This window comes from Taudactylus pleione, unplaced genomic scaffold (assembly GCF_031769625.1).
Source record: "Taudactylus pleione unplaced genomic scaffold, aTauple2 ptg000290l, whole genome shotgun sequence".
In the NCBI taxonomy this organism is placed as follows: Eukaryota; Metazoa; Chordata; class Amphibia; order Anura; family Myobatrachidae; genus Taudactylus; species Taudactylus pleione.
In genome coordinates this window covers 1917501-2205837 of record NW_028284692.1, presented here as the reverse complement: position 1 = coordinate 2205837, position 288337 = coordinate 1917501, and the positions used below count along the sequence as shown (strand labels likewise).

Here is a 288337-nt window from a genome sequence, read left to right as displayed (position 1 = left end):
CACAGTTCAGACATTCTGGGTCAGTCCCTTAACACTGTTGATGTTGGCATCACTAAAATGGTCCTTACTGTATGTGACCAATTGTTTGAAGTGCCTGATTCGATCTCGATTTGAATGGTCCTTGGTATCGAGTCCCTCATTGGCCTGGTAAAGTTTAAATCGTGTCCAGAGAAATAAGTTTTAATAATATAAAATGTTTAAAATAAAACAACATGTGTGGTCTCCTTATTTAATGTTTTGGGGGAATTTTGCAAATAAAATTACATGAAAAGGTAGGTAGGGCTTAGGGTTTGCTTAATGTTTGATTCCAGGGGTTTATGTTTTTTGTTTAGGATGGCAATGTTTTTTTATTTTCAAACTTTTTTTTTATGATTATAAAATTTGCATAAAGGCAGATTGTCTAGCCCATAACTAAATAAATGAACGATAACAATAGTTATCATTCAATTGTTCACTATATTGTCTAGTCAGTATGCCAAAAAGCAGCATTGCATTTGCCCACCTTGGTCCACGCATGCCGGTCAACCTGTTGAAATCGATCGTTGAATGCATGTTCAGGTATGAAGGCGAGTGCCTACACTGAACAACATAACGTTCAGTGTGTACACTCCACTAGCCAACACACACAACATGAATGCTATATGTATTTGGGGGCTATGCATTACATGACACAGTGAACAAAAATGATATTGTCATGTGTAAGTGCAGTGTATGCACTGAACGATAAATTGATCAGTGCATACTGAACGATAAATCGATCAGTGCATGCAGCGACCCCCCAGGTATACCGTCATGTGGAAACTCTACCACTCTTGTGTGTACAAACAGTGGGCCGGATTCAGACCCAGCCGCAAGCGCTCGCAACCGGGTCGATGGTGGCCCAGAACGCATGTCCACGACAGAGCCGGCTCCGTCGTGCGCATGCACTAGACTCCGAATCTCGCACCAAAGGGGGCGTGCTGTCGATGTTGAGTGACAGCATGCCTCCTTTGGTGGGCGGGCCGGGGGGTGGCAGCCCAGACGGAGGCATTCCCATGAGAACGCCTACCGTCTTGGGGCGGCCCCACTGACATCACAAGTGATGTCAGTGGGAGAGCTTTCGGCTCTGTTTGAGCCGAAAGCTCTCTGGGGCTTGCACCCACGAGACCCTACCATAAGGGTCTCATCGCAAGCCCGATGGTCTTGACCATTGCAACCATCATCATGGCCGCTGACCGTCCCTGATTCAGAGCGAGTGCTCTGTCAGAGCGTCCGGCTCTAAATCAGGGCCAGTGTTCGCTATCATAGGGAGCATTAGCTTTATCAGAAAGTTGTGCTACAGTAGTTTCACAGTGGGATATGGACCATACAGGCTAGCCTGTACTCCTGAATGGGGTGTGGGATCACAACGGTCATAATACCGAAAGTCAGGATTCCAAAATCAGACGGAGAGTACTCCAAACACTTCTTGGTGCCTGAATCTAACTAACCACATTCCCTACTACCTAAACCTAATCTCCTCCTCCCTGCACCCAAAACTTAATCCACAACAACCTGGTGCCAAACCCACCATATAGTACCTAGCCCCTGATACTTCAGTTTTTGATGGCCGCGGTTGTGATTCTGTAGCATGGATTCTGACTGCTGACAGGATTCCGGCTTTTGAATTTTGATCTTTGGCATCCCATTTGCCATGATGCTGAGTATCTCCCTTCTCTCCCCACACACAGCAATGAACCCCAGGTGTTCATTATCCATTGCCGACTTCAAAAGTTATCCTTACTAGAACCACATTTGTAAGGTATTAACAGCTGCATACCGGGAACAACCCACAAGACCTGCTAAATTGAAAATGCACCAGCCCAGTCATCTACACATCACAATCTGGCCATTGTAAAAGGGCGCTACTTTTGGGGAACTACTGCTAGGGGCATGCATAGGGGCAATTACTACTGGGGGGACTCATAGGGGAAAAGGGGTTCCACTTTATATAGGGTATTGCATGGAGGGACCACTAAGAGTACATATTTATAAATGTATCCTACATACTCTATATAGTTCTTTTGTAATTTCTATTTTTACAGCCCAATCACCGTGACCAGCAGTGATAGGCCACATGTGGGATGGTTTTGTCGTTTTTTTTAAAGGGGGGTGCCCATGCGCCGGACAGGTAGGTGACCACGGCGACCAGGTGGGTTGGAGGTTCAGACGGCCACCCGATCACTGCTGGCCACAGCGATTGGCACACAGAAAGCCATGCCTAACAAAAGCTGTCTGCAGCTTATATATAGGTAGCGGCTGCTATTGCAGCCACAATAGGAGGGGGTGATGCTGCCGGGTCATGATCACTATGGCCAGCAGTGTTTAGGACCCAAAGGAGGGATAGGCGCGGGTGTAGAGGGATCAGCAGGTCCTTCTGACATAGGTGGCAGTGGGAAGATTACCTTCCCGCAGCTGCCTAGTTGGCGTTGTTGACTGGTTGGCTACCTGACAACCATGTCAGTTCAACATAAGCTTGCTGTGGGGGCTACCTGACAACCATGTCAGTTCAACATAAGCTTGCTGTGGGGGCTACCTGACAACCATGTCAGTTCCACCTAAGGTTGTTGTGGGCGTATCTGATACCATGCCAGGCAAGTGGTTAATAACTAATTTCATATGGTTAGTCAAGGGTTTGAAAACTCCCTTTCAAAATCCTGCATTTGACACGGCTGAGGCCTTTCCTGAGGGAATTTACATGTGGGGAGGGGGATTCTCCCATCGCTAGGGGCATTCCATAGGGGGGCCAGGGGAGCAGCCGACACTGATGCTGTCACTACATATATTGTTAGGGTGTTGGGGGCCCTGCGGCTAGCACTACACATATGGTGTAGCCAAAGACTTAAGACACAATTATTGCAAAAATTCATTAAAAAACACAGTAACATATTTGTAGATTTTTTTTACTTTTAACACATTTGTATGTTAGTTTTTACTTTTAATTCTAATGTGGTGTATTTCGCCATAAAGGAATATAACAAATTTTGAACGGAATTAGTTGAGAAACTGGTGCTCTCTATCCCTAAATGGACTAATGATCGGTGTGGAAGTACCAACAACTCTCATTAGCCCTACAGTGAATGTATGACTACTCGTTGGTATACTTGCTTGGGGATTGGGGTTTGGGCCCCCCTGGGGGACAAAGGTTTAAGCAACCATTTTAGGGTAGGGAAAAGGGGGGGGGTTTGTTTTGGGCCTGCCTGTAGACAGTTTAGGTTTGGTACTAGGAAGGGAAGTTAGGGTAACGAACCTAAAAGGGAGGGGAAGGGTAGGGAGAGGGGAACTTTTGGATACTTACCGACACTGAAGGGAAATCATCTGTCTGCCAATTCAGTGTTTGGTGAATCATAGCTATTCCTATTTGAACACTGGATCTGGCAAACTGCACTTATGAAACCTGTTTAATTACCTTCATCTACTGTATATATCAGTGTATTAGAATAGTACTTACAGTACTTTCATGTTTAGGAGCATATATATATTATTAACCTATTTTTGGGAAAAAAAAACAGGGTTGTTTCGTGCAATCACGTGATTTTTATTAATAGGATCCAAAAACTATAAGGGAAAATGGGCATTAGAAAAAGCAATTTCCCTGCCAAGGTACCACTCCCTCGCCATTGAAGTAGGCCATGTATTAGTTCCTCACTTCCTTGGCTCTTTCAGAGTGTGGTGTTGGAACCCGTGTGCAGGTTAAGAGACGCCCACATTCCACATGCGACTCTCCTCCGTTAGGTCACAGTCACTCAGGGAGTTTGATACACTTTGTTGCGTTGCTTTTTTACGCAGCATATTATGAAGGGCACGATGCCAGCACAATCCACTCTATTTTCGGCACCTGTAAGTTTATAGCAGTGGGGAAAATCCTGAAGCGATGGCTCAATATTCCAAACGCATTTTCGACAGTACGTCTAGCCCAGGAAAGTCTATAATTAAAAATGCATTTTCTCTACACAGCCCTTTTTGAGGGAAGGGCTTCATCAAATTTTCAGGAAGGGGAAAGGCCTCATCAGCCACAAAATTTAAATTATGTTTGCACTGAGACAGGGGGGGGGGGGGGGGGTGTAAGTGCAGCTGGCCTGATATGAATCTTTCATAAAAGACAGTGTCCTTGACTGAGCCCCCATCTGTGGAACGTCCTTTTCTCCCTACATCGACATACAGGAACTCGTAATTGGCATTTACTACTGATGAAGTCCAGCTGAAAGTGTGTTAGTGACGAAACACATTGAGGGTGGTGACACTGCTGATGCCCTGATCCAGCCATTTGATGCTCTAGATAAGCTTTCTTTTAACCTTTTAAATGTAATTTAATTTTTTTGGTTATATGATATATATTAAAAATTACTACACAATGAGAGTGTCCATTTCTCTCCTCTCGGATTCTAAATTCTGAGACCCACGTCTAGAGACTGTTGAATTGTGAGCGAACAAAGTACATGCAAATATACTTACTACTTGCCTGCTTACATATCATTTTGGGGTACACATATTGGATTATTCTTTATATATACAAAAGGTTCTCATAAATTACTACACCATAAGGCGCTTGTTCTCTCACCTTTTGTTAAAATATATATATATATTTTAAGTGAGTTTTACAATATACAATGCCCGATCACTGTGTTCAGCAGTGATCGGGACACGGGGGGGACAGAGGCGGAGCTGAGCCTGGCAGTCGCACCAGGAGTGGGTGAGCGCTCCGCTGGATGCCCGGGCCGGGGACAGAGCAGCAGCGCCGGGGGCGGAGTGGAACAGCCATACCGGGGGAGAAGGGGGTGGGTGTGCCGGCAACTGTTCAGGCTAGGGACACAGTAGCCACGCCAGGAGGGAGAGGGGACAAGAAGGCTGCCCGATCACTGATGCCCACAGTGATCAGGACACAGCAGCAGCTACTGCTTCTATTGAAAACACAGCTGCTTGCAGCACCGCAGGGAAGGGGTCCTGTTGGGTGCCCGATCACTGTGGCCAGCAGTGACTGGGACACACTGGAGGGGAATCCGAGGGTACGCAGGGACCAGCAGGTCCCTCTGATATAGGTCTAGTGGTCATTTCTGGCTGGTCGCATCAGATGCGACCATGTAAGGGAAAGCACAATCTGGTGTGGTTGCATCTGATGTGACCATGCCAGGCAAGTGGTTAACATTCAAAAACTCAATTGCCATAGGTCAAGAGAATAAAAAAATCCAAATACAAAGCAAGTGAAATATCCAAATGGAAAAAACCTAGTCAAAGTAAATCCTGAGCAGTGGTGGCTCCAGAGCTGTGGCTGCAGTACAGTCCAATATTCAAATAGGGGAGCCACACCAACTGCCATCAAACATCACTGACAGGTTCATGTTTCTAGGTCCTTGGGTTTGGGCAGAGTGTTGATGAGACAGTCAGGCAGGATACTGAACAGGGGGAGGAAACATTTTAGCACTTTTCACCCCTTAGGAATTGAATTTTGACAAATCAAGATTTAAAACTATTTGGATGGAGCTACAAAAAGGAAATCAGATATTCCTGTTTAGAAATGGCCATTGAAGATTTATAATCATCGATGGTTTATGGCTGATGTGGAATGTTTTCCCCATTGATGGGGGAGAGCCAGATTGTCTCCCTCCATCGATAGAAGAACATAACCAAATTGTTTTTTTTCAAGGTGCAGGGACACGTAGCATAGCTCCGCCCCCGCGGTTCTGATTGCCCGCGGGCCAGTCATGAAACAGGGATGACCATCGGTTAGAGAAGCCAGCCATTGCATAGTTGGTTACCATCGATGGCCACTTTCTATTTTGTCATTGATGCCAACCATACCGACGGACATCCCTATTCCTGTTTGATAATGGCGTCAGACACGGAGAACAATCTGGGGATGCCAAAGAGAAAAAAAAAAGTTCCAATACCACTTCCACAGACAGTGTATAGAGGTAGAGGTATGAACCGCCGATATGGGCGGTTCACGGGCCTGTTTGATAATGGTGACACCCACGGGTCAGACACGGAGAACAATCTGGGGATGCGAAAGAGAAAAGAAAAAGAGATATGGTAAGAACTTACCTTTGTTATCTCTGTTTCTATGAAGTCCTTAGGGTCCACAGGGATACCTTGGGGTATATGCATGTGCTTGTCCATGGGCACTACACAGTTAAAGCGATCATCAGAGGATGCACCGGACCCCCTACTATACCCCTCCCCCACCAGGCCAAGGCACCTCTTTTTAGTAGCAAGCCATAGGCCGGAGGAGAAAAAGGAAGAAAGCCTGGAACACACAAGATTCACATTCTCACTGAAAAGCAGACAGAAACTGGCGACAAGAATAACACCCTACAGAAGCACAGGGCGGGCACCCTGTGCACCCTAAGGAGATAAAGGTAAGTTCTTACCATATCTCTTGTTTTCTACTCCAGGGTTCTTAGGGATCCACAGCGATACCTTGGGGATGTCCCAAAGCAGTATCCTTCAAGGGAGGGGACGCTCCTGTGTAGAAAGGAGAACCCGCCGCCCGAAGGAAGCATCCTGAGAAGCAAATGTGTCAAATGCATAATGCCTGACAAAAGTATGGACAGAGGACTATGTAGTCGCCTTGCAAAGCTGAACAGCCAGGTCGCCACGGAGGACCCACAGACCTCTTAGAATGAGCATTCACAGAGGGTGACAGTGGAAGACCCTCATGATCGTAAGACTCAGAAATCGCCATGCAAATCCACCATGCCAAAGTTTGCTTATTGGCAGGCCGACCCCTCTTGTGAAATCCATACAGGACAAACAAAGAGTCTGATACTCGTAAAGAACTGGTAAGATCCACATAAATCCGCAGAGCCCGTACCACATCCAAGGAGGCCTCACCAGCCGAGAGATCTGATGAAATAAAGGCTGGAACTACAATTTCCTCGTTAATGTGGAAACTAGACATCACCTTAGGAAGGAAACCAGGGTGGGTCCGAAGTACCGCCCTGTCCGAATGAAAAATCAGGAAGGGGGGGTGACAGGAGAGAGCCCCCAAAACTGACTCTTCTGGCCAAAGCAATAGCCAGAAGGAACAGTGGGCCTGATTCAGAGCCGGACGCTCTTTAAGAGCGCTCGCTCTGAATCAGGGTGTTTTTTTTTTTTTGTTTCGGCCTCCTGGCCGCTCGCAAAGCTGTTTGTGACCATTCACAGCTTTTGCGGGCGGCCAGGTGATGGTCGCGACGAGACCCTTGTGGTAGGGTCTTGTCCGTCGCAAGCCCCAGAGAGCTTCCTGCTCTAACAGAGCAGGAAGCTCTCCACTGACATCACTGATGATGTCAGTGGTGCCTCTCACAAACGGCAGGCGTTCCTTCGGGAACGCCTCCGTTTGTGTAGCCACCCCCCCCCGCCTACAAAACGGGGCGAGCTGTCGATCAATATCGACAGCCGCCCCTTTTGTAGTGAGTCCCGGAGTGAGAGAATTTCTCTTGCTCCGGGGCTTGCGCGTGCGCAGTACCCCACCATCGACCCGCTATGTCTTTGTCATAAGCCATTTAAAATCCACTGAACCCAAGGGTTCAAATGGAGGACCTTGGAGCGATCTTAGAACCACAGCCAAATCCCAAGGAGCCACCGGAGGGATAAAGGGAGGCTGGATTCAAAGGACCACCTGCATAAAGGTGCGGATATCAGGAAGCGGAGCAATCCTACGCTGAAACCACACAGACACAGCAGAGACCTAGATCCAAGCCCACCTGTAGGAAAGCCAGCACTCTGGATAACAGAAACATCTAGGGTGACACAACTCAATATAAGTATGCCACACCCTGTGGTATATTCTAGCCAAAGCAGGTTTCCGAGCTCGGAGCATGGTATTCCCCACAGATCTGGAGAAACCCTTAGACCTTAAGAGGGAAGTCTCAAGAGCCACGCCGTCAAAGACAGACGACTCAGGTCTGGGTAAAAGCAAGGACCCTGAGACAACAGATCCGGAAGTTGAGGCAACAGCAACGGAGTGTCGATGGAGAGACACTGAAGATCAGAGTACCAATGCCGTCTGGGCCATGCAGGAGAGACTAGAAGGATTTTGCCGCCTTCTTGCTTGAACTTCTGAAGTACTGGAAGAACGGAGGAAACAGGTACGCAAACTGGAAGGTCCACCGTACCGACAGAGTGGTAGGAACTGAGTTTGTTGTGGACCCGGGGTAGTAACAGGAGCAGGCACCTGAACAGACAAACTGAGAAGTGTTTTTTTTTTAATGGGTGAACTTGAAGACATGTACACTAATATAAAGTCCAGAATATAGATGGGGAGGTGATGACTTGAAACTTAAGTGAAGCAAGAGTGGGTAATGTCCAGGTAGTGGCACAAATAAAAAGTATTTGTAATCCAAATGGTTACTGCGAGGCTGCAGACAGGATATCAGGTTACAAATTGATACGGGTGTGATGAAATCCAGAGAGGTTATGGAGTAGTTGAATAACCAATGAGTAGCACGGAGTTGGCTCAGTGTAGAAACAGGATAGCTGCAGAGAGCTAGGTAACTGGAGGCAGTGTAGGGACAGGGTTAATTGCACACTCAGATCTTTAGGCAGGGAGAGGGTTAATGGAAGGTGCAGGGTGGTTCCAGCAGGAGACTGGGAGCAGGCAGAGCAGCTTGGAAGTTGGGATCCAGCAAGAGCACATAACAGACAGGTCTCAGGAACTCTCTCACAGTATATGCTGTGAAACATGTTTCACTGGCAACTATGGGGAGCTCTGAACTCCCTTAAGTACTCTGTGCAGGATCGTGAATGGTCGGAGAGCATGTCACATGCCAGAATTGGAGCAACTAAGTCACATGATCAGAAACAAGATGGCGGCGCCCATACCAGAACGGAAACACCACCAGGCTTACCCCAGCCAGAATGACAGAGTGCCTGCGGAACACCTCGCACAGCCAATACCTGCCGCCAGCTCCATCACAGGTAATACCCATCGTCCCCTATGCCGGGAAACCCTGGTCGTGACAGTGTCTACCAGGAGAGCCTCTGCGTCTCTTGTTCTGGAACTGTATGCCTGCAGCTTGCGGTTGTGTCTGGAGGCCATGAGGTCTAATTCGGGAAGGCCCCACTTGTCCACTAGGAGTTGAAATACCTCCTGGAGACCACTCCCTCGGATGTACATCGTGACGGCTGAGGAAGTCTGCTTCCCACTTGAGTACTCCCGGAATGCACACTACCGAGATGGCTGGGAGATTGCCTTCCGCCCAAGTCAGAATGCGGGATAACTCCTTTAGGGCCGCCTGACTTCGAGTTCCTCCTTGACGGTTTATGTAAGCCACCGTGCAGGATGAGTCTTGCCTGTTGCAGCGCTCTGAACACTGCCCGAAGTTCCAATATATTGATCAGCAGGGCAGATTCCTCTGAAGTCCACCGTCCCTGGAAGACCTGTGGGCCTGTCACAGCGCCCCAGCCCCGAAAGGCAGGCATCCGTTGTAAGGACCCAATCCGAAATCCAAAACAGACGTCCCCTGTTGAGATGAGACTTCTGTAGCCAAGTCAGAGACAGGCGCACCTTCGGAGTGAGCAGGATCCTCTGTGTCTTTATCTGACGGGGAATTCCGTCCCATCTGGAGAGGATCAACATCTGCAGAGGCCTGAAATGGAACTGGGCATACTCCACCATGTCGAACATTGACACCATGGAACCCAGTAACCTCAATGCCGAGTGAAGAGACACTTGGTGACTCTGTAGGTAATTGCGTATCCTGAACTGCAACAGGGCTATCTTTTCTTCCGTCAAGAAGATCCTCTGCTGCTGAGAGTAAAACAATGCTCCCAAATGGACCATCCTCTGAGAAGGAATTAGCGAGGATTTCTGCCAGTTCACTAGCCAGATGTGAGCCTACAACACCGATATTGCAAGTTGCAGATGGTTGCAAAGCACTTACGGCGACCCCGCCAACAGAAGGTGTAAAAGATAACAGGCGAACCCCCTGCAACCGCAGGTGTGCCACCATTACCATTGTAAACACCCGAGGAGCCGTGGAAAGGCTAAACGGCAGAGCCTGAAACTGGTAATGGTGATCTAACATCGCAAATCTGAGGTAACGCTGATGAGCCCTGGCAATGGGGATATGCAGTTAGGCATCCGGAATATCCAGACACCATAAAATCCCCAGGCTCCATAGCTAAAATAATAGAACGCAGAGTCTCCATTCGGAACCAAGGGACCCTTAGAAACTTGTTAAGGGACTTGAGGATAGGTCGGTATGACTCATTTGTTTTTTGAACCAGAAAGAGGTTGGAGTAATAACCTGTCCCCCTTAGGGGTAATGGAACAGGCACTATGACTCCCGTATGGAGCATAGAGTGCACCACCACCTCCTGGATCACTAGAGCCTTCTCTGGATCTGAAGGAAGGCCTGCTGCAAAGAACTGATGAGGAGGCCTTCTGCGGAAGGAGAGGGCATATCCCCAAGATATCACTTCCCTTACCCTATTGTCTGTGGTGGTCTGGTACCAACACTGGGCATATTGCAGAAGTCAGCCTCCCTCCTTGGGATCCCCCAAGGGGAGGCCCAGCCCGTCAGGCTGAGGGTTTGTCGTCCGGCTTTGTGGCCGGACGTCTGGTACTCCAAGCCTGTTTCTTGGGCTTGGCGGTCTTTTTGGGACCTGAAGGTCTCGGAAAGGACTGCACCTTAGGTTTGCCATGTAGGCGATAGGGCCGAAAGGACGGGTTCTTAAACCCAGATGGAGTCGGCGCTGAAGGTAGATATGCAGATTTGGCTGCCGCCAGTGTCCACTATCTTGTCCAAAGCGGGCCAGAACAGGACCTGACCATTGTAAGGTAAGCATTCCAAGCCCTTCTTGGATTCGGCATCCGCCCTCCAAGAATGTAACCACAAGGAGCGGCAAGCCAACACGGCCGCCGCTCCTAGAAGGCTAAAATCCAAGGCCGCTTCGTTAATGTACGTAGCGGAAACCCGGAGATTACCCACTAAAACAACCTGTTCACTGGTAACCTTCGAAGCAAATGATACCAATGCGTCCGCCCATCTTTCCATAGCCTGGTCCACCCAGCAGATTGCCATAGCTGGCCTGACTGCTCCTCCAGCGAGGGAATAGATAGATTTAAGGCACACTTCCACCTTACGGTCTGTAGTGTCCGTCAGAGAAGACATGGACGGCATAGGTAGAGTTGCGCTCTTTACTAAGCGCGTCACATGAGAATCCACCTGAGGGGGAGATTCCCATTTAGTGAAATAATCTTCCGCAAAGGGGTATGCACGGGCCAGACGTTTTTGAGGTTGAAATCTTTTTCCAGATTTCCATGCCTCCTCCAAGTGATCCACTAGCTGACCAGATAGGGGAAAAACTGCTGCAGCACTCCTAACCTCCTTAAAATAAGCATGTGTAGGTGTTGCAGGTAGGTTGTCGTCAGTAATCACCATGGCTGTATGGACTGCCCGTATGAGACCTGGTATATTTTAGATTTTACCTCCGCCCCTAATTGAGTGTCAGACAAATCCAAAATCTCACCATCATCAGACAACCCGTCATCCTCATCATATTGTGTAGATGGAAATAACAATAACTGTCTTTTAGCAGGTCTTGGTGTATCTTGCTGTAATATTCTGCACGGTGGCAGACACAGAATTCACCCAAACAGGGTCTGCCTGATAAAGAACCTGTTGAGGGGGGCACTGCGCCACCATCTGTCCAGGAACCCCTAGTACGGGGACGGGACAACCGCCTGCTGTGCGAACCCCAATTGGGGAAACGCAGGGTGGGCTGTCAACCTATTCACAAGGACATGCAAAGCTTGTGCAAAACAAGCCCATGGAGGTTCCTGTGAGGTGCTGGGAACAGCAGAGGTATCAAGAATGGCTAAGCATGTAGTACATACACCATCCTGAAGTACCACCCCCTCCCCCACACCTGCTTACACCTGGAGCAGGAAAACAGGAGAGGTGCACCAACAGACACAGAATCCTCACTTGACATATTGGTATGTGACCCTCCCCACAGTAAAAAACACTTTAAACTGTGAGGCAAATTCCCACCCTGAAGCACTGGCACCGAGAGGGCTGAACAGGAAGAAATATGGATAATAAAATGGCTGACAGGAGAGAAATCAGACACACAGCGCTAGCATAAGTCACATACAATGCAGAAATTGCCTGCACTAATTGCACCATCCACTACACAGACCAGCAGCCTGGTAGTGATAGCGCTACATACACTGACCTGGAATTATGGAGGAGAGATATGTAAGGGGGACCCAGGCTCCACACCCCGACACCAGCGTCTGAGCTCATCTAAAATGGCCGCCGAAGGAATCAAGGGAGGCGGGCCCGGGGGAGGAGCGTTACTTCAGCCCGCCAAACTTCAGTGGAAGGCGCTGAGAGCAGCTGGAGGAGGGACTTCCTGTACTGAACAGGGAAGGCGCCCTCCGCTGGCAGGCCATTAACCCCCGGGATGCTGGAACGCTTCCATAACGTTCCAGCCCCGTATCCCTGGTGGTCTAGTGTGAGCGCAGGCTCAGTGCCTGGCTCACTATACTGCCATCCCCAGGGAGCTCCCAGCCCTGGGGACACTAGACTGTGTAACAGCGGGCACCTACCACAGACGCCCGCTGCTTACCTTTTGTTGTCCCTCGCAAGTCCGGCCACAGCCCAAGGCCCCCGGGGGTTCCGCTAGCTGGAACCCCCAAGAGCCCAAGTTCTCCGGATCGCTACCGGCGAGGGTGTCGGAGCCGTAGCACGGACGTCCGCTGGACTGTCCGTGCTACCACTCTTAAAGTTCTTCAGGGGCTGTGTAATACAGCCCCCCAGTGAAGAGACCCGACTCCGGCCGGGCACCTACCGATACTGAGGTGCCTTGGCCTGTGAGCGGGGTATAGGAGGGGGCCAGGTGCATCCTGGGATGACAGCTTTAACTGTGTGGTGCCTATACCCCAAGGTATCCCTAAGGACCCTGGAGTAGAAAAGTGCCAATACCACTTCCAGTGTGTCTAGAGGAAGATGTATGAACTGCCGATATGGGCGAGGAGTGGTATCCCGTCATTATCGGCACTGCTATCTACAAGATAGCAGTGCTGATGTGCTGGGCTATGTATGAACAATCAGGGGCACTGACTATTCCGACAGCTGCAGCTATCATTGCCCTATCACCACATCAGGGACAACACTTCATGAGATCTCATGATTTTTGCGAGATCCCATGCATGCCCATTGGAGCCAGCAAGGAAGGGAGACACAACACATCAGCACTAGGCTGATGCACTGTGTGCTCAGACAGGAATCGCCGGAGGGGGGAGTTTTCACTCTCCCACTCCGGCAAATGAGATGTTTGGCGGAAAGTTCCAGGAGCAGCCCAAAAAGCCTCAGCACATGTAAAAAAAAACAAAAAAAAACCATGTTCATACATCTCGTCAGTGCTTCCTGCATCACCTGTGTAATGAGGCACGATCTATGCCGCATCTATAATAGGTGCGGGGTGTGCGGGGCACATGGGCCCCTGCACCCGTAGTATACTTAACCTCTCCGGAAACCCATGTCGGCGCGTGTGCGGGGGTCACTGTAAAACGGCTGCCACAGCCATTTTCCCATTATTTGCGCATTCACAGTACAGGGAAAATGGCCACCACGGCCATTTCCCCAGTGACTTGTGCATGCGATATAGACTACGGGCACACTCTAGTGCCCAGAGTAAGTGCGGCACTAGCCGTGGACAGTTCAGGGCGCTGCCGGACGTAGAGTAGGGGGCCCCTGTTGGAGACTGCACACGGGCCCCCTCCTCTGTCGAAACGCCCCTGGCTGCTATAATACAACCCAACAAGCCAGATTTCGAAAACTTTTGCTTTAAATCCTGTCACAAAACAACAACAGATTTTGACAAAAATCAGCTCATGAAATAACCCCTTGAGATCGTCAGTGCTGAAGACACTAAACATAGGGATCACTGGTCCATGTACAAGGCATCATTTCAGAAGTATCCATTATTCAATATGGGAGTGAGAAGTGCTCGCACCGCATCAATAGCATTTCTACTACCAGCCAGGGGCACGGGGAACTGTTCCTGCCGTATTTCACTCCTCTCCCCCAGCTATATAACACACCGCCAGCAAAAACTGAAGCATGAAGACAGACTACAGCTCCCAGGGTGCAGTGCGGCACACAAAGTACTCGGATGATGGGGGGAGGGGGATGGTTATTGGCTTCTCTCTGGTTTCGTAGCTCGGCATCGGACTATGCCGTCGCCGCGCCCTCTAGCGGCCCCTCCGCGTACAGCGCGCCGCATCCTTTGTGCCTCGGAAGCACTTCTCTCATTTCCTTTCATGGCGTCGGCGCAAGCGCGCTCGCCCCCCACCGCGGCGTTCCGCGTAGACCCAGCAATAAAAGGAACGGAGGAGGGAGACTCCAGGATGTCTAAGGGCCCTGTCCCAAGCTCCCCGTCCGCTTCCTCTGCATCTCCGGCAGCAGCGGCCGGCGGAGCGCTCCAGGCGCAGCCCGAGAAGCCTCAGCACTACACGTACGTAAAAAAAACACGGCACTAGACGACTGACGTCAGCGGGAGGCGTGAGTCACGCGCAGTGCCCCGCGCCCAGGCTGGCGGGAACCGGTCCGAGCCGGATTGAGCTGGGGAAGTGGGCGGGGTCAGGACTGGGGTGGTGCGAGGACCGCCTGGGCGCCATCTGGTCTGAAGTTGGATGGACCCCTGGGGGCCACTCACGGTAAAACATTAATTTGACAATAATAAGTGGCCATTACACGTGCAGCCGCTGACCAGCCTGGCACTAGGCCCAGCAGGAGGCCACCACTCCCTGACACCAATACCTTCTTTACAGCAGCTGCACATAGAGGTGTCTGTATTCGACATACTGGTCCCATATGCTATTTATGATACTATATAGTTTTACACCTTTTACCTAGCAACCTGTATATGTCCACCTATTAAAGTGCAACTTTCATCCTGTAACCACTATTGTCTGCACTACTATTTTACTAGATACTTCCGTATCTTTACGGCCCCCTGGTTACGCTACTTACGTATCTTCACTATTCAGTGAAGATACGCAAGTAGCGTAAACTTGAGGAAATACCATTCGGCCCCTTGCGGGCTTGCCACGCTGCGGGCACGGTGGCTTGCTTAGCTCGCCACTTGGATTTATTCCCCCCTACATGCCCACTTGGATGGTAGGGAATGACTTTGGACATTAGCGTAAAGATGAGCCAGTGTCCAACATCATTCCCTACCATCCAATGTCATTCCCTACCATCGAAGTTGGCATGGCAGGGGAATAAATCCATGTGACGAGCGAAGTGAGCCACCGTGCCCGCAAGGGGCCGAATAGTATTTCCTGGTTACGCTACTTACGTAGCGTAACCAGGGGGCCGCAAAGATTCGGAAGTAACTTTTACTATTATTATTATGCAGAGCACATTAGTTAAAAAATTTATTTTCCACAATACCACTAAGGTCACCATTTGATGGCATTGCCATTAGACATTAATCATAGCTGGGCAGGTAATTATCAATGTGAAATGACCAGCCCAGCACTTGACACCCACCCTAGCAAGTTTTGCAAACACAGAAGTGAGAAACTGATGAAAGAAATGAGTGTAGAACCTTTTTCAATTAGTTCAGCTCTGATCTCTATTCCTGGCAAGATGGCACTTCGGTGAGACAGGCACATAGGTTGTTTATGTTGCTTCCATTAGACGTCCACTAGTATTGTGGTCATTTGTTGGACAGACATGTAGCGTACGTGTCTTCTGCACCTTTGCCCTGGGTGGCATAGATCAGAGATGAGCTGATTGGGGAGAATTCTGTGTCTGCATAAGCCTAGTAATTGGCTATTTTGTCTTTAGAATAGAATACTGACTTTGAAAGTCTGGCTACCCCTTCTTTAAGTGATAAGTAGATTCATTTCAATATATAGTGCTTCCTCTTCATAATAACTTGGCAGATTGGGTGGGCGATATATCGTTCAGTGGGTGCATCCAGAAGCATGGGGTCGTATATGATATCTTCTGATTGAACGTGCAGAATGGCCTACCAGAAGATGTCACATACAACCCACTGAAGTGCACAAATGGGTGTGCACACTGTGCCAATTTACCTGGAAAGTACATATCGAAATAATATTGCTCTGTGTACCCAGCCTAAGGTCCATAACTATTGTGCATGATGGTAATGTCTTCTTCAGTTGGTGTTCAGTATGTCGTAGGGATGGCCATCAGTGGTATTACAATCTATGGCGATATAGTAAGTTACCATTGATGGTTACCAACTATCGATGGTATCACCAACCGATGGTCATCCCTGTTCTTTGACTGACTGGCCCGTGGGCCAATCAGTACTTGGGACCGGGGCTTCGCGGGTACCGGGGGAGGAGCTATGTTCCGTGTCCCAGTACCTTGTAAAAAAAACAAAAACACTCAGATACTGTACCATCGATGGAGGGAAATAATCTGATTCTCCCTCATCGATGGTAAAAGCATTCAACATTGGCCATAAGCAATTGATAATTATGAATCATCGATGATCAATGGCCATACCTAGTATATCGTTTGAAAAGAGTATAATAGAATCTGCAGTGTTCATGTCATACTGAGGACATATGTATGTATGTATGTATATAGTGTAGTGTTCCCACTATGCTTTTTTAGAAAGGCACCGCACCCTGCCCAATTTTTAAAAGGTAAAATGCGACCTGCGATTTTAGCGGCACCCCGCTAAAACAGTCTGCCCTGAACCTTCCCCACACGATGTCCGGCGAGTGGGAAAAGTTTGGTGACCGGTCACCGCCCGGTGTTTAGACGCTGTGCACGTGCACATGACATCTATTCACCGTGAGGGGAGAGCTTAGGAGAAGCCCAGCACCTCCGTAAATGACATGCCCCCTCCCTGATTGGCCACGCCCCCTTTTCGGGAGCACGCACTCCTTAGGCCGGCAACCCCAGTGCCCTGCCTGCTTTCTAGTGGGAACACTGTAGTGTAACATTATTGTAATCATGAAGCTTAGCGAATAGATAATTTTGGGAAGTGTTCCATTTCATATCTGTTTATATTGTAATAACAATGCAATATGTTAATTTACCGTGATGATATATGGTATTGTCTGCAGTTTTATCAGAATATTGTTTAGTGGTTAAATTACGCCGGTCGTGATCATGTGCACTGGTGTAGTGTTACGGTGTCCGTTTAGTGTGTTTATAAAACTTTTATTAAGATCATGTAAAGTTTTTATGTCATGTTTGGTAGAGTCTAAAGTCTGTATAAAGCAGAGGTGGGGAACTTTTTTTTCTGCCGAGGGCCATATTGATATGTATAACATTATTTGTGGGCCCCGGTGCAGACCACGCTCCCTCTCCGTGTGATGTCAGACGGGGGCTACAATCGTCGGTGATTACAGCAATGCCCGGAACATCCTCAGGATGCTCCGGGGAGCTGTAAGGACAGCGGTGTGACCGTCTGAAGTGTCCTAAGGATGCTCCAGGTGGTACTGCTGCATAGATTCTGGCTGCAGGGTGCCATTCTAGGCCAGATGAGGCTAGCAGCAAAAAGCTCAGAGAGCCAGAACAAATGATTCCTGGGCCTTATATGGTCCCCGGGCCTAAGGTTCCCCATCCCTGGTATAAAGCATAACATACTTAAATGAGAATTGTATGATAATTTTCCGTGGACAGATCATGTTAGTCAGAGCCTTGTGTCTGTAGAGCGTTTAATAGAATTGTGTTATGGTTATGTCTAGTGATCAGATTATGCAGTATTATAGAAATTAATTACAATGCCATTTAGTGATCAGGTGTAGTGTAGTGCCATATGTCAGTGCATGGCTCGACAAATCACAGTCGGCAGGACGCCATGGCGAGTAAGATTTTACACCTGGCAACCGGATTTGCAGAGACCGAAGGCCTGTCAGTGATGACAGTAATGGTGCGTACACACTGGGCGATTAAAGTGAACGACTGAACGATAACGTTATCGTTCAGTCGTCCACTTTATCGTCCATTTTTAACACAAAAAAGATGAACGATGACGACGCGCATTCCCGCGGGTCGTTCGTCATCATCGTTCATCGCGCTGACATGCAGGCCAACCTGACGACCTCGTCAGGTTGCTGCATGTCAGGGAATGGGTGAGAGAGCCCGGCGCTGAACGATATCGCTAATGATATCGTTCAGCGGCTGTGCTCAATGTCATGAACGACATTGAGCACAGCCTGCCGGGGACACACTAGACGATATCGCTCAGGGGGCATATCGTCTAGTGTGTATGCACCTTAACAAACAGGGAGCCATGCATTGATAGTCCCTCAGCACTTCACTGGCCAGCGGCTCAGATCACCAGCAACCCTGGAGCCTTGGTGGCAGTGTCATTGCACTGAAGAGCTCCACAGCGTCACTGCAGCTAGCGGGTGAGAGTGCACAGCACGCCGGTGAGCAAGATAAAGGACCTGCGGCACATTACCATTTTTATGCAGCATAAGATGAATCTTGCCAGCAGTGGGAATAGACCCCAGGACTATGGACACTAACACTACAGCTGCAGTAACCCCCCCTGGCTAAAGACACACAGAAGCAACCCCGGGGAGAAGGGCCGCTGTGTCACTGTCACTCTGACATGCTGCTGGGTGCTCTTCATCACTTGCTGGGCAGCGTAGGCTGGTTTGGCTGTCCGGGCTGGTCGTACTCCATGGGCTCTTCCTGCAGAGCACAAATGTACACTTGCCAGCAACAACGAGGGCAGAGTGGACCAGGGCTTCTTGATAGACCTTGTCAGACAGCTTCACCATGATTAGCTCCACATGATCTCCACCCTAGTGTTCCTGCAGCTGCTCAGCTACAAGTTAGTCAGATACTTGCCCACCTATCATTCTGCTGGTGTCTCAGATCATATCCCAGGCAGTAGATGCAGGGACAACAGCCTTGCCTCCCTGTACACATTAAATTATAAACATTGCCACATTGAGGCATACTATGTATTGTGGGAACTGTGGTGGCGCAGACTATGTATTGGGGGCACTGTGGTGGGGCATACTATGTATTGGGGGCACTGTGTTGGGGCATACTATGTATTGTGGGAACTGTGGTGGTGCAGACTATGTATTGGGGACACTGCAGTGGGGCATACTATGTATTGTGGGCACTGTGGTGGTGCAGGCTAAATTGGCATACTATGAATCGGACACCGGAGATGGGCATGTATCACAAACTAATGGAATGTGGGGAAGCCTGAGGACCACATTGAAGGGGCATGGTTGGTGTTCTATAGATTTTATATATTTTGGTAGCGGATAATAGTCTGGCTCCTAACTTTTTAATCTGGCTCCTAGATTTTCCAAAAATTTGTCAAGCCCTGAGATAGTGGACAACATGTTGTTTTGCAAAGGCCTACAAGGGTCCATTAGTCACTGATTGGTGCACAACTTAATTTTGAGGAGAAACATCAGATAACATTCTATAGATTGTAAGCTTGCGAGCAGGGCTCTCTTACCCTTATGTATGTCATGTATGTATGTCTTTTACAACCCAGTATAATGTTAATCTTGATTCAAATTGAAAAGCGCAACGGAATTTGCTGCGCTATATAAGAAACTGTTAATAAATAAATAATAACATTATTAGATCAATTAAATAATCATTCAACCATATGGCCTAATTTAGAGATGTACAGAATTCCGATGTTCATGCGCAGAAGCCAGACTGCGCATGTGCAGATCTCATCTTGCGACATCTCTAACAGTGCCCTTTCAACGCAGATTTACTGTCATCGGCAGCGTAGATGAGGTGGTCATTCTGAGTAGCCTTCGGCTCACTGAGATGGCCGTTGTTGTGACCAATGGTCGCATTGTAGATCTAATGCTGCATCTTCGGATGCAGCCCTAGGACCTGTGATGCTGTCAGTAAGCGTCTTTTTACACTAGACACCTCCTGCGTCATTGGCATAACCTCACAGCGACTGCTGCAAAAGCGTCCATCTCTGAAACTAACAATTTAATCGCCCCAAGAAACTGATATTTCAGAAAACTAGATTGATGTGGCAATGATTGTATTCAAAGTTATTTCCCACACTTTTAATTTTACCATTTACATAATAACTGAGTTGATAATTATATTTTGTGCAATTTGTGACTCCAATTGTAACAAAAATATAAATGTTTATCATAAAAATGTACAAAGCTATGCAAACTAAATCCTCCTTGGGACTGCGTATGAACTATGGAGACAAAAAAATGTTTGTTCGCTCCGGCATCACACAAATAATTACGGGATGAATTTGGATTGCGTTTTCAATATTGTATAGCTTAGTCATCTATAAAGAAACTGAGGTATGTATTATCTCGATGTGACAGGGTGAGGAGCAATAAAGGAAAAAACAGATGCTTGACTATCGGCACGTGCAATGTGCGGGTTTCTCAAGCCAAAAATGACTAGATGTATATAAATAGAATTCTTTGAGGATAAATATATTTTAAGGGACTGTTTATGAACTATGGAGACAAAAAATGTTTTATCGGGATATGCACAAGGTCCTCAAGTCCAAAATGACATATATATATATATATTCAGTGGTCTGTTCGTCTGTCCGGTTATGATTTCTAGCACCCCTGCACCGATTGGGATGAATCCAACACAAGGTGGTCCAGTTGGATCCTGGCCAGGTTTTAGGGGGGTTAGGGTCCTAGTCGGACCTCCCGTTGGTGTGCACTGGGCAGAACTTTGACCCAGGTAGCCTGTTCTGAGCCTTCTACTGGATGGATTTGCACAAAAACTTCACAGAGTGGTAACATTAGATCAGACATACTATGGGTTGAGGTCCCAGTCGGACCTCCCATTGGTGTACACTGGGCAGAACTTTGACCCGGGGAGCCCGTTCTGGGCTTTCCTCTGGATGGATTTGAATGAAAACTTCAGAGGGGTGGCAATTGGTCTGGGATGCCTAACTTAATAGCTTGAAAATTAGGTCCCAGTCGGACCTCCTGTTGGTGTATCTTGGGCAGAACTTTGACCCGGGGAGCGTATTCTGTGCTTTCCACTGGATGGTTTTTGGATGAATACTTCACAGAGGGATGGCAATTGGTCTGGGATGCATAACTTACTAACTTGAAGATTTAAACCCAGGCAACGCCGGGTACTTCAGCTAGTGTATACATATATTGCACACCCTGAACGCAAACCGTTATATATGTATGCATATAGAAATCCATAGATATCTATATATATCTCAAGATCTATTTTGCAGAAAAATCCAACTATACATTAAGCCTTACTCAGGCATCTTATCTTGACACGGGAAGTTGCAGTACACACGTCAGTCCAGTAGATGGTGCACCAAAACAAATACTAAGGGGTACATTTATTGAGATTCGAGTTTGGTCGAGGTGACAATCGGGTGAGTTTAGACATGTTTTTCATCTCACAAATTTACTAAAGGCAAAGTCGGGTGAGTTACAGAGAGATTTCTCTAATCTCACTCGTAAAACTCGGGCGAGTTAGCAAACTCGAATCTTATCACCATCGGCCAAAATCTGAAGTACATTTCACCTAAAAAATACGTCTCGCAAATTTACCAAGAATCGAGATTAGAATCTCGGGTGAGATGCCTGCAAACTCACTGCCAAATTGATGTTTTAAACACTCACCTCGAGATCATCGAGTTTTACTAAAACATACACAAATCATTTCTTTTTTTCTATTTTTACTTGTTAGTTTTTATTGAATTTTGTGGAAAAAAAAATGACTTGAGCCCCCCCATCCCCCCCCCCAAAAAAAAAAGACTAACCAGCCCCGGACTTGCCAGCCTGTCCTGGTTCTTGAATTTACAGGGAAAAAAATGTGAAGGGTTCCACTGTAAATTAAGAACCAGCCCCAGGCAGCAGGGACAGAGCTGGTTTTAAATATACGTAGAAAAAAATTGACGTCAGGTTCCCCGTATACTTAAAACCAGCCCTGGACCCTTTCTAGCCCTTTCACCGAAGCCTCCAGCCGCAGCATCAGTCCTCACCGCTAGTCAGGCCAGTCCGGCCCGCCAGCCAATCAGCGGCGGCTTCCATTAGCGGCCACTCTTTGGCTGGGACCCACGTGAGCTTAGCCAATGAGCGGCTCCTCCACGTGGGTCCCAGCCAATGAGCGTCCGCTAATGGAAGCCGCAGCTGATTGGCTTGCGGCCCGGACTCTAAAGTCCGGGCCGCAAGCTGATGCATGTTGCACTGCAATCTCGGGTGAGTAATCTCATCTTCACTTGCATCTCAGATGAGTTATGTCTTCTTCACTTGCAACTCGGGGGAGAAATCTCGATTTGCTTCACCATCGAAAAGTTCACTTTAAGCTAAACTCGCTTCTTAGTAAATTTGCAAACCAAAAAAAAAACAACTCACACGAGTTTTGGCGATGCAAATCGAGTTAAAAAAAAAAACACAACTCGACCAAACTCGATTCTTAGTAAATTTACCCCTAAATTTCAAAAAGTTGCTGCTCATGTTACTTGCAACCTTTCAGAGTTACTGTAGGTTAAGTAGCCTTGATGTGGCTTGCTCACGAGTTAGTAGTCCAAGCATCTTTTGTATTAATCCCTGAAGGAAAAACTGCAAATATTGATTACAAAGACATTATGGGAGAATTGAATAGCATCGGGAGGGAACTCCCGCAGTTATTCAATTCACCGTGATGTTTACTCCGACGGGAAGCAGTTAAGTCTGAGAATGCTGGTTCTCGCGACTTAACCTGGGTGTTCAGTCGCAAGAACCGGCATTCTCCGACTAAAGTGCCGGTCGCGAGGCTGTTACCGCCGCACTAAGCCGGAAAACAGCCTCGTGCCCGCTACATTAGTCGGATTTCCAAAAAAAGGGGGAAAGGCCACTAGAAAATGGGCGTGTCTTTAAGACACGGCCCCTTTCTATCATTCGGGGGGCGTGCCCGGCACTTACGGAAAGGCCGGACTGACCCCAGGTTTTCCTGTCTCTTTGAATAGATGCCGGGCGCATGCGCTTGGCATCTATTCACCGGTGGTGATCGCTTAACCACTATTTTTCCCACCCGTGGGACACTGCGGCCCGCAACACCCGGCAGGTTATTTTGGTGGGGCGATGCCAAAAGGGCAGTACGCAATCTGCCCTTTTGAAATCGGGCAGGGCACGGCGCCCGCTAAAACAAAATCGGGCAGGGCACAGCGTCCCGCTAAAACAGCCTAGCAGGAAAACTAATGATCATGTCAAAGATTTTCATCTAGTAAATTGTATTTTGATCTTGTACAATGCTCCCATTATGTTGGGTAGGTGTAGTGTACTATGGGACTGATTCAGATTTGGGAATAGAGTAAGATAGAGCAAGTAACCAGGCATTAGTGGATTTAGGAGTTCATTCAGACCTGCTCGCAAGATGTGGCCGCTCGCTGGCAAAAAGGTGCCAGATATTTAAATAAAATGCTCGCACTGCATGGCGTAAGGACTCCCACTATGTCTTAGCGAGCTACGGCACTGAGCGATCGCAAGTGTATAAAGACGCCCCCTTTCCCATCGCAACACACGTCATCTCCTGGATTTGTATGATTAATCGCCAACATCGAGAGCCATCGGAGCTGCTCGCAGCCCTTGAGGTAGCCTTATCCTGCCGTAATTACTGCGATCAGTGCCAGCTGAAATACATGCAGGTGACGTGTACAATGACGCTACTTTGCTTATTATGCACGCCCTTTAAACAGCGTTTTGTGTGCCTGACACGCCTGCGTTCGCAACACCACTCCCCCGTTTACAGGCACCTTCCCCTGTTACCACGCACAAACAGCACTATATGTCACTCAAAGTAGCGGGCAGTCTGTGTGCTACGAGCGCACGATTCCCCAATGCTGAGACTGGCTTGCGCACACGCACTGCAAATTATATGCATGCGCACTGAGCAACAATCGCCCGGCAGCGAGCGATCACCCCTTAGCGACCGGGTCTGAATCAGGTCCTTAGGATTGGGGGTAGAGAAGATAAGGTAGCTCTATATGCTGACGACTTGTTGCTTTTTTCATTGATTATTCTACATCTATGCCGGTTGTCCTTCAGCTGATGCCAACATTTGCAATTTCTACTTCAGGGTCCATAGGGTATCCACAGGATACCTTGGGGTATAGGTGTGACGTCAGTCGCAGGGCACCAAAGAGTTAAGCTTTCAGCCTCCCAGGATGCACTAGGTCCCCCTCCTATACCCCGCCCCCGGGCCAAGGCACCTCAGTTTAGTTTGGTGCCCGGCCGGCGTCGGGTGCACCTGTCGGAGTGGGGGCTAGAAGAGCCCCTGAAGCTTTCTTCAGTGCAGCTGTGGCTGCACATCTGGATGTACAGCATGGACAGTCAGTCCTGACGTCCATGCTGTCTTCCCTACACCCCTGCCGGTACCAGAACGCCGGTACCGATCCGGGGATGCTGGTGAGCATCTGGGGTCACAGCTAGCGGTGACCCCAGATGTTCCGGACCATGGCCGGATCCAAGGGGGACAAAGGTAAGCAGCGGGGTCCCGCGGTGGGTCCCCGCTGGTCACATGGTCCTAAGTCCCCAGGCAGGGGGCTCCCTGGGGACTGGCTGCAGCGTGGAGCCAGGTACTGAACCTGCGCTTTCCACTACCCCCTGGGACAGCGGACCGCAGCAGAGCGGTAGCGCTGCGGCGTCCCAGGGGTTAAATGCATGCCAGGGGAGCGCGCCTTCCCTGTCTCACAGCCGGCGCCTCCCCCGCTGCACACAGCCCTCTCTGCACTGTGCTGACTGGTCCTGTGTCAGCGCTCCTCCCCCAGGCCAGCTTCTCTCTGCTCCTCGGCGGCCATCTTCTCTGCAACGCATGGTGAACGCTGCTGGAAGCCTGGAAGGAAGCATCGTGGTCTGGGTCCCCCCGCATACCTCTCCTCCGCTGTGGCTCAGGTCTGTGTATGCAGCGCTGTGTCCTACCAGGCCCTGTGTCTGTGTAGTTGAGTGATCAGCGCTGTTAGTGCAGGAATTGTTATTTCTCTGCATTGTATGTGACTGTGCTAGCGCTGCTGCCTGTAACTTTATCTTCTCAAAACTGTCAGCTTTATTACTGTCCCTGTTCTTTCTGCTAAAGCCCTTGCAGTGCGGTGCTGCAGGGTGGTCTCTCGCCTATTTAATACTTAATTGGTGAGAGAGGTCACATACGTGGTGCCATCATGTCTGAAAGTGATTTTCCCCTCCGGCTACAGTGTACCACGTGCAAAGTACCGTTAGCGGAGGGGGAGGGTAGCGCGGAGGGCCTTTGCCGGCAGTGTTTGTCCATGGCGCGGCCTATTACGGTTACAGCACCGGTACAGGAGCCGCCCTGGGCTTGTTTCGCTCAGGCGTTAACAGCTTTAGTGGGCCAGTTAGCTCCGCAGCCCGCGTTTACTCCGATGGGTTTGTCCCAGCAGTCTGTGGTGTCGTCACCCATGCAGGGGTTCCCACGACAATTGGTGGTACCCCACAGTCTCCCTATTTCCCCGCTCCCGGGTTCTCAGGAGCCAGCGTGGGTTAACTCCCTGACGAGTTCTGTACAGCACTTGTCGGATGTGTTGCAAGGGGAGTCTGTGATGCGGCCTCATAAAAGGCCGGTGGCGTCTCTGTCCGCTCCTTATGAGGATGACGAAGGGACGTCTGATGATGGGGAGATTCTGGATCCTTACAATCAGGAACCTCTCCATACTAAGGACGCTGATGCTAAGTCCAAAGTATATATTCCTGGACTTATTCGGGCGGTCCGCACAGCCTTGGTGATTGAGGACGAAGTTCCCCCAGCGGCTAAATCTAAGTATGCCTTTTTCAAAGATGTGAAGGGCGATGCCACAGTCTTTCCTCTTTCGGGTCAGTTGGTGGACCATTTAGAGGAGGCGTGGAAACAACCTGGCAAAAGATACCAGCCGCAGAGACGCCTGGCGGTGGCTTATCCGTTCGCGGATAATTATTTTGCTAAGTGGGAATCCCCTCCACAGGTGGATTCTCACGTGACCCGTCTTGTCCGTAGTGCCACATTGCCGATGCCATCCATGTCCTCCCTTAAGGATGCTACGGACCGCAAGGTAGAAATCTGCCTGAAGTCCGCTTATTCCCTTGCAGGGGGGGCAGCACGGCCGGCTATGGCCATTTGCTGGGTTGCCAGAGCGATGGAGCGCTGGGCGGATTCATTAGAGGCTTCTTTTGAATCCGACTGTCCGGCCGAACAGGCGGAGTTGATTGGCAATCTCCGTGATTCGGCCACCTACATCAACGAGGCGGCTCTAGACATTAGTACTCTGGTGTCTAGAATTTCTTCAGCAGCGGTAGCTGCTCGTCGCACCTTGTGGCTGCGATCCTGGAAGGCGGACGCAGATTCCAAGAAAGGTCTGGAAGCGTTGCCGTTTACCTGAGAAGTTCTCTTCGGTCCGGATCTAGATAAGATTGTGGCCACGCTGGCGGCAGCCAAATCTGCTTGTCTCCCGTCGGCCGCTGCTCCTTCTGGTTCTGGACCATCGTCCTTTCGGTCATCTAGGGCCCAGGGCAGGCCCAAACCACAGTCGTTTCCTCGACAGGCTGGCCCTAAGAAATCGGTCAAGCCCCGGAAACAGGCATGGAGTACCAGACGTCCGGCCCCCAAGCCATATGACAAGCCTGCGGCCTGACGGTCCGGGCCTCCCTTTGGGGGATCCCAGGGTGGGAGGCCGCCTGCTGCAGTTCTCCCGGTGTTGGTCGTTCACTACGACAGACACTTGGGTTCTGGAGGTGGTCTCCCACGGGTACGCCCTCTCCTTCCGGCACAGACCCCCGGCTCGATTCTTCACCACGGGTCTACCATCAGACCGGAACAAGGCTACGGAGCTGCGGAAGGTATTGCACACTATGCTCCAGGCTGGAGTTATAGTGCCTGTTTCATTCTTCCAGAGGGGCCAGGGTTTCTATTCAAATCTATTTTTGGTACAGAAACCCAATGGGTCATATCGTCCGATTCTCAACCTCAAAGCAAGTCTTTGCGGGTCCCGAAGTTTCGGATGGAGACCCTACGGTCCATCATTCTGGCGCTGGAACCTGGGGACTACATGGTGTCATTGGACATACAGGACGCTTACCTGCATGTCCCTATTCTTTTGCGCCATCAAGAGTTCCTTCGGTTTGCAATCCGCAGCGACCACTTCCAGTTTCGGGCGTTACCTTTTGGCCTGGCGACAGCACCACGTGTTTTCACCAAGGTGATGGCGGTCATGGCGGCTTCTCTGCGGCTGCAAGGAGTCCGCATGTTGCCGTACTTCGACGACCTGTTATTGGTGGCAGGATCTCCAGAGCTCCTGTTACACCACTTGGACCTGACCATTGCACTGCTGCAACGGCACGGCTGGCTAATCAACTGTCAGAAGTCCACTCTAATCCCGTCTCGGAGGATTCTGCATCTTGGAGCCTTATTGGACTCGGGACAGCAAAGGATCTTCGTGATGGAGGACAAGATCTCTGCTTTACAGTCAAGGGTGCGCAGTTGTCTGCACAGCCGCCGTGTGTCCTTACACTCGGCGATGAGGTTACTGGGCTCCATGGTGTCGGTGTTCGACATGGTGGAATACACCCAGTTTCACTCCAGACCTCTGCAGCACCTGATCCTGTCCAAGTGGAACGGGCTGCCTCAGTCTCTGAAGTTCCAGACGATTATGCTCACCCCGGAGGTTCGCCTGTCCCTTGCGTGGTGGTTAAAGACGACCCACCTCAACAAGGGACGTCCGTTCTGGGTTCCAAATTGGGTCCTGTTGACAACGGACGCCAGTCTTCGGGGCTGGGGAGCAGTTTCGGGTCCACACTTGTTCCAGGGCAGGTGGACGCCGACAGAAGCGGAGCTTCCAATAAATATCTTGGAACTCCGTGCGGTCTTCAATGCTCTCCTGCAGGCACAGCGGTTTCTCCAGGGTCACCCGGTGCAGGTCCAGTCGGACAACGCTACCACCGTGGCCTACATAAACAGGCAAGGAGGAACTCGCAGTCGGGCGGCTCTCGTAGAGGTCTCTCGGATCCTGGTTTGGGCGGAGCGCAATCTTCCGGCCATATCAGCGGTCTTCATCCCGGGAGTGCTAAATTGGGAGGCGGACTTTCTAAGTCGCCAGGACGTTCATCCAGGGGAATGGTCCCTGCACCCGGACGTTTTTCAACTACTGGTGGACAGGTGGGGTCTTCCAGAAATCGACCTCATGGCGTCCCGGCACAACAACAAGTTGCCGGTGTACGGGTCTCGCACAAGAGACGAAGGGGCGTCTCTGGTGGATGCTCTGTCCGTCCGGTGGACGTTCCGGTTCGCATACCTGTTCCCTCCGGTCTCCCTTCTTCCACGGGTAATCCGGAAATTCAAACAGGAAGGAGGGACGCTCCTGTTGATAGCTCCCGCGTGGCCCAGACGGCACTGGTTCTCAGACCTTCAGGGTCTGTCCGTGGACAGTCCTCTGCGGTTGCCGCTACGACCGGACCTTCTCTCTCAGGGTCCTTGCCTTCACCCGGACCTGACTCGGCTGTCTTTGACGGCGTGGCTGTTGAGACGGCCATGCTGAGGTCCCGGGGGTTTTCCAGCTCTGTGGTGCGTACCATGTTACGAGCTCGGAAACCGTCTTCCGCGAGGATATACCATCGCGTGTGGCATACGTTCTTCCAGTGGTGTTGACCGAGAGGTTATGCACCGCGGGAGTTTCGTCTGTCTCGGATTCTCGCCTTCCTGCAAGCGGGACTAGATCATGGGCTTCGCCTTGCTTCTTTGAAGGTACAGGTTTCGGCCCTATCTGTCTGGTTTCACCGTAGGATTGCTACAATCCCGGATGTGCGCACCTTTATGCAAGGTGTTCTCCGTATTCAGCCGCCCTTTGTTCCACCTGTGGCGCCTTGGGATTTGGCTGTGGTCCTGAGGGCTCTCCAAAGACCGCCGTTTGAACCACTGGGCTCAGTGGATATTAAATGGCTGACAGCTAAGACTGTTTTCCTTCTGGCCATTGCTTCGGCCAGACGTGTTTCTGAGTTAGGGGCTCTTTCTTGTAGACCCCCTTTCTTGGTTTTTCATGGGAACAGGGCAGTGCTCCGCACTCGGCCCGAGTTTCTTCCCAAAGTTGTTTCCCAGTTTCATGTTAACGAGGAAATAGTTGTTCCGGCCTTTAACTCACCGGGTCTTTCCGTGGGTAAGGCCTCTTTGGATGTTGTGCGGGCCTTAAGGACTTATGTTGACCGCACTTCTTCGTTTAGGAAGTTGGACGCTTTGTTTGTCCTCTATGGCTTCCGTAAAAAGGGTTGGCCTGCTTCAAAGCAAACTTTGGCAGCCTGGATCCGTATGGCTATTTCTGAAGCTTATCTTCATGAAGGCCTACCGGTCCCTCCTTCTCTGAAGGCTCATTCCACTAGGTCTGTGGGTCCTTCGTGGGCAGCTCGACGTGGTGCCTCGGCAGTTCAGATCTGCAAGGCTGCTACGTGGTCTTCTGTCCATACCTTCGTGATGTATTACAGGTTTGACACCTTCGCCTCTCAGGATGCTTCCTTCGGGCGGCGGATTCTCCTTTCTGCACAGGAGCGTTCCCACCCTTAAAGGATACTGCTTTGGGACATCCCCAAGGTATCCTGTGGATACCCTATGGACCCTGAAGTAGAAAATATGAGATATGGTAAGAACTTACCCTTGTTATCTCTATTTCTACGAAGTCCATAGGGTTCCACAGGACTCCCGCCCTGTCGCACCTGTGCTGCAGATGGGCTTTGCTCTGGTCACCGGTTTTCCGTCTCCCTCTGGTGAGAATGTGATTCTTGTATGTGTCCAGATCTTTGTTCTCTCTCTTCCTTCTCCTCCTCCGGCCTATGGCTTGGTAACTAACTGAGGTGCCTTGGCCCGGGGGCGGGGTATAGGAGGGGGACCTAGTGCATCCTGGGAGGCTGAAAGCTTAACTCTTTGGTGCCCTGCGACTGACGTCACACCTATACCCCAAGGTATCCTGTGGAACCCTATGGACTTCGTAGAAATAGAGATAACAAGGGTAAGTTCTTACCATATCTCATATTTTTTTCTGGCCTGACCACAAACTGGGAGAAATCACATATCCTTACCCTTCAAAGGATCCTGCCCAGATAGCACTTTAATAACTTTGCCTCTTAGTTGGGTGGATAAATTTAAGTATTTCGGAGTTTGGATTAGCAACTCCTCATCAGATTATACTGCCCTAAATATCCAGTCACAGTTGACATACTTAAAGGAAAGGCCAAAATTCTATCTTTTAGTAAATTACCCCTTACATTAACTGGTAGAGTCAACCTCGTTAAGATGTGATCCAGCCTAAGCTTCTATATATTTTTCTCCAGTCCCCTGTTTATCTTCCAATATCAATTTTCAAAAAAACAACAACATGGGGAATTCTCAGAGCTATTCAATTCAACGCGCTGTTTACTTTTGTTGGGAAGCAGTAAAGTCGGAGGAATGCTGGTTCTCGTGAATTATCCTGGGTGTTTAGTCCCGAGAACTGGAATTCTCTGACTAAACTGCCAGACAGCAAGATTGTTAGCACCGCACTAAGCTGAAAAACAGCCTTGCAGCTGGCACTTTAGTCGGATTTCTCCTCGCACCCTCAGTAGGGTCAACAGCACAGTCAATTCAACAGCTCCTGGAGCTCCCTCCGTAACCTATTCAACATTGCGTTGAATTGAAACGCCCACTTTATGTTGGGTAGGTGTAGTGACTACATCTAGTGCCGTATAAGGCCCGCGTAATCATTTGGTCTGGCCCTCTGAGCTTTTTTGTGCTAGCCTCATCTGGCTAGCAGGGGGCCTAAAATGGCACCCTGCAGCCAGAATCTATGCAGCAGTGCTGCCTGGAGCATCCTTAGGATGCTTCAGACGGTCACAGCGCTGCCCTGTGGATGCTCCGGGCATTGCTGTAATCACGATTGTGCCCCGCCCCCATGTGACATCACACGGAGGGCCTTCACCAGGCCAGCAAATAATGTTATATATATCAGGATGGCCCACGGCAGAAAAAAGTTTCCCCACCCCTGATCTAGAGTAACAGAATTGTATTATAATCATGTCCAGTGTTCACATTATGGGGATGTGTTTGAGTCGCACAGATCTCTCTTAACTGACACAAATGGTGGGTTTTTGCATACAGCGCATGTGCAGATGTGAATTTATGCAATTTTGCTTATGTCCATATTATTCTGAGTGAGACACAACTTGGCCAGATCTGTTTTTCTGTGAAATAGGGCGTTTCTTGGCGTAGAATGGGCATTGACAATGCAATCTCATATGACCACATTGACTTTTAGCATTGTCATGGGAGGATTGTGTTTCGGTGAAACAATCACGGCAACTCGGACGAGTGAATAGATGCACAGCAGCTCCCTCTCTGTTCCCACTTCCTGCAGTGCAGTGGCCGCCAGTCTCTTCCTTTTAGCTCCGGGTATGTGTGTATATGTGTGTGGGGGGGGAGGTGTGCAATGTATAGGCCTATATATGTGTGTAGTAGTATATGTAGAAGTGTACTATATCTGCGTCTGGTGTATCAGAATTGTATTCCTATCATCTACAATCTTCCTAATATATTGAGTAGGTGTAGTGTACTATGGCCCTTATTTAGCAGTGCACGATGGACGGGAATCTGCGCAGGCACCTGACCTGTACTGTGCATGTACAGTAAAGGTCCTATATGATTGCACGCAGATCGGCAGCAGACTTTCAGTGATTGACAGTCTGCTGCCGTTTGTGGACTGGAGAGGGTGGCAATGGCCTCAGTTTCCCAAAACTGAGGCATTCCGTCACCGTTAAGGGTGGTCTTTTTCTCTCATCTGTGGCGGCCGGCTTGCGTGACCCCGTGGGTCACTTAGACGGCCGATGTTCACATAGATTATCCGATGCTGTGTTGTAATGCAGCAGGAGGCGTGATTACCATACCTGCAAGGACAGAATTTCAAAGCTGCTGGCATGCAGCTTTGCAATTCCATTCGGTACTGAGGGCCTGATTCACTACGGAACGCAACTGCGAATGCAGTTCAACTGCGATAGTATGCTAATCCATTGCGATCGCAATGTCGCCGCTGCACAAGGACGCCCACATTTGACCGTAATGTTTAGCAAGACTGCGAGAACATCCATACAATTGAGTTCCATCGCAGCCTCACACAAACTTGCACAAGCTCTCACCTTACTCAGAAACTGCTAACTTCCACGCACGCTATCAGGCCTCAGATTGCATAGGGCATGGCAGTGGATCATTTATGGACGCCCCTGCATCGACGTTCAAACGCACTGGCACGCCTGCGTTCGGCCGACCACCCCTCCCCCCGTCACCACCCACAAACAGCACTTCCAGTCAATCATTCTGCGATGGGTCTGTGTAGTCACTGCGATCGCAGTTCAGATTGCAATGGCTAGTTCGCACACTGCGATGCATGCGCAGTACCCCACAATCGTCCGATTGTGTGCGTATTAGGAACTGCATTCCTTGCTGAATCAGCCCCTATGTCTACATCCACTGTACATGATTAAATTAAAACCAATTCAGTTACAATGTTCCTTTTATTTGTCCTACGTCTGTATCTAGTATTGTATTATGAGCATGTACAGTGTTCCCATTATGTTGGGTAGGTGTAGTGATCTGTTTCTGCATCTTGTGTAACTGAATTGTTTTGTGATCCATGATCAGTGTTGACCTTCACATGATGGGGGGATTCAGAGGTGGACACAGTTGCAATAGAGACTACGACTCTTTGTGCTGATGCCACGGCCAAAGGGCGTCCTATTGTGATGTCCACTAGCTGTGACGCGAATCTGCCGTTGTGCGAATAAAGACGCATGATCGGTGCACCATCGGACATTGCACCTGCCTATGCGCCGGTGTCAGTGCAACTGCGTCTTTAGATGCACTCACAGATACCGACACGCTTGCGACTGTGAGCCACTTCCCCAGTTACCGCCCAGAAACTGCCATCGAAATTACATAGATCTCAATGAAATTTTAATCTGCATCGATTGACATTGGGAGGCATGCACAGAGAGCCTGATGCTTTACCTGCGTCCTCCTCTCTGAATTACCCCTCTGTTGATTAGGTGTAATGTTCTATGTCGGCAACTAGTGTAACTATTGTATTATAAAGGTATTCAGTGTTTAGACTGTTGGGTTGGTGTAATGCTCTACAGTATATCTACAGTAGAACAGGTGGGGGAATATTGTGTAGGATTCAGGAGTCATTATGAGAAGTCCCTAAATCAGTAGGGGCTTTATCACGGTAGACATTCCTCAGAAGAGTTATGTGCCAGCAGTCCTTTTTTCTAAGCACTTTGGTTACCTGGCTGCTGGACTTTACCCATCCTTTCTATAACAGCGTATAATAGAACCGTACATATAACATCTACAGATTTACTTACTCAACATGTTCCTTCTGCTTAAAATTTTCAAGAGGTATGTACCTCATCAAGTGCAGGCCTTTTCAAATGGGTGAATAATAATGTATCACAGACAAATATTCTGTCCAGTGATCTCCCCAGGATCAATTTCATGGGCACTCTACCAGGCTTTGTTTTACATGCTATCCAGCACTATACTGCTCCAGGGGTCTGACGGCCAAATCAGAATTGTGCTTTGCTTACGTTACTGTGACAAGCACATCTTTTAGAGGCAGGGTGCGGTTTGGAGAACGGGAAAATTTCAAAAAGCTTAAGTAGAGAGTGCAGATCTGCACTGTATCTCAGCGTGCATTGCTGGACACGATTATATCTTTGTCAAACCAGCAAGTGGGTAATATCACCAACAGTCTTTAAAAATTATAGATATATTTAATTCAAAATTGATAATCTAGTTCAAATCATTGAAATCAATATAAGAATTTTTCATTATTGCAATATATTATACTGCCCCCACCGGCTACTTCCTATTGCCAAATGGCTGGAAAAATGTTCTCATAAGAACAATGCTGTCTTTGGAGATTAGGTCAATGAAGTCTTATCTCCTCCCCCTCTATATTCATAGCCTGGAGTACATCAGTTGGTTCTTAGTGCCCCAGAAATATGGTGCTTCTTAGTGATGATGCATATTCATTCTTAACTTTGTTTTAAATAAACTAAAAAAAGTTGCTAGATTGTGTCATTAGGAGGAGGAGCTTGTGCTCAAAATATAATTTCTTCTTCAGGATCCACAGAGCTCCACAGGGAGACAATGGGGTGTAGGTGGTACTTGGGGGACCGAACACCAACAGCAAAGCTTTTTTCTATCTTGGCATGCTCCGGCCCTTCCCCCTATACCCCGCCCACAGCCTGAAGGCAACTCTGTTTCGTTGGTGTCCAGCAGGAGCTGGATCACCGTCAGAACAGTAGGGCTGCTTTTAAGCAGCCCGAGCTTTATTTTATGATTTATTTTTATGTTCCATTTTAACTACAGAGCAAGCAGTGTTAGATAGTCCCCTGGATGTCTGCACTGCTGCTCCATCACCCCTCCGCGACTCCAGACATCGGCTAGGTGATCTTGGCGGGGCTCCGGGGGGACCTAGCTAGCAGGGCTCCTCGGACCCCAGACTGCAGCCTGGACTCAAGGGGACAGGTAAGGCGGAACCACATTCGCAGGGATTTGCCTCTATGCGCAATCTTACCTCCGGTCTCAGGAGATAGACCAGAGGCGCTGATGTGGACACCGGTTCATCCGGGACTCCACTAGACCACCAGGGCATAACATATACTGGCACAGGGGACAGCTAAGACCAGGGACCCGGTGGCTGATGTCAGCATAGGGGAGAAGGTCCTCTACCTGCGGCCCCTCCCCCAGCTCAGGGCGCCATTCCACTGTGGTCTTGCTGTCCCTGAGCTGCTCCTCCCTCACCCTCTGCCCTATTTTTCTCAACTGTCAGCTTATACCTTTCCATTTCATTCATTATAACCCTGGAATACTGAGGTATAGGGGGTTCACTGTACCTCACATCTACCTGTATTTGTGAGGACTATCATATACTGTATATCTGTTGCGCGCTACACTATGCCATATTGTACAGATATCTGGGTTTCTCACTGCTCTGTGCCAGATTGTGTGCTATATTAACCTTGCAGCTATGTCTAGCAAAGGCAATAATAACAAGCAGCCTGCTGCTCCCACTCTGGTTTCTTGTAAGTCCTGTTTAGCAGGCATAGCTTCAGAGGAACTCATTCAAGATGGTCTTTGTGCATCTTGTTATACGGCATCTGGCCCATCAGCCCCTGCATCCTCTCCTCAGGACCCCCCGGACCACCTAGCATTCCCTGTGGTAGCTCCCCCTATGGGATGGCCACAGTAGGTACTCCATACAGTTCCTTTGCCTCCCCATGGGTAGATGTACTTTCTACCTCAGTGCAGGGTCTGGCGGCTACCTCTACAGCCTTTCAACAAATGTTGCAAAAGGAGAGACCTTTAAACCTACTAAGTGTGCTGTGTTATCTTCCCAGTCCACCCAGCTATCAGATTCTGAGTTATCATCTGGGGAGGCAGAAGACACAGACCTCTCTAACTCTGACTCTCGCTTGGGAGAGGAAGAGCTCCCCTCTAAATTGAATATACCTGCACTTGTGAAAGCTGTAAAATCTATTCTTCAAATAGAAAGGTAGAACCCACTCCTAAGGCAAAAGTGCCCCAGGTGCATGAGAGCTGAAATGTGCGAAAAGTGACCTGTTTGGGCGCCCAAACATCACTTTTCGCTGTCGCGCCCAGCACTTTGGTCGGGTTTAGCTGCTTTATGTGGCTAAACCTAACCTCTATGGGCGCGATCAGCGTGAAAAACGGCATCAATTGAATAGTGGCTCGCGATCTCCTGTCACTTTAGACGGGAGATCCGGAACGCGTAATCAATTGAATTCCGCCCTTTAAGTGACAGAAGGTAGTTTTGCCAGAGTTTCCTCACTCTGATCAGCTATCTGATCTAATGAGTGAAGCATGGAATATGCCAAATAAAAGTTTTCAGCTGCCTAAAAGCTTGATTTCTTTTTACCCTCTTCCAGATACTGATTGCACTAAATGGGAAGTTCCCCCTGCAGTGAATTCCCACGTGACACGCCTGGTTAATAACGCTACCTTACCTATCTATACAGCAACCACCTTAAAGGAGACTACGGATAGAAAGATTGAAGCTTGCCTGAAGTCTGTATACTCTCTTACAGGAGCTGTTACTTGTCCTCCCAGGGCTACGGCCTGGGTGGCAAAAACCATTGAGAGTTGGGCAGAGGCCCTAGAAGATGCATTTTCCTCTGATGCTTCGGGGGAACAGCTGTCCTACATCTCTCACATTAGGGATGCAGCCTCCTATTTAGGAGAAGTGGCTTTGTATACTGGTCTCCTAGCTTCCAAGGCGTCTGCTACTTCCGTGGTAGCCCACCATATCATTTGGCTTCACTCATGGAAGGCAGACTTGGACTCTAAAAAGGCTTTGGAGTCTCTGCCTTACTCTGGGGAGATCCTGTTTGGCCCAGAATTGGACAAGATTGTGACTACCTTGGCAGTTTCTAAGACTGCGTTCTTGCCCTCTGCATCTACTACGAAGCATTGGATGTCATCCTTTCGGTCCTTTCATCCTCAGGGGAAAGCTAAGGTCAGTCCTTTCCACAGCAGTCGGCATCCACAAAGGCCTCCAAGCCTAAGACCAAACAGGCCTGGGTTATTAGATGTCCACCTATCAAATCTGAGGATAAGCCTTCAGCCTGACAGGGTGGGTCTCTCCCGGGGGGCTCCCAGGGTGGGAGGCTGACTTCAGTTTGCCAAGTTCTGGCGTCAGACCACCACAGAAGAAGTGGTCTCCCATGATTACGCCCCCTCTTTCCTGAGGCGGCTCCCCCAGCAGTTATTTTGCACAGGACTACCATCGGACCCAAGCAAAGCCCTTGTCCTCCAGAAGGCCATTCAGTCCTTGCTCTCGGGGGTAATAATTCTGGTCCCCTCATAACAGCGAGGGACAGGTTATTATTCTACCCTTTTCTTGGTTAAAAGCCCAAAGGGTCTCATCGGCCTATCCTCAGGTCTCTGAACAAGTTTATCAGGGTGCCCAGGTTTCGTATGGAAACCCTAAGCTCTATTGTCCTGGCTATGGAGCCAGGGGACTTTATGGTGTCTCCGGACATTCAGGACACTTACCTACATGTACCTATAGCGCCATCTCATCAGCAGTATCTCCGGTTTGCTGTCTTACAGCAACACTACCAATTTCAAGCACTGCCTTTCGGGCTTTCTACAGCTCTTCGGGTCTTTACCAAGATCATGGCAGTTATGGGGGCCTATCTTCGTCGTCCCATACTCCCATACTTGGACAACTCGTGCTCTTAGCAAGCTCCACAGAGATTCTTCACCACCATCTACAAGTAATCATTGCCTTTCTACAAACGCACGGTTGGCTGATCAACTGGAAAAAGTGTTCCTTGACCCCTTCTCAAAGAATGGCACATCTGGGAGCCTTCCTGGACTCTCAGGCTCAGAGAATCTTCCTGACAGCAGACAAAATATCTGCACTACAGCACCGAGTGCGCAGGTTACTCCACAGTCGCCGAGTGTCAATTCACTCTGCAATGCAGACCTTGGGATCCATGGTGTCCACCTTTGACATGGTGGAGTTTGCTCAGTTCCACTCCAGGCCCCTACAACACCTGATCCTCTCCAGGTGGAATGGGCTACCCCATCTGCTCAGATCCTAGACGATGGGCCTCTTTCCGGAGGTTCGTCTGTCCCTATCCTGGTGGCTACAGATGTCACACTTAAACAAGGGTCGCCCCTTTTGGATCCCGGACTGGGCACTCTTCACCACGGACGCAAGCCTCCGCGGGTGGGACGCAGTGACGGCCAGCACTGTTTCCAAGGATGCTGGATTCCAGCCGAGGCGATCTTACCATTCAACGTACTGGAACTCCGAGCCGTCTACAACGCCCTCTCTCTGGCTCAGGATATTATTCAGAGCAGGCCAGTACAAGTACAGTACAACAACGCCACGGCAGTGGCCTACCTCAATCACCAAGGAGGCACTCGAAGTCGGTCAGCGATGGCAGAAGTGTCCCGCATTCTCACATGGGCCCAAAGCCATTTCCCAGCCATCTCTGCAGTGTTCATCCCCGGGATTGTCAGTTGGTAAGCGGATCTCCTCAGCCGTCACAATGTGCATGCAGGTGAGTGGTCTCTACATCCAGAAGTCTTTCAGCTCCTGGTGGATATATGGGGGTCTACTGGAAGTGGTCCTCATGGTCTCACAAAACAACCACAAGCTTACAGTGTACAGGGCCAAGTCAAGGGACCATGACGCAACCTTCGTGGACGCAGGCAAAGACACACAGCCATGGCTATAATATCTGCTACCCAAAGGGATGTTATAGAGGGTGCTTTCATTTGTATTTTATTGTATTCCGTGGTGTATTTTCATTGTTGTATTTCACTTTTCCAATGATTCGATTCTATACAAGTTCACTTTTTGTCTCCTATCCTATAATGTCAGATAAAAGTAGTAGTGCTAGAACAGTGGTCGCCAACCTTAATTGAGGTGTGAGCTACTTTTAGTAAAATGAAAACCTCCTGTAGAGCTACTAAAATTGTAGAAAAAGAATTTAGCTAATCACCGAAAAATTGAAGGTCATTTAAGGAACATTTTAAAAATGTTTAATAGAAAACAACAATGCATTTCATTATTACAGTGATATTATTGTAGTTTGTAAATAAAAAGTAAGCACAGGCACATTTCACTGTTAATTACCGGCTCCAAGGCGGTACGTGCAGTAGAGGAGCAAAAGATATTGTATAGTCAGGGCTGCTGTGTGATTTTCTGGCAGGGCTTGGTGTAGACGCCGTGGGTGGAACCACAGGAAAGCACAGCTTTGGCAATCACCTGACATACTTCCCTGTGGCTCCACCCATGGGTCGACACCACGGGGGAGCACGCGTCAGAGATCACTTCCTCTTAAGGGGCCTATCCATTAGGCGTCCTGAAAAACTGAACGACTACGGTTCAGTCCTTCAGGTCGCCCAGGTGCGGTGCCCGCACTGAACGGCGTTCTCTGAACATCATTTAGTGCTGGAGACCGACCTCCTATCTGCGAATACGTGGAACCTGACGATCATCGTCAGGTTGACGAGCATGTTCCACATAGAGTCGGCAAGGACCCAGCGTGCACGCGCATTGCTGGTCCTTGCCGGCTATCCATTAGACGACTTTCTGAACGTTCTGACCAAAACCTCCTGGTTTTGGTCGGATTGTTCAAAAAGTCGTCTAATGGATAGGCCCCTTTAGTTTACTCGGCAGTGCTACAGCTAGGTGAGCTACCAAAATTAAGACCGCAAGCTACCGGTAGCTCGTGAGCTACAGGTTGGAGATCACTGTGCTAGAGCTTCTCGTGGGGCAGTCTGGGTTGAACTCACTTTGCCTATGTTGTGTAGCGAAGGCTATTCCAAACCTGACAGAACCTGTTTGTGCGAAAGCATAAGCCAAATTCATGACTGAGTTAGGAGAATATCCACACTGTCCCCCCTTTTAAGATTCCGATAAAGGTGGGAACCCTAAGTCGGGCTTCCCGACGGGCTTCCTTAGGAGAATTGCCCTGGGTCCACAGTCAAGCGGGTTTAGCGAAAGATCCTTTTGTATTTAGGACCCTCCTATTCTTCTGCTAGTCAGAATTCTGCTGTACACCAGACTTGGAAATTTCTGAAGTCTACCTCTTCTCTCAGTAGTAATGTAAGTGTTATGAGAGTGTCTTAATGAATGGAAAAGTGTCTCACCAGAAAAGGCAGGAAAACTTGGCTTGTAGGGAAGCCTGCCAGAAGGGCAGGATAACTTGGCTAGATGAGTTGCCTGCCAGGAGGGCAGGATATCTTGGCTAGATGAGTTGCCTGCCAGGAGGGCAGCATAACTTGGCTAGATGAGTTGCCTGCCAGGAGTGCAGGATACAACAGGCTGAAAATAGTACAGGTGTAAATGTACAGTTTGATTACACACAGTAGGGCTGAGAAAGCTGTAGCTGCTGATTACACAGAGGAAGCACGGACCCAAAGGCTTGAGCCTGCATACACTGAGCACGGCAATCAGAGCAGAGTGGAACAACAGTCTGAATAACTGAGCTACCTGCTGAAGCCTGGAAGGCAGCGTGGAGGGAGACAGAGAGTGGTAAACAGAAGCAGCGGCTGAAGTGTAGACAATCACAGAGGATAGCTGGAAAAACCAGACCGAGCTGTAGGAGAAAACTCTATAACCGGCGAGGGGGAATGAATCTGGAAGCTACAAATAGGAGGGGCAGCCAATCAGCAGCATATGGGAGTATGAGTCACTCTCTGCAGCATCCCCGGTGCTTGGTAATCAGCGGAACCGGATTCTGAATATTGTGAGTCAGTGTAGGTCCCGAGCCGGTGGGAAACAAGCCGCTGCCATGGCTTGTGACAGTGAGGTAGCAGATGATTCAGACTTAAAGGAAACTTATTTTGAGTAGGGTTCCTCTAAAACAGTGATTGATGACTAGGTGAGGGCTGTGCATCTCAATATTCAGGGCACAAAGTACCCTGTGTCTCCTAAAGTTTCTTTGTTTAAAACACAATATGAATATTAGGTGAATGAGTTGTTGGGTCAAACGTTGACCAAATCCATTAAAATGTTTTGGTTTTAATGCAAGCTTTTATTTTTTTACTTTCCAGCAGAGGATAGAGAAAAATGCATCAGGTGCATGCCCTTATAATATGGTTGTCTAAAACCGCAACAATGGAGGAAAGGGAGTTTCAAGTGTCCATGAACATCAGGGAGCATATTTACATGTTTCAGATTGAGAAAGTCACCTGTGCCTTTTAAGGTTCGCAGTCTGATCTCAGCACTATCAGCTTTACCATCTTCTTTTCAGCCTAGCGATTGCGTCAAGGGTCTTTACAAATTCCATGCTGGCTTAATTGGGAACCAGAGGTGTGACAATTACAGGGATGACTTTCTAACCAACTCTGGATCTTCTTCATTTTTCTGGGCCCTACACAGAAAAGTGCACAAATTTGACAGTCTCATTGAAGGATGCCTACTTGAGGAATCCCATTTGAAGAAGTTCAAATAGAATTACTATTCAAATGGAAGTAATCTCAACCATCACATTATCCATTAAATTCATCAAGCTAACCAAAAGGTTTCGCTTATCTTTACTTTGATGCCTCAAGAACAACAATCTCAAGAGGTTGTCCATTCACAAATTGGGGTTGGATAATATGGATGCCTGTCTACGGAGTTGCTTAGCAATTAACCCTTTAATGCCACTTGCACGGGCTATGTTCCAGACAAATAAAGGAAGCAATAAATGTTCTGGAACCTAAGGGCTGTCTTAAATGGTTTTGTCAAAGCTCAAGCCAGTAGAAGTGTGATCTGACAGTGGCATACATCAGTCATCAGGGAGGCTAGGATGAAATGCTGTGTGAGACAGAATGTTCTAGTATTTTTTCTGGGGTTAGAAAACTGGAAAGCAGAGTTTTTCAGCAGAAATAATCTCTATCCCAGTCTAGTTCCTTCAGACGGATTTATTGCAACAGATAGTCAAAAAGTAGGTTCAACCAGAACTACATGTTGTCACATCGTTTGAACCACAGATTTGAACACTCAAAAGCATCTCTAATAGACCTCATGGGGCTGACTCATATTGATAATACGGTGTTCTGGCTTTGTACAATACAAATCAGTGAAAATGTATGTGGAAGCCCATCCTGCCCACTGTTCTTACTTCTGCAGCTGCAGGTGTCATTAACATCTAGACTTATACCAGCCCCATAACTTAGAAAAAGGTGTGGCGCTACTGACACTTGGAAAACTCATCTAATATATGTTAGACATGTAAAATCTATAAATCAGTGGACGTATTTCATATATAAGTAAACTTCTGCAGCTGTAATCTGGAGGCCTTTACCAGTACCAAGGCTGATATACACAAAACTAAATAAATGACTACTAGCACTGAAGTGAAACATTTGGAAATTATATAGGACACACAATCTGTTACAAAATATTAATTACATGTAATAACCATAGTAAAACCAGGAAAATAAAACCACTTAATAAAAAAATCCTCTGGCTGTGATATATTCTTTGAGCAGATTAGACCCAGATTGACACAAATGTATCTCTGCAAGCACTTTATTGTGAAAGTATGTATCCTTTATTTTGATACAATAAAGTCCAGTTTCGTAAAAGACAGTGGGGGAGATGTATGAACGGGTGTTAGGAGGATTAGTGGTATCAGTGGACGTTGTGTGCGCAGATGCTGCTTCTCCCCCATTTATTAATGTAGGGTTGGGTGGTAAATGACAGGGGCTCTGCCATCTACAAGATAACGCGCCGATGTGCCACCCATTGTATGAACGATCAGTGCCACTGACCGTTCTGACATCTGCAGCTGTCGTTTCCCTATCACCACAGCAGGGACAGCCGTGCGCTGGGCTGCACGTGAGATCTCGCGAGCCAGCCAGGAGGAGAGAGACAGAGCATCAGCACTAGGCTGATATGCTGTGGGCTCTGGCGGGATCACCAGAGGGGGGGAGTTTTTCATTTGGCTAGTTGTGGCCAGTGAGCCATGTGGCAGCCATGAAAGCTGGTATAACTTGGCTGGAAGCAGCCCGTGGGCTGGAGAATATGAAGCGGCCTCCGGCCGTGCAGCAGCCTTGGGGGCTAGTATAACTTGGCCAGATGCAGCCAGTGGGCTGTGTGGCCGCCTTGAGGGCCGGAGCAACTTGGCTAGATGCAGCAGAACCCGGAAATAACAGAAGCAAAGTCACTGGTGTAGAAGCGAGGGGCTGCGCATTGATGTTGCTAGAGTGTGACCTATGCCGCCGGGTTGACACAAGCAGCTGACGCTGTAGTGCGGCCGGTGCCACCGGGTTGACGCAAGCAGCTGACGCTGTAGTGTGGCCTGTGCTGCCGGGTTGACACAAGCAGCTGACGCTACAGTGCGGCCTGGATGACACAAACGGCAGGTAGATGGTTTGCAGGACTGTGCCACCTGGATGACACAAACAGCAGGTAGATAATATGCAGGACTGTGCCGCCTGGATGACACAAATGGCAGAACAACAATATACTATAGGATGCAGGAATACTGGAGCTCAACTGGAAGACAGGAGACAAAGCCAGAACTGGAAACAAGAAAACTATCACCAGCATGGAGTGAAGGGCTGGCTGTAATTTAACAGATACAAGGTCCAATGAGAGGAAGCCCTGCAAGCCTCCCTAATGACAGACCAGTGTTCAGCTGATCTGTGCACACTGACAAGACAATTAACTAGTGAGCAGCTGATACTGCACACAGGCAGACAGTTAATTACTGAACACGTGATCAGCACACAGACAGACAGGATTAAATGCAAAGTTCTAGTAGCAGCTAAGACTGGGAACTACAACCAAAATGATCTGCTAACCGTAGATCCTAACACCAAATGGTTAGGCTGCTATTAGAAAAGCTGCTGTAATGTCACTGCAGATGCATGGTCTCCAGTGACTGTGCAGTGCTTGTGCACTGTTGCTGTTTTAGGCACCAGTAACTGAACACCGGCGGCAGTGGATCAAAAGATACCGGTGTAACCATACCAGTCACTAAAGTGTTGAACTAACTGGAGGGAGGAGGAGCTCGTTGATGCGTTTCGTCCACGTGACTGGAATTTCTCAGTGTGTGCTCCTGAACAGAACTGCTCCTCCTCTTATAGCTTGGTGTTCGGAATTTAAAATTAGGAATGCATATTCCCGCTGCAATTTAACTAGTTTAGTTCTTCTACTCTGGCATTTGCGGATAAATGCAATTCTTTACTTATATATACAATAATCCCAAAAGAGTTTTTGCTTCCATTGATCATTAAAAAATCTTGGTAATTGCAATCATCACTTCTTTACAGGATATTTGTCTTTTATTCAAATAAGCAAAAGATAAATATATAAATGAATAAACAGATAAAAATGTTTTGATATCGCCTCATATTTTTCTTCCCATGTTTTACTTTATATGTATTACTAGCGACCCGCCCCGGCTTCGCACGAGACGAATTTCATCTCGCCACAGCCTTCTAAATCTCATAACAACCTACGCCATGTCACAACAGTTCCCTGCTTCTTACCACAGCCCCCTTTTCTTAAGCTGGCCACACATCTAAAGATTATCTGTCCAACCAGCCAACTAGTTGATTGGTTGGAATGAAAATCTGGTAAGATATGAAAGCAAACGACAATCAGCAATTTGCTCCCAAACGCTGGAAAATTGACAAAAACTGTTGTTTGAACAAATTGTTTAGATCAAACATTTAACTAACTTGTTTGAACGTCCATTTTCATCTGTTTTCTGGCATTTAGGAGCAAATTGCTGATCATCATTTACTCCTATATGTTACCAGATTTTCATTACAACCAATCAACTAGTTGGCTGGTTGGACAGATAATCTTTAGAGATGTGGCCAACTTTACGCCCCCCTCACCAGCTGGCGAATATGGTAATGAGCAAAGTCCTCTTTTGTACAATGTACCCTGTATTTCCTGGTCTTCTTGTTGAGCTTCCTCGCCGCGCTCCCCTGTCCGAGAACAGCGCTGACTTCTGTGGGAGGTCACCGAGGTGTGTGGCTGAGCGGGAGCATCACACTGGAGAGGGAGCACTTCACTGTGAGGGAGTGTTGGCCGGAGTCCACCTGCAGGTTCAGCATAGGGATGCAAATCAGAATCCGATGGTTACTAGCCATCGATGTTTGTTTGTTTTCTGACGGTAGTGTTTATACCATTTTATGGTGGCTGTCTGATGTTTGCCACAATCGAAAGGAAATTATTTGATGGTGTTCTGATGGTTTTGTTTTTATTCAATTCCAGATAGCTATGCCTCCCCTGCGTCCTTCTTCCTACTGTAACTGCATCAGGGCATCTTCATTGGTTCGTTGGAGTCTCTCACTCTCTGGGCCTAATTTATGTTTGGGAATACAGGGCCCGATTCAGACCCGCTCGCTAGGATGCGTTCGCACGCAGGCAGCCGATGTTTGCATTGTGCGCATACGTACGCAATCGCAGTGCGCGTACGCGAACCAGTCCATGCGATCGCCCCTTCAGCATACACGGCTCCCTAGAGTGAATGACAGAATAACCCGTTTGTGGGTGGTAACAGGTTGGTCGATGGAAACGGGGGAGTAGTGGTGTGAACGCAGGTGTGTCTGAGCGTCTTAACGCTGTTTAAGATGCGTGCATAATTGTTACGGAGCATCATAGTACACGTCACTTGGTTGAATTTCACACTGAAGCACTCGCAGTGTTTGCGGTAGGGTATGGTCATCCACAAGTGCAGCGTTCGCATCCGATGGTACTCGATGTTACCGATTGTTGCATACACTTCCTGGAGATGACGTGCATAAGTGGGCGTCTTAAGACAGGCTAGTGGGTGTCTAAATACACACCGCGATCGCACGCCAAGACATAGTGGGCGTGCTAATGCCTTGCTGTGCGATCGAGGGATTTGCATACGCTGGCTACGTGCGAAAGCATCTAGCGAACGGGTCTGAATCGGGCCCACAATAAGATAGTGCAAGTTATGCCGCACATCCACTAGGCGACAGCGGCACGACAGTACGATTACAACATTGTAATCGTACCGTCGTTGCTGTACTCCTGCAGTGCCTGCACTGAACGATTGATCGTTCAGTGTAGGCACATCAATCATCTCTGAACATGGACAATCTGTCATTATCGGCAGATTGACCAGCATGCTCAGTAGATAATTGATGTCTGAAACGACCAGCGGGAGCGCGCATTGCTGGTCGTTTCCAACATAATAGTGCCCAATTTGTGCCCGATTACTGCGCAATTGCACGATTACGATGTCGTAATCATGCAATCGCTCAGTAACATCGCATAGTGGATACGTGGCTTAACTTTGTACCTGGACAAACCATGTTGCAATGCAAGGGGTGCAGATACATGCTTTTTTTTGCATGTCGGGTAATTGCCTGCTATTCTATGTAGCCCAGATGTAAAAAGTTATATCTCATATATATATATATATATATATATATATATATATATATATATATATATATATATATATTGAGAGACTTGAAAGAATTTCTATAAATTATATTAACTCTATGATAATGGATCTGTAAGATAACAGATTCAAAATGTTACACTTCAATCTTTGTCCATACCTTAGTTCTAATCTGTCTGGTCTCACTTATGATATATGGTCCCCCTCGGACTTTAAATTTTATGCATGGTTCTGTCGGGTGCTTCTGTTATGATCCACATCTCCGGTGGACTCCGGCTGATTTGGTACTCTGTACGATCAGCAGGTGGAGGAAATATAGACCAAGGGTTACCAAGGACAATATGAGGGAAAGTAGTATGGGCCTACAAAGGAAATAGAAGGAGGACCATAGAACCATAAAATATGTAAGAGATCAGTTAATGGTACCAGTCATTCAATTCTAAACTGTCATTTAGACCCTCTGGAATGAGATCCACATAACTTTGGCTCTATGTAATAGTCTGAATCTATTGCTGGCCATAACTAGTACGACCAGCATAAGATTCGATTCATCATACGGTTTCCCTTGAACCCCCTGGCAGTTCCGGCCGCACGATTTGGTGCTTTTTTTCACGCACGATGAACATACGATCTGACGTACGACCACTCGCCCAAATACGACTGGCCGTGATACGATCGATCACCAAAAACATGCGATTATAATAGATTTAAATGACGCCGCTCGGATGCACGATGCATCACATGCGCAAAAATACGGCACGATCTGCATATGATCACGACGGCTAATATGGGCTGCATGTCAGATCATAAGATATGATAGAACAGCTGCATGAGTGCGCATCTGATCGTATTCCTACCTAAATACTACACGATTTTCACACACTTCATCGTACGATGCGTCTAAATTCGTGTAGTCGGCCCGAAATTGCGCTATGTGTATGGCCAGCATAACCCTGCCTCACTGCTGGTTAATATTCCTTTTTCTATATTTCTTTTTATGTTCCCTAAAGCGTTCTTTCAGACTTCTAGTAGAGAAGCCTACATAATGGAGGCCACATTTGCATTATGATATAGATACTTTCGCAATTAATAAATTGCTTCATAGCATAGCTCTTCCCTGTTTTATTTGATTTAATAGTATTTTGTCTGTTAGTCATAGGAGCTGACTGTAGAATAGAGGTGGGCAATAAGCGGCCCCCCAGCTGTTGTAGAACTACACACACATCCCAGCATGCCCTGCCACAGTTTTGCTATTTAGCCATGCTAAAACTGTTGCAAGGCATGCTGGGATTTGTAGTTCAACAACAGCTGGAGGGCCGCTTATTGCCCACCCCTGCTGTAGAAGATCTGTCTGAAACAGACGCACACTGCAAATGGGCACTGAAGTCACCCAAAGCTCCTATGAGATGGATTAGTTCTGTGTGATCACATAGTCGCCACCCAGTTACCGGACAGAAAAATACCCATTTCATGGATGGCGTAGTCCGCCAACAGATGGATCAATCTGTATGCACTATCAAACTCAGTCCATGTGCTTAAGTCTGATTTGGTGCATAATCAGTCACCAATTTATTTCTTTGGCGCATGTGCAGTAAGCTGAAATCTGCGAGACCGTCCGTATTTCCCTTGCCATCTGACTCTGAATCAGCTCCCATGTCAGTTTTTCTATTGTTACTATGTTACCAAGGGTTCTCAAACAGTTAAAAAGGGATGGTCTATAGTGACTCTTCTAGCTCCGGATTGGCCTAGAAATTGTCTGCCTATAGATGGCCTGTCATAGCGTATCTCATTAACACAAGACTTATTGAACTGCATCAGTATTTACTTCAAATAGGTATAATGGTGTGACTGATGGTATAAAGGTTTATCTGACTTCATGGTGGATACCATGCAAAAAGCTAGAAAACTATCTTTGGCTAAAAATTACCATGGAAAATGAATATCTCATGTTGTGAGCAAAAGGGAATTTCCACTTCTTCCTTTAATCTGTGTAGGTTGCTTAAATAGTTCTATACACAGGCTTGAAGCTTACTTTCTTTAAAGGTTAGGTTTCGGGGCATTCAGAGAATATTGGCTTTGGTACCAGAGGTTTTTACATCTCCAGCCTTCTTGTATTCTTCCTGTGGTAGCATACTTTTGACAACATTTGAAAATCCTATGAATTTAAACTAAAGCTGCATACACACACAACAATTTAGTAAATGAACGATTTTAGTAAACAATTTTCGTTCATATTTTCAAGGGAAAAATGAACGAAAATCGTTTACTAAAATCGTTCATTGACTAAATGACAACTACAAATGTGAACGCGCATGAACGATAATCATTCATCGTTTTAACTCAGAAAGTGAACAATTTTTTCAACGATTGAACGATAAACGATATCGGTATCGATAATCGTTTCAAAAATCGTTGTCTGTGTGTGTATGCACCTTTAGGGGTTGGATTTACTAAAGCTTCTAAAAATTAGACAAAGGTCGAATTTCAATTGTATTCGCGGCCCGCATCTCCCGTCTAAAGTGACAGGAGATCGCGGGCCGCTATACAATTGTCCAAGATGTTCGCGCTGATCGCGCCCATAGAGGTCAGGTTTAGCCACGTAAAGCAGCTAAACCCGACCAAAGTGCTGGGCGCGATGGCGAAAAGTGATGTTAGGGCGCCCAAACATGTCACTTTTCGCACATTTCAGCTCTCATCCCCCAGGGGCTGCGAGCTGAAATGTATCGCTGGCAGCTCATCGTGCCCGACAGGAGCAAGAATTGAATAGCTCCGTCGGGTGCGATAGCGGCTAGAAAGAATTGAATTCAGCCCATAGAAGGTGTTGCCCATAGGGTCATTCCATGCCAAATCATCACAGCATCCAACCCGACCATCTCAGATTTTCATGAACTTTGGAAGGGTGATAGATGGCGTAAAGTAACTTTCATATGTAAAATTTTAGCCCTCAGTGATACACAGTGGGCCTGATTCAGAGCCGGACGCTCCGACCAGAGCGCTCGCTCTGAATCAGTGCCCTCCTACCTTAAAATGGAGTGGCCTCCAGGCCGCTCGCATAGCTGTGGGTGACCACCCACAGCATATTCGAGCGGCCAAAAAGATGGTCGCGATGGTCAAGACCATCGCGACCATCGGGCTTGCGACGAGACCCTTGTGGTAGGGTCTCGTTGCCGCAAGCCCTGGTGTGATTTTGGCTCCATCAGAGCCAAAATCACTCCCACTGACATCACTAGTGATGTCAGTGGGACCGGACTCATGGGGACTCCCATGGGAACGCCTCCGTCTGGCAACCACGCCCCCGGCACGCCCACTAAAGGGGGCGTGCTGTCAGTCACCATCGACAGCACGCCCCCTTTAGTGCAAGATCCATAACGACGGCTTGGCCGTCGTTATTCGGGTCTCGCGCATGCGCACGATGGAGCTCCCTCCATCGTGCGCATACGCATTGGGGGAACATCGACCCGCTTGCAAGCGTCCTGCGCTCGCGAGCGGGTCTGAATGACCCCCAGTGTTCATGCTATAGGGTTGCAAACATGACAAAAAATGTAAAATTTATACTTGCAAGGTCAACTAAAAGGAATCATAACTTTGCTTCTAATTGTGGTAGAACTTTCATGTTGGTCTTATTTTGAAGCTAAGGGACCATAGTTTTCATAAAAATTTTGTTTTATATTTAAATATTGTCTTTTACATTTCAAGGTAACATGATGTGTCATTTGACCTTGAATATCTAAAAAAGTGTATGTTTAATTTTTTTTGTACATAAAGTATGTTATACACTTAAATACAATCTCTCTTTGGTATAAGTTTCATTTTGGAAAGCCTTTGGGAACAGGAGTAAAAAAAATATTAAGGGCCCGATTCAGACCTGGACGCTAGGCCGAGGACGCACGCTAATGGCGATTGTCGCCCGTCTGCGTCAAAATACTCATGCGCGAACCAGTCACTGCGTCCGGGAATTGTGCGCTCATAGTACACAGACTGGACGCTACTTTGAGTGACAGTGCCGTTTGTGGATGGTCACAGGGGAAGCTGCTTGCGAACGGGGGAGTGGTGGTGCGAACGCAGGTGTGTCTGGGCGTCAAAACTGAGTTTAATGGGCGTGCATAATTAGCATGGAGGCGTCATTGTACACGTCACTTGGTTGTATTTCAGCCTGCAGTGATCTCAGTGCTTTGCGGAAGGGTAGGGTCTACCTCAAGCGCTGCGTGCAGCTCCGATGGCTCTCGATGTTACTGATTAATCATACACTTCCTGGAGATGTCGTGTTCTAAGAAAGAAAAGTGGGCGTCTTTAGACCGGCGTGCGCTCACTCTGCTATCGCTCTCTAAAACATAGAGGGCGTTCTTAAGCCAGACAGTGCAATCACGGAATTCGCATACCCGCCCCTGACAGCAGCGAGAGCGCAGCTTTGCATCCGGGTCTGAATGAGCTCCTAAGTACGGTAGTTGAACCCTTCTTGAACTAACCATGCAACTGGTAAGTTCAGACTGTAGTATCTCTCTCTCTGTTCTAGGGATGGCCATTGGTGGTTTTCCATTGACGGTCACCATCGATGGCACCACCAATGATGATAATCTATGGTACAATAACAATCTATGGTGAACCATTGATGGTTTGCACCACTCGATGGCCACCGCTGCCGGGTGTCTGGCAAGCTGCAGGCTAATAAAAAAACGGGACAGGGCTTAGCAGCTAGCCAGGGGGCGGGGCTAAGTTCTATGCCTAATCAATATTCCATTCAAAGCAGAATATAGTAATTCCTAGGCTAACTCTACAATGTTCGTTTAGATGTTGTCAGGGCTTTAAAAAGGTATCTTGATAGGACTACCAGTATCCAGTAGACAGATGATCTTTTTAGTCGAATAAGATACACAAAACTAGATGTTGGCCAGCAACAAAACAACACAATTGCTGGATAGGTAGTTTGGCAGGTATATTAGAGGAGGGCCTTCTTGTTCCTTAAAACGTAAGTGCACATTTCACCAGGTCAGTTTCTCCTGGGTGGTTTCCTGGAGGAGTTGTGCCATCTGGTCATCTGTCCATACATTTACAAAATTATACAACTTCACGTTTTTTGTATCCAAAGATGCTAGTGTTGGTTGGAAAGTATTTTTGCTCAGCAACTTCTGAAAATTCCTCCGCAGAGACGCTGCTGTGGATACTCTGCATGGATCCAAATTCTCCCAGTGGATGCAAAAGAAAATGAGTTACAGAAAAAGTTCTCCCAGCTAGGGGGTATAAAAGGGGAGGAGCTAAGACTTTCTTGACCATTTCAAGTGCTTCAGTTCTTTCATGCACCTCTGTACCCATGATTCCAGTGTAACTACAATAATCCCATTTTTACTATTCTAAATAAAATGTGTTTTATGGACAGTATGGTTACACACTTTGAATAGGTATACATTGTATTATTTCTGTCATTAAATTCTGTAACCATCATTGTTTCCCCAGGTACCTGAAAGAGTTCCGGACTGAGCAGTGTCCACTCTTTGTGCAGCACAAGTGTACTCAGCATAGGCCCTATACCTGTTTTCATTGGCACTTTGTCAACCAGCGAAGGCGGAGATCAGTAAGACGTAGAGATGGGACATTTAACTACAGCCCAGATATCTACTGCACAAAGTATGATGAAACATCAGGCCTGTGCCCTGAGGGAGATGAGTAAGTAGCTTCTTATTTAGTATCATGTGTATCCTGTATCTATTAGTATAATGTAAAAATGTAAAAAAGTTTAACAAAATTTAAATAATTGGCATGTTAATTGTTGTCAAATCTGTGTGCAAATCGCCTAGAGGACTGTGGACCTGATTCAGAGCGCTCGCTCTGAATCAGGGCCGGCCTTCTTGTTTTTTAGAGCGGCCTCCTGGCCGCTCGCATAGCTGTGGGTGACCACCCACAGCTCTAGCAAGCGGCCAGGAAGATGGTCGCGATGGTCAAGACCTTTGCGACCATCGGGCTTGCGACGAGACCCTTGTGGTAGGGTCTCATTGCCGCAAGCGCCAGAGAGATTTCGTCTCTCACAGACCTCCGTTTGGGCAGCCACTCCCCCGGTCCGTCCACCAAAGGGGGCGTGCTGTCACTCAACATCGACAGCACGCCCCCTTTGGTACGAGACCCGGAGCGACGGTTTGCCTGTCGCTATCCGGGTCTCGCGCATGCGCACGACGGAGCCGGATCCGTCGTGCGCATGTGCACTGGGCCACCATCGACCCGCTTGCGAGCGCATAGCGCTCGCGAGCTGGTCTGAATCAGGCCCTGTTTGCACAACCTGCGGCCCACAAGCTACTGTTAGTACCCCCAATAACATGTTTAGCTGGCCAGACAAATTAAACCATGTATACTTACAGTCTGAACTGCTGTCCGGCAGCCCTTCACCATTGCTTCAACTGTTGTGCCCAGCAGGATTGAGTAAGAGATACAGCAGGCCACGTGACCACTATCTGCTTACTATTCATTTTAGTGCTGCCAACCAATAAACTTTCAAGGAAGTTTATGTAGTGTCAGCAGACCAAGTTTGCAGAAGAGCCACCTGGTTGCCCCTTATATTTTTTTGCAAGGTGGACATTCTTCAGGAAAGTCCTACAAATGGCAGTTCATTCTTAGGAACTGTCTATTCCTCCCTACATACTCAGTGGTAGACATTTAAGTACAAAAGAATCTACTTTTCTCAGGCAGCCTTTTTTGCAGGAAATTGGAGAAATCATGGGATACAGTGTGCGGCGCAGAGATCCTGGGCACTTTAAAATTTACAAAAAGCTGAGGCTCCTCCCCTTTATACCACGGTGGCAGAATGGGATCTTCATAATGGGAGTATCATGCCTAGTTTGTAGGTTTAGTGCTCTGTGTTGTTCTAACGATATGTCATCATCAACTGAACCAATATATTCCCCGTACATTGTCGTGGAAAGTATGTGCTGACATAAAAATAAAATATACTAATAATTCGTAAGCCAGGATCGCCTCAGGGGGAGTTTCGGCCACTGTTGACACAAGTAGTGCACACGACCATCCAGGCTAAGAACAGCTCTAAACCACAAACAGGAGGCACAGCTTGGAGGTAATTGACTTCCCAAGCCCCAAAGAGAGTCGGATACTAGCCGCAGTTCATCAACTTCACAGGTTAGGTAAGTGCAGGATACACGGTACCAGTGGAGGTCATATAGGCGCTTTTGTCATGACAGCTCCACACATTAGGATGGCCAAGGGAGATGTCATTTGGATGTCTGTCAAGTGGTGATGTGATTGGGGGTGCTTTTCTGTGGACACTGTCTCTGACATGTTTTCTTGCAGCTCCATATCTTCCTGGATGGTGCATCTGCATTTGTACTAACTTTCTCTCTCCTCACTTCTCTATGCCTGGGAAGTAGAGTAGGAAACGACATTAACAGCTCAGCCTGGAGGATGGACAGTGGCAAAGATTGGCAACGATTTTTGCCTATTACAGTTGCCTTGTTTCCACTCCAGGGTGGATGCCCTGGGCATGTGAGGTAGAGGACCAGTGGCTGTGGTTGCCTTTCAGTGCATCCCTGAGATGGTGGAGCCAGCTTAAGCTAAACTGTTTTGGGCCAAGCTATTACAGATCTCTTGTAGCTTAGTGCTATTGGGTGCAGAGCAGGAATTTTCTTTTTTCTGCTCACGCAGAATTTGACTTACTGGAAACAACATTGATCCCCCTGGGGAGCATGATGCTCTACCTTTTGGTCTCCACTTCATTAGTTCCTGTGGCTAACTGGTTCTCAGGCGATGACGTGGTCTTCTACAACTCTCCTCTTAGAGAGGGCTTTGACAGCCACCACTTCTTTTAGATCATGGATACTGCAGCTGCTGGTGCTTCCCCAGCCCTAGGAGGAAAGTAAGGAGGCATACCGTTTTGATCCAGGCTATTCCCCTAGATTGCTGGGAGTAGAGATCTAGCACACTAGAAATGAAGACAAGGATGAAGCAGAGATTTGTGAGGTTTCTGTTTAAACGTAGGCCTAAGAAGTAACTATTAATTCCTTTTCCTTCTTCTGCTCAGTTAGAGCACCTGTTTGTTGAAATGTGGTCCACACCTTTATGTAGATTTCAGGAATCCCGCAGATTACAGTGCCTCTATCATCTCATATCAAAATGGGAAAATATGCCTAAGGTGGGTGACCCCATAGCATATCTCTCTAAAATCACCATCATTCTGATTCCGAACACTGGCTAATAGAAAAACTGAGGCCTCCCTTGAAACAGACTCATCTTAGCTTTGGTTAGGGTAAATAATGCCATGGGGAGGTGGGGTTCCATTGCTATGGAACTTCTGGATACAAGGATCTCCGCTTTAGTGGTCTTGGCATTGTATTTAGGAGACAGACAATTAATCTAAGGAAGGTCCTGTTTGGTCGCACACTGAAAACTATTATCTAGCTGCTAGGGAAAGAGTTCTCTTTTCCTTGCCAAGATTTCTGGAATTCAGTCTTCTGCTTTGCATGGTGGTCTGCAAATAGGTAGAGAGGCTTGGGCAGTTAGAAGAACAGCTAGCAAGTGCTCTGACAAGCTATTGGACAAGCTTGCAGCCCACCATAGTATTCCTTTGGCTGGGGTCTTTATTTATTTATTTATTACCAGTTATTTATATAGCGCACACATATTCCGCAGCACTTTACAGCGAATATATGGCCATTCACATCAGTCCCTGCCCCAGTGCAGCTTACAATATATATTCCCTATCACATGCTCACACATACCCACATGGGTTAATTTTGTTGGGAGCCAATTAGCCGGCCAAGATATTTTTGGAGTGTGGGAGGAAACTGGAGTACACGGAGGAAACCCACGCAAACACAGGGAGAATATACAAACTCCACACAGTTAGGGCCGTGGTGGGAATCGAAGCCACGACCTCAGTGCTGTGAGGCAGTAATGCTAACCATTACACCGTCTGTGCTGCTCAGGGTTCTTCTGCATCTGGATAATATAGTGACTAATAAATATTTTCTGGCTTCTATGGACTTATGTTATGAAGCCAACTCTGACCTTGAAGGCTGCCATTTCCAAGGACAAACCATTGTGATCCAGTTTGAAAATGCCATAACCGTGGCTTACATAAATCACCAAAGAGCCACCAAGAGTGCCCTGGCTATGAGCGTGACAAACAGGATTATGCATTGGATGGAGCAAAACATACCAGCTATAACAACTATTTTCATTCCTGGAGTAGATAACTGAAAAACTGAATTCCTTAGCAAGCAACCCCTTCACCATAATATGGAGTGACCCCTCCATGTGTAGGTATTTATTTTTCATTTATTTATTACCAGTTATTTAGATAACACACACACATTCTGCAGCGCTTTACAGAGAGTTTTTGGGCAGTCCCTGTCTTGGTGGAGCTTACAATCTATATTCCCTACCACATGTACTTACACAAACACACTAAGTTTAATTTTATCAGAAGCCAATTAACCTATCAGTAAGTTTTTGAATTGTGGGAGGAAATCGGAGTACCCAGAGTAAACCCACGCAAGCACGGGGAGAACATACATCTCAGTGTTGTGAGAAAGTAATGCTAACCACTACATCATCACAATGTCTGTTCCTTAGAGCTTCCATCTGGTTTATCTGTTCCCTTTAGTGACAGTGTTTCTGTAGGTCCTCAAAAAGGTAAAAGGTGAAGGCATTCTGTTGATTCTAGTAGCATTGGAATGACCCAGACAGTCTTGGTACACATACGTTCTCAACAAGACAGAGGGACCTGCTTCTAATGGTGGGTACACACTACACGATATGCTCCCTGAGCGATATCGTGTAGTGTTGTCCCCGGCAGGCTGTGCTCAATGTCGTTCATGACATTGAGCACAGCCGCTGAACGATATCATTAACGATATCGTTCAGCGCCGGGTTCTCTCCCCCATTCCCTGACATGCAGCAACCTGACGAGATCATCAGGTTGGCCTGCATGTCAGCCCGATGAACGATAATGACGAACGACCCGCGGGAACGCGCGTCGTCGTTATCGTTCATCTTTCTCCTTCATCCACTAGGGGACACTGGAGTTCAAGACAGTGGGGTATAGACGGTGGTAGAGTAGAGCCTGGCACCTTAAATAATTTAGAAGTGTGACTGGCTCCTCCCCCTCTATGCCCCATCAGCCCCAGTTTTTAGAATGTGCCCGAGAGAGCCGGTCGCACATCGGGCTGTCTCCAGCCTTTTTCATATTTTTTTATTTTTATAACACTGAGGACAGGCAGGCTGCTTGCTGTGGCAGTCTGCCTGCTACGTGGGAGCCGCCGGGAAGGGCACCACACGGCTACTGCAGCCTGTGTCCGGTGACCCTGAGGAGGGGGCACACACAAAGGAGTCATCGGACCCCGAGAAGACCCGCCACTGCTGACACCGGCATGTGTCCGGGTTCCTCTCCGCCCCCTCAGCCCAGCATCCCGGCCGCAGCAGCTGTAAGTATGACCACTGCTCCTGATTAGCAGGAGCAGTGGAAGTATAGCTGGGCTCAGTGACACTGTCACTGTTAGGAGGGCCCGACTTTCCCCTGCCCCCGCACCACTCTCTCCCCGACTTCGGATACCAGGTCAAGGGGGTCACCAGGTGCAGTAGTCACGAGGGCGCAGATTACAGCCCCAGTCGTCGCTGGGGCTGCTGGAGGCGCGTCATGCAATCTAGCGGCGCCTATTATAGCCGGGCTCCCTCCTCACTGCCGCGCTGTGTGCACCACGCGGCTGTCGGCGCTGCTGCATAGGAGAGCTCGTTAGCAGCGCCGATCGCGCTTGCCCTCCTCACACAAGGCGGGCTGCTGTGGCTAATAAGTCCCGCTGTCTTAATCAGCGCACGGACCCGGCGTCGAGACCCGCCCTAAACAAACACTTATGGCGCGTCCTGCAACAGCGGCGCCATTTGTAAGGGTTCTCCCCCTTATTGCTCCGCAGCAGCAATAGCCGGCAAGCACAGCGCTGAGTCATTTCACTGGAGCAGTGGACATCAGCTGACGCTCTCCTCTCCTGCTTAGCAGGAGAGGTGTCCTTTTAAGAGTATGCAGCGCGGACCAGCGCCTGCAAGGGAGCGCGCTTCCCTCTTAAGGAGAGGGGACAGCTTACAATATAAACAACTCCCCCTTTTATTAAGAGGGGTCCGTTGTGTAGCACAGCGCTGACTCACTCCTGCTCGGGGAAGAAAAGGGTCCCGCCGCCGGCTGAGTCCGGGTCTCCTGCCCCTCCCCCCACAAGGGGGAGATGTGTATTGAAGCTCTGTTAACTGTAGGTCAGGTAAGTGACAGACGGCTGACTGCGCTATCACTTACAAAAAGCGCTGGAGCTCTCACAGTAGGTACAGCGCCAGTCGCACTGAGGCAGCCTGTATATATTTAACAGGGCAGCACAGACTGTGTAATGGTTAGCATTGCTGCCTCACAGCACTGAGGTCATGGGTTCGTTTCCCACTATGACCCTGTGTGGAGTTTGTATATTCTCCCTGTGCTTGTGTGTGTTTTATAACAGCGTAGCTGTTAGCCTGCTGAGGCGGTGCTTTAATGTATAAGCTCCGGCGCTAGCTACTTCGGGGCACTTGTGTTTAAGCCGCTTCGGCGCCCTCCACAGCAGTATAGCTCATTGCCCTAACACCTGCTGCTCTGATGGATATGTCTAGCCTTTTGCTGCCCCTCCCTCAACCTTGCGCTTAGCAGGTGCACTATGACTCTGCTTTATGCGGTTCTGTTGAGGGGACAGCTTATGTTAGCCGGGACTCTTCCAGGCTAGCATGGACATTTTGCGCACACAGCGCGGTATAACTTTACCCTAGCGCAGTGTAAGAGTCATCTCTGTCACTTCTGCAGATCGCTCCCCGTGTCCCGGCGCCTACAATGTACGTGTTGTGTGTGTATGTAGATGTATATGTAATCCCATATAGGGATGTATGTATATATGTGTGTATGTATATATATATGTATATATATATATATATATATATATATATAGTGTATGTATGTGTATACCTTTTTTCTACTCTGCTAATCGGGTGGTCTATGGACAAGCCTTATTCCAGAGAGGTTAATTAGCACGCTGCGCAAGGTTGACAAGCGTTCCAGTGCACGCTTTGGCAGCACATATACAAAAATATTGAAACGATATCTGTGGGTGAGGAGAACTCTCCATTGGGTTGGGTCTCAACCCAGCGTTGGCTGAGGGGGCAGGCCTTGGGTCAGGTCCTCCCGAATCATCCATTCTCAGGAATGAGAATCCCATATTGGGCTTACCATCCCTGTGGCCCAGCATTAGAGGCCGGGACGGCCACTTCTTTAGCTGTGTTAATAACAACAGCAGGCCTTTATCCCCTGTTTAGATGGGGGGATTGCGCTGTGGCTTTTCCCAAGGGACAGGTCTCCCTTTTAATATGTTGGGAAGGCTCTGTTAGAATACAGCTCACTTTTTGGGGACAGTAATCCCTTAAGTTTGTGGATTGTTACTCTTCTGCACACATATATAGCTCAACTGATTAAGGCGAGCACTCCAGTAACAGAAGGGTCCCAGGTTCGATACCAGTCTGGGACAGCACGCTGATAAAATATCCTGCCCATTACACCGTAGCAGGCTGATGACTACACGCAACACTTGAGCAGTCTCCCTGCGTTGAGGTAAGCCACATGTAATTATACTAAGCCCTGCTATAGAACATATACGTGTATTGCTCATGTTCTGATTTTAAATATTGTCGTCACCTACTAATCTTGTATGTAGGTATGCATATGTGGAGATATATATATCGCTTCTTATCCTTATAAGGCAGAGGTAGGATCTGTTATCAGTTTTATGTCTGGTACCTAGCTTATTTAAAAGAAGGATTCTGCAATTGAAGTCTGGACTCTCCTCATCCAGTAGTTGGTATTTGTATGTGGGTGTGTGTACGTACCTATATTTCCACGGATGGGAAGCCGCCTGCGATTACCAAAGCTGTCAGCTTATCCATGTGTGTGTGTGTATATATATTAAATGGTGGCTCTGTAGACTAGAGTCATGTTCTGCAGCTTACATAGTGATAGACATTGCTTCTATTATGAACCCTATACATGACTGGGGCCTTCTTGTATATAAAGATATGTACTTACATCCTCCTGGGGTTATAGTTCCTTCTTGTTAGTCCCTATCTATGGCGCCCCCCTTTAGGGTGATCTATGATTATTTTAACTTTGCACTTGGTAGCAAACTTATAAGACACTGAGAATGGAGGATATAGCAGGACATATATAAATATAGCATGCTGATCTCCCGGTGCAGGAGTCTGACAAGTTAACTTGCTATGTTGGCACTACTCTTCCTTTCAAAGAGATGGCCTTCTTATGCAACTATGTTTATCTGTATGTACGGTGTATATATACTGATATATTCCCATTCCTTGTATGCATATTTTCTAATAATTGGCAAAACCTGGTTTTTAACCCTATTGGTTATCACTACAGATATGTCCCTTCCTTTCTCGGGATAACTAATGCACTCTGTCTATGTACAGGTACCCTTCTCAGTATAGATTCCGGTACTCCATATTATTGTCTTGTCACATATCTCAATAACATGAGTCTCTAAAGGGCCCCTAGGTACATTCTATCTGTACATAGAGAATCCAGGTTCTATTCTGTAATCAGGGATTCATTTGTTAAATTACATGAAGGCCTAGGGCCCCCGCCGATATAGGCAGGGTCAGGCCTGGATTTTATTAGATTGATGGGCGTAATACACACTTCTCAATTATAAGTGTTAATGTACTGATACTTAAACTAGTAGACCGTTTTGTGGTATAGGTATAATGTCTATATGGATACACATCCCTAATATAACAAGCTCAGGTATAGAGTCCTGTTGAACGACCTTCCTGCCTCCACTAACATTTTGCTAGTTTATACAGTGTTTTCTACTGCAACATCTCCAGACTGAAGTCCGTGCTGTAGAGCATTGGGTCTTAGCCCACTGAAGCTATTCCCTATACCTGACGGGGCAGGTTACTGTGAGATGAAAAAGGTCAGTGACATTCTACATAGCGTCCAGAGGGCTTTTGGCCGCTCACAGGTAAGCGGGCTTACCCCACTAATGCTCAACCTGTCATTGCATAGCCGCTTTCTCCCTTATGCACCCTAGCTGCGGTCCTAGCAGCCATCTGCTCTTTTAATCAGTTGGCTCTACACTTTAGAGCTTCCCTGGTGCATAGTTTCAACATTGAGATTAGTGACACTCTTCTACTAGATCTGTTGGGATTATGGACTGAAGCGCTTTGAGGGTCTAGTGCACATCTTTACATTAAAGTGTGACAGTCAATATGTCCTACGCAGGGCGCCTGGTGAATTTCCTGTTCAGTCTCTGTGGATGTTTTCATCACATTGACGGGTACCTGACTGGTACCTTCAGGGTTGTCCTAGTGCTCTAGCCTTGTGGTATGGAATGCTTCCCTATATTGGTAGCTTCCTGCGTGGCTGTTGCATCCGTGCTCTATAACTACTAGGGTATCCTGGTTGTTCACCCTATGTTCAGGCCAGCGGTTGGTACTGCCTACGCACTTCCATCATGTTGGAAGTTGTCTGTTGTTTTGGAGTTTGTGGCTGTGATTTGCTTTTCGACTGCAGGTGTTCAGTCGCTGTTTTCTACTCTGTTTTCAGAATGGGTTGTTCTGCTGTCTGACCCTCTGACAGGTATTGTAATCTCAATCCTCTCGAAGCTGCCTCGGCCTCATTCCCAGTGTGATCTCCACTCGTTGGAGACTTCTATGGTCTCTCCCTTCCGCTGGTTTACAACTTTGTAGTAGTTGGGCTTCCAGAATGGTTCATGGTGACTGTTCGGTCTTGACTTTTACCTCTCTGCATACTCTGTTAGGAGTCTGTGGACAGGATCAGCTCTGTTTCTGTAGATTGGTATCGTTATACTTGTATCTTTATGACTATGTCCAACAGTGCTGGTATTCTGCTATCTGCGACTGTTGCAGCTTTCTGTTTCTGAATCTGGTACGGTTTTCTCGAGTTTTGTTCTCGGGTTACTGCCCTTCTCATATGGATTCGGGTTTGAGTTCTCTGCTCCCAACAGTCCGGCTTGGTCTGTTTTCAGCTGAGCTTACAGCGTTAGGATGCTTCTCACCTGAGGGTGTTTTCTCGCTAGCCGCTTATTCCATTCTATTTACGCTGTAAGTTGTGGTATTTCTGTGTCTGTTCCGCAGGGAGTTCTGATTGTCTCCTGGCTCACGACATTTGATCCTCAGCTCTTGCCTTTCCGTTGAACCTCTGGTTCTTGGCGGTCCCTGTTCGGTTGGCCAAAGGGTTGGCATGTTCTCAGCGCTTCCCACCCAGGAGGTTGGCTTTGGGACGTCCCCACTGTCTTGAACTCCAGTGTCCCCTAGTGGATGAAGGAGAAAACAGGATTTTGGTACTTACCGATAAATCCCTTTCTCCGATTCCACAGGGGACACTGGACGCCCGCCCAGCGCTGCATACCTGCCAGTTGTTTCGTTCCTTCTATGGTTGTGTGACTGCATGATTCCCTGCAGTGGTTTCCTCTGTTCTCCTTCAGTAGGTCTTGTTCCGTTCTGTGGTCTTCTCCTTCTCCTCGTTTTCCTGTTGTCCTCCGTCTCTTCTCGGGCTCAGTTCTTAAACTGGGGCTGATGGGGCATAGAGGGGGAGGAGCCAGTCACACTTCTAAATTATTTAAGGTGCCAGGCTATACTCTACCACCGTCTATACCCCACTGTCTTGAACTCCAGTGTCCCCTGTGGAATCGGAGAAAGGGATTTATCGGTAAGTACCAAAATCCTGTTTTTTGGGGTTAAAAATGGACGATAAAGTGGATGACTGAACGATAACAGTATCGTTATCGTTCAGTCGTCCACTTTATCGCCCAGTGTGTACGCACCATAAGGCTTGATTGCTTAAATCAGGGTCCTTTTGATCACCAGAGACTACCTCATCTGGCTTTAACAGCAAGGCTATAGAGACCATATTCTTTAAAACTTAGGGTTTTTCAGACAGTGTGGTTCATACCATGCTCAAGGTTACCACAAGGTTTGGATGAATTACATCACCTGGTGTGAAACAAAAAGGGTTCCTGACCCTTTTTTTCACTTGGACTGAATACTAATGTTTGTAGGGGTGGCCTGGAAGATAATTTAAGCTTCAGCTCTTGCAGGGTTCAGGTCTTAACACTTTTGGTTTTATTTAATTGAAAACTGTCTCTCTTGTCTGAAATGACCTGTCCTTTGTGGCTTGTTAGAGAAACCTGAAGTTCCCAGGCATCCACCAGGGTATAAATGGGGAAGAATCTGAGGTTTTTGTAGTATGTAGGATCCCTGTATTGCACTCTATAACCCATGTTTTTTCCTATGTCTTCCAACAGACAAAGGAGTCTTTTCACTGGCCCATTTATCAACCTGTTTTATCATATGCAACGAGTATTAAAACGTGTATGATAAATGGTGCTCCAGTCACTCAGCTCCCAACTGTAATTTTTCCAATAGATGACATTTAGGAGCTGATTAGCTGGAGCACCATTATCATACGCAAGGAGTTTTAAAACTTGTTGCGTATGATAAAACTCATTGATAGATGAGCCCTTTCTTAGCTATGGAAAGAGATAAAGTACCAACCAATTTGCTCCTAACTAATTTTTCAAACACAGTCTGTAAAGTGACAGCTAGGAGCTGATTAGTTGGTACTTTATCTCTCTCCACTTTTTCTCTCTCCACGACTAGTATTTTATCTCTCTCTACTTTTTCTCCAAGACTGGTATTTTATCGCTCTCCACTTTTTCTCTCTCCAAGGGGTAAATTTACTAAGATGGGAGTTCTATTTAAGAAGTGATGTTGCCCATAGCAACCAATCAGATTCTACTTATCATTTATCTAGCACCTTCTAGAATATCATACCTGGTATCTGCTTGGTTTGTTTGGGCAATATCACTTCTTAATAGAACTCCCATCTTAGTAAATTTACCCCCAAGACTTAGTGAATAGACCCAAAGTGGAAAGAATTTTATGTAAATATAAAAATCCCATTTTCTGATGTCACTGGTAATCCAAACATCCAGCATACAAATCTATAGGAGCTTGGGGTTCATAGGCTAAGTAAAGTCAGAAGAATGGCTTTGCAGGTAACGCAGTCCGTTCTTCCATGCTTATGCAGTTCAAAGTTTCCAAAGTAAACAGAGACGGATGGCGATCTTTTACGGTGGGTACAGATCGAGTGATATATCTGTAGATGATGGTCGTTCATATACACTGAACGATCATCATCTTCCAGGGACCCACTGGCCGGGGGGCGAGTCCGCCCCCATCCGCGCATCTGCCGCAGCATGTATACAGGCGGTTGCCGATGGACAGATATATCTGTCCATTAGCTGTGCAGCACAGCCGATGCGATATGTCTGCGAACGATGTCGTTCACAGACATATCGCTGGTACACACTGGCCGACGGGCACCAGATATATTGAACAATCCATTGATCGACCAATATATCTGTCAGTGTGTACCCAGCTTTATACATATTATTGTGGATTGTATTTAGCCTAGACCAAGTGGTCAATTGTTAAATATTTGTTTTATGTAATTTGGAATTGTCCTCAAAGGCACAATCTTATACAACCGTAAACATGCAGCTTTTTTTCAATAACACTTCCTGACATTGTACTTGTTCTATTGAAAAAGAATTGGAAAGATTCACAGGATTTGTCCTGTTTTGATCATTTCAGATTTGAAGGTAATGATCATGATATAAAATGTTAAAACAGTTGTTTAATATTGATGTAATGTTGGTTGCTTTACATCAAAAGCATTTACAAATGCAAAATATTTGCTTAATAAGAGTCTTTGTCTTTGATCTTTTGGATCACCTCTGATCCCAAATTTTTCCTTCCTATGTATTTTCCCAGTTGCCCCTTCCTACATAGAACAACAGGTGACACAGAAAGAAGATACCACCTGCGATATTACAAAACAGGCATTTGCATTCATGAGACTGATTCTAAGGGTCATTGCACCAAGAACGGGCAGCATTGTGCCTTTGCCCACGGACCCCATGATCTACGCTCCCCAGTGTATGATATAAGGTAGGAAACACACACCTATACCATCTGTTTAATAATCTTGACCATACTAATTTCTAATTTGTTTTCTTCTTTTTTGTGGGTTTTCACCAGTGATGTGTACTTTACCTTTCCTTAACTCATATGATATGAGAAATTCGTTGTTAACATTACCCAAGCTATCTCCGAATATCATATAAACTTAGCAATGCTCATGCAAAGTTGAATGTACGAGTTGCATGAATTCGCAAAGCTCATATGAGATTGTAGAATCAAAAATATTGATAATGGTATTCAATCAGGAAACCGGCTGATGTAAGCCCGACAGCCGGCTTCCCGGTTGCTTTATCCCGGCGAGGGTTAAATGACAGGCGTCCAAATCTAGACGCCTGTCATTTTTCCGACGCCAGGAGCCCGGGGGGTTGCCCAACCCTAAGTCCCCCCCGGGTGCCCTAAGCCTCACCCTACCGCCCTCCCCCCCCCCCCCCCCCCGGCTGTCCGCTCGCAGCCCCTGGCATCTCTTCGATTGGGATGCCGGGCGCCGCGAGCGGACACCCGCCGGGGCGGGGGGGGGGGGGTATGGTTAGGTTTAGGGCACCCGGGGGGGACTTAGGGTTAGGCTAGGGGAAGGGGGGTTTAGGGTTAGGCACCCCTAAGGAGGGTTAGGGTTAGGGGGGTTAGGTTAGTTTGTACTTACCTAGGGACTATCAGGATTTCCAGTGCTGTCGGGCTGCCGCTGCCGGGATCTCTGCATCTGTCGGACTGACGCTACAGGGAATCGAACTGCCGGCCATGCGTCAGCCGGTATTTCATACCGATTCCATGATAATATCTATACTTATGCAGTGTCCTCCCCAGAAAATTTTTCCAGCCTGGTGGCATCAAGAAGTAGCTGGATGGATTTTAAATCCTGACCTTATAATGATTTAACCTTGGGGCACTCTCCCCGGCGCTGCAATGCGAAATGATGGGCACTCGCACCCTGCAGCACAAACAATTGAATCGTTCCTGGCCACTTTAGACTAATTGAATTCCCCCTCAAATAGTTTTATTAGTTAGTAGAGTATCTAAACTATTTGAATGCCTTTGCATATCCTTTCCTAGCTAATTCAGTAGGTGGAATAGGTCCAATCTGCAGCAGCTGACCAGTCCATGTGGGTCTGTGGAGTGACAGGCATAGAATGTGTCATCCATGTGCTAATGCTTTTTAGCTCTCCACTTAGGAGCAGATAGTTGCTGTACCTCTTGGAAATGCACTAATGCATTGACTCCATTACTGGCTGCTCCTCCCATTATATGCAGATTACAGTATATATTGGGGGTGGAGAACATTTATTAGATGTTCTTTTACTGGAGAAAGAATTGTCTCAGTAACCTACCTGTTAATGAACCAATGCAACTCCCTCCCGCCCCAATGCGCCTCATCCCGTCGTCCAGAACCCTCACGAACGTGTCCTTATCGCCGAAGGACACAGATGCCAGGCGGACTGTGATGTGACGTTGGCGCAGCTCGCCGTCACATCCGGCATCTGTGTCCGTGGCAACAAGGACACGTTATGAGTGACCGGGCAACAGGGGATGCGGCACATTGGGGCGGGAGGGAATGCCAGGCAGTAAGTTGTACAGGGACACGGTGCATTCGGGCGAGGGGAATTGCCGGGAGGTAGGCTGTTTCTGCCGGGCGATGGGTCCGCATAATACAGCTTGGGGATAACACTGTTTATGACAAAGGCAGAACGACAGTGTGAAGAGGTTCTAACATTTGCAAAGTTCAGTGAGTTTGTGTTCCTGCAAATGCAGACCAGCACTTACATGTCTGTTACAAGGTGTATCTTTTACACCTAATACAGGTCAGGGTGCACATTGATGATGATGATTACTTGTAGTAAAGCATTCGCATATGCTGCAGATTTAGCGATGTACGCATACCGAGATGGCTACAGCTTTGCATATGTGCGTGGTTTTTCCATGCATTTTTTTTTTCTTTTGCGTAATGTACAGCCATTTTACTCTCCATCATGTGTTGTGCAGATATGCGCAATGTACCGCATTATTATATTGTTTGTTTGTGAGGGTTGTTTTTACTGTTCTTGTGCAGGGAGCTTCAGGCTATGGAGGCCCTGCAGAATGGACAGCCAACCCTTGATGGCAGCCTGGAAGGGCAGACTGCAGTGGCAGCGAGCCATGCCATGATAGAAAAGATTTTGGGAGAGGAACCACGCTGGCAAGGTGAGACACAGGGCAAAAAGTGAAACAAAAATCTATTCAAATTTGAATACAGATGCCAGCAAAGGCAATAGAGTGGAACTGTCAGGCTGAACGTTTATTAGAATTACATTTTGGAATCACATGAACAAGTAATCTTGCAAGTGCAATATATTTGCGGTTTACAAAAGTGTAACCTGTGGAAGTATTGCGGAACGCTCAGCATTTTGCATTCTCTGTGCACACATCTTGATCTAGTAATACCAGCACATGTTGAGTTGTGTTAGGAAGCCCTTATGTGCAGGATCTACCTTCAATCTCTATTCCACATTGGTAATTGCTATGCGCATACAGTAAGCATGTGTGGTATTTCCTTGGGGGGGGGGGGCCTGGGCAGGTTTGGTAATCCCCTTTTGTTAGCCACTCAGCAAAAGGTCACCAAGAGGAACCTCACAGTAGTGAAATTGGGGGACTGGACAATAAGGTAATAATAAGTCAAACTTGCACTGAATACCTTATGCTAGGTTTACTATTGCTATGATTGGCCACATTATTGCTAACTAACAGGTCCACATTATTTTTGCATAGACTTAGTAGTTGCTTGTGACACAGATGTTAGTTCTTAGATAGAGTAGCCAGTATCTTTAGTTTTGTGTATGCATCCATGTTTTTACATGATGACACTTTGACACATATTTTCGAAGTAAAGAACACATTCTTTTGATGAAGTATATGTGAATTTTCCTTTGTCTGCGGCTGTTAAATGTATAGCCCAGCAGTGTACAAGCATTTACATAAAGTCTGTTATAGACATGTCCTAACTACATACTCTGGATATATAAATTAGATCATATTATTGTCAGTGGAGGTTTTCAAGGAAATTGGAAGCCCACAAAAGAATGCCATGCATTGTTACATACAGAATCAGTTGTCCAGCCCTGAAATATTTACAGTTGGAGGGGGCTGCCCGCTGTACGGCGTTCCGGAAGTGCCTATGTTGCGCCGCCTGCCAGGTCCACTGAGTGTGCGTAATGGATCTGGCAGGCATTGGGACCCGCGCATACCCACAAGTACCGGTTTCTAGGTACTGCATCAGCTGCAGCCCATGGAAGTCTGGTAAGTCTGGCTGCAATTCCAGACTGGCAGTCCCGGGGGGTGAAAACACCTGCCCCTGTGACTGCCTGGCCTGTGTGTGAATAGCAGATAGTGCCTCCCCTGGGAAGTCACTGTCAGTGCAGCCAATGCGCGGAATCCAAATTTCTCACTAGAGGTAGCAGATTTTGTTGGGGGGGCTGTAGTTCTTAGAGAGCATTATAGTAATAATGTTTTGGCGTGCTTAGCTGATGAGTCTCAGCACATCACTCTTTATATTGCCTACACCAACCTTGCTGCATCCACATTTACTATGAACTTATATTTACTTGGTTTTAATTAATTTGTATTTATTAATTTTTTAGAATATTCAATCTCAGTCATTACTAACTTATAATGGCCAGAGAATAAGAATAGACAGTGTGCTCTAACATCAGCATCCTGAATAGAGGCATTTCATTGTATTAGAAGGTCATAAGTGAAATGTATTTTAAGGAACACATCTTTAAACACATCTTTATAACCTGGCAGTTTCCCTTGCATTAGTTATAGTTGGCAAATATGTAAGTGACAGGGTCATACTCAACGTTTTAATCATGTCTCACATATACAGACACCACGTATGTCCTTGGACACTACAAGACAGAGCAGTGCAAAAAGCCCCCCCGACTGTGCCGTCAGGGTTACGCATGTCCTTATTACCACAATAGCAAGGACCGGAGGAGGAGCCCACGCCAAAACAAATACAGGTATGACTGCCCAAATCAACGTAAAGTATATGATATGATTGTTATAGGCCTCAATCAAAAGTCCAAACTTTTTTTCTTGAAGTGCCGTATTAAGGAAATTACTTTGAACAGAGGGACACAAAGTATTTTTACTCAGTTATCCTCCCAGAAATTAGGTAAGGGGTCTTTGCTGAGTAAATCATTGTCTAAGAAACACTAAAAGTAATAAAAATATATTTAAAGGTATTTTTAATGATTTTTGATTGCAGTTTTAAAATAAAGCTGTCCCAATTCTATATTCTCAGATACTGTCCCTCAGAATAACTGTGGTCTATATTATGCTCAGTTTATGGTATCTCTCTTCCTCAGATACTGTTCAGGTCCCTATTCCCTTTAGATAATGGCTTTATCTAAACTCTCTCCTCCTTAAATTATGCTCCCTGCCCCCATCCTCCTGATATACAGTCACAGTGCCTGTCCTTCATCTGATAATAGCCCCAATCATTGCACAGTCCCTATTCTCCTCAGAAGCAGCCTCTGGTCCCTATCCGTCCAATGTCTTGACTCTGTGGCTGGATGGGAGGCCTGGGGCTAAGTTGGGGGACAACTTAGGGGCAGGATACCTGGGCAGGCTGCTGCTTCTACTCAGGGGGTGTTGCCTCATTCTGCCTGGCTTTCACAGAGGTGCAGGGGTCTATCGGTGGATCAGAGACTCCTAACTGCAGGTGTAGGGCCACTTTTACTTTGGAAACCCCTGGTCTAAATGGTCATTTTATAAGGGTTTCATAAATAACTTAATCTAAGTGAATTGGCCCTTAATGCTTATTTTATGTCAATGCAAAGCTACAGCATGCTGATTTTATGTGCAACTTGTGGTAAAAACTGAACTCTAAACTCACAAACCATAAAAGTGAAACTTTGTTTGTACCGTGTGTAGTGTGAGCACTAGAGAATTACAGACAATTACTTTCTAAGAATAATTTGTTACACGGGCGTTACACTCTTTTAACCTGTCTTTCACATGCATTTCTATAACAGGTCTTCCCCATGTCCAAGTGTGAAACATGGAGATGAGTGGGGCGACCCCAGTAAATGTGAGAGCGGGGACTCCTGTCAGTACTGTCACACAAGGACAGAGCAGCAGTTCCATCCAGAGGTAAAGGTCTTTATTTGTTTATTACTTGTTTGGTCATGTCGCTGCAACCTTGTTTGATTTTCATTCCCTCTTTTACAGATCTACAAGTCCACAAAATGCAATGACATGCAGCAGTCCGGAAGCTGTCCACGTGGGCCCTTTTGCGCCTTTGCACATGTTGAGCGTATGTTGCTTTCCATCAACAGCCTCTATACACAACTAATGCCTTGAACTAAATTAGAATTGAAAAATAGAAAGATTGTATTGTACTGTAATGTAATCAGTATTGGGGTGACAATTTATTACATGCTCTTGTTTTCCTTTTATACATACATTCTGTTTCCGATGAATTGACCTGACATATATAGAATCTCGTTAATAGTTTACCTATCTGGTTCCAGAGTCTCTTCTATGTGACGACCTGCAGTCTCCTTCATCTGTGTCAAGCCCTACACAAGCTGGACCTGTTATGTATATGCCGTCTGCGGCAGGAGACTCTGTGCCTGTGAGCCCTTCAAGTCCACATGCGCCAGACTTCAGCAGTGTACGTGACTCCGCTGTGTTTTGTTGCGTGCAGTGATCTACCCAGTACTGCCTAATCTTTGCCACTATGTAATATGGGCCTGATTCAGACCCGGACGCTAGATGCGGACGCTCGCTCCCAGCGTATGCAAATTCAGCTAAGTGACGTCAAGGCAGGCAAGGCATAAGCACGACCGCTATGTTTTGGTGTGCGATCACTTTGTGTATGCAGACGCCCACCAGCCTGTCTTTAGCCGCCCACTAGCAAACGTCATCTCCAGGAAGTGTATCCAACCATCTGTATATCGGGTTCCATCGGAACTGACTGCAGCGCTTGCGGTTGACTGTACCCTACCGCAAGCACTGCGAGCACTTCAGTGTATAATTCAACCAGGTGACGTGTACTATGACGCTGCCTGTTAATTATGCACGCCTCTGAAACGGCGTTAAGATGCTCGGGCACGCCTGCGTTCGCACCTCCACTCCCCCGTTTCCAGTGGCCTGCCCCTGTTACCACCCACAAACGGCTTGATCTGTCACTCATTCAGCTGGGCTGTCTCTGCTGGGCGAGCGATTGCTTCCCGATCACTCGGACTAGTTTGTGCACTGCGATGCATGCGCACTTTGCAAAACATTGTTCGCTCCGAGCGATCGCTTGCTAGCGAACGGGTCTGAATCAGGCCCTATGTTTTCCTGGAATTTCATTATCTCACTGCAAATGACTGAGAGACTTGAATTAAAGGTTTAAAGTAGCACTGACGCAAAACTGATTACTAGCCATAAACTGTTGTTCCACACCACAGTCTAGGGGAACCATCCTCATGGGTTTTTTTTCTTCCTATTTTTTAGGTATGGGGCAAAATGAGCCATCTCCCCACCAGTCCAACATCAGCAACAGTAAGTAGCATTTTTTACCTGTGTTTGAGCGTGGACAGTCTCAGTGTTTGGAATTCTACTGCACCGTTGATGTTTCTTTGTTTGTTAAATCAATGCATATTAACCCCAAACTTCTTAACAAAGATTGGAACAGTCCAGTACTATATGTCATACAGCTATACAATTGATAAACAACAAAGTAAATGTTAAAGTATTTCTCCTATGAAGATGAGGGTACATGATGTGATTTTGCTATGAATAGCGTCTTCACTTCCACTCCCTCACTGACCAAATGCTGTAAATCATGCATTACAGCGCAGGGATGGATGGAGATATTCCATAGCATCACGCCCCGCCCCTCTCCGATGGTTCCATTTTTTAAAATTAATATATGGTGTGGCATTTATCCCTGTAATGCTGCCCATCCACGACAGGTGATTGCACGATAATGACGTCATTATCGTGCAATCGCCTGCAAATCATCCGCAAATCAGCAGTAAAATGTTAAAAACGACCAGCGATGCGCGCGCCCGCTGGTCGTTGTTAACATCTTAGATTGTCCGAATATGACGGTCAACCTGACGACCGCCGTCAGGTTGCCATGTTCGGGGATGATTGATCTGCATACACTGAACGCTCAGTGTATGCACTTCACCCCTAGGGGGACGACTGCATGATTATGATGTCGTAATCGTGCCATCGTCCCCGCATCTTGTAGTGGATGGGCAGCTTAAGCATACTTTTGCTAATTTAATTTGAATCCAAATTGCCATTATTGGTTTTGTTTTGGGGTTTTGCTATAATCAGGGATGCTATTAGATTGGCATTTTTGATTTTGTGACCATATATCCCGCAGATGCTATGTGCCAGCATAGGAAGCCCAACCAATCCTTGTGGATCTCCTCCTGGATCTCTTGGAAAACCTCATAGTCTAGATAACCTTGGTTTCCACAGTGACCTGTCAGGCAGCTATAAAAAAGCCCCAGGGTGTGAGAGGGAAGACTCAGTGGTAACAGATTATCTCAAGAACTTTAAAAGCCAGGTCAGTATGTGCAGTAATTGTCATTATGGTCTCTCTTCTCGTCATTGGCATTTCCTCTGACTGATTGCTGTGGTTACTTTATGTACTCTCGCTGTTTCAGAACTGTGTGGATTAACCATTAGGAATACAAAAATTCAAACCTCTCTCAATCTCCTTTTTCTTGTTGCTTTTATCAAGGCAAAGTTAAAATCACACTCGATGGACCATAGAAGCCAAGAACAGCCACATCTGCAGTCAAAGCAGGTAAGGCAGATTGGAAAATACAGGAGATGTTCCCAGCGAGTGCTCTCATTCATAATGCTTCCACTTCATTGTTATCTTGTAATAACTGCCATTTGTATTGAGCTGTATTGTAGGTTAATTACCATATAAACATTTCATATTTTCACTATTTTAAGTCCCTGTTAATTGTTAGACACGCAGAATAATAGTATGCCTTATGGGGCATTCCTAAAGATTTACTGTTACATGCTGCATATTTTCTTTTACCTTTTTTTTGTGCATTGCCAGGTTCACTGACATCCCTTAAATACATTCTTCAATTTTTGCAGTTGCTCTTTTGTTAAATAAACATTTCAATTTATATGGTTCTGTCCACTGGTTAAAATGAGGATTTGTTATTGGAAACAGCCTTGTGTCAGTCATTGCACATGTATATTAGTATTAGATCAGGACATTGACTTGTGTATATTTATCACACTGCACAAAAGCTTTGCACAGTATTATTTTACTAGACCTTTTACATAGATTATGAATCTCCTGTAGTTTTCAAGGTGAACATTTCCACGTTGAGCATTATTAGTTCCCAGTACATACTTGCTGCTTATGCAGATTAGCCAAAGATGGTGCAGGGTAAGAGATCAGTAATTCATGTAACACGTTAAAATATTATTTGTGCAGTGTGTGCAAGTATAAGGTGTAGCCTGTAAGATAGGCTTACCTCTATTATTTAGGTCCACTTCAACATATTACACATTGCACATCTTATTTTGATATATCTCCCTTTGTTAATGACCCTTAAAATGTTCAAGTTCCCTGAATTAGTATGGCTTTGTTATTATTGCTGTTCTAGGATGCACTAGGAATCCTGCCTATGGGGAGCCCGTTAACCTCAAGCATTTCCTCTAGTATCACATCTAGTCTGGCGGCCACGCCTCCCAGCCCTGCAGCTATAAGCGGCATACCTGGTATGAACGCCAATGCTCTTCCCTTCTATCCAACCAGTGACACAGTAGAATCCGTAATAGGTAAGGTTTCCAGTTCCTCTTCAGAAACTCAGACCAGTAGGCTTATTAAATTAACTTATTTTAATTCTAGATAAAGACTTTTAATATATTACAGTCTGTGTCAATAGAATTGAGTATTTATTGATCTATCATTGATCTGCCAGAATTATAAATAATATTTATTGTTAAGTCCAGCAAGTTTTCAGGGATATATATATATTAGGGGTGAGCGGGTTCGGTTTTACTCGGATCTTTAAACGGCATTTTATTGGCTATTGCCTATCATGTGTTTTGGATAGCCAATATAATAAATCCGAATTTGCGGTAAAGTGGCGATAAGAACCGAGTAAAACCGAGCCTGCACATCCCTAATAAATATATATATATATATATATATATATATATATATATATATATAAAAATATATATATATAAGGAAGAACTGCAGATCCATGTTTTCCAGTCCTTGATATAACACTGTTTTAGTGAATGGGTGAAGAAAGTGTAGGAAACAGTTTGCACTAGACTAGAACTATTCAGGGTGTACGGTGTGACGAAAGAAAGGGCTACAGCTGTAGAGAAAACAGTGTAGGTAAAACTAAAGTTTCTACTTCAGGGTCCATAGGGGGTCCACAGGGTTGACCTTGGGGTATAGCTGGATCTGGATCCATGGGCACCACGCAGTTAAAGCTTTAGCTGCTCCCAGGATGCACTTGGGTCCGTCCTCCTCTATACCCCGCCCCCGGCCACAGCACCTCAGTTTGAGTTGGTGCCCGGCCGGAGTCGGGTCACCTGCGCAGGGGGGCTGCAGGAGCCTTCTATTTTTATTTAAAAAAAAAAAAGAGCCTGTTAGATTTTTATTTTAAAACAGAGGCTCTAGTGTGGCAGCGACGGGCTGTCTATGCAGACGCCCACGCTGCCGCTCTCCTTCCCCGCTGGCGCCGCAACGCCACTACTGCACTGGGGATCGCGGCGGGAGGCCAGAGTCCGTACTAGCCGGACTCTGGGTCCCTCCCTGGACTGCTGCCGGAGTCGCCGGGGACAAGGTAAGCCGCGAGTCGCCGATTAGCGGCGGCTCGCGGGTATTGCCTGCACATGCAGTCCTTTGCCCCCGGTCCTAGGGGACAGACCGGGGGCCGCTAGCGGTGGCGGCGGGCTCCCCCTCTGAGGAGGAATAACCCGTGGGACCACTAGACCACCAGGGATATATGGCAAGCGGGATGCCGGCAAGCCCTGGGGTTAATATGCTAGCCAGGGGAGGAAGCCTTCCCTGTCAGCGGCTCCTCAGCTCAGTGCGCCTTTCAGCACGCAGTCTGGCGTCGCTGAGCTGCAGATACTCGGCCACTCCTCCTCTGAGGTCTCCAGCGGCCATTTTCTACAAGTGGCAGCGCAGATCTTCATGGAGCACGCGGACCGGTCCCCCTGTGTACCTCTCCCCCGATATAAGGACAGTGTACACAGCACTATAGCCCTCCCAGACACTGAATCTGGGCAGGTTGATTGTAGTGTAAAGGTGCAGTGAGTATTACTTCTGCATGGTATGTGACTTTTGCTAGTGCTGCCTGTCTGTGCTTATTTTCCGCTTACTGTCAGCTTATACCTATCCCTTTACTTCTCCTACAAGCCCTACAGGTGTGTGGGGGAGGGGCGTTTCTGCAGACCTCACCTATATAAATCACGTATTTGTAAGGTCCGTCACATACAGTTGTGTGCTACACAGTGCCGTATTGTGGGCTGTTGTTTAGCACACCGGTGAGTGCGTTTTCTTCTGCCCTGTTGCCAGATATATTTTTTGACTATATAATATATTCTGTCATGTCAGACGAGGAGGTTGAGCGCTCAGTGGCTCCGGTGTTGGCCTCCTGCGGACGCTGTTTTGCAGGAGTAGATAGGGAGGATTTGTCACAGGATGGCCTGTGTAGTCGATGCCAGGTGGCTCCTGGCCCATCCAGACCTTCTCTGGCACAGGAACCACCGTGGGCGATGTTTTCTCAAGTGCTGGTGTCTATTGCGGACCGTCTGTCGGTCCCGACTGCTCTCCCTACTAGGGCGTTGCCCCAGCCGACCATCCCCCATTCCCCGGGTGTCCCGCAGTTATTGCGGAGTCCTCCTGGGTCTCAATCAGTAGGTCCCTATGCGGGGTTGCCTTTGTATATACAGGCTTCCCCTGTGCCGCAGCAGCCTGTGGTACCTTTTCAGGCCCCTATGGCGACTCCTCCACCATGGGTGGATGTGCTCTCCAACTCCGTGCAAAATTTGGCGGCCGCTTCCTCGGCTTTTCAGTCAATGTTGCAGACTGACATGCCTTCTAGGATTTCAAAACGCCCACTCATGACACGGGCTGCTCAGGTATCGGACTCAGAGGGTTCCTCAGATGATGGGGAGGTCCCTGATGACACTGACTCGGACGCCTCGGTTCAGGAAATGGATACCAAGTCGTCCATTAATGTGCGAGCACTAGTTAGTGCGGTGCGAGCTATTCTTCTTATAGAGGATGAGGCACCGGTTCCTAAGTCGAAGTTTCCTAGTTTCAAAAAAACTAAGGTGGCTTCTGCGGTGTTTCCCCTGTCGGATCAGTTGACGGATCATATGGCGGTAGCTTGGCAGGCGCCCAGTAAGAGATTCCTTCCTCAGAAGCGGTTGGCTTCTAATTACCCCTTCCCTGAGGCACATTGTAAAAAATGGGAAACTCCACCGGCGGTGGATTCCCATGTCACCCGTTTAACTCGGGGCGCCACCTTACCATTACCGTCGATATCCTCGCTGAAGGATCCCACGGACAGGAAAGTTGAGACTTGCTTAAAGTCTATTTACTCCCTCTCCGGGGCGGTGGCCCGACCGTCCATGGCCATCTCCTGGGTGGCCAAGGCCATTGAGGGGTGGGCCAATGCATTGGAAGATACCTTCCCGGACGACGCTCCGGATGTCCAGCGGGCGTTGTTGGGACAAATGAGGGACGCTGCTTCTTACATTGGAGAAGCTTCTTTAGATGCTAGTCTGCTGACCTCGCGGGTATCGGCTGCAGCGGTGTCTGCCCGCCGATCCTTATGGTTGCGGTCCTGGAGAGCGGACTCTGATTCAAAGAAAGGTCTGGAGGCCTTACCTTTCAATGGGGAATTACTATTTGGTCCGGACTTGGACAAAATAGTGGACACCCTGGCTAAATCCAAGTCGGCCTTCCTCCCTTCGGCGGCACTGCCTGCTAAGGTTCGGAGTTCGGCTTTTCGTTCCTTTCGGGTTCAGGGTAAGGCGAAAGGTCAGTCCTTTCCGAGACAGTCTGCGAGTAAGACGGCCTCTAAACCCAAGAAGCAAGCCTGGAGTGCTCGGCGCCCTTCTTCCAAGCAGGAAGATAAACCTGCGGCCTGATGGGACGGGCCTCCCTCTGGGGGACCTCAGAGTGGGAGGCCGACTTCTTCTATTTGCCCAGTGCTGGCACAATACCACCACGGATGCCTGGGTTCGAGAAGTGGTCTCCCAGGGGTACGCCCTGTCTTTTCGGCACAGACCACCCCACCAGTTTTTCTGCACAAGTCCTTCTCAGAACAAGACCAAGGCGTTACAGGTTCAGGAGGCTATAGAGTCCTTGCTGAAAGCAGGGGTCATTGTTCCCGTTCCTCTATCACAACGAGGGACGGGGTATTATTCGTCTCTGTTTCTGGTGCAGAAACCCAATGGTTCTCATCGCCCTATCCTCAACTTGAAGTCTCTGAACAAATTCCTCAGAGTTCCCAAGTTCAGGATGGAAACGTTACGTTCCATCATTCTGGCGATGGAACCGGGGGATTACATGGTGTCCCTGGACATCCAGGACGCCTACCTCCATGTTCCGATAGCATCTTCACACCAGCGGTATCTGAGGTTCGCTATCCTTCAACACCACTATCAGTTCCAGGCGCTACCCTTTGGTCTCTCCACGGCACCGAGGGTGTTCACGAAGATTATGGCGGTCATGGCCGCACATCTTCGGAACCAGAATGTACGGCTGCTGCCGTATCTGGACGACCTCCTGTTGCTGGCGAGCTCCCCGGAGGTACTGCTTCAACATCTCCACCTGACGATCGCTTGCCTGCAAGCACAAGGGTGGTTGATAAATTGGAAAAAGTCCTCCCTGATTCCATCACAGCGGATGGTTCATTTGGGAGCCCTGCTGGATTCGCGTCAGCAAAGGATCTTCCTGACTTCGGAGAAGGTCGCCTCCCTACAGCTGCGGATACGCAGTTGCCTGAGCCGTTGCCGCCTGTCGGTCCATTCGGCTATGAGAGTTCTGGGGTCCATGGTGTCGACATTCGACATGGTGGAATTTGCCCAGTTCCATTCCCGCCCCTGCAGGGGCTGATTCTATCAGAATGGAACGGGTTACCTCACCGGATCCGCTCTCAGGTGCTGGTGTTGTCTCCGGATGTTCGCCAATCTTTGGATTGGTGGTTTCAGACAGCTCATCTGGTCGAGGGGCGCCCATTTTGGATCCCGGACTGGGTCCTGCTCACGACGGATGCCAGTCTCCGGGGTTGGGGGGCAGTGACCGGCTCTTTGTCGCTTCAGGGTCGTTGGTCAGCGGAAGAAGCACTTCTCCCCATCAACATCCTGGAACTGCGGGCAGTATACAGGGCCCTGCAGTCATCCGGCCCCGCTCTTCACGGAAGGGCGGTACAGGTGCAGTCCGACAACGCCACCACGGTGGCGTATATCAACCACCAAGGCGGAACTCGCAGTCAGGCAGCGATGTCGGAGGTGTCTCGTATCCTGACTTGGGCGGAGGGTCACATTCCAGCGATCTCGGCGGTCTTCATCCCCGGAGTCCTCAATTGGGAGGCGGACTTCCTCAGCCGTCACGACGTGCATCCCGGGGAATGGTCGCTTCACCCAGAGGTGTTTCAGCTACTCGTGGACAGGTGGGGACTGCCAGAGCTGGACTTGATGGCCTCCCGTCACAATCACAAGTTGCCCGTTTACGGGTCAAGGACAAGAGACGCAGGCGCAAGTCTGGTGGACGCGCTGTCGGTGAAATGGTCGTTTCACCTGGCGTATCTGTTTCCTCCGATATCCCTGCTTCCTCGGGTTCTGCGGAAATTCAAGCAGGACGGCGGCATGCTCGTGCTGGTAGCTCCGGCGTGGCCCAGACGTCCTTGGTACTCCGATCTCAGGAGCCTCTCCATCGACGCTCCGTACCTTCTTCCTCAGCGTCGGGACCTGTTGTCTCAGGGGCCCTGCCTTTACCCGGATCTGGGTCGGCTGTCTTTGACGGCGTGGCTCTTGAGACAGCCGTCTTGAGGTCTCGGGGCTTCTCCAGTTCGGTTATTGGTACCATGTTCAGGGCACGCAAGCCTGCTTCAGCACGGATTTATCACAGAGTGTGGCACACTTACTTTCAGTGGTGTGAGTCCAGACATTATGATCCTCAGGTGTTCCGAGTTTCTAGGATCTTGGAATTTCTTCAGTCAGGATTGGATCTCGGCTTACACCTTGCATCTCTGAAGGTTCATGTGTCCGCCTTGTCCGTGTGGTTTCAACGGCGGATTGCAATACTACCAGACGTTCACACCTTTTTCCAAGGTGTTCTCAGGATCCAGCCTCCCTTTGTGCCTCCTGTGGCTCCTTGGGACTTGGCGGTGGTGCTACGGGTCCTGCAGGGTCCTCCGTTTGAGCCTCTGGAGGCGGTGGAGCTCAAGTGGCTGACATTTAAGACGGTTTTTCTCCTGGCAATTGCTTCGGCCAGGAGGGTGTCTGAATTGGGGGCGCTTTCCTGTCGCCCTCCTTTCCTGATTTTTCACCAGGACAGAGCGGTGCTCCGCACTCGTCCTGAGTTTTTGCCCAAAGTGGTCTCGAAGTTCCACATTAATCAGGAACTTGTTGTGCCAGCTTTTCAGTCCCCTGATCTTTCAGCTGGTGAGACTTCCTTAGATGTGGTCCGGGCGCTTAGAATTTATGTAGACCGGACGGCTTCGGTTAGGAAGTCTGATTCCTTGTTTATCCTCTTTGGTTTTCACAAGAGGGGTTGGCCTGCCAACAAACAAACGTTAGCCCGTTGGCTTCGTTCCGTTATTTGTGAGGCTTATGCACAGGAGGGCTTACCTGTGCCAGCCTCTGTTAAGGCTCATTCCACTCGTTCTGTGGGTCCCTCTTGGGCTGCTAGACGTGGCGCTTCTGCTGTTCAGCTGTGTAAAGCGGCTACTTGGTCTTCAATTCAAACGTTTTTGAGGTTCTATGCGTTTGACACCTTTGCCTCTCAGGATGCATCCTTTGGGCGCCGGGTACTCCTTTCAGCACAGGAGCGTCCCCGCCCTTAGTTGTACTGCTTTGGGACATCCCCAAGGTCAACCCTGTGGACCCCCTATGGACCCTGAAGTAGAAAACAAGAGATATGGTAAGAACTTACCTTTGTTATCTCTGTTTCTACGAAGTCCATAGGGTCCACAGGGCGCCCGCCCTGACGCACCTGGCTTCAAATGGGCTGTGTGGCTGGTCACCGGTTTTCCGTCTCCCGTTTCTGTGAGTATGGTTTCTTGTGTGTTCCAGTCTTCCTTCTCTCTGTTTAGTCTCCTCCTCCGGCCTTGGCTGCTTACCAACTGAGGTGCTGTGGCCGGGGGCGGGGTATAGAGGAGGACGGACCCAAGTGCATCCTGGGAGCAGCTAAAGCTTTAACTGCGTGGTGCCCATGGATCCAGATCCAGCTATACCCCAAGGTCAACCCTGTGGACCCTATGGACTTCGTAGAAACAGAGATAACAAAGGTAAGTTCTTACCATATCTCTTGTTATTTTATTAGAAGACGACCAAGATGAAAAAAGAGGAGAAAGTACAGGTTGTTGGCAGTGACACACAGTGTAAGAGAGGTGCAATAGTCTGCATGATGGGACAGTTTGCACATAGGGCCTGATTCAGGATCGCTCGCCATTCCACCTGCATATGGATTCTCGTTATTTTTAGCAGAATGTGCATGCGTACGTAACTTAGAACATATATATACGGCCGATTTAGATTTGTACGCATCTCCACTTGTGATTGAGTGGGTGTAAGTGGCCTGCGGATAGGAAAAGTGGATAGGGGAGTGGCGGAAGCAAAGATGCGGCTTACTTTGAATACAGGTGTAAATACTTTCATTTTCAAATGTGTAAAGCAGCCACAATGTGCACCTCTGAATCAGACTTACAAAGTTCAAGTTTTCACTCCATAATCCATGAAATTACAGACACTGATGATGGTGATATGGAGCCCCAGCTGGGAGTTTGGCACTTGCTTCCAAATCTGCATAATGATTGAAGCTTCTCCCCTTCTATATAAATAATACAGTCTAGTCTATTGTGTTTTACAGATCGCAGCTCATTTCAGGGGGATGAGCAAGGGTACTCTTACCTTCCACTTCCGCTGTCCTCAGTAAATGACCCTCTTCTCTACGAGTGCTTTTCCAGTGTTCTGGGACCCATATTTACATTTACCGTCTGTGCAGGCCCTAGTAAACTTTTCAGTCAAAGGAGGGATCAGATTCAGAATTTTCCTCTCATGAGGATGGTGAAGTGTCCAAGAATTCAGAATTGGAGCTAAGTTTTGGTTTCTGCTTTCTCAGCAAATGCAGAGTCCACAGGGAACCTGTCCCTAACTTTTTTTTGGCAATGTTTTTTTGGGGGCCAGAACTGGATACAAAAAGCCTCCCCATGGGAGCAAATAGTTATTTTCTATCTATTAATCCACCAAAATTTAGGAGTCCTAGGCCTTTCGAGCTGCAGGAAGAACAAGCAGTCCATTGTCAAGAGGACAATATTCTGCTCACCGTGAAGGAAATATGAGAGGGAAGCTGGCTTGGTCATCAATGCAACAAGCTCATATAAAGATTCAAGATGGCTGGTCGTCATCATCACCATGAAGCAGAACGAGTTACTAGTCTTCATGAAACTCAAGGATGTGTACCTATATGTTCTGATCTGGGAAAGTCACCAATGCTTTCTCAGATTTGCAGTTTACGAGATCATTTCCTGGAATTTGACAGAATTCTGCACTGTATGGGACAAAATGTCACTGCATTTTCAGCAGTGTTCATAACAGGGTTGGAGAACTGGTAAGAAGACTATCTACGCAGGGTATGCATTCGGGAAGCCGGCGGACCTAATCCCGACAGCCGGCTTCCCGACTGTCATATCCCGGCAAGGGTCTAAAGACAGGCGTCGATATGCCGACGCGTGTCATTAGACATACGCCGGGAGCCCGACGCCCGGCATCCCGATCGAAGGGACGCTGAGCGCGGATAGCCGCGAGGGGGGGAGGGTTAGGGTTCCCGGGGGGACTTAGGGTTAGGCACCCCCCCGGGGGACTTAGGTTTAGGCGGCGGGGAAGGTGGGGTTAGGTTTAGGCACTTAGAGGGGGGATTAGGGTTAGGCACCCCTAAGGGAGGGTTAGGGTTAGGGGGTAGAAATAGGTTAGTATATACCTTTGACGATCGGGATTTCCTCCTCTGCCGGGATGCCGCTGTCAGGATTCCAACTGCCGGGCATGGGTCCGGCGAAAAATCATACAGATTCCCTACGCAGACATGCTTAACACCCCTGAGAATGGTCTCTGCATCCGGAGATTGTGGTCGGCCAGATGTCAACGGTATCGTGGTTAGAACATATGGCTTAGCATTTCTGCTCAAGGACAAAGGAACCAAGTATGTTTTTGGTAGACACTCAGTTGGTCCCATGGAAATTTTATCTGATTTACCTTCTTTCTCCAATAGCAAAGCACATTCTCAATAAAATGAAAACAGAAGGGATTCAGATGATTCTCTCAAATAGGTAGCAGATCCGTCATGGTTTCTTCCTCTAAGACAGGGCCTGTTAGTGATTAGTGCGACTGGCTTTCATGGTGTGTGTCCCGAAATCATGATTCTTAAGCAAATGATTTTTCTGAAGCCTGTTTTGCTTATTATTAGCATAAGCTGTGGTAGACACATTTCTTGGTGCTAGAAGAAAGCGTTTCCAACCTCTTCTCATCAGTTAGCCTGTTTCCTTCTGATTTTTCTGTAGGTCTTGTAAAAAGGTTGGAGACTTATGCTGCCCATCCACTACACGACATAGAAAAGACAGCACGATTACGACATTGTAATCGTGCAGTCATTTCTATGTCTGTGATGTGCCTACACTGAACGAGCAGTCGTTCAGTGCAGGCTCATCAATCATCTGGTAGCATGCTGAACCTGACGTTATCGTCAGGTTGACCAGCATGTTTGCCCGATGATAGGATAGCCAATACGACCAGCGTGCACGCTCATCGCTGGTCATATTAGACATTAAACTGCACTATTTGCGGGCGACTACCAAGCGATTGAGCGATAACGACGGTCGTTATCACTCATTTGCTAGGTTTAATCGCCTAGTGTATGGTCAGCATTAGGGTTTTAAAGGTTCACAGTTTGTTTCTCTTCGTCGTCTTTCAGAAGAAATGTAGCACTTTCTACATCAGGGTCCATAGGGTATCCACAGGATACCTTGGGGTATAGGTGATGACGTCAGGCATCGGGCACCATAGAGTTAAGTTTTCAGCCTCCCAGGATGCACTAGGGTCCCCTTCCTATACCCCGCCCCCGAGCCAAGGCATCCCAGTTTCGTTGGTGCCCGGCACGGAGTCGGAGCACCTGTTTAGAGGGGGGCTAAGCATAACCCCTGAAGTTTTCTTCGCGGCAGCTGTGGCTGCACATCTGGAAGTACAGCATGGAAAGTCACTACTGACGTCCATGCTGTCTTCCCTACACTTTGCCGGTACTGATCCAGGGATGCTGGTAAGCATCTGGGGTCACAGCTAGCGGTGACCCCAGATGTTTTGGACCATGGCCGGAATCAAGGGGACAGAAGGTAAGCAGCGGGGTCCCGCGGTGGGTCTCTGCTGTTACATGGTCCAGAGTCCCCAGGCAGGGGGCTCCCTGGGGACTGGCTGCAGCGTGGAGCCAGGTAACCAACCTGCGCTTCCACTACCCCCCTGGGACAGCGGACCGCAGCTGAGCGGTAGCGCTGCGGCGTCCCAGGGGTTAATTGCGTGCCAGGGGAGCGTGCCTTCCCTGTACACAGCCGGCGCCTCCCCCGCTGCACGCAGCCCTCTCTGCACCTGCCGAGTGGCCCTGTGGCAGCGCTCCTCCCCCAGGCCGGCCTCCTCTCGGCTCCTTGGTGGCCATCTTTCCTGAAGCATGGTGAACGCTGCTGGAAGCTGTTGATCGGTGGCATCGCGGTCTGGGTCCCCCGGCATACCTCTCCTCCGTTGAAACAGGTCTGTGTATGCAGCGCTGTGTCCTACCAGGCTCTGTGTCTGCGTAGTTGAGGAACAGCGCTGATAGTGCAGGGATTAATTTCTTTGCAGTGTATGTGACTTCTACTAGCGTCTGCTGCCTGTACTTTCACTTTCTACTGTCAGCCATTTCACTATCCCTGCTCTTCTTCTGCTAAAGCCCTTGCGGTGCGGTGATTGCAGGGTGGTTCTCCCACTATACTAACGAGTATTGGTGAGAGGGGTCACATACTTACCATCATGTCTGAGAGTGAATTTCCTCTCCAGCTTCTGTGTACTACGTGCAAAGTACCAATAGCGCAGGGTCTATGTCGGCAGTGTTATTTATTGGCGCGGCCAATTACTGTCACGGCTCCGGTACAAGAACCGCTCTGGGCTTGTTTCGCCAAAGCGCTTACAACCCTAGTGGGCCAGTTAGCTCCGCCACCTGCGTTTTCACAGATGGGATTGTCCCAGCAGTCAGTGGTGTCGTGACCCATGCAGGGTTTCCCGAGACAACTCATGGTACCCCACAGTCTCCCTATTTCCCCTCCCCAGGTCTCTCAGGAGCCTGCGTGGGTTAATCCACTGACAAGTTCTGTACAGCATTTGTCGGACGTGTTACAAGGGGAGTCTGTGTTGCGGCCACATAAGCGGCCGGTGGCGTCTCTGTCCGCTCCTTATGAGGATGACGACGTGATGACCGATGATGGGGAGATTCTGGATCTATCTGACCAAGAACCTCTCCGTACTAAAGAGTCGGACGCTAAGTCCATGGTTTATATTCCTGGCCTTATTCGGGCAGTCCGCACAGCTTTAGTTATTGAGGATGACGATCCTCCGGTGTCCAAGTCCAAGTATGCCTTTTTTAAGGATATTAAGGGTGACGCCACAGTGTTTCCTCTTTCGGGTCAGTTAGTAGACCATTTAGAGGAGGCGTGGAAACACCGTGGTAAACGGTATCAGCCTCAGAGACGCTTAGCGGTGGCTTACCCGTTTGCGGACAATTATTTTTCTAAGTGGGGATCCCCCAAAGGTGGATTCTTATGTGACACGCCTAGTCCGAAGTGCCACATTGCCCATGTCCTCCTTGAAGGATGCTACGGACCATAAGGTGGAGATCTGCCTAAAGTCCATTTATTCCCTCGCGGGGGGGGGCATCCAGACCGGCTATGGCCGTATGTTGGGTAGTCAGAGCTATGGAGCGCTGGGCTGACAGTTTGGAGGCGTCTTTGGATTCCGACAGTTCAGCTGAACAGGCCGAGTTGGTAGGCAATCTCCGGGATTCGGCCACTTACATCAATGAAGCGGCCTTGGATATCAGTACCCTCACATCTCGGATTTCTTCGGCAGCTGTTGCTGCTCGTCGCACCTTATGGTTGCGATCCTGGAAGGCGGACGCTGATTCCAAAAAGGGTTTGGAAGCTTTATCCTTTAATGGAGAAGTCCTATTTGGTCCGGATCTGGACAAAATTGTGGCCATGCTGGCGGCAGCCAAGTCTGCATGTCTCCCGTCTGCTGCGGTCCCTTCCAGTTCGGGTACGTCATCCTTTCGGCCTTACAGTGCCCAGGGTAGGCCTAAAGCACAGTCCTTTCCCCGACAGGCTTGCCCCAAGAAATCGGCCAAACCCAGGAAACAGGCCTGGAGTACCAGACGTCCGGCCCCTAAGTCTGATGACAAACCTGCGGCCTGACGGTCCGGGCCTCCCTTTGGGGGATCCCAAAGTGGGAAGCCGCCTGCTGCAGTTCGCCCAGTGTTGGTCGGTCACCACAACAGACAATTGGGTTCACGAGGTGGTTTCTCACGGATATGCCCTCTCCTTTCGGCACAGGCCCCCGTCCCGATTTTTCACCACGGGTCTTCCCTTAGACCAGAACAAAGCCCTGGAACTGCGGAAAGTTTTGCACACTATGCTCCAGGCTGGAGTTATAGTGCCTGTTCCATTCTCCCAGAGGGGCCAGGGTTTCTATTCCAATCTATTTTTGGTGCAGAAACCCAATGGGCCGTACCGTCCGATTCTCAACCTCAAAGCCCTCAACAAGTCCTTGCGGGTGCCGCGGTTTCGGATGGACACCCTTCGGTCCATCATTCTGGCGCTGGAACCTGGGGATTACATGGTGTCGTTGGACATACAGGACGCTTACCTGCATGTCCCTTTTCTTTTACGCCATCAACAGTTCCTCAGGTTTGCCATCCTCAATGATCACTTTCAGTTCCGGGCATAACCTTTTGGCCTGGCGACAGCACCACGAGTGTTCACCAAGGTTATGGCGGTCATGGTGGCTTTCTTGCGGCTGCAGGGAGTCCGCATGTTGCCGTACCTGGACGACCTTCTGTTGGTAGCAGGATCTCCCGAGCTCCTTCTACGCCACTTGGATCTGACGATTGCGGTACTGCAACGGCACGGCTGGTTAATAAACTGGCAAAACTCCACCCTGATCCCGTCTCAGAGGATTCTGCACCTCGGAGCCTTATTGGACTCCGGTCAGCAAAGGATCTTTGTGACAGGGGAAAAGATCTCTGCTTTACAGTTGAGGGTGCGCAGTTGTCTGCAGAGTCGCCGTGTGTCCCTGCATTCGGCGATGAGGTTACTGGGCTCCATGATGTCTGTATTCGACATGGTGGAATATGCCCAGTTTCACTCCAGACCTCTGCAGCAATTGATCCTCTCCAAATGGAATGGACTGCCTCAGAGTCTAAAGTCCCAGACGATGGTGCTCACTCCGGAGGTTCGCCTGTCCCTAGCCTGGTGGTTGCAGACGACCCATCTCAACAAGGGTCGTCCATTTTGGGTGGCGATCTGGGTCCTGTTGACAACGGACGCCAGCCTTCGGGGCTGGGGAGCGGTCACGGGTCCACACTTGTTCCAGGGCAGATGGACTCAGGCTGAAAAGGAGCTTCCAATAAACATCTTGGAACTCTGCGCGGTTTTCAATGCTCTCCAGCAGGCACATCGGGTTCTCCAAGGTCACCCCGTGCAGGTCCAGTCGGACAACGCCACCACCATGGCCTACATAAATCGGCAAGGAGGAACCCGAAGTCGGGCAGCACTTGTAGAGGTGTCCCGCATCCTGGTCTGGGCAGAGCGCAATCTCCCGGCCATATCAGCCGTATTCATCCCGGGAGTCCTCAACTGGGAGGCGGACTTTCTCAGTCGCCAGGACGTTCATCCGCTGGAGTGGTCTCTGCACCAGGACGTCTTTCAACTTCTGGTGGACAGGTGGGGTCTTCCAGAGATCGACCTCATGGCGTCGCGGCACAAATACAAGTTGCCGGTGTATGGGTCTCGAACAAGAGACGAAAAGGTGTCTCTGGTGGATGCTCTGTCCGTCCAGTGGACGTTCCGGTTTGCTTATCTCTTTCCTCCGTTTTCCCTTCTTCCACGGGTAATCCGGAAATTCAAACAGGAAGGAGGGACGCTCCTGTTGATAGCTCCCGCGTGGCCCAGGCGGCATTGGTTCTCAGACCTTCAGGGTCTGTCCGTGGACATTCCTCTGCGGTTGCCGCTGCGACCGGATCTACTGTCACAGGGTCCTTGTCTTCACCCGGACCTGACTTGGCTGTCTTTGACGGCGTGGCTGTTGAGACGGCCATGTTAAGGTCCAGGGGTTTTTCCAGCTCTGTAGTACGAACTATGCTAAGAGCTCGGAAACCATATTCTGCAAGGATATACCATCGTGTGTGGCATACGTTTTTCCAGTGGTGTCGACCGAGAGGTTATGCCCCTCGGGAGTTCCGTCTGTCTAGAGTGTTAGCTTTCCTACAGGCGGGACTAGACCATGGGCTACGCCTTGCTTCTCTGAAGGTGCAGGTGTCTGCCCTGTCCGTCTGGTTCTATCGTAGGATTGCTACAATCCCTGATGTGCGCACCTTTATGCAAGGTGTTCTTCGAATTCAGCCGCCCTTTGTTCCACCAGTGGCGCCTTGGGATTTAGCTGTGGTCCTGAGGGCTCTCCAGGGACTGCCGGTTGAACCACTGGGCTCAGTGGACCTTAAATGGCTGACAGCTAAAACGATTTTCCTTCTGGCCATCGCTTCGGCCAGACGTGTTTCTGACTTAGGGGCTCTCTCCTGTAGACCCCCTTTTCTGATTTTTTATAGGAACAGGGCAGTGCTGCGCACTCGTCCTGAATTTCTTCCCAAAGTTGTTTCAAGTTTCCACATCAACGAGGAAATCGTTGTGCCGGCTTTTACTCCCCTGATATTTCAGTGGGTGAGGCCACTTTGGACGTTGTGCGGGCCTGAAGGATTTATGTTGACCGCACTTCTCCGTTTAGGAAGTCGGACGCCTTGTTTGTCCTCTATGGCTTCCGTAAAAAGGGTTGGCCTGCTTCAAAGCAAACTTTGGCAGGTTGGATTCGTTTGGCAATTTCAGAAGCTTATCTTCATGAACGCCTTCCGGTTCCATCCTCTGTGAGGGCTCATTCCACTAGGTCTGTGGGTCCTTTGTGGGCAGCTCGACGTGGTGCCTCTGCAGTCCAGATCTGCAAGGCTGCCACATGGTCCTCTGTCCTTACCTTTGTGAGGTATTATGCGTTTGACACCTTTGCCTCTCAGGATGCTTCCTTCGGGCGGCGGATTCTCGTTTCAGCACAGGAGCGTCCCCACCCTTGAAGGATACTGCTTTGGGACATCCCCAAGGTATCCTGTGGATACCCTATGGACCCTGATATAGAAAATATGAAATATGGTAAGAACTTACCTTTGTTATCTCTATTTCTACGAAGTCCATAGGGTTCCACAGGACTCCCGCCCTGTCGCACCTGTGCTGCAGATGGGCTTTACTCTGGTCACCGGTTTTTCCGTCTCCCTCTGGTGAGAATGTGATTCTTGTGTGTGTCCAGATCTTTCTTCTCTCTCTTCCTTCTCCTCCTCCGGCCTATGGCTTGGTACGTAACTGAGATGCCTTGGCTCGGGGGCGGGGTATAGGAGGGGGACCCTAGTGTACCCTGGGAGGCTGAAAACTTAACTCTATGGTGCCCGATGCTTGACGTCATCACCTACACCCCAAGGTATCCTGTGGAACCCTATGGACTTCGTAGAAATAGAGATAACAAAGGTAAGTTCTTACCATATCTCATATTTTTTCCAGAGATGCATACAGTTCTCCAATTGTGCCTTGCAGTTTTAAGCTATACTACATCCTCTTTTTGAACTTTAAGTTTTTTCTTATGCGGAAAACAGTCTTTCTTTTTGTTATCTCTATACCACGAAGGGTATCGAAGTTGGAGGCTCAGGGTTACAGGTCATTGTCTAAAAAAAGCCCTATAATTTTGAAAAATAAGATACAAAGTCTTGGGGGTAAATTGCTAAAGCTTCTAAAAATGAAAAGTGGAGGTGTTACCCAAAGCAACCAATGAGATTCTAGCTATAATTTCTCTATTACATTCTAAAAAAATAGGACAAAGTCTGATTGGTTGTTGTGGGAAACACCCACTTGTCTGTTTTATAAGCTTTAGTAAATCTGCCCCTTATTATCAACCTAAAGTGGTATTTAAGTCCCATTTAAATCAAGACATTGTGAAACCTGCCTTACACCAAGATTAGTTTTTGTAAGAGGTGGGATTCCTCCATTTGTAGAACATTTGGAGGGAGACCTATATTGATGTGACTCTTGAGCTTTGTAAAATGGATGCTCTTTTAGTCCTCTATGATGTCAAGAACAGATGTTTGCCTGTGCCGAAGCAAACTATTGCTAGATGTATTACTTAAGTAATGTATGGCACAGGTGATGTGTAGTCACCATCTCATGAGAGAATTAGGGGTTGTCTTTTCCCACCAACTGCAGTTGGTCTACAATACCCATTGTTTTTATTTTTGTCCTGTCTGACATAATTGATAAAGTTTTGTATATTCAATGCATGTCTGTGATTTATTTGTGCCTAGTTTTATATTTATTCTAAATGTGTCCAATAAATATTTGTATATAAGTTTATAAAACTTATATGTATGCCTGTTAAATATAGTTAATTACCTTGCACTCCTTTGGTGTTTTCATCTGAGTACAGCTGTGCTATATTAATCTACAATTAAGTATCTCAGTTGATGCTTTATTATATGACAGAAAGTTATTTTAGAATTGTTCAAGGTTGAATTACACCTGAAATTTGTGTTTTTACAGTAATATTTTAAGCTCTCATTGAGGAGTAACCAGTTCCTGACCACATGAGGACTCCTTTTACCAGATTGGTTAATGCATCTTGGGCGTGTCTTCATTAGGCGCGTCGGGCACCCACCTGGTTATCCGAACATACATTCGTTTTATAGGTTAAATGCTTTAATGGAAAGTGCTACATACCGAAAGTTCTGAATTTACCCACCCATAATGTCAGCTTTGTGAAGACCCCATTGTCCATGTACCTGGTATGATGTAAGAGAAAATGGTTAAATCCTTTTCTGTAAATTGTTGGAGGACATTGCAATCCGACCGTTATCATTCCTGTTTCTGGTTTATTTGTGAAGATTAATGTTTTCAGTAAAAGTTTCTTCTCCTTTTGACGATCTCTCTGCTCTGACCTGTGGGCTTAGTAAGATAATAATTCAGCGCTCTGTGGAGGAAGGGGAGAAGCTTCAGGGGTTTATTTGCCCCTGTGTATTTATTGCCTTTAACAATATCACTATTTTAAATCCCGTGAAAAAAAAACAGATTGATAAATAAACCTCTCAGGGGGAGATGTATCAAACCTAGCGATAAAGTGGAGAACTTTTCCATAGTAACCAATCAGCTTCTAGCTGTCATTTTAAAGACTATGATATATAAATAATAGCTAGAAGCTGATTGGTTACTATAAGCAACTTCCCCACTTTATTTTTCTCGAAGGTTGATACATCTCCCCTTCAGTCTTTGTACAGATTTCAAATTAACTGCCAAACTGTTACCGGAAGATGTAATATACCCATAGTCAGTGTCCCCCAACAGTTCAGGGAAAAATAGTAACGGAAGTACAAAGGTCCGGGTTTAAGTTGAACCTTATTCCAAAAAAAATAAACAAAGTTTGGCTAACCTTTCTTTATAATCTAATCCTTCAACTCTCTATTAGTGAAGTTGCCCACTGTTTATTTTGATGATGTAAACAGTACGTCATATTCAAGATGTTGTTTATTTTGCCCGTGCTGCTCCCTACCTCTAGAACTCTCTCCCTCTCCCTATCAGACTCTCCACCTCTCTACAAATCTTCAAATGAGCTCTTGAGACCCACTACTTCATTAAAGCCTTCCCGTTCTCTTTGTAACCCGCTGTTACATGTTCCTTTTTCCTTGTCTATTCCATCTGTGTCACGCCTGTTTGTCTGCCCCTCCCCTTTAGAATGTAAGCTCACACGAGCAGGGCCCTCTTCCCCCATGTGCTTCTCCTTACTTATTTTTTCATCTACTCCTTACTCCCCACAAGGGCACCTAACACTTTGTTACTTACGCCCTGCTGCTTATTTTGAGTGTTACGATCGCTAATGCAGCAATGTGTATAAACCATGTCCTTGTCCTGCATTGTATTGTACTGTAAGTCACTTTGTAAGGCGCTGAGGAACACTTGTGGCATTATATTAATAAATAATAACTAGTAACTTATAAATAATATGTTTGCGTCAGAATTATTTATCCCCATTCTTATTCATTCAATAATTGTATTCTCTTTTCAGTTACATTACCGTAACTCCCAAAAGTCTCCCTCTACATAAAGTAGCATTTTTTTCCTTTATTTGTTTTCTATTTGAATGTACATGTGTTTTTTTGTTTTTCTCTTTGCGAATATATTGACAATGGTTCTGGACATTTTTTTCCATTTTATGTCATCCCTCAGAATCTGCTCTAGATGACTTAGACTTGAATGAGTTTGGGGTAGCAGCTTTGGAAAAATCATTTGATAATAGCACAGTTCCAGCTCCTGGAGGCATCATGATAGGTAATTAATCATGTCCAACTAGTCACTTTCTATGCTTCTCTTATGGTGTATTATATGAAAATCTTTACACTTATGTTTTTGCTTTTATTTCAAAACAGGTGGCAGTCTGATGCAGAGCTCGGCTCCTGTAAATATCCCTGGTTCTTTAGGTAGCTCAGCATCCTTCCACTCCACCTCCCCATCACCACCTGTCAGTATCTCCTCACACTTTCTCCACCAGACTTCTGGACCACACAGTCAATCAGAAAACACCTTTCTCAGTACTTCAGCGACTCATGGTTCACTGGGTGAGTGACTTTGTAGCAGTTTCTCTATTGATGCGTCCAAATGCTGTCAGTGATATATTTTAGGTCTGATGGGGCTCATTGTAGATATAAAAAATGCACCCTTCTGAGAACACTTATTAAAGCAGTTTGTATTGTGGGGTACTTGGGTGATTTCATGTCTACTTAATATTTATTTATTACCAGTTATTTATATAGCGTACACATATTCCGTAGCGCTTAACGTAGTGAATTTGCTATTCAATAGCTTATATTGAAATCTTTTCACAGAATTGGATGTTATTTATTTATTCATTTATTTTTCATTAGTAGTTCTTATTGAAATAAAATGGCAAAGGGGCACGAAGAGAAAAGGTATCACACTGGGAGCGATGGTTTTTATTGTTTGAGCTGGAGCTATTACTTCTGTTGCTTCCTCTTGTCGTACTATCTGAGGGAGACTGCATACTGTGGGTTTAGAGGGGAGGCTGAGGAGTAGGCACCAAATAGTTAATCTATTGGAGCTGAAACTCCTTCCTTTAAGCCTTCCCAACTCCTCCAGCTAGTCAGTTTTTTATTTAGTGTATGACAGAGAGGCACGAAGATTTTAGTTAGGAGCTGTTACTTTTATTTCTTGTTCTATTTTTCACTGTATTAGGTGCCTGAATCTCCTCTTGGGATTAGGCTTTTGGAGTTTCTGGCATTAGGGCAGCTGGTGTCTGTCTTCTCGGCTCCTGTAAGGGGTCACCAGGCACCTGCAGGCAAGGCCCTGTGTACCCCCCTTAACTGCCGCCCTTCTCTGATGCTGGCGGCACCGCTACTCAGGAGCCGCAGTTATATATCTATACAACCGCCACAGCCTGCTATGGTAGCGATTCGCGGCAGAGGCGGCACTTTCATGTAAGGGATCACCAGGCACCTGGAAATGGCACAAACCTTAGAATCATCAACTAGAAGCAAGAAATCCAACCAGACACTTTCCCATTGGTTGGTCTTTCTGGGGCTTCTGCTTGACACCCGACAGCAATGGGAATTCTTACCAGAGGACAAAACCTTTCAGGGATTTTTGAAGTCAGTCCATGTTATCTTGCATTGTCTGTTTACATTTGCCTGAAAGGCCTAGGTAGGATGGTGTACACATTTGAGTGTTGCAATTTGGACAGTTCCACTGAAGGGAGTTCCACGTGGATCTAATTTTGAAATGGAATAAATTTCACCATTATCTGACAAGCCAGTTTAGTAGTCTACAAAGAGGCACTAGTTTTTCCTTTCGTCACTGACCTCTTTGCTATTTGTGATTGGACATTTCTGACAACGTACACCAGCCTTTCATTTTCAGTGGGTGTGGTCTCTGCATCAGAGCGCTCGATTGCTGTACTGATTCTGAGCGTGGTATTCTCTTACAAATAATGACCATTAAGGATTCAGTAAGACATGGCCATGGCAGTGGCATACTGCAGCCATCTGATAATCTTCAAGAGCTCCCCCCCCCCCACAAACACACACACACCAACACTCCAAGCCTCATGATGTTACCTGCTCAGGCAGCTGTCTCAGTCACCCTCAATCCAAACATTTGGAACCGCCGGCAATCAATGCATGCATGGAAGAGTTTCTGTCAGGAGGGGTTGAGCAGCCGGCGACCAGTCACAAAGAGAAGACTGTGAGCTGTGGTAATTACCGGTAAAAGAGAATGACCTTACGTCTCAGTGACATCATCAGGACAGTGCTGGGCAGTTATAGTATGATTATAGTTAAGTATGTAGCCAGTTATTGTTATAATAACCTTGCTACAAATACAGATCACACAGTGTCTATATTGTTGCAGTTTGGGCAGGTAACACGAGACATGGAAATTCTATGTATCCAGAATCGGGCCACATGCAGGTTTCAGGGAAGAAGGGAGGCAGCTGGCTGGTTACAATTGGCTGGTCCTTGTAGAAGAGGACCAGATGTGCAAAGGAAGGAAGACTCTAGGTTCTCTAGGTTGGCTGGCGTCCTCGCAGACTATTGTTAAATGGATTACTTCTATAATTCAGCATGCTTAAATTGGAGCAGGGCAGCTTTGTCACTGGGTGGTGTGCTGTAGAGCCCCTGCTGAACAGCTGGATTAGGGGACCAACTGGTCTTTTGTCCCCACATTCCTTATGTTTTATAGGTTTCATTTATTTGCATCTAAGAATGTTAGCCTTGGATGGACAATGGTTTGCATTGGTTCTGCTGACAGTACCTACCCTTATTGGTAGCTAAAGGTCCCCTAATTGGATGAAGCAGAATGTGTAGCATATTACTTACATTGAATCCAAATTTTTTGTACCATTGGGAACACTCGGCAACCACCTTTTGTTATGTAGTTTTCCTTTTATGGTTTGATGCTGTTGTGATTGGAGGGCTGAGTTGTCTTCTCCCCTTTGTTCTTCATTTGCTTTTGTCCTGTGGACCTTAGTTAGTAAAATATCTGGCTTCCTTCTGCTAGAGTGTCACATGTATGTGGGGGAGTTTTGAAGTCTGCAAAATTTTATAGTGTTCGCACTCTTTAGCGGAGCATCTGTACCCCAAGGTCTCCAGTGTTCTTCAATAGATTCAGAGAAAATTATTTAACAATAATTTTTCAAAAATACTATTTTTATTTGGGAAAAGGCAAAACCAGATGACATGTTTTTGGGAAGCGGTCCCCTGTTTAACAGAGCAAAAAATTATGTTTCCATCAATCACTAAATATAAACATATGGCCTTATACAAATGTTATTCACAGATGTCTATGTACAGTTGCCATGCACAGCTTCCGGTGTGTCACATTGTATTTATATTAAGGCTGAAGAGGGGCTGACTCTGCATTATCTCTCAATAGCATTACGGACAGCAATAAATAAAGGACAGCCTGTAGGAAAAGCTCACTCCGTATTAGTTTCCTGCACCTTTTACATATATATATGGGGTATGTTATTAGTTATTTTATATGAGCCAACTTGTATTTATTGCTGTCAATATATCCTATTGAGGGACACTGCAGTGTCAGTGGCTCCTCAGGTTCCAAAAACTAATAGTTTCCCTCTAATACACTGGAGTTATGAGCCTGTCCTGTTACAAAAGCCTAAAAAAAGATTATCTTATAGTTTCCTAGAGATCCTAGAATTCTGACTTGATTGTAATTAGGTAGAACTCATTGTCCATGTGTTATATAAACATGCAGGTCTACCATTGGGTCTATGTTTTCACCTGGTTGCAGTGTTTTCCAGTCTGGTGCCTGGTGCCCCGGCAAATTTCTTATGGGGGTGGGGTTATCTATGGTCACATTCTTTTCTCCTCTCAAAAAAAAATGCTTTTTGTTACATGATTTGTTGACTAGTCAGTGTTAATCTTACACTGCATTTTGTTTCTTAAGGCCTGAATGGGATGAATAACAGTATATGGGAGCATTTTGTATCTGGCAGCTATTCCCCTGGGTCGTCCCCTGCATTTCCATCAGGCCCAGGTGGAGCTGAACTGGTGAGACTGCGTCAGGAGCTTGAGGAGGCCAGTAGTACCATCAAACAATGGGAGGACTCCTGGAAACAAGCTAAGCAGGTACAGAGTGGAGCATATTAGCATCTTGTATCTGCTATTACATTATGGGGTATATTTGCTAAAGTGCAAGTTTATGGAAGTGGCGTTGTTGCCCATAGCAACGAATCAGGTTCTACTTATTATTTTATCTAGCACCTTCTAGAAGATTATAGGTAGAATCTGATTAGTTGCTAAGGGCAACAACTCCACTTCTATAAACCCGCACTTTAGTAAATATACCCCTAAGAGTGTCTGTAAGCCCAGCTGTACTACTGTATAGCATTTTAAAAAGAAATACAGGAAAAAGAGGATTTTTCTACTTGCCATTTCTCTTTTTCAATTTAGGGGACACTGCTTTCCTTGTGGTGTACATACAGGGCACTACTGCACAAATAGACACTCCATGTAAAACTAAAAACTTGTTTGCATACTGTCTCATTCCCTGTACACCTCTCCACCTATTGGAGATTAGTTGACAGCCTAAGCCTTTAGGATGGAATAGAACAAAAAAAAAAAAAAACAAGAACAACACTCAAACATAAACAAAGTGAAAGAGGTGGAAGTGATGTGTCCCCCTTAAATGGATTTAGAGAAATGTATTCTACAGTAAGTCGCGACGCTGTCAACTTTGATGACTGTGCTGTCTAGGAGGTACTCACATATCTGTGTCACGCTTGGCATTGTGGAGTCCCCTACTGAGGGTCTGAAAGTTGTGGTCCTGGGTCACGGAAGAAATCAGGGGTGAGGGGCCTGGATGTTCGTTCTCCCCATCCACAGGCATCGGATGTTGGGGAGACCTGACCAAGGGTGCGGAGTCTAACCTGCCAGGAGATGTTCGCCAGTGACCCCTCCAAGCGAGATAAGGGCTTCAGCTGCACCCGGCAAGCAGGTCGCGGTCCCCTGGTCAGGGATCCAATGCGAGTGGGAATAGAGAAAGACACCGCTATGGCCCACTGGTAAAATAATCTCTGTACAAATAGTACAAAGAAGCACACTGGGAATTCTTCCTGAAGAGGTACTGTGAGAGACCAGAGAAAGAGAATCCACTGAGGAGTAGGTTGTGCAGCTAACACTGGAGGGAAGTGAGGATATACTGCTAACACGAGGGAAATTGAGTATTTGCTGTTGTCACTGAAGGAGAGTGGTGATTGCACCAGTTTGGATAACATGGTGTCTGTACAATGAGTTGAGTACAAAATACACCACGACTTCTGACGCACCGGTGTACCAAGAGGTGGCACTTGGAGGTGCACACAGACAAGGTGTACTGACGCACTGCTGCACCAAGAGGTGGCACCTGGAGTTACTCACAAGCAAGGTATTCTGACGCACCGCTGGACCAAGAGGTGGCACTTGGAAATAGCACACAGGCAAAGGTGTTCTGTCGCACTGATGCATAAAAATATGACACTTGTAAATAGCACACAGGTAACGGTGTTCTGTCGCACTGATGCACAAGGATATGACGCTGGTAAATAGCACACAGGCAAGGTGTTCTCTCGCACTGATGCACAAGGATAAAGCACTTGTAAATAATCACTAGGACTCAGGCCCTGATTCAGAGCCGGACGCTCTGACAGAGCGCTCGCTCTGAATCAGGGCCGTCCCTCCTACCTTTTGGAGTGGCCTCCTGGCCGCTCGCATAGCTGTGGGTGACCACAGGACCACAACTTTCAGACCCTCAGTAGGGGACTCCACAATGCCAAGCGTGACACAGATATGTGAGTACCTCCTAGACAGCACAGTCATCAAAGTTGACAGCGTCGCGACTTACTGTAGAATACATTTCTCTAAATCCATTTAAGGGGGACACGTCACTTCCACCTCTTTCACTTTGTTTATGTTTGAGTGTTGTTCTTGTTTTTTTTTTTTTTTTGTTCTATTCCATGGTCAATACCATCGCGGCCATCGGGCTTGCGACGAGACCCTTGCGGTAGGGTCTCGCTGCCGCAAGCCCTGGAGTGCTTTTGGCTCTATCAGAGCCAAAAGCACTCCCACTGACATCACTAGTGATGTCAGTGGGGCCGGCCCCAGACGGTAGGCGTTCCCATGCTGTAAGTAACAGCCGATCCCTGGCAGAATCCTGACAATCTGGTAGAGTGGCCTGAAATGTTATCTGGAACTCGAGTGCTTTCCAAGATGTGCGTCTTTCTAATGGTAGCTGTAATCCATTTTGTCACTGTTTATTATGTTTCTGACCATCCTCTTGTTCGTGTCATAAAGAACAAGGTGGCTATCTGCCCTACATAAGGAGGACAGTCTATCTAGGTAGACCATCAAGGCTCTACCTACACTTAGGAGATAAAGAGATTACTTATTTCCTGAGGCTAGATCCTGCCCCAGCAGGGAGAACAATTTCTTGGTCCAGATGGAATTTTGACACCACCTTGGGTTGGAACGAAGGCTTGGTGTGCAGGACAGCTCTGCCCTTTTGAAAGATCAGATATGGGAAGCTGCAAGACAGGCCAATTAAGACACCTTTCCAGCTAAGTATATACTCTGTAAAAGAGACCCCTGAACAGGCTTGAGTGGTAGTTTCTATGTAAGAACAAAGGTTAGGTCCCACAAAAACTTGGAGTGGTTGTATATGGAGAATGTTTTGCGAAAAGAGCTGAACTTGAGGAATGCAAACCAATTTCCTTTTGAAGAAGATAAATAAAACCTGGACTTGAGAGGCTCTCAAGCAACCGTTCAGATCTTCCTATAAGAAGGACAAAAGGCGTACCAAATTAAAAGATGAAGTGTGAACTCTTATACTGTACTCTATACTAACCTATGGAGATTTTTCACACCCTATGGTTATCTTTCATGAAGACCAGTTCTCTGGCCCTGATCATGGTCTGTATAACCTTCTCAGATAGCTCTTTAGCCCAAATAATCATGGCCTCAACAGCCACGCTGTTAAAGCCTGGCAAGCTAAGTCCTGGTGGTATAAAAAGACCCTGACTGTCACGATCTTGCAAGGAAAATATTAATGCACTCTGAGGGACTCTTATCTAAGGTGTTGTGAACTTTGCCTGGACAACTACAGTACCAGTGTCTGATTATAGTGCTAGACATTCTAGACTGGCTGTTGTGAATTTGTTGCCTTTGCTGTTTGACCTTCTGGGCTTTTCTTGCTAGTGTAATCTGGTGTTCCAGATAAAACACCATGGGCCTGATTCAGACCCACTCGCGAGCAGCTGTCCGCTCGCAAGTGGGTCGATGGTGTGCACTGAGCATGCGCACGACGGAGGGAGCTCCGTCGTGTGCATGCGCCAGACGCGATGAGCGAAGGACTTTCCTTCGCTCGTTGTGTCTGATCAAAGGGGGCGTGCTGTCGTTGTTGATTGACAGCACGCCCCCTTTGGTGGGCATGCCTCCCAGACGGGGGCGTTCCCAAGGGAACGCCTACCGTCAGAAGCCGGCCCACTGACATCACTAGTGATGTCAGTGGGAGTGATTTTGGCTCTGATAGAGCCAATATCACTCCGGGCCTTGCGGTTGAGAAACTCAACCGCAGGCTCCGGCTCGCAGTGGCGATGGTCAAGACCACCGCGGCCATCACCCTGCACGCTCGTATAGGCTGTGGGTGGTGACCCACAGCTATACGAGCGTCCAGGAGGACGCTCCATTTTTATGGAGGACGGCCCTCATTCAGAGCGTGCGCTCTGCTCAGAGCGTCCGGCTCTGAATGAGGGCCCATGTGTATGCCACAGAGTCTTTGAAGTTGGGTTTGATCCTACTCTTTCTGAAAGATCAGGTCTTGACCAGAGTTTTCCCCTATTTAGATTAAATACTATAGCTCATATTTGATTTCCGGACCATCTTCCCATCTGCATTTGGTGATCAACACCACAGCTCCATGGCAGGCAGTCAGTATTGGAATATACTTCAGAGTTCAGTAACTGGATCGATGAGCCTATCATGGAATGAGGCTGCTTATCTTCATCGTTATTGTTGAGGCTTATCGGATGAATGAGAGTAAAAATGCGCTTGCCTGTATTGACCCTCCTACATATGTGTAAACAGTTTTTACACAGGTGCTTGACGATTGATCTATGACTGACAGAGTGTCATCTAGAGTGTAAGAAAGATCATGTGTCCATCCCAGTTACATCTTTGCCTGATGGTAAATCTGAACGAATTCCAAATGTATAGTCGGAAGAGGAACTTATGCAGAAAGGGACCATACAACATCATCGGCGAAACCAGAATAAACTTAGAGATTGATTTTGCTGTGCTTATCCAGATAATTTCATCCAACAGTGCACAGTCCGGATACCTAGCACTACTACACCCAAGAAAATGATTGTTTTATACTGTACTTGCAAGAGAGAGTATCTGTGCCTCACTTATTTGTTATGTATTTTTAGACAATGCTTCAGTTCTGCTATTGAACTACAAAGAATCATATCATCCTCTGTGTTTCTGCTACCACTTTCGTGACCGCTGGAGTCTAAAGTTTGCCAAACTGAAAATTCAGCTGAATGTACTAATAATCGTATTCCTGCTCAAAAGCTTGCTGAGGTTATGGTACATTTCAGTTCAAGCCCTGATTCTACATGCATGGTCCTTGTTATGTTAAATTGAAATCCATGGCTATCAGCGATTAGATTCCTGACTGCCTACCTGTGTGCAGAACTTTTAGCTTAATTTAACCCCTCAAATACAGTATTGGCAACTTGGACCCAGCTTCAGAATTTACAAAACTGCAGCCTCTAAGCTGTAGTCAGCATAACACTGACAGAAGGTCTCTTAAAGGACTCCAAGGCAGTTCCATGCTTAGAATGTAGGCATACCATGATCTTCTTGGCCAGGGTAGTGCTGACAAATTATTGGGACATCCTGTTTCCTGTTAGTACCCAAGGAAAAGATACACTAGACAGTACTTGGAACTTGTGGACGTCATGAAACTCCAGTAGGATTGCTTTTTGATTTCTGTTTCCTGTACATTACATAGCTACTTTGCAGTTACTCCACTAGGCTATCATGTAAACCACTGACTGACACCTCCCCGTAATGAATGGCATGCCAGCTTAGAAATTCGACTTCCCAATTTTCCACTCTTGGTATGAATGTCACCAATATTGTCTGGCACAGTGGAATATATTGGCTGTTTCCTTCATTGCCAAAGGGCTCCTGGTAACCCCTTGGTGGTTTGCGTATTCCACAACCATGTCATGTCTGACTAACCTTAGGTGGAACTGACCTTAGCAGGGTATTTAGCATAATTTTGAGCTTGAGAATTTTTTTGGGGGGACATTTCTAGTTGAAAACAGAGAAAATTAATTTTATCACTTTATGTGAAGATCCAAAGTCAGTGCTCCCCATTCCTGCAGGCTGGCATGAGTGGTCATGGTGGTCCAATCACAGATGTGAAGGGGTGAAATAAGACGAGATTATGCCTGTTCAGCCACCACACAAGGGACAGTCTGAAGGTAATGATTTACCAGGTGAGGGTTGGACCTTGATAACTCAGCAGGAATATGTATTTGTAACACCTGTGAGTGAAAGCGTGCAAACTGAACTACTTCCATTCGCAGGAAGTAGAGTAACTACTTCCTGCATACCATTTGTCCCATAATCTTCATGCAGTGGAGGAGTAATATCCATTGGCAAGATAATAGCTTTCACTGGTTTCTGAATGGCCAGAATCTTCACCTCTGGTAGAATTACAACTAGTGTCAGAGAGGAGACCCAGAAAAATCATGCGCTGGGCTGGTACAGGACTGCACAAGAAAAATTTAATTATCCAAGTCTACCTGCTGTTCGGAATTGAACAATCATTCCCCCCAAAAAAGTAGGGACTGCAAACCCCCAGTTGGTCTCCTGGACCCCTCTGGGTGATGGCCCAAGTCATAACCTCTTTCAATAATGATTCTGACCGCATATCCCAAGACAATCTGATAAATTGCTTAGGGAAAAAGGAGACTGGCTCCCACCACAGATTTGTCTGGGTGGGGAGGAACTCCATCATGTCGAAATCTCTAGCCCTTAGGTTTTGGAGCATTGACTGAGAGGAAAGAAATGTTTCCTCCCATGTCCTAAGTGATAATCCAAAGAGGACTAGACCTCTGGTCAGCAAAGCTTTCAGAACCCTTTTGGACTCCATATCTGCCTGCAAGGGCCTAAGCCAGAGAGTGTAAATGGCTACTATCGCTAAAGCAAAGATTCTGAACAGATTAAGACAAGTATCCCTCCGAAACTAATGCTGCTTTTACATTGTTCATTAAAGTTAATAATAGCAAACTTCTGGCACTGTTGAGTAATGGCTGCCTGACCATTCTGCCCAACAATGAGAAGTGCTACATCTCTCTTATGGCCCAGTTCAGACATGATGTGGCCCTAGTGCAGGGATCCCCTCCATAGTGGCCACCACCTGGCCTGTACCCCGGCCACCTTAGGTCCTGCATTGCCACAGCTGGGGCAGATTGCTGCAAGCCCCTTCCCATCCTGTCATAGTGAGAGATCAAAGCTGCTTCTCTAGCTGCCGCAGCTCCCATGGTGCAATCCAGCACAACTAGCTGCCACAGCTTTAGTTTCTGGCCACTATAATCACTATTGACTGGGTGATTCAACCCTTCAAGAGCCATGAGAATCAGGGTGAAAGCAGCAGGAATGTGCTGAAAAAGTACGTATGCCTGCCTCTCAGAGAGGGATTCTCATAGGGAACTTGGCAAATAACAAGTACAAAATAACTGCCTTCAGCAGAAGGAACAGTGCCCTGCTCTTATGGGCATTAAAATAAAATCTGACTTTCATCTGGGTGAGGGGTGTAAAGGAGAGACAGAATGCAAACAAGCTTTTCATTTTACATTGAGTACCTACTCCTGCAAAAGTACCCTATGCACTCCACAGTTACCCGTGTTCCCCAAAGTGGATAAAAGAGAAAGTGCTATGGTTGAAACTAAATAGTAACTATATTTTCTCAAATTAGTCAGTATTGCTTTTGGTACTTGTGTACTTTACGGACTCATTGCAGAGAGACCCCAATGAATGTTTTTTTTTTTTGTATTCGTTTATTGAACAGAATTGATCAGACAATAGAATAACACCGTCCAAAACATTGAACTGCAGTACAATAGTTACAAATAATTAGTAGCAACTATTACTAAAATACACAACAATTCGTCGTTAAAAAAGATCAATCATGAATAATTTCTGAGTAAAGTTACAAATAGGGTGAGGGGAGATTGGGTGGGATAAATAATAAATTAAAAAGAAAAGGGGGTGAGGGGTTCTAATAATAAGAAAATATGAAATAAATTGGTAGGGGGTGATCCTGGGTGGGAAATGGTGATCACAAGAAGAGAGAGATAAGGAAAAGAAGAGGAAGATAGAAGAGAAAAAAAAAAGAAATCTTAGGAGGTGCTATCCAAGACCTGGGAGATGGAAGTTTTCATAAGTGTACCAAGGACGCCAAATCAAGTGGAACTTCCTAACACTGTTATTCCTTAAACTGGTAATGTATTCCATTTTGGCTATGAACCAGATTCTATTTACGAGTTCCTGTTTGGGAGGGGTGTTAGGTTGTTTCCAGTTGCGAGCAGTTTGGTATTTTGCCGCACAGGATATATGAAGTACCAATTTATTTGTGATATTGGAAAGATCATCGATCGGGGCACACAGCAAAAAATTTGCTGGGGTATATGAGAGTGGGGTAGAAATAATTTGGGATAGTAGGGTACGCACTATGGGTCTCATTCAGACCCGCTCGCGAGCGCAGGACTCTCGCAAGCGGGTCGATGGTACCCAAATGCGCACGACGGAGGGAGCTCCGTCGTGCGCATATGCGAGACTTGGCTGTCGCTCCGGGTCTCGCACCAAAGGGGGCATGCTGTCGATGGTGAGTGACAGCACGCCCCCTTTGGTGGGCGTGCAGGGGGCGTGGCTGCCAGACAGAGGCATTCCCATGGGAACGCCTACCGTCTGTGTCCGGCCCCACTGACATCACTAGTGATGTCAGTGGGAGTGATTTTGGCTCTGATAAAGCCAAAATCACTCCAGGGCTTGCGGCAACGAGACCCTACCGCAGGGTCTCGTCGCAAGCCCGATGGTCGCTATAGTCTTGACCATCGCGACCATCATCATGGATGCTCGCATAAGCTGTGGGTGGTAATCCACAGGTATGCGAGCGTCCAGGAGGACGCTCAAAAAAAAAAAAAACGTCCTGATTCAGAGCGGGCGCTCGTTCAGAGCGTCCGGCTCTGAATCAGGCCCTATGTTCTAGAATGGGACGATTAAAGGGCATGTCCACCATATATGGAAGAAAGATCCAAGTTTGCCACAACCTCTCCAGCAAAGAGCCGAAGAGCTAGGGTACATTCGTTGAAGGCGTTCTGCCACTAGGTACCACCTAGTATACACTTTGTAGGAATTTTCACGGTTGGCTACGCTAATAGAGCATTTAGAAATAGCCAGGCGTATGCATTCCCATGCTTCTTCTCCAAGAGATAGACCCAGGTCTAGTTCCCAAGCCTGTTCATGTGGCTCAAGTGGGGGGGGATTCTGGTGTTAGTATAGAGTGGTATAGGTGTGAAATAGTTCCCCTGTCATTGGGTCTGTGTATACATAGTCTCTCCATGGGAGTAGGTTTGCAATGAGAACCACTGGGGAGGGAAAAGGTAATAAAGAGGCGTATTTGCAGGTACTGGTAATGAAATTTATGAGGAAGTCCATGTTTGTCTTGGATTTCTGCGAAAGACCTTGGGGAGAAAACCTCAACTATATGATGGAACCTGGTGATGCCTGCAGATGTCCAGGGAGTGGCCATTAATTGAGATAGACCAGGAGGGAACGCGGGGTTGTTCCAAATGGGAGTTAGTGGGGAGGAATGTAATGAGAGGGTTAGTTTTTTGTTTAGGAAGTCCCAGTTATGAAGCGTCAAGGCGATGGTGGGGAATAGGACGGAGGATCTAGGCCTATGTTTACAAGGCAACCAGGGAAGGTAGGAAGCTGAATGTATATCTAGTAAATCGATTTCCAAGTCAACCCATCGTTTCACATGTCGGGAGGAGTGCCAGGCAGTCATCTGACTCAAACGAGTTGAATCATAGTAACGACGTAAGCTAGGTAGCCCCAATCCCCCTTCCCAGGAGCGTTTGGTGAGAATACCACGGCGAATCCGGGGTTTCCGGTTGTTCCAAATTAATTTGCAGAGTGAGGTTTGGAGGGTTTGTAGTGTGTGGGGTGGGACAGGAACTGGTAATGTCTGGAAGAGGTAGAGTAGTTTGGGGAGAATATAAATTTTTACAGCGTTAATGCGTCTCTGTGGATTGAGTTGATGAGGGGAGGATAGTTAGTTCTATATAGGGAATCATAAGATTTAGTAATCGATACCCCTAAATATTTGAGAGAAAATTGTTTCCAAATAAAATTTAAATTTGATTTTAATAAAGATTTCGTATTTTTGGTGAGGTGGAGGGGGGAGAGCTTCTGATTTGGTGTGGTTAACGCTGTATTCAGAGAGCTCGCCATGTATAGAAAGCTCGCAAAATAGATTAGGAAGAGCCATAAGTGGTTTAGTCAGCGTAAAGAGTATGTCGTCTGCGAATAGGGAGGGATGTATTGGGTGTGCTTGACCTTGATGCCACATATGTCAGGATTGGCCCGTACTCTAGTGGCAAGTGGTTCTATAATAAGGGCGAATATTAGGGGTGACAGAGGACATCCCTGTCGAGTCCTGTTTGAAATTGAGAATGAGTCGGAAAGCAGGCCCCCTGCCGAGACCGCCGCGGAAGGGTTACAATATAGGGCTTGAATAGCTTGCAGGAATTTGCCACGTATTCCATATTGGCGTAATGTGTGGAACATAAAGGGCCAAGAGACCCTGTCGAAGGCTTTCTCTGCGTCCAGGGCAAGCACCAGAGAGGGTAGTTTATGAATGTTAGCATAATGAATTAAATTGATTGTGCATCTAGTATGCTTTAGTGCCTATCTGGACGGGACAAAACCCACCTGGTCAGGGTGAATTAAGGAGGGGAGAAGGGGGTTCAATCGATTTGCAATTACTTTGGCGAATAACTGTAGATCAGTGTTAAGCAATGAAATGGGTAGATAATTGGGTACCGAAAGAGGGTCTTTGTCGGGTTTGGGCATGACGGTGATAGTGGCTTTAGTCGTGTCTGGGTGGAAAAAAGAGCTTTCTAATATACAATTGAAAGTCATGGTAAGGTGTGGTATTAGGGAGGACTGAAAGGTTTTATAATATGACATCGGTAGACCATCAGGTCCAGGTGCTTTTGAAGGTTTTTGTGTCCTGAGTGCCGCTATATGATATGAGATCATTTAAGGAGGTGGAGGTGGAGTCGTCTATACAAGGGAGGTTGCAAGAGGTAAGATAATCAGAAAAAGAAGTGGTGGTCAAGGGGTCATGGGATGAGGGAAGATTGTAGAGACGCTCGTAGTAGTTTTTAAATAGGGAATTGATAGTGGCTGGGTTATACTGGTCGTCTTTGAGCACTAGGATAGCGGTTCTGGCTTTCCAGGCTTTTAATCGATTGGCCAATAGGGAATCCGCTTTGTTACTCTTCTCATAAAATTTTTGATTAAGCCAACGTAGGGGTTGTTCAGTCTTTTCAGCCTGAAGGTTATTAAGGGTCGTCCTGGCATAGGTCAGCTTATTATATATGGTGCGGGATGGCTGGCGTTTATGGGCAGTTTCTAGATGGGCAATGTCTTTGGTCAAGGAAGTTATGAGATCTACGTTCTTTGTTCCGGAAGGAGGCGTAACTGATGATATGTCCGCGGATAACGGCCTTATGACCCTTATGAGTGTCGGTGTTTAAAGAGAAGTGTTTGCTAGGGCAGATTTCACCTTTTCCTGAAATTTTGGGATATTCAATAAGGTTTAGTTTAGACGCCACGAGGGACGTGATGGAGGTATATCAAGGAAATCGTAAGGCGCGGTGACAATGGAGTGATCTGACCATGGGTTGGGAACAATGGAAGAATCGACAATATGCTTGGAAGCAGAGTTGCAACTAAGGATCAGATCAATTCTCGAGTAAGATTGGTGGGGTATCGAGAAAAAGGTAAAATCTCTAGATGTGGAGTTGAGGGCACGCCATGTGTAAAAAAGACCCGATTCCTGAAGATGTTTGTTTAGGGATCGAGATGATGGACAGGGTCGCGTCTTAGTAGGGGCGGGAGTTTTATCAAGGACAGGGTCGAGAATAGTGTTAAAATCTCCTCCGATGAGGTTGCCCATCCTATATTTATTTAGTTTAGCAAAAACTGATTTGAAAAATGAGGATTGGTCTGATTTGGGGCATATATATTAGCAATTGTGCATTCCACATATCGTTCATCCGAGTCTGTGTGCACTGAGTTTAGAGTAAAAGGGAGTCTACTGCTGATTAGGATCGCCACTCCATTGTGTTTGGTGTTACTGAAAGAGTAGTATACTGTGGGGAATCGTTTAGAGTGTAATGAAGGGTGTTATTGCTTCTTAAAATGAGTTTCCTGGAGCAACACAATTCCAGCCTTGAGACTTCGGATGGCCCAAAAAAGTGAGGAGCGTTTTTGAGGGGTGTTTAGTCCTTTGACGTTAAGTGAAGCAAAAGTAAGTGGCATTTGGGTAGAGTATTATAAGCAGTGATGAATAAAATGAGGTAGGATAGGGAGTTGGAAAGGTTAGGAAAAGTAGGGTAGATGGAGAAGAAAGGAGGTCCCTCTTTTTTCAAAAGAGAGGGGTAGAATAACAAATAAAATAGATATAATCACCTAGGGACAAAGAAAGAAAGAATCAACCAAAGCAACAAAAAAAAAAAAGGAGGGGGGGGGGGGGGGAGGGTTGAGGAAGTGAACTGGGCGGGTGGGGATTTCTCGTGTCCTGCCGAGGAAAACACACCCAGGGGCCGGACAATGCGGTCCAAAAAGGTAGAAGTGAGGGTAGACCAATTACCTAGGGGAAACTAAATAGAGTTGAACTGTGAAATGAATATTTAGATATAATGTAATATGTCTAACTGATACAGGGGAAACAATGGGAGCGTTGGAGAACTGTTGCCCTCCATTTTGTGTTTATATAGTAGAGAAAAAGGAGAGACAAGAAAAAAAAAATGGGAGGGGCAATGAAACAGAAAGATCTAATAAACTCTAGTTTAAACGAGGGGGGGAGGGGAGGGGGAAGAGTGTAGAGATCCATGTGGGAAAGATATGAAATGGGTACAGATCAGAATAACATATAGTAATATAGTACAACATATAAGGTATATACCCGGTAATAGAAAAATCTGAGTTTAAAGGATCATATTGTGAATAAACTTGAGCTATTCATGGGGACTGTATATTGCAGTCTAGTAACTATTTTGGTATGCAGACTGATAGGTATATAACAGTGTAAAACGAGAACCCGTTTATATATCAGGTGATAAAACAGAAAGATAACAGGTATAGTTATAATTGATATAGTATAAAATAATTCTAGTGGAAAATAAAAGGATGTAATGTGTCCATCAGTATAGAGGCTCTCGATGAAGTCAGGAGCTCCGCGATGAGGAAGGTAATCCCCAGCACATGACCAGGAACGTCTTCAATGATTAGCTTGACCGATTGCCTTTGGTCAGTCTTGTAATAAGGAGAGGGCAATTCATATCCTTAAGTGTCTCCTGACAAAGGGGGAGAAGGGCCAGAGTCCTCTAAGTGAGAGAGAAAATCTTTACTTTCTTTGGGATTTCTGATCACAATCGTTTTCCCATTGTTGTCGATCAGCAGTTTGAAGGGAAAGCCCCATCTGTAGTGAATCCCTCGGTTGCGAAGAGCTCTTGTCAGATCTTGAAGTTCTATTCTCTTTAAAATTGTAATAGGGGCTAGGTCTTGAAAATTTGCTATTTGATGTTATCGTACATGGCATGGAGTTTACCCCTTGTTGGAGCCATAACTCTTTCTTTGTCCTTGAACTGACGAAGCGTATGATTTGTCCCTAGGGGGTTCACCATCTCTTGGCTTAGGCCGGAGGGCTCGGTGGGCTCTTTCCAGTGGAAATTGGTGAGAGCCTAGGTCAGGAAGAATGGAAGCAAAGACTTTATCGAGGAAATTTTCTAGGTTGTCTGAGGTCCCTGACTCTGGAATATTTTGTATGCGGACATTATTTCTTCTTTCGCGGTTATCCAGGTCCTCATTTTTATTACGGAGGTCGGCAAGATCTTGAATAATATGGTTTAGGTCCCTATGAACCTCGTTTTGAGATTTGTGAAAGGCGTCTTGACGAGATTCTAATTTGGTGGCCCTGGTAGATAGTGAAGAAAGATCCGATTTGATAATTGAGATAGCTTTGTCAAGTTTGGTTTCTAGAGAGTCTTTTAGGTCTGTAATAAGAGACCGCAAAGCCAGGATGTCCTCATTAGTGGACAGGGCCGTGGAGGGTAGTTCATCGCCGTTACTTTGAGAGAGGGGAGGGATGGGAGATGGCTGATGAGGGTTTGTCACCTTTAGAGAAATGTTGGGAGATATCTCCTCCTGCTTTTTTTCCTGGAGTTAGTGTTTGACCTATTCATGGTGGCACGAATAGGGAACCCAGCAGCGGGAGAGCAACAAAACTGTATAGTTGGCGTTGGGGCCGGGTTGAATAGATATATCAGTCCCGGGATTATGGAAGTTTGTAAACAAAAATAAATGGGATTGGATTGTAGGGTCTCTCCGAAGATAGAGATAGGAACCACAGGAGGGCACAGCCTTGGTGCTCTTAGGGGGTCATTGATGAATGTCGCTCAAGCATTTATTGAAATGACAATAGGCCATGGGATAGGGGGTGGAATATTGCAAGTAGGTAGCTAAAAGAGTCCCCAGAGACCAAGGAGAGAGTATAATGTGTAGGCCACTGTTTTATGAAAATAGAAATAACTGATACCTGATGTGCTGTATGTGAGTCAGCAACTGAATGGTGCAGTTTCCATGTACAGGGCTCTAGTACATTATTGGCTCCAAGTCTCCAAAGGGGGTTCAAGTGCTTACTGATACCGGTGGGAACATATATGGGAAGTCACAGCAACAACCAGAGCTCTGTTGTGAGTAACAGTGGCTGGAGTTGATTGAGCCTTAACCAAGATGGCGGATCCCCGTCTGGAAGGACACGTGTGATCCTACCGCTCGTCGGGATCAGCAGGAGGCACCAAGGAGAGCGGAGGTCGAGATCGAGTGAGGTATGGCAGCCATAGGGCTCGGCTCCGGCAGCAGCGGCGGGGGTGAGAGGTCGGAGTCAAGATGGCGGCCTCCTGTCAGCCGCGGCCCTCAGCACTATCGCCGCCCGGAGTACTGAGGTGAGATGTTGCAGCGGGGACTGGGTAGCGGCACTCTCCCTTGAGCTGCAGAGAGCAGCGCCGTCCCTTGAGCCGCAGAGAGAAGCGCCGTCAGTAGTGGCGGGTATGACAGGCCACGGGTGGCTCTAACTCGAGGCCGCGGCTTTTAAGCGGCTGGTAGGCCTTGTGTGAGGAGGAGGCGAGAGCAAATGGCGTGACCACCTTGTAGGTTAGGTAGTTGCACCGGAGGGTACTGGGGATGTGAGAGCCCCTGAAGAGGTGATGTGGGCCTGAAATCAGCACCAATTTGAGGGGTTAATTGGGGAATCGGGCAAGAGCTGTGTCAGTTTACTTCCTCACAGTCTGCTACCAGGCCACACCTCCCCAATGAATGTTTTAAATGGTAGTTGTGTACTTTACGTACACAAGTACTGAAAGTTGTCCCCACCTAAGGTTATATTCCCCCTCTATGTTCACTTGGATGGTAGGGAATGACGACGGACTGGCTCATGACGTCAGGGTCCTCTCCGTGATTTAGACTAGAGATGAGCAGGTTCGGATTAGTTCCGATTTTTCCCGACAAAAATCAGGTCTCAAAAAGAAGCAAAACATCATCTTTCATGGACAAACATCATCATTCCCGGACAAAAGTCCAGGAATGATGATGTTTGTCCATGAAAGATGACGTTTTGCCTCTTTCTGAGTGACGATTTTTGGCAGGAAAAATCCGAACTTGACGAGAAAATCCGAACTAATCCGAACCCGTTCATCTCTAATTTAGACATTACCATGATTGATAATAATAATGAGTGTAGGACACTTGGGTTCTCTCTGCAATTAGTCCGTAATGTACGCAAGTACCTTGCTTTTTGCCAATCAATTTGTAGCATTCATCTTTGATTCTACATACAGAATTGTGTCATATTTTGTATATTATATATTGTCTGCTATTGATAGAGGTCTCAGAGGAGGGACATTTCATCACTCCTTCAACTTTTAATATTAGAAGGTGAAATCTTTGTTAGCTACTGCTCTCTCATCAGGCCTGCGATGCCTGGAAAAAAGAAGCTGAGGAGGCCAATGAGCGAGCTACAGCAGCCAGCATGGAATGTGAACTGGCCCGGGAACAGAGAGATGCTCTAGAGCAGCAGCTGAAGAAACTTCAGGAAGAGCTGGAGAGAATTCCCGGAGCACCGGATTCTAAGCTACACAGCTCTGTGTCCGAATTAGAGGGTCTTCCTCTCACCACCCTATATAGCATTCAGAAGCAGCTACACACCAGTCTGGAGAGAGTTGATAAGGTTAGTCTGAGGAGATTGAGGTGTAATGTTTGGACACCCCAAGTGGAGGGGAGAGTGCAGGTTGGGAAATGTTTCCAATCCATCAGCTGCTGCATGCTATGCACCCTCCTATCCTGCTTAATTGAAACATTGGGAGAGATTTAGGGGTAAATTTACTATGCTGTGTTTTTGAAAACCACCACTTCTTTGGGAAGCGGTATGAAATACCGCCGGCCGCATGGCCGGGAGTTCGAATCCCGGCAGCGGCAGGCAGACAAATGAAGAGATCCCGACAGCGCTGGAAATCCTGATCGTCCGTAGGTGAGTACTTACTAACCTAACCCTCCTTACGGGTGCCTAACCCTAATCCCCCCTCTAAGTGCCTAAACCTAACCCCCCTCTCCCCGCTGCCTAAAAATAAGTCCCACGGGAGGTGCCTAACCCTAACCTCCCCCCGGGGATGCCTAACCCTCCCACCCCCTAGCCTAACCCCCCCGGGGGGCTGCCTAACCCTAAATTCACCCCGGGAGCCCTAAACCTAATCCCACCCCCCACCCCCGCGGCTGTCCGCTCAAGGCGCCCGGCATCCCTTCGATCAGGATTCCGGGTGCCGGTCTCCCGGCGTCGGAAAAGTGACAGCCGTCTAGATTTAGACGCCTGTCATTCAACCCTCGCCAGGATAAAACAGTCGGGAAGCCGGCTGTCGGGCTTCCTGATTGCATCCCACTTCTTTGGTGGTTTCAGCCGTTGGATTTAAGTGAAAATTATATTCAATCTAAAAACACCTGTTTTTATATCTAATTTAAATGCCCCTTTGAATCCAGAGTTCAAAACAGTCAAAGATGCAGCGGCTTTGGAAAGTGGCGCATAGTCATTTATTTCTTAGTGTGTCTCCTTTCCCTGCTTTTATGCGCTGTTAATTGGGAGTCCTACTGAAGGACTACATTATGGTGTGGGAGGAATGGTGTCCAAAATTGGCCAACCTCATTATCTGTGTGTTTTGTGCTGCCCTTGTATTCTCTGCTATTATATCATGGTCTTGGTCTTATGCACTGTAATGTTTTCTTATGTTTCAGGCAGTTTATCAACTCCAGTCAATGAAATGTCACAAATGTCAGGACCAGAACAGAACAATGTTACAGTGCCAACATGGTGTACTATGTGAAGTGTGTGCGGCCGAAGAGGCAGATTGCCGTAACTGTCAGCTTAATATAGCACCTGTTCTGCAGCCATGACCCATGCAAGCCTGGACCCAGGCTTTTCAAAACTCTGTTTTTTATATACACTTATATAAATATATAAAGATATATTCATACAATGGAATCCTAGCAAAGCTGAGCACTTTTAAACAAAAGTTTTTCATTCATTTAGAACTTGCCACAAAGCCTCTGAGTTTTTTCCTCTGAGAGACTCTGTATTCAAAAATAATTTAAAGAGGCTCCTTATTGGGGGTGACTGCCCAGATGGCATATCTTGTCCTGAATGGATGCAAGAGATTATGCTACAATTATGAATCTTAATGGGACCAATTAATGTATATTTCCACATCTGCAAACCATGTCTTGAGGAGCTCTCCGACATTATTCAGAGGCCCTGTTAGTCAGTGGAGCTGGTCGGCTGTCGTGCAGTCATCTCTTTTGAAGCTGTGGAAGGTATTGCAGCATTTCCACAAAAGATGATAAACAAGTATAATGTCTGAGGAACACTTACATTTGTACAGTTTGTTGGATGTGAAATAACCTTTATGTGGGAGACAAGTCTGGTCATGAATTCAGCCATCTTGTATGTGCTAGGATTCTGCATATGCTCTTCCCTCATTAGAATGTTCTGAAGAATTCTCTCAAATGATAGACACTTTTGGGACATAACTGCATTCTAGTGCAGGGTTTGTGGTAAATGTCATTTTTTTTTTGTCTCACACAGATAAAATTATTCTGTGAAATCAAGTATATTCCTTGTCCATGCAAGTAATCATTTCAGTATTGTGTACCCAAAGAGGTTTTTAGTTTTATTTTATTCTTTCCGCAACTCTGTTTCCTACAACCAGAAACCTAAAGGGTAACTATCTCTTTTAACATGACAACAGTGTTGTTTTTACTTATGGAATCTAGGGAAAGTCTGACCTGTTTGTGATAACATGTTCTAGGAAACAAGCCGGGACATGCCCAGCCTCAACATGCGGTGTTAGAAAAGTAAATTAAGGTATTGCATCCTCCATTGTGAGGTTTGTGTATTAACAGGGGATTCTGGGAAGCAGTATATGTATGTCCATAGCTATTTATACCAAGAGCTTCTTACATGTAATAATTCTTAAAGATGTATCTAGATCATTGTCTGTTTACAGGTCTTGTAATATATACATTGGGGGAAATATTTTCATCCACCCCACCATCTAGTATGAGATAATTAAATATGTTCTACTTTTAGTTACTGAAGTGACTTATCTATAGGCTGAAATTAGAATTACATGCATCACAGCATGGTGTATGATCAGGGGCACTGAGTGCATGAAAAATATGTGTTTGTGTATTTGTACATATGTGAGAAAATGGAAATCATTCACTCCCTGCCTTTTAGTTCAGCAGGTCTTCACTTGTATACATCATATTTCCAGGAGCAAGAAGGATTTTTATTTTAATTATTACATTAATTTCCACTACAGCTAGTTTGATGACACAGGGTTGGGACATTTATGAAATTGAAATAAAGACACACTGGAGTAAGCAGTCTACTTTATTGAGAACGCCAACATTGGGTTCTCAAATAACGTCTCTTATTACTCTAAGGTTTAATTGTCTGAGGTTAAGTGTATTTTGCCAACTAAGATACTAGTTAAAATTTAGACTGTGTTTGTTTTCTGTTTGTATTATTTGTTCTTCAATACTGCAATACATTCCCATTAATCCCAATGACTCTCTCTAGCAATGTCCCCAGTTGGCCAACACTGGTGAATTTAAGGCCTACCTTGTCTCCCAGATTTCCTCTTCTTATTTTCTCTTTTTTATTTTTGCACTGAGCTTGCTCACCTGGGCATGATCAGAAAAGGTTTGTATCAAAATCTAAACATGTGAATTTTTCTTTTTTTTATATATGAAATAAATCTATATGTGAAAAATAAACTTTTTTTTGAATTGTCAAAAATAAAATCTGTTCTGAATAAGGATTCTATGATTTGTGATTTTGACCAATCGTTTTGGGGCTGATGTAAAGTTGAACATATACTTGTTTGCATAGCTTGCATGCTTTTACTCTGCATGCTCACAAAGAGAGTATACACAAATGTAGTGACTATGCAGAGTCATATGCTATGAGGATGCATTGATCCTTACAACTGAGGAGTCCGAATTGGGGTGGGAAGAGTTGTTTTCATATAGGCAAAGGTCAATGAGGGTGCCTTCATCAAAATAAGGCATGTTCACTGGTACATGCGCATCTACAGTGGCGTGAAAAAGTTTTTGCCCCCTTCCTGATTTCTTCTATTTTTTCATATTTGTCACACTTAATTGTTTCATCTCTTCAAACAAAACTGAATATAAGACAAAGACTCCCTGAATAAACACATAATAGTTTTTAAATGACAATTTAATTTATTGATGGAAAAAAGTTGTCCAACACCAACTGGCCATGTGTGAAATAATAATTGCCTCCTGAGTTACTCATTCAACCAATAAACCCATATGAATTGTCAATCGCCAGCCCTGTTGAATCAAAACATCATTTAAATAGGGCCGTAACAATAATGTGAAGTTGGCTACAAGGTCTTAACAAGCAGCACAGTAGGATGCAATCAAAAGAAATTCCAGAAGAGATGAGAAAGAAAGTTCTTGAAATTCATCATTCTGAAATGAGTTACAAAGCCATATCTAAGGCTATGGGACTCGGCGAACCACAGTGACAGTTGATATGTAGAAATGGAGAAAACTTGGAACAGTGGTGAATCTTCCCAGGAATGGCTGCTTACCAAAATTCCAACAACAGCGAATCAGCAACTCATCCAGGAAGTCATAAAAGAACCCATATGAACCTCTAAATAACTGCAGGTCTTGTTCGCCTAAGTCATGATTCCACTATAAGAAAGAGACTGTGCAAAAATGGCATCCATAGGAGATTGCAAGGCGAAAACAACTGCTAACCAAGAGGAACATAAAGGCTTGTCTTACATTTGGGCTAATGTTCTGTGGACTGATGAATCCAAAATGGGACTTTTTGGAAGACATGGGTCCATTTACATCTGGCGTGAAGCTAACACAGCATATCACAATAAGAATATCATGCCAACAGTCAAACGTGGTGGTAGTATGATGTTGTGGGGATGCTTTGCTGCTTGAGGACCTGGGCAACTTGCAATAACTGACACAAGTCTGAATTGAGAGTGTCCAGTCATCAATCCATGATCTGAAAATCAAACGCATTTGGGTTATGCAGTAAGGCAACAATGTGAAGCACAAGAGCAATTCCACCTGTGAATGGCTCAAAAGAAACTAAATTAAGATTTTTGAGTCGCCTACTCCTAACTTGAATCCAATTGAGAAGCTGCGGCAGTACCGTAAATGTCAGTTCATGCTGGAAAACCCTCTAATGTGACTGAATTAAAGCAATTCTGCAGAGAAGAGTGGGCCAACATTCCTCCACAGTTATGTGGAAGACTGAGCTCCAGTTACCGAAAGCGTTTGGTTGCAGCTAAAGGTGGTACATTACATGGGTACTACAGGTGCTCTGTATTTTTTCCTTCAATAAATGAAATTAGCATTCAAAACTATTTTGTGTTTAGTCTGGTTGGCTTATGTTCAATTTTGGATGACGATCTTAAACAGTGAAATGTGACAAATATGCCAAAATAGAAGAAATTCAAAAGGGGGCAGAAACTTTTTGAAGCCACTGTATCTAATTTGCTGAAGTACGCATTTTATTGTGTGAACATTTCTTTTAAGTAATTTCCATTATACTTTGTCACTGATATTTTTCAAACGCAAGTTAATTATCAAAACACAAATTATTCCTCACCAGTTTATTTTCATCTAAGTAAAATAATCTTTTACCTGCGCAATGTGTTTTTTTTTAGTTTTTTTTTTACGATTGCTTCCTTTAACAAATTTGAGCAGTATTATTTCCTTATGCGTTTTCAGTTTTTGTACCCATATATGTAACAGTGTCATTTTTACCTAATGCTGTAAATAACAAAATACAATTTAGATTTAATGTAAACCTGTATTTTAAATTATTTTTTTTTTAGTAATCACTGTTATTAACATACAATGTATATTAAGTATATCTCTTTAGTCATTTCCACTGTTCTGTAGATCTTGATGCCACATGAGTATACAAACATAAAGGCATGATGACTGCTATGAAATATGCAGCATTTCCTAGCAAAACCTATAATATGTTTGTCTTACATTAGTCTTGCCAGTAAATATCAGAGGAAAATAGCTCTAGAATATTGTGTTATATACTACACATTTGCTGTAATACAGAAATGTTTGTAATGCTCCATTCATCTAGTATTGTCTTTGCCACCTTAAGCCAGATCTATCCATTTCTCATTGTCACAATTTATTTCTGATAGTAACACACTGTTATGCCCACCCAGCCTTTTACACATGTACACATGATATGCTGCAATGTTAAATACGTGCCTGCAATGTAGCAATTGCAAGCACAAATCGGATCTAACTGCACTATGGCAGCCTTATGCGTGTCCTGTTTTAGTCTCTGCAGATTAATCTCATGAGATTAAAAGCAGAAAAACTGAGCTATTTATTCTATTATCTGTGGGATTATTTGTCTGCGATTAACCTCTCTGAAAACTCATTTCACTGGACAAAGTAGTATTTCCTGCCCAGGATCACCAGTAATCATTTATACTATTACAGTCAATAACCATCATTAATCACTTAAAGTTCTTCAAATTAAATTGTGGCATTGGGTGAGCGAAGAGGTCTCTAGTGTGTATAAAGATGGTCATACATTAGACGGGAGGCAATCGGGAAGTCGACTGCCTAAATACCGGCAGCCGGCTTCCCGACTGTCATTTCCCGGCAAGGGTGAAATGCCAGGCGTCTAGATGTAGACGCCCGCATTTCCCCGACGCGGAGGTGGAGGGTTAGGTTTAGGGCTCCCGGGGGGGACTTAGGGTTAGGCACCCCCCCAGGGGACTTAGGTTTAGGCTAGGGGGAGGGTTAGGGTTAGGCACCCCCGGGGGGGACTTAGGGTTAGGCACCCCCCCGGGGGACTTAGGTTTAGGCAGCGGGGAAGGGGGTGGTTAGGGTTAGGCACTTAGAGGGGGGATTAGGGTTAGGCACTTGGGGGGGAAGTTAGGGTTAGGCACCCCTAAGGAGGGTTAGGCTAGATTAGTAAATACTTACCTATCCACGATCGGGATTTCCAGCGCTGTCGGGCTTCCGCTGCGTCGCACTCTGCTCTTGTCGGGCTGCCGCTGACGGGAATCGAACCGCCGGCCGCATGGCCGGTGGTATTTCATACAAATTCCCATTAGACCAACTTTCCTCCAACCATTCATTGGAAACAAGCTGCAGCAGAATAACAATCCAAATGGTAATTAACTGCGATTGAGCATCTGAAAGTTGTTGTTTAGGCTATAAACGGCTGATTTTGCAATGCTATGGCAGTCTAGATCAGAGATTATTTGTGCACTGATTGCATACCCACATTAATATTTGAATTTAGCCCCTAATTATACACACAGTGGAAAACTAAATAAAAATGGTGTATAAAATAATAATACAGGTATTCCCGGAATTCTAGCTATGGAACATTTTGTTCACTTCAGGCACTTCACATAAAGGTCGGTGCGATAAACATTGTCTAGGACAGTGTGGACTGAGGAGGAAGCTGTGGAGGTCCCTGAAGGGCTGTTTTCTCAGCTGTGTTTGTACTTTTGTCAAGATTCTGATAAAAAAAGACCAGCATAGTTGTCCTGTGAACAATAGTGTGTTATTTCCAGGACTGTGTGGAACATTTTAAGACGTATCTTATAACATGATGCAGGTAGTATGCATAGGAATCGGCATGTAATGCCGGCTGTCAGGATGTCTCCTGTCAAAATACCGACAGCGGCATCCGATGGTTGGTATCCCCCTTGGGGTGCCTAAACTCCCCCCCCCCCCAGAAAAAAACCATAATGATAACCCCACTATGCTACCTAAACCTTACCCCCCTTCCCCGGCTAACAGCTAAGTGCGCCCCGGATTTACCTATCTTAAGTCCCCTGTAAGGGCTAGGGAATTTAGACCGGCGACATCGCGGCTGCCAGTCTCATAACTACATCCCTTATACATATGCTGATCAGCCACGTGTAGGTAGCACAGCAGAGTGTGCTGGTCATATATAAATGTTATTGATAATAAAATGTCTAATTTGCTGTAACAGATTGTAGGACATTTGTGATATATGAGCAATATTATTTAAGACCTATGTATTAATGATCTCAGCAGGGCAGTGATTAACAGTCCGCTAAGTGACTCCTAAGAAACTGGCACTGCGCATAGTGTCAGATGCCACGTCTGCAGGAGAGGGATTGTTAAGCCGGGTACACACTAGACAATGTGTGTACCCGACCAACGCACGATGCAATGAACAACATATTGTGCGGTCGTTTGACACCGCATGATCTGGTGAACGAACACCAAATATGTCGTTCACCAACCGCATCCACTAGTGTTAGGCTGTTCATCAAATTGACAGATTGAGCAGCATGTAGGCTCCATCTGTTGATGCGTTGAATGACCCCACGGCAGCTTGGTTGCTCATAGTGGGTGCACACTTGCCGATGTGGACGATATGTCGGCCCGATCGTTTCTTCCTTTGTGGGCTCCAATTTGCGCACTGTAGCTTCTACTCCTTCCTTCACACCACCAGATGCAGGGAAGTATTTCTTTGGAAGTTCTGATTTTTGTTTTTTTTACTCATCCTGTTTACTGACCTGGTCAGTGTCTGCTATACAGTCTTCATTTCTATAATTTGTTACCATGCTTGATGACTTTCATTAACTCCCCTCCAGGAGTACCCGGAGGTGAAATGTATGTGACCAGTGTTGTGCAATGCAAATTGTGTCAGCATGGCCTTGCCCCCGCCCGCCCCCACTGAGCAAAGTCGTGACTCATGGTATCATGCAGAGGATGAGGGGCCACAGTGTCATTAGCTGAAAATCGTAAATGCATTCATTTTTGAAGTTCCTGTTCAAAACCGAATGCAAATAGAAACTACAAGATGCTTTAAAACACATCTAAAATAGAAGCATGCACAGATCACTGTGATCTGTGCATGCTTCTTAGGGCTAAAAGAACCTAAGCAGTGGCGTAACTAGTGTCTTTGGCGCCCAGGGCAAGATGAAAAATGGTGTTCCCCACAAGTGTGTGCGAACGCCAAAAAAAAGTTGGCGTGGCCACAAGGGGACGTCGCCACTGGAAAATGGGGGCGTGCCAACATGACACGCCATCATTTCTCGTCACTCTGGGAACATTCCTATCCATATCAACCTTAATGCCCCCAGTAATAGTGCCCCTTCTGCAATGCCCCCAGTAATAGTGCCCCTTATGCAATGCCCCCAGTAGTAGTGCCCCTTATGCAATGTCCCCAGTAACAGCATTTCTTATGCAGTACCCCCAGTAATAGTGCCCCTTATGCAATGCCCCCAATAGTAATACCCTACCCCTTCAGGCTATGCTGTCCTTGAGCACTTCACACAGTGCTTTGGCTGAGATGGGCAACTGCTTTGTCCTCTGTTCAGTAAGCTCCCAGAGTCCTGCAGGATCCTCTATATTACATGGTGCACGTTTCTCCTATTGGATTCTGAGAAACAGATTTACGCGCTGATTCCGAGTCAGACGCAGCACGTACATGTGTGTGACTTTATGCCAATGCCACTATAAAACCCTTACCTGGTGTACAGCTGTGTGTCCGAGTGTGCAAGGAGTCAGACGCCCACTTTGAGTGTCTTTAGACAGCACGACAGTTCTATGCTAGGTGCAGATTCTCCGTCTGAGTATGGCCTACAATGTGAGCGATGCAGCGTCTTTGTATGAAACCACTATCAGCGAGACACTCGTTACACTCCCATAAGACACAGCCTCTCTGTGCGTCTAATTAGCCACCCCACAGGAACGCCCAATACATTGCATGCCACTCAGGACCAGGACTTACTGTGAATATAAAAGTCCAGTTTTTAACATGTTTGAAGGTCTATCTGTCTCTGTGACTAACATCTACATCCAGCTGTATCCACAGAAAGACATTTCGTATTAAGGGTGATTATTTATCGCAGAGATACTTAAATTAGATAGTGTGATAAATTATTTAAAAGTAGTATATATGTCAGTGCTGTTTTTCCCTGCCCATATCTTTGCAGCTGTGTGCTAATAGGGAGGAAGGTGCATAGATAAGAATATATCCTGCCATTGTCCTGCTACTTCCCATCCAGCTCAATGTTTGTACAGTATGCTCACATTCTGAGATGGCGACTGCTGCTTTTCTCTGTTCTGAATATTTGTATTGCCCGGTCTGCCTGGACCTGTTCCGTGAACCTGTCACCATCCCCTGTGGGCACACTTTCTGCTTGGCATGTATTACGCAATGCTGGTCTCTACAGGGAATGCCTACCTCCTGCCCCCAGTGTCGTTCCACCTTTCGACCAGACTCTTCACCACGGCTCTGCAAGAACAGTATTCTTTCACAAATGGTGGAAGACTTCTCCAACTTTCAAGAATCAAGTGAGGGGATAACAGCTCTCAGCAACCAAGCCAAGACTGTGGGAATACCATTTAAAGATGTCTGTCAGCAAGACATGCCTGAAGGAAACCTTGAAAGCGAAAATAGTAACACATTTGATCTACCTCCTATATGCGGAGACAGCCAAGAAGTCACCAGTGTGCAAGTGAGTATTCCCAGTATACTACTGAATTCTAATCTGTATTGTGCTCTAGAGGGGCTTGTTGTACACACAAAGGTTGGCATTTCTGCACAGACTAATCTGACAATATTCTGGTGTTGAAATTTCCATGTTAAAATTAAACTATCTTGACTACTAAGCTAATATCATTCTATTTTCTGCTCTGCATTTAAAATTCTACTTAAAGCTGATCAATAAAATAAGGTTTTTACACTGCACCCCTGTGAAGGATTTGGATAATTCTTAAAGGGGAAGCACCAGACATCATTATGAGCCATAAGGTGCTGCGATGGGAGCATCTGTGGCCTCTTTCCTGTGACTTCATTATGCTAATGCGAGTATTGCCAGTCCACGATTATTGTCTCTGGGCCTGATTCACTACGGATTGCAACTGCGATAGCAATAGTGATTACGCACGCAGCCACCGTAACGGTGTTTCACTGACCACACCCCGTCACCACCCACAAATGGCACTTCCTGTCAATCACTCTGCGATGGGTCTGTGTAGTCACTGCAATCGCGGTCCCGATCGTAGTGGTCGATACACACACTGTGATACATGCGCAGGACGCAACAATCGGCCGATTGCGGCCGTAATCGCAGTTGCGAACGGTAATGAATCAGGCCCTCTGTCCGTTGAGTATGCATGGTATAGCGCATGCGCAATCTGTGATTGTTTTATGTGGCACATGTACAGGTTGCAGTTATTTGCAAGATCCGTCCACATTTAGACTTGCCTCTGACTCCAGAATCAGGCCCAAAGTGTAGCATGAGAGGAATATAAAAATGTATTTACATGAATCAATGGTTTGGGTTTACATTGTACATTTATCAGGTTATCTTGATAATGATACATTGTAGCACTGAAATGCTCCCATGCTCAATAGCACTCTAGCTTCATGTTTCTTTGATTACATGAAATCATATTAGGGCAGAGCCATAGAGAGCTGGGCAAATCGGGGGAAGGGTGCGATCAGCGTAATCGCCCCCTCTTTCCAACATAGCCAGAGGAGACTGCTGCTGCCTCCCTGGTCACTCCGTAGCCCAGCAAACTGCAGCGTGTGGGGGGCGGCGGCCCTGGCCCCCCCAACGGACCCCTCCATCAAGCTAGGGCTTGGGTAATTATTACTCCCCCCCCCCCCCCCCCCCCCCCATCTCAGTGCCCCTATATAAGGGTAATCATAGGGGAAATGTAATAGACCTCAACATTGCAGAGACCTAAATTGCAGCATTTTTCTGGCAATTTTGGTCTCCAAATAGGCAGAAGAAATGCCAAGCTGCCAACAATGAGCATCGGGTTTCAAACTCACACTTTACTGACATCTTGGCCTATTCCGGTGTGTTTGCTGCATTTTATTTACAAAAATTTTTATTTGTTATAAATCTGTTTATTGAACAGTGAAAAATTGTTATACAATGTACATCTTATAATTCAAGAATTAAATACAATAAAACATTCAAATAAAAGACTATTATTTCTTGAAGTGAACAAATATAAAATCACTGCTTCTTATTTTTCAATTTAGAGCAAATATAGATTGTAAATAAATCAAAGTGTATCAAAAATACACAGAAACAGATACCGGAAAATATATCAAACTGTATACATAAAAATAGCAAAAATTACATATATTGCATTAAATTATCAATATAATATATTTGAGCATAAAGTCTATAACGTGCAATTTATTTTACCTAGCAGTTCACATTGCACAATAATTATCGTAACCCTGAGTCGCTATGGTGGGTTTGTTAGGAAGAGAAAGTGATATAAAATACAAAGTGTGGTAAAAATAGAGTTGAGCAGAATGATTTCAGGGGGGATGGGGGGGTAATCCCGATGACCAAGGCAAGATAGACGAGAAAGAAAAAGACACAGGGTGTCTTAAAAAGAGAGACAGAGGCATACAGGAAATCTTAGGTGATCTGTCTTAACTAGAACCACTCCGTATGCTCAAATACTTTCCAAATACTGTTTTGAGTTTGAGTAGTTAAACACTGTATATAGGGTTCCCATTTGTTTGAGAAAGCCCAAATCCCCTTTCAACATTAAGGATAGCCATGCAACGTTCACAGTAAAGGACCTCCAATAATGCAGTTTTCCATTCAATCAACGTGGGTGCTGATTTTAAGATCCAATATTTGAGGATTAGTTGTTTGGCTACTGTGACCATAACCCTTAAGGAGGGTTTCCACAGATCCAAAGAGGACTCTGATTCCCATGTTAAAAAGTCAGCAAAGAGAAGGGTGGCAGAATTTTTAGATATTTTAAGCTTTAGTATAAAGTTAAGATAATATAGGATTTTATTCCAAAATTTGTTAATCTTTCTGCAATACCATAGGTTATGAGAAAGAGAGGCATTTGAGCAATTACACTTTATTCATCTTCCGGTCTCTAATGGTACAAAATGTTTCCTTTGAGCAGGAGATATGCAAGTACGGTTAAGTATCCTAAGGTGAATCTCCTGTAACCGTGCTGACTTGAGGCATAGCAGGACATCATCTAGACCTGCAAGAATTGATTCAAAGTCGTGTAAATCGGGTATTTCTGTCTGCCATGACAGTGCTATAGTCGACCAAGCATTTATGGGTAAATCGATTAAATAGCCATAAAGGTTCTTTATCTTAAATTTAGTTGAACAACATAAAGTGAGAATACAGGATAGAATGTCTGGGGTATCTGATTTTCGTAGAGGGTCATTCAATGATTGGATATAGTGACGGGCCTGGGAGACCATATTTCTCCTGCAGGTGTAAATGAATATATAGCGCCACCTGGGTCAAATACATCTTTGATGGAAAAAATAATACCCTGTGTCCATTGTTTGTACAGATGGTTGTCAAGAGAGGGAGGAAAAGTTGAATTACCCCACAATGGGATATACGGGGATGAAGAAGGGTCTGTCTTCAAATGTACATTAACCTGCAGCCATGCGTTATGGGGTGAGCGGGTTCGGTTTTACTCGGATCTTTTTATTGGCTATCGCCTATCGTGTTTTGGATAGCCAATAGAATAAATCCGAATTTGCTGTAAAGTGGCGATAAGAACCGAGTAAAACCGAGCCTGCACATCCTATCCCAGAACAAAATGTTGGAGTGGAGGGCTGAAGGGAGTTTTGGTTTTGGTGTGTGCAGTAGAGCTGCTGGAGCGTAGGGGTAAAATAGAGCTTTCTCTAAAATAGGATTGTTGTAATGATCAGTATGAAGTAACCAGTCAGCTATATATCTAAACAAAGCTGACTTCGCGAAAGCAGCAATATTTGGGGCACTGAGTCCTCCTTTGCGTTTTGGTAGATATGTTCTGGAATCTAGGCATCCTCGGTTTCTGGTACTTCCAAATAAGCGTAAAGAAAATTTGGATATAGCGTAATATATCAGCCTTTGTTAGTGTTACAGGCAAGGACTGGCTAAGATATATGGTAGTTTTGGAAATATTATATTTTTAATCACTATAACATGGCCTAGAAGTGAAAGTTTCAGATCTTTCCAATTTAAAAGTTGGGATTGTAATCTGTTTAGGAGTGGGGAAAAATTAATGTCATAAAGGGAAGGAAGTCAAACTGGTATATAAATGCCTAAATATTTAAGCTTATGTGTCGTGATTGTGAAAAGAGTAGCGATGTGAGGGTGTGAGGTTAGGTGCATTAATAGGAAGCAATTCTGATTTGTCTATATTGATGCGATAGCCTGCAATAAAGCTGAAGGCGGAGATTGTATCTAGAATTGCAGGAATGGTACATAGGGGATCTGAGATGAAAATCATCATGTCATCCGCAAATAAGGTTAATTTACACTCCTGGTCCCCGATAGTAATGCCCTTAATATTTGTATTTTGTCTTAGTGCAATCGCTAGGGGCTCAAGCGCAATCGCAAATAGGAGCGGGGATAGAGGACATCCCTGTCTCATCCCTCTTTGGATACAGAAGGGGGTGACATGTATCTATTGGTGAGAACCCTGATGATGGGGGAAGTATATAATTTCATTATGATCTCTACAGAAGAGAGGGGTATGCCAAAACGACTTAAAGATTCAAACAAGTGATCCCAGGTCACCAAATCAAACGCTTTTTCCGCATCAAGAGATAGCAGGAACCTGGAATTTACCTGTCTCAGCACCCTGTGAGGATTGTAGCATGGTGAGGACTTTCCTAATGTTTGTAACTGAGCTCCTGCCCCATACAAACCCAGTTTGGTCTGAATGTATGATCGATGGAAGTATCACCTTAAGCCTCTCAGTCAGTATCTTCGTCAGCAATTTATAGTCTACATTAAGTAGAGATACGGGTCTCTATGAAGAGGGTAATAGGGGATCTCTACCTTGCTTTGCAAGAACTTTTACAGTGGCTGAGTTAAAATACTGAGGGAGAGACCCTCCATCTAGTAGAGAGTTAAACATATTAGTCAGGGATTCTGTTATACGAGGACGTAGAATTTTAAAGAATTCTCCGCTAAGGCCGTCAGGGCCTGGAGTTTTGAATATTTTTAGGGATTTAATGGCTTGATTAACCTCAGAGGTGATTTTACTAGTGAGACTTTTTGCCTGTGCAGGAGAGATTTGTGGTATTTTTATTTTCATTTTAAATATTTTAAAAAGTGTGTGTCCAAACACTAGCACTGCCAGTCTATCGTAGTCTAATTGTAGGGACTCAGGGCTTGGAGTCTCCCCCTTAATTGCTGCTATCAGCAATAGGTTTTGCCAGCCAAGGCTGTTAGCACTGTGGCAGGGAAACCCACAATGTGAGGTTCCCCCACCATAGTGCCAGACCAACAATAGGCCAGATGGAACAGGGCTGTATTCCCTATGGCAGTGTTTCTCTAACTTGGTTCTCAGGTCACATTTTCCAGGTCACCTAGCTGGGCACAGGCGTACTCATTACTCACTGACACATTTTAAAAGATCCACAGGTGGAGCTAATTATATCATTTGTGACTCTGTGAGGAGACCTGGAAAATATGAACTATTTGGGGTCCTGAGGACCGAGTTTGAGGACCTATGTCGTATCGGAGCCAGGCCCACAAAAATAAATACACCCAGGAAGAACTAGGACCATGGTGTATGTGAGGTAATGGTATGGTTAAGAATAGTAAAAGTGTGTGTGTGGGAAGGGGTTACTGGCAAATTATAGGACCCAGCAAGCCCGGTCATTCCCAGTTGTAATGGCGATTAGGGCATGCTGTTGCTTGGAGAACCACAAGTGCCTGCATGCTCTGTCATCCAGGCCTGATGAGACCTGCGGTTCACCGTGAAAAAAAAAAATCATAGAAAAAAAATGGAGGCTATTACATTCTCCTCATAGTTTTAAATGATAATTCTACCCACAATTAAAAATGTTTCTTTTGGATGGCAGTAGGTCATGTTTGCCTTCTTTGAAAAAGCATTCAGGGAGATTGTGAAAGCACCACCTATGAGCGCGCTGGAAAGTGGATGTGTACTGCTACCTCTGTGAGGCGTGCTATAAAATTTACTTAAATCCAAATGTAAACAAGCTCCAATGCAGTTAGTAAGATGTATTTGTTGATGAAAACACATTATACTTTTTAGTTTTGCTCATGGATTGTATTTTACAAGTGGTTCTGTATAATTAGCCAAGAGAAACCTTATATGAAAATACATGTAGCCATATGCTGGCCATACACTAATACAATGCGATTCATCGTAACTTTTCCCTTGAACTCCCCAGCAGTCCCGACGGCACGATTTGGTGCTTTTTAACACACACGATCTGCATACGATTATGATAGATATGATGGGCTGCACATCTGATCATACAATACGTTTTAAGAGCGGCGGGAGTGAGCATCGGATCGTATCCTACCTAAATGCTACACTATTTCAACACGATTCATCGTACGACGTGTCGAAAATCAGGCAATCGGCCTGAAATCGTGCTAGTGTATGGCCAGCAATAGGGATCATTGTTCCATATAATAGCTACAAAATGTGGGTAAGATGCAATCAGGGAGATTACAAAACATTTCAGGGAGATTGCTACTATTTCAAGGAGTCTCCCTGACAATTAGGGAAAATTGGCAAGTATGCAGTAGGTCAGATAATAACTAAATTAAAAATATCTTCCAATCCAGCAGATCCCACTGCCTCTTAACAGTCCAGATAATAATATATTCTCATCCTCCTACTCTACCTCTCCTCTTGATCCTATACCCTCACAGATCAGTAAAGCTCTGTCTCCTGTGCTCATCCCAACCCTAACTAAAATCTAATCTCTCTACTGGCATCTTTCCATCTCTTTTCAAGCATGCAGTGATTACTCTCATTCTGAAGAAACAAAATTCTGACACTAACACACTCTCTAATTACCGTCCCAGCTCCCATGCCCCTCCAAGCTACTTGAGAGACTTGTCTACACCTGCCTCATACACTTTCTTAACTCACACAATTTATTGGACCCACTTCAGTCTGGCTTTCGTTCCCAACACTCCACAGAGACAGCACTGACTAAGGTTACGAATGATCTGGTCACTGCTAAGGCTAAAGACCATTACTCACTTCTAATTCTTCTAGATCTCTCTGGTGCTTTTGACACTGTTGACCACTCTCTTCTCTTAGAAACACTACAATCCCTAGGTCTTAAGGACACGGCTCTTTCTTGGTTCCCGTCCTACCTAACTAATGGATCTTTTACTGTTCGTTTTTCTGATTCTATCTACTCTTTGCTACCTTATCAGTTGGAGTACCGCAAGGCTCAGACTTAGGTCCCCTGCTTTTCTCAATCTATACCACCTATAGAAGAAAACTAATCATCTCTTTTGGATTTCAGTACCATCTGTATGCAGATGATACTCAATTCTACCTATCCTCGCCGGATTTGTCACCATCTGTATTGGTCCGTGTCACTTTCTGCCATTTCATCTTGGATGTCATCTCGCCACCTCAAACTTAATATTTCTAAAACAAAATTAATTAGATTTCCACCGGCCAACAACAGTTACCAATCTGATCTCTCCATCACTGTTGATAACTCGACAATCCACCCTGCCCCACAAGTTCACTGCCTAGATGTCATCCTTGACTCTAAACTGTCCTTTGTTCCCCACATTCAATTTGTCTCAAAATCATGTTACATACATCTAAAAACCATATCCAAAATTCGACCATATCTCACACAAGACATTGCAAAAACTCTTATCCATGCGCTCATTATTTCCCGCATTGACTATTGCAATAGTCTCCTTACTGGTCTTCGAAATTACAGGCTCTCGCCATTACAATCTATTATGAATGCAGCTATGAGGCTGATCTATCTTGCCAAACGTTCTTCGTTTGCTGCTCCGCTCTGTAAGTCCCTCCATTGGTTGCCAGTTTTCTACCGTATTCAATACAAAATACTTTTACTTACACATAAGGCTATTAACCAAACCACACCAACATAAATCTCTTCACTCATCTCTAAATATCTCCCAACCCGTCCTCTCCGCTCAGCACAAGATCTGCGTCTCATCCCTAGGCATTACTTGCTCCCATTCACGGTTACAGGACTTTTTCGGGCTGCACCCACTCTGTGGAATGCCCTACCACGCACAATAAGACTTTCCTCTAGTCTCCAAACCTTCAAGTGTTCCCTGAAAACTCACCTCTTCAGACAAGCTTATTAGATTCCAGAACCGTCCACATAACCTTCATAGCTTCCATATCTAATTACATCCCCTTTCACAGTCCACACACAACCTCACACATTGTCTTTCTTTCACATCCTCCTGACATTCCTGTGTGACTGGATCTTACAGCCCACCAAGAAACTCTGCATTCTGGCTGGACCAAAATGCAATATATAGTACCTATCCTTGTGTATCAATGCCTATTTCCCTATAGATTGTAAGCTTGCGAGCAGGGTCTTCCTAACTATATGTCTGTCTGTTATTACCCAGTTTCCAATTGTAAAGCGCAAAGGAATATGTTGCGCTATATAAGAAACTGTTAATAAATAATAATAATTATGTTCTCTTTTGGTCAGTTTTATAGGCTAGTTCAGTTTCCCAAACTCCACCACTACAGTCCAGGTTTTAAGGATATCAATGCTTGAGTCCAGATGGTTAAATCAATTGAATGAGGTACTAATTAAGTCACCTGTGCTCAAGCATAGATATCCTTAAGATCTGACCAGTAGTGAGTTTGGGAAACCCTGGGCTAGAAGAAGCCTGTCCCTACTCATTAATTCCAAGTGTGATGTGTCTCCTTTCTATGGGCACTGATGCACAAAATGATAGATATATTGGTTCACTGTTGGATCACCAAAAATAAAGTGTTACCCCCTTTGTAAGAAAGCAGTCCTTGGAGCTCCACCCAACATTCGTGAGTAAATATAGTATAGTGTTAAATGTAGTTAAAAATTTAAAAAATATTTTTGTCTGTTGCTCTAATGCACTAGGCCCAGTAATTTTCTCCCTTGTAGTGAAAACCAGCCCACACAATCTGGTGTTAACGGAGGGTTGGGTGGGGCATAGTCAAGCCCTTTTGCAGAGGGAAAATGGCTTGGCACGACAATGAATCTTGTACCAGTGTTGCTCCACAAACTGTAATCTGTGCAACCTATGAAGAGTACACCATTTTTATCTGCAAACCTATATGCTCTGGCAGAAATCTATGATCATTTACTTAAAATAAGAAGAATCTATAAATGATTCAAATTATTTGAAACAAAATAATGTGAGTTGGCAAATGTATTTGAGCTGATTATATAATTCTGCACCCCCACAGGTGTCATATGCCAAACAACGCAGAGTAATAAGCCAGGGGTTCTCGGACATGGCGCGAAGCCTGCAGGCCTCAGGGTTCCGGCTACTGCAGATGCTGGAACAGGCAGAAAGCCAAGTGCTGAAGAATGTAAACAGCCATGAACTGGGGGAAGGCCTTACCATGACAGCACTGCCCTCTGCCCAGGTTGTTCCAGATCAGCAGCAGGACCAGCTTGTGACAGCGGTAGGGATCAACTGTACATATCAATATGTATTATTTGTGTTGTTCCTTATTCTCAGCTAAAGCATGAAAAATCTAATTAAACCACATTGGGCCTGATTTAGAGTTGAACATAAATCCATTTGCGGTGCATAAAAAATACACTTTTTTTTACACCATGCATGTGCAGAATATACACCCAACTTTAGAGTTGATAGTATAGTAAGTTGAACTTGTAGCTCATTGTACTTGGAGAGGCAGATCGAGGGGTTCACGTGCAAGTTTATTAAAGAAAGGCTATCCAGACCTATCTGTAGCACACCCCTGGATATGCAGTCTAGTTAGAGGTGGCTGCATCTCTAGAAATACTTCTTAGGAGGAGCATATTATTTTCCAAAGCTTGCTGTAAATATTTATGCTGGTGATGATGGCAAAAGCAGCATCAGTACAAAAAAAAAATTAAATAGGTGACCCCTAAATTACAGGGCTTCCTGTTATAGTGTGGCCAGCCCTACCTAGAAAAGCCTATTGCTAGCCGATTTTCTTTACTCTTACAGGGCCTCGGTTATCATCCTCCTACTTAATTGGGTTATTTAAGTGGGAGGTGACACGTGTTTTTTATTTGTGTTTAAGAACAGTAAAGATGTTCTGGTCCCAACTTTAAATCAGGCTCTGCAGATTCAGATATTATGCAGTGGTGTGCTGCCAGGTAGATACATGAAATGGAAGACACGCTAAAATAAAAAGTATGTAGTTGTTGGGTTGCAAGTACTTTTATTTTAGGATCTTTTGATTCTTTATTTTGTCATATCAGGAGGAAGAAACTTACATTCAGGATCACAAGTGGTCAGGACTTTATGCAGCTGTCTCGAACTTTAAGGAGTGTTTACTGGAACTGTGTGCTGATCACATGGGTAGGCTGGTACAGCAAGGTGAGGAATGTATGACTGAGGTTGGGCAGCGGTGTGCCAAGCCATTCTGATGCCTAATGCACTTTTTTACTGCTCATCCAAAATTTGTATATCAGTTGTGAGCACTATGAAAGACCAATACTGCTGGGTGTTTTAAGTGTTATTAGGTCTACCAAGCTGAATACAACTCAAATGAGCGTCGAGTACATTATATTTTTTGAATGAATTACATCATTGATTCCCAAACTTGGTCCTCAAGGCACCCTAAAGCTGGATACACACTAGACGATATATTGGACTATTTGTCGCTTTGAGGCAAATCAGAATGACAAATAATCCAGTGTGTAGGCACTATTGCCCGCTCTCATCGTTCATCTCGTCTGCATATCTGCCTGAAGTGCAGGCAGATCCGAAGATCTGGTGGCTGACACCATGCTTGAGTTGAGTTACAGAGGATGACACCACAGAGTATGTTGTGGTAAGGAAGATGGTGCAGCAGAGTATGTTGTGGTAAGGAGGGTGACACTGCAGAGTATGTTGTGGTAAGGAGGATGGTACCACAGAGTATGTTGTGGTAAGGAGGATGGTGCAGCAGAGTATGTTGTGGTAAGGAAGATGTTGCAGCAGAGTATGTTGTGGTAAGGAGGGTGGCACTGCAGTGTATGTTGTGGTAAGGAGGATACAGGGTATGATAAGGTAAGGAGGCAGGCAACACAGAGTATATTGTGGTAAGGAGGATACAGCATATGATAAGGTAAAGAGGAAGGTACAGCAGAGTATGTTGAGAATAGCAGAGTATGTTGTGGTAAGAAGGATGGTACAGCAGAGTATGTTGAGGTAAGAAGGATGGTACAGCAGAGTATGTTGAGGAAAAAAGGATGGTATCACAGAGTATGATAAGATAAGGAGGATGGTACCACAGAGATGTTAAGAAAAGCAGGATGGTACAGCAGAGTATGTTGAGGTAAGAAGGATGGTACAGCACAGTATGTTGAGACAAGAAGGATGGTACAGCACCGTATGTTGAGACAAGAAGGATGGTACAGCACCGTATGTTGAGACAAGAAGGATGGTACAGCACAGTATGTTGAGACAAGAAGGATGGTACAGCAGAGTATGTTGAGGAAAGAAGGATGGTACAGCAGAGTATGTTGAGGAAAGAAGGATGGTACAGCAGAGTATGTCGAGACAAGAAGGATGGTACAGCAGAGTATGTTGAGGTAAGAAGGATGGTACAGCAGAGTATGTTGAGGTAAGAAGTATGGTACAGCAGAGTATGTTGAGGAAAGAAGGATGGTACAGCAGAGTATGTTGAGGAAAGAAGGATGGTACAGCAGAGTATGTCGAGACAAGAAGGATGGTACAGCAGAGTATGTTGAGGTAAGAAGGATGGTACAGCAGAGTATGTTGAGGTAAGAAGTATGGTACAGCAGAGTATGTTGAGGTAAGAAGGATGGTACAGCACAGTATGTTGAGACAAGAAGGATGGTACAGCAGAGTATGTTGAGGAAAGAAGGATGGTACAGCACAGTATGTTGAGACAAGAAGGATGGTACAGCACAGTATGTTGAGACAAGAAGGATGGTACAGCACAGTATGTTGAGACAAGGAGAACAGCATATTGCGCCCATATAGTAAATGAAGTGTTATTTGCCTTACCTCACTTATGTACTTTGTTTGTTCTATAGTGTGGACCACACATAGCAGCTGTCCCATATTACAACCTAAATTATGGAGAAGCCCACTACTGCCATTGATCCCACGTGTAAGAGCAGAGTTCCTCCAGTGTAAGACATTTTATTACAAGAATCTTTTCTCATCTTACCCTTTACGTGTCAAATTTCCCCAACACCCTTACTTGTTATAATTCATTTCAATGACCTGTGACCTATGACCTTCTTGTATCCAGATTACCGTGATATCAGCCTGGACCCAGACACTGCCCATCATAACTTATGTCTTATGCAAGAAAATCGCAGAGTTCTGTGCAAGCTGCAGCCTCAGGCTTACCCAGAACACCCAAGAAGATTTGATCATTACACCCAAGTGCTGGGTAGGCAGCCAATGGCCCATGGGCGTCACTATTGGGAGGTACATTTGTCTGGAAATCGTGTAAACTTGGGTGTCACCTACCATGATATCGCCCGCAAAGGGCACCAGAGCTACTGTTTGGCAGGAAGAAACTCACAGTCTTGGTGCTTAGAGTGGAGCAGTACCCGCTGCTATGCCTGGCATGATGGGCAAAGAGTTTTGGTAGCCACAGGACAGCAGGAGAAACTGGGTGTGTTTCTAGACTGGGATGCAGGCAGTCTGTCCTTCCACGAGGTATCAGACAATATGTTACTTCTGCATCAGTTTCATTCTTCCTTCATCCAGCCTGTGTACCCAATTTTTTTCATCAGCTGGAACTCAATCATGTCCCTTGGAGAAGGAACATCAACTCATCACACTGTAAACAGCAAGCGCTTCCACAGGCAACTATCAGCAAACTTTTGACTAAAAATTTGATCCTTTCCGAACTGCAAACCATTTACTATTGGGCTACTCTTCTGCAACCTACATCTTAACTACATCTTTAACTAAATAATTATATTCTGAATAGTCCTCTTTCTTCCACTTTTTAATATACTTTTACTAAATTTGCTCAAATTGTACAATACTGTAAACCATTGTGGGTGACACATAATACATACAGTTCGAATATAAATATACAATTGGACTTTTTTTTTCCCCTTATACAAATCGGATTGTAACGTTTTGTAACTGTATGATTCTACCATAACATAGCTGTAAAATCAAATCTACGTTTGTGTGGATTAATCTTATTTTTTAAAAAATCCTTTAAATTTATGACTCCATTGTAAAACTCTGTGTTGTGTGTGGTGACGTGGTAATAAATACAAATAATTTGATAAGAACTGTGGCCCTAATTCAGAGCCGGACGCTCTGACAGAGCGCTCGCTTTGAATCAGGGTGTCTTTTATTTTTTTTTATGGAGCGGCCTCCTGGCCGCTCGCATTGCTGTGGGTTCCCACCCACAGCTAATGCGAGTGGCCAGAATGATGGAGGCGATGGTCAAGACCATCGCAACCATCGGGCTTGCGACAAGACCCTTGTGGTAGGGTCTCGTGGCCGCAAGCCCCAGAGAGCTTTCGGCTCAAACAGAGCATGGGAACGCCTCCGTCTGGGCAGCCACCCCCCCTGCCCACCCACCAAAGGGGGCGTGCTGTCACTCAACATCGACAGCATGCCCCCTTTGGTGCGAGACCCGGAGCGACGGATTGCCCATCGCTATCCGGGTCTCACACATGTGCATGACAGAGCCGGCTCCGTTGTGCGCATGCGCTCTGGGCCAAAATCGACCCGGTTGCGAGCACAGCGCTTGCGACTGGGTCTGAATCAGGCCCTTAGTCACATGCTGGTTCCATACTATTCACCTCATATTTTTGGGTAGACTTGGCATCTGTGTCTTAGGGCAGTGGTTCCCAAACATTTTTGAATCACGACGCCCTAGACTATCAGCATTGTTTTCATGGCACCCCTAAGCCAATAGTTTGTTATTGAGAAATTCAGAAAAAATAAATAATTAAGTAAAGTGTGCTTACCTGTCATCCTTCGGTTCCGTTATGTGGTGGTGGACAGGTTTACGCTTCTGTTTGTCCACATATTTACATTACAGTGACTAAATAATTTGATTTGGTGCTAGACCACCAACCTGAGGCACCCCTGCAAGTGTCCCGAGGGTGCCACGGCGCACAGTTTGGGAACCACTGTCTTAGGGACTATTTTTTAAAGCTGTGATAATTGCTTAGAAACTTTTCCGTTATATGCTGCAAAACATGTTTCAGTGCAATCTATCACTGCCCTCCTTTCAATAAGCAGCTGTCTAATCACAGGCTAACCATTACACTTAGGGCCTGATTCAGACCCACTCGCGAGCGGCTGTCCGCAAGTGGGTCGATGGTCTCCACTGCGCATGCGCGACGAGCGAAGGACTTTCCTTCGCTCGTAGTGTCTGATCAAAGGGGGCGTGCTGTCGATGTTGATTGACAGCACACCCCCTTTGGTGGGCGTGCCAGGGGCGTGCCTCCCAGACGGAGGCGTTCCCAAGGGAACGCCTACCGTCAGAAGCCGGAACCACTGACATCACTAGTGATGTCAGTGGGAGTGATTTTGGCTCTGATAGAGCCAAAATCACTCCTGGCCCTGCGGTTGAAAAACTCAACCGCAGGCTTCTGCTCGCAGTGGCGATGGTCGCGATGGTCAAGACCATCGCGACCATCATCCTGCACGCTCGTATATGCTGTGGATGGTGACCCACAGCTATACGAGCGTCCAGGAGCACGCTCCATATTTATGGAGGGGGGCCCTGATTCAGAGCGAGCGCTCTGGTCAGAGCGTCCGGCTCTGAATCAGGGCCTTAGACCGCTAATATCCCTGCACACATGCAGCCTTGTCTGCACCGGAATCGGGCTCTGAAAACTTTTAGAGCTTGATAAATAGCACAACCACAGCATTCCCATACATTGTGTTTGGACTGCTGTGTTCTCTGAAACTTACAGTTACTAGCTTACTAAATAGAGATGTTACTTAGAATTGCTTTAATCATGTGGAAACAGGTGTTTTCCCGATTATCGGGGGTGGGGATGTTGATAATCAGTCTCCATAATCTTGTATGATTTCTATACCTCTAAAATATATCAGGACAAGTGACAACCTTAAGTATTGGAAGTTTAAATAATGCTTTTATATCCAGATATTGCATGGTAGAAAAGATAATAGCAGCAATTGCTCTGCCGGTACAAATACATAAATGTTAGTTCTGCACAGCATCCTACTAATGCCCAGGTGACAACGCCCCAGTTCATTGACCATGCAGTAGAAACTTCTCCTGGTGTGACTGATCAGCAAATCAAAGATTGCCATATGCAGCGCTGCACGCACCAGGGTCACCGCTCAGACTCCTTAGACTGACGAGCCCTCTGCCTACGAAGCTTGACAAACATGGCGGCTTCCTTTTCAGAACGACGACAGTCCAGGAGTTGCAGGATGCGATCTCCTGAGAAGAAGACAAAGTTTTGTTTTATTCCTTATTTAAATGTTGATGATTAACAAACTCTGGAAAAAAGGAAGAACTGCTGTTAATGTCATTGTGATGAAAGTCTGCTTTCTGTTGGGTTATCTGACTGGATCCTTGTGCATTAGGAAACGCATTAATCTTGTTTCGCTTGCATTCACTACTATGGTCAGAACTGACTTCTCCTGTCTACCCATAACCAGGGCTGGTGCTACCATTAGGCGGCTGCCTAGAGGCGCCGGTCACTGGAGGGTGCCGCTCAGTCCACAAAATAAAAAAAAGATGTCTCTTTCAGTCCCAGACAGGTTGGTTTAGTGTGTGTGGGGGTGGTTTTATTGAGTGCTGACAGGGTTAGAGTATGTGCGTGTGGGTATAATGAGTGCTGGCAGGGTGAGTGTTTGTGTATGTGGAGGGTAATGGGTACTGACATATATTGGAGCACAGCTGTGTGGCATAAATATATTGGGGCATGGATGGTTGGCGTACTGTATTGGCGGCACAGCTATATGGCGCATAAAGAATTTGGGGCATTATTTGGCATAATTTATGGCTATGTGGTATACAATCACTTTCGTGCACAGCTGTGTGGCATATCTATTGGGGGCACAATGTGTGTCATTATGTATTGGGGGCACAAATGTGTGTCATATTATGTATTGGGGGCACAATGTGTGTCATGTATTGGGGGCACAAATGTGTGGCATATTATGTATTGGGGCATAAACATGTGACATATGTATTGGAGGCATTGACGCGCAGGGGATACAGCTGTGTGGCATACAAAGAATTGTGGAACATCACATATTATGAATTGGGGCAGGGTTATGAGGCACAGTGTGATTTTGGGGCTCTGCTGTGTGGCATATTATAAATTAGCATCACTAATATGTGGCATAGTATAAATTGGAGGGAGCAGGGGCGATGGGTGAAATGTTGCCTAATGCACCCAGACACCTTGCACCGGCCCTGCCCATAACAAATATGTATTGTCCAGTCATCAGATTATTGGAGCACTATGGAAATTCCAGAATCCACTCCCACTATGCCATGCGACAGTGGGCCTTTATGTGGACAATAATATGCAGACTTTTTTGCACAGGATAATGATTTTTGTATGTCCCTGCTGGAGATTTATCAAAAGTAGTGCAATGGAACAATGTGGTGTTGCTCATGACAACCAAACAGGTTTTAACTGTCCTTGATTTTTAGTGCAACACCATTTTCTGTTTGCTTCAGGTCTTATAAATGTGTGCCACTGAGATGCTCTGCAGCAAGCATTGATACTGGCCATCTCTATAATGGTGAGTAAAGAGAATTTATACGCCACCTGTAGTGACTCTGTTATGTGTCTATACTTACTCCTTCTCCCTATTTGGCCGTCTGATATAGATAGAAGCAGTGTCCAACTTAAACAGAGGAGTTGTATCTTACACTCGTTATAGAAGGGACCTGGACAATTCCAAGTTTATGTCAGTGGTTGATTTTTGGCATGTGTGAATAAAGCTTTTCCATGGCTTGGCCTGCGTTGTCCTATCTTACGGTTTGTTAGCTCAGTAGTAGTAGCGGATTGGCCATTTTAGTGCAAACGACACAGAATTGAAGGAATTGACCTTCTGAGTATACTGTATGTATTTGTGACCTTTCCGTTTCTATGCTATGATGAAAGTACCATATTGTGGTGAATTGAGGGAAATTGGGGACTGATTCAGAGAATTACATATCTCTCTGATGTTTAATAATCTGCGATGTCGCTCGCAGGGCCCCAAATGCTGCAGCATGACTGACTTGCTGCTGGCGTTTGTGGGCGGTGACGGAGAGCGTTCCAGAAAACGGAGGTGTGTAGGCTCCATATCCAGGGCGTGCTGAAGCCAGTGGCTGCGTCCTTGCACGCAGCTTCATTTGCCCCAGCATCGTGACTTTCCCGGACATCCTGAGTAACCGGAGGGTTACTCAGATGTCCGATGGTCACGCAGCTGATCTGATGCTGCGACTTCAGATGCAGCAGCGTATCAGAGAAGCCGGCAGTGGGCATCTTTTTACTGAAGATGTCTCCTGCGGCTTTTGCATAATTTCACACAGCTGCTGCGTAAAGTGCCCATCTCTGAATCAGGCCCTTGGTCATCTGACTACACTAAGTTGTGTATCATGTGGATATGGATTTGCCTGTGCGAACAATGGAGAATCATCCCATCAGTCCAGCTATTATTTACACATGGGTCCAAATGACCAAAATGGTGATACCAACCAATAAAACCATTGTTGGGGCCAAACTAGCTGCACAAAATATCCATTGGAGTAATAATTCTGATGGCATTGTGTCTAATTACATATCTACTTATCTATACTATCACACTTTAGCAATTGCCATTGTCACCCTGTAATGAGGGAGACATGTGACTATGTGACAACAAAGAAAGCAGCTGTAATTATACCGTTCTCACTGGAAAAGCAGAAAAATAAAGTACCGATTTTATACTGCTCAGTCCGACTACTGCGCAGTGCACACAGCATAGCACCCAGGGCTGATTTGAATTAAAAACCAGTCAGATCTGCCCATGTTTTAAGGCCTGATGTACAACATTTATCCGAACGATGAGGCGAGACTGTGCACGTTTAGATGTGTGTACATGATGTCTGACATTTCTGCCCGATAGATCATGTAAAACGTCTCTGACGATCTGTAGGCCATATGTTGGTTCAGATCGGAATGATAATTCAGTAGAGTGTACACTACAAATCGGATCTTATTAAGATTGTTTCATCTCACAGAAAAACAAGAGATATGGTAAGAACTTACCTTTGTTATCTCTGTTTCTACGAAGTCCATAGGGTCCACAGGGTTGACCTTGGGGTTATAGCTGGAACAGGATCCATGGGCACCACACAGTTAAGCTTTTAGCTCCCAGGATGCACTTGGGTCCTCCTCTATACCCCGCCCCCGAGCCACAGGCACCTCAGTTGGTAAGCAGCCTAGGCCGGAGGAGAATATGGAACAGAGAGAAGGAAGACTGGAACACACAAGAAACCATACTCACAGCAATAGGAGACGGAAAACCGGTGACCAGCCACACAGCCCATTTGAAGCCAGGTGCGTCAGGGCGGGCGCCCTGTGGACCCTATGGACTTCGTAGAAACAGAGATAACAAAGGTAAGTTCTTACCATATCTCTTGTTTTCTACTTCAGGGTCCATAGGGTTGACCTTGGGGATGTCCCAAAGCAGTACAACTAAGGGCGGGGACGCTCCTGTGCTGAAAGGAGTACCCGGCGCCCAAAGGATGCATCCTGAGAGGCAAAGGTGTCAAACGCATAGAACCTCAAAAACGTTTGAATTGAAGACCAAGTGGCCGCCCTACACAGCTGAACAGCAGAAGCGCCACGTCTAGCAGCCCAAGAGGGACCCACAGAACGAGTGGAATGAGCCTTAACAGAGGCTGGCACAGGTAAGCCCTCCTGTGCATAAGCCTCACAAATAACGGAACGAAGCCAACGGGCTAACGTTTGTTTGTTGGCAGGCCAACCCCTCTTGTGAAAACCAAAGAGGATAAACAAGGAATCAGACTTCCTAACCGAAGCCGTCCGGTCTACATAAATTCTAAGCGCCCGGACCACATCTAAGGAAGTCTCACCAGCTGAAAGATCAGGGGACTGAAAAGCTGGCACAACAAGTTCCTGATTAATATGGAACTTCGAGACCACTTTGGGCAAAAACTCAGGACGAGTGCGGAGCACCGCTCTGTCCTGGTGAAAAATCAGGAAAGGAGGGCGACAGGAAAGCGCCCCCAATTCAGACACCCTCCTGGCCGAAGCAATTGCCAGGAGAAAAACCGTCTTAAATGTCAGCCACTTGAGCTCCACCGCCTCAAGAGGCTCAAACGGAGGACCCTGCAGGACCCGTAGCACCACCGCCAAGTCCCAAGGAGCCACAGGAGGCACAAAGGGAGGCTGGATCCTGAGAACACCTTGGAAAAAGGTGTGAACGTCTGGTAGTATTGCAATCCGCCGTTGAAACCACACGGACAAGGCGGACACATGAACCTTCAGAGATGCAAGGCGTAAGCCGAGATCCAATCCTGACTGAAGAAATTCCAAGATCCTAGAAACTCGGAACACCTGAGGATCATAAAGTCTGGACTCACACCACTGAAAGTAAGTGTGCCACACTCTGTGATAAATCCGTGCTGAAGCAGGCTTGCGTGCCCTGAGCATCGTACCAATAACCGAACTGGAGAAGCCCCGAGACCTCAAGACGGCTGTCTCAAGAGCCACGCCGTCAAAGACAGCCGACCCAGATCCGGGTAAAGGCAGGGCCCCTGAGACAACAGGTCCCGACGTTGAGGAAGAAGGTACGGAGCGTCGATGGAGAGGCTCCTCAGATCGGAGTACCAAGGACGTCTGGGCCACGCCGGAGCTACCAGCACGAGCATGCCGCCGTCCTGCTTGAATTTCCGCAGAACCCGAGGAAGCAGGGATATCGGAGGAAACAGATACGCCAGGTGAAACGTCCATGTCACCGACAGCGCGTCCACCAGACTTGCACCTGCGTCTCTTGTCCTTGACCCGTAAACGGGCAACTTGTGATTGTGACGGGAGGCCATCAAGGCCAGCTCCGGCAGTCCCCACCTGTCCACGAGTAGCTGAAACACCTCTGGGTGAAGCGACCATTCCCCGGGATGCACGTCGTGACGGCTGAGGAAGTCCGCCTCCCAATTGAGGACTCCGGGGATGAAGACCGCAGAGATCGCTGGAATGTGACCCTCCGCCCAAGACAGGATACGAGACACCTCCGACATCGCTGCCTGACTGCGAGTTCCGCCTTGGTGATTGATATACGCCACCGTGGTGGCGTTGTCGGACTGCACCTGTACCGCCCTTCCGTGAAGAGCGGGGCCGGACGACTGCAGGGCCTTGTATACTGCCCGCAGTTCCAGGATGTTGATGGGGAGAAGTGCTTCTTCCGCTGACCAACGACCCTGAAGCGACAAAGAGCCGGTCACTGCCCCCCAACCCCGGAGACTGGCATCCGTCGTGAGCAGGACCCAGTCCGGGATCCAAAATGGGCGCCCCTCGACCAGATGAGCTGTCTGAAGCCACCAAGCCAAAGATAGCCGAACGTCCGGAGACAACACCAGCACCTGAGAGCGGATCCGGTGAGGTAACCCGTTCCATTCTGATAGAATCAGCCCCTGCAGGGGCCGGGAATGGAACTGGGCAAATTCCACCATGTCGAATGTCGACACCATGGACCCCAGAACTCTCATAGCCGAATGGACCGACAGGCGGCAACGGCTCAGGCAACTGCGTATCCGCAGCTGTAGTGAGGCGACCTTCTCCGGAGTCAGGAAGATCCTTTGCTGACGCGAATCCAGCAGGGCTCCCAAATGAACCATCCGCTGTGATGGAATCAGAGAGGACTTTTTCCAATTTATCAACCACCCGTGTGCTTGCAGGCAAGCGATCGTCAGGTGGAGATGTTGAAGCAGTACCTCCGGGGAGCTCGCCAGCAACAGGAGGTCGTCCAGGTACGGCAGTAGCCGTACATTCTGGTTCCGAAGATGTGCGGCCATGACCGCCATAATCTTCGTGAACACCCTCGGTGCCGTGGAGAGACCAAAGGGTAGCGCCCGGAACTGATAGTGGTGTTGAAGGATAGCGAACCTCAGATACCGCTGGTGTGAAGATGCTATCGGAACATGGAGGTAGGCGTCCTGGATGTCCAGGGACACCATGTAATCCCCCGGTTCCATCGCCAGAATGATGGAACGTAACGTTTCCATCCTGAACTTGGGAACTCTGAGGAATTTGTTCAGAGACTTCAAGTTGAGGATAGGGCGATGAGAACCATTGGGTTTCTGCACCAGAAACAGAGACGAATAATACCCCGTCCCTCGTTGTGATAGAGGAACGGGAACAATGACCCCTGCTTTCAGCAAGGACTCTATAGCCTCCTGAACCTGTAACGCCTTGGTCTTGTTCTGAGAAGGACTTGTGCAGAAAAACTGGTGGGGTGGTCTGTGCCGAAAAGACAGGGCGTACCCCTGGGAGACCACTTCTCGAACCCAGGCATCCGTGGTGGTATTGTGCCAGCACTGGGCAAATAGAAGAAGTCGGCCTCCCACTCTGAGGTCCCCCAGAGGGAGGCCCGTCCCATCAGGCCGCAGGTTTATCTTCCTGCTTGGAAGAAGGGCGCCGAGCACTCCAGGCTTGCTTCTTGGGTTTAGAGGCCATCTTACTCGCAGACTGTCTCGGGAAGGACTGACCTTTCGCCTTACCCTGAACCCGAAAGGAACGAAAAGCCGAACTCCGAACCTTAGCAGGCAGTGCCGCCGAAGGGAGGAAGGCCGACTTGGATTTAGCCAGGGTGTCCACTATTTTGTCCAAGTCCGGACCAAATAGTAATTCCCCATTGAAAGGTAAGGCCTCCAGACCTTTCTTTGAATCAGAGTCCGCTCTCCAGGACCGCAACCATAAGGATCGGCGGGCAGACACCGCTGCAGCCGATACCCGCGAGGTCAGCAGACTAGCATCTAAAGAAGCTTCTCCAATGTAAGAAGCGGCGTCCCTCATTTGTCCCAACAACGCCCGCTGGACATCCGGAGCGTCGTCCGGGAAGGTATCTTCCAATGCATTGGCCCACCCCTCAATGGCCTTGGCCACCCAGGAAATGGCCATGGACGGTCGGGCCACCGCCCCGGAGAGGGAGTAAATAGACTTTAAGCAAGTCTCAACTTTCCTGTCCGTGGGATCCTTCAGCGAAGATATCGACGGTAATGGTAAGGTGGCGCCCCGAGTTAAACGGGTGACATGGGAATCCACCGCCGGTGGAGTTTCCCATTTTTTACAATGTGCCTCAGGGAAGGGGTAATTAGAAGCCAACCGCTTCTGAGGAAGGAATCTCTTACTGGGCGCCTGCCAAGCTACCGCCATATGATCCGTCAACTGATCCGACAGGGGAAACACCGCAGAAGCCACCTTAGTTTTTTTGAAACTAGGAAACTTCGACCTAGGAACCGGTGCCTCATCCTCTATAAGAAGAATAGCTCGCACCGCCCTAACTAGTGCTCGCACATTAATGGACGACTTGGTATCCATTTCCTGGACCGAGGCGTCCGAGTCCGTGTCATCAGGGACCTCCCCATCATCTGAGGAACCCTCTGAGTCCGATACCTGAGCAGCCCGTGTCATGAGTGGGCGTTTAGAAATCCTAGAAGGCATGTCAGTCTGCAACATTGACTGAAAAGCCGAGGAAGCGGCCGCCAAATTTTGCACGGAGTTGGAGAGCACATCCACCCATGGTGGAGGCGTCGCCATAGGGGCCTGAAAAGGTACCACAGGCTGCTGCGGCACAGGGGAAGCCTGTATATACATAGGCAACCCCGCATAGGGACCAACTGATTGAGACCCAGGAGGACTCCGCAATAACTGCGGGACACCCGGGGAATGGGGGATGGTCGGCTGGGGCACCGCCCTAGTAGGGAGAGCAGTCGGGACCGACAGACGGTCCGCAATAGACACCAGCACTTGAGAAAACATCGCCCACGGTGGTTCCTGCGCCAGAGAAGGTCTGGATGGACCAGGAGCCACCTGGCATCGACTACACAGGCCATCCTGTGACAAATCCTCCCTATCTACTCCTGCAGAACAGCGTCCGCAGGAGGCCAACACCGGAGCCACTGAGCGCTCAACCTCCTCGTCTGACATGACAGAATATATTATCTATCTGGCACCAGGGTAGAAGTAAAACGCACTCACCGGTGTGCTGAACAACAGCCCACAATATGGCACTGAGTAGCACACAACTGTATGTGACGGACCTCACAAATACGTGATCTATATAAGTGAGGTCAGTAGAAACGCCCCTCCCCCACACACCTGCAGGGCTTGTAGGAGAAGTAAAGGGATAGGTATAAGCTGACAGTAAGCGGAAAATAAGCACAGACAGGCAGCACTAGCAAAAAGTCACATACCATGCAGGAAGATATACTCACTGCACCTTTACACTACAATCAACCTGCCCAGATTCAGTGTCTGGGAGGGCTATAGTGCTGTGTACGCTGTCCTTAATCAGGGGAGAGGTACACAGGGGGACCGGTCCGCGTGCTCCCTGAGATCTGCGCTGCCACTGGGAAAATGGCCGCTGGAGACCTCAGAGGAGGAGTGGCCGAGGAATCTGCAGCTCAGCGACGCCAGACTACGTGCTGAAAGGCGCGCTGAGCTGAGGGGAGGAGCCGCTGACAGGGAAGGCTTCCTCCCCTGGCTGGCCATAACCCCAGGGATGCTGGCTTCCCGCTTGCCGGTTATCCCTGGTGGTCTAGTGGTCCCACGGGTTATGGGGGGGCCCGCCGCCACTGCCAGCAGCCTCCGGTCTGTCCCCGGGACCGGAGGCTAAAGGACTGCATTTAAGGCATTCCGCGCGCCGCCGCTAGCCAGCGACGCGCGGCTTACCTGAATCCCCGGCGACTCCGGCAGCAGTCCTGGGAGGTAGACAGAGTCCGGCTAGTACGGACTCTGTCCTCCCGCCGCGATCCCCAGATCAGTACTGGCGTCGCGGCGCCAGTCGGGGATCAGAGCGGCAGCGTGGGCGTCTGTACAGACAGCCCTTCGCTGCCGTCTGTAGTAAAAAGATTAAAAATAAATAAAATTTAACTTAAAATAAAAAGCTTCTGGGGGCTGCTCCTGCAGCCCCCCTGCGCGGTGACCGACTCCGGCCGGGCACCAGCTTACACTGAGGTGCCTGTGGCTCGGGGGCGGGGTATAGAGGAGGACCCAAGTGCATCCTGGGAGCTAAAAGCTTAACTGTGTGGTGCCCATGGATCCTGTTCCAGCTATAACCCCAAGGTCAACCCTGTGGACCCCCTATGGACCCTGAAGTAGAAATGTCAGTTTGTGAGTATAATCTTTTAGGTGTGTACCTAGCTTAACATTGTAGTCTAGAAATCTAATAGAACAATAGCGCAGGATGGTAACATACTGAGCAGGAAAGAAAAGGAAGTAAAAGATTATTCACATGCAGATAAATAAAACACATTTTGAAGTTGCTTAAGTTTTCCGGTTGTGGGCCTAATTCAGAGATGTACGCAAACCTGATGTTTTACGTACATCTCTGATGGTGTGAGATCTGCGCATGCGCAGTTGCTGCACCGTGCATGTGCAGATCTCGTTCTGCGAGATTGATCGCAATGCGTTGGATGCTGCAGCCGGATTGACACCCCCCATATGCTGCTTATTATGACACGCCCCCAACTACCCACCCAGTCTGTATCTTACTTTCTTCAATGCAATCTGCACGCCTGACCCCCCAGGAGTACTTATTGCAATAGTCTTAAGTTGTGTGATGTTCATGGGTCACCACTATTGTACTTTGCACGGGGAATCAGTCTGTAGAACCGTCAGACAGAGCTCCATTCAAATTAATGTTTGTGAAATTATTTTAAACTGCTTTGCTAAATTTCAGAATGAAGTCCTGCTCATGTATGATAGAGATGTGCGTAATGTGTCTCTATATGAAAGTGTACATACAACTAGTGTAGTGCAATCTGCAGTACATATACTTGTGTTTTAAACAGAATGCAAATTCATTAGTGTTCCAAAAAAAGATAAGACCTGACCATTGAGTTGTGGGTGAGACAGGGGCAGCCGAGTCTGTGGGATGATGGTTGCAGTATCACTGATCTCCTCTTTTAGCCCAGGAACATCCGCAAGAGGTAAGAAAGCCTCTCCCTCCAGCTCATTAGACAGCAGAGTATCATAATCAAACACTGTCAGCAAAAGACATGCCCCAGGAACCTCACACTGCTCCAGGGTCACCAGGCTGACGGAAAGAGAGAATATTTAAAGTAATACATTTTACAAAATATAAATTGTACAATAGCTTTATACAATGTTAAAGATTATTATCTAACAGAAAAACAAATAGAACAAAATACAGGAAATGCAACTTTTACACAACCTTAGGCAAACGGATTGTCCACAGCTTTCCCAGCATTTCATTTGCTAATAAATATACTCAAGTTATTGATGTCACTCACAAGTCAAAGGTCTCGTCATACAGAGGGTTCAGCTCATTCTTTTTGATCTGTGTAGAACGTGGCTCCACTGCTGGAAATAAGTGTTTTGGTTCCAGCATTAGCTGCACAAAGGGGTCACTGCTGCCTGCATAGAAGAACAAGTTCCATAATCACACTCTCTGAAAGGCTCTAACTAATATTTTATTGTGTTCATTTGATAATTACACTAAACACACCCATTAAAGATACATTGCTGAGGGATAAACTTATTATTTATTCCTTGTAAAATATATTATATTGGTTGTTATTAAAGTTTTTTCCTAAAAGCGAGCTCAGCAGATACTTGTGAATAAAATAGAGGTAAACAGCAGCTTATAATGACTGCTCTGTACAATCTCTGTAATGAATGCACTATGCACTCTCTCTCTCCAATTACTGCTCTGTATTCTCTCTCTCTCTCTTTAGATTGCTCTGTACTCTCTCTCTCTACTGACTCCTCTGTACTCTGACTGCTCTCTACTGACTGCTCTGTACTCTGACTGCTCTCTACTGACTGCTCTGTACTCTGACTGATCTCTACTGACTGCTCTGTACTCTGACTGCTCTGTACCCTCTCTCTACTGACTCCTCTGTAGTACTCTGACAACACTCTACACTCTCTCTACTGACTGCTCTGTGCTCTCTGACTGCTCTGTACCCTCTCTCTACTGACTGCTCTCTACTCTCTCTCTCTCTCTCTACTGACTGCTCTGTACTTTTTCTTGATCTCTTGACTGCTCTGTACTTTCTTTCTGTTGACTGCTCTGTACTATCTCTCTGAGTATGGAGCAGTCAGTAGACAGAGAGAGAGTACAGAGCAGCCAACAGAAAGTATAGAGCAGTCAAGAGATCAAGAGAAAGTACAAACCAGTCAGTAGAGAGATATATGAAGCAGTCAGTAGACCATCTCTCTCTGACTGCTCTGTACTCTTTTTTTTCTCTCTTGACTGCTCTGTACTCTCTCCACTGACTGCTCTGCACTTTCTTTCCACTGACTGCTCTGCACTCTCTCCACTGACTGCTCTGCACTCTCTCTCCACTGACTGCTCTGCACTCTCTACTGACTGCTCTGTACGCTCTCTACTGACTGCTCTGTACGCTCTCTCTCCACTGGCTGCTCTGCACTTTCTTTCCACTGACTGCTCTGCACTCTCTCTACTGACTGCTCTGTACTCTCTCTTTCTCCACTGACTGCTCTGCACTTTCCACTGACTGCTCTGCACTCTCTCTCCACTGACTGCTCTGTACTCTCTACTGACTGCTCTGTACGCTCTCAACTGACTGCTCTGTACTCTCTCTCTCCACTGACTGTTCTGCACTTTCTTTCCACTGACTGCTCTGCACTCTCTTTCTACTGACTACTCTGTACGCTCTCTACTGACTGCTCTGTACGCTCTCTCTCTCTCTACTGACTGCTCTGTACTCTCTGTATAATGAATGCTCCGTACTCTCTTTCTACTGATTGTTCTGTACTCTCTCTCTCTGACTGCTCTATATTTTCACTCTCTACTGGCTACACCAAAGTGAAGGTGGAAAAACTTTGATCCTACAGCTCCCAGTCTAATAGTAGTGTAATACAGGCAGCAATACTTAACCCAGTGGTTCCCAAACTCAGTCCTAAAGGCACCCTAACTGTCCAGGATATCCATGCTTGACCACAGGTGACTTAATTAGTACCTCAGTCAATTTTATTTAGCCACATGTGCTGTGCTCAACCATGGATCTCACTAAAACCTGAACTGTTGGGGTGCCTTGAGGACTGTGTTTGGGAACCTCTGACTTAGCCATTAAATTTTGAGACAGTTGAGCCTGCATGCTCGATTGAAAAGTGTAGATACCCGAGACCCACACAATAAAATGCAGCAAGCCCTGGCACCTTAATGTAACGGGAGTAAAAATGGGTTTTTCCCTCACCGTACATACATTTCAGACTTTATTACACTACACCTCACCTACCACAGAGCATGACAATGACCGCCATTATAATGCATATATTATGCTGAGAGTTTTAGTGACCGCCATATAATGCAGAGAGCATTGTAGCAGCCGCAATATCATGCAGAGAACATCACAGTGACCGTCGAATAATGCAGAGAACATCTCTCAGTAATTAAGTGGATAAAAAAAGTGAATGCTATAGAAAAAGAAAGTACAGTACTAAGCATTACCTGAACGTTGAAACCTGTGCCCAGTTTGCCCACCTAAGCTGACATCTGATCCAGGCAGCAGCAGAAGTAGGGAACTGCTCGTGCACCCAGTAATACAGTTGTTGCTAGGGTTGGACTGCATGACTGGGACTTGCCTCCCTATAGTATGACAACCCGGTGGGCCAATAGAGGAAGCCAGAGGTGGGTCCGCACAATTACACAAGAGGAGCGTTCGTAAAAGTTCAGTGTATATAAAGCTGTGTCTACTACACGGGTGCATCTGCCACCCACTCCCTGGGCTGTCCCAGTTAGCCAGCTTCCGCCAGTCAAATTGCTGCTAGCACTCCCACTCTCTGTCACCCGGCAGCCCCCCTGTACCTGCACCCCTGCCACACACTACATAATGTCCAGATCTAATTCTCTGATGATGTACAGTTAGCTGATAGAATTTTAAACAAATTTATTGACTGGACAGATATAGCTTCTGTGGGGGAGAAAGATGTAATCTGTCTCAACATATGCACTCTACTCACCATTGGAATCCAGGGGGAGGAGATTCACTGCATTGAGGATCTCCACACGTAGTTTCTGCTCTGACTGTCGGTAACTGGCCTTCACTGTGACAGCACCATACTTCTCCGTCATGGATCCCTGTCATAGATTGAAATAGAAATGGTGATTTACCTTATCTACTGAGAACCCCCGTGTGCACAGGGCCTTCGTGCACCATGGACCCAAGTCCATGGTGGAGTTGGGGGGAGGAGTTGGGGCTAGCCACCACCGTGGGAGGGGTGGGGGGGAGTTAGGGTTAGGCTGTGAGGTGGAGGGGGGGCGGAGGTAAGGGTTAGGCTGCAGACAGGGGAGATTAGTCTTAGGCACCACCGGGGAGGGGGAGGGTTAGGGTTAGGCACTAAGGGGGAAGGTTTAGGTTTCGGCACTAACGTATTGGAATAGGGTTAGGGTGCCAGGGGGGAGGGTTAGAATACTTACGGAGCCCCTGTCGGGATTCTAGGCATCCCTGGCGAGTTGGGTATATAATAATTGCGGCAGTACCGCAATTTTTAGTACGTAGACCATACAGCGGGTAAAATAGGTATTGGACATCAACATTTTTCTCAGTAAATATATTTGTAAGGAGGCTATTATAATGAAATTTTCACCAAATGTCAGCAACAACCCCTTTTCTATACAACCCATGCAATCCAAACATGCAAAGAAATGAAACCATAGATGTCCATAAATTAAGTTGTGTGTAATAATGTGAAATGTCACAGGGAAAAAGTATTGAACAGACTTACTGAAATGTATTTAATACTTCGTACAAAAGTCTTTGTTGGCAATGACAGCTTCAAGACGCTTACTGTATGGAGAAGCTAGTCGCATGCATTGTTCAGGTGTGATTTTGGCCCATTCTTCCACACAAACAGTCTTCAAATCTTGAAGGTTCAGTGGGCCTCTTCTATGAACTCTGATCTTTAGTTCTTTCCATAGATTTTCAAGTGGATTCAAGTCAGGTGATTGGCTGGGCCATTCTAGCAGCATTCTTTTCTTTCTCTGAAACCAATTAAGAGTGTCCTTGGCGGGGGTGTGGCCTGACTGCAGAGCTGGGTAGCTGCGTTTTTAGAGAGCTCCCACCATACTAGCTATTAAAACCCCCTTTCTGCACTGGATAGGGGCACCTACTCCTCCTAAAACTCAGTCCCCAACCCACTGTACCCAGCGGATCAATTTGCAGAGGCAGCTAGTTCAGGAGGACCGCTCAAGGCTCCTGGAGTTTTGCGGCCTGTCTCGCGCCAGAAGCCGCGGCCTCAGTTTCAGGCGCCACCCGCTGCAACCCTCACAGTGTAGCGGAGCTCCGAGGCGATCCCTCCTGCTAGCCCCACAGCCTCCAAGAGACTCTAGGTGCCCACCGCACTAGCTGGGAGACCGGCAGTACTAACCGGCGGGTGCGCTGCTGCGGCGCCGTTCTCTCCCCTCAGCTAGCTAGTCACATGACACAGGCTGCTATAAACATCAGTGTCCATCACTGCTCCATATAACGCCGCATTTAAAGGGACTTGGACCTGAGTCACCTCTGCCTCCTTCTGACATACCCAGCTGGCTGAAGCACTTATAAAAAAGGCAGGAGGGGACTTCCTGTATAAACATACTGATCATCCCCATGCTGGAGACCCTGGCCTCACAATTAACTGTTGAGTCAGCCTGAATTACTCCTCACAGATCTATAACTCCTATTATATAACGCCTATTATAGCCTGTCATATTCCTACTCACAGTTTATAAAAAGCATTTTGGATATTGCTTATTTGTATTACTAAAGTTTTGCAAGGCTATATACTGGGCTTTGATCCCCCTCTAGTGGCCATCTGTGGACTTGCAACTAATAAACCTCAACTGCACCAAGCTATATTGTACCTCAGCTCTGCAACCAAAAACCTATTCTTATTAAAATGATCAACATACTCTAAACTCTGTGACCTACATGTGACTCGGAGATCCTATCTATATTCTGGCTTCTGTTATCATAATCCCCTCACCTTTAGCCAAATAACCAGAGTTATACACCCTCGCAACTACCGACGCCTCTAGCCAAAATAAATAATTTTGACCTCATATTCTTTTGAAGCACCATGTTGCAAAGAAATCGCAAGAACTCTGCTACTCCTAAAACTAATATCTCACGGACATGGGAAAAAACGGGCTCTTTTGCACGCCATTCACCAAACTCCGACCCTATTTCGGACCAGGATGATAACCCACTACCAGACACTGCTCTTTCTTCCAAAGATATTATTGCAATCGTTACTAAAATTCTACAATCAGAAATGAGGTTGGTGTTGACAGAATTCAGGTCTGAACTAGCGAACCTTGGCTCTCACACCGACACCCTTGAACAAAAAATGGACGAGGTCTGTCAATATCAAAATGTTGTGGAACAAGAGATCACTGACTTACATACATAATTGGACACCTATAGAGATCATCTTGCAGACTTAGAAAACCGAAATCGACGAAATAATATCCGTATCTGCAATATTCCTGAGAGTACAACAACAGAATCTCTTCCTGAATTTCTAGAGGGCCTGTTTCTTCACTTGATCCCAGATACACTCAAAGACCTACTACATCTAGACAGGGCCCACAGGGCTCTATGCCCGAAACCACCATCGTCACAACCGCCATGAGATGTTATTATACGCTTCCACTATTACAAAACGAAGAAGCAGATAATGTTAGCGGTCCGAGGAATCCCCACAATCTCATTTTCCGGAGCGCAACTACAAATATTTCAGGATCTAGCTCCATCCACATTAAAAAAGAAAGTGTCCTTGGCTGTGTGTTTGGGATCATTATCTTGCTGAAATTTCAACCCTCGTTTCATATTCAGCATCCTGGTAGATGGCAGCAGATTTTCATCACGAATGTCTCGGTATATTTTTCCATTCATCCTTCCTTCAAATATAGGAAGTATGCCAGTACAGTATGCTAAAAAACAGTCCTACACCATGATGTTGCAGTGTTTTTGGGGTGATGTGCAGTGCCATTTCTCCTCCAAACATGGTTTGTATTATGACATTCAAAGAGTTACATTTTGGTCTCATCTGGCCAGTCTATATTATCCCAGTATTTCACAGGCTTGTCCAAATGTTGTGCAGCAAACTTTAAATGAGCTTCAACATGCTCTTTCTTCAGCAATGGAGCCTTGCGTAGTGAGCGTACATACAGGCCATGGCGGTTGAGTGCATTACTAATTGTTTTCTTTTAAACAATTGTACCTGCTAATTCCAGGTCTTTCTGAAGCTCTCCACAAGTGGTCCTTGGCTCTTGGACAACTCTTCTGATAATTCTTTTCACTCTTCAGAAATCTTGCGAGTAGCAACTGGTCATGGCCGGTTTATGGTGAAATTATGTTCTTTCCACTTCCGGATTATGGCCCCGACAGTGCTCACTGGAACATTCAGAAGTTTAGAAATCCTTCTGTAACCAATGCCATCAGTATGTTTTGCAACAATAAGGTTGCGAAGGTCTTGAGAGAGCGCTTTGCTTTGCATCATGAGATGTTTCTTGTGTGACACCTTGGTAATGAGACACCTTTTTATAGCCCATCAGTTGGGACTGAACCACCTTAAATTAATTTACACTGACAAGGGGCAGAATTGCTTTCTAATTACTGATAGATTTCAGCTGGTGTCTTGGCTTTCCATGCTTTTTTGCACTTCCCTTTCTTCATGTGTTCAATACTTTATCCCTGTGACATTTCACATTATTACATATAACTTAATTTATGGACATCTATGGTTTGATTTCTTTGCATGTATGGATTGCATGGGTTGTTGCTGAAATTTGCTGAAAATGTCATTACAATAGCCCCATTATAAATATATTTACTGAGAAAAATGGATTTGTTGAATACTTATTTTACCCGCTGTATATTGGACTTTTGTAATTTAATTCATAATCTTTTTAATTTTACATAGGTCAGGGGGCACATAATTATGTCTTTTTGGTTTCTCTTCCTACAAAAATATTCTTCTCCCCTCTTACTTACGTATATTATTTATGGTACTGGTATGGTGAATTTTAAAGTAAATTAATAAAGCTATTGTTTTATTTGTATAGGGAGATGTGCCCCAACTATAAGAGTGCTTTTCTTTTCTTGTACCTGCAACCTATGTTCTCTCCTTGGGAGCACCCTATCCTTTATATGAGATTATGGGGATATGTTACCGGTGTATTTAGTTTAATGGGTATAGATTTTTATTCCTTAGCTTGCATTCATTCATCTTGAGTGCTGAGGACCCGCACCCCCTTCCCCCCTTTTTTGCCTATTTATGACTTATCTACTGTGACCCTGGCAATGTACATCTGATGTTTTATTCATACACTGGATACTGACTCAGGGGTGCTGTATCCACCAGGGTGGGACCTGCGTGGATTGGGGCTCTCAGCACGTCAGTGTATGCTCTAGTGAAGCTGGTGGCGCTTCATAGGGAGACCAAGTTCAGGCTTGGGTATTCCCTCATCTCTGGTGCAGGCTTCTTTCCATCTATAGGTTTAAGTTCCCAGCCAAGCAATGTCCCGCTCTGGCTCCGTGCTTTGCAGCATGCAGAGTCATGGTTCCTGGCGCACTTTTTCAGGAATCCTCTGCTGTGCCAGGTGCAGATGGAGAGTGGTCTTGGAGGCATCTTCCTCCTTCCAGTGCCCCATTAGACATTTTGCATACAAGGTTTTGTGCTGTCCCAAAGGGTGAGGAGCTACTGTCCTTTTTGATTCATTGCCACTCTCTTGGAGGTTTATATGTGGATTCCCAAGCGGTGGCTGTGAGTCTGTCCAATCGTTGGCGATGGAAAGTCACTACTTTCCCTTCAGCAATATTTCCGTTTTCCTCAGGGAGGCTTAGGAGACGCCGGATTCAGAGGGCTCCGTTCCTTGCACATTAGCTTCCAGTGGATTAATTATCCAAGTGGAAGCACCTGCCACTGTAGTTGCTGTGGTACGTGTTTAGATCACCACACGCCCTTCCAGTGCAGGGCTCAGCATCTGGTAGGGATCCGCTAGTTAGACCTTGGAGGATTGTCTCCGGTTTGTTTTGATAGGTACTAGGGTCGTATACGGCTTTGGCGAGCCTTGACATGGGTGGCATGAGCTATGGAGGTCCGGGGTGGCATGAGGTGACAGGTTCGACCCCCAGCTGTGACGGTATTTCCTTGGACCGTGCTATCATTCCACTCTCAGCCGGCATGTTTTTGCACCAGTTCCGCCGCAGGTATTGAAACTGGGATTCTATCTCCTTCCAAGTTTGAATGACAAATGGCTCATTCCAGATGCTCTTGTCTCTTGGTGCCTTGAGCACTGGTGGGGAAGGGGGGGGGGTGTAGTTCAGTTCGCATGAACTCCCTCCGCTCAGTGATCCACAGAGCGGAGGCCAACAAACAACATCTGGAAATCCTGTCTTCAGGTTTAGTTTTGAGCAGGTAGTTATACTTCTTCAGTAGGTAATTGACTCAGGGCCTGATTCAGCAAGGATTGCAGTTGCTAATATGCAAGCAATTGGCCGATTGCTGCGTTCTGTGCATGCATATGCATTTTCTTTCCAGTGGTGTTGGTTTTTCTTCCGAGAGTCCAAACCGCTTTTACAAGGTGTGCTGCATATTTAACCACTGTTTCATCCACAAGAGGAGCCGTGGAATCTTCTCATCGGCTCTCACACAGGCTCCACTGCAGTCGTTGCGTTCAATGGATCTTCAGTTATTTGCTTGGAAGCTGGTCTTCCTTAGGGCTATTGCCTTCCCTTGGCATAGTTCCGTTTTAGTTGGCAAGCCGCCTTTCCTTGTCTTCCATGAAGATTGTGCGGTATTCCGTACAGGGTTTCGGCCTAGTACTTACTAGGATATTGTCCTCCCGATTCTTCCTCCTGCAGATTCCTGGGACTGGGTTATCCGGCTCTGCTAGTTGTGCTCAGCTCTGCAGATTTCCTTGGATATGTCTTTTTGGTATGCTGCACTGTTCTCTGCGGGTTCTTTCTGACGCACATGAACATGGTTGGCACACCCTTGCTTTGGATCCACTCGGTCATCACTTAAGCCTATTCTGGTGCGGGGCAACCGCCATCAGATCGGGTGTCAGCACCTTCTGCTAGGGTGGCGGCGAAATCATGGGCAGCACGACGCGGGACTTCAGCAGCACAGGTGCACCATTCGACTATCGGGTCCCCTGTCCGCATGTTTGCTTATTTTCACGGGGTTTGTTTGCCTCCGGCTGTACACCCCTACTTGGGGTGTACAGTTCTCCGGTCAGGCATCCTGATAGTTCCCTCCCCTGGGGGCGGCTTTTGAACATCCCATTGTCAGTGTTCCCCAGCATTGCTGCAAGAGAAAATAGAATGTTTGGTCAGTTTACCGTTTAATCATTTTCTCTTAAGCAGGCTGGGGAACACTGCGATGCCTCCCTCATATGCTCATTCGTGCAAGGTTTTGGTTCTTGACCATCTTTTTTTCCCTGCTGGTTTGTTTAGTTGTTCTAAATAGTTTCACTGGGTTACTGCTACTCCTCTCAGGACTCTTTTAAAGAAGTACTGGAATTGTGGGATTGCAGGGGGGAGGAGCATAGGATTTAAAACTACAGTTTCATTAAGTGCCAGCTCCAGCCTCAGTTTACAATCCCATTGTCCAGTGTTTCCCAGCCTGCTTAAGACAAAGGATTCAACGGTAACTTGACCAAAAATCCTATTTTCGTATCTTGTTACTTAGATTATATTCTACATCAGTGCAGTTTTACCCCTTCTTTTTAAATTAAAGATAATAAGAAATATTTTTTTTGCTATTCCCAAACAATAGCTAAACCTTTGCGCAATGACCACTCTTTTATTGAAAGCCAAACATAATATTTGTTTCACTTTGGTAACTGTACTCATTTAATATTAATAAATGGATTCTTTGTGAAGGATTTCTACAGAAATAAGGAGAAAGTAAAAAGTGTATTTATAGTAGGTGCAGGGCGTGCACTGCACCCAGAGTATATTTATCTTGTGCTGGCAAGCTAGTCCCCCTTCCTTCATGGTGCCATCTTCCCAGTGACATGTTAGGAAAGACATGTTAGGCACTGCGCAGGGAAAGTAAAGACTCTCTTGTGTGCATGTACGATCTTCCTTAACGTCACTGGGAAAATGGTGCCCCAGAGGTGGGAGAACCACTTTGCGGCACAAGGCAGGATCGCAGCTGGGAGGGGGGGGTACGGGGGCACGTGTCCTGGGCCCTGGACTTGAGGCTGGTGAGGGAGGAAGGTAGCTGTATGTTTGAGAGACACAGGACCACCGTCATTCTCATGTGGCGCCTGCCGCGAGCCTATCAGAGCTCACAAACCGCCAGCCAGTCAGCAGCGGCTGTCAGTCCACGAGCTCCGATAGGTTTGCAGCTGGCACCACATTAGAATGAAGGCGGTGTTGACAGTTGCCCAGCATGTGACAGCCCCGTCTCGTCCCGCGCCACCCGAGCTCACCCACCGCACGGCCCCAGAAGGTAAGAGAAGGGAGCTGGGTTAATGGGAGATGTAATTGTAATGTGAAAGTCCGTTTTTAATAGTTCTTATTGCTCCCCCAATCCAGTGTGTTACATCTGTCAGTTCTGGGGGGCTGCTGCCACCGGGGGCATTACTGTGGCATATTGTGTTATAAGAGGCATTACTGTGTGGCATAATGTGTTATAAGGGGCATTACTATGTCACAAAAACACACACCCTTTCATCCTCTGGGGGGGGAGGGGCACCAAATGATGGCCTTGCCCTGGATGACAAGAATCCTAGTTTCGGCCATGCACAAGATAAGATATGGAGGGACTCACTGCACACAGGCCCTCTTTGGAAATTAATACGCCACCCTGACTGTATGTAATTGTATTATAATAACATTAAACTAAAATCTCTACTTTGCCCGGTTACCTGCTGTGCAATCTTCTGCTGGTAATACCTCTCGATTAGTCTCTGAGTGCTGGAGGAGCAAAGTTCAAGATCCTGTTCCAGGGTCTGAGGAAAAAGAGAAAGACAGGAGACTCTTAGGAGTACATTTACTAAAGTGAGAGTTTTTAGAAGTGGAGATGTTGCCCGTAGCAACCAATCGGATTCTAACTATCTTCTGGAAGTTGCTAGTTAACTGTTAAGTAGAATCTGCACTTCTCCACTTCTAAAAACTCTCACTTTAGTAAATTTATCCCTTAGTATATATTTGATTTGTGTTGCCAAAGTTTCAGTTGTCCAAAGAGGAATAGATCAATTTATACACATTTACGCACTATGACAGATATTATAATACTCAAAGGACCAATTCAAATGTACATGATGTGCTACCAGACATCACACAATGTTTGGCTGCATAAGCCATATATAGGATCTGAGTTGGGAGAAAAGTAACTCTGCCCCTGGACAAACAAAGTTGCACTGCAAGGGGTGCAAATACATTATTTTTGCATGCAGGGTAAATACTGGCTGCTTTTGCATGTAGTCCACACATGGTGGACAGCTTTATTTTTACACTGCAAATTAGTTTTGAGTTAGGACATGCCCAATCCAAATCTAAATATATCTGTACATTTTAAATCTGCTCCACCTGCAGTGCGGCATACAGTACAATCCTTTTTTTTTTTGCTCCCTACTCAGCCCCATAGTGCCGACCATTATAGGCATTTAATATTGCAAGTTTTCCTGCACTCCTCTTTGGGTGCGAGCAAAAACTTCCGATGTTGATAGATGGGATGTGCTGCTCTGGAACAATACATCACAGCCATCGTGCAGAATTGAATTGCTCCCAATTTTTTTTTAAATAGAAGCAAAGATGAGAGCAATATAATATAACTAATTGAGGGGGGCAATAACATTTGTGTTTTGAACGTTCCCATGCTCTGACTGGCTACAGCAGTGTTTCCCAACTCCAGTCCTCAGCTAGTAATGAACACACCTGTTCACCAACTAGGCAGGACCATATATAGGGGTCTATTCATGTAGCAGTGAAAAGACTTCTTTAGCTAAAACAAGGCTTTTCACTGCCTTCACTTATTCATATTATTTCTCCTGTGGCGCCTCTGATTTCTTTACGCATCATATCACAATACTTTAGTATGGTGAGTGCGATTCACTAAGAAATGGAAAGCTTTGTTTCCGCTTCGTTTGCCGTAACAGATTCACCGTCTGTGGGTGGTGTAATCTGTTCGTTTCTATGTTAAAGACAGGGAAGTGGAATACTTCTCTGTCCTTCAGGCACTCCTCAATTTTGGCTCTGCCCCCTTCTGTGACATCTGGCCATGCACTTATTATTTCCCGCATTGGCTATTGCAATAGCCTCCTTACTGGTCTTCCCAAAAACAAGCTATCACCATTACAATCCATTATGAATGCAGCTGCAAGGCTTATCTTCCTTGCGAAACGTTCTTCTTCTGCTGCCCCGCTCTGTCAGTCCCTCCATTGGTTGCCGGTTTTCTACCGTATTCAATACAAAATACTGTCACTTACACATAAGGCTATTAACCAAACCACACCAACATACATCTCTTCACTCGTCTCAAAATATCTCCCAACCCGACCTCTCCGCTCAACACAAGATCTGCGTCTCTCATCCCCATGCATTACTTGCTCCCTTTCACGGTTACAGGACTTTCTTCGCGCTGCACACACTCTATGGAATGAACTACCTCGCACAATAAGACTTTCCTCTAGTCTCCAATTCTTCAAGCGATCCCTGAAAACTCACCTCTTCAGGCAAGCTTATCAAATTCCAGAACCTCCCACATAACCTTCATAGCTTCCATATCTAATTACATCCCCTTTTTACAGTCCACACACAATCTCACACATTGTCTTTTTCTCACATCATGACATTTGGTTGACATTCCTGTGTGACTGGATCATGCAGCCAACCAAGAAACTGTGCATTCTGGCTGGACCAAAATGCAATATATAGCACCTATCCTTGTGTATCAATGCCTATTTCCCTATAGATTGTAAGCTTGCGAGCAGGGCCTTCCTACCTATATATCTGTCTGTTATTACCCAGTTTTGTTCTATTAATGGATACAATTGTAAAGCGCAACGGAATATGCTGCGCTATATAAGAAACTGTTAATAAATAAATGATGCGATCTGACTCGAAAGTTACCGTGACTTACGTCACAATCTTTATGAATTGGCCCCTACGCCTTTGGGGGGCATGCCACCACGACTCCAGCCCTCCCCCCTCTTGTTAGCACCACCTCCACTCGTCATCCGTCCCAACCCTTGAAATGTAGCCCTTGCCCTCTGCCCTGTCCACACACCCCTGATTGGACAGCTCTGCCCAAGTCTTTGAAGTGATGCAGAGAACTCTGGGTTGGGTCTAACAGGAAGAGCACTGCACTTTGAACATCCCTCCTCCACATGAACTATTCTCCCTTTGGATCTAGCACTGAGACAGAGCTGCCTGTCACCTTAAGCAGTACCCCTGCCAGACCTAGCACCAGGTCACCCTTTGCGCCAGGCAAACAGCCTGCCAATCAGGGTGCACAAAATGCTGATTGACCATACAGTACACTTACTGCAGATAGAAAAGAGAAATAGTGGAGCGCTGTGTTCAAACAGAGATCATCAGTGAATAACTGGCAGCTGACACAAGGGGATTCCTGTCTAAATACCCCAAAAAAACAAGAAATAGAGTAAAAAATTAGTCTGCGCCTGAGATCCCTGAGACATTTAGACAAACCAAGGATAATAATTAAAAGTAATTTATTAACACGATAGCAACAATTTATCTTACTAATAGAACTGCAGTTCCTAAGATCAACATATAAAATTACTTCGCAGAGACAATGTAACACTCTGCGTATAAACACCAATAATAAAAGTTTTTGTGCTGTTTCCCAGAGGGCAAAAATGGAATAAATGTCAATGGTAGTGTAGGAATTGATATTCCAATCATAAACAAAGTTCCATAGGTTATTATATTGAAAAAGAAAACTTATTTGCTCAGATTTGAAAAAGCAAATGTCACTTACTGCACCTGGAGTACCTGCAGCCTCTCCCTTCCACCCCTGTCAGTCCCATAGAGGAAAGAAGATATATGGTATGATCCATTTTGGGATTTTCTCTGTGGATGCAGGATCCCTGGGATTGTACTGAGAGGAGCTGCCTTGTGCAACTAGGTGCAGGGGATAGGACACATTACGATGGTGCCTGGGGCACAGTCATATTAGTGTGCACAGTCCTGCTGCCATCTGTATTAGAGTCTTATCTCACCTCAACCCAATCTTACATGCAGGGGGTGTTGGGGCTGGCCCCGCTAAAGCAGAAAATTTAAAGTGGCACTAACTTTCGGTATAAACCTGCCACTTCTTAAATAAAGCCCCTAATCTCTTACACATCCAGTCATGTTTGATGAAAGCTAGAGGCAGGCTTTTATGATAAGGAGTGCTTTGGCTGGGGGAAGGGGGAGTGAAGTTTGAAAGAGAGGGGCCATAACCCCGTGCCTTCCCCCCCTTAATCCGGCTCTGCAACTTGGAGATCTGTAAAACATTCAGTCACGCCTGGATACTGGTGGTTCTCTATAGTAGGCTCAGTGGCAGGAGGGCTAGGGTGAGCAGGAGACTAGAATCGGGGTAGAAGAATATAGGACCTCCTCATATGCCACTGTCAAGGTGTTGGCAAGACCTAGCCTGAGGCATCGAGTCTAGTCCACCTGATGGTTTTCACCAGTGACCCCTCCAAGCGGTATGTGGATATTCGCTGCACCAGATGAACAGGTCGCGGGGTAGATACGTGAGAGAAGCGAGGAAAAGGAAAAGTCCTAATAACCAATGTAGTCACCAAGGGTTATGGCAGAAATATTCCAAAGAAGACTTGAGAAGAGATCCTGCAGTCGCTGCTAAGTGACGGGGATAGCACTGTTGAATCAGACACTGACTGTGTACTGGAACAACTACTTGTTGAAGTGGACGCTGATCAGCGATAGCACTGGTGAATCAGACGCTGACTGTAATGAAACCACTACTAATTGAACTGGGCGCTGATAAGCAATGAGGATAGCACTGGTGAATCAGACACTATTTAGTGAACTGAGCGCCATTTCTCATGATGCAGACGCTGGTTAGCGCTGGGAGACAGCTCCGATGGAACAGACGCTTGGATGAGTACTGAATCCCACTACTGGGGATCCAGACACTGGAAAACAAATAGATACGGCATGCACTCTGGAAATAGTAACAAGCCTGGGACGCAGCAACAGCTAGTAGTGACTAGTTAAGCAAAGTTGTACAGGCAATTCCTTGTTCCACAAGATTCCCTGAAATACCCTAAGGTAGTTGGTCATAGGCCAAGGATCTCAGCTGGCCGAGCCCTGGACACCCATTGGAGGAAACTGAACAGGTGATACCAACCAACATGGCGGCGCCCATGCCCGCACCACAGAGAATAGGATGCGCTCATGGAGGCATAACAGTCCCCGAGAGAATATCTGAATCACTACTAGGACTGCGTACGGCATCTGGACGCCTTGGAGCTCGAAGACGCCAGTGCAGAGATAAGCAGCGGACGATCCCGGGCTGCATTCTGACACATTCACTGTTAGTGGTCGCTGTGGACTGGGATTGGAAAATACTGGGTTACAGGTCGATCTAGCCCATGAATATTTTCATGCCTTGGCTGGTTACAGGTAGGTGTAGCCTGTGAGTAGTCCAAAATTGGATACAGATTGGTCTAGCCCATGTACAATATAATATGATGGCTTTATTTACGAAGCAGCGGCTTTTGCAAGCTGCTGCTTACCGGCAGGTTGGAGGAACAAATTTAAAACAGCACTCACAGTCAGTGTAAAGCCCGGTGTGCTTTACACTGAGTGCCATTTTAAATCTTCACCTCCAACCCGCCTGGAAGTGGTGGTTCCTTAAATAAAGCCCAATATCTGGTTACAGGATGATCTAGCATGTGAACATTCCAATGCTCAGACTGGTTACAGGTTGGTCTAGCCCAGTGACTAGTGTTTCTCAAGAATCACACATCAAATAATAATTATGGATCTTTTAAAATATGTTAGTCAATAATTAACACACCTGTGCTCCAGTTAGATGGCATGGACATCATGCGCTATTAGGGCTCCATGATGACTAGAGTTGGGAAACACTGGTCTAGCATGTAAACATTGTAATGTTCTCTAGCCATGTGAAAATCTAATTTTAGAATCTCACTTGCTTGGTGATGAATAAACACAGACAAGAGATAGTGAAATACAACAGGCACTGACACCAAAGAGTGAAATGCACCAAAATAATCTAAAAAGGTAATAAGTAGGAATGGATAAAGGAGTATGGGAACTTCTACTATTACATACACATTATGGAGCATGTACAGACGTGAAATGATTTAAAAATATGGATTACAAAACAAGCCCACACATAGAAATACACCTTTGTATGGATTGTAACCAACATTTTAAATGTAGGGGGTTATTTTGTGCCAGTGTTTCAAGAATTGTTGGGTTGGTTGTTTTTTTTTCATTAATATTATTATTATTATTTAATAATGTGCCTATTTCTTGTTCTCTCTTTAACATGCCTGAGCTTAGATATTCTATTATCAAAGGCAAATGTGAATTAATAAAATAATAGGACTTCTACTATATTTAAATCTCTGTTTTAAGTGTCACTTTTGAAATAAGACCTATCCTTGTTGTAAAACATGAATAAATAAAATAATGTAACTTATAGTTAAGTCTTTCTTGGTGCATACAGTTGTCCTAAGTCTGGTATGATTTACATGACTACCTACTTAAATTTCATATGAAGTAATTTGGCATAACTCAGTCTAGTTATATATTTTGGGACAAGAATTGATACTTTGCTGCACTTACAATAAATGTGGCAGTGTGAAGGGAATCCAATGGTAATCCACAGCCCTCTGCATGGAAACACAGCTCCAAGTTCTGAGTGGACAAGGAGAAAACTTAAAATTCTTAAAATGCTCTGATTTAAACATATAGAGGAATACATTCACATAATGGCTTTCTAGCATAGGTTAGAGAAGCAAAAGCGATAAGGATGTAATGCCATTTATTGATTGACTAAAGAGAGAAAAATAATACAAGCATGCATTTAGGGCTCCATACACACACCTGTGAATAGAATTCTGAAAGTCTATTTGTTCTTTTTAGTTAGCCTTTAAAAGCGATTACATTCATAATGACTTTGAGAAGTAAACTACATGTGTTTGCTAACACTGCTTTGCCTTGGAAAAGGATATTCCTATCTGTATGCAGTCTGCAAAATAATCAAAAATACTTTTAGTTATATGCGATTTGTGCTAGTACATAAGTCTCTGATAGCAGTAGAAAAAACTAGAACTAGAATCATATAGAATGTATATTACTGAAAACCTTAATTAATATCCTGGTAGGTCTGGGGATACAGCCAGAGGACAGACCATTAATATGAAATAGTTATTAACCTTCTGAGAATTCTAGAACAGTGAAACCGCGAATAAGAAGTTAATATATTACATTTGGTGTCATACAAGCACAGAAACTTATACCACTTTCAGACATATGATCTGGGAATTTCCCTGCTCATACCTGGGCTTTTCACCTCAGCAAAAAAACATCAAACACCCAGGAAATTCCTGGGTTCACCCCATTCAGCCAGCCAGGCTGCTCTCATGTCACACTCATACACACACATACATGTCATACACACACATACATGTCATACACACACACAAACACACTCAAGCAATCACACCCCCCCCTTCTCCAGCCACCAGAGCTCACAACAACAGGCAGTGTGTCTCTGTAGCTAGTGTACGCCGGCTGCTTATACACACCGCAGCATGGACCGGACACCTCTTTCTAATCCATCAGGTACTCTGTCTCCACTCCTTGTTATAAGGGCTGTCAAACAACTGACTTCTCTACCCAGATCCAGTGCTGCCAGTTTGGTTGCTATTGTAGGAGGACGCCCCGCCCCCTCCAAACAGCCCTGCCCAATCCAGGCAGCCCAGAATAGCCAATCAGAGGCTTCTAAGTGCCACCAGAGTTACACCATTCAGACTTAACCCAGGTTGTCTACCCGGGATGAAAGTCACGGAAAAATCCCTGGTCAATAGGGGGTGCTGACCCGGGACTATGATCCCGGGTTGGTGCCTTTCAGACATAAGCGAGTCTGGATATTTTGGCTGTGCCCCGGCAAAAACCTGGTATCCTCGATATGTCTGAAAGGGGTATAAGATGATCACCTTGAGTGCTGCATGCAGTCTCTGGTAGTAGCGGGAAGAGGCAATGATCTGGCCAGACAGGTTGGAGATGACTGTGAGGATGTGAGACCACAACAAAGACAGGAGGCTGTAAGAGGAACAAAACAGAAGAATCAAGAAATTTGTTGTTGTGTTTAGAAGGAGAGGTAACATGAACATTAAGCGAAGTAAGAAAGTGATATTCCTGGAGAGATAATGAGATATATAAATGGGTGCAGAGAGACCTAAAATATGTACAGCTGTGGGTTCATTATGAGGAGTGATACAGTTTAGGATGATCTTAAATTTGGTTCCTTACCAGTTAAAATTTTCGTGCACTAGGTTCTGGTTCATGTATTGTAACTCAGACTCCAAGAACTTCATCAGCGGGATGATGCACTGTAATGGGAAAACCATACTGTTACACCAAAGAAAGGTAGAATAATTACACTTAACTGTAAGGATCTCTAGTGACTAAAACATTCATACAGTAAATATAGAGAGTTGGGTGTATACTTGGTCATACTCACATCATTGGGATTGCGGGAGTCACTGGTGCTGGCTATGGAATGAAGATGTTTAGCAATGCCAGAGTCCAACTGTGGAAAGTGAAAATAAAGTGAGGGAAGTGCACAGCAAAATCACCCATTGGGCAACCTGGGGTACCATCCAGCGCCCAGTGAGCACAGAGTAGGAGTGGGGAACCTTTTTTCTGCCAAGGGCCATTTTGATATATTTAACATTATTTGCAGGCCTGGTGCAGACCACACCCCCTCCATGTGACATCACACAGGGGCGGTGCTACAAATGCCAGTGATTACAGCAATGCCCGGAGCATCCTCAGGATGCTCCGGGGAGCTGTAAGGGCAGCGGTGTGACCATCTGAAGCATCCTGAGGACGCTCCAGGCAACACTGCTGCATAGATTCTGGCTGCAGGGTGCCGTTCGAGGCACCCTGCTAGCCAAATGAGGCTAGCAGAAAAAAGCAACTAGGGCCAGACCAAATGATTCCGCGGGCCTTATACGGCCCCCGGGCCTGAGGTTCCCCACCCCTGATTTAGAGGCTCGGATTACCCTAACCCGTTATGTTGGGGATTTTTTTGTGTTTTTTTTTTTAATAAATGGAGGTGGGGAGAAGACCCAAACCAGTCGGTTGAATAGGAAACCACGGGTTCTTCATTCGGCTCAGGGGTAGATATAGAAATAACTTAAAGAACAGAAACAATAGTTTGGACCAGTTAACAGAGAGTGGAGCTTACTTTTTGAGCAAGGGCCTGCACCACTCCTCGGATCTCACGATCCAGGCATGCCACGGCATTCTTCAGCTGGTCATGGAGTGTGTGCTCAAACTGCTCTGCGCTTATGACTTCACACGTTCTGCGTTCCAGAGATGCCCAGTCCATCTTATCAGGCAGTGACAGTACCACTAATCGCAGCTGCTCAATATTATTTACCACTAGACACAACTGAGGAAATAAATAAGTACTCATAGGTCAAAGTGGTCCAGAGAGAAGGAGAAAAACTGGAAGGAGTTGTCTCAGCTCACAATTTGAAACAAATATAATAAATACATGCTTGTGATTGATCTGTACAAGAAGTTTAATTCAAATGACAACATTGAAATAAATGAAAAGACTGTTACCACTACCTGGAGTCCTTCCCTTAGCACAGCTGTGATCATACATTGACTATAAGTAAGGTAAGTTGGAATAGGGTGTGATTTACATAAGTGAAATACAAAGTTTGAAACCTCTTTGCATCTATCTGTTCATGCTAAGTAATGTGTATGGATATAAAGATGGCAGTTTTGTAGACCAGAAGATTCACCAGGGCAGCTGATAGATCTAAGAGATTATTCGTCAGTAACTAGGTGCCAAATAAACAACAATATGGTGGCTATTAGAGGTTTCAATTTAAATCAGCAAAAGGTGAGTTAACTGGTAAACCAGTGCACAAACAGTTTGGGCATGTTAATCCTTTTTGTAGTCTTACACATATTTATTAGCGCAGCGCAGGTGTGTATTTATAATGGGTGCAAGGTGTGCGGTGTGGGGGCCCACACACCGCACACCCTGCACAAAATTAAATATACTCGCCTCTCCGTCGGCCCGACGCTTGCTGAAGCGCTGCAGATATCACCGTGAAAACGGCCACAGTGCCCATTTTTCCAGGGATTATCGCATGCACAGTAGAGATGTCCTGGGAACATGGCGTGTGCACATTGTTCACGGAGACCTGCGCATGCGCAGTAGTCTCTGGCACATTGCCAGAGTCTACTGCGCCGCTGGAGAGGAGGGAGCCTGCACACGGGCCCCCTCCTCTCTCAAAGCGCCACTGGCCCAGCGGGCAAACAGGCTAATGAAATGCATATATTGTTTTACTGTTTCCTATTAACCACATGAATAACTCTCAGACAATTAAAAAGCATCAGAATTACTGATCAAACTGGGGGCAGCAGGGCAGGGGGCGCTGTTTGGGCCTGTCAATTTTCTTGTTTATTATCATTCTCACTTGTAGCTTCCTCCTCTTTTATCCCCAGCATCTCCTGGCCTCCCCTATCTTATCTTATGTCCCTATTGGAAAAATGGGGGGGGGGTAAGTGGGATACCTGTTGCTGTGAGTACCGCTGTTCCGCTGGATACTTCAATAAACCTATAACTATGTGTGACAAGCATGCTGCTGGATGTATGCTGCTGTTGGTTATATGATGCATAATATGCTGCAATCTTGACAAAGGTCTTACGGGACTGAAACGTTGGTGCTGCTTGGATTATATCTACATGATTAAATGAAAAAGCATTACTACTTTGGTGAGTGCCCTCAGTTTTTTCCTATATTGGGAAATACTCTGGATTTATATATATATATATATATATATATATATATACACACACACACAATATATACAAACACACACATACACAGTGGGTAAAATACAGTAAGTATTGACCACATCAACATTTTTCACAGTAAATATTATATTTGTAATGGGGCTATTGTAATTAAATTTTCACCAAATGTCAGCAACAACCCATGCAATCTACACATGTAAAGAAATCAAACCATAGATGTCCATCAATTAAGTTATGTGTAATAATGTGAAATGATACAGTGAAAAAGTATTGGACACATGAAGAAATGGAGGTGCAAAAAGGCATGGAAAGCAAAGACACAAGCTGAAATCGATCAGTAATTAGAAAACAATCCTGCCCCTTGTCAGTGCAAATTAATATAAGCTGGTTCAGTTCCAACTGATAGCCTATAAAAAGGTGTCTCATTACCAAGGTGTCACACAAGAAACATTTCATGATGGGTAAAAGCAAAGAGCTCTCTCAAAACATTCACAACCTTATTGTTGCAAAACATACTGATGGCATTGGTTTGAGAAGTATTTCTAAACTTCTGAATGTTCCAGTGAGCACCATTGGGGCCATAAGTGGAAAGAACATAATTTCACCATAAACCGGCCACGACCAGGTACTCCTCGCAAAATTTCTGACAGAGAAGTGAAATGAATTATCAGAAGAGTTGTCCAAGAGCCAAGGACCACTTTTGGAGAGCTTCAGAAAGACCTGGAATTAGCAGGTACAATTGTTTCAAAGAAAACAATAAGTAATGCACTCAAACGCCATGACCTGTATGCACGCTCACCATGCTTGTTTAAAGTTTGCTGCACAACATTTGGACAAGCCTCTGAAATACTGGGAGAATATAGTCTGGTCAGATGAGATCAAAATTTAAATCTTTGGATGCCATAATACACACCATGTTTGGAGGAGAAATGGCACTGCACATCACCCCAAGTACACCGTACCAACAGTGAAGTTTGGAGGTGGGAACATCATGGTGTAGGGCTGTTTTTCAGCATACGGTACTGGCATACTTCATGTGATTGAAGGAAGGATGAATGGAAAAATGTTACGAGACATTCTTGCAAAAAATCTGTTGCCATCTACCAGGATGCTGAGGATAAAACAAGGGTAGGCATTTCAACAAGACAATGATTCCAAACACACAGCCAAGGACACTCTCATTTGGTTTCAGAGAAAGAAAATAAAGCTGCTAGAATGGCCCAGCCAATCACCTGACTTGAATCCACTTGAAAATCTATGGAAAGAACTAAAGATCAGATTTCATAGAAGAGGCCCATGGAACCTTCAAGATTTGAAGACTGTTTGTGTGGAAGAATGGGACAAAATCACACCTGAACAATGCATGTGACTAGTTTCTCCATACAGGAGGCATCTTCAACCTGTCATTACCAACAAAGGCTTTTGTACGAAGTATTAAATACATTTCAGTAAGTCTGTTCAATACTTTTTCCCTGTGTCACTTCAGATTATTACACATAACTTCATTTATGGACATCTATGGCTTGATTTCTTTGCATGTGTGGATTGCATGGGTTTGTCGCTGACATTTGGTGAACATTTCATTACAATGGCCCCATAACAAATATATTTACTGAGAAAAATGTTGATGTGTTCAATACTTATTTTATCCGCTGTATGTATGTGTGTGTATATATATATATATATATATATATATAATAATGTAATATGATATATTATAACAACACAAATGATGCACTTTTCAGACATATGTGGCCCAAATGGAAAGTCCTCAGTGATGAACACTGACATAAAACACATACTGTGTGCATTTACCATATAGAGTATGTAAATTTATACACAGACTACTAATGTACCTTGTTTGCAGCCTGTCCAGGATTCCCTTTATCTGACAATTGCTCAGCTCTTCGTTTAATCATTGTGCAATACATAACGGCTATACGGCACATATCCTAGAAGGAAAATGTGGATATTTTGGCAATGTGAGACCCACAATGACATTTAAATAAAAAATAACCTTTTTTATGTGATTGTGTCAACATTGTGGTTGGCACCCTTTGCAGATGGGAGAATAGAATTGGATTGGGAAAGTGGGTGCCATGAATAGAACAAAGTGAAACATACTTCTGCATAGACCTATTATCCTCCTATGCAATTATTTAGGATTATATCCTCCTACTTTGTAATCTGTAGGTAATAATTGCAATTTAGGGCAGAATAACGTTACAGGATGGTACACACAGGTGTTGAAAAAGTGTAGACAAACCTTGCACTTTATCCTAGCTTTTAACAGAGCATTAGAAATGTGTAATCAAAACCTGCCTGTAGCATAGTATACTATGTACTGTACATTGAATGTGCCTTTTGAACGCCATTATATGGCAATGAGTGTGAATGCAGGCAACATGGAAAACTAATGCAAAGCACAGAAAACTGTGAAAGTGTGTGTGTACAGGTCCGTATGCTTACATCATTTACTTTGGAATACTCTACCAGTGTTACATGCTGTTAACCCTGCTTTATGAACAGCCTGAATATACAAGTCCTAAATAACCAGCTTTCAAGACCTCTAAAACCTCACTACTATTTTTACAACTGGAGTGAAGAGTAGTGTATTTAACTAGTATAGACCATGGTCTTCCTCTGCCCTTTGATCTGGGTCATGCTCAGGCTTCTGGCCGAATACTTTTATTTGTAGGGTTTAATCTATGAAGTAGTCATAATTTGTCTATATCCCCTTCAGAAAACGCATGTGTGTTGATATACAAAGAACACCTCAAATTCATGGTACTTTGCAATGAGTGTGGTACGAAATTTTGACATGAAGAAAAAGTCGACAATGTCAATGTCAAGATTCTGGTGTCGACATAATGACTACATGCCTTTTGCAATAAACATCTCTCCATATATCAGCAATTTCCTCCACCCGAGCTAATGTTTTACATTCTTCCCAGGACCATACTTGCACCACCGAGACTCAGTGGGGAAGGTATAGGCCCACTTACAATTATGTCCCTGGCACTACTGCCCCAGATGCCCATATAATATGCTACAGCTGTTCAAATAAAAAGCAAGTAGATGGAAACCCAAATTTGTGAATAAAAGAGCATGGGCCAAATGTAATAGGGTGAGAGTTTAGAAAAGTGAGAGTTTCTGACACTTTTTAAACTTTGCCAATGTAATAGAGTCCAAAAACAAAGTAACAGAGCGAACTTGCATGTTTTTTAGACTTAAAAAACTCTCAGGATTTAAAATCTCATTCAGATGTTTTCCCATTTTGAAGATACAACTCAACCAATGTAAGAGATTACTGCTAAACTCTCACATTTTCTAAACTCTCACCCCATTACATTTGGCCCCATATGTCCATTTACAGTGCAATAAAGTGCCTCTCACTAATAGCACTATTCATGATGCCCACCTTGCACTCTGCATTCTGCTATAGTAACACTATAGAGAGCACAGTTACTTATATCCAGTTTGTCCTCTCACTTCAGCAGGCACTAAACTGTGCAATTAATCTAAATCAGTGGTTATTAAACTCGGTCCTCAGGACCCCAAACAGTTCATGTTTTCCAAGTCACTTGTTGATCTTTAAAATGTGACTATTGGTCATGCACCGGTGCCCAGCTAGGTGGTCTAGAAAATGCTGCTAATTGTATTATTAAACTTTATTTATAGGGCGCCACAAGTGGTCCGTAGCGCCATACCAAGGGTAAAACCATAAGATGTACAGGATAAAAAAAAGTACAGTACAATACAGTAGACAAGTAACAAGTAGCACTACAAATCTCAACACAGCCACTGATGCAAGGGGTGCAATGAAAATATTCAGCGTAAGCTGAAACCTGTACCTATTAGCATGGGCACAGATAACGGTTTTAGGTCATCTGAAGAAACGAAAGCAACGGAGGAGAGGAGTCCAGGGGCAGAGAGGCCAAGGAGGAGGTGTAGAGTGTAGCTGGTGTGCAAAAGAAGCAGGTAATGAGAACAGGAAGGAGGCGGGTCCTGCTCATGGAGCTTACAGTCTAAAAAAATTGCCCCCTTAATGTCAAACACATTTGCTACAGTCACTTCAGTATTAATTATATACATGCATAACTTGTCATATCCAGGACCCAGGGGTGTAGCGAGGATGATTCCAGTGGAGCTCCTGCTCCAGGCACCTGCTCCATCCGGGGTGCCAGAGATCAGCCATCCAATGAAGGGCAGAGCACCTGCTGAGCTGAGCCTGAAACACATAAAGAGATCAGTGCTTCCAGACAGGGGGCATGGTGTGGGCAGAGCAGGGCTTTTGGCTTCCCCCACACCATGCCCCCACTATGGAGGCACTGATCTTGTTATGTGCTTCAGGCTCAACTCAGCAGCAGGTTATCCGCCCCCGTCAGATGGCTGATCTTCCCCTCCCTGCAACAATGAGAGGGGAATAGCAGATCTGAGTAAGTGGGATACCTGTATGTGTGAAGGGAGGGGAGCTATGTTAAGGGGAAGAGCTGTGTGTGTGGGTGTTGGTCTGTGTGAGGAGGGGAGATCTGTGTGTGTGTGAGGGGGGAGTTAGCTGTGAGGGGATCTCTGTGAGTAGGGAAAGCTTGGTGTGTTAAGGGATTGGCTGTGTCAGTGGGGAAAGCTGTATGTGGGAGGGGGTGGCTGAGTAGGGAAAGCTGTGTGTGTGAGGGGAGGCTGAGTGATGGGATAGAGCTGTGTGAGGGGAGGGGAGCTGGGGGGGGTTCCAAGTGAGGGGGAGATGATCTGAGTGAGGGGGGAGCACTATGTGTGTGAAGGGAGGCTGAGTGACGGGAGAAGAGCTGGGAGGAGGTTCTGAGTGATGGGTAGATGAAATGAGTGAGGGGGAGCACTGTGTGTATGAGGGGAGGCTGAATGAGGGAGGAGAGCTGTGTAAGGGGAGGCTGAATGAGGGAGAGAGCTGTGTAAGGGATGGGGAGATAAGTGAGGACGAGAGCTATGGGGGGGTTTGGGGGAGATCTTTTATGATTGCATTATTAGTAGAATTTGGAAAATCTCTGTATGGAAGACCCTGGTTATAACTTATAACAATGATAACACTTCTCACCTCAGTGAATTTCACCATAATCATAAATGCCTCCTCGGGATCAGGCCAGTCCAGTTGCTGCCATGTGCGTCCAATCTGTGTGAAGCATGTAGACAGATCCACGGTGGAAGCGCTGTGCTTCTGTAACTCTGACAGTGGTACTAGCTGAGGAAATAAAAATCACCACACTGACTGGATACCCATCTCTCTATCAGGGTCACTATTGGAAATGCTTTTTTGTTACAACCTTGCTTCTACAAAGTTGGTAGATAGAACCATTATCATTAATCCATTCAGCCTTATTTAGATCATATATAAACCTCCAGGAGTAGCATACACAGTCCTATTCATATCATATACACCTCCAGAAGTAGCATACAGAGTCCTATTCATATCATATACACCTCCAGAAGTAGCATACAGAGTCCTATTCATATCATATACACCTCCAGAAGTAGCATACAGAGTCCTATTCATATCATATACACCTCCAGGAGTAGCATACACAGTCCTATTCATATATACACCTCCAGGAGTAGCATACAGAGTCCTATTCATATCATATACACCTCCAGGAGTAGCATACACAGTCCTATTCGTATCATATACACCTCCAGGAGTAGCATACACAGTCCTATTCATATCATATACACCTCCAGGAGTAGCATACACAGTCCTATTCATATCATATACACCTCCAGGAGTAGCATACAGAGTCCAATTCATATCATATACACCTCCAGGAGTAGCATACACAGTCCTATTCATATCATATACACCTCCAGGAGTAGCATACAGAGTCCTATTCATATCATATGCACCTCCAGAAGTAGCATACACAGTCCTATTCATATCATATACACCTCCAGGAGTAGCATACACAGTCCTATTCATATCATTTACACCTCCAGGAGTAGCATACACAGTCCTATTCATATCATATACACCTCCAGAAGTAGCATACACAGTCCTATTCATATCATATACACCTCCAGGAGTAGCATACACAGTCCTATTCATATCATATACACACCTCCAGGAGTAGCATACACTGTCCTATTCATATCATATACACCTCCAGGAGTAGCATACACAGTCCTATTCATATCATATACACCTCCAGGAGTAGCATACACAGTACTATTCATATAATATGCATCTCCAGGAGTAGCATACACAGTCCTATTCATATCATATACACCTCCAGGAGTAGCATACACGGGGCCTGATTCAGACCCGTTCGCTAGCAAGTGATCGCTCAGAGCTAGCAATGTGTTGCAATGTGAGCATGCTTATGCATCGCAGTGCGCGAACTAATCCAAGCGATCGGGAAGCGTACGCTCGCCCAGCATAGACAGCTCAGCTGAATGAGTGACAGGTCAAGCCGCTTGTGGGTGGTAACAGGGGCAGGCCACTAGAAACGGGGAAGTGGAGGTGTGAACACAGGCATGTCTGAGCATCTTAACGACGTTTTAGAATCGTGCATAATTAACAGGCAGTATCATAGTACACGTCACCTGGCTGAATTATACACTGGACTGCTCGCAGTGCTTGTGGTAGGGTATAGTCAGCCTCAAGTTCTGCGTTCGCTTCCGATGGTACCTGATGTACCCATACACTTCCTGGAGATGACGTGCGCTAGTGGGCGTCTTAAGACAGGCTGGTGGGCGTATGCATACACAGGTGATCGCACGCCAAGACATAGTGGGCGTGCTTATTCCTTGCCGTGCGATTGCCTGCCTTGCCGTCACTTAACCGAATTTGCATATGCTGGGAGCGAGCGTACGCATCTAGCGAACAGGTCTGAATCAGGAGCACAGTCCTATTCATATCATATAGACCTCCAGGAGTAGCAGACAGTCCTATTCATATCATATATACACCTCCAGGAGTAGCATACACAGACCTATTCATCTTGAATTTACACCTCCAGGAGTAGCATACACAGTCCTATTCATATAATATACACCTCCAGGAGTAGCATACACAGTTCTATTCATATCATATACACCTCCAGTAGTAGCATACACAGTCCTATTCATATCATATATACACCTCCAGGAGTAGCAGACAGCCCTATTCATATCATATACACACCCCCAGGAGTAGCATACACAGTCCTGCTCATATCATATATACACCTCCAGGAGTAGCAGACAGCCCTATTCAGATCATATATAAACCTCCAGAAGTAGCAGGCAGCCCTATTCATATCATATACACACCCCAGGAGTAGCAGACAGCCCTATTCATATCATATATACACCTCCAGGAGTAGCAGACAGCCCTATTCATATCATATATACACCTCCAGGAGTAGCAGACAGCCCTATTCATATCATATATACACCTCCAGGAGTAGCATACACAGTCCTATTCATATCATATATACCTCCAGGAGTAGCATACACAGTTCTATTCATATCATATACACCTCCAGTAGTAGCATACACAGTCCTATTCATATCATATATACACCTCCAGGAGTAGCAGACAGCCCTATTCATATCATATACACACCCCCAGGAGTAGCATACACAGTCCTGCTCATATCATATATACACCTCCAGGAGTAGCAGGCAGCCCTATTCAGATCATATCATACTTGCCAACTCTCCCTCATTGTCAGGGAGACTCCCTGAAATAGCAGCAATCTCCCTATCTCCCTGAAGAGTCTACCAATCTCCCTCATTTCACCTTACCCCCATTATGACACTGTTATATAGAAGAAAAAACAGAGATACATACATTCAAATGGGATCATTAATATAATTTCCCTGCATTGGGTATGAGGCACAATGATCCATATGGCTACATGTATTTTCTGAGAAGTATCAGTGTGTTTTCATCAACAAGTAGATCTTACTAACTGCTTTGGGGCTCATTTACATGTGGATGTAAATCAATTTTATGTCACACCTCTCAGATGTAGCAGTACACACCCACTTTACCACCGCGCATATAGGTGCTGCTTTCACAATCTCCCTGAAATGCTTTTTCAAAGGTAGGCAAGTATGGATCATATATAAACCTCCAGAAGTAGCAGGCAGCCCTATTCATATCATATTCACACCCCAGGAGTAGCAGACAGCCCTATTCATATCATATATACACCTCCAGGAGTAGCAGACAGCCCTATTCATATCATATATACACCTCCAGGAGTAGCAGACAGCCCTATTCAGATCATATATAAACCTCCAGAAGTAGCATACACAGTCCTGCTCATATCATATATACACCTCCAGGAGTAGCAGACAGCCCTATTCAGATCATATATAAACCTCCAGAAGTAGCAGGCAGCCCTATTCATATCATATACACACCCCAGGAGTAGCAGACAGCCCTATTCATATCATATACACACCTCCAGGAGTAGCAGGCAGCCCTATTCATATAATATACACACCTCCAGGAGTAGCAGGCATCTCTATTCATATCATATACACACCTCCAGGAGTAGCAGGCAGCCCTATTCATATCATATACACACCTCCAGGAGTAGCAGGCAGCCCTATTCATATCATATACACACCTCCAGGAGTAGCAGACAGTCCTATTCATATCATATACACCTCCAGTAGTAGCAGACAGCCCTATTCATATCATATGCACACATCCAGGAGTAGCAGGAAGCCCTATTCATATCATATACACACCTCCAGGAGTAGCAGACAGTCCTATTCATATCATATACACACCAACAGGAGTAGCAGACAGCCCTATTCATATCATATATATCTAAATATACATTTGAAAGATATTTCCTCACCATATCTAATTGAACAGCTCGTTGGACTCTCTCAAGAGCAGTTGTATAAGCCTTCTGCAGCCAACTAGGTAATGAGTCTGCAAACCAACGGTGGAAATTGGACAGCGGGAGGGGATCAACCCTATGAGGAGGAGGAGGAGAAGAAGAAGAAGAAGAAGAAGATGATATTCTGTGTGATCTCTGGGATGACAACATTACGCTTCACAAACTATGTTACTGCCTGGTTAGCAGTAATAAGGGGAGCTCCGTTATCAGATAGCTCTCCCCTTGTGTTGCAGAAACAAATTAGTTATACACCACTGGGTCCCTGACATAAGAAAGTTACATATAATATCAGTGTTCCAGAAATTCTATCAGATCTCAGCTGAGGCAGTAAAATGTACATTAATACTGCACTTGGCATCATGGTAAAGGCAGATATTTGATGGTTACCTTGTCGGTAGGTGGTTGTGGAGTTCGTGGAGCTCGCGCAGAGTGAGATAGAGTTGGTACAAGAGCTCAGAGAGCTGGCGACGACAGCTGTGGTTAGGAGGTGGGAGCTGACTGACCAACTGCTGAGAGACCTGACACAGGGAAAAGAAAGTTCAAGGTCACAGAAGTTAATGAACTAAGGATCTGATGAGAGCATATTGTCTGACAGACTGTAGGGGAGTTGCCATGTATCAAGCCTCGGAGAGAGATAAAGTGAAGAAGTTAACTTCTGCCAACGTCTGAGCTCCTGTCATTTATCTAGCACGGTCTTTGAAATTACAGAATCTGATTGGTTGCTTTGGGCAACTAATCCACTTTATCTCTCTCTAAAGGGTATATTTATTATTGGGGGTCTTATAGCAGCAGTGGATACAAAATCACCCTAGGAATTCAACATTGTTCCGGTGCGGAGACAGCTAATCCAAAATTCAGCTGTCCTCGCGATCCCTATCACTGCAACTTTACTTTAGTAGAGCTAACTCAGCAGTGCTAGTATGCAGGCATGAACCTGAGTGCTGAAGGAGATGAACAGGGGGCTGAGGGATTCCAAAGGATGCCTCTTCACAACTCGGGACTACTTCCCATAGGGTAGGAGCAGGGTCCAGGAATCAGGGTCATCTGAAGATGGTGAAGGTTCCTGCTGTCTAGCTCTGAAAATTTTATATTTTCTGAGCTTGATGACTTTTTGTCCCCATACTATTGTATGTATGAGGACAGGGGGCCAGATCGGGACTAAAAGGTAATCAGGAGATATCAGTGATATCTCCTGCTTTACCTTTAAAATGAATGGACCTGATACTTCATTTCTACAGAAGTAGGTGAAAATTATAATATCCACCTACTTTTGTAGTAATTAAGGGATAATGATTAGACTCCCAAGACTTGTTACATCTCCCCTATTAACACTCACCAACTCCTCCAGTTCTTTGAAGGCCAGGCTGAATATATCCACCTTGATAGTGCTGAGGAGACACAATCAGGATTATTAATAAATTGGGACAAGCTGTAAAGAACAAGTGAATCTAAAACTAGAAAAGCCTGGACATACACAGTTACATATTTATTAAGGCTTAAAAAGAAACAGGTCCATCAAATTCAGCCATTTACAAATTCAAATTGTATTCATCCAGAGGGAAACAAAACACACCCAATTCTTTGTTTAGCCTTACAGGAGATAAGTAGTTCATCATGGCCACAAAAATGATAATCAGATCAATTCCATGGATCAATACATGATCGTTAGCGCATGTTTAGCCCCAGAGATGGAGATTATACTCTAGATTTACAAAGTCACTTGGAAGATATTGTCACACTGCTGTAGAAAACTTCATATGGAGTCAACATAGGAATTACATGTCTTACAAACAGAACACTACCCGAAAATTTAGCTTGGTCCATGAAAACCATTACTTGCTTCATATATATATATATATATATATATATATATATATATATATATATATATATATATATATAGTCAGGTGCATAAATATTGGGACATTGACAGAATTTTCATATTTTGGCCTGTATTCACCACCACAATGGCTTTGAAATGGAACAAACAAGATGTGCTTTAACTGCAGACTTTCAGATTTAATTTGAGGGTAATTACATCCAAATCAGGTGAACGATGTATAACGGTTTCTATATGTGCCTCCCACTTTTTAAGGGGCCAAAAGTAATGGGACAAACTAAACAATCCTAAATCTAACTTTCACTTTTTAATACTTTGTTGCAAATCCTTTGCAGGCAATTACAGCCTGAAGTCTGGAACGCATAGACATCACCAGACACTGAGTTTCATCCCTGGTGATGCTCTGTCAGGCTTCTACTGCAAATGTCTTAAGTTCCTGCTTGTTTTTGGGGCATTTTCCCTTCAGTTTTGTCTTCATCAAGTGAAATGCATGCTCAATCGGATTCAGGTCAGGGATTGACTTGGCCATTGCATAACATTCCACTTTTTAGCCTTAAAAAACTCTTTGGTTGCTTTTGCATTATGCTTCGGGTCATTGTCCATCTGCACAGTGAAGCACTGTCCAATGAGTTCTGAAGCATTTGACTGAATATGAGCATACAATATTGCCCAAAACACTTCAGAATTCATTCTGCTGCTTTTGTCAGCAGTCACATCATCAATAAATACAAGGGAACCAGTTCCATTGGCAGCCATACATGCCCACGCCATGACACTACCACCACCATGCTTCACTGATGAGGTGGTATGTTTTGGATCATGAGCAGTTCCTTTCCTTCTCCATAATCTTCTCTTCCCATCACTCTTGTACAAGTTGATCTTTGTCTCATCTGTCCATAGGATGTTGTTCCAGAACTGTAATGGCTTTTTTAGATGTTTGGCAAACTCTAATCTGGTCTTCCTGTTTTTGTGGCTCACCAATGGTTTACATCTTGTGGTGAACCCTCTATATTCACTCTTGTGAAGTCTTCTCTTGATTGTTGACTTTGACACATATACACCTACCTCCTGGAGAGTGTTCTTGATTTGGCCAACTGTTGCGAAGGGGTTTTTCTTCACCAGGGAAATAATTCTTCTGTCATCCACCACAGTTGTTTTCTGTGGTCTTCAGGGGTCTTTTGGTGTTGCTGAGCTCTCCGATGCTTTATTTCTTTTTAAGAATGTTCCAAACAGTTGATTTGGCCACACCTAATGTTTTTGCTATCTCTCTGATGGGTTTGTTTTGATTTTTCAGCCTAATGATGGCTTGCTGCACTGATAGTGACAGCTCTTTGGATCTCATATTGAGAGTCAACAGCAACTGATTCCAAATGCAAATGTCACACCTAGAATCAACTCCAAACCTTTTACCTGCTTAATTGATAATGAGGGAATAGCCCACACCTGTCCATGTAATAGCTTTTGAGTTGATAGTCCCATTACTTTTGGCCCCTTAAAAAGTGGGAGCCACATATAGAAACCGTTGTAATTCCTACACCGTTCACCTAATTTGGATGTAATTACCCTCAAATTAAATCTGAAAGTCTGCAGTTAAAGCACATCTTGTTTATTTCATTTCAAAGCCATTGTGGTGGTGAATAGAGGCCAAAATATGATAATTCTGGCAATGTCCCAATATTTATGCACCTGACTGTAGATATATATATATATATATATATATATATATCTATATATATATATCTATATATATATATATATATATATATATATGTTGGTGTGAGATGGCAGGCATCCATTGACTTGACTGGGATTCTTAAACAAGATTGATATTATTATTAATTATTATTATTATTATTATTATTATTATTATTATCATCATTATTAATAATAAACTATCAGTTACTCCTATAGCACCAGCATATTCAGTTGTGCTTTACAGATCCAACAGGGACCCCAGAGAAAGAGGGAAGAAAACAGTAATAGAACAAGACTGGTTAATAATAGACAGACAAAGAAGTAAGGGGCCCTGCTCGCAAGCTTACAATCTATAAATAAAAGTCCAGAACTTTATTTAATGACACCAGGTACAGATGTGAAAAATAACAATTGCCTCAGTTCGATGTTCCTGGAGTCAATGCAAAAGAAATCAAGTGTGTGATGAATAAATAAATAACTGTTAATAACACTTAAGTGTATTAAGTGTTTCTGTAGTTGCCAGCCTATGATTTCATCACCTTACCCTGGATGAAATGTGGATACTTTCTTACTTTCCTTACTTGATAAAACACTTGTTCACACTCTTGTAACAGTTCTGTAGGTCAGTTATGACATCTGTCATAAGGCTTAGCAAAGACTTCAGGTTCTCCTCGTAGCCCTACAGAAATTATGAATACAGTGAGACTGGGATGGAAAGTGGATGGAGGGATGAATAATCAAACAATGAGAAAGATGCAAAGAGCTGGGTTAATATACGCATCTAGTAAAACAATGAAATGCTATACACTGTGTTATACATGTCCTTTACAGAGTAAACTGAATCTCATTTAAAAGTCACTGTACTCAGGGGCGAGCGGGTACTGTTTATCTGGGAGCGGGCTTGTTGGAGAGGCCAGGAGGGGGCGCAGGTCAGATGTTAAGACATTTGTCTCCCTCTGCAGCAGGTGGCACAGTGCTTAGTATGGTGAGCTGCTGAGGGGGACATTCCCATTGTCCCCTTTTGCAGTGCAGCTCGGCCTCTCCCCCAGGGACCTGACTTGCCAAGCGCCCTTCAGGGAGCCAGGGATGTGACATGTGAGTGAGAGATCCAACGGGGACCCAAGAGAGAGAGGATCCGCCGAGGGCCACCACTCCCACAGGTACCAAGCCCTGTGTGACACACGGTGCAGCAGGCACACTTCCCCTGACACCAATTCTGTACATAGTGCTAATGACCCGGCCTCTTTTGCTGTGACAGTGTGCCACAATTGTAGCCTCTCAGTAGTGGCAGCTATGTCACTGGCTAATATCACCTGTCATTTTTTTGGCCGGTGGCGTGGTCTCGCCTCTCTTATTTGGTCACACTCCCTGGTACCCGGGCCCGAGACAGCTTTCAAGAGCCCTGACTATACTGTAATATGATCTTGGACAGATGGCTCAGGCATTTAACTTAGGTTTAAAGCTGGGTACACACCTAAAGATTTTCTGTCCAACCAGCCAACTAGTTGATTGGTTGGAATGAAAATCTGGTAAGGTATGGGAATAAATGATGATCAGCAATTTGCTCCTAAATGCCAAAAAACAGATGAAAATTGTCGTCAGACAATTGTTAAATGTTTGATCTAAACAATTTGTTCAAACAACAGCTTTTGTCCATTTTCCAGCGTTTGGGAGGAAATTGCTGATTGTCATTTGCTTTCATACCTTACCAGATTTTCATTCCAACCAATCAACTAGTTGGATGGTTGGACAGATAATCTTTACGTGTGTACCCAGTCCCAGCCTTATAGTACTTCCAAATGTGGGAGATCTACAGTATTTCACAAAGCAAAGCAAATGTACCTGTATCATTGGCTGCAGATGCTGTCTCTTCAGATCAAACCACTCATGGGTCCCTGTCTGTTGAGAGGTAGAAGGGAAGAAATACAGGTCTATAACACTATCTTTTCTACAATCAGGAATGGATTTACCTTTGTGCACCTAGGAAAAGTTTGCTTCCAACCTCTTTTACCCTTCACCATAAAGAGTTTTGGCCCCAACTACCCCACATGTATCACTTTTTAAAGACAAATAAGTGTAGTATCCCTGTAATCTTACATGATCATAATTTGTTATGCTGGAAAGCATACGTAATACTAGGTACACACTTGTACAATCATACTTCAGATGTGATTCTTTTTCCGATTACACTTTCAATTAAAAATCCTGAACAATGGGTAGATTAATGCGTACACACCTTTACAATCTAACTTGCGATTCGTGACACTCATCTCTCTAAACCATCTACTGAAAAGATTGCGACTCTGTATACACTAACGATATCTGCTTACGTTGCTGGAGGAGCATCGGTAGACGCATCGGACAGGACTGGCATTGTGCATACTCGGCTCCAGAATTGTCTGACATTGTACCATCACGTCACATGAATATTATGATGCCCATAAAACCAGATCTTCAGATGCGATCAGTTTTCTTCCGATAAAACATGATCATAGGTGTGTGCACACTCTTAAGATTTCTTGGCTCAGGAATCGGAAAATCTGCCTGATGATTGTATAGGTGTGTACCCAGATTAAGAAAATGTTGCAAAATTATGAAACAATGGGCAAACTGCTAGCCTGTCATGTTAGAACCAGCATATATTAATTTTCCATAAATCATGGCCCAGTTAGAAGGGGCAAAATGCTCTCCTGATTGTTACCTTGATGGCCTCGATCACTCTGTCCTGTAAGGTCGGAGTAGCAGAGCACAACTCTCTGAAAGCCTTGGTCTTACACATTTGTATCAGCACCCTGCACATGGAAGAGGTACTATGGTAAGGTAAATATAAAGTCCAAAAAATAGGGAAGACACAATTCGTGGGGACCTTCCCCTCATTATTCAACAATGGAGGACAGCGTGGAGCAACATTGTGAAGCATACTCACTGACACATTTTAAAAAATCTACAGGTGGAGCTAATTATTTCACTGATTCTGTGAGGAGACCTGTAAAACATGCACTGTTTGGGGTCCTGAGGACCGAGTTTGAGAACCTGTGCAATATACAAAGCAAAACGCCCTAGATTTGCACAAGTGAGTCTGGATGGTCCACCTAGCCCCTCACAGACCATACAAACTGCTATCAGGAAACACATTTGAAACCTAAAAGTGTGCCTATGTGTGCCAAGAAAAATCTGCAGTGGCACACTGTGCAAACCCTTATACATCAAAGTCCAACAAAAATGATATTAAATGATGTATAATTTATTCACTGATTCGATCCGCTACCAGGATTTCTGACAGTTTCTAGTCCTGGCTGTTGCTAGGCAGCAGGAAAGCTGTCAGTATTGTGGAAGCATTCAGCTGCAGTCAGTCTGCAATCTAGCTCTTTTTTTTTTTTAAATTCAGTATTTTTTATTGATTTTAAGAAAAATATAAACAAACATAACAACATAAAAAAAAATAACACAAAAATGTGGTAGACAAGGAAAATAAATATATAAATGCCGGAATGATAATAGCATATATCATAACAACATGTTGAAGAATATATGTGAGCAACAGGATATAAATACAATCCCCAACAAATAATTGGATAGAGCAGGTACCCAAAGGCGCCATCCAGATACCAGCATCTTAAACCAGTATGAGAAAAAAAGAAAAAAAAAAAGTCGGACATAGAGAATAACCACACACTATAATATAAAAAATACTTCTATATATGTAAAAGGAAAAACAAACCTCATCTACCAAAATAAATCATACACCCAAAATAAACAACTCAATTACCCCCCACCCTGTATAATTTAACTCCAACCCAGGCATACTTGGATCCCCATAACATCCAACGCCCCCAATCTACACTAGCTATTTAAGACACTAACCCCCCCCTTCCTCCATCCCTAATACAGGATATTAGAATAATGTAAATAACCAGGGCTATAGATTAATGACCTTAAGCTAGGTCAACTCAGCTCTCCCACTTTAAAGAAAATAATTATGGAGCTCCCCCCATACAAATTACTTAAAACAGACAATTCAAATATATAAAAATCAGGATTATATAAACTATAATATTTAGTCTGGCCAGGCCTCAACCTCATGTCAAAATGAAAACAGAAAACTGGACCCGTCCCATCCTACTCGGGAACAAATAAAAAAACATGTAAAATATTTGAGTTTCAAATCTTGGAATCTTAGCACACCTAATTATAATAGAGACAGAATTTTGTGGCAAACCATTGTAAGCCCAACACCCCCAAAATAGTTGACAAATACAGGCAGGGCCACAGCCAGTGGAGAAAATAAGTCCAGAATATCATCTTTTGGAGAGGGTATAAGGACAGCAGTAACAGGAGATTTAGGCACATCCATCTCAGCCCCATCAGATATCAACCAAGAAGCAGAACAGGGAATCATGGTATCCATCCGTAAGTTGTAAAATTTTGTGAGAATCTTCTGAGTAGATATTTCAATTGCCCGAAGCAAGTTGTAAAAAACTGTGCATCCTTGAAGTGAACAAGCATGGATATATCCAAAATATTATATATATATATATATATATATATATATATATATATATATATATATATTTAGCATAAATCAAGGATAAGTCCAGGATATCCAATAGCTGAATATTTGGAAAACAAGGAGCTGATCACAACTGGGATGATGTGTGGATAATTCCTCCACAAAATTTACGAAATAGGAAAGGAGGGTCAGGCGGGAATTTACCAGTGTGAAAACAGATAAGCCAGCCGATCATCCAGACTGCATACTAAGAAGTATCAGCACCGCAAGGATATTGAGAAGGCAGTCAGAAGTATCACAACATCAAAATGGTGACAGACCTCGTCTCAGGCGCCCCAAACGCCGTAGCATACAATCTGCAACCACAGTGAAATCAACAGCAGGATGCGGCAGCAGCACTTCAGGAGACACAGCCGGGGGTAAGTATAAATCCAGTAGGTTATACCCACTCCAGTAGGTAGTCGCGGGAGTCAGAACAGAATCACCAGGACAGGGTATAGAGCAAAGACAACCAAATACAGGATATTTTATCAGGATTTCAGCGGGAGAGCTGAGAAGCTGCTGCCTACTCCTAGCTACTCCAGGCCACGCCCCCTGCAATCTTGCTCTTAGTGTGTATGCATTTCAGCTGTATTGCAATTAGGAGGATGGTTGCATTGGTTCCTCTTCCTGTTATATTGCATTCACTCCCAGCATTCCCTGCCAGCGAGCGCTTATACCTTGTGTTGCTGCCTGGTCTGTACCATGTGTATCGATGTTCTGGTCTCCTGCTCTGCATATGCCCAGCCGTGTCTGTTCCCTGTTTACTATGTTCTTGTGTAACTTTAATTATTTGTTTCTACCAACTGCAAGGTATTACCAAACCTACACAGTGATTATCTGCCTTGCACGCCTATGCTGACACAGTGAATATCTTGTGTCTGCTCTAGTGTTTCTGCTAATACAAATATCTGCCTTGCACAAGTGTGTGTGTATATATACATACATACATACATACATACATCAGTTCTGTGGTGTAGGCACTCTCAATCAAGTAGACGTATTCACCGTGGTGCTCACTCAGAGGGTTTGAACAGCATTGTAGGTAAGTGTCACTCTCTGGTCTTAATAAATCAAGGTCACAGTCAGATCTCACTTATCAACATTTTGAGTTTATTATAAACTCTTCATCCGGATGTATATGCCCTGATGACGAGTTTATAATAAACTCAAAACGTTGATAAGTGAGATCTGACTGTGACCTTGATTTATTAAGACCGGAGAGTGACACTTACCTACAACGCTATATATATATATATATATATATATATATATATATATCTGTCTGCTAAATCACCTGTTTGTTATCCAAACTAACTGTCCTGCAATTAACCCTGTGGATGTGCGTGTGCGTATATATATATATATATATATACACACACACATAGTGTTGGATTCTGTGCTGCTGCTTGCAGTGTGGATTATTGTGGCTGTCTGCTAAGTCACCTGTTTGCTATCCAGACTAAAGCTGCATACACACACACAACGATTTTTTGAAAGATTATCGTCAAACGATATCGTTTAACGATATAGTTTAACGATAATCGTTTCAAAAAATCGTTCACTGTCTGAGTTAAACGATGAGCGATTATCGTTCATACGCGTTCACGTTTGTAGTTCAGTCAGACTTGTCAACTGAACGAATTTTCATTAAGGGAATATGCAAAAATCGTTTGTAGTTCCAAAAAATCGTTCATTGCACTTTAAAAAATCTGACATATAATCTGACAGATAATTGTTCATAAAATTGTTCATAAAATCCTTGGTAACAAAATCGTTGTGTGTGTATGCAGCTTAAGGCCCCTATTTACTGAGTTTCATCACCAAAACAAGTGATACATTTCACTGTGTATGATAAATGGTGCTCCAGACAATCAGCTCCTAACTGTCATTTTTCTAACAGTTGATAGTTGGGAGCTGATTGGCTGGAGCACCATTTATCATACACAGTGATATTTATCACTTGTTTTGGTAATAAAACTTGTCAGTAAATGAGGCCCTAACTGTCCTGCAATTAACCCTGTGGATGCAGGTTCTGATCCTTGTAAAGTATTTATCTACTGCAGCCTGTCGGCCGCCTAGGTACCGGTGAGTGTATTCAACTCTATGGGAACAACAGGTGGTTGTTACAGGCAGAAGATCTCAGTAGGAGGCTCTATCTAAGTCTTAGGGGTCTATTTACTAAGCAGTGTTAGGAGACAGAGTGAAAAGTGATAAGGTGCCAGCCAATCAGCTCCCAACTGTCATCTCAGAGGCTGTGTTTGAAAAATTACAGTTGGGAGCTGATTGGTTGGCACCTTATCACTTTTCACTCTGTCTCCTAACACTGCTTAGTAAATAGACCCCTTATAGGGGTGTTTAATAACATTCACACAAACAGGCAATAGTTTATTTACACAAAACATAACCTGTTTCATTCCATGTAAGACATGCTGAAAGAAGGGAAGTAATTCCGATAACAGCACATGAAGACCAGGATCCGGAAGTGAAGATTGCAGTGCATCTGGTATCCCCACCAATCATCTAAGGCCAAATGCATTTAGTACTAAGGGACATATTTATTAAAGGGCGAAAATACCTATAGCTGGCAAAAACTGATGTTTCTGCAGCCAACAGGACCTCACGCTATACTTCAAGGGGATAATGCCAGTGAGACTATGATGAAATCTGTTTAACATGAAGGCGGTACATGTACTACTGCAAAACTTGTTTTGTTACTGCAGTGTCTCTGCCAAAGTGAAGTATGTAGATGCAAAAGACTGCCCATTATAAGTATAGGATGAAACCTGAAGATTGGCACCCCAGAGCTGGTGCTAAACTGAAGTCCTTTAGTGGAGATGAAATGAATGGATACCCTGCCACAAGAACACCCATATATGTCAGAATGTTATTATAAACTGATTTATACAAAGTAACCTGTATTTTTGGAGCAAATATCCTTTTGCCTTTTAATCACTAACCTGAGCAGGCCCTGAAGACGTTCTATGGATCGGGATTCCGACAGTGGGAACACAATGCGATACCTCTGTAGAAGGGATACTCCATATTGCAAAAGGGAGTCAAAGGATTCAGCCAATTCTTTTTTCTGGTGTAAACAGCAAACAAAAACCATGAACTTGAGTTGATATTGCACAGGTCTAAGCGGATGATAGTTATTGACACCTACTGCATAATATACAGTGCAATCATTTTAGACCAAATATTTGTAGTGACCTGACCTGCTGAAAATAACAGAATTTGGCTAAATGAATCTATATTCATTTACAGCAGTTGGGACAGACAGATATACCAGTTGTTACATTTCAATGTTTGTCCTTGTTAGACTAATAATATGAATTACTGGACTGATAAATAATGTAGCTGTTACTGCACATATGGATGGGTCTAATGATTGCGTGAACTTTAAATGTGCAATAGTGGTGTACATCTTGCATTAGGCCTCATATTGGGCTCTATTTATCATACAGCAAAAAAGCCCCATTACTAGCAGCGGGTGTTTTTATCCTGTGGAGACTTAGGGAGATGGAGTACTGATAGGACGAAACGAGTTGGAGTGTGCGATGTTGGACACATTCTTAAAACCTGTTTAGACTCGGTTTGTAGTCAGATAAGATGTTTTAATTATTTTCTAATGAATGCATATTTTATTATGTTTATGGGGGAATGTAGTAGCCTCTGTTTTTCAAAAACTGTTGAGTTTCTGGTGCGTTTCAATAGGTAAAGTAGGAAGAAAACCACCAGAATCACTCTCTACTGCATGGAAGTCTCAGTCCCGTTATTTTTTTATTTATTTATGTCAAACATAAACGTCATCAGATGTTATAGCCTGCGACTTGTAATCTCAGCAGAAATGTGCCAGAAAACTTTGCAGAATAAAAGAAGTCCCTCTGGCTGACGAGATTACTCACATTGCATGCATTTTTTGCTATCTGCCCAAGCAGAAAATAATAAAAAGCCACATTAAACATACTCATACTTTGCCACTACTTAATAAAGTACTCAATAAAGGGCCCAAAAAATAAATAAATATCTTGATGAGCCATAATGATTTAATTAATTTGATATTGGGACAATAATGTAAAAAAATATTATTTAAAATATTTTTATGTTAATTGAGACAATATTAATGAACGAATTATAGAAGTATATCCATGCTCGTACCTGTAGTGTCACAAGTTTGTAATATAATTTATGCTTCTATTACACTTTTAATATTTAAGAGTCGATTTCGATTAATTTTGTGCTCCTGATCATGAATATGCCATGCTTATTTTTCAATTGGCTCTAGTTTTTGAGATATGCATATGTCTTTAATATTTATGAAAAATTAAATTAAACAGTGTTAAATATAGTTAAAGATATTTTTTTTCTGATTAAATTTGGTTCATAAAATGTTATAAAAAGACACAGGATAATTACATATATAAGTGTTAGGTAGCTATGAGAACCATTTTTTGTAGGATTTTCTTTTGTATTCTTGTTGCGGGCAGTCCCTCTGCAGACTCCAACAGAAATCGTCCATCATGTGACAATCCCACCATCCTTTATATCTTTCTTCCATTACCTGAATTTCCTGGTGGAACCGTTCACCCTATTCTTTGCTTAAATCTCCTAGATTGGACGGGAAAGTGATCTAAATGGCTGTACAAAAAATTTACATTAATGCTCATGTTGGCACCTACTTTCTCAAAACATTTTAGCATGTTGTGGACTAATGCATGATCGTTGTCTGCCTTGTGATTGCCTAAAAATTTTTGAATGACAGACACATAACTCAGATTCGGTTTCAGTCATAGATGTGGTAAAATTTGGATCCTTTGCCAGTTTCCGTATCTGTGGGCCGTCAAAAATTCCTGCCTTTAAGTTTTCAATACTAAGAGATGGAAATGTTCGACAAATATACGTGAAACAATCGCCTGACTTGTCCAATGCTTTTACAAATTGTTTCATTAAACCCAGGGCCTGATTCAGACCCGGACGCTAAGCTGCGCTCTCTCGCAACTAAAAGGGGCTGGGTATGCAAATGTCGCAATCGCACTGTGCGGTGTAAGGATGCCCTCTGTCTTAGAGAGCGATAGCGGAACGACCGCACGCCGGAGTATAAAACCGCCCACCTCTCTCTCTTAGCACACGTCATCTCCAGGAAGTGTCTGAACAATCGAAACCATCGAGAGACATCGGAGCTGCACGCAGCGCTTGAGGTAAAACTTACCCAGCTGCAAGCACTGCGATCACTGCAGGCTGAAAAACAACCAAATGACGTGTACAATTACACATCTTTGCTAATTATGCACAACCCTAAAATGCCGTTTTGACACCCACACATGCCTGCGTTTGCACATCCACTCCCCCATTCACAAGCACCTTCCCCTGTTACCACCCACAAATGGTGCTGTCACTCAAAGTAGCGTCCAGTCTGTGTCGTATGAGCGCTCAATTCCAGACCGCAATGAGTGACTTGTGCATGTGCATATTGCCGCATACGCAAACGTGCGATAATCGCACATAGCGAGCGATCGCAGCTTAGCATCCGGGTCTGAATTAGGCCCCCAGTTTGATATGGAGAGGCGGCAGTATGATTTATTTTTTCCTGTAAATTAAGGGCTCATGAATGATGTTGGCTTCTCCTATACTTATAACTTCTCTTGGAGGCCATACGGCTTGCTGCCAGTGCTTTTGTTTTGCACAACTATCCCATAAGCTTACAGTATGTGACAAGGATACTTAGTATATCCACTTTGCTGCCCAAGAAGAAAGTTTACCATTTTTAAATCGACACAAACAGACCACTGATGCTGACAATAAGCAATTTTTTCTAAGACTAACTTGATATTTTCATACTGTTCTTTAAGTTTTGTTGAATGACCGATAGGAATCAACGCAAATTGATTCCCATTGTGCAGTAATACAATTTTTAAGCTCCTTTTAGAACTATCCGAAAAGAGCCGACAGTCTTCTGCTCGATATTCTGGTAAGCCCGTCATCTGGAGAAGTTCCGGAATATTGTTACAGTACACAAGATTGTTATCTTGGCTAAAGAACAGCAGTATGGCTTGCTCTCTATTTCAATACGACATTATAGTAAAATCCGGCTCAAGACAGTGCTTTTCTAGAAGTCTGGATGCTAAAAGCTCAGCTCCTTTTTTTCGATAAATTCAAGTCACGAATTAAATAGTTTGGTTCTGAAAATTATAGTGTCATTGACTAGCGCCGACTGGCTCCCTCCCCCCCTTTTCCCTCATGGCTGTGGTCTGAGGATGTCCCAGCAGGCTCAGCAGTGCACTGCCACGCCTCCTTGGCATTTTTGAATGTGTTATGTGTCTCAAATGTGACTACCAGCTACGTTAACACAAATAAAACTAATTCTTGTTATTGTTGAAAGAGGGTAGCTGTTAAAAAAGCAAAACTAATGGTGCGTACACACTGGGCGATTAAAGTGGACGACTGAACGATAACGACATCGTTATCGTTCAGTCGTCCACTTTATCGTCCATTTTTAACACAAAAAAGATGAACGATGACGACGACGCGCGTTCCCGCGGGTCGTTCGTCATCCTCGTTCATCGGGCTGACATGCAGGCCAACCTGACGACCTCGTCAGGTTGCTGCATGTCAGGGAATGGGTGAGAGAGCCCGGCGCTGAACGATATCGCTAATGATATCGTTCAGCGGCTGTGCTCAATGTCATGAACGACATTGAGCACAGCCTGCCGGGGACACACTAGACGATATCGCTCAGGGAGCATATCGTCTAGTGTGTATGCACCTTAAGTCGATTCTGTTAAGCAAAGCCGGCCTAAGTAAGGTACTTCAAATGGAGAAAATAATAGAATTGTATAATTTTTCATTAATTTGAAAACTGGAGCAAATTCAGCTATAGCGAAGATCTAATGCGAAAATAGGACCTGCGAGTACTCTCAAACCGATCTTAAATACTTGGCAAGAAGAAAAATATATATTTTTTTGTTCCCCAGTGTTATTAATTATTATGGCCCCAATTAACTTAAAAATATAATTGTTTTCATACTTAAACATTATTGCCCCAAGAATAAATTAATTAAGTGTTATTAATTTTGTGACCTTTAACTGAGTATTAATATTAATTAGTGACAAAGTAATACATATGTTTAATGTGGCTCTTAATTATATTCTGCTCAGACATATAACTCCAAATGCATGTAATTTGACTAACATCAATGCCCAGAGCCATTTTCTGTCGAGTTTGTCCTTTCTAACCTACCACAAATCATTAAAACTCACTGTTGAATTTCATACCAAATCGTTTAACATCTCAACTCCAAATACAGACGACCAATGTGGAAGTTAGTATTTGCATAGCAAACATAGAACTTTAATGCCTACAAATCACAAGTCAGACAGTAATGATAACCCCAAATATGTGCATAGGTATTTTACTTCTCCATGTCATATCTGTTAATACCAACAATACAAAATAATGGGGCATTGGCAGTGTGATAAACACACACAATTATAATGCACAAATGTACTTGTGTCTAAATCATCACCTGTAAGTGAGACTCTAGGGAGTAACTACATTTACATACTGTAATTGCTATAACTTCTTTACCGTTGGACCAATTCATCACCCCAGTTGTATATAGCCAATACCTGCTCATCCTGGAGTCGACCTTGAACCCACAAGTATTCAATACTTGTTATATGATGCAGTAAGCAGCTACTGCTGAACTCCAGACTCTGGTACAATTTACTATAAGCTAGCCACTGCCTGGAAGGACACAAATGAAGTGGTAAAAATAAATACATGACTTTGGAACATTCGGGGAAGGGGGAGGGGAGAGGGGTGATGAGGCAAAAGCGATGCTCAAGGGATATAGAAACTATCATATATTACATGTAATATGATTATTATACAGTTCAGTCATAATGATGGAGTGGCTGCCTATAGTATGACTGGCGGGAGTGCATTTCTAACCATCTAATCAAGTATTGTGCATATTCTATATCACTATTCAGGGGGCACTCTGGAAAATATAGACCTTGATGACATCGAACAGGAAAATTGGAGAAGTAGTGTGGGAGATGTCTTATCTTTATTGCCTTTTAGGCAAAGCAGGATGGAAAGTGAGTGGTGGGATCAGGAAATTTAAAAATGTCCACTCCAATGTCTACAAAGGGGGGAGCTGGACTAGTTTAGAATGAGAGTCCATTGGAGTATACATGTAACTAGTGCCCAAGTGGAGTCCAAGTTTCAGCCCATTAATGTAGATATGAGCTGATTTAGTATTCGACCAGAGTTATACTGAGCTGAGCTGGACGATGACATCAGAGACACATTTGAGCTGCAGTTTAAAGTGTGCAGTATTAATAACATACTTAGCAAGTCATGCTAATAGATCAGCATATTCTTTATTCCAGGGAGCAGGAGCATAGGATCAAATAACACAATTATCTACATTACCAATAACAAAACTTGCTAGTTTGGAGCTTGAGCCAATTGGTTTTCTTCAGAACTGCACCAAAAGGACAAGGCATTGCCAAATGTAATGGGGCATTTCCTGATTACATCATATATTTTTTATTTTTCCCAGATGCAAACAGTTCCCACTGACTGTGTAGGCGGAAGGTAGGAACCATCCAACATAAAGCTATGGACTACACTGCATAAAAAGTAATTCTCTAAAGAGGACACTAATGTGGGAACTCACAAATAGTGCCCGGATCCCTTATTCAATAATGAGATACATAACAATCAGTCAGACCTGACATTTAAGGTAGATGGGGTATATCTGGCATTAAAGAGCAGAAATCACCACCCTAATTCCTCCTGACAAAGAAATCCCTAGTGTTGTACAGATCGAGATGCTTGGAGCCTCAACACTAAACTGTGAAGATAGGAGCTGATGGTATTTGAAAAATGCTCAGCAGGGAGCAGACTTCTTTTTTTAAACTGAGTAAACTTTAGCAGGGTAGAACCTTGGTAGCATAGGTCACATACTGTACAAAAAGTCCTCTATGGGAGATCAACAAAGATCATGTAAGATTGGGTTATTCCAAAGAAAAGCTGGGGTGTGTGCTCCTGGGGTGTGTGCTCCTGCTTGCAATGATGGTGAAGCGGTTTTGAGGTTGATGAACTTTTTGAATCTACTATATGGACCGTATGGAATGAGATGAAAATTACTGTAACTTACGCAAGTCCCTGATGAAACTCAGACAGGTCCTTCTGGGAAGCATGCAGGTACAGAATGGTGATACCATGAGGACTGATTTCTCCATCCCATGTGGAACCGGCAGCCTAATGTTGGAATGAGAATATGCCTGAGTGATGGTTGCTACAGACAATATGAAGTTAATGCAAAGTTTAGGAACCCTTTATAATTTAAGGTAGTAAATTATTGATTTGCTCTAAAATATGATATGATCTGCATACAGCACTAAAAAACTATCAGTGTTGCTTTAGCAAGAGCAAGGTGTTATGTTCATGCAAATGGAGCATGTCAGCAAGGGGTTTCTAGGGCTAACACACATAGGTGCACAAAGTGCTTGTATGTCACTACCATAAACAGCAACTGACACAAAAGAAAAGATTTTATTCTAAAGCCTAATGCACATTCAGAAAGCATGTTAAATCCCATTTCATATTAAATAAAAGAATGGACCTGGGCTCTCACTTCCTGACAAACTCTCACTTTGCTTTACATCATTTTTTACATTGTTTGCAGCTGTCCAGAAGAGCATTAATGTTCACTAGAATACAACGGAGATCTACAGGAACAATAGGTACTTTGGACACTATACTGCATGGAAGCTTTGAGAAGTTATAAGGAACATAGGGAACTCTGTTAGAAGTAAGGACAAAGTTTAGCATTTCTACTTAACACTTCATATCTTCTCATATATGTAAATTATATACTGTACTATTTATATAAAAAAAAAAATTCTACCTAGAATGGAAATTATCCACAAATCCCATCAACCAAAGCCAGTAACGACACTTTATAGTACTGTTTGTGCAATAGTTTTTTTTATATTAAAAGCCTCCCATTTAGTATTTAGGATTTGGAGAGGGATTTCCATGGATCTGGACCTCTGCATTTACTTAAATTACTGGTATATATTTGCAGTTTAATCTTCCTAACATCCATATCTTTTGGACAATTGGCTTGCTCCACATTGAGTGTCTTTATCGGATTCTTTGGTTCAATGAATTTATAAAGTTTGAATAAGTGTGCATTTACTGATGCAATTCCTGCAAGTCTTGTTGATGAGAACTGATCACAGAGACCAATTTTGACTTCTAAAGCTCCAGTACCTCTGAATTCTCTTAGGTTATGTGGGTGAGGTTTACTTTCAAGGTCTATTTCTCTTTGCCTAGCTTCTCCCACCTCTCTCTTATGGCTGTGTGCACGTCTATGCATGGTAAAAGGGACTCCATCTCTTGCTACATGCTGCAATTTTATCTTTAAAGAATGGACTTCTAGTCTCCTGGCTACGTACAATACTCCCAGATTTTGATGCACATTTGCTATTTCTAGATTTCAGAGTCAGGTCCTTTACTAATTCCATGGTGCAAGTGTATCAGAGACAGCTACAAGCTACCACTGTGGTATCTTCACTGGTCTCTGATATTTGTCAGCTTTGGTCTTTCAAAAGCGCAGGTCCTGTTCAATCTCCATAAGGTGGACATGCTCCACTTTCAACTGAGAGTTTATAATTTCCCTTCATAATAACAAACACTTCTTTGACATATGATTGCTGAGTTTTCCCATTCATTGTTTCCCCAGCTGAATTAGCAGTCCATGGTATGTTGCTTCTACCATAGCACCTAACTGGTCCAACTTAGACACCATTTTCATGACATACTGGTCATGTACATCTCATATAAGAGCTTATTGCTCCATGACTTAGAGACTTGGCAAGTTCTCTGTGTCCCTTTTTGGCAGAAGTTGTTATGCTGTACGCTGTGATTAGTAGCTCCCTCATTTTTTCTTGCATATTGGGTTGATGTTTTTTTCAATTAAGAGTCCTTGTGCAATCTGGTTTATTATTCTTCCCATTCTGGGACACAGTTAACCTGTTATGCTACATAAGGGGACTGATCATTTATAAGGGCTGGACACTTATGGACAACCCACCTCTTTAACTAGCCACAACAAACCCCCACAAGTATTAAAATACTAATCCATCCATGACTAACGGCATAGAGAGGAGAGCTCTGTAAGCATGGCTAGACATACTGGTCAAACTACTGATATGTAGTCATTGATGTATCTTATTGGACAGAGGATGAAGCATATCAAATCAGGTGTCACATACATTACACACACGGCCACCCTAGATGGTTAATTTGCTACAATTTAGGTAGGTAGCATTTAGTCCACTGATGATAACAGCTCCTCTTCTCTCCATGTTATTTGTGGCAGACTGCAGCCTTGATGCAGGTAATGGTGGTGTCACTACAATATTGAAGACTACATGTGGTGTTCGCAAAAATAAGCATTCCCCGAATGCTGTGCTCCAACCATAATACAGCAGAAATATTAACAATGTTTTGTGCGTGATTCTTTTTTTAAAGTGGGTGGTGAATTAAAAATAAAGTGTCAAGCTTTTAAGTGTGTATTATTAGTTTTAGGATGATTTTTCCAGCGAAGAACGACCCGAGAAAAGAAAGATATATAGTGTGTACTGTAAAACATAATTGTGGTAAATTATGGCACTCACCTCTCCAATTAAAATAACCATAAAGCTATATCACCTTCAAGGTTAGTGAATAAATCCCTGCTGACATGGGTCACGTCACGATGAGCAGCTGAAGTTAGTAAATAATCTTGTTCTATTTCTAACTTTGCCTTTTCTGAATTTCTTTATTGTTTACTTTTTATTATGACTTACCTATATATTTGTTATGACTGATTAAAGTCTTCTAGTTTTTGTACAACCAGCGCAGGGCATTTTTATGCAATTTTAAACCAGGACGGAAATCTCACATTTTGTATTACCGGTATATGCTACAAGATCACCAATGCCGGTTGAGATTTGATGCATAATCAGTATACAGAATACACTATATTCTTTTTATGATACCGTATCTCTTGAATCCGTATGTGATGAAAACCACAAAGAAATTAATTCCTTACATATTTCCTAAAGTAGTCCCCACATCAGAAGGGACGTGGCCCATGTCAGCAGGAACGTGGCTCATATCAACAGAGAAGTGATTTACTAGCCTTGAGGATGATCATTAAAATAACAACTTTATGGTTATTTTACATGCCTAAAATAAATAAAAGAGGTGAGCACCATAATTGCCATCTACCTTAAATATTTACATCCTACATCCCTTTTTCAGGCAGTGTTATGGGAAGTTCCTTCTTTTTCTGTCTGCAATCATATGGATTGTATCAAGTACTCCCAACATTGGAATTATCACAAGTCTGCCACCATTATTTGTGTTATACCTTGTGGCTAGTGATCTCATGACGTACAAACTGCTGTAGTAGCTGGCGGTGGACAATGTAGCTGGGATTTCTGCTCAACATTGTTGCTCTCTGGAAGTACATAGATCAGAAAAACAGTAGTCAACAGTCTGTATAGGGAAGACAGCATAGACAGTAATATCATGATGTTATGTCATATCTTTCTTACAGGAACATAACTACCTCCCAAGGACTACTTACAAGCAGTGCAAAAGAATGGATACCAAGAATGATGGAGTTCAGTAAAATCCTTAAATAACCACCAAAACCTCAATTACTTCATTACTCTAACTACATTGTCCAGGAGTTATAAAAGTACAAATATCTTCAAAGCACTGTATGTCTCATTCAAATTATATAATAGGATAATTTCCAGCTCAGCAAGGGATCCATAAGGCTTAGAAATCAGTTTTTTTGCTTTACTGTGCTATCAGGGGCTTTAGCCCCACAACTCACACTGTCCTGGGTGATTTTGAAAAATGTAGAAGGACTGTTTATTAAAGTATAATATAAAAAATTACACATCTTGTCTGGGACATGACAAGTGCATTATTGCAAATACAAGACTATAATGAATAGTGCAGGGTGAATTTAATGGCACTTGCTACTTTAATGAGAGACCGATCAGTACCTGGAGTTTTCTATTTATATAAAGAAGTTGGGGAGAAAAAAACTAAAAATATATACAGGTTGAGTCTCCCATATCCAAAAATGATTGCGACCAGGGGTATTTTGGCTAACGGAATACTCCGTATTTTGGAATATTTGCATATCATAATGAAATATCTTGGGAATAAGACCCCAATATACACACAGAATGCATGTATGTGTTATATACACCTTATACACACAGCCTGCAGGTAATTTTATACAATATTTTCAATAATTTTGTGGCTCAAACAAAGTTTGTGTACAGAAATGAAATTAATTTCAGTTTCATATACACCTTATACACACATCCTGAAGGTAATTTTATACAATATTTTTAATAATTTGTGCCTTAGACAAAGTTTGTGTGCATTGAACCATCAAAAATCAAAGTTTTCATTATCTCAGTCATGCCAAAATTATTCAGTTTTTCAGAACATTCTGTATTTCGGAATATTTGGATATGGGAGACTCAACCTGTATATATAACTCTGTACCTTTACATGGGAGAAATTACTTATTGCAGGGCTTACACTGAATTATTATGGGTCACAGAAACTCCTATGAACCTAGCAATGCTGGTCTTAATGATTCTATTTGTTGTTCTTTCCAGAGTCAGGGACCCTGGAAGGCTTTCTATGGTTTAATTAATGTGCACAATGAAAATGTTCACTTTTAGGTTAGCCACAAAACCACTAGTTTAGCATCATGTACCATATGGCTTATTATTATTTATTTATTACCAGTTATTTATACAGCGCACACATATTCTGCAGCGCTGTACATAGAATATTCGGCCATTCACATCAGTCCCTGCCCCAGTGGAGCTTACACTCTATATTCCCAACCACATGCTCAAATACACACACTAGGGGTAATTTGTGTTAGGAGCCAATTAATCTACTAGTATATTTTTGGAGTGTGGGAGGTAACGGGAGCACCCAGAGGAAACCCACGCAAGCACAGGGAGAATATACAAACTCCACACAGTTAGGGCCATAGTGGGTATCGAACTAACGACCTCAGGCCCTGATTCAGAGCCGGACGCTCTGACAGAGCGCTCGCTCCGAATCAGGGTGTCTTTTTTTTTTTTTTCTTTATGGAGCGGCCTCCTGTCCGTTCGCATTGTTGTGGGTTGCCACCCACAGCTAATGCGAGCGGTCAGGATGATGGTCGCGATGGTCAAGACCATTGCAACCATCGGGCTTGCGACGAGACCCTTGTGGTAGGGTCTCGTGGCCGCAAGCCCCAGAGAGCTTTCGGCTCAAACAGAGCCGAAAGCTCTCCCACTGACATCACTTGTGATGTCAGTGGGGCCGCCCCCAAATGGTAGGCGTTCTCATGGGAACGCCTCCGTCTGGGCAGCCACCCCCCCCGGCCCGCCCACCAAAGGCGGCGTGCTGTCACTCAACATCGACAGCACGCCCCCTTTGATGCGAGACCCGGAGCGACGGATTGTCCGCCGCTATCCGGATCTCGCGCATGCGCACGATGGAGTCAGCTCCGTCGTGCGCATGCGCTCTGGGCCACCATCGACCTGGTTGCGAGCGCTCAGCACTCGCGACTGGGTCTGAATCAAGCCCTCAGTGCTGAGAGGCAGTAATGCTAACCATTACACCGTCTATGCTGCCCACCGTCTGTGCTTACATTTACCATGAACGTGAGGGCCATTAGGACTGTCATTGCATGTTTTACTCTTGCGTGTCTTAAATATCTGATTTATAAAATTTGTTGGTGTTTGCTTGTTAGTCTGTCCGGTTATGCATTCAGACACCCCTGCACCGATTGGGATTATACCAACGCGAGGTGGTCCAGTTGGATCCTGCCCAGGTTTTAGGGAGGTTAAGGTCCTGGTCAGACATCCCGTTGGTGTATGCTGGGCTGAACTTTGAACTGGGGAGTCTGTTCTGAGCCTTCCATTGGCTGGATTTGGACGAAAACTTCACAGAGTGGTAACACTGGATCCCAGAAAACATACTAGGGGGTTGAGGTCTCAGTCAGACCTCCAGTTGATGTATGCTGGGCTGAACTTTGACCTGGGTAGCCTGTTCTGGGCCTTCCACTGGATGGATTTTGATTAAAACAATTGGTCAATGGTCTGAAATGACTAATGGAGTGGTTGAGGTCCCGGTTGGACCTCACAGCGAAGTGCGCCGGGCAGAACTTTCCTCATGGGTGTGATGGAAGAGCTGCTTATTTTTAAAATATTGACAGTTACATCCAATTCATTGATAACTTAATAACTTGAAGATTTAAAGCCAGGCAATGCCTGGTACTTCAGCTAGTTCATATTATATTGGTGACTTTCCACAGAAGTCTAATGTGTGAAATGACTCCCATTATAAGTATAAAGATGAGACCTGATCTCTGAGACCTCAAAGGAAGCTGAGAATTGAAGGCCTTTCACATAGAGAAAAGCATAGTCTCTCCGTAATTGTGCCCTTTCACTCTTAATTTAAATAATCATGCGATAGAATACTGAAAAGTCATGTGAGAAGGTGATGATTTGCATGTTCTCACCTTTTTGTGTGTAAGAAGGAACTGCAGGTGGCATTGTCCTCTTTCTGGATAAGTCTCTGTCCGAGGTTCTAGATTGTACCAACGGTCCTCCTTACACTTTAGATCCTGTGCATAGATAATCACATATCTGCTTTAGATTATGCAATATAAGGAATAATCCATCTCTTCTGCATGTAAATGTGAATGCAGTACTTTAGTCATGTTCTCACCCGTAGTCGCAGAACCACATTGCCTAGAAAGTCATCTTGACCTTTGTCCTTACGAGCATCTTTAAATATCCTGGAAAACCAAGGTAAATGTGCAAGTCAAACTTGGAAGACAGTAAAAAATACAAAAACTATTTCTGGATAACCTTTTGAGAAAGGAGAGGGGCAAGTAGTAACTCAGCATAGGGAACACATACATATTATATAATGTGTCTTTACATATGTTCTAATGCTATGTAGGAACTCAAGGCAAAGATATATACCTCACCCATACTTATTACCTCCCAAATACATGCACACAGAACGATCTAACAGTTACAGTATAGATCACTACTCCCTAGATTTATTGTTCTTTGTCTTCTCATGGCAAACTGTAGATACATACACTATGTAATAATTACCATAGGTGCAAGAGGTGCAGCTGCTATGGGGCCCAGTGCTGAGGGGGGCCCATCTTCCTTGTCAAAGTTACATGTGTTATATGCATGTTTCACCTTTGGGTGGTACATAGGGGCCCTTACAAACTTTTGCTATGGGGCCTTCAAATACCTAGTTACTCCCCTGGATACATATCACCTAGCTGTCAGGGGCTGTTTTTTTTGTGGACCTGGGGTGGATACAGGAGGGGACACAGAATCAGAACTGTAGAAAAACTTGGGTTGTTTAATGAATGGAATGGTAGACATGAAAGAACCAAGTCCAGAGCAAAAGTGGAAATTGGTCAGAGTCAAATAATAAGTCCAGCAGCAAATAATAAAATCCAGAATGAAGGTAACACGAGTGGAGCGATAATGTTTAGATATGTCCAGAGGGAACCAAACTGTAGACAGGGGTCGATGTGGTAAGGAGGAAGTCTGGCTGGTGAGTGGGTATACAACAGCAGCGGGAGGAGGCAGTTGCTGGCAGGTGCTGGGAATCCGGAGGCTACCTGAAACCGGCAGGGAGCTAGGCAGAACTGAAGTCAGCTGCGTAGAGGAGCTCAGATAAGTCTGACCAGACTCGGCTGATACACGTTGCACTGGCAAAGTAAGGAAGCTGTGATCTCCCTTAAATCCCCAACAGCATAGCGCGATTGGCCGGACAGAACTGCTGACCTTTAGGGGATTTGTTCCCTAGGTCATATGGCCCAATGCAAGATAGCGGCGCACATAGAACTACAGCTTGGGAACACTGTGCAATACTCCCATGCTGGCACGGCCTACCAACAAGGAACCACCAGATGCACCCCGTGCCGGTCTTCATACTCCAGCACCGCCACCGGATGGCCCATGCCAGAGCGCCCTAACGGGCAAAGACAGCGGACTTACCGGTAAGGAACCCCTGGTCATAACACTAGCTAGTCAACTGAAATAATTTCCAAATTAAATTCCAATAAATCAGATGACAGGTAAGCAAAGTATTTTTAACAATAGCCTAGCATAGCTACATTCTGCTTTCCTAGTGGATAAATGGCCCTTAATAGAAATGCACTAATCAGGGCAGGGACTCAGGTAGTTCTGTTATATAATTAGATGACATTTACAAGATAAAATGTTAAGAGTAAATAAAGTAACAAACAGCAAGCTGCACTGAGGAAGCCAAACAAGGCCCAAACAGATGGATGTGTACGAGTGTACATCATGAGCTGTGATCTCAAAAACAATCAGGCACTACCCATTCTATTCTCCTTTTGGAGTTTCTTATTTGAAAAAAAAAAAGCAAACTACAGTCAAAAGAAGGTAAACAGCAGGAGATATAGTGCTATATAAACACATACCTCCTAGCTGCCCTATGTTTACAATTACAGTACACAGTCATCACTAATAACTGCATTTGCACCAACCACATCCTTGGTGCAGAAGATCCGACTGAAATCAGATGGATCGCTGTATACGATCACCTCTGATAATAACTCTGCCTACATGCCTACTAGTGCTATTTTTTACATGTGAACACCCCACTACCACCCAGTAATGCCCATTCAGCTGTAATTGAGAGGTGTCCAACCCAGCATTGGTCGGAAATGATCTAAGTTGCACATACATGCAGGCCGGGATACATGTACAGTTTGCTACAATTTACAAGATCCTTTAAAATTGAAAATTGCATGCAGGTCAGAATCAGGCCCAAAGTGACTTGTCCAAGGTCCCAGCAATGGCATGTCTCAGTTGGGTGGCATATATGCTTTGCGGTGTTTTGCAAGGTATTGTTGTATTTGTATGTCTAGTTAGGTGGGTGTTACCATGTAAGAAAGCATGATAAGGCACGTGTTTTGCTTTATGTTGTCAGGTAAGTAGCCATTCAAATTCTTACCTCTTCAATCCATGCAAATCCGTGAGCTCCCCCAGCTTTGTTCTGACAGATTCCACATCATCTGAGTCCCTGTGCGATTAGAGAAGGAGACAAGGTAGACAGCTTATAGAATGAAAATCACAGAGCAAAACATAGAATTTAGGAGGAGGACATGATCCAGAATTTCTGTATGAATACTTTACATATTTTGTCAGAGTACCAGAAGCAAAACCTGTCTTGTGTGATGGTTGTAATCTCCTGAAAATGCTAGAAGTTAAGTTTAACCAATCATCTGTGGTAGCAACAACACTGAAGCAACAAGCATCTTCCTATGATACTTGGGAGGCAGATGTATGTGAAAAGTATTTAGAAAAAAAGAGAAAACACCACTAGACAAGAACATTGTGAGAGGAACTCCAAGTGAACCCAATTTCATATGAAACCACTACTCTCTTATAAAATCATTGAGTACATTAATGATAATGGGTTAGTTATACTAAATTATAAAAAGTGAATTAACTTTTAAAAGGTGCTAATCAATAAATTAGACACTTTTGTACTTGGAGCATCTGCTGTCATGTGGGTGAGTTGGTGATAGGTTCCTCCTATTGGCTGATGGAAATCAGTGATATATACAGGGGGCTGTACATTCCTAGGTTCTTAGAAGACACAGCATGCATCTAAGACTGGGTACACAACTGAACGATAATCCTAATCGGACCAACATATCATCTGGTCGTCCGATTGGCCGTACACACAATAGGCACCAAGTCGCATACGATATTGAATTGAAGATAAAGCGCTCCTCCACCAGGAAGGGAATAATTTTGAAAATGTATATAAATACTTTAAGTGAATAGATGGTCACTCTGATGTACACGGCATTGTGTAAGTCACTTTGTCCAAGTCAATAATTCTGCAGTGGACAGCCGGTATGGAGGTGATTTCAATCAATCCAGATACATCTCCAGTATAATGCTTCACCAGATATTTCTCTTGCCTGCTGGCAGACATAACACTGGCTGCTCCCTGTCTCTGCTGCTTCCTCAATATCCTCCAATTCAGCATGCAGGATCCGGGGGCTCTGGGCCTGGTTCAGACCCGCTCGCGAGCGCTGAGCGCTCGCAAGCGGGTCGATGTTGGCCAAGTGCACATGTGCACGAGGGAGCTGGCTCCATCGTGCGCATGCGCGAGACCCGCATAGTGACGGGCAAGCCATCGCTATGGGTATCGCTACAAAGGGGGCGTGCTGTCGATGTTGAGTGACAGCACGCCCCCTTTGGTGGGCGTGCCGGGGGCGTTGCTGCCCAGACGGAGGCGTCTCCATGGGAACGCCTACCTTCTGGGGCCGGCCCCACTGACATCACAAGTGATGTCAGTGGGAGTGCTTTTGGCTCTGATAGAGCCAAGAGCACTCCAGGGCTTGCGGCAGATGAGATCCTACCACAAGGATCTCGTCGCAAGCCTGATGGTCTTGACCATTGCGACCATCTTTTTGGCCGCTCGCTATAGCTGTGGGTGGTCACCCACAGCTATGCGAGCAGCCAGGAGGCCGCTCTAAAAAAGAGAGGGAGGGCCCTGATTCAGAGCGAGCGCTCTGGAAGAGCGTCCGGCTCTGAATCAGGCTGTCTGTGTGTGAGCGGTTACATGGTCTGAATCACATGATCTCCCAACCAGAAAATATCGTATGCAACCCACAGGAGCGCTCAATTGTGCATATACACTATACGATTTAGAGGACTTGTCGTTCCAATACTCCAAATCGTCCAGATATCGTTCAGGTGTGTACTTGGCATCACCACATTTTTAGTCTCCTTCAGCACTATACATATAATGTACAGTTGCACAGGAATATATTTTTGTTTATTAGTGATAACTTTAAGTTCAAATCATATAACAATATAATTAAATCAAATAAATATTGTATTAAATCAATTAAAAGATGACTTGATATCTGGGCAAATTGCAGGGAGATAATAATAATAATTATTATTATTATTATTAACAGTTATTATATAATGGCAGCATATTCTGTTGCGCTTTACAATTAGGAACAAACAGTAATAGAACAGGACTGGGTACTAAAGACACATAGACCCTTTTCCCTCAGACATAGAGGTAAGAGGGTTCTGCTCTCGCAAGCTTACAATCTATAGGGAAATAGGCATTGACACACAAGGATTGGTGCATATTGCAAATTGGTCCAGCCAGATTGCAGAGGTTCTTGGTGGTCAGTATGATCCAGTCACACAGGAATGTTGGCCAAGGGTCAAGTGGATGTGAAAGAGAAAATATGTAGAGTTATGTCTAGCTTATGGAGGTTATGTGGGTGGTTCTGGAATTTGATAAGCTTGTGTGAAGAGGTGAGTTTTCAGGGAACGTTTGGAGACTAAAGAAAAGTCTTATTATGTATTGGGAGGACATTCCACAGAATATTGACAGACCAAAAAAAGTTCTGTAACAGTGAATGGGAGTAGGTGATGCATTTGGATGACAGATGCTGATCTTGTGTAGAGCGCAGAGGTCGGGTTGGTAGATATTTTGAGATAAGCAAAGAGATGTACAGTATGTTGGTGTAGTTTCTTTAATAGCCTTATGTGTAAGTAAATGTATTTTATATTGAATTTGGTAGCATGCAGGTAACCAATGGAGGGGTTCACAGAGTGGGGCAGCAGATGATGAATGTTTAGCGAGGAAGATCAGCTTCGTAGCTGCATTCAAAATGGATTGTAGTGGTGAGAGTTTCGTAAGGTAAAGAAGCTATTGCAATAATCAATGTGAGAGGTAACTGCATTAATGAGAGTTTCTGCCATGTCTTGTGTAAGATATGGTCGCATTCTGTATATGGTTTTTAGATGTATGTTACATGATTTGGAAACAGACTGAATGTGGGGAACAAAGAACAGTTCAGAGTCAAGGGTAATACCTAGGCAGCGGGCTTGTGGGGTGGGGTTGATTGTCGAGTTATCAATAGTGAAAGACATATCAGGTTGGTAAATACTATTGGCCAGATTATTTTTATTTAGAATTATTAATTCTGCTTTGGAAAGATTAAATTTGAGGTGACAAGATGACATTCAAGATCAAATGGCATAAAGACAAACCAATACAGATGGTGACTAATCTGGAGAATAGGTAGATTTCGGTATCATCCACATAATCATGATACTGAAATCCAAAAGAGCTGATAAGTTTGGCAGGAGATGTGGTATAGATTGAGAAAAGCAGGCGGCTGAGGCTTACGGGACTGAGCCTTACGGGACTCCAACTGATAGAGGTAGCAAAGAGGAGGTGGATTCAGAGAACCATACTTTGAAAGAGCAATTTGTTAAGAACCTCGTATGATGAGAACCAGGATAGGGCTGTGTCCTGAAGACCTAAGGATAGTAGTGTTTGTATGAGTGGTCAACAGAGTTAAATGCAGTAGATCTAAGGGAATGATGACCTTAAGACTTGGCAGTATCAGATCATTCACTATCTTAGTCAGTGCTGTCTCTGTGGAGTGTTGGGAACGAAAGCCTGACTGAAGTGGGGCAAGTAAAGAAAGTGTGTGAGGCAGGTGTAGGCAAGCCTCTCAAGTAGCTTGGAGATGCATGGGAGCTGATGGATGGGAAGGAAATTTAGAAAAAGTTAGGGTCAGAATTTTGTTTTATTAGAATAGGAGTAATCACTACATGCTTGAATACGGATGAAAAGACACCAGTAGAGAGATTATATATTTTAGTTAAGGTTGGAATGAGCGCAGGAGACAGAGCTCTATTGATTTTTGACTGTATAAGATCAGGTAGTAGAGTAGAAGGATGAGAGTGTAGATTCATCTTCATTTGTGCAATCAAATGAAAAGAAGGTGCCAGTGGGTTCAAGGAAGGAAACGAGCAGGTTGCTGGCTGATGAAGTGCATACTATTTAATTTCGGATCTTATCAATCTTGTCCTTCAAATAGGAAGTAGATCTTGTGCACTGATAGTAGCAGGTAGGTTGGGTGCAAGAGGAGTTAAGAAGTGATTTAAATGTATTAAAAAGTCGCTTAAGGTTAGAAGCTTGGGCAGAATTGAGAGATTGGAAATATGTTTGTTTGGAACCATACAATAAGAGAGAGTTCTATATGTGAGAAAGTCACTTAGAATACGAGATTTTCAACAGTGACATTCTACTTTATGTGAGAGTTTTTGTAGGTGTCTTGTTAATTTAGAATGCCATCTAAGTCTATGAGAAGTGTGATGGGTACCTGGGGCCACTTCATCGAGAGCTATTTCTAGAGATTAATTATGGTGTGATACAGCAATCTCAGGAGAAGTGAATGTAGAAATTGGTGAGAGTAGTGGTTGCAGAGAGGTGGAAAGTTGTTGAAAATGAATAGTGTTAATATTTCTATGGGTTATAGGAGGCTTGGAAGACTTCACTGACACTGAGGTTGAAATAATAGAGGAGAGCCTACAGGTGATCAGGTTGTGATCTGAGAGAGGAAACGGTATTGCAGGTCTGTCAGGCGATGACGCTGATGACACATGAGAGGGTGCATTGTCAGCAACATAGCGGGTACACCCTGTCCAATGTGGACGCTATGGGGACATATTGTCTAGTATGTACCCAGCTTTAATGAAATCTGAAACTGAGCATAGTCTGGTGAATACAAGATCAAGGCAGTGGCCCTCCTGATGAGTAGAGGAGACAAGGGGAGATGTACTAAGCCTTGGAGAGAGATAAAGTACCAACCAATCAGCTCCTAACTGTCAATTTTCAAACACAGCCTGTAAAGTGTCAGGTGCTGATTGGTTGGTACTTTATCTCTCTCCAAGGGTTAGTACATCTCCTCCTCTGGGAGAGACCGAGAAATAAGGTTAGAGAAAGTAGTTTGAAAGCAGAAGGAGATTGTGAACTATCAATAGGAGTATGGATATCACCCATGATGATGGTGGGGATGTCAGAGGATAAAACGTGAGGAAGCCAGGGAGGAAAATGTTGCAGAAATTGTTGGTGTGGCCCAGGAGGGCAATAGATAGCAGCAACACGCAGAGAATATGGAGTGAAAATCCTGATCGAAAGTACTTCAAACAATGTAAATGTGAGTGATGGAACTCCAGAACTCCCTCGTGCGGCTCCAACATACACTCCCGCCAGGGGTGTGGCCTACCATAAGGGGTGTGGCCTATCCGATATCCCGATTGTATCACTCCGGGAGTGTGCCCAGCATTTCCGGAGATGCTAGGCTTCCCCCGGAGACCTGTGCCTGCAATGCCGGCTCCTCTAACCGGATAGTCATCATATATGTGCACATAATGAACTACCTATTACAATTACAATGACTGTTAATATAGTGACTCTGTGTCATCCTTTCAGTAGGGGTCCTTCCTGAATCTGTATGTAATGCCGGCGAGTACTTAGCCGGTGGATCAAATACCGACAGTGGCAGCCAGACGGAACGAAATCCTGACTGCAACAGGTAAGTACCCTAACCCTCTCCTCTCCCTACCCTAACCCTCCCTTAGTGGTGCTTAACCCTAACCCACCCGAGGGAGGTGCCTAACCCTATCCCCCCCTGGTGGTGCCTAACCCAGTGGCGGGCTGGGCCGGGGGGCAGGGTGCCATCTGCCCTCCGGGCCGGTACAGTAGTGCAGTACTAGGGTCCCCGCTGCGCTGCATATATTCATATGCCTGACAGCCGGGAAGTTTCTGCCTTCCTCCTGGATGTGTCAAGCTGCGGCACAGCGCAGCTAGCATAAGGGACCGGCAGATACAGACAGGGTCAGGGGCGGGCTGGTCCTGTCCTATGCTCTCCTCCTCTGCCAGGCAGCGGTGGTTCTCTAGTTAAAAAGTATAATTGCCGCGGTAGGGCTGCTGCGCATGCCCAGCCCCAGCAGCCCTCCCATGGGCCTTTGCTGTTTGCTGAGCTGCATGATGTGCTGCGGCAGCATGTTGAGCTTTCCCCTCCCACCGAGTCATTCCAGATCAGCTAGGGCCCTCTGCCTCTTTGCAGCCGGGGTGACACAGTCACAGGATCCTCTTCTGTGGCCCTTCTCTGAGAGGCAGGGCGGAGTGCACGGTCCAGCCTGTCCTTGGCTCCATTCATCCGCTACTGTCCCCGGCCTGCTCTGTCTCCTGCCTGCACAAGAAGAGACTATATAGCTCAGTGTGCAGAGAGGAGCTCCTGCCCTGGAATTTCCCATCCTGGAGGAACCACCCCCAGCCACAGTGAGCCTGGCAAAAGTAAGTTAAAATAGTGCTTCCAATATATAAAGGGGGGCGGGGGGGGGGGGTGTAAAATATATAAGGGGTGAGAGATGATATGTATAAGAGATAATGGGTATAAAATATATAAATAGTGGAAGGTGATGGGTATGGAACATATAAGGGGGATTACACAAAACTATAAAATATGTAAAAAGGGTAAGAGTATATGGGGCACAAAATGATAGATAAAATAAATATACAGGAAATACTGGACGGGATGGGGCATAAAATCATTAAATATATATATGGAAAGTGTAGGGTAGGGGTATTTATTACATATATATGTGTAACAGACTAGGGTGTGCAACTGTGATAAAAGAAATAACATGATTGACACTCTCCGGTTTTCATGAAAAGGATATATTATAAAAAGCTTGATGTCAGCTTTTTGTAATAAATCTTTTATAATACAGAATATCTTTTTCATGAAATCTGAAGTGCCAATCGTGTTTATTGCTGTATTTACAGATGCACACGCTTGATTTTTTTTCCATGCTATGTGTCATTTTATTGTTATGTGTAATGTGTTTTAATTTTTAAGACAGTTCATCCACTTGTTCATATGGTCACTACATTGCCTTGAGCACAATCTCCTTTTGTACATTGTGATTGTCAATTAAGCTGGGTACACACTGATATGATGTTGTTACGATTTGGCCGATTTAGCCAAATCGTAATGACATTTTGTGAAGTGTGTATGCACAATATGTGAGCTCCCACAGACGCATGTGATGTCAATATTGCTCTAATGTGCCCCCGTTTGGCCGACACAATGTCCGGGTACACATCGTCAAGTATGTACCCACCTTTAGACAATATGGCATATTAGTCCATTTTTTATTTTATATTTTCATTTTTTATTAGTTAAATGCCTCTCTGACCTCCTCACATGCCACTTTTTTGCCATATGAACCCTTCTCATGCCCCTTTATAAACTGGTTCTGTTTAATAACATGACCTGGTGTGTAATTTTTGTCTTACTGTGGGTGACAGCCTAAACAAATATTATAAGATTTTTTTTCCCACCACGGAAGGTAGTATCTGGAGATGGTGTTATCCTATCGGGGCCAAGTTCACAGTGTGCTTGTAGGGGCCACTTGCTTGTGTTTGCCCCCTAGGCTGAAAGTTGCCAGCCAGCCCCTGGCCTAACCCTAAGCCCCCCTTTTCCCTACCCTAACCCTAAGTCCTCCCGTGGGTCCCTAAACCTAAACCCGCAGCTAAACGCTAATACACCCGGCTTACCTTGGTTCTGTATGCCAGGTGTCAAGATTTTGCAGTGGGGCTAATGATAGGATTCGGGATTTCGGCACCTATCTTTGGTCCCATGTCGGGATGTCAGTGTCGGGATATCGTCGTATCCTGACTGCATCCAGTCCTTCCAATATATGCCATTTTAATAGAACGTTTCTTAGCTAGTCATGTCTTATATTAATCTACTGTTTGTAGTGTCACATTTATTGTGTTCAAATATGATATAATAAATAGCTTCACTTTTTATCAAATAAGCCATTTTTATGTCAATATATTTATAACCACTTTAGCGCTGTTCCTATACTTATGCTATTAGACCGTTAAGATTACGCTATAAACTGTAATTAAATGCTAGAAGCAGGGGGTGGGGGCAATTAACTGCATGGGAATTGTGTCGCCAAGCCTGCGCAATTGTGTTATAGAGTGAGGGGACGTGTGGGCCCTTTAATTATCACAGGTGGTGGCAGTAAAAGGACGTGTGGTACCGTCTAGGTGCTCAAATTACTGCTCTATCAGGTATACATACTGAGGTCTCTGACATAAATGGTATGTGTGATGATAAGCAACTAAACACATTGCTCAATTATAGGCATCATTTTTTGGTTAGTACTTTTACTAAGGTCAAGGACATGTAATAAAAGGTTTTAAATAGAGCTGTACGAGTCTGTGCTTAGTGTATAGTATGCAAATCACTTATAGCCATCGAAACTATAAGAAGAACAGCAACAAAAATCTACAGAAAGTAAAATAACTCGTATATATCATTCATCAATATAGCAGTGCTACTACATTTGGAATATGCAAAACTGTTTTAGCAGCTTAAAGACACATACAGAATATATTATGGACAATTAAATATAATTATAAACAAAACTCTCCATCCCCTACATTTGTACTATATGAAATTCAAATACACACCCTATAACTATCAAACTGCTTACTGACACATCCATCAGTCAGCACTCACCACATGTCCATCTGAAACCAATCATGTTCCATGTCTTTCACTTCCCTGAAACATATAGAATAGTAAACTATTAAGATTGTTTTTATTGCACAATAAAACCACTGAACAGCTCCCCCCCTGTAATCATAAATGACAGTACAGGTTATATTTAATATTTACTTAACATTTTTAAACAATATTTTATGTCTTAAAATGAGGGTAGGCTTTGAGGTAATAGAATTTGGGTCCATTTTAGTCATACCTGGGCCCAGGTTAAAGATCACATTAGTTTGCTCCTATTCCCAGGGAAGGGCTCTCAACATTTGGCCTGGGCATAAACCCAAGAAAGTGTCCCTGGCTCTGCTAGCAGAGTGCTGAAACAAACAAATGGGATTTGTCACCACTACTTCAATTTACAACAGAGAAAGAATTCTACTGACAGCTATTAAATACACAGAGCATTACATATAATACAGAGACATTCTTGTGATTGATATACAATACAAAGGGCATTACAGGCAGGACCATCTGGCACTTCTGACAAATGCCAGAAGTGTCGATGACCTGATGGCCCGGTCCAGTCTCAAAAACCTGGCCGAGCAGCTCCGCCTCCCGGTACTGTGCTCGGCTGGGATATTGAAAGATGGAGGCATGCCGTGAGGCCAGGCCCCCTGTGACTCACGTAATTCCCCCGTGAGACTTCCCTTTTGTTGCGAAACCACGCTCTTTTTTGCAGACGAGCGCAGGGGGACTTCTGCAGCCCTAGTCCGTCCCCGATTACAGGACAGATAAATCAAATATATATCACCTTAGTAGCTGATTTACAATACAGACAACATTCTAGGGACCACTATACAAAGTGGATTCTTGTGACTAGTATATAGTGCTGACTTTGTAATGGCGGCCACTATATAATATAGATGCACAAATCTCATTTCAATGAGGACCAACAATTCTCTGCTGGCTTTTCAATGCAGACCTCCTTTTTCCATCTACTATGCAATGCAGAGCCCCCAAAATCCCTCTGTGTCAAATTTGGCCATTCTACACAGGGTAACCTATGTAGCGCACCCAAAATAGCTAACTCGCCTGGTACCTTTAGGGGGTATGATATAGGGGTGAGCGGGTTCGGATTTCTGAAATCCGAACCCCCCCGAGCCCCCCCGATCCGAGTCCGATCCGAGTCAGGCTCGACTTTTCCCGCCTGACTCGGATCTGAAATCGAGGCAAAACGTCATCATCCTGCCTTCCGAGTCTCGCGGGTTTTGGATCCTATATAAGGTACCCGCGTCGGCGCCATTTTCTCACTCGGCTGTGGACAGTGAAGAGGGAGGGTGGGAGTTAGGGCTGGCTGGGCTGTGTAGTGTAGTGTAGTGTAGTGTAGTGCTGCTGTTGTCCACTACTTCAAAGTCCATAGGGGCTGGCTGTGTTGTGCTGTGCTGCTGTTGTTAATAGGGGCTGTGTCCACTACTTCATAGTAAAGGGCCGGCTGGCTTGACCGTTAAAGGGTGCTGTAACCCCCAAAGTACACTCCAGTCCAAACCAAAAAAAAAATTATTTTCTGTGTTTGTGAATTGTGTGGGCAGTAGCCGCACGTGCATCAACAAAGTAGTGCCAAGCGTGCGCCTGTGTCATAAGTAAAGGGCCGGCTGGCTTGACCGTTAAAGGGTGCTGTAACCCCCAAAGTACACTCCAGTCCAAACCAAAAAAAAAATTATTTTCTGTGTTTGTGAATTGTGTGCGCAGTAGCCGCACGTGCATCAACAAAGTAGTGCCAAGGGTGCTGTAACCCCCAAAGTACACTCCAAACCAAAAAAAAAAATATTTTCTGTGTTTGTGACTTGTGTGCACTGTGGCTGCACGTGCATCAACAAAGGAGCAGCGCCAAGCGTGCGCCTGTGTCCCATAAGTAAAGAGCCGGCTGGCTCATTTCTTAAAGGGTGGTGTAACCCACAAAGTGCACTACTCTCCAGCAAAAATAAAAAAATATTTTCTGTGTTTGTGTGCGCTTTAGCCGCACGTATATATCAATATAACATAAATGGAGGACCAAACTTTCTCCGATAAAAATAAAATAGGGAAAGCTCAAGAACCACTTCCTCCTAGTGCTATTGCTGCTGCTGGGAGTTGTTCATCATCCCAGAGAGGAAGTAGGAACATCACTACTTTTACTAAACAATTGACCCTCCAACAGTCCCTAGCGATGAGGATGAAGTACGACAGCAGTCATCCTGAAGCAAAACGTATAACTGAGGCCTTGACTGCTATGTTGGTGTTAGACGTGCGTCCGGTATCCGCCATTAGTGCAGTGGGATTTAGACAATTGATGGAGGTAGTGTGTCCCCGGTTCCAAATCCCGTCTAGATTCCACCTGCATCCTCAAAGCAGCAGCGACAAGCGTGCGTCTGTCTGTTAAAGGATGGTGTAACCCTCAATGTGCGCTCCACAAACAATAAAAATATTCTTCTTCTTTTTTCTGTCTTTGTGAATTGTGTGGGCTGTAGCCGCACTTGCATCCTCAAAGCAGCAGCGACAAGCGTGCGTCTGTCTGTTAAAGGGTGGTGTAACCCTCAAAGTGCGCTCCACAAACAATAAAAATATTCTTCCTTTTTTTCTGTCTTTGTGAAATGTGTGGGCTGTAGCCGCACCTGCATCCTTAAAGCAGCAGCGACAAGCGTGCGTCTGTCTGTTAAATGGTGGTGTAACCCTCAAAGTGCTCCAAAAAATAAAAAACTATTTTTTTAATGTGTTTGTGACTTGTGTGCGATGTAGCCGCACGTGCATCAACATAGTAGCAGCGCCAAGCGTGCGCCTGTGTCATAAGTCAAGGGCTGGTTTGGACATCTGGTCCGGACTGAAGGACGTGCCAACAATTTCTGACAAGTCTACTGTCACTGCATATGATACTGTCCTCAAAGCAGCAGCGACGAGCGTGCGTCTGTCTGTTAAAGGGTGGTGTAACTCTCAAAGTGCTCCAAAAAAATAAAAAACTATTTTTTTAATGTGTTTGTGACTTGTGTGCGATGTAGCCGCACTTGCATCCTCAAAGCAGCAGCGACAAGCGTGCGTCTGTCTGTTAAAGGGTGGTGTAACTCTCAAAGTGCTCCAAAAAAATAAAAAACTATTTTTTTAATGTGTTTGTGACTTGTGTGCGATGTAGCCGCACTTGCATCCTCAAAGCAGCAGCGACAAGCGTGCGTCTGTCTGTTAAAGGGTGGTGACACCCTCAAAGTGTGCTACACAAACAATAAAAATATTCTTCTTTTTTTTTCTGTCTTTGTGAATTGTGTGGGCTGTAGCCGCACTTGCATCCTCAAAGCAGCAGCGACAAGTGTGCATCTGTCTGTTAAAGGGTGGTGACACCCTCAAAGTGCGCTCCACAAACAATAAAAATATTCTTTTTTTTTCTGTCTTTGTGAATTGTGTGGGCTGTAGCCGCACTTGCATCCTCAAAGCAGCAGCGACAAGCGTGTGTCTGTCTGTTAAAGGATTACATCGGTGACAGCATCCAAGTAGGCATGTCAGACAGTCCGTACCTGTACTGGCAGGAAAAAGAAGCAATTTGGAGGTCCCTGTACAAACTGGCTCTATTTTACCTGAGTTGCCCCCCCTCCAGTGTGTACTCCGAAAGAGTGTTTAGTGCAGCCAGGAACCTTGTCAGCGAAAGGCGTAGGAGGTTGCTTCCACAAAATGTGGAGAAGATGATGTTCATAAAATGAATTATCAACTCTTCCAGGGAGACCAGCCTCCAGAACGTACAGAGGGACCTGTGGTTGTGGATTCCAGCGGGGACGAATTAATACTCTGTGAGGATGAGGATGTACACAACACTGAAGAGGGTGAGGAATCGGTGGATGAGGAGGATGAGGACGACATCTTGCCTCCGTAGAGCCAGTTTGTGCAGGGACAGATTAATTGCCAGCTTGTTTTGTGGGGGCCCAAACGAACCAATAATTTCAGCCACAGTCGTGTGGCAGACCCTGGCGCTGAAATGTTTGGTTTGTTAAAGTGTGCATGTCCTGTTTATACAACATAAGGGTGGGTGTGAGGGCCCAAGGACAATTCCATCTTGCACCTCTTTTTTTTCTTTGCATTATGTATAGTTTGGGGCCTAGTTTTTCAAACTGCCATCCTGTCTGCCACTGCAGTGCCACTCCTAGATGGACCACATGTTTGTGCCGCCCACTCGTATCTCTTAGCATAGTCATCCAGCTACCTCGGTGCAACCTTTTGGACATAAAAACACTATTGTGAGGTGTGAGGTGTTCAGAATAGACTGGAAATGAGTGGAAATTAAGGTTATTGAGGTTAATAATAGCATAGGAACAGAAAAACCCACAAATTCTGTGATTTTAGCTGTTTTTATGCTTTTTTTCAAAAAAATACAGATCCAAAACACAAAACCCAGAACCCAAAACACGGAAGGGTGGTTTTGGCAAAACCAATCCAGATCCAAAACACGAAGAAAGATCCAGATCCAAAACCAAAACACGAAAAGTGGCCGGTGCACACCCCTAGTATGATATTATATAAAATAACCCATGAAATTTATTACCCAAATTGGCAGCACCAACCGTGCATTATGCCTATTATGTTCATTGTTGGTTTGGTTTCTTCTTTCTGTAATACTCTCTATGCTATGGTTTTCATGTTTGTAAAGCGACTGAGTCCTGCTGGATTAAATGCACTACATAATTAAACTTTATATTATTATTATTATTATTATTATTATTGTGATTGGTATACAATACATTACATTGTAGCACAGGTTCTCAAACTCGGTCCTCAGGACCCCAAACTGTACATGTTTGCCAGGTCTCCTCACAGAATCACAAGTGAAATAATTAGCTCCTCCTGTGGATCTTTTATAATGTGTCAGTGAGTAATGAGTACACCTGTGCACCTGCTGAGTGACCGGGAAAACGTGACCTATGTGGGGTCCTGAGGACCGAGTTTGGAAACCACTGCATTATAGGACAGATGAACCAAACATACAGCATTTTTAGTAACTGATATACAATACAGACAAAATTCTAAGGACCATTACACAAAGTGGATTCTAGTGACTAGTATACTGTATATATATATATATATATATATATATATACACACACACACACACATGCTGAAAAATAATGAGACGTGCGCCTAATAGTGTAGTATTTTAAGATAAAATAAATTTGTGCTCAAAACAGGTAATGTGCGTACCAAAAATGAAACAGTTAAAAGCTTATCTGATGTCCAGGTGGTACTTTCAATGGTCAGATTAACCCAAAATGACAACACTTCCAAGGTTTTCCAAGGGGTACTCTTTCTGTAGTAACCTTAAAATTTGGGCTTAGAATATTTTGCCCATAGAAAAGTAATATGGTGTAGTAATTTTTAAGCAAAGAAGTAGCAACAGTGGACATACATATATCTGCGTACCAGATAGTGCATAAATTAATGCATGTAAGGGTGTCACTCCTCTGTGTTCCAGGTCATAAACAATCCGGCTTCATACCCCACCAAGTGGTAGACCTCAGGCCAGAAATGGAGAAAGTCTCCGTAAATAATTGTTTTATTTAGACCAAATACAAAAACACAAAAACACAGAGTAAACACTTAATAAGAAAATAAATATAGTAAAATGTTTATCTTAATCGTAGTATAGCAGATAAAAGTCCACTTTAGGGGGTCAAGGAGAACCAGTTCCAACGCGTTTCGTCCCCCAGGACTTCCTCAGGGGTGATACCAAGGTCCTGGAGCGCCTCTTTATATACCCTCTACTAAGGGTATGCCTAAAATTAGGCCAGATTGTCAAGCAGCGCTATCCGCGGCGGCCATCTTAGTGACGTCACGAGTCCGTGTCACCGGTAGTTTGGAATAGATTCCACAATCAAGCAAAGGGTTCTCAATACGCCGCTTAACAAAGCGGGCGTGTATGGCTAATAGCGCAGTAACTACTGTGGCTGATTCACCTATTAATCCGGGGTATGTGCCTTCAGTATGTAATTCTCGATCCGGAAGTGCGAGCCTGCACTTCCGGATGCATCGCCGTCTTGCTGGAGGGCGGAAGTAGCCATGGCCATCTTGTGTAGGGCGGCTGTAGGCTAAACACACGGCGGACATATTTTTGGTGGTGTCATTACCAAGCAGCGACAAAGAATGCCGTCCACCATTTTGTGTAGGACACAAAAACAACTTATTAACCGGCACCCATCATTTAGGTGTACACATATAGCAGACATACATAAATACAGCCATTCTAGCAAACATAGGTTACCTTCCTCCATTTTATATAGGACAAGGGGTTTTAAAACAGACCATTGTTCTTTCAATATACATGGATAACAGAATGTAAAATCAACTAAAAAATTGAAGCAGTAAGCCTAACATCAAAACATTGATGTATTAAATAGGAATTGCAAAAATATGGGGAATTCAGTAGAGATAGCATAAGCGGTCAGATTTTAAATAATACAATTATGTATAATAAAATTGAGTGTTATATATATATATATATAAAACTATATATATATATAATTATTTACATACAGAAAATTATTAAAAGTATGAGTGTAATAGGTAAAATGATTAAAACTAAAGATCACAAGGCAGCAGCAGAAATTCAAGTATATGCAAATTAATAAAAGGAGCTAAGAGAGGATAAAAGAATAAAATGAAAGCAAATTAAAAAAAGGAGCGATTTCCTAGTTTTCGTTCAAGCCATTAGGTCTAATGGCATTGAGCTCAAATATCCAGAACGTCTCTCTCTGTGAGAGTTTTATTGCCAGATCACCTCCTCTTGGTCCTAAATTCACTAGCTCAATACCTTTAAAAGTAAGGAACTCTGGATTTGACCCATGATGTGTTTTGAAGTGTCTGGAAATGGAATGGCTTTCAACCTTATTTTTTTAATTTCTTACATGTTCTTCGATGCGTAGTTTCAGATTCCTTTTAGTCTTACCAACATATTTAAGACCGCAAGTACATTCTAATAAATAAATTACAGAACAAGTATTGCAGTTCATAAAGTTTTTCATGGAAAATGTTCTGGAGTCATTAAAATTCGAGAAAGTCTTCCTACTGAGATGGAGATATTTGCACATAATACACTTCCCACATTTAAAAGAACCTACACATTTCTTAAGGACATTAATAGATGTAGATTTTTCTCTCAACATACTTGGAGCTAAAATATCTTTCAAGTTTTTTGCTTTCTTGAAAATAATCACAGGTTTTTCAGGTAAGATGTCGTCTAAGACCAGATCTAGCTTTAAAATGCCCCAATGTTTATTCATAACTTGTTGATTCTCTTTTCATCAATGCTATATTGTATAACAAAGGGGACCATCTCTTCTCTCTTATCCTTCACTTTATATTATAAGAGGTTCTCCCTTTGGAGAGCCTCAGCTCTAGTCTTAGCTTGGGATATTAAGTTGTCAGGGTAGCCACGTTCCCGGAAACATCCTGAAAACAGCTCCAGTTGTTGTGAACATACCTCTGCATCTGAGCAGTTCCCTTTAATGCAGTGGAATTGGGAATAGGGGATGTTATCTTTCCATTTTTTGACATGTCCACTTTTATAATAAAGGTAACTGTTAGTATCAACAGATTTAATAAAAGTCTTGGTCTCGATTGTACTCCCTCTCCCTTCTAAGATTATATCTAGAAACTCAATCTCATGTTTCTGTACATTAGAGGTGTTCTGTAATTTATTTATTAGAATGTACTTGCAGTCTTAAATATGTTGGTAAGACTAAAAGGAATCTGAAACTACGCATCGAAGAACATGTAAGAAATTTAAAAAATAAGGTTGAAAGCCATTCCATTTCCAGACTCTTCAAAACACATCATGGGTCAAATCCAGAGTTCCTTACTTTTAAAGGTATTGAGCTAGTGAATTTAGGACCAAGAGGAGGTGATCTGGCAATAAAACTCTCACAGAGAGAGACGTTCTGGATATTTGAGCTCAATACCATTAGACCTAATGGCTTGAACGAAAACTAGGAAATCGCTCCTTTTCTTAATTTGCTTTCATTTTATTCTTTTATCCTCTCTTAGCTCCTTTTATTAATTTGCATATACTTGAATTCCTGCTGCTGCCTTGTAATCTTTAGTTTTAAACATTTTACCTATTACACTCATACTTTTAATAATTTTGTGTATGTAATTAATTATACGCATGTGTATATATATATATATATATATATATATATATAAAAACTTAATTTTATTACACATAATTTTGTTATTATTTAAAATCTGACCGCTTATGCTATCTCTACTGAATTCCCCATTTTTTTGCCATCCCTATTTAATACATCAATGTTTTGATGTTAGGCTTACTGTTTCATTTTTTAGTTGATTTTACATTCTGTTATCCATGTATATTGAAAGAGCAATGGTCTGTTTTAAAACCCCTTGTCCTATATAAAATGGAGGAAGGTAACCTATGTTTGCTATAATAGCTGTATTTATGTATGTCTCCTATATGTGTATACCTAAAAGATGGGTGCCGGCTAATAAGTTGTTTTTGTGTCCTACACAAAATGGTGGATGGCATCCTTTGTTGCTCCTGGTTACTGGCACCACTAAAAAGATGGCCGCCGTGTGTTTAGCCTACAGCCGCCCTACACAAGATGGCCGCGGCAACTTCGCCCTCCAGCAAGACGGCGATGCATCCGGAAGTGCAGGCTCGCACTTCCGGATCGAGTATTACATACTGAAGGCATATACCCCAGATTAAGAGAGGAATCAGCCACAGTAGTTACTGCGCTATTAGCCATACACGGTGACGCGGACACGTGACATCACTTAGATGGGAGCCGCGGACGGCGCTGCTTGACAATCTGGCCTAACTTTAGGCACACCCTTAGTAGAGGGTATATAAAGAGGCACTCCAGGACCTTGGTATCACCCCTGAGGAAGTCCTGAGGGACCAAACGCGTTGGGACTGGTTCTCCTTAACCCCCTAAAGTGGACTTTTATCTGCTATACTACGATTAAGATAAGCGTTTTACTATATTTATTTTCTTATATGAGGAGCACTCCTCTCGGCTGCCTCCACCCTGAGTGCAACCAGGTAACTGAGCCGGCGGTCTCTAGGACCTGCCAGAGCTCAGCAGGAGGCCTGACCTCCGACATTCACCACTAGGCACGTGCGCCCTTTTACTGCGTCTTTCCTCCCGGTCATTTTGAGTGAATGGAAGCACCTCTGAGACTCCCAGCATTTGCCAGTCATACAGTGACCTACATGCACCGTAAGTGCCCTACACCTCACCACTTGTATAGATGGGCTTAGCGCCTCTGACCACTGGGGTGTACAACACTTTAACATCCAACGCACTACAACGCCCAGAAATACCCTTACGCTCCACACTGCATCCATACTGTTACTATGCCTGTTTATCCCTGTGTCTCTATGCCACCTTGTTGTTCTACCTAGTTAAATCAACCTAAGACCTGGTTAAGCTGTACCATGTGTGAACTAACCGCCAGCAGCACCATTCTACTGTGCAGCACACTTATCATCCAATGAACTCTGGCCAAGTATATTGTTGATAAATACATTTAACACCCAGTGTCCTTCACAGGCACATTGTGCTGCATTCTGCTAATAGGTTATGGAACGCGGGCGTGGTCCAGCAGCCTCAAGCTAACAGGTTACGGACCCCAGTGTCCTACCCTGTGCAATACTCTGCTAATACTCTGCATGGGGCTAAAATTTGGGCAGTTATGGAACCTTTGTAGAAAACTGAATTACTTACAAATACACCAGTGGGCTACATGTCTTGGAGGCAGGGCCGGTTCTAGAAATTGCGGAGCTCAGGGCGAAAGTTCACAGTTGCGCCTCCCCCCCCAAAAAAAAACCCCAACAACTTTCTGTAGATGACGTTCCTCTGCACGTGCTGAAAGCACACACGCTTCTGGAAAGGGGGCGTGTCCTTGCGGAACACCCCCAATTCATCACACTGTGGGGCGTGCCCAGCACTTATGAAGGTGCTGGGCTTCAACCAAGCTCTCCCCTCGTGGCGAATAATTGCCATGTGCAGTAATGCGCCTTACACAGTAATGCCCAGTATATATACATTATGCCACATGCAGTAATGCCCTTTACAAACACATTATGCCACATGCAGTAATGCCCTGTATAACACATTATGCCACATGCAGTAATGCCCTGTATAACACATTATGCCACATTCAGTAATGCCCTGTATAACACATTATGCCACATGCAGTAATGCCCTGTATAACACATTATGCCACATGCAGTAATGCCCTATAGAACACATTATGCCACACGCAGTAATGCCCTGTATAACACATTATGCCACATGCAGTAATGCCGTGTATAACACATTATGCCACATGCAGTAATGCCCTGTATTACACATTATGCCACACACAGTAATGCCCTGTATAACACATTATGCCACACGCAGTAATGGCCTTCATAACACATTATGCCACATGCAGTAATGGCTTTTATAACACATTATGCCACATGCAGTAATGGCTTTTATAACATTATGCCACATGCAGTAATGGCTTTTATAACACATTATACCACATACAGTAATGCCCTGTATAACACATTATGCCACATGCAGTAATGCCCTGTATAACACATTATGCCACATGCAGTAATTCCCTTTATAATACAGTATCCCCAATTAAAATTACGCCACACATTATTCCCTTATTCATGTTATGACACACAGTGGTGCCCCTTTTACACAATGCCCAAATTAGTGCCCCTTATACACAAGGCCCACAGTACTGAGTAGTAGTGCCCCTAATACAATGCCCACAGTAGTAGTGCCCCCTATAGTAGTGCCCACATTAGTAGTGCCCCAGTAATAATGTCCCCTATAGTAGTGCCCACAGTAGGAATGCACCTTATAGTAGTGCCCAAAGTTGTAATGTCCCCATTAGTGCCCCATATAGTGCCCCCAGTAGGAATGCCCCCTTATAGACATGTCCCCAGTAGTAATGTCCCCTTATAGACATGCCCCTAGTAGTAATGCCTCCTTATAGACATGCCCCCAGTAGAAATGCCCCCTTATAGACATGTTCCCTGTAGTAATCCCCCCCTATAGACATGCCCCCAGTAGTAATGCCCCTTATAGACATGCCCCCAGTAGTAATGCCCCCTTATAGACATGCCCCCAGTAGTAATGCCCCCTTATAGACATGCTCCCAGTAGTAATGCCCCCTTATAGACATGCTCCCAGTAGTAATGCCCCCCTATAGACATGCCCCCAGTAGTAAAACCCCTTATAGACATGCCCCCCTATAGACATGTCCCCAGTAGAAATGCCCCTTATAGACATGCCCCCAGTAGTAATGCCCCCATGCCTCCCTTCTGAAAAATAAAAAATACAAACACAATACTTACCCCAGGCCCCGCTCCTGCGTCCGCTGCCGTCCGGTCCGACCACAGCTCCATCACGGATCTATGGGAGAGATGTCATGACGTCCCTCCCATAGTGCTCTAGGCAGGAGCCGGAGCTCTGGAGTGAGCTTCGGCTGCCTCTGCAGGGAGGAAGCCGGGTGCCAGCTGATAACAAATATCAGCGGGTACCGGCAACACGGGGGGGACCGGCGCTGTGTTTTTTTTTTATTATGGGAATTTTTTTATTACCTTCTGGGGACTCAGTGGCGCCCTCTAGGGGTGTTGGCGCCCCGGGCGACGGCCCTGTTAGCCCACCCCTAGAACCGCCACTGCCTGGAGGGCCCATTTGAAATGACCCTAACTGCAATATTTGGCAGAAAAGCAGAACAAGAAGGACAATAGAGCAGTATGCATTCCAATGCAAACAGTACACACAGTGACCAAGTGATTAGTGTCTCATTTCTCATAAATATTAAGGTACATACATTATAAATGTTTCATTCCACACAGGATTTAAGGTCTGGACCTTGACCTGAGTCTTATGTGTCTGGTCTTCTGGCAGCATGTTCCGGACCACTGCTTTGTGCTTCTGCTTCTTATCAGGGTTGGGACTGCTGTCCCTGGAATGAGTGTCAGCTCGACTGTCAATTCCCAACATACAGTAGGGGTCACTAAATCCTTGCATAAAAATAAACAACCTTACTATAAACAATTGTCTATCACATCCATACATACTGTAAGTTTATAAAGGGGGAAAACTTATTGTTTGCATTTAATCAAGTCAAGTAATCATTAAAGCATTGCTATTAGGTAACACACGCTCACCCATACACACACACATTAATATTATATATATATATATATATATATATATATATTATAATACTATATTATACAATAATAACTATATATATATAATACACACACATACAAGGTTTATTAAAACTTAATTTAGGAATATAAAGAGATAAACATACACTTACCACTGACATCTTTACCAAGAATTCCTTTGGCTTCTTTCACTGTAACTTTGGCACAGAAAATTGGGGGCTGTAATGAAAGCAGACAGCTCATATTATTCATGTTTCCCATTATTACTAATTATGATCTCAGTCATAACTTTGAACCATTCAACTTCCTACCAATAAGCTGTTATCTTGTTATACTCTTTGCTGTGGCCATTTCACTAATGAGAGAACAGTGCACTACTGTAGATTATAAAACTTCCTTCCTGTTCTTGCCCCACAATTCACTAATCTAGACACCAAGGTATTTGTATGTGCACATAACATCTTCACTTCAATATTATTGCTGTATAGAAATAATAGATTACAAGACACGCTGGTATTAATGAACACATTTGGGATAGATGAGTACTGTAGATGGTAATATTGACTAAATGTCTATAGCAAGACATAATGCTTCATGCTCAAAGATTTTTGTAAGATAATTTAAGACATTGCACATGTTTTTGTTTAAACATCTTTATTGTACACACATGTAAAAAATGTTACAACGAATGTATATCTTGTATCATAAACATATAAATTCAATAAAATACATTAATTTTACAAAATATTGAATACCTAAATTTTCTATTTTCTTTCTTTTTTTGGGGGGGGGGGGGGAGGGGAAAGAGAGGGAGTCCAAATTGTACTTGTAAAAAAACAAATATACAAACAATATTTTTAGTAGTGAGTGCCAATAATTAATTAGATAAACATATAAAGAAAATAAAGTGAAATAAAGAAAGTGAAATAAAATGAAACAAAATAAGTAAATGAAAATAAGATCAAAAAGTAATCGTCTCACAATCATCAAAGACTTACAATAGTTATATATTCAGTTAGCTATTCCTCCGTGAGGAAAAGACCTATAATGTGATATCATTATGCACATTGCACCTGTTTTAAAAGTGAATGTTACATATTATTATCCATTTAATTGATTCAGAAATTACTGTGTATAAGACCTCAGTTTTTCTAAAAGAGCAGCCATATCTCACTTTTGTAATGTATCTTGCTCTATTTACTTAAATGGCATGGCTCAGTCAGTTCTGTACACTACAGACAACCCAATTAAGCTGAGCAGATACATGGTGTAATGATCAGCAAATCAGGAAATAATGAGGCAAGAACACTATAAGACTGGGCAAAGGATCCTGGTACATCAGATAGGTGCTGGAGAGGATGTACAGCTGAGGGTACCTTTCTTCATATCTGGTGGACTTGCCCCAAGTTAGTAAACCTTTGGAAGGAAGTTATTGGCCTGATACACAGTTTACTCAGTATACCTATCCCTTATGATTTTAAATATATTCTTCTCCCTTTAGATTTTCCTACACTAACTAGGCACCAAAATAAATTGGTTGTTAATGCAACAAAATGTCAGATAGCTTCGGATTGGAAGAAGCTCGATCCCCCCTCTATGCAGTCTATTCTATCTCGCATCTGGTATGTTTACCGTATGGAATATATGACTAGCATTATTAACCATTCTACTAAAGCTTTTGATAAAATATGGAGCCCGAGTTTAGCTTCTCAATCTACCCCCTCCCCTTTTGCTTTGTAAAAGACTTCTCTATCTATATATGTGTGTGTTTACAATTTGTGTGCACATGTATGTGCGGTCATTTATTTATTTTTTAGTCTGGCGACCCACCTCGGGTACCTCCCTGTCTTTTCTTCTCTGTCTTCCTTTTTTTCTCTTTCTTATCAATTTCCGGCTTATTCTCTTTCTCTACTCAGCCTATTTTTACTTATGTGGTTTTTTTGGGTTTTTTTTTTTGAGTGTCTTTATTTGTTTGAAACTGCAGAAATGGATCACAATTTTCAAATTTTATTTATCTGTAAGAATCAGATCTTGTCTTTTTGACAGCTATTTGCTCTAATGTGTTTTTGATTTCTATGATCTGTGTTATTCACTGTGATCCGGGAAATAAAACGTATTTAAAAAAAAAAAGACTGGCAAAGGAATGTAACCAGCATCTAAACCATTATGGACTGATACCACAGCATGTGACCCACATTTAGCTTTATGAACAAATCTAGTTCAACAATTAGCATTTGCAAGAAGTGCTGTTGTCACCTGATATATTCTGCACATACCATCACATGTGTCCAATGAAAATCTCATGCCTATCGTGTGGGTCAATAAAACCATGTCAATGGAGAAGATGGTCCTTACACATTTAGACAGAATTCAAACTACTGTTATCACCTGGTCTCATTGTCTAGAAGTTATGGAAACCCATACTATAAAGTACTACTACAATGTAAAAATATACCCTGGTATAAAGGACAAGTTAAAAAATGCAACATGATCCATGCTAGCTATATTTATGTGAGCAGCTCATTCAAAATATATAAATTCATAGAGGTGATCGAGCGCTCGTTCACCCCTATAAAGGTCAAGTTATCCTGGTACCCTTTTGTCGCAGGACATACTTTCCAAAGATGTCCAGTAGTTTCTTTCAGATCCTTGTTCCCAAAGAGTACCTTTAGATAACCATGGTGTGTACTGTATTGTATTTCTATTCTCTTGTATTTACCGTGAGTCTCCTAGCTTTCCTTTTCTGCTCTAAGTGCCTGGAATTGTGGTTTTTTAAATAATATTTATGTCTGTATCTCCTTTGTAACTGTGTGCTGTATGCTTAGCTCCCATGTTCCTCGGTCCCCTGAACCAGACAACAAGAGCTAGTCCCAGGAGGAGGCAGGGAATGGGCTACAACATCATGACCATGCCTAGTCCAACATGGTAACTATCATCTGGCCATTACCAGCCATTTCCCTTGCCAAATTATGTTAATGTCAGGTAAGAGGGAGGGAACGCGGCAGACCCAACAAGCCAGAAGCCGGGTAAATAGGACCCATTCCCCAACCTCTCAGTGGACCCTGTGAAGGGGTACCAATCCCTTAGTACAAACTGCCAGAGACACTGTTATCCAGGAGTCACTACCAAATACAGTGTGAATCCAATGGCTGCAGTGACGATACACAATAATTATGCAGTATAACTCGCCACCTCTAGATGTAGGAGAGCGCTGGTGAAGCTGCACCTGCAGCAGGATTTGTCCATCAGAACAGCAGTGTAGATCACTGACTGAAGGTATAGAAATATTGCTGCTTGTAGTGTATATGCAGCATATCAGCGGTGGGGAGATCCGTGTATGTACCCTGCACCGGCAGCCGAACTCACTGGCAAAGGTACTTGAGGTGTACTGGTAACACCTGGGTTGGGAATTGGCCGCTGTGTTTAGTGCTGCCATCAGAAATTGTGTGGCTCAGTACAAATGTATCAAACAGGTCCCCCTTATCCTCCTCCACCCTGACCTGTTGGACGTAAAGTTCCAACGAGCCCCGGCGCCCAGAGGAAGCACATATTGCTTACCATCTATTTTTTTTTCTTGGCAGTGTCCCTCTACTGAAAAGGATTTCAGACTCATGCATGGAGGTAATGTAATATCTAGTACATGGTGAATAAAAAACAGGCAAATAACTGGTCCTGAAGTAAACTAAATGTTTCTAACCCTTCTGTAAACCAAAGCTACAAATAAAATATAAGTATTTTAAGTATTACATTATATTACAGCCGGATAGATGAAAATCAACATTTTATCAATGACCATACACACTTTCAAATTAAATCTAGCATTAAGTTTCAAGTCTACAGACAGGGCCGGACTGGCCATCTGGCAGTTCTGGCAAATGCCAGAAGGGCCGATGCCAAGATGGGCCGGTCTGGCTACTGAAATGCCCGGCTGAAAATCCCTTCCAAAATGGCCGCAATGTAATTCTCAGAGGGAGTGGTTGCTCTAGTGTCCGTTAGGGAAGCACATGTTCGGCTGGAGGCGGAGCTATTGCTTCCCTGGGTGCTGCACATCACAGTGCACCCCCCGTGCGATCACAGCCGGGTAGCCCCCCCCGCGATCACAACTGCGCACTCACCAGTCTTGAAGTAAATGTCTTCTTTTAATGCAATAAGATCAAACACAGTCGGCCATCAATGTTTCGAACCTCACGTGGACGTTGTCAAGATACCATCTTGACAAAGATCCGTGTGACAATCTAAACGTCGATGGCCGACTGTCTGACTGTCTGATCTTATTGCATTCAAAGAAGACATTATTTACTTCAAGACTGGTGAGTGCACTTTTTCTGGACATGTATATATATATATATATATTATATACACACACGCACAATAATGTCCTGTCCTCCAATACAACGCGCCCAGTGCCTCTCCTATATGGATATGTATATATTGTGCATTGGACGATTCAGGGCACAAACCCTTTTTTCAGGGTTTGTGCCATGAAACCTTGACCCTATCTCCGTGTCCTGGAGATTTTTTTTTCCTTGAAGTTATTAGACCCAGAGTGCCGTTCAGTGCACTAATATATATATATATATATATATATATATATATATATTGTAATCGTGCCGTCGTTTGTCTGTCTGTGATGTGCCTACACTGAACGAGCAGTCAGTCAGTGTAGACACATCATTCATCTGCAAACATGCTGAAACTGACGTTATCGTCAGGTTGTACACCTTATATGCCTGATGATAGATGTCTAAACGACCAGCGGGAGCACACATCGCTGGTCGTCTTAGACATTTTTTAAACGTTGTGCAAACGATTTTTAAATAGTAATCATTGAACGGTTGAATGGTAATGATATAGTTATCATTCAATCGCACAATTTAATTGTCTAGTGGATGTGTGCCTTAAGGGGCATTACTGTGTGGCATACTGTAATTTGAATTGGGGGTATTATCATGTGGTCATGCCCTTTTCCAGTGAGATTACACCCCTTTTTTTTCGAAGCGCGCCGACAGCGCGCTCTTTTCCTCCTTGAGCTGTGGAGGTGGGCACCAATGCTCTTTATGTACACAGAGCAGCAAAATATGTACTTTCGGCTCTACTTTGGTGGCACAGATGTGTCCTCCTCCGCGTTCAGCTCCCCTGTCCTAAAAAATCCTACAGTGATCACTATCTAATCCTCTGCAAGCGCTAAGCTAGGGCTTGGTCAATTGAGATAATGCCTTTCCTTATCCTTGTGTGTGACCTATACCAATGAAGTGCCAGCTTTATCTAACAGAACCAACCAAATACCAAATGTCTGACCATGGCACATGTATGAATCCCCTGCAGGATGAGCTCTGCTGTATGTATTTTAATACAGAGAATGATATATACTTGTATGTTGTTAATTATTAATTATGTCATTAATTATATTTATTTATAAAAGTATAGACTAAGAAGTAGGAGGAGTCAGAAATAGTGAGGGGAGGAGTCTATGCCTGGGGCCAGATGTTGACGCCAAGGTGGGCCTGTGTGTTTTTTAAATGCCAGGGCCTAATTTTAGTCCCAGTCCGGCCCTGTCTACAGATACATAATAAATGTCTGGATTCAAAATAAAATACAAACAGAACCATTTGTTTATAGTTACCTCAAGGCCTTTAACACTTTCAAATATGGCCTTGTGCTCCTCAGGATCCATATTGAAGGCCTGTAAGAGACAAAACATTATCACAGATAGCCTAGAACAGACAGCAATTATACTATTGAGTATTAAAGGACCAGTCAGGATATCTAGTTATGAGGTCACATTTATATATATTGTTTATTCTGCATGTCAGTGGATTACTTTAATATAATAATGCTCATTAGGATACATTAGGTCAATTGCCAATCTCTCTAAGGGCCCGATTCAGATGTGGACAGTATTGCACAGTCGCAAAGAAGCACCTCTGCAATACCATCCAGCAAATTAACTGCTGCATGAGCTGTGTATAGGAAGCAGATGCCTCATGACAGCAATTGCCAACTGAGTGTAGCATCCATAGACACCGCATCTTATCACCACTGCGATCGCGGCAGCTCCGGCCAGTCTGCGTAAGCTTCAGCTTACTCAGGCTGGCAGCTTGTGAGGCCAGGAAATCTGCAAATACATTCATATATTTCAATTGATAAAATGACGATTAGTAAACATTGTATTCACTGGGGTTGGGCATGGTTTGTTGGCAGTCGGGATCTTGGCAGTCAGAATCTCGTCCCCAGGATCCAGACAGAGTTAACATGCCGATACTTATCGGTATGCCAACCTTCCACCTCTCCCTACCCTAACCCTCCCTTCCTGGTGCCTAACCCTAACCTCCCCCCAGAGTACCTGACTTAACCCCTCTCCCCGTACCCTAAACCTAACCCTCCCCCTAAGCCCCGATACTTATCTTCTGGATGCTGACGGTTGGTATTCTGGAGCCGGGAACTTGACTGCCAATCAGCGGTGCCCCAGGGAAAAGCTAGCAGACAAAAAAATCTGCTGCCCCTGCTCCCTGTGTGACCAGGACATGCACAAACTGCAGTGCAGACTCCCTAATGCCCTTGCTCTGTTATCCCCCCCACAAGCTCGCTCTGTCATCCCCCTGCCCCTCTATCTAGTATATAGGTTAAGGAAGTATACGGTCACTTTAGATTGTTCACTCTCCACTAGAGAAGTGCAGGCTTGGATAGGTTAGAATTTTCCCGCCAAGTTTGGATTTTTCCCGGCAAAAATTGGGTCTCAGAAAGAGGCAAAACGTCATCTTTCATGGACAAACATCATCTTCCATGGACTTTTGTCCGGGAATGATGATGTTTGTCCATGAAAGATGACGTTTTGCCTCTTTCCGAGACCCGATTTTTGGCGGGAAAAATCCGAAGTTGGCGGGAAAATTCGAACCTATCCGAGCCTGCACTTCTCTAATTTTCTTTATGACCCCCAAGTATTTTCACTGCTCCCAAATTTACAATTTTTCTGTCTGCACACTGCAGTTGGCTGAGAAGATTAGGATCAGTATATTCTGAGTATAGCTGCATTGCAGGCAAATTTATTTGTTGACCAACAAACACAAAGTCAAATGATCAAACCACTGTCATTCCCTTCCCAGTATGTGGGAGTGATTCATGTGATTTACTCATAGAAGAATGTTGACTCTTACCATTTGCAAATATTCATACAGCTGCTTATTGTCAGATATATGTTCTGGCTCTGAAATCCCCATGCGGTGTATGATGGTATATAGAGCTTCCCCATAGAGCAGATTGCGCTGTAAAGTAAAAAGATTAAATGATATTTATAAAATATAACAGTAACAAAAACAATTTTGTAAATATAGAAGAAACACATCCCAGTTGTAGTACGAGGGTGGTTTAATAAGCAAGGTAACAAGACCTTTGACGTGTCTAATGCTCTCTATTTCATTCTAATTTCCCACCAGGCCAGTGCATGTAGACCACTGCTTTCCCTCACAGCCATTGGACTGTGCCTCATATCAGTCATACTGTCCCAACATCAGTTGTAAAATGGCGGGGCTGGTGGAAACATGGTCAGACATTGAGGTGCGTAGTGTGATCAAATATCCTTGTCTAAAGGACACATCAGCAGCTCAAATTCATGCCAATTTGTTGAGGTGTACGGTGATAACATCATGTCACGGAAACAGATTTTGGAATACTGCCATTGATAATAGTAGGACAGGCGTTCAAGATGAGCGGCATTCTGGCCGTCAAGCACGACCGCCACAGAGGACAAAAAGTCAGTGTGCCAAACCCAAACCTGTTTCCGTGACTTGGCGTTATTATCCTACACTTCGACAAATTGATGATGAATTTCAGCTGTTGAAGTGCTCTTCAGACGAAGAAATTTGATCACACTACGCACCTCAATGTTTGACCATGTTTCCGCCAGCCCGCCACTTTACAACTGATGTTAGGACAGTGTGACTGATATGAGGCGCATTCTAATGGCTGTGGGAGGAGACAGTGGTCTACCTTCTCCGGCCTGGTGGGAAATTATAATGTTTTTCATTGGTTTGGTAATCAAGGTTTTGGAAACCCCCCTTTCAAATCCTGCGTCTGCCACTGGAGGGGATGGTTAGGGTTAGGCACTTGGGGGATGGTTAGGCTTATATAAGAAAAAAAGCATGGCTACCATTTTTTGTGTTGGCAATTTGTGTGTCGTCAATTTGATCCTGTCAACATTTTAACCCTGTCGACCGTTTGTCAGTCGGCATTTTATATTTGGCGACCTTTTGTCTCTATCGACCATTTGCATGTCAACCATCTGGTGTTTACCTATTAACTGTCGACCTTGTTACTGTCGATCTTTTATACCACACCTCCATACTGTATACTAGATTAACATGGACTAATACAATAAAGCAGATGTGTGAACACTCTCACTTCACATTATTAAACACCAAAGAAACAGATCCCTTTCCATTAATGACAACTCCAGCATGACCCGAGGAACACATATGCGCAGTAGTTTTGCCGGGTTCTAACCCAGTAGTAGAGAGATCTCATAAGCTCTTCCAGGGACAGACTCTTAACCAGAGCCTTTGCCCCTGAAGGAGATTTTTGAGATATACCCCTGAAAAAATCATTTCTTAATGCAACGATATGCCATCATAAGAAATAGCATAAATGCGGCCAATAATGCATCAGTCACTAAGGTTATTTTAAAACTTTATTGAAGCGTATAAGTGATTAAAAGCATTGTGTAACCCTGGCATAGACCACATGCTACTAGTGCTGACTTGTAAGCAAACTGTGATTGTTGCAGGTTTTCCTCTGCCCACAATAACTGATATTTTTTTAGCGAAGGCATTTTACACCTACAATTTGGCAAGCATTTGGCATCAGGCCAATGTATCTGACTGCACACTTTGAACAGATTTGTTTCTAACCTGTACAGATGGGGAAACTGGCTTGGTTTCAACAACCGTCTCTTTCATGGCTTTGTTCTTGGAGGAATGGATTGTGCTCTTTCTCCTGTACCTGGCCTGTAAAATGGTTCACAGTTGTAATCCAGCAAACAATTTAGAGGTTAAAAGAGGGAGCACATGGGAGTTAATGACAGACTATTTATAATTATTGTTTAAATATACAATGTAAATGTTAAATGAATTTCTGTTGGTCTTACCTCTCTGCGGGTAAAGCGATGAGGCTCTTGCAGAGACTCCATCTGTGTGAGAGGCAGAAGGGAAAACATAAGACAAGTTGTACAACCACAGATACACTAGGATCAGTTTAAGTACCATTAGCAGTCCACTTCATCACCAATAAGTATCATCATCACCGTGTTATAATTCAATAAATAAGTAACATATAAGACTTTGGGTGGTCTACATGATAGAGCTTTCTATTGCTGCATTTATTCCTCCAGGAAAATTCTGCACTTTTTTGTTAAGAAATATTTACCAAATAAATTCTCTCTCTGCTTAAGTGGAAACCATTCCAAGCTGGTTACAAACTTTTAGTGGGGACCCACAGGTTATTTTTTAACATTGTTTATTATTACACTGCAAAATGTGTGTTGTCATCACCATCAACATGTATCTTTATACCAACTTTAGAGACCACCAAATAAACCTGAGTGGCATATCTAAAGCTACATCTAACTACAAGGATGTAGCTCTCTGGGCAGGTTTCATTTTCTTGTGCACTCTCTTATTGTAATTAACTTGCATGTAAATGTCCCTGATCAGCCTTTTAAAAAACTATGGCTGCAAGTGAAAGATAACTGTGTCCCTAAATAGGATGACACATTCTTGCACATGTGCAACCTGAAGAAACATTTTTACACCATGCACATAAACTTAAGTTCTATTGTAAATGAAGCCCTCTTCAAATCTCTTCAGTAGTGTCTACATACCTACCCAATCCTCCCCTCCAATCTGTCAATCGCAAATGCCTTTTATCCTCTCCTGTTACTATAGTATTTCCCACTCCTGCCTCCAGGACTTCTCCCATACTGCATCCATATCATCTGAAAATGCACTTCTTCAGAGAAGCCAATCAAATTCCATAAGTACCATGTGCCTAGTTCCCATTGCTTATTTGATATAGCAAATCACTAGCACATATGCCCCCGACTGATAATAAACCCAGTATTTGCCTACAACACACAACCTTCCTCTAACTGAACTGTACTTGTGTTCTAGTCAGAGCCGAATTAAGGGAGGGGGTCCTCTCTCAGGCTCCCACCCAACAAAAGGACACTTTGCTAACAGTAACTTCACCTTCATAGAAGTCCAACAAAGGCCACGATGACTCAACCACCTAACTCTACGAGCCCCTGAAAAAAGCAAGGTACTACGGAGCAGAGGCAGACATTCCTGCACAAACAACAAACAAATGCTCTATAATCCAAACATTACAAGAGTAAAATTTAAAACCTAGAATAGGAGCGGTGGGAAATAGAAATAAATGCTCAATAATGCCAAGAAATTTGACAGTATTAAAAGAAGTGACCTCTTGTATTATTATTCTGACGCATATGTCTTTTGACAAGTCTGTTCACATTTGACTATGCTACTGGTTTTATTATTTACGATATCTTCTTTTGTAGTGATCTAAAATGTATGTTTTGTTTTTGAATTATGTACGCTTCTGTATTCCTTTCTCTCCCCCCCATGTTTTCTTATTCTAATTATTATATTTTTTTTCCTATTCTCAAATTTTAATTGTTTATATATATATATATATATATATATATAATTATATATATTATATATATATATATATATATATATATATATATTTTCACTAATTTGTTGTATGTTAATTGTAAAATCTTAATAAAAATGTGATATTAAAAAAAAAAAGCGACAAAACAGAAAAAAAAAACACAAAAGGGGAAATTAATGGTGTTTAGTGTCTAGCGGTAGGGAAAAAAAAAATCACATGTTGAGGGAATATCAAATAATCTTTAAAGACAAAATGAAATCTGAAGGTCGCAGGTAAGAAAGACAAGGGAAACTAAACAAAGACACAAAACCAAGACAGAGACACTATAACAAACAACAAATGGCAACCATTAACTAGAATACTCGGGGCAAATGTAGCGCTTATAACTAGCCGACTTCCATCGGTCAAGTGCCACAATATAGGATGAAGAACAGACGCCACAGACGTATCTTCCCTGATCCGAAATGAATGGGTCCCAAAGTCATGAGAAAAGAACCCAGTTGATGATAAACAATGCCTAAAATCCAGGTCAAATTTTTGTTTTGTTAATAGTGTACTATCCTAGTGAAACCTGGACAAATCTTCCGCTATGCCGTTCTCAACACCCGAGACACGGCAAGCTTTGAGAACAATGTTGCACTGCAAGCAATGCAACATTATCTGTGCTAGAAAGCGCACAACACACTGATGTAGTCCGCTGGCAGTTAATAGGTTGTCACATCTAAGTATGATGCTCAACTACAATGACAGGAAAGAGCTCCAAAAGAAGGAGATTGTTCGTAAAGCCCTTGGAGATCAAATCAGCAGGCCAAGGGGCCACGCACCAGGATCCATCAAGATAACAACCAAAACATGTCGATCCTGCTGTGTCCATGAATAGTTGCATCTCCGTGTTGGGGACTGTCGGGGCAATCCAGATAAGAATGCCATTAAAGGTAAAAATGAAGCCCAGTCAACCAGGTCTCTTCATTTTAGCCAACAGGCGATTGGAGTAATGAAGCCGAACAACCCCTGCCTTTGCTCTCCAAAGCTTGCAGCAGAAGACTCGACCATTTAGGAATAACACGGCAGGCAAAGTGAAGCAAACCTAAGAGAGACTGCACTCTCCGTAAAGTACCCTTTTTTGCCAACAAAGCAGCTCCTATGGCATTCTGAAGCTTACCAACCTTATACAAAGGCAATCTGCAACATCTTTTATGGTATCAATTTCAATACCAAAATAAGACAACCACGAAGTGGAATCCTCCATCTATATATTAGCTACAGGAACTCCAAATGAATAAAACAGACCTGATAGAAAAACACATATTGGGAATCAGCAGGGTCCACGCAAAGGAAGTCATCAAGATATTCCGACCTTCGGCCTCAACACACCAATGCAGAAAGGTGCTAAATCATTCAAAATAGATACAGGATACTGAACATGCCATAGGCAAGCACTTTTCTATGTAATATTCATCATCCATGTAAATCCCCATAAAACTAAAAGCATCAGGATGTAAAGGAAGTAAACTAAAAGCCAATTCATTATCCACCTTACCCACCAGGGCTCCCGGGATGTGATCTCTAACCATCTGTAGTCTAACCATCAGCAGAGCAACCATCTTTGTCAGTTGACTGTTACATTACAGAGCAAATGGGAGACCGGATGGTACCATTAACAGGGCCTGTTCTAGCATTTGATTTGTGGAGCTCAGGATGGAAGTATCCTTTAGTGCCCTAAGTTCAAGGGGCATGGCCCTTGGGGGCCACGCCAAAAAATATATAAAGAAAATACTTAATTTCTTACCTTGTGAAGGCAGGTGGATCATTCATCCTTGCTGCTGCTGCTGCTGCTCCAAGTCTGTCCTCTTCTCACCACAGCCACTCCCAGAATGCCATGAGTGACAACGTAATTCACCGTGACATCATCATGCTCAGCACAGGCATTCTGGGATACTGGAATTCCCAGTGGGAGAGTGAGGGGGAACAACGAACAGTCGCGGACCACACAGTTTGAAAATGTGGCACCACCGCAGTTTATAATTATGATGGCGCCGTCAGATTAGATGGTGCTGAGGTTGTGACTGTGGCCGTACCTTCAGGTTGCAGCGCCCCGGGGCAATAGCCCTGCCTGCCCACCCCTGTAGTCTGTCAGAACATGCCTGGTGACTTCTTAGGGACAACAGCAATTTGGGAAAATACCAAGGGCCTGATTCATTACGGATCACTATTGCGATTGCAACTGCGATTATGCACGCAGTTCTGCTGCGAAAATATGCTAATGTTTGCAACTGCTCACCCGGCATAGAGATGCCCACTACCACTTTCGCACATCCATTAGACCTCGCAATCCTGCGTATACATCAGTAACATTAAGTAACATCGGCCCCTCACGCAGAATTAAAGCAAGTCTGACCTGTCTCAGATATTGCAACTCTCGTCACACGCAGCGAGTACTCAAGCTGCGAAAGTCGTCACAGTGGCTAATTTATTCACACCCATGCAAGAGCGTTCAAATGGACAGGCACACCTGCGTTTCTCCAACCACTCCCCTGTCACCACTCCCAAACACTGACGTCCCATCGCTCACTCTGCGATGGCTTTGTATTTGCATACATGATCACAGGGCCTGATTCAGAGCCGGACGCTATTTGCGCTCGCTCAGAAAAAGGGGCCGGATATTTAAATAGAGCGCTCGCTCTTTGCGGTCTGTTGACGCCTCTATGTCTGAACGAGCGAACGAAACATGCGCTCGCTATTTTTTGAAAACGCCCCCTGGCCGCTCGCATCATACGTCATCTCCGCTATTTATTAGATTAATCGAGTACATCGAAAGGCGTATGAACTGCTCACAGTGCTTGTGGTAGCATTTTCCTACCGCAATCATGCGAACCGTTCAGGCTAAGAAACAACCAAGTGACGTGATCGATGACGCTGCTTTGTTAATTATGCACACCCTCAAAAAACGCCCGTATTGACCGTTTGGCACGCCTGCATTCGGATCTCCACTCCCCGTTTTCAAGCACCTTCCCCTGTTACCACCCACAAACGCCTCATTCTGTCACTCAAATTAGCAGGCATTCGCTATTTTGCGAGCACACAATTTCCGACCGCAATGACTGGTTCGCGCATGCGTATTACAACCCATGCGCATACGCAGTTGTGCGAACATCGCTCGGAGTGAACGAGCGGCCACTTATGAGTGGCTCTGAATCAGGCCCACAGTTCGATCGCAATACTGGCCGGCGCACGCACACTATGATGCATGCGCAGTACGCACCATCGGCTGATCTGCGCAAGCTGTTGCAGTTTCGATCCATAATGAATCGGGACCCAAATCTGCAATAGGGGGGGGGGGTGTGAAGCAAGCGATCTAATCGAACCTCAGGCAACACTTTATCCTGAACCACTAAAGGGAACTCCTGAGCCGATGTCAAGTTTCTGGGACAACCTGACGGAACAGGGCCTGAAAACCACAACTAAAACCTTGAATCAAAAATTTGGCGCAATCCCGGTCTGGATGCCATTGCAACAATTTTTCCATGAATGGGCGAAAACTTCTTACTTAGAAAGCCCAGAACCAGAGGAGGGCCCGGAAGCAAAGGACATGTCATGGAGTAGCGCCAAAGAGACGAAAACAACGAGAAACAGGATGTCTGGAACACATTTAAACAGAGTTGTCGAAACATCTCTGTCCATTAAGACATTTGCCCTTAACTGGAGCAGAACCAACAGGACGGGAAATGCTCACCGGACGATGCAAAGCCAGATTATACTATGTACACTGAAGTGCCAAAAGTCATGGGATAGGGCAGGGCGCTGCAGAGCAACAAAAATCACTGGGAAAATGGCGGTGAACATTCTCCCGGTGACTCGCACATGCGCAGTACTGCTGTCCCCGGGAAAATAGTGCAGACAGAATCTACAGCACCGTGGCACCGCCAGAGAGAGGAAGGTGCCCGCATGGAGTCTGCACATGGGCCACTTCCGCTCTTAAAATGCCTCCGTGACCACACCATTCGTTGAAACTCTCCAGAATACTCCATGAATCAATTCTGGACAACTTGAAACCGATGACACAGTGCATTACCCTGCTGGAATATATCAACGTTGTGGGGGTACATGAAGTCCATGAAGGACTGCAAATGGTCATCAAGCAATGCAATGTAGCTATAAACGGTCAATTATATGTTCAAATGAACCAGCAGACCCAACCCATGCCACGTGAACACACACCACACCATTATGGAACCACCACGCTGCCTTGTTAACAACTGGGGTCTGTGCCGCACCTGAATCCTACCATCAGCCCGAAACAACTGGAACCATGACTCATTGGACCATGCCACATGTTGCCAGTCCTCCAGGGTCCAATTAGCAATGTCACAAGCCCAGGTGAGGCGCTGTATCCGGTGATTTGACATTTCACATGGAAGCTAAAGAACGCTGCACTGACCTGCTGGATATGTGTCTGGTACCTCCTGCATTGAATGTGGATGTGATTTGAGCCAGTCGCTTGTCTGTTACCACGGACAATTCTAGTCACAGCCGCTGGTCACAATCACCTGTGGTCAGCCACTGTACTGACCACTGTAGGTGGTAATGCCTTCTGTGAGGTGTTCCCGGTACACATGTGACATTGTAGATTGAGGAATGTTGAATGTCCACACAACTTCAGAATTGGAATGTTCCATGGTCGGGCACCGACTATCATGCTCCGGTCAAACTCCTATAATTCACGTCGCTTTGCCAAGAGCAGCCTACCCAGTGTCCAAACTGACTTACAAGATATCAGATTACAACTGATGCTGGTTTGGGCATTTCCAAGGCATCACATGACAGCAACGCCACCTACCATTACCTTTACATACTGCTATTCCATGACTTTTGGCACGTCAGTGTAGTATGCTGAGGCCAGGTGAACTCAAGCCACATTTCCACGTCCTTACATTCGAAATCCATGATCTTACAGACGTCTTGCTTACAATGAAATTATTTGTTGTAAGACTTCCACGTGGCTTATATCATGTGTCCCCAAACCTTAAATATGCCAACTGTAACCCCGCCCCTTAAAGCTAACTAATATGACCAGGCATACACTGCCTTCTGTTCTTTTTAGAATTTATGTATATAGCACCAATCAAATGTACAGAGCATGGGCACCCTCCCTCTCCCCCCGCATGTGTCGAGTAAATTCTGGCACTGTGCCAGAGTCAGCTGCGTATGCATTGGTCTCCGGGAACATGGCGCCTATCACAAACCGGCACACCAATATAGCCCTATGTGATATTGTAGCCAAGACACCAGTGGTGTGAAGCAGCAATGCGAACACCGTACACAGGGAATATATATCATGAACAGGACAAAATGGAGCATTCTTTGTTGGATGCTGGCTAGCTGAGGTAATGTGCCATGTGTAGTGTTTCAAATTACAAAGTAAGGTTTTGGGTGGATATTACACATTTATGGGGTGAGCTACTTAGTGATTGGCAATAGATCTTTCTTTTATATTTGCAAAATAACTTGATTTTTCCATGTGCTTCTAGGTGGTGGTGATGTGGTATTGCCCTACATTTTCAGTAGTACAAATTTTCACCCCTCAGCGCAATAACAGGCAGCAAATACCAAAGTAATTGTAACAGTAATATTTACAAAAGTGACACGACACAGCCCTAGTCCCCTTGCTTAGAACTTATTTATGAGGCTCCCTTGAGCAATAATTTAGAAGAATAACAAAAATACTTTAATAAAATAAAGTTATAGCAGGCAGAACAGTTTTATTTTTTCTTGCATGTGCATTACAGTCTTGCACTGCAAACCCACAAATGGTCCTTCCAAACATGTACATGGGGGTATATTTACTAAAGTGAGAGTTTTTAGAAGTGGAAATGTTGCCCATAGCAAACAATCAGATTCTAGCTATTATCTTCTAGAAGGTGCTAGTAGAATGTTAAGTAGAATCTGATTGGCTTCTATGGGCAACATCTCCATTTTTAAAAGCTCTAACTTTAGTAAATATACCCCATGGTGTTAGTAGCTTTGCACACACATGGGGGCCGATGCAACATTAAACGCCTGTAATTGCTCCTGCATTGCTTGCATGGATATAGATACATATACTGTAGTTGCCTGTATGCTGCACCTGGACCGCCCTTATCTGTATACTTTGTATCTTACAGGTCACCTTCATCAGTGCACAGTTTCACCAGCCCTGTCCTGCATGCAAAAGATACTTTGAAAACGCATTTATTTTTCTGCAGAGCACGAAATGACGTCAACACTGAGCATTGCTTACGTGTGATGCCCTGTTAAACTCCTTCAGTGTCATGGGAAGATGTGACTAAATTGCACACAACGCTGCATTGCTAGTACTTGCATACAGTTAGTGACTTAGCTACGCAGCATGCAGGGTGAAACACACAAGATAAACTTCCCAAATAGGCAGACATCAGCCACATAATGGTCGTCAAACAGATGCATTAAAAAAATTATGTGTTCTGCACCCTCTGCTGAAATTTTTGCAAACTATAAATGACTGTACAAAGAGGAAGAATTTAGACACCTTAAAAAATAATAATAAACAAACCACCACACCCCCAAAAAAAATAATACATAAAAAAAAAACAATGGTGAGAGAAAGAGGAAGGATGAGATAGAACACTAGCGTAGCACGAAATAGAAATATTGCCATTTTATTTTAAAAGTCAGTGTTTATTATTGGTCACTGACTATATTATTTTTATTATTCGTTTTTGTTTGTGTGTCACATTTCCCATCCCACTGTCCTTTGCAGCTCAAGTAAATTCCAATGACTATGTACAGTGTGCGGGTGTAGAAGGCTATGACATAAAACGTCTGATGTGCCTCTCTGAAGCTGAGCGATATGAGGTGTGCCATCAAAAATGATAATTATAGAGACAAAGGGGAAATACTAGTAAGAGACAGGTTGGAAAACAAAATGTGAAGAAAAATGTGATTGGACATTTCATACCTCTGAGTCTTTATTCCCAGGTGGCGAGCCATCACTTGCATCATTTTCTTTGTCTAGGGTGTCCATAATGAATCCGCAGTTGTTCTACCAACGCTGCACAGGGCAGAATCTTCCTGGCAACTCAAAAAGGCTGCCCAACTGCAACCAGCTACTGTATCTGTCACTGTCAGCTCTTACTCATAATAATCAACTTTACTTTCTGTTCTCACAGATCCATTACTCACCACTGCTCAGGTGTCCAAACACTGCTAAAATTCTAAATAATTCTTAGTCAATATAAAGATGTTTAAAGTATCCTAATATAGCCTAACTACTGGCATCCTTCTGCAGCTTCTCATAGTCTTACAGTTTCACAGAGGAAACCACAACCTTATCTGCTGTGAGGAAGTGATGCAGTGTGTACATGACATAGCATGACCAACATCAAGATGGAGGGGGAAAGAGGAATGTCCCCAGTACTAGTGGTTTAACCCATGGTGGTTAACCTATAGGAAAAGATCATGAAAGAGAAACCAAAGTGGATATCTTAAGCGGCTCATACACAATGCGATTTTTTTGCACGATGTGGCCGATTTCGATCAATCGTGCACATCGTGTGCTGATACTGTATGGTTACGATGCCGATGCGCGTCCCTGCCGTCGTATAGTTGAATCGTAGATCTTACGGCAAAACCGTAAGATTGCGATCTATTGTGTACAATGTGATACATATTAGCATCCGTATCGTATGATCGTAACAATCAATCGTACACCATTTGCACACATTGCACGGAGAATTTCAAGGGAAGAATCTCAACGGAAATTGTACAACACATTGTGACGTGTCAATATCGCACCGTGTATGGCCGGCATTATTCTAGTATCTTAAGAATCATAAACACAATAAAAAATCAGTTTTAAAAGGAGAGATGGTTGAAGATCAAAGTCTGTCAAGATTTTCACGAGAGAGGCAGTACATTAAAAATAAATATTCAAATCAGAGATTCCCAAGGAATTTGGAGATCACATAAGAGCTTTGCAGTGGCTTCTTGTTCATTAGTAGGGAGGTGCAAATATTGTGGCAAAATTTCCACGAGAGTTGAGTATTGTGGCAGAAGAGGACGTTTCAGTCTGCAAAATTCTTATGAATTGACGAATTCTGCCTTCGTATTGCCAATACGTGGAACATGTGTGTGTGATCACTTGCACTTGCAGTTGATGATGGTCAATTTAGTTAATGCTGCAATCAGGGCCGCCATCAGAGGGGGACTGTCGGGCCTGGAGTCCCGGGCCCGGACAGAGAGGGGGGCCCGCACCTAGCTCCTACCCAGAGGCCGGCCCGGGGGCCAAGGAGACATCTGCCTCTCTGGACGGTACAATTTTGTTACTGGTAGGGCCCCCGTCCGGCTCCGCGGCCACTGCTGTGCTAGGGGACAAGGTGAGGTGCCGGGGGGCCACGATGGATTCACACATACTGTATAAGAGAAAGGGTAGAGGAGGTCTTAGGGAAAAAAAATCAAATACATATATATTACATATATAGTTTAAGGAGTGTGTGGGGGAAGGCACACATGCAATAAATATATGTGATGGGGTGGGGCCTGGAAAACAAAATCATAAAAACTATATGAGAAAGAGAAGGTAGGCTGGCTGGGGAGACAGAAGAGGTGCTGGCTGGAAAGACAGAAGGGGGCTGGAGAGACACTGCAGGGCTGGAGAGACACTGCAGGGCTGGAGTTGCAGGGACATGGGGAGGGGGACCTGTCTATTTTGTTAGTCACGGGCCCCACAATTTCTGATGGCAGCCCTGGCCGCAATTTACTAGTGAAATGTCACCAATACAGCTGAGTGATGGTCAGTTCCACAGTGATACTGACTGCCTGTGAAATGGCTGAACTTACCACTTTGTCAGCCAGTAAGCATGCATATGCTCGGGATTCTAAATGTACTTTCATACAAAACAAAATTGTAAAATTTTTTTAGGAAATATGTAGAAAACATACAAATCAATAAATGATTATCTTTATTTACTTACTTTATATTCCTACAGGCTATCGTCGGTGGTACCCCTTAAGTAGATCAGGAGTAAACTTAAAGTACCAGTTTTCAGCAGAGAAAAGGGTTACCTCCTGTTAATAAAGAGACCCATGTGTGGGCAGGGCAGCGTCCTGTGCACAGCATACTGAAATCTATATATTTTACTACGTTACAGCTGAAATTCATACAAGTTGACCTTGATGTGGTGTAACCGAGAATAATTCCTGTATATTCATTGTTGCACACTGACTAGGGCCTAACACATCTATAAACTGTGATAACCGCTGGGTCATTGCTCCTTCGTTTTTCTTTCTTCCTGGGTCATTGATCTGTCATATTTCACTATACTGAGAATTACCATGAAAAGCTCATAGAGTTCTAGACCTCCATTAGGCCCATGGGGCTCAGTGTTCAAAGATACAAAAAGCTTTGACTCAAGAGGTCTATTGGACCACAGATGAAATGCACTGAGCCCATGGGTCTCAGGGGCCTATTCATGATGTTAATTGTTGGGGTCCGAACGGACCCTGATAATTAACATTCTAACTCGCCACGGCTGCCGAAGCAATTCATCATTGCTTTGGCGCGGTGACAGCTGATACCAAATCAGCTGTCCCTGTGAGCGGCTTCACTGCTCCTCTTTGGTGCAGTCAATCTTTTCACTGCTCCTGTTGGAGCAGTGATGGGACTGCGCATGCGCACAATAGTCCCGACATCCAGCGGAATGAACTTGACAGGAGCGGAGGGATCCCAAAGAATCCCTCCTTGCAACCTGGACCTCCTTCCCATAGGGAAGGAACGGGTTGCGAGCCCAGAGCAGGAGCATCGCCATCTGAAGATGGTGAATGCTCCCGCAACCCAGCTCCAAAAATATTATATTTACGGAGCTTGATGAATTCTGTCCCCATACTAGAGTATGGGGACAGCGGGCCATTCCGCAAAAAGAAGGTAAGTAGGAGATATCTGTGATATCTCCTGTTTTACCTTCTCGATGAATGGCCCCATAACTTAATTTGCAAGTGAAAGTGTCCATTTTCACCTGCTTTTGTAAAATTTAAGTGATGATGAAATGGCCCCTTAATGAAGGTCTAGAACAGAATGAGCCTAAATCCTCAATCTCATTATTACTGTTTTGAAATGAATTGTGCGATATTGGACAGTTATTGTTCACCAGTTCAGTACTGTCTTCCAATCTATCTATTATTTGTTCTAAAAAATATTTTCATATTATATAACTATGCTGAAACAGAAAGAGAATGCGACAAAAATGTAAAACAAAAGAAGGCTGTAAAGAGAAGTTAACATTTAACCAACAATACTTTAAAGGTATACAACTGCTATACTGGTACTCTGAGCTGTCACAGCAGAATCCATCCAGCCGTTGAATCATTTCTAATTGGCACAGGATGCACACGCCTACTTTCTGGCCTTTCCATACGCCTCTGCAAACTAGATTTGCACCTATGTTTGCAGACAGAGAGGAAAATCTGATGGCGTGCACTATGCAAAAGTGTAAATGTCAATTTTATTTTTTTCCCCTAACAGTACTTTATTTAGCTTAATTTCTGCCTTAAATAATGATATGAAACAAGTGGACTTTGTTACAAGTGACATTTGTTTGCCACATTGATTAAATGTACCTAGAAGGATGTTTTTACACTGAAATGCAATTTGTACCCCATTTTACAAGTATAAGATGAGACCCATCTCCGTAACTCTGACCTGGTGCAAAATGGAAGTGTTTTTGCGGAGTGGAGACATTTGCACAGCTTTCGGCAAAGCAAAGAACATTTCTAAGAATGTGGCCTCTCCACCTCCTTATCAAATTGTAATAATACTCATCCACACACCACTGATCTGTTTGATGAGAACACCCTTATCCAACTGCTGCTAACTTTTCCATCTCAGCAAATGGTCACAAATGATCCATGTACTTTAGAAAAACAAGAACTGCAAATCGAGGGGCACAACCCCAAAGAGAATTTTGCTCTGTGTTGTATCAGTTTTGTGTATGACCTCCTATGTGCAAACAAACACAGTGTCCTATTGCAGGAAGAAGAGACAATTCTATCTCTATCCTCCCAGGTAGGGCAAAAAGACTTCATAGGTCTGGTTTGCCCCTTTTACAGAGTTTGAGTGTGAGAATCCAATATTATATACAGAGGGCCAGAACTCATAACATCCTGGCAGCCATAATGATAGCGTATGCGTCTCTGTGCCATCCAATTCACTAGGACCTATAGATCAGCACCAGAGTGGCAGGGATAAAACAGTAGACATTCCTAATTTGTCCCCTCAGCCCTGGCAAAACTCTGTCTGACCCAGCAAGGAGATCAAGAAAACACCCAACACATCAACAATGTACATCAACTTCTCTCCTAGCCTTGTGGTGAAGCATAAACTGGAATCATATCAACCAACTTTGAATAACCATTAACAAACTCTCTTAGAACACAAGTTGGGTAACAAAGGTAGGACTCCTTAGTGAGTCATATATAATTGGGGAAGGGTACTTCACATTCCTTTTCTAACCCCCTATGTGGAAGTTCATAAAGCTTATGAGCAATGGAGGAAATAGCAATGTTAAAAAAAAATAGACAGGAAGTGGGTTCTATAGCAAGAGTATAGGAACATAATTATGGGGGTTATGTAATAGGTTCGCCAAAAACACACCGGTTGTCTTAAACTCGGAACCTATTACATAATCCTCTATATGTTACTTATGTAACACAAGAGGAGGCACTGTTTTGCTTAAAAAAGATAAGCCATATAAAGCAATTTCCCTAAATGATAACCACACACATATGCATATGATGAATCTGTACTGTGACTCTGTGCAAACACCATCCGGATGCATGCATGGTGCAACTCAGATGCATGCGCAGATGAAAAATATTGCACAAAAAAAAAACACTTTGAACCCTCAGAAAAAACACACATATGGACCCTTAGAAAAAAGCAAACATATTGGCCTCAATAGGAAAAACTGAAACACAAAGACCAGCAGCAGAAAAAAGAAAAAACAACATCAACATTTTACCCCCTGACAAGAAACAAAAACACATTGGCCCCCACAGGAAAAAAATACTTAAGCTGAAAAAGGGTTTAGGCAACAACTCCCCTGTGCCCTAAAAAGAATTACAAACAGTGCTAAGTTATTAATGTTACCTTGCCTTTGTCCCCATAACTTATGGTGGATAGTGTATTTCCCTGGTTTGGGAAGATAGGGTTGAGAGTGTATGTTTCTGGGGCCAGGGAAGTAATGTATGTCCCTGGGTCCAGGGGGGTGTTTATGGCCCTGGGGGTATGGTGCATACTGTATGTCCCTGGGTTCGGGGTGGGGATTGTATGTTGCTGGGGCCAGGGGGGTAGTATATGTGACTGGGGCGAAGGGTATGGTATGTTCTGGAGGATGGGGGTGGTGGTTAGGGTGGTTACTGTGGTTCACCCAGTGGCGGAACTTGAAAGTGATGGGCCCAGGTGCAAAAATATACTTTGGGCCCTTCTCCTCCGCCCCACAGGGAAAGGAAGTGGGTGACTAGTGTGGCAGGAGGAGGCAGTGGGTGCCAGGGAAATGCAGTGGGTGACTGGGGAGGTAGTGGGTGACAGGCTGCGAGATGCACTAAAACTTAGTGTAAAACTTACCTTATAGGCTAGTCCCCAAGGGCCCCGGTGCACCGCAACTGCAGCACGGCAACTGCCGCACTGCAGGTTATTCCGCCCCTGCTATCACGCCCCCCCACCACTAGAGCCAGTGCCTGGAGCACAAGCTCCATTTAATGACTCGGCCAACGCTACACCGCTGCTCCTAGCTAACAGTACCCAGAAGTGTCTGCTAGCCAAAGCAGATGACAGCTTCCCATTTTGCGTTCCACAGTGAAACTCAAATCCTGTAAGCGCAGTAGCCGGCAGGCATTATGAGCCAGCCCGACAGGCAGTATGAGCTGGCCTTGCAGAGGGGAGATTGGGACCGGTCCAACAGAAACTTTCCCGTTTCCCGGTGGCCCAATCCTCCCCTGACTATACACACATACCAACCGGTGGCTCGTAGTGTCTGGCCTAACATCACAACTGGGCGGCATTTAAATTTGCCTAGCCATTTGTAATGGTAGGCAGAAAGAAGATGTAGGATCTGAGAAACGCGTTGCTAGGCATTTTACATTGGAGCATTCCACTCATTAATTTCTTCATTTTTATTTTATCACTGTTTTATTTGATTTCGAAATTTTTGTACTTTTAACATTTTTTAATTTTTGCTTCAAAAATAGTATTGTATATTTGCGCATGCGCGAGACCTGGATAGCGACGGGCAATCCGTCGCTCCAGGTTTCGCACCAAAGGGGGCGTGCTGTCGATGTTGAGTGACAGCACGCCCCACTTGGTGGGCGGGCCGGGGGGGGTGGCTGCCCAGAAGGAGGCGTTCCCAAGAGAACGCCTACCATTTGGGGCCGGCCCCACTGACATCACAAGTGATGTCAGTGGAGAGATTCTGGCTCTGTTAGAGCTGAAATCTCTCTGGGGCTTGCGGCAACGATACCACGAGGGTCTCGTCGCAAGCCCGATGTTTGCGATGGTCTTGACCATCGCTACCATCATCATGGCCGCTCGCTATAGCTGTGGGTAGTCACCCACAGCTATGTGAGAGGCCAGGAGGCCGTTCTTAAAAAAAAAAAAAAAGACCGGCCCTGAGCGAGCGCTCTGTCAGAGCGACCGGCTCTGAATTAGGCCCATAGAACACACAGCAGCCTCAGCATGAGAAGGAAAACATTATCTTTATTGGTTAAGGAGCTTATCAAAATTGAAGATATATGAGATAAAGTTGTGATTGTGAGGGGAGATTGTTTTTTTTTCTACACACAGAAAACGGACTTCCTGTCAGTAATCACAATAAAGGACGCTGAAGCCTCGAACAATAGTTTGTACTGAACTGTACGAGTACATTAAATGCAAACACTATGTGAAATAGTTCAGTTCAAGTACTAAACTGGGTACACACCAGGCGAAAACGGATGACCAGCCATCTCGTCGACCAAGTGGCCAATTTGGTAAGTTATACACCAGTGGTTCCCAAACTTTTTTGAATCATGGCACCCTAGTGTATCAGCATTAGTTTCACGGCACCCCTAAGCCAAAAGCTTGTTATTGAGAAATTCAGAATTTTTTTAGTAAACTAGTAAAAGTGAAGTAAATTGTACTTACCAGTCATCCTTAGGTCAGTTATGTGGTGGGGGACAGGTTTGCACTTCTGTTTGTCCAAATATTTACATTACATTGAACATAAAGAATTTGATTTGGTACTGGACCACCATAGTGAGGCACCCCTTTAAGTGTCCCGAGGCACCCCAGGGTGCCACGGCACACGGTTTGGGAACCACTGCTATACACAATTACCAATAGGTCGCTTGAAATGCCTGGCCAGATATCACAACTGCAGCCAGTGTACGGGCAGTGGGTGGGTCGCACGTACACACATGCAGATGCACTAATATATCTGCATGATATATCGGCATCGGCTGTACTACAGGCATGACCTGATATGTCTGTGGATAACGTCATCACAGACATATCAGGTGTACACAACCAATGATAGATCTAGTAGTGTGCACCCAGAATTAGCTATGAAATAGATGAGAAAGTGATGTTTTGTGCAAAAATAAGATTATTAATTTAATGTTGACACCTTTAACCATACATTCCACACCTGTCCACCAAGAAAAGAGATATGAAAAGAGGTGGCAGAGATTTGATGATACCATTCACATCATTAAGTGGAATGGATGGGTCATTGTGTATGTTGCAATTAATTTCATCATAATGTCTCTGCCCACTCAGTGATGGGATTTACACAACATTCTACACCCACCTTGCAGAAAAACTACCAGCTCTTCCAGAGGTATGGGGGGGTCTTCCCCCTAATTTAGGACACTACCAAAGTGCCCAAGTAATGCAACGTCTTTAATAGCCAATTATAGTATAGGTATTGCAAGATTTTGTAAACCATTTTTCCCTCTATCAACAAAATTATAGTACAGTATATATCATGATACCTGGTTCCACCTAATTCCAGGTATAGTAGAAAAAATAACATACCTGCACCACACATCAAGAAGCGGTCCTCTGTTTTTATCCAGTTATCAGTCAAAGATTTTCCTTTATACACTTCAGCAGCAGATGCAATGATTTTGTTCTTATCTTTACCAGTCACAGTAAAATATTCCATCTTCTAGGATTATTGCAGAACATTGTCCAAGTGAATGTACCTAAAGTAAATGATGATATGTTATAGAAGCAAGGAAGGTTATATATGTTTTTATATATGGCATATGGGGATAATGCATATCCAAAAAGAGGCAGAAATTTGTTAGGAGAGAGCGCCCTCTGTTGTCTCTATGTATAGCACTAGGGCCCTGGGCCGCCGGAGGTGTGACCACTGAGCTTGTGCGCTACTGCGCATATACGGCATGTCCGTGTGTTTTCATCTCTGTCCTCAATATTAGAAGGACATGATACAGCTATGCTCAATAAAGACGGCATTACAGAGGCCCAAGCCCCATATAGAGCCACCAACGCTATATGTATATGCATGTATCATACTTGCCTACTTTTTTTTTAATCTCCTCTTCAAGAGAAACGCGGAGGTGCAGCTTGCTACTTCGGGGGTTGGGGCCAGGGCTCTTATGTCATTAGGCCCTGCAGAGCCGGCCCTAACCAATTTGGTGCCCTAGGCAAGATTTTGGCTGGTGCCCCCTAGCAGATAATCCCACCACACTACACTCAACAAACACTCTCCCCCACCTCTTCAAACATGATACTCAGCTTTCACTTACCTCTTAGGTGTTTTTTATGTGTTTGTTTTATCTTTATTTATTTTTTTTCTCACTCTCTCTCTCTCCCCCCCTCCCCCAAAACAGTTGCTGCCCACCTCACAGCACCACATACTGCCTGCCTCGCAGAACAGCACCCCTCTCAACACAGCCACCCTGGCCTCATCCAATATCACTTTCCCAGCACTACACCCCTGGCTTCATCCAGCACCCCACATCCAGAACAGCACCCCTGGACTCATTATGCACCCATTATCGAGCAGTTAGAAACCCTCATTCAGCATGGTAATGGATAGATCCCCTTCAGTATTTGTACCCTGATGTCATCAGTTACTGTCCAAAGTCATTCCCTACTATCCACGTGGACATAAAGGGGGAATATAAACCTGTGCCCGAAGCGTGGCGAGTGAAACAAGCCCGCAAGTGGACAAATTTCTTCTGTTTGTGGACTGTATGGGCATGGAACTTCCGCCCTCACTACATGTCACTTCCAGGTACAAATATTGAAGGGGATCTATACTCTACCCATTCAGCACAGCACGCTGTTGCGATATCACGCTGGGTACACATCGTTAAGTGTGTACCCAGCTTTAGACTCACTCTCTTCAGGGCCAATGAGGCAGTCACGCTCACCCTGCTTGTTTTTCCAGCTTCTGGCACAGAAACAGACAAATCTCAGGTGCACAACTCCAAATTACTGATAATATATAAATGTAATAAAATTTTGCAATCAGTAGAGGTTTTTAGCAAGGTTATGGGCCTACCCACCATATCCAGGTATCCTCTATAGGGTAGGTCCCTAACATACTAGGGTTCAAATCCAGAGCGCAGGACCCCCCCAAACTGGCCCAGCTAAGCCGCCCCAGGGCACCGCCATACTGTAGTAAGAAAAGTGCAGTGTAAAATAGAGAGTGAAGAGCAGCCACAGCTGCATATAAAGAATGAAAATAAAAAAGTGAAATACATGTATAATAAACAAACAGTGAAGGGTTAAAATGTGTTATAAAAGAATAATGTGTTATAATGCGGTGCCCTGAAACAGATCAACCAAAGCAATCCAGGAGGACCCATGCCGCAAAAATGAACCAAAGTTGCACTACAGTATATAACTTGTAGGACTTACCTAGAATTGTGCCTAATACCAGTATGCATATACATTACCAGAGTCCATGCTTTTAAACCAATAAGGTAGGGTGCTAATCCAGACAGAGGGCATCTCCTTTCCCTCAAGTGTGCAATAAAGCACATTAAATGGAGTATATGGGAAAGATTCCTGGACTGCACAACCTGAATATATATAATGGGAGGTGCTACCTGATGAGACTAATTGCAGGCACAGAAACAGACAAATCTCAGGTGCACAACTCAGGTGCTAAAAACCTCTATTGATTGCAAAATGTTATTGCATTTATATATTATCAGTAATTTGGAGTTGTGCACCTGAGATTTGTCTGTTTATGTGCCTGCAATTAGTCTCATCAGGTAGCACCTCCCATTATATATATTCAGGTTGTGCAGTCCAGGAATCTTTCACATAAACTCCAGCTTCTAGCCTGTCCCTGCTGGACTTGGTGGGTGCTGGGCTATGGATGGAGGTGGAGCCGTGAGATGTGAGGAGTGGCTGCTGTTGCATGCCCTCTCATGTTCATTTTACTTGGCGCAGCCCAGTGGTGGAACTAGTGAGTGGTAGCATCACAGCAGATAGGGTATCAGTAGCGCCATATACTGTATGCAGAGTGCAATGCAGAGGTGCCATATAATGCAGAGAGTGTCACAGTGAGCGCCATATAATATAGAGAGCGTCACAGTGAGCGCCATATAATCTAGAGAGCACCGCAGTGAGCGCCATATAACGCAGAAAGCGCCGCAGTGAGCACCTTATAATGCAAAGGCATCAAATAATGCAAAGAGTGTCACAGTGAGCACCATATATTATAATATAGAGAGCGCCGCAGTGAGCACCTTATAATGCAAAGGCGCCATATAATGCAGAGAATGTGACAGTGAGCGGCATATAATATAGAGAGCGTCGCAGTGAGCGCCATATAACGCAGAGAGTTGCAATGAGCGCCATATAATGTAGAAAGTGTTACAGTGAGCGGCATAAAATATAGAGAGCGTCGCAGTGAGTGCTTCATAACACAGAGTTGCAATGAGCGCAATATAATGCAGAGACCCGCAGTGAGAGCCATATATCAGAGAACATCACTGACCCTCATATAACTTATAGCACAGATAATATGAACAAACCCCTCACACACACATACACATAGAATGAATACACCCCCTACCCCCCACACTACTACATTAATACACCCCTCACACACACACACACTAACATTAATACACCCCTCCCACACTCACACACACTACTACATTAATACACGCCCCCACCACAGACAGTAAAACACACTCCAACCTCCCTCCCCCATAAATAAGAAAACAATACACCCCTGCCAATTGCATACAGATACCACCCCCTAGACTGGCACTTACCTCTCCTGGAAGAGGATGTGTGGTCCCTGCTGGGGCTGGTCTCCATGGCACATGAAAGGAGAGGAGAGGCTGTGACACAGTGACAGTCAGGCTAGACTGGAAAGGAAGGGGGCGGAGTCTCAGGCAGGGAAATGAGAGTGTATGTAGAATAGATGGAGAGGAGGGGGCGGGGATGGGGGGAGGGGCTGTGTCTCAGGCAGTCTAGTGACATCCTGATCATGTACAATGAGAGTAAGTAGCTCCCCCCACTCCTCCTCCTCCTCCTACCTCGGTACGGCCCCCGGCCAGCCGCAGGCAGCGCAGATAGAGTACTGTAATAATGAGTCAGTGTGACTCATTATTAGTACTGCTGGCTGCGGGCCCTGCTGCCGAGTGGCGGGATCAGTGGCGTAACTTTAAATTTTGCTCCCCCATGCCAAAAAAGTTTCAGACGCCCCCCCCCCAAAAATAAAATAAAAAATCAAACACACCCAAAGACGACGTTTAAGGTGTGTGGTTACATGATACAGTAATGTGCCTTACACATTATGACACACTAAGTAATGCCACTTATAACACAGTATGCCACACCGGAATGCCCCTTTAACACATTATGCCACACCATAATACCCCTTACAACATTATGCCACACAGCAATGCCCCTTACACATGCCACACAATAATGCCACATATAACAAATGACATACAGTAATGCCCTTATAACAAATTATGCCATGCCGTAATGCCCCTATTTCACATTATGCCACACCGTACTGCCACATACAACACATATGCCACACAGTAATGCCCCTTACACATTATGCTACACAGTAATGCCACTAATAGCACATTGTGCACACAGTAATGCCAAATACACATTGGGGGTCATTCAGAGTCAGTCGCAAGTGCTGAGTGCTCGCAACCGACTCAATGTTGCCCCACTGGGCATGCACACGATGGAGCTTCGTAGCTAGGGGTCTCGCAGCAGATGGGGCGAGCTGTCGATGGTGAGTGACAGCTTGCCCCATTTGGGAGGCGGGCAGGGGGCGTGCCTGCCCAAACGGAGGCGTTCCTGCCAGAACGCTTGCCGTTTGGGGGCGGCCCCACTGACATCATTGCTGCTCTGATCGAGCAGGAAGCTCCCTGGGGCTTACGAGTGCCCAGACCCAACCTTAGGGTCTGGTCGTAAGCCCCGATGGTCGCGATGGTCTTGACCATCACCCATGTTGGTCGCTAGAGCTGTGGGTGTTAACCCACAGCTTAGTGATCGACAAGGAGGCGGTCGTTCAGGATGCAAGCGGCCGCCCAGATTCAGTGCGACCGCTTGCAACTAACGACCGCCTCTGAATGAGGTCCATTATGCCAAACAGTAATGCCCATTACATCCCACCCTGACAGATCTACTTCACCAACCCTCCTCTCTGCTCCTGCCAGTCTGTCACCTCAGCTCAAGACAGGTTGCACAGTTTCTATGTCCGTGTAGATCCAGATTATTGGGAACATAGTTTATAACCTGTAAACTGCGTGTATCAAGTTAGTGTCCCTTATACAGTGCCCCCTGTAGTTGTGCCCCATATGCAATGCCCCTGTACTAGTGCCCCTTATGCAATGCCGCCTGTAATGGTGCCCCATATGCAATGCCCCCTGTAGTAGTGCCCATTATGCAGGGCCCCCTGTAGTTGTGCCCATTAAAGTAGTGCCCCCTGTAGTTGTGCCCATTTGCAGTGCCCCCTGTAGCTGTGCCCATATGCAGTGTGTCCCTGTAGTTGTGCCCCTTCAAGTAGTGCCCCCTGCAGTTGTGCCCCCTCAAGCAGTGCCCCCTGCAGTTGTGCTCCTTCAAGTAGTGCCCCCTGCAGTTGTGCTCCTTCAAGTAGTGCCCCCTGTAGTTGTGCCCCCTGTAGTTGTGCCCATTTGCAGTGCCCCCTGTAGCTTTGCCCATATGCAGTGTGTCCCTGTAGTTGTGCCCCTTCAAGTAGTGTCCCCTGTAGCTGTGCCCCTTCAAGCAGTGCCCCCTGCAGTTGTGCTCCTTCAAGTAGTGCCCCCTGCAGTTGTGCTCCTTCAAGTAGTGCCCCCTGTAGTTGTGCCCCTTCAAGTAGTGCCCCCTGTAGTTGTGGCCTCTCCTGTAGTTGTGGCCTCTCCTGTAGTCCTGCCCCCCCAAAATCTCTCCCCCCCTATACTTACCTGACTCCATGTGGCTATCATCCGGGCTGTCTCTCCTGCTGCCACGCTGACTGGATCTAAATTGATCCAGCAGACGCGGCTGCTCAGGTTCCTCAGTGCGTGGGTGACGTCATGACGTCACCAGCGCACTGCATTACTGGGAACGATGGCCTCTGAAGTGATTGGAGGCCTATGATCACTTCAGAGGCCAGCGCTCACAGTTGCAGTGGCAAAGCTACTGCCCTCGGCCCCCCCACGCCACCCGGCACCTCCAAGCCACCGCGGGGACTGCAGGGGCAGTAGTTACGCCACTGGGCAGGATGCCCTTATGGCATTGAAAATGCCCTAGGCATTTGTCTGTAATGCCTATGCCTAAGGCTGGCTCTGAGGCCCTGCCCTATTCGTGGCAGAATGCTGCCACGATTTCCTGTATTATCTTCCCATCTGGCCGGCACTTTACTGCATCTCAGCTAACTGAACATATTGGTAATCTCCTCTCTGTGATCTGATCAGCCTATTAGCCATCCGGTGCAGGTAAGTTTTATATTATTTGGTATTCATGAACAGACTTAGCACAGGAGATATCACACAAACTTACCGCATCTGTAGGCAGTGCTGCGCATGCGCTGGTTTTACAGATGTAACAGCGCATGCGCAGCACTGTTTCCAGATGCGATAAGGTAGTGTAGGCAGGGGAAAGTATCTATTTCCCGAAAAGCTGTCATCGCAAAAATGACAGCTTTTCGGAATAGATACTTATGGAGAGGTGGAATGATGAATTCCACCTATAATTAGGTAGAACTCCATGCGAGTTCTAAACCTAACTATCTCCATCAAATTTTTAGGTTTAATGAATAGGCCCCACAGTCTGTAAAATGACAGAAGCTGATTGGTTAGTTGACACCTTTAACCATCTCTCTCTACTTTATGGGGTATATTTACTAAAGTGCAGGTTTTTAGAAGTGCAGATGTTGCCCATAGCAACCAAGCAGATTCTAGCTATTATTTTCTATACTCCCATCTCTCTACAAGCTTTGATACATCTCCCCTTTCTATAAGAAACCCCAATGACCACAAATCCTCATCCTTCCCTTAAGCCATACAGCCACTCCCAAGGTCGTGGAGGAGGTCACTAAAGTATCACTCTTGAAAAAGCTGCTCTTTTTGCGGAGTCAGCTTTTCAGAACTGTTATACATATTTCCTTTATCTATGCTGTCTACACTCCCAGACAACACAGCCTCCCTAAGCCTGCAGCCCCTGCCCCGTGTCTCCCCTCTCCTAGTCTGCAGCTCCTGCCCCGTGTCTTCCCTCTCCCAGCCTGCAGCCCGTCTCTCCCCTCTCCCAGCCCCTTTTCTCTCCTCTCCCAGCTGGCAGCCCCCATGGGAGAGGCGCCATGACGTCTCTCCCTAAACACACTGCGGAAGCTGGAGCTCACGAGTGAGCTTCAGTCTCCAGCTGCAGGGAAGGGGCCACTGGGCGCCCGCTGGTAACAAAATCTCAGCGGGCGCCAGCAATTAGAGATGGCGACAGCAGCGCCTCTCCAGCCTGGTGTCTCCCTGCTGCACAAAGCCGACTTGCCAAATTGCCTGCGCTTCATTTATGTACAAAGACGCAGTATTGGTAACACATCATTCAATGTTAGCAGTCCTAATTAACTCTATGATACCTCAGAATGGCTGCGTGTACTGAAATGTCGGAGACATTTTTCTTGCATACGGAATTGTACGCGCAGGATGTGACGTCCTCAAAACGGTCACGACACGGCTGCTTTCTTTGCTGCCACTCCCTGTAATCTACTACAAAGGGCTCCTTGCATGTGAGTCACACCGAGTAAATAGTTGCTGCCAATGACCTTGGTCATGTACCTTGACACATGCGCCGCGCAATTCAGATGCATGCGCAGATTCCAAATTATGGCTCAACTGCGAAAATATCTGCATAGTGTACATCTCTAAATCAGGCTCCATGTCATCAAACTACCAAATTTCTGAAACTTTCTTTGTGCGAATCTTTTAGACATTTCCACATTAAACATTGGAACAGGACCGAAACAAACTATACAAGAATTTGAGCCTTATTTCTAAATTTCAACTCTTTAAGTATTAACAGGCATGAAGTGACCAAAGGACCCAGGAGTACACAGATGTTTTCTACATTGACTTGTCTAAAGCTTTTTTTTTTTTTTAAACATTTTATTCTTTTTTCAATAGTACAAAATAGAAAGTATTGACATTGGGACCATACAATTTGTCATCAACAGGTAAACAATGCAAGAATAATACAGCATACAAACATAAGGATGACTCAAGAAGCAGATAAACAGCAAAAGTACTCCACATGGCACATTCATGTACCAGTAAAAAAGTTTTTGTGGTCCATAAGGCAGAAGTCACAACAAGAAGAAAATACTATAATGATCCTGCAGTAGCATGGGCTGAAGCATAACACAGGATTATGATTTGGGGAAGCAATACTGTATATATGAAACACAAGTTTTAATGACCCGTATAACACAAACCAATACCAGCAGCACCATCAAAAAATAATAATGAAAACAAAAAAACATAGAAAGATGTAGGCAATAAAATGGGAAAAGGGTGGGAAAGACGGGAGACAAGACAAAGGGTTGTAGCTTAAAGCATATGTTTTCCATTAACTAGATGTGTAATGTGATAAGGCGCTTAAAAAGAGAAAAGAAAAATGTACTGCAAACTGAAGCATAAATAATCATGAGATCTGTCTGAGAAGGTACCAAGTGGTGGATTCAAACATCTTCTGGATCTGTTGTTGAGCAGTAGGGTCTAACTTAACAATATATGTTTGCCACTTTTTATAGAAACGCTTCACCTCCATCTCAATCTCCGGCAATGCGGCCTGGCGATCATAATAGATCAGTTTTAGCACTACAGCCTTAACCTCAGCAAGTAAAGGAGGGTTTTTTTTTCTTGATCCAATGCATCAAAATCATCTTTTGAGCCACAGTTAAAATAACAGAGAGTGCCGGAACTATATGTTTAAAATTTGAACCCAAGTTCCAATTTGAAAAATTTAGAAACAGACAGGGAATAGGAAGTTTTATCAGATTGATAGAAAAGACTTGGTTTATAAATGCTACTACCTTATCCCAAAAATGCCTTATTTTGCCGCATTCCCAGAAATTGTAGAAGAATGAAGCATCCATCGCACCACATTTTGGACAATAACCAGATTCACACGGGACCATGTGTTTTCTCTGTGCTTGCGAGACATATGCTCTGTGAAGAACTTTTAGGTGAACCTCCTGTAGATACATTGAGTGTAAATATTTCAAAGAAGTTGAACAATGCTGTATCAACACCTCAGAAGACTCCAGGGAAGGGATATCATTGACCAAATTTTTCAGTGTACCAGCCCAAGGGCAATGTTTTTTATTTTTAAGTAAAGATGGATATAAATAACGTATTCCTAAATGTATTTGTACGGCTAAAAGACAAAACAGACAATATATTATCAGAGTCACCATTTGTGGCAACAGGCAAAGCGGGGGGTCTCATTGAGCAAAGAGCCTAATTTGTAGATACATAAAGAAACACTTATGAGGAATGCCAAAGGTTTCCTGTAAATAGTCAAATGTGCGGATAGAACCTCCAGGGTCAAAGATATCCCGAATGGCAGCGATGCCAAGCTGTTTCCATGTCACAAACACACCACTATCCATACCAGGAGGGAAACAGGGATTACCCAAGAAGGTATTATAAGGGGAGCTAGTGTGGTTTCGTTCATGTTTCTTATTGATAGTGCTCCATGCCTTGTAAGTATGTGAGAACAGTACATTGGAAACTATTGTGCAAGGAATCTGTTTCTTGGGAGTATGCAATTTGTCTAAAGCATTTAAATAGATAATCTACTCCACCATGGGATCTTTATCTAGTTCTTCATATTTAATTAAATAACATTTGAGCCGTGAGAGTCCAATTTTTTCGAACATGTCACTTGAAATGACTTCTTGCTAGCCAGAAGAGTAAGCAACCTAGAAAAGCCTAAGGAGCTCTCAGTATTTCAGGCAGTTAGGATGTCATAATTGTTTCTTTTTTCCAAACTCCACAGAATTCAGAGGAACAAATGTGAGACAAAAGCCAGATGTTGTCTGCTGCCTTAATATGCATGTTAAAATAACTCAAAGATTCAGGAGTTCTGAACTTCTGTTAATTTTAAGAGGAATTAAAAAGGCTCCCCTACATGTAGAAATTCTGTCTCCAAATAAATAACCGGTTGCATCAGGAAACCCTACATTATTCAGGCAGCATATACAGAAAAGGATCTTCATGTTACAGTGCACATTCATGAATTTATAATATTAAAACATAACATGCATTGTAATTCTATTAAATAAATAACTTTTGTATATCTCTAAAGGGAACTATTGCACTAAACCAGTGGTTCTCAAATTCGGTCCTCAGGACCCTACACTGGTCACGTTTTGCAGATCACCCAGCAAGTGTACAGGTGTATTAATTACTCTGACACAATTTAAAATATCTACAAGTGGAGCTAATTATTACACTTGTGAATCTGTGAGGAGACCTGGAAAACATGTACTGTTTGAGGTCCTGAGGACCGAGTTTGAGAACCTCTGGGCAAAACTGCCGTGTTATCCTGGTGGTTTTACAGTCCCCCTTTTTTCCTCTGCGTGTGTACTTAAGGTACATTTGAAGGTGAGACCCCTTCTCTTGGGCTAGCACTCTTACCACATTCCTCAGGTAATTATAATTGGTAAGATTTCTTTACAGTACACACATTTAAATGGGCTCTATAAATATATTTAATGTGTCAGTATTAGGAATGTTAGGGACCCACCTTATGAGGTTCACCATGATGTGGGAGGTAGGCAAATATCTTTGGCCAAATATGTACTAAGAACTTTACTTAAAAAAACATGTTAATTGTTGGAGTTTATTATAAATATTTTGATCATTAGAATTATTATTTTTTTTTTTTATAAAGTAGTTTTTATTCAGCAACCAAAAGTATAAAAACCAACAGAACAGACATGCAAAAGCAAGGGCTACACAAGGCCGGGAATATGCAATTAAAGAAAACACATATAATCGCAATAATACAGATCAATATTCAGTAAATTATGCAAGATTGGTAAACATCAGTGCCAAACACTTATAGCCACAAACATACATTAAAATGGGCTAAAATAGCAACAATTCTTAAAGCAATTAAACCCAGTACAAATAGTACACACCCTGTTGGTATACAGGAAAAAAAACATATCAATTTACATACTATATAGAAAAAGGAAAAACAAAATCCAACAAAACAACATAAAACAAAATAAATATAAATCAATAAATAATGAATGAAGCCACACTTGGAATACCACCTTACTACAGATATAAAAACAAAGAAAAACAACATACATAAATAGTGTGCTATACAGAAGGGGTCGGGGACGCATAAGTGGATTCCAACCGTCTGTTCCATATATGGTCAAATTTAGATGTTGGTCTTACGAGTAAAATATATATACCGCTCATGATCCACTGTACGTTTACCAATGCAACCCACGCTGAGAAGTCTGGGCCAGAAGAAGCCATCCATGAACGAGCAAGACTTTAGCTAGTGCACATAAATTAGCAGCATATTGAACACTGTAACGGTCTAATTCATCATCCTCCCTTGCTCCCAAAGTACAGAATTTTGGTGTAAGAATTGTGAGGGGAATACCAGTGTTAGACATCGCAGATTTCACCTGAGACCATAATAACTGAACCACAGAAAACTCCCAAAGTAAATGCCAGAAGGTCCCTTGGGTCGTACCACACTTGTGACAGATTGTCAGCCTCCGAAGTGCATCAGACGAGTCAAATACGTTCTGTATAAAAGATAACACTGGATCTGTTGAAATCTGATAGATGTGGTAGCCTTACGGGGATATTCCAGGGTTGCTTCCCATTACTCATCACTAAGAGTCCCCACCATGTCTTCCCAACCAAGCAATGCAGACATCGTTATGATGGGAGGACAGCAAAAAAGAGTACGCAAGGGATACAGATTTCACCAATCCCAAATTCAACACAAACTGTTTCACAGGAGAGTGGGTAATAGTCGGAGGACAGTCCAGAAATTATGCAGTAAGGGTATGTCTGAGCTGCAAATATCTAAAAATAGGTGGTCGGCAAACCATACTCCTCCCTCAATTGCACAAAAGATTTCAGACCGCCATCAGAATATAATTGTCCCAGCACACAAATACCCCCAGCATCGCAAACCGATCTCATTGAAAGAGTATCTAATTCAGATAGCCTACCAGAATGCCACAGAGGGGTGTCAGGGTCAAGGTCAGTAAACTGGAGTAACAAGTGCACTTCACGACAAGTCTTGACTGCTTGCAAAAGTAGTGGAGGGCTGCGACTACAAATCTTACCACCTAACAAAGCCTGAAAGCGACTATGTCCAGGAGTTGACTGTGAAACTAAAAGAGCAGATAAGGAGTCTGTGGAGCTATCCTGTAACCATGACCGAAAAAGTGTGGAAGCATTAGGCCGCCATCCATGCTGGACCTGATGAGCACATCCTACCGAATCCAAGGCCGCTTGTCCACCTATATCAAAGATGAAAGCATACTATTCAATTTCCGAAATAAGGGGGCCGGACATACACCAGGGACTGCTGTAAAATGTAAACAAATTTAGGTTGCACCACCATTTAAATGAGATTCACACTACCCGTTACCGTGAGGGGCAGCTTGCTCCAAGAAGTAATCTTGTCACGCAAATAGGAGATTAGTGGCGTCAAATTCAGAGCAATAAACTCCGTTAGAAATCCAAACCCCCAAATATTTAAATTTGGAGACCCAGCACAAGGTCAAATCTAACTGTGGAATAGTAGGAGGAGGCCCTCGCAATGGCATTATGGATGATTTACCCCAATTGGCAGTAAGACCGGAATATCCACTAAATTCCCCCATGACGCGCAAAACCACTGGCATGGCTGTCCTATAACCCCGAAGAAATAAGAGTAAATAGTCAGCATATAAAGCAACTGTATCAGTTTTAGTCCCAAGCTGAAGACCCAAAATGTCAGGGTCTGACCTAAAAATACAAGCCAGCGGTTCTACTGCCAGGGTAAACAGAGCAGGAGATAGGGGGAAGCCCTGCCTGGTACCACAGGACAGGGGTAAAGAGGAGGATACAAAGCCTTTAGCAGCAATCTTGGTGCTAGGGCTATCATATAAGAGCTGAACCCATTTTAGGAAAACAGGTCCCACTCCCATAGAGCGCATTACCTCCACAAGTAGGGCCACTCCAGAGTCAAAGGCTTTTGCCGCGTCCAACAACATAATGACCGTAGCAGATTCCCCCTCATGGGAGGCCTGCAAATGAGTATAAAGACGTCTAAGATTAATGGAGGTTGATTTGCCGGGCATAAATCCGGTCTGATCCAGATGAACAATTAAAGTAATTACATGGTTGAGGAGTCATAAAGCTAAATTTTTGGCAAGAACCTTGGCATCTGTAGGGAACAAAGATATCAGTCTATAAGCATTAGGAGACTTAGAATCTTTCCCAGGCTTCGGCAAGACGATTATAGGCCTCAGACAAAGGAACGGAATGCACCACTCTCATAAAGGTTATTGAACAACGCCAGTAGCCTAGGGACAAACACACCAGCATGTTTCTTATATAGTTCAATAGGTATGCCATCATTACCCGGAGCTTTACCACCCAGGAAGGATTTAAGTGCAGTTTCCACCCTAGCTTCAGGTGTCAGCATCGATAACCCAATAGCAGAGATATAAGAGTGTAATTCGGCCATGGAACAGGATAAACGAGTCCTATAAATATACTTATAAAACAAAAGGAAAATATCTACTATGTCAGAGCCAACAAGCTCAGCAACAGTCACAGATGGACGATCTGCATGTACCAAGTGAGATAAGAAACATCAGTAGAGGTGAATGATCCGATACCCCTCTACCCTTGTACAATATACTGCTAATTTGGGGAATTAAAGTAGGGGAAACTAGAGCCAAATCAATTCTGGAAAAAGAATGAAAGGACGCAGAAAAACAGGAGAACTGTTGTGAAGCCAGATTCTTGACCCTCCAGGCATCTACCCATCCTAGACTATCAATATAATTAGCAAACCGCGATCGTCCACCCCCCTTGGGCACAGTGAAGGCCTCACGCCACTTGTCTCCAAAAGGATTCAACAAATTATTAAAGTCACCTAAACTTATTACAGGAGACAAGGCCACGAATTCAGCAGCATGTTTCAACACATCATAGGAGAAGGGAGGAGGTATATGCACAACTAGAATAAACAAAGGCATAGAGTGTACTTTACAATCAATAAACACAATTCTCCCATATGAGTCAGTTTTATCCGAAGTCAACACAAAGGAAACCAAATTTTTAATAAGGATCGAAACCCCCCGTGATGATGATGTGTGTGAGGCATACGCCCAGCCCACCCACGGTCGACAGAGAGGAGCCTGTTACCAATTAAGTGGGTCTCAGTAAGACAGATATCAGAATAATACTGCTTAAAGAGTTTCAGCACTAAAGTGCGTTTAATTTTGTAATTTACACTGCGGACATTCCACGTAAGAAGACTTAACCGGGACATACAGTGGAATGGGTAATATGAACTGCGATCATTAGAATTCTTAGTGCTTATAGTGTGCACCTGCATCTCCCTTTTTTCTGCTGTAGAACTACAGGTCTCAGCACGGTAGCACCTCTTATTATGTTTAAGATTAGGATGTGCAGCCCAGTCCCTTTTTTCCTCTGTGTATGTGTGTACTTAAGGTACATTTGAAGGGGAGACGTCTTCTCTTGGGCTAGGAACTCCCATCCTTTGCATTTCAGTACAAACATTTAAATGGGCTCTATTAAAGGTAAGTCCTAGATAAATTTATTCAATGTGTCAGTATTAGTGACCCACCTTATGAGGTTCACCGTGACGTGGTAGGAGGGCAAACATCTTTTAGTTTTGCATCCCACCAATTTATTATGGCTAAATCTGCTGTAAAAACAGTAGCCAAACTTGCGTTTAGAAACCAAATTGTAATCCAATTCTGTTATATAAAAATAATATAAACAACTAGACTTATCAAGCCGTGGTATTTTAAAACCAAATAAAAAATTGGTGGCCTCTGAAAAGTGAGTTTGTCTATAGAGCTGCACGGATCCAAGGGATTGTATTTATTTTATTTTTTTTAATTTCTAATTTTAAAAAAAAAATTTAAAAATGGTAACCAGCACTAATGCTTACCTCTTCGATCCATGCAACATGTTTTGGCTTGGCAAAATTAGAAAACCATTCAGGATGATGCACAACTTTTCCCCACAGTACCTGACCATATTAATATTATTATCCTTTATTTATATGGAGCCAAAAGTGTTCCGCAGCGCCTTACATAGTACATAAAACTAATAAGTGAACAAAAAAAAACAAAAAAACAAACAAGTAACTTACAGTACAGTGAAGGACATTATATACATTGCTGCAATAGTGATTAAAACACTCACAATAAGCAGCAGGGAGTTGGCAGAGACGTGTTAGGTGCCCTTATGTGGAGTAAGGAGTAGAAGAAAGTGTAAGGAGAAGCACATGAGGGAAGAGGTCCCTGCTCGTGAGAGCTTACATTCTAAAGGGGAGGGGCAGACAGACAGGCGTGACACAGAAGGGGAAGTAGGGAGGAGAGAGTATTATGTGGGTTAGGATGAGAGCTGGAAGGCCTTGATGAAATAGTGGGTCTTGAGAGCCCGTTTGAAGATATGCAGTGAGGTGGAGAGTCTGATAGGGAGAGGGAGAGAGTTCCAAAGGTAGGGAGCAGCACAGACAAATCTTGGAGGCGGGAGTGGAAGGAAGTAATCAGTTGGCAAGAGAGGCGGCATGCATTTGTTGAGCGAAGTGGACGGGCGGGAGTGTGAAGGGAGAAAAGGTCAGAAATGTATGTGGGGAGAATTTAGTGAGGGCTTTGTAGGCGAGTGTAAGAACCTTGACTTGGCATCTGAAGGGGAAGGGGAGCCAATGTAGGGCTTGAAGGAGAGGGGAAGCAGATGTAGAATGTCTGGAGAGGAATATGAGCCGAGCAGCAGCATTGAGGACCGATTGTAGTGGAGAGAGGTGGGAGAGTGGGAGGCCAGCTACGAGAAGGTTACAGTAGTCCAATCTGGAGATGACCAGTGAGTGGATGAGGGTTTTAGTGGCATCCTGGGTGAGGCAGGGTCTAATCCTGGAAATATTTTTTAGGTGGAAGTGACAGGATTGCGAGAGGTGCTGAATGTGTGGTTTAAAGGAGAGGGAGGAGTCTAGAATAACTCCAAGACAGCGCACTTTGGGAATAGAGGAGATAGTTGTGCCATCAATAGATAAAGAAATTGTGGGAAGTGAGGTAATGGAAGAGGGTGGGAAGATGACCAGCTCATTCTTAGACATGTCAAGTTTAAGAAAGCGCTGGGACATCCATGAAGAGATAGCAGAGAGACAGTTGGAGTTACGGGTAAGAAGCAAGGGGGAGAGGTCAGGGGTGGAAAGGTAAATTTTAGTATCATCAGCATAGAGATGATATTGGAGGTCAAAAGAGTTAATGAGTTCACCTAGAGAGGACGTATATAGGGAGAAAAGGAGAGGTCCAAGAACAGAATCTTGGGGAACTCCTACTGTTAGTGGAAGTGGGGGGGGAAGAGGAGTCCTGAGAGGAGACAGAGAAGGAACGATCAGAGAGGTGACCATATGACAGGTATAGCATGTGTCATGAATAACTGCACTCTAATTAGTCAGAGGGTGAAAACAGCCATTTTGATTTGTTAGTAGTAGTAAGACCCCCACATGAAGTTCTGACCAATCAGAATGGTAGTTCTCAAGTTCTCATCAAAGCACAGCCATTCCATTCAATTAGAATGACAGGCTTTATGCATCTCATTCGCAGCAGGGTACTTTAGGGGAAAAGTTCTGTGTTGTCCTACAGTATATATTTTTTTTTTATTGTGCCAAGCCAGGATGTAGATGCGACTGTATGTGGATTGAAGAGGAATCTCCAATTGGATTTAACTGAGCAATAAATGGATAAGAGTATAGTTTGAGTTGTCTTTCAATAAAAAACATTTACATTCGTTGTATCTGTGTCTTTAATTAATATTTCTCTTAGGGTGTCCTGCATATTGTTGTGGGCCTGGTTCCCCTATTGAATACAGCACTGTACAGTGTTGGCTGTACTAACTGGGTTGGTTGGCACTATGGTGGGGGCACAATACACTTTGTGTTCCCTTGCTATACTGGCACAAGCCCTAGCTGGTAAAGCCTTGCAGCAATTTCAAGGAGACTCAACGCTTTTTGTCCCCATGATTTTTCTACTACCGGCCTAGAATGTAAGCTCTATTGCTGGTTACCATTTGTGTATACCACATTTTAAGTTTCCTTTTTATAGTAAAATACAAAAAACAGCGCAGAACTTTTGTGTCAGCTGGCCTTTTCATATTTAAAAGGAATCAATGGCAGTTTAGGAGGTAAAAACGACCTTTAAAAAAATTCAGTGGTATGAAGCTGAAAGCTGCTGTTGAACTGCGGCAGATCCTGTTTCTTTCATAGTGCCAGCAAAAACAACATTTAGTAAATGTTGCCATTCGAGTCTAAAGGGCACACGATTCAGTGGGTTTTCTACCTTGTGGGCACATCAGGCCCACAGTGAGATATGCAAGGAAGCAGTATTGCTCTCATTAAACATTATACATTTAATCCGCATCTGGTTGCCCAAGTTAATTTGGTTGGAACATTTTGGAGACTAATGGTAAATATAAAGGTGTTACATTGCTTTGTGCTCAGGCCAGCTCAAAAATGAAGGAACAGTCAAATATAATCCCAGTGAGCTTCTATTTTAATTTTCCCTAGTAATCTAGGTTTGTGTTATATAATTGTAATGATTCATATAATTGTGTACATTTTCAAGCTATGTCACATGTCTCTTAGCATCGCAAACTGCTCTCTCCGCTATACAACAAATGAAATAGAACTTACCTGGAGCACTGAGAGGAACTGGTCTTTCCTGCAGTTTATAGACTAAGGAGGACTTTGGCCGTTACTAACACTGTTAAACTCGCTCAGGGCCACATTTGCTAAGCTGTAGTGAGCATGATACAATCTCTGGCAGCAAAGGGATTGTAACATATACATTGAGAATACAATATTGTCTGTGCTGTGGGAGGCACAATGACTATGGCTGCTTTATATATATAGTCTGAGTGAAAGATTAACTATTCACTGTAAGCTCTATAGCCAAGAGGAACGGTTAGTGAAAATATATAGTTCAGAGAGACATTGGGAAGTATGGCAGGGAGTCACGTTACATAATTGCATGCATAAAACAGAAGCCTGGTATTGTGTGATAGAGTGGGAAATACATACATGCTTTTTCAATCCAACTCTGAGAGAAACTGTGCATATGGCTCGGGCGTGCAACTAAATGCAATGCGAATGAGACGTTGCCTGACTGATTTTAAGCAATGGGGTCTTCTTAAACTATTGCATCCTAATCTTCAATGTCTCCTGCTATGTTCAATTTAAAATACTTCAGACTTCAGAACAGAACAGAATTTGAAGAAAGTACAGGAGCCATATCCAGAAAATGTGGTTCTTAGTGCACACTTTAATAAAAATTAATAATCCAGATTAATATGGACTGTTAGGTAGACTGTTAGGCCATAGATTGCACCAAGTGCATAAATTCATAAAAGGAGCTTGAAGGCAATTTAGTTGGTGCCCCCCTCCACCCACATTCACTACCACCCCAGTCCAAGCAGCACTAACATACACTCCCCCATAACATATTCAGTACCAACACCCCAGCAGCACCCAGCCACACACTATTCTCCCCCCTGCATTCATTTCCAACAACCCAGCAGCACCCAGACACACACTCCACCCCCTCATTCACTACCAACACAGCAGCAGCACCCAGACACACACTCACACCCCTTCCAACATGACAGCAGCACCCAGTCTGCTCCCCCTGCCAACACCCCAGCAGCATCCACCCCCCCCCCCTGCACATGCTACTAACATCAGAGCAGCAACCAGACACAGCCTACCCCCTGTAGTCACTGCCAAAAGCAGAGCAGCACCCAGACACATACCTTCCTCATGCATTCACTGCCAACATCCCAGTAGCACCCAGACACACACCTTCCCCCCTGCATTCACTGGCAACACCAGAGCAGGATCCAGACCAATCTGCATTCATTGCCAAAACCCTTAAAACACCCAGTCCCAAATCCCCCCCACATTCATTTCAAACACCCCAGCAGCACCCAGACACAATCTCCTCCCCCTGAATTCACTGTGAATACTCCTGCAGCACCCAGACACAAACTATCCTCCCACCACATGCACTTCAAACAACCCAGCAGCGCCCAGACACACATTCTTCTCCCCATGCATTCACTAACAACACCTCAGCAGCACACATTCACATTCTCTCCCCTGCTTTCACTGCCAACACCCCAGCAGTACCCACACAATCTCCCTCCCTGCATTCACTGCCATGACCCAGCAGCAGCATCCAAACACATATTTCTCCCCATCACCAAAACACTACCTGTTGCTGATCAGGGTCTTCCATTTTTGCTATATGCTTCTCCCACAGCAACAGCAGGGGGTGCAGGTCCCACGTGTGAGGGGAAAGAACCAACAAAGGAAGGAGGGGCCATGCACTCAAGATTCTGCGCACTCAAGATTCTGCCCTACCCCTTTTATGCACATTTGTGTGATTTCCTTGCTGGAGATTCGTCCCTAGAGACCAGACTCCAGGGTGGGGGCCCTGGGTAAGGCAACTGCATTCCACTGACTTCTGTATTTACGCCCCTGGATTGCATGATTAGTGCAGATGACAAAGTGGACAAACGAAGGTAGGTGCAATGGCCTGTTAATCATAGTGCCACCAAACACTGCAATTAAAAAGCATTCAAAGAGTGCAGTCAGTTGAACGAATGGACAAACAGGCTTGATAACTAAATCATACAACCCATACAGTCTTTCAGCTGGTTAGGCTGTGAATGATTATTGTTCATGTCCATACACTAAACGATAATCATTCAAAACAGTAATTATATTGGCTGATCTGAATGATTATTGCTTAGTGTATGGCCAGCTTTAGTGTAAGGTCTGACCTGACTTTGTCATGACGGATCAACAAGTTAATTTAAATGTGCACCAAGAACATAATTTTAATTCGAGACTACAGATGCGCCCAGTTACATTGTGGCTCATCGCGCCACAAACTTGCGCACGCATCATGCCATGTGATTTCCTGTGCCTTCATACGTTACGGTACGCAGTGGCGTGCACTGCAATCGCACCATGCATTTCTATGGAGGTGTGGTTGCGTATGCAGTGCGCATATCCGCTCGCGGGTGCGCGTCTCGCACTATGCGTGCTGTGATTTGCCGCGCCAGCAGCAAGGATATAGCTGGGCATATCTGTATATTACATTTTCTGTTGTGAAAATGGGGCTGATTCAGAGATTTATGTTGAATCGATATTCACACAAATCTGCGCATGTGCAGATCTGGTCCTGCATCATCAGTCGCAGTGCCCCGAAAGCCGCAGTATGATTGACATACTGGTGGCATTTGGGGGCGGTGACGGTGAGTGTTCCAGAAAACAGGGGCATGTCGGCCCCCATTCCTCGATGTACCGAATTGAGTAACTGCATCCCCCTAGTTTTGCCGGACACCCTGAGTAACCTGAGGGTAACTCAGATGTCAGATGGATCGGCGATGTTCACGCAGTTGATCCGATATCTTTGGACGCAGCAGCGGAACAGAGAAGCTGGCAGTGGGTGTCTTTTTACACAAGACGCCTCTTGTGGCTTCACCATCCACCTCTGAATCAGCCCCAACATATGGTATATACTGGAAGTCACTAAGGAGCTATGGGGGTCATCCAGACCCGCTCGCGAGCGCAGGACACTCGCAAGCGGGTCGATGTTCCCCCACTCTCCATCGCTCCGGGTCTCGCACCAAAGGGGGCGTGCTGTCGATATTGATTGACAGCACGCCCCCTTTGGTGGGCGTGCCGGGGGCGTGCCTGCCAGACTGAGGCGTTCCCATGGGAACGCCTACCGTCTGAAGCCGGCCCCACTGACATCACTAGTGATGTCAGTGGGAGTGATTTTGGCTCTGATAGAGCCATAATCACTCCAGGGCTTGCGGCAGCGAGACCCTACCGCAGGGTCTCCGTCGCAAGCCCGATGGTCGCGATGGTCAAGACCATCGCGACCATCATCATGGACGCTCGCATATGCTGTGGGTGGTTACCCACAGCTATGCGAGTGGCAGGAGGCCGCTCCATTTTCATGGAGGAGGGCACTGATTCAGAGCGAGCGCTCTGGTCAGAGTGTTCGGCTCTGAATCAGGCCCAATGTTACCAAATAGATTTGCTATCACCACAATCTTTTTTGGGCCTAGATAACATTAGAAAAATTAAACAGAGAAGAGACTTAACTGCATCATCATCTATTTGGGGTCCGTTAGGCGCGTGTGTGAGCAATTTTCAAATTGAAGCCACAACTGGAAGATACCTATGCAAATACATCCCTTCGGCATGGTAATGTTGCTTTGACACGTTTTCTCCACAAGCAAGAGATTCCAGAATGCATTACAGACAACCCACTACTATTAACTCAGCCGCACCCTAGACATAAGGCTATATCCATCCATTACACATTCCTCAGAGGATTCTTTGATCATACTACGATCACCAGGGGTATGGCTAAATGGCTCACATACTATCTATATATGTCTATTTATACAGCAGAGCATGCAATACTGTCCTTTTGAACTACTGTTCTTTTCGGCTAGCATATATACGGAGTTGTTTCTTGCATACAATCCTGCATACCTATCACTGCTTAGGCAATAGCATATGGGAATTTACATAACCCACAATTGCCCAAAATTTTATGAAATGGAGGCTGTTTTCCATGGTCCTTGGGACTGCTCCGTTATTAAATATTTCTTGATTTTGATAACACAATATGCAAAACATTTTTCAACTCGAGGCACACTACACAAGATTTTAAAATTGCCAAGGCACACAATCTGGCGATACGGCGTGCGCGACCTATGAAAAAAATACATATTGGCTCCCACATAAAAAAACACATACATTGGCCTCCACAGGAATAAAACACACGCATTGGCCTCCACAGGAACAAAACGCACTACATTGGCCTCCACAGGAACAAAACGCACTACATTGGCCTCCACAGGAACAAAACGCACATTCATTGGCCCCAGGGGATTAAAACGCACATACATTGGCCCCAGATAATTAAAACACACATACATTGGCCCCCACAGAAAAAAAATAACAAAAATAAAATCCACATTGCTCCCTACAAAAAATATAACCTTTGGCTGGCCCTCAAAGAAAAAAAAAACCCACAGTGCTCCCCCCAAAAATATTTTTATGGCCCTGCCGGTCCGTCATCGACTGGGGTTGCACACAGTGCAGAGCTGTCAGCAGCATCCAGGCGAGCAGGAGGGAGGGCTGGCTGACTGGCGGGGCGGGCGGGCAGGCTGGCAACGCAGCATGCGTGACCTATGATGTCACGCCGCCGTATCTAGACAGGTTACGGCCCGGGCACGCCTGAGCCTCCCAGAAGAGCTCAGCGGCAGCACTGCCCGGTCCGCAGTACAGTAATCTGACTGGCGGCTCTGACTCCGCGGCACACATGACAACCACTCAAGGCTGAAGAACGCTGACCTAGAAGCTGGTAAGGGCTGCAACCCACACACACACACTCCAAGTAAATCTGCCACCTGCAGGGACTGCCTAGCAGTGGCAGTGACTTCCTACACTCTCTGCAATGAATTTCCAGAGCTCTTTGCTATCACAGTCTAGACACCTCCCCATGGGACCAGGGCCGGTGCTAGACTTCTAGGCACCCTAGGCAAAACTTCTGCATGCCACTCCACCCCCCCCCCCCTGCTATCATTTAGCCCCTCAGGTTAAAATGACTTTTCACACATATAATATATATATATATATATATATATATATAAATAAAATACAAAACTTATCCGCCACTCCACCTGTGCAAAGTCATTTTCACCTGAGGGGCTAAATGAGTACGAAGAGGGGGGCGCAGGCAGAAGTATAATATACATATACACACACACACACGCACACACACACACAGTATCAGGGGCGTAACTAAAGCTTTTTGGGCCCCATAGCAACATTTTTAAGGGCCCCTCCTAACTTAGGTCTTACACAATGCCCACAGAAGTAGTTCCCCTAAATCACTAAATGCCCACTTGTAATGGTGCCCCTTATGCAGTGCCCCCAGCAGTAATAATGACCCCTGTAGTAATGCCCCTAAAAGTAATGCCCCCTGTAGAAGTGCCCCCTGCAGTGCCCCCAGTAGTAAAGGCCCTTGTAGTGCCCCCAGTTGTAGTGCTCCCAATAGTGCCCCCAGTAGTAAGGCCCTGTAGTGCCCCCAGTTGTAAGACCCCTGTAGTGGCCCAAGTAGTAAGGGCCCCTATAGTGCCCCCGGTTGTAGTGCTCCCAATAGCGCCCCCAGCAGTAAGGCCCCTGTAGTGGCCCCCAGTAGTGCGGCTACTGTAGTGCCCCCAATAGTAAGGCCCCTGTAATGCCCCCAGTAGTGCAGCCCCCCGCGCGTACACGCACATAATAAAAAAAAAAAAACAACACTTACCTTAAACCCCGCTCCAGTGCCTGCTGCCGTCCGTCCCCAGCGCCCGCTCCTCGGAACTATGGGAGTGACGTCATGACGTCACTCCCATAGAGCACTGCGGGACCCGGAAGACGGAGCTCAGGAGTGAGCTCCGTCCTCTGCAGCCGCCGGGGGGGGGGGTTGGTCAGGAGCCGGGTGTCGCCGGGGGGGGGGCTGTAATTAGCAAGGAGCACTTCCAATTGGAAGTCACTGCCACTTCTAGGCAGTGCCTGCAGGTATCAGATTTTACTGTGGGAGGGGGGCTTCAGCAAGGTAAAATCGAGCACTGCTTATTATCAATAGTACAAGTGTAAATAATTGTAAAAAAAATATACAAAATACTTTGAATTGACTAACTGTACAGATGCGTCCACATACACCTAACCTCAAAATAAATAATGGCTTAATATGCAACTTAATACCAATTATTTTGTGACCAAAAACAATAATCCTAAATATTAAGGACATAATTAGCACATAAAACGCAAAATTCAGGAAACCATATGCAATCTGAGCAAAAAGGCAATAGGAAAAGGTCCTCTACAAGTAACTTGCATCCCTATGCTTAATTTGTTACTATGGGCTCTATTTATTAACATTATTTTTACTAAAATAAAGTGAAAAAGGGTGTTTTCACACCCTTTTCACATTATTTTAGTTTCACCTGTAGTTATTACAGGGCAATTGGAGTAGAATTAGTAAAATTCTACTCCAACCCCCAGTATCACTTATTTTTAGTAAAGCAGATCGCATTTCCCATAATTGTAATGGGAAATGTGATCCGACCTAAGTTACTAAAAATAAATTGTAAAAAAAACCCGGGGGAAGCCCTGTTATAATAACGCCACCTGGAGGTGGCGTTATCCAGGGTCTCCCCCGGTTACCGGGCTCCCACTGTGCTCTAACGGGGAGAGCAGAGGCGGGAGCCGGTACCAGTAATCAGCTATGTGGTCTAAGCAGACCGCAAGCTGATTGCTGTCAAAAAAAGAAAAAAAAAATTAAACAGTTTTTTTTTACTTACCTGAATCCAGGGACCGGTGATTGGGCCTCCGGTGATGGCTCCTCTCCGGTCAGCTGGTCTCCCATAGTACACTGGGGTCCAGGTGATCGGGTCCCAGTGCAGTATGGGAGATCACCTGATCGGGAAGCCCGGAGAAGATCACCGGAGGCCAGGATGATGCAGGTAAGTGTAATGAAGGGAGGGGGGGGTCGCGGGGGTCCGCGATCGTGGGGGGCAGGGCTTAGCACCGGGGGGCGGGGCTTAGCGTCGGTGGGGGGGTTGTAGCGGTGGTCGGTTGGCGAATGCGCGGGCTCTTAGTCGCGGTATTCGCGATGCGAATTCACTCTGTAATATCACACTACAATCCGCATTCAATATGCGGATTGTAGTAAACAGAGCCCTTTATACCTATTCCTTGCAACAAAAATTCTAATCTTAAATACATATAACACTATCAGTGAATTAAAATGCTAAAGGAGAAAGTACTGAAGCACGAGGATCGCTACCCATGGCAATGCGTCTAATTCACGCCAGAAGTCTACCACCATATGGCGCAAGAAGGATAAGTGTATGGGGACACATCTGTGTAAAAAATATTCTTTCTAAACTGTAGGCCTGATTCAGAGACAGGCGCAATGGCGATATTTTTGCAGAGTGAGCGACTGACTGCTATTGCGCATGTGCGAATGCCGCACTGCGCACGCATATCGATTGCATTGTGATTATTCTCGTACACAGGAAAAACTTGAGTGATAGGTAGTCAGCGTTTGAGGGTGATAACGGCAGGGTTGTCTTAACAGCAGTGTGGGCCCTGGGCAAAGCAATGCACTGGGGCCCCTACCCACCCATTCACAGGAAAAAAATGTAAATGGTCAATAAAATTAAACCCTCCTGCATGCCCATCAGACCTCCCTCACATACAGAGAGACTCTGTCTGACTGGTCTGAAGCCAGCGGATGAAGTGAAACTGGGACTGAGGTGAGTACTCGTCACCGGGGGTGGGGGGTTAGATCGGAATACAGTGCAACGGCGGCTGGCTTATAAAAATATCCCAAATTTACCAACTGGCCGCGGCTGCAGCGGGGCGGGTTGGTGGGCCCCTACAAGCTTCGGGCCCTTGGGCAACTGCCCAACAAGCCCAATGGAAGAGATGGCCCTGGATAACGGGGGTGGTTAGAAAAACGCAGGAGTGTCGATCCGTTTAAACGCCGTTTCATGGGCGTGCATAAATTAGTCAGAGCAATCGCCTTTACAGTATGAGAGCTCTCTGCCTGTCAGGAGGGCCGCAGTGTTAGAGACTGGTCAAACTTGACTCATATGCTGCGTGACTGCACAATGTGCATTGATAGTACTGATGTTTACGCTGTTGTATGGATATGAGAAGGCAGCAGTAGGCGCCCCTATGCTCAGCTCTGCTTTGGAAGGCATTAGCATATATTCGCAGCTTTGTTTTTGTGTGAAATCGCAGCTGCGATTGCATTAGCGTAAATCTCTGAATCAGGCCCTGAGAATCTGCATAAGAAAATGTCTGCTAAATAAATGTCTGAAGAGATGACCGCCCTTTGCATAAATTGCCTGCTGAAATCAGAGCCCTACATACCCAGGAGGAAGCCACCGCTTTTTAGAATGCAAATGTATTATGTCTGACACATTACGTCTGTTTCCCTTGTAAGCCTAAACAAGAACAGCCTTGATCCATCTTGCAATAATATTTTTGGAGGGAAAAAGTCTATGACTGACGAGGTCCTACAGAAAGATAAAAAGTAGATCTATATTCCTGATTTCTTAAATTTTGGTTAGATACAAAGAAATTGTCCCCATTAGATCCAGGGTAGACCATCATTCTTTTTTTATTGTTAGTTGGGTGCAGACAAACAGAAGGAAGTATCATTTCCTCATTGATGTGAAAAGTAAAAAAGTCTGGTAAGAAATTAGCATTAGTTAGCAGCACCATTTTGTCTATATACAGTAGGTGTTCAAATAGTCTCCTTACAACACAGAGCATATCGTTTTCCCATTCAGTGGGCAGGCGAGAAACAGTGTAAGCCACTTGAGAAAAACCTCTTGCAAAAGTTCAAATGCATGACATCAGAGCAGGGCATTCAAATGCATGACATCAGAGCAGGGCATTCAAATGCATGACATCAGAGCAGGGCATTCAAACTTTTTCTTTGATTGCCATATTAAGAAAATGACTAGAAAATGACAGTGGGCGGAGAGCCACAGAATATTTTCTCTCAATTTGCCTCCCAGCAGTTCAGTAATGGTTCCTTGCTGAGGATACTGTATCTTATTATAAGAAACACTAAAACTAATAAAAAGATCTTCAAATAAACTTTTTTTTTTTTTTTTTAACAATTTTATTGTATTCAATATATAATAATAGTACAAGAGCATGTAAAACTTTGTATTACATAAAGAATGTCATTAAAGGAATACATTTTGACAATAGCAATAATTAATACATATTTTCATTTTATGGAGAAAATAGATGAAATTAAAGGGCAGAAAAAGGAAAATAAAAGATAAAACAATAAGAAAAATTGCCAAACAGTTGTTGAAAATATATCAGATACAGCCTTAAAAAGCCAAAAAGATATAAGAACAATGTCACGCCGAACAGATAGATCTAGGTGAGACGTCGTAGTAACGACCAGGTGGGGTTTCAAATACATTCATTATATTATCCGAAGTTTCGGTGGGTAAATAATCTAGATACAATGCCCATTTTGCGTAAATGACTTAACTCCGTTTTCAATATCGTAAAGGGCAGAACGCCTATCAAAATAGAGTATGGACAACAATTCAAATTTTAACATTTCTATGGATGGAATAGTCTTCGAGAGCCAGTATTGTAAAGACTATTTTCTAGCTAAAGTTAGGAAAACCGCTAACAATGGAAATACAGTTTTAGTTGATAGAATTGGGGACCAAGAGGTAAAATCTGCTAATAGGAATGGTTCCCAGGTGAAAGGCAATTGTTTCCCCGTGATCTGATGAATAAAATTAAAAGACATTGTATCAAAATCTTTTAATCTTGAAACTTTGTTGCAGAGGAAAAGGAAAATTTCGGCCAATAAGCAGAATCAGAATGGGTTATGCGGCTTTATTGTAATTGTGAGAGGTAGGCTCTATTAAGAAATTTTATATGAATTTCCTGAAGTTTAGCTGATTTTGGGCCTGATTCAGAGCCGGACGCTCTGAACAGAGCGCTCGCTCTGAATCAGGGCCCTCCTCCCTCCCTCCAACACTGAATCCAAACAGGGAACCGGACAATCCAGGTAGCAGCAGTGTGTCAGTGACAGATTAGTGACCACAACGATGCCCTCCGTGGCACATGCGTCACAGCACGAGCCTGACCGGATTTGGATTCAGTGTTCCGGTCAGGCTCGTGCTTTGACGCGTGTGCCACGGAGGGCATCGTTGTGGTGCACGGACCGGCTCTCACGTATAGCGTGACGAGTGGAACCACGCTTCAGTATCCGGCGAGCCATAAGGAGAAAGGGAGAATATCAAAGAGGAAAAGATAAGGGGGGCCCCCATATATTTTTTGTCTACAATCTGAGTACTCACAATTTCTCCCTATCCAAGCGGGCTTATGGTATAATATATGAACTGCCGGTGGTCACTCACTTTACCCAATTGCAGGATATATATCTGATCTATGATTACCTGCCATATTACACTCTAAAGTTATCCATAAAGGGCTTGATATTTAGTAGAGATGACTGAATACATATGAGATGTGAAGCGAACATTAAGAGCCAATACAGTGTTTCAAATATATAGAGACTGTTACACAGGACACTGTTACAATATAATTATTTACTGTGTTGTTGCTAAAAGCCAGATATCCAGAAGGGACAGCCATAAACATATGGTATATTACTTTATCATCAGGAGCCAACACATGACGTTGATCTAAGATACGGAGACTGTCACACGGAGTGCTGCTACTACAGTAGATCAATTATCATTTATCCACGGGCGAAACTCCTATTATTACCTGGACATTCCTACACTAATTCAGGCAAATCCTGTTTGCTATATCACTCATCATCAAGGAGCGGCATTAGCCGCAATTAATTGATACACAGCTGTACTGATGAATTAATCTCTACAATTTTATAAAAGAGCACAGTGTTTAGTGTCATTTTCATTGCATATATGGTATTGATACCCAATATATAGTGTCTGTTTATGTATGTAGAATAATGTTTGTATGTCATGCTTAGTTTTTAACTAGTCATTAATATGTTATAGGTCTAATAGATAAATAAATAATACATATATTTTGTACATTACATCTCATTGGTAATTTATGCTCATTAACTAGTGAGTTAACTGTAGTATTAGCGCAGAGTATTGCTTTTCCTTTTCATTATCTTATTCTTGCAAACATACACAGAGTTTGCATACTCCGTTGCAATACTTCAGTACTAGATCTCTAATAGGTTTCAGCGCCAGATATTGATAGTTGAAATAAAAAATTGTTTGTTATATATCGCGGGAGCATAAACATTACAAAGTGTGTAAGATATTTCAAATATTTTGACCACCAGGAGTACGTAACGACCATCCGCGTCTGACTGTTGGTAAAGAATGGAATACGGTAGATTTCTCTTTACTAGAATGGCCACACCTCGTGACTTAGAGTTATAGGATGCGTAAGCAATTACTTTATGTCCCAGCATGGAATGTTTTTCATGTTCCGGGGCTGTTAAGTGCGTTTTCTGCAAAAAGGAAATATCAGCTTTTTGTACATTTAGATATGAGATAATTTTGCAGTGCTTAGCCGGAGTATTAATGCCCTGGATGTTCCAGGAACAAATTTTTAAATCATTCATAATATATAAAACATGTAGAAAACAGCACCAGAGTCAGACCCATATCAGGTTCAAGATCCAAACAAAATTTCGGCAAGACATATTGCATCGGTAAACTATACTGTTCTGATAGTTGGTACATGAAAAACATATTCAAATTAAAAATTTCCAAAAATGGCAGCCATGAAGAGGAAAAATAAAAATAAGAAAAGGGGTAAATGATAGAGGGAACTCTAAAAAACCCTCCAAACAAAAGTATATTTATCAGAACACAAAACCAAGCAATCAAATTAGTCAACATGAGTAAAAACTGAAGAAGTGATCCCTATCTATTAATAGATAATACAGTGATACATCAATGAAACAGTTCGAGACAATGTATAGATATATAGAAAATAGTATTAAATCTGTGTATATTACTATTAAGAAACACAGTCTCGTAAAAATAGTACATTTTATATGTAGTATGAAGCAACAAAATGACAAAAAACATCAAGCATGAAAATATGATTAAACAATCATTGGTAACCATACAGTCAGCCCGGAGACAACATATAGTAAGATGGACACACGAATAGGAGAAACAGCATAATATAATAATTACGGATGACGATCAAGTAGATAAAGCTGAAGACTCAATCTCCTCTTCCTCAAGAAACACCAAAGCATCTGCAGCAGATGTGAAGTCCTTGTAACCTGTGTCCTGAAAGAGACAAAGTCTCGCTGGAAACAACAAAGCAAATTTCTTTTGCGCTTTTATTAGTTTAGAACACACAGGCGACATCTTTGCGGTTGCGAGGGACTTCTGCCGAATAGTCTTGAAACAACAGTAAACGATGACTCTGCCATTCAATGGTGCCTTTTTTATGTGCTGCCGCCCATATCGAAGATTTAGGAGCAAAATTAAGACATCGGAAGATGACCGTACATGGGCACTTGGCATCACGGAAGGGGCCGAACCTGCGCGCTCTTTCTATTGCGAAATCAGGTAATTCAGTAGATAAATCCAATATCTGTAACAAGTCCTCATGTAGAAATCTATAGAGGTCGGGACCTTTAAGCTGTTCCGGAAGGCCAACAATTCTGAGGTTATTTCTTCGAGAGCGATTTTCCAGATCATTTACCTCAGTGGTTCTCAAACTTGGGCCTCAGGCCCCCACACAGGTCCCATTTTCCAGGTAACCTAGCAGTTGCGCAGGTGTATTTATTACTCACTGACACATTTTAAAAGATCCACAGGCGGAGCTAATTATTTCGCTTGTGATTTTGTGAGGAGACCTGGAAAACATGCACTCTTTGGGGTCCTGAGGACCAAGTTTGAGAACTTGTGGTCTACCTTATTTAATAAAATGTTGGGTATCCTTTTGCTCCTGATCTAACTGTTGCTGTAATTCAAAAGTCATGTTCCTCAATCTTATTTTGATTAGTAACCACTTGTAAGTCTGTGGAATCTAATTGTTCCTTTAAATCCTTAAGTGCATCAGCAAATTTGGTCGCTTGTGACTCCATTATAGGATCATTGGTGTCCTTTATAGTTCGGACTACGTCATCATACATAAGCGGTTTAGTAGAATCCATGTCAGCGTTATGTGTAGATTGAGAATTTTTAGTCAGCTAGTAGAGGGTTCACATCAGGAGAGTCAGTCGATGAAGAAATATCCACTTTTTCCCTGTACGTGTACATGGGGTTTGAGCAGGTGTAGAGGATTTAGTGATTTTTTTCATAACAACTAGATGGCAGTGGAATACAAGAAGTGGTCCACAGAACGGCAGCATGTCTCAGAGTTAGCTAATACACACAATAGTATTGTCAAATCATTGGAGAGATAAAAAGAGACTTCTTGAGATTATATTCATCCAAATAAGCCAATACAGCCAATATATGATTCACAGTAATGTAGTTGGTATCACTGAAAAATATGATTTATGGCCAAGAGATAGGGATCCTTCCCAGGCATAATCACTTAAAAAAAAATAGGCATTGGTGATGAATGATATTTAGAGAGCTTCCAAAAATCCAAACAATAGAAAAAAAAAAGAGAAAAATTATTGCAGAAATAACAGATTTGGAGTGGTTACTCACAGCAATTGAGTATGTTGTACTTGCTATGGACGCTGCGTGTTTCCTCTGATGCTATATACTGGTGGTGAGACAGACAAAATGACTTCGTCTGACTCCTTCTACAGCCTTCTCCAGCCCGCAAGTGTAATAAAGGGGCCCTGTGATTCCAGTTCCTCAAAGGTCTGGTCACAGGCGTCCAGTAGAGTCCCCCGATCAGACCACCCGCCGGGCAGTGAACCCGCGCTCCCAGACTGGTAAGGAGGTCGTAGGGGACAACAGCAGGGTGAAGCAGTTAATGAGAGCCAGAGGCACGCGTCGGAGAGCCAGGACCGGAGATGCGGGTGTCAGTCTCCGGTTGTGTCACAGCGGTTAATCCTTCGGTTGTGTCACAGCGTCCCGGGGGCCGATGGTAAGTAATGTTGGCCGGAATAGAGTCAAGGTGGGGCCGGAATAGAGTCAAGGTGCGGCGGTAGGAGGTTATGATAAAAACCCTTGTGCAGGAGCTCAATGGCGCTGCGTCCTTCTCCCTCAGCTTTCAAGCTACGCCCCCCAAATAAACTTATTTTTAATGATTTTAGATTGTAATTTTACTCACTGTGATGAGATGTTTTTTTTTTACCACATGCCGGTTCTTTCATTGAGCACAACAACAGATCTCAGGAAGAACCACATTTACATCATTAGTGATGTTCCACCGGGCTCTCTGAAATATCTGTTTTATACAATTAGGTCCCTACATATTTGGACACTAACCTAATTTTCATATCCCTGGCTCTGTTCACCACCACAATGAATTTGAAATGAAACAACGGAGATGCAACTGAAGTGCAGACTTTCAGCTTTTATTCAAGGAGTTGAACAAAAATATTGTATGAAACCATTGTTATACATAGTTCCCAATTGTCAATGGCTTAAATGTAATTTGACAAATCAACATAATCCAAAAAGTAACAATAATTGGAAAAACCAATCATCAATATAGTGATTCCTTCGTGGGGCACTCTTTTGTACATAAATGATTTGTCAGTATAATTAAAAATTAGCTTTTAATATATTTCCAATAAAAAAAAAGGAATTTGTTGTGCTCATTTATAAAATATCTAATCGAGCTCCCCTAGCAATTAATCTCATGAAGTTATAAAAAAATATATCTAGTATAAGAATTAGCATAAAGTATGTGGTGACTATGCTTGTTTGAATGGACACGTGTTTCACCACAACGGGCTTATTCACCATACAGCCTGACGTTAGGCTGCATGGTGAACAAGCCCGCTGTGGTAAAACACGTGTCCAGTCAGTCACTCCCCACTGCAGGAGGGAGCAGCACGGCAGCAGGGTGTCAGGCACAATCCTTTGGTCATTTTAACTCAGGTACTCTTCTTCGGTTGGGTCGTGACCTGGTCCGGCGGCGCATTCAGATTTCTGCAATGCTTTCAGCAACAGACACTGCCTAACACCACATACGGATCGGTGTCCCCCACCTCTCCCTTTATTTTCTATCAGAGTTATTCCTGATCCCTCTCTCATCCAGGTGTCCGCTCATAGAAGACCCTGGACAGCAGAGGGGACCAGGTACTTGTACTCCGTACTTACTATTTAGATTTCTATGGGGTTATGTGACACAACATGATATTATCTGCCTATAGTATGTTATACTATTTAATTATGTCATCCGGGATTGTTATCCTGATATAAATCAGTATCAGGTCATCTGGGATATTTACACCTACAGGGAGGTCTTTGCTCTCCCCTTTTTTCAGAGTACTCTGCTAGCATTTCACGTCTATATATATATTTTTGGTTACATTGAGGTAGTACCCAACTCGGCAATAGGATTAAATAAATTGTTGGAAGCAGGGGATCATTTGCATATGTGTTTGGCCACACATGGTATATGAATTTTGGATGATACTCAGCAGACACTTTATTATCACACTCAATGTATAGATTCATCTCAAATGACCGAGTGGTTATCATTACATACAGTCCTAATTTATGAGTTATTTCCAATTATTATTTACAATTTTATATGTCATACGAACTGTACCTGACCCTCCTATTATAATATATTATGTACCCATCAGGAGCTATATGAGCATATGAATTCAAACAAGCATAGTCACCACATACTTTATGCTAATTCTTATAATAGATATATTTTTATAACTTCATGAGATTAATTGCTAAGGGAGCTCGATTAGATATTTTATAAATGAACACAACAAATCCATATTTTTTGATTGGAGATATAATTATATTATTATATCTCCAATAAAATAATTATATTAATTATACTAACAAATCATTTATGTACAAAAGAGTGCCCCACGAAGGAATCACTATACTGATGATTGGTTTTTCCAATTATTGTTACTTTATGAGTTTTAGTTTCTCGATTCCAGGGAGCACCTCAAGCATATAAAATTTATCTTATGATAAAATGATGATATAAGATTTGATATATATGGTACCAATTGCTGGTTTTACTTTTAGATGTGAAATATAACAGTGGTTATTGTTCCTGTGCGTGATATTCTGGTTTCTTTGGGATAAATCAACATAATCATAAATAAAATGTTCATTTTTAATACTTTGTCGAGAATCATCTGTAGGCAATGACTGCCTGAAACCTATGGACATCACCAAATGCTGGTTTTCCTTCTTTGTTATGCTTTTCCGGGTCTTTACTGTACTTACTTCAGTTGTTGTTTGTGTGTCTTTCTGCATTTAGTTTTGTCTTCAGCAAGTGAAATGCATATTCAATCGGGATGAGATCAGGTGATTGACCCGGTAATTGCAGAATATTCCACAAAAATGTTTGTCCGGAGAAGACAAAGTGAGCGCTACCATCAGTCCTGTATCATGCCAACAGTAAAGCATCCGGAGACCATTACTGGGTTGTTGTTTTTTTTACTTTAATATATTACCTTTAGTTACTGTACAGCAGTTATAGTATATTGTGTGCAGTGTTGCCATTGTAAGTTTTTTATTTTATATGAGTGGCATTCAATATTTTTGGGATATTATTTTCTGTGCCGATTTTGTATACCATTTTTGTATGTGGTTTAATCTGTTTGTATATGGTTTAATCGTTGTGCTTTGTTATTATATATGTATTGATTTTATTTACTTCTGTAGTGTGGTTGTTGTTATCTTTGTTTTATTAGAAAACAAAGTTCAATAAACATGACTATTTAAAAAAAAAAAAAAAGGTAATGAGGGAATACTTAGAGCAGTCCCCCCCAAAATGGTGCCCGCTCCTGCCAGCACCAAACTAAAACTGGCTGCCCATGGCTGGGGGCGAGGTATAAAGAAGAGGCAGTCTAGTTTGCTGGGAGATAAATTTGAACTGTTTGGTGCCCAGACTCTCCTCTCCAGGCTATACTCATAGTGATCCCTGTGGGGACATATATGACATGGTACCATCTAGCATAGATCAACTGCTTATCCATATATTCATTATGAACTGTGTTCAGGTCAACCCTGAAGACAAAGGCCCTCATTCAGAGCCGTACGCTCTGAGCAGAGCGCACGCTCTGAATGAGGGCCGTCCTCCATAACTATGGAGCGTCCTCCTGGACGCTCGTATAGCTGTGGGTCACCACCCACAGCCTATACGAGCGTGCAGTTTGATGGCCGCGATGGTCTTGACCATCGCGACCATCGAAACTGCGAGCCGGAGCCTGCGGTTGAGGTTTTCAACCGCAAGGCCCGCAGTGATTTTGGCTCTATCAGAGCCAAAATCACTCCCACTGACATCACTAGTGATGTCAGTGGGCCGGCTTCTGACGGTAGGCGTTCCCTTAGGAACGCCCCCGTCAGGGAGGCACGCCCCCGGCACGCCCACCAAAGGGGGCGTGCTGTCAATCAACATCGACAGCACGCCCCCTTTGATCAGACAACGAGCGAAGGAAAGTCCTTCGCTCGTCGCGTCTGGCGCATGCGCACGACGGAGCTCCCTCCGTCGTGTGCATGCTCAGTGCAGAACATCGACCCACTTGCGAGCAGACAGCCGCTCGCGAGTGGGTCTGAATCAGGCCCAAAGTTTGAACTCTGTAAAGTCTGTACTATATGTAATATACACGAAGACAAAATTGTTCCTGACCGATTGACACTATGACAATTAGAAACCTACCTTGTGTGAACTCATTAATCACATAATTCAAGTGTATATGAGCATTTCTCTCAAAATTGCTGAAAAGGCAGAATACTGCAGCTGGTTATTATATAATTCTTATTATATATTAATAATATAAGGTCAGATACCAGGGGAGTGCTGCATGTGTCATGATGTTTAGGTGCAAAATCAATTCTGCACTCCCCACTGGAAAAGCGAAGGTAAGGACATTTACAGCTGTTGCTCTTGAATGCCGCAGATATTTAATACTGATGCCTAGAATAGAAGTCAGCACTTGCTAGCATGTGGTCATCAGTGCAGTACACAGCTGCTGGGCACCACGTATTGGTTTTCGTCTCAATGTCACCCCATCTGTCATTTTGAAATAAAATGTAGACTTTAAAAAGTAATTAGGAAAAGGTTTGGGGGTTAGGCATCTGGCTAGATTTGTTTTGTTTTTTTCCCTCTGATGCGGAGAGAAGCAGAAGATAGTGGAGGAGCCGGGACTCCGAGGTGTAAAAAACGCCTGAGAGCAGAGGACTCATTTCTATGCATGTAATATGCACAAAAGTAAAACACTCATAGATCACCATCACAACAGACCAATAAATCTTTACTTACTTTTAATATATATTATACACAGTGCATTTTAGGACTACTTTAAAATAAATTATTATTAATTTAGTTTTGCATATGCACATCAATCAGATTAGCGAGACCAGAATTAGTGCATGCGTTGTATGGCATTATATGGCAGTATGCTGCATAGTGCAGCCTGCTACTGTACGATTAAGAAGCGGAACAGGATTGAACACCGGTGACACACTGTAAGACAAATAGTGTTAGAATGGCTTTAATAAAACTTAGAAGTGACAAAAACCCCAACTGCCAGGAAAGCCTGTCTCACATGGCGATACATCGATGGTGCTATGGGGTGTTCAGTGGTAGGAAGACCTTTTCTGGGAATGTTACACAATTGATGTCTTGGGAAGATCTGGTTAAAGTTTACAAGCCATAAAGGAATGAAGAGAGTTTGGATGGCAGTTGTTGCCACGTACAGGGCTTCTTACTGATTTTTCTTTTCATCTGGTGGAAAATAAGGAGGCGGTGGAGGGACGTCCTAGAAAAAAGAAGAAAGATGGGTCACATTACTTCTCTTCGATTTTAGAGGGAGATTTAAATTTATAGCAGTTAACCCATAGCTCCAGGCACTTAACCTGGAATCTATGGGTTATCGCACTTTTGCCGTAGGACTTATGGCTCGAGATAACAGGCTGCTAATTGAATAGCTGTGGATGTTAAACTCAGGAGCTGCAGTTTTGCGGTAAGTTCAGTGGCTAAATGTAATTCCTCCCTTAGTGCCTGCAGGAGCAATCACACTGTAACAGACTTACCATTAGCATGTAAGCCTGGGGAGCGCTGGGCTGACTGCAGTAACCACTGGCAGCTGCCTCCGCTGCCTTGGCCTCAGCTACAGAAGGAATAAGAGCATAAATGGGCTTTAATGTTTCTGAAGATATTCCATTAATTCACCTTACCAATACAATATGGGGCTTATGATATCGTTATTATATAGAAGCATTGCTTTTAAACACACTTAAAATAGAAATTGATGCTCTGTAGCAAAATATGTTTTTTTTAAGTTACCACCAGACATTTCACCTTTTCAAATTTGAATTGTATTTGATAGTACACGTTTGCGTATCCACTTGTAGATCTTGGAACGACAGTACGATTACAACATTGTAATCGTACAGTCGTTCCTCTTCCCCTGTAGTGCCTACACTGAATGATATGTCGATCAGTGTAGGCACTCTCCCTCATCCCCGAACATGCTCAATCTGTCGTTATTGGCAGATTGACCGGCATGTTCAGGCGATGACGGATGTCGAAAACGACCAGCGGGAGCACGCATCGCTGGTCGTTTTCGATATTCTCATGCCCGATTTGTGCACGATTAATGAGCGAATGAACGATAACGTTATCGTTCTGTTTAATCGGCAAGTGGGTACGCGGCTTAACGTCATCAAATAATTGTGCAGCGGTCAGTAAAACTAATTTTAATACTTGTGAATATACAACAGGAAATTCACATTGAAGTATTCTGAATTACCTAGCGTTGGTTATCTATATACACACACATTTATTATATATATATACATATATATATATATATATATATATATATATATATATATATATATACACACACATATATATATATATATATATATATATACATACATATATGTATATATATATATATATATATATATATACACATACATATATGTATATATATATATATATATATATATATATAGACATATATATACATACATATATGTGTATATATATATATATATATATATATATATATATAAACATACACACATATATGTATATATATATATATATTAGGGGTGTGCACCGGCCACTTTTCGTGTTTTGTGTTTTGGTTTTGGATCTGGATCTTTCTTCGTGTTTTGGATCTGGATTGGTTTTGCCAAAACCACCCTTCCGTGTTTTGGGTTCTGGGTTTTGTGTTTTGGATCTGTATTTTTTTGAAAAAAAGCATAAAAACAGCTAAAATCACAGAATTTGTAGGTTTTTCTGCTCCTATGCTATTATTAACCTCAATAACCTTAATTTCCACTCATTTCCAGTCTATTCTGAACACCTCACACCTCACAATAGTGTTTTTATGTCCAAAAGGTTGCACCGAGGTAGCTGGATGACTATGCTAAGCGACACGAGTGGGCGGCACAAACACGTGACCCATCTAGGAGTGACACTGCAGTGGCAGGCAGGATGGCAGTTAGAAAAACTAGGCCCCAAACTGTACATAATGCAAAGAAAAAAAGAGGTGCAAGATGGAATTGTCCTTGGGCCCTCCCACCCACCCTTATGTTGTATAAACAGGACATGCACACTTTAACAAATCAATCATTTCAGCGCCAGGGTCTGCCACACAACTGTGGCTGAAATGATTGGTTCGTTTGGGCCCCCACAAAACAAGCTGGCAATTAATGTGTCCCTGCACAAACTGGCTCTACGGAGGCAAGATGTCATCCTCATCCTCCTCATCCACCGATTCCTCACCCTCTTCAGTGTGTACATCCTCATCCTCACAAAGTATTAACTCGTCCCCACTTGAATCCACCACCACAGGTCCCTCTGTACCTTCTGGAGGCTGGTCTCCCTGGAAGAGCTGATAATTCATTTTGATGAACATCATCTTCTCCACATTCTGTGGAAGCAACCTCCTACGCCTTTCGCTGACAAGGTTCCCGGCTGCACTAAACACTCTTTCGGAGTACACACTGGAGGGGGGGCAACTCAGGTAAAATAGAGCCAGTTTGTACAGGGGCCTCCAAATTGCCTCTTTTTCCTGCCAGTACAGGTATGGACTGTCTGACATGCCTACTTGGATGCTGTCACCGATGTAATCCTCCACCATTCTGTCAATGGTGACAGTATCATATGCAGTGACAGTAGACATGTCAGAAATTGTTGCCAGGTCCTTCAGTCCGGACCAGATGTCCAAACTTGGTCCTGCCTGCCCTGCATCACCGCCAGCGGGTTGCTTAGGATACCTAAGTTTTTTCCTGGCAGCCCCAGTTGCGGGAGAAAATGAAGAAGGAGCCGTTGACGTGTCACGTTCCGCTTCAGCTGACAGTGTGTTCACCAGCAGGTCTTTGCACCTCTGCAGGCTTGTGTCGGCCGGAAAGAGAGACACCACATAGGCTTTAAACCTAGGATCGAGCACGGTGGACAAAATGTAGTGGTCTGATTTCAACAGATTGACCACCCTGGAATCCTGGCAAAGCGAATGAAGGGCTTCATCCACAAGTCCCACATGCCGAGCGGAATCGCTCCGTCTTAGCTCCTCCTTCACTTTCTCCAGCTGCTTCTGCAAAAGCCTGATGAGGGGAATGACCTGACTCAAGCTGGCAGTGTCTGAACTGACTTCACGTGTGGCAAGTTCGAAGGGCTGAAGAACCTTGCACAACACGGAAATCATTCTCCACTGCGCTTGAGTCAGGTGCATACCCCCTCCTTTGCCTATGTCATAGGTGGATGTATAGGCTTGTATGGCCTTTTGCTGCTCCTCCATCCTCTGAAGCATATAGAGGGTTGAGTTCCACCGCGTCACAACCTCTTGCTTCAGGTGATGGCGGGGCAGGTTCAAGAGTGTTTGCTGGCGCTCCAGTCTTCGGCACGCAGTCGCTGAATGGCGAAAGTGGCCAGAAATTTTTCGGGCCATCCAAAGCGTCTCCTGCACGCCCCTGTCGCTTTTCAGAAAATTCTGCACCACCAAGTTTATTGTGTGAGCAAAACATGGGACGTGCTGGAATTTGCCCAGATGTAATGCCCGCACAATATTGGTGGCGTTGTCAGATATCACAAATCCCCAGGAGAGTCTAAGTGGGGTAAGCCACTGGGCGATGATTTCCCTCAGTTTCTCTAAGAGGTTGTCGGCGGTGTGCCTCTTACTGAAACCGGTGATACACAGCGTAGCCTGCCTTGTAACGAGCTGGCGTTTCTGAGATGCTGCTACTGGTGACGCTGCTGCTGTTGCTGCGTAAGGTGATACATCTACCCAGTGGGCTGTCACAGTCATATAGTCCTTAGTCTGCCCTGTTCCACTTGTCCACATGTCCGTGGTTAAGTGGACATTGTGTACAACGGCATTTTTCAGGACACTGAGGACACTTTTTCTGACGTTTCTGTACAGTCTCGGTATCGCCTGCCTAGTGAAGTGGAATCTAGACGGGATTTGGAACCGGGGACACACTACCTCCATCAATTGTCTAAATCCCACTGCACTAATGGCGGATACCGGACGCACGTCTAACACCAACATAGCAGTCAAGGCCTCAGTTATACGTTTTGCTTCAGGATGACTGCTGTCGTACTTCATCCTCCTCGCTAAGGACTGTTGGAGGGTCAATTGTTTAGTAAAAGTAGTGGTGTTCCTACTTCCTCTCTGGGATGATGAACGACTCCCAGCAGCAGCAGCAACAGCAGCAGCGGCAGCAGTAGGCGTAGCAATGCAGGATCCTCCGGAGGAATCCCGGATAGGAGAGTCAGTCATGCCAGTGATATGGCCTGCAGGACTACTTCCGATCCTGACTAAGGAGGAAATTGACGAGGAGGGAGTTGACGGTGTGGTTTGCAGGCGCTTGGATACAACAGGACAACGGGATTTAGGTGTCCCTGGACTGCTTACGGTCTGAGCCAAAGTTTCTGAACTTGACAGTAACTTTTTATGAACGCGCTGCAGGTGCCGTATAAGGGAGGATGTTCCTAGGTGGTTGACGTCCCTACCCCTACTTATTTCACCTTTACATATGGTACATATGGCAAGACAGTTGTTGTCCGGATTTGGATAGAAATATTGCCAGACCAAAGAGGTGGAATGTTTGGTCTTCTGCCCAGGCATGACCGTGATGGGCTTTTTCATCCCACGGACAACAACTGTCTCCCCCGGAGCCTGATTTAAACAAACCACATCACCATCAGAATCCTCCTCGCCAACTTCCTCCTCAGCGCCAGCTACACCAGTATCCTCATCCTGTTGTACTTCAACAGTGACATCTTCAATTTGCATATCAGCAAGTGGACTGTGGGTGCTCCTTTCAGCACTTGCAGGGGGCGTGCAAATGGTGGAAAGAGCCACCTCTTCCCGTCCAGTGCTGGGAAGGTCAGGCATCGCAACCACCACCACACTTGGACTCTCTTTGGGGATTTGTGATATCTTCTTAGAAAGCACAGTTCTTCGCTGTGCTTTTGCCAGCTTAACTCTTTTGATTTTTTTAGTGGGAGGAGTGCTTCCATCGTCATGTGAAGCTGAACCACTAGTCATGAACATACTAGGGATCGACCTTAGCCGTTCCTTGCCACTCCGTGTCGTAAATGGCATATTGGCAAGTTTACGTTTCTCTTCAGCTGATTTAAATGTCTTTTTCAAGGTCATTTTCCTGAACTTTGCCATTTGGGATTGTATGTGCCCTCTACTATGACATTGG

At 44.7% G+C, this 288337-nt stretch overlaps 4 protein-coding genes across 6 annotated transcripts in view; 2 read left to right on the top strand and 2 right to left on the bottom strand.

Annotated features, from left to right (window-relative positions):
* The first annotated feature begins 14240 nt into the window (after positions 1-14240).
* On the top strand, positions 14241-113314 carry UNK (unk zinc finger). 2 transcript variants are annotated; one of them, XM_088482536.1, is made up of 17 exons: positions 14242-14466; positions 51317-51526; positions 63734-63910; positions 65985-66115; positions 67797-67932; positions 68950-69067; positions 69146-69230; positions 69448-69590; positions 70418-70465; positions 71301-71486; positions 71664-71729; positions 72559-72733; positions 90742-90843; positions 90942-91130; positions 94492-94673; positions 109918-110175; positions 111231-113314. In XM_088482536.1, exons 1-17 carry the CDS (start codon positions 14273-14275, stop codon positions 111387-111389), a joined length of 2559 nt encoding a protein of 852 aa, XP_088338662.1. In that variant the 5' UTR covers positions 14242-14272; the 3' UTR covers positions 111390-113314. The 2 variants fall into 2 exon arrangements, with proteins under 2 accessions (XP_088338664.1, XP_088338662.1); XM_088482538.1 differs by lacking the exon at positions 71301-71486 and having other exon boundaries at positions 14241-14466.
* A 6228-nt stretch (positions 113315-119542) lies between these two features.
* LOC148511799 (E3 ubiquitin/ISG15 ligase TRIM25-like) lies at positions 119543-133080 on the top strand. Its single transcript, XM_088482535.1, has 5 exons — positions 119543-120046; positions 128778-128999; positions 129790-129907; positions 131575-131673; positions 131796-133080. The coding sequence occupies exons 1-5, from the start codon at positions 119627-119629 to the stop codon at positions 132380-132382; spliced, it is 1446 nt and encodes a 481-aa protein (XP_088338661.1). The 5' UTR covers positions 119543-119626; the 3' UTR covers positions 132383-133080.
* A 1531-nt stretch (positions 133081-134611) lies between these two features.
* On the bottom strand, positions 134612-239381 carry UNC13D (unc-13 homolog D). The gene is made up of 33 exons (XM_088482534.1): positions 239091-239381; positions 230571-230612; positions 230335-230430; positions 228586-228693; positions 227055-227114; positions 221584-221650; positions 221086-221278; positions 209239-209283; positions 200811-200879; positions 198522-198591; positions 198313-198417; positions 195127-195216; positions 191860-191963; positions 190319-190436; positions 185650-185774; positions 180842-180932; positions 179983-180039; positions 178722-178819; positions 175942-175993; positions 174993-175123; positions 174561-174681; positions 170810-170953; positions 167595-167690; positions 164146-164352; positions 163417-163485; positions 163206-163285; positions 162890-162995; positions 161514-161585; positions 155591-155674; positions 147688-147805; positions 144990-145113; positions 144570-144772; positions 134612-134945 (listed from the first exon to the last, which is right to left on the bottom strand). Exons 1-33 carry the CDS (start codon positions 239154-239156, stop codon positions 134836-134838), a joined length of 3321 nt encoding a protein of 1106 aa, XP_088338660.1. The 5' UTR covers positions 239157-239381; the 3' UTR covers positions 134612-134835.
* Positions 239382-282911: 43530 nt separating this feature from the next.
* Positions 282912-288337, bottom strand: part of WBP2 (WW domain binding protein 2) — a 42727-nt gene continuing 37301 nt past the window's right edge. The window contains exons 7-8 of one of the 2 annotated variants that reach the window (XM_088482684.1): positions 283700-283776; positions 282912-283425 (exon numbers count right to left, since the gene is read on the bottom strand). In XM_088482684.1, the coding sequence (XP_088338810.1) occupies positions 283372-283425; positions 283700-283776 (131 nt within the window). In that variant the 3' untranslated portion in view covers positions 282912-283371. The remainder of the gene's footprint in view (positions 283426-283699; positions 283777-288337) is intronic. The other variant, XM_088482685.1, reaches the window with a different exon arrangement.

Excerpts from the sequence above, each read along its gene's own strand:
- UNK (XM_088482536.1), top strand. The coding sequence starts at position 14,273 with ATGGCGTCGGCGCAAGCGCGCTCGCCCCCCACCGCGGCGTTCCGCGTA. Across the intron at positions 69,231-69,447 it reads CGCCTTTGCACATGTTGAGC|AGTCTCTTCTATGTGACGAC; the intron begins GTATGTTGCTTT and ends ATCTGGTTCCAG. Across the intron at positions 94,674-109,917 it reads CCTGGAAACAAGCTAAGCAG|GCCTGCGATGCCTGGAAAAA; the intron begins GTACAGAGTGGA and ends CTCTCTCATCAG.
- LOC148511799 (XM_088482535.1), top strand. The coding sequence starts at position 119,627 with ATGGCGACTGCTGCTTTTCTCTGTTCTGAATATTTGTATTGCCCGGTC. Across the intron at positions 120,047-128,777 it reads AAGAAGTCACCAGTGTGCAA|GTGTCATATGCCAAACAACG; the intron begins GTGAGTATTCCC and ends GCACCCCCACAG. Across the intron at positions 131,674-131,795 it reads AAGAGCAGAGTTCCTCCAGT|ATTACCGTGATATCAGCCTG; the intron begins GTAAGACATTTT and ends TCTTGTATCCAG.
- UNC13D (XM_088482534.1), bottom strand. The coding sequence starts at position 239,156 with ATGGACACCCTAGACAAAGAAAATGATGCAAGTGATGGCTCGCCACCT. Across the intron at positions 230,613-239,090 it reads CTGGGAATAAAGACTCAGAG|ATGGAGTCTCTGCAAGAGCC; the intron begins GTATGAAATGTC and ends CCTCTCACACAG. Across the intron at positions 178,820-179,982 it reads ATCTGCAGCCAATGATACAG|GGCTACGAGGAGAACCTGAA; the intron begins GTACATTTGCTT and ends TAATTTCTGTAG.